Source organism: Oncorhynchus masou, chromosome 24 (genome assembly GCF_036934945.1).
Source record: "Oncorhynchus masou masou isolate Uvic2021 chromosome 24, UVic_Omas_1.1, whole genome shotgun sequence".
Lineage (NCBI taxonomy): Eukaryota > Metazoa > Chordata > Actinopteri > Salmoniformes > Salmonidae > Oncorhynchus > Oncorhynchus masou.
The window spans coordinates 11068504-11291532 of record NC_088235.1 but is presented as its reverse complement, the minus strand read 5'-3'; the positions used below and the strand labels follow the sequence as shown (position 1 = coordinate 11291532).

General features: G+C 45.2%; 1 protein-coding gene and 1 pseudogene across 1 annotated transcript in view; both read left to right on the top strand.

Moving 5' to 3' along the window:
- The window catches only part of LOC135513393 (AT-rich interactive domain-containing protein 5B-like), a 92227-nt gene extending 85077 nt beyond the window's left edge, over positions 1-7150 (top strand). The window contains exons 5-7 of the mRNA XM_064936317.1: positions 6359-6820; positions 6907-7063; positions 7145-7150. Coding sequence (XP_064792389.1) covers positions 6359-6820; positions 6907-7063; positions 7145-7150 — 625 coding nt within the window. The remainder of the gene's footprint in view (positions 1-6358; positions 6821-6906; positions 7064-7144) is intronic.
- Positions 7151-39465: 32315 nt separating this feature from the next.
- Positions 39466-181727, top strand: LOC135513392 (AT-rich interactive domain-containing protein 5B-like; annotated as a pseudogene).
- The last annotated feature ends 41302 nt before the right edge of the window (positions 181728-223029 follow it).

Sequence of the window (223029 nt, the reverse complement as noted above, 5' to 3'; positions counted from 1 at the left end):
CTGACCCCCAGTCTCCATGGAGATTACTGAGTAGTTTGGTTCATCAGGCTGACCCCCAGTCTTCATGGAGATGACTGAGTAGTTTGGGTCATCAGGCTGACCCCCAGTCTTCATGGATGAGATTACTGAGTAGTTTGGGTCATCAGGCTGACCTCCAGTCTTCATAGAGGAGATTACTGAGTAGTTTGGTTCATCAGGCTGACCTTCAGTCTTCATGGAGGAGATTACTGAGTAGTTTGGTTCATCAGGCTGACCTCCAGTCTTCATGGAGGAGATTACTGAGTAGTTTGGTTCATCAGGCTGACCCCCAGTCTTCATGGAGATTACTGAGTAGTTTGGTTCATCAGGCTGACCTCCAGTCTACATGGAGGAGATTACTGAGTAGTTTGGTTCATCAGGCTGACCCCCAGTCTACATGGAGGAGATTACTGAGTAGTTTGGGTCATCCTGCTGACCCCCAGTCTCCATGGAGATTACTGAGTAGTTTGGTTCATCAGGCTGACCCCCAGTCTTCATGGAGATGACTGAGTAGTTTGGGTCATCAGGCTGACCCCCAGTCTTCATGGATGAGATTACTGAGTAGTTTGGGTCATCAGGCTGACCTCCAGTCTTCATAGAGGAGATTACTGATTACTGAGTAGTTTGGTTCATCAGGCTGACCCCCAGTCTTCATGGAGGAGATTACTGAGTAGTTTGGTTCATCAGGCTGACCCCCAGTCTTCATGGAGGAGATTACTGAGTAGTTTGGTTCATCAGGCTGACCCCCAGTCTTCATGGAGGAGATTACTGAGTAGTTTGGTCCATCAGGCTGACCCCCAGTCTTCATGGAGGAGATTACTGAGTAGTTTGGTTCATCAGGCTGACCTCAAATCTCCATGGAGATTACTGAGTAGTTTGGTTCATCAGGCTGACCCCCAGTCTTCATAGAGGAGATTACTGAGTAGTTTGGTTCATCAGGCTGACCCCCAGTCTCCATGGAGATTACTGAGTAGTTTGGTTCATCAGGCTGACCCCCAGTCTCCATGGAGATTACTGAGTAGTTTGGCTCATCAGGCTGACCCCCAGTCTTCATGGTTCATCAGGCTGACCCCCAGTCTTCATGGATGAGATTACTGAGTAGTTTGGTTCATCAGGCTGACCCCCAGTCTTCATGGAGGAGATTACTGAGTAGTTTGGTTCATCAGGCTGACCCCCAGTCTCCATGGAGATTACTGAGTAGTTTGGTTCATCAGGCTGATCCCCAGTCTTCATGGTTCATCAGGCTGACCCCCAGTCTTCATGGATGAGATTACTGAGTAGTTTGCTTCATCAGGCTGACCCCCAGTCTTCATGGATGAGATTACTGAGTAGTTTGGTTCATCAGGCTGACCCCCAGTCTCCATGGAGATTACTGAGTAGTTTGGTTCATCAGGCTGATCGCCAGTCTTCATGGTTCATCAGGCTGACCCCCAGTCTTCATGGATGAGATTACTGAGTAGTTTGGGTCATCCTGCTGACCCCCAGTCTTCATGGAGGAGATTACTGAGTAGTTTACGGTTCATCAGGCTGAACCCAGTCTTCACGGAGGAGATTACTGAGTAGTTTGGCTCATCAGGCTGACCCCCAGTCTTCATGGAGGAGATTACTGAGTAGTTTGGTTCATCAGGCTGATCGCCAGTCTTCATGGTTCATCAGGCTGACCCCCAGTCTTCATGGAGGAGATTACTGAGTAGTTTGGTTCATCAGGCTGACCCCCAGTCTTCATGGAGGAGATTACTGAGTAGTTTTGGTTCATCAGGCTGACCTCCAGTCTTCATGGAGGGAGATTACTGAGTAGTTTGGCTCATCAGGCTGCCCCCAGTCTTCATTTGAAGTTATTGAGGGAAGATGATGTCAATGTGAAGGTAATAATTCCAGAGGATGGAGAAGAAAGTACAACCCCACATGCTAGATCATTATTCTGTTAATAAAATCTAACCTTTTCTCAACAAAGGAATACTTATCTGTGGTATTTCATTGGTATGGGCAGCACTACCATAAGAGCTGTTGGATCAAATTATGCAATTTCCCTTTAATAGTTGATACAAGAAGCCTTTGTCAGAAAGGAAAAAATGGGAGGCACTGATTGGTTCCAAAATCAGTCATGAAATCAGTCTGAGTCAGTCTGCATGTCTCATCAGATTGACTGGACTTGAGGTCTAAACTCTGTCAACTCCTCCTCTCTCCTGGTGGTCATTCATTCCAAATGGCACCCTATTCTCTACTTTAGACTAGGGTCCTTCCTATAGAACCTTATTCCCTATATAGTGCACTACTTTAGACCAGGGTCCTATAGAACCCTGTTCCCTACATAGTGCACTACTTTAGACCTGGGTCCTATAGAACCCTGTTCCCTACATAGTGCACTACTTTAGACCAGGGTCCTATAGAACCCTATCCCCTCATAGTGCACTACTTTAGACCAGGGTCCTATAGAACCCTGTTCCTTCATAGTGCACTACTTTAGACCAGGGTCCTATAGAACCCTGTTCCCTTCATAGTGCACTACTTTAGACAAGGGTCCTATAGAACCCTGTTCCCTACATAGTGCACTACTTTAGACCAGGGTCCTATAGAACCCTGTTCCCTACATAGTGCACTACAGCCTGAAATAGAAACAGGACTGTTTAAGCTAAGTGTAAAGATAAAATACTTCTCAACTTATAACAGTGTTGTCTCTAATATATATTATGTATAACAGTGTTGTCTCTAATATATATTATGTATAACAGTGTTGTCTCTAATATATATTATGTATAACAGTGTTGTCTCTAATATATATTATGTATAACAGTGTTGTCTCTAATATATATTATGTATAACAGTGTTGTCTCTAACAGTGTTGTCTCTAATATATGTTATGTATAACAGTGTGTTGTCTCTAATATATATTATGTATAACAGTGTTGTCTCTAATATATATTATGTATAACAGTGTTGTCTCTAATATATATTATGTATAACAGTGTTGTCTCTAATATATATTATGTATAACAGTGTGTTGTCTCTAATATATATTATGTATAACAGTGTTGTCTCTAATATATATTATGTATAACAGTGTGTTGTCTCTAATATATATTATGTATAACAGTGTTGTCTCTAATATATATTATGTATTATATTATTATCAATATGTCTCTAATATATATTATTATATTATTGTCTCAATATATATTATATTAGTGTTATTATTACCAATGTATCTAATATATGTTATTATATTATTATATTATTACCAATGTGTTATTATATTATAATATTATTATCAATGTGTTATTATATTATTATATTATTATCAATGCGTTATTATATTATTACCAATGTATTATTATATTATTATCAATGTGTTATTATATTATTATATTATTATCAATGTGTAATTATATTATTATCAATGTGTTATTATATTATTATATTATTATCAATGTGTATTATTATATTATTATTAATGTGTTATTATATTATTATCAATGTGTTGTTATATTATTATCAATGTGTTATTATATTATTATCAATGTGTTATTATATTATAGTATTACCAATGTGTTATTATATTATTATCAATGTGTTATTATATTATTACCAGTGTGGTATTATATTATTATCAATGTGTTATTTTATTATTATATTATTATCTATGTGTTATTATGTTATTATCAATGTGTTATTATATTATTATCAATGTGTTATTATATTATTATCAATGTGTTATTATATTATATTATTACCAATGTGTTATTATATTATATTATATTATTACCAATGTGTTATTATATTATTACCAATGTGTTTTTATATTATTATCAATGTGTTATTTTATTATTATATTATTATCAACGTCTTATTATATTATTACCAATGTGTTATTATAATATTATCAAGGTGTTATTATATTATTACCATTGTGTTATTATATTATATTATTACCAATGTGTTATTATATTATTATATTATTATATCAATATTATTTATTATATTATTATATTATTATCAATGTGTTATTATATTATTATCAATGTGTTATTATATTATTACCAATGTGTTATTATATTATTATCAATGTGTTATTATATTATTACCAATGTGTTATTGTATATTATTATTGTGTTATTATATTATTATCAATGTGTTATTATATTATTATCAATGTGTTATTATATTATTATCAATGTGTTATTATATTATTATCAATGTGTTATTATATTATTACCAATGTGTTATTATATTATTATCAATGTGTTATTATATTATTATATTATTCAATGTGTTATTATATTATTACCAATGTGTTATTATATTATTATATTATTATTATCAATGTGTTATTTATTATTATATTATTATATTATTACCAATGTGTTATTATATTATTATATTCTTATCAATGTGTTATTATATTATTATAATATTACCAATGTGTTATTATATTATTACCAATGTGTTATTATATTATTATATTATTACCAATGTGTTATTATATTATTATATTATTATCGATGTGTTATTATATTATTATCAATGTGTTATTATATTATATTATTACCAATGTGTTATTATATTATATTATTACAAATGTGTTATTATATTATTTTCAATGTGTTATTATATTATCATCAATGTGTTATTGTATTATATTATTACCAATGTGTTATTATATTATTATCAATGTGTTATTATATTATTATCAATGTGTTATTATATTATTTCCAATGTGTTATTATATTATTACCAATGTGTTATTATATTATTATATTATTACCAATGTGTTATTATATTATTCTATTATTATCAATGTGTTATTATTATTATATTATTACCAATGTGTTATTATATTATATCAATTTATTATGTGTTATTATATTATTACCAATGTGTTATTATATTATTATATTATTACCAATGTGTTATTGTATTATTATATTATTACCAATGTGTTATTATATTATTATCAATGTGTTATTATTATTATATTATTACCAATGTGTTATTATATTATTATCAATGTGTTATTATAATATTATATTATTACCAATGTGTTATTATATTATTATTATCAATGTGTTATTATATTATTATCAATGTGTTATTATATTATTATATTATTACCAATGTGTTATTATATTATTATATTATTACCATATGTGTTATTATGTTATTATATTATTATCATGTGTTATTATATTATTATATTATTACCCGATGTGTTATTATTTATTATTATATTATTATCAAGGTGTTATTATATTATTATATTATTATCAATATTTTATTATATTATTATCAATGTGTTATTATTATATTATTCCCAATGTGTTATTATATTATTATCAATGTGTTATTATATTATTACCAATGTGTTATTATATTATTATCAATGTGTTATTATATTATTATCAATGTGTTATTATATTATATTATTACCAATGTGTTATTTATATTATATTATTATTATTATTATCAATGTGTTATTATATTATTACCAATGTGTTATTATATTATTATATTATTACCAATGTGTTATTATATTATTATCAATGTGTTATTATATTATTATCAATGTGTTATTTATTATTATATTATTATCAATGTATTATATTATTATATTATTATATTATTATCAATGTTTTATTTATTATTATATTATATTATTACTATATTATTATCAATGTGTTATTATATTATTACCAATGTGTTATTATATTATTATATTATTATATTATTATCAATGTGTTATTATATAATTATATTATTACCAATGTGTTATTATATTATTTTCAATGTGTTATTATATTATTACCAATGTGTTATTATATTATTATCAATGTTTTATTATATATTATCAATGTGTTATTATATTATATTATTACCAATATTATTATATTATTATCAATGTGTTATTATATTATTATCAATGTGTTATTATATTATATTATTACCAATGCATTATTAAATTATATTATTACCAATGTGTTATAATATTATTATCAATGTGTTATTATATTATTATATTATTACCAATGTGTTATTATATTATTATCAATGTGTTATTCATTATTATCAATGTGTTATTGTTTATGTTATATTATTATCAATGTGTTATTAGTATGATCCGTATGATCCGTGTTGTCATTATATTAATCAGTGTTATTATATTTCAGTGTGATCATGTGTTATTATATTATTGTCAGTGTGATCCAATGTATTATCAATGTGTTATATAGTATGATCAATGTTGTTATTTTAATATCGCGTGAAAGTAATCAGTGTGATCAGTGTGATCAGTATGATCAGTGTGATCAGTGTGATCAGTGTTGTCAGTGTGATCCGTGTTGATCAGTGTGATCAGTGTTGTCAGTGTGATCCGTGTGATCCTTGTTGTCAGTGTGATCCGTGTGATCCGTGTTGTCAGTGTGATCCGTGTTGTCAGTGTGATCAGTGTTGTCAGTGTGATCAGTGTGATCCGTGTTGTCAGTGTTGTCAGTGTTGTCAGTGTGATCAGTGTTGTCAGTGTGATCAGTGTTGTCAGTGTGGGCAGTGTTGTCAGTGTGATAAGTGTGATCAGTGTTGTCAGTGTGATCAGTGTTGTCAGTGTGATCAGTGTTGTCAGTGTGATCAGTGTGATCCGTGTGATCCATGTGATCCGTGTTGTCAGTGTGATCCGTGTTGTCAGTGTGATCAGTGTTGTCAGTGTGATCAGTGTTGTCAGTGTGATCAGTGTGATCCGTGTTGTCAGTGTGATCCGTGTTGTCAGTGTGATCAGTGTTGTCAGTGTGATCCGTGTTGTCAGTGTGATCGTGTTGTCAGTGTGATCCGTGTTGTCAGTGAGATCAGTGTTGTCAGTGTGATCCGTGTGATCCCTGTTGTCAGTGTGATCCGTGTTGTCAGTGTGATCAGTGTTGTCAGTGAGATCAGTGTTGTCAGTGTGATCCGTGTGATCCCTGTTGTCAGTGTGATCCGTGTTGTCAGTGTGATCCGTGTTGTCAGTGTGATCAGTGTTGTCAGTGTGATCAGTGTTGTCAGTGTGATCAGTGTGATCAGTGTTGTCAGTGTGATCAGTGTGTGTCAGTGTTGTCAGTGTTGTCAGTGTGATCAGTGTGATCAGTGTTGTGATCAGTGTGATCAGTGTTGATCAGTGTTGTCAGTGTGATCAGTGTTGTCAGTGTGATCAGTGTTGTCAGTGTGATCAGTGTTGTCAGTGTGATCAGTGCACTACTATGCCCTTTTCTGTTTTGTCGGGTCTTTTCAATGACTTTCAGAGGGAGATACACCAAGCAACACCCTGGGAGACAGAGAGAATAAACACCCTCTACAACATCCTGGGAGACAGAGAGAATAAACACCCTCTACAACACCCTGGGAGACAGAGAGAATAAACACCCTCTACAACACCCTGGGAGACAGAGAATAAACACCCTCTACAACACTCTGGGAGACATAGAGAATAAACACCCTCTACAACACCCTGGGAGACAGAGAGAATAAACATAAACACCCTGGGAGACAGAGAGAATAAACACCCTCTACAACACTCTGGGGAGACATAGAGAATAAACACCCTCTACAACACCCTGGGAGACAGAGAGAATAAACACCCTCTACAACACCCTGGGAGACATAGAGAATAAACACCCTGGGAGACATAGAGAATAAACACCCTCTACAACACCCTGGGAGACATAGAGAATAAACACCCTCTACAACACCCTGGGAGACAGAGAGAATAAACACCCTCTACAACACCTGGGAGACATAGAGAATAAACATACAACACCCTGGGAGACAGAGAGAATAAACACCCTCTACAACACCCTGGGAGACATAGAGAGAATAAACACCCTGGGAGACAGAGAGAACAACACACCCTGGGAGACATAGAGAATAAACACCCTCTACAACACCCTGGGAGACAGAGAGAATAAACACCCTGGGGAGACAGAGAGAATAAACACCCTCTACAACACCCTGGGAGACAGAGAGAATAAACACCCTCTACAACACCCTGGGAGACAGAGAGAATAAACACCCTCTACAACACCCTGGGAGACAGAGAGAATAAACACCCTCTACAACACCCTGGGAGACAGGAGACAGAGAGAATAAACACCCTCTACAACACCCTGGGAGACAGAGAGAATAAACACCCTCTACAACACCCTGGGAGACAGAGAGAATAAACACCCTCTACAACACCCTGGGAGACAGAGAGAATAAACACCCTCTACAACACCCTGGGAGTCAAAGAGAATAAACACCCTCTACAACACCCTGGGAGACATAGAGAATAAACACCTCTACAACACCCTGGGAGACATAGAGAATAAACACCCTCTTACAACACCCTGGGAGACAGAGAGAATAAACACCCTCTACAACACCCTGGGAGACAGAGAGAATAAACACCCTCTACAACACCCTGGGAGACATAGAGAATAAACACCCTCTACAACACCCTGGGAGACATAGAGAATAAACACCCTCTACAACACCCTGGGAGACAGAGAGAATAAACACCCTCTACAACACCCTGGGAGACATAGAGAAGGGTAGGATTTGGAGGGGTGACAGGGAGGGTGGGGGGTGACAGTGGGATTTGGGGGGTGACAGGGAGGGTGGGGGGTGACAGTGGGATTTGGGGGGTGACAGGGAGGGTGGGGGCGTGACAGTGAGGGTGGGGGGTGACAGGGAGGGTGGGGGCGTGACAATGAGGGTGGGGGGGGGGTGTGACAGGGAGGGTGGGGGGTGACAGTGAGGGTGGGGGGGTGACAGTGAGGGTGGGGGGGGTGACAGGGAGGGTGGGGGGGTGACAGGGAGGGTGGGGGGTGACAAGGTATCAACACTCAGGCTTTCTAGGGTTCTTCAGTTAGTGACTAATGACCTACTGTACAGTTCTGGTCCTGTCAGCAGCTCCTTTCCCATGACTCAATCTAATGATTTAGAATTACCACAGAGAGGCTGCTATTAAAGGGCCGGTGCCAAACCATGGATTTATTCGCCTCAGAGCGGTAACTGTGGAACTTCCAAAATGTTTCATATTTAAGGAAATGTTTGCAACAACCCCCAGCTTGCAGTGGCATGATTGTCTGGCCATAATAACACATTAGTCATCATCTTGACTGGCTGTGGGCGGGGCTTGGCGTCCTGATCGGGAAGGGGCGGGACTTGGCAACACTCAGCATATAAAAAGACACATTGTATTATTTGGTGAAAAACAAAATGAGAGTCCTCAGGATATGATGACTAACTCAACTATGGCTGCCTGGATGGAGGTGAGATACGTCTTTAAAGAATATAACATCATACACATTACTGGATAATGAAAAACAGATAAGTGGAATTTTTGTTGAAGGAATGGAGAGGGACTGCTGATTTATCAAGAGACATGGGGTTTGGGGTTTTATTTTATGTCAGAGGGGCAGAGTCACATTAATTAACCAAGTGTTGTCTCACAGCAATAACAGACAGTCAATACAACACTAGAGGACAGAGCAGTACCACAACACTAGAGGACAGAACAGTACTACAACACTAGAGGACAGAACAGCACCACAACACTAGAGGACAGAACAGTAACAACACTAGAGGACAGAACAGTACCAAGCACTAGAGGACAGAACAGTACTACAACACTAGAGGACAGAACAGTACCACAACACTAGAGGACAGAACAGTACTACAACACTAGAGGACAGAACAGTACTACAACACTAGAGGACAGAACAGTACCACAGCACTAGAGGACAGAACAGTACTACAACACTAGAGGACAGAACAGTACCACAGCACTAGAGGACAGAACAGTACCACAACACTAGAGGACAGAACAGTACCACAACACTAGAGGACAGAACAGTACCACAACACTAGAGGACAGAACAGTACCACAACACTAGAGGACAGAACAGTACTACAACACTAGAGGACAGAACAGTACCACAACACTAGAGGACAGAACAGCACCCCAACACCAGAGGACAGAACAGCACCACAACACTAGAGGACAGAACAGTACTACAACACTAGAGGACAGAACAGTACCACAACACTAGAGGACAGAACAGCACCACAACACTACAGTACACACACTAGAGGACAGAACAGTACCACAACACTAGAGGACAGAACAGCACCACAACACTAGAGGACAGAACAGTACCACAACACTAGAGGACAGAACAGCACCACAACACTAGAGGACAGAACAGTACCACAACACTAGAGGACAGAACAGTACCACAACACTAGAGGACAGAACAGTACCACAACACTAGAGGACAGAACAGTACCACAACACTAGAGGACAGAACAGTACCACAACACTAGAGGACAGAACAGTACCACAACACTAGAGGACAGAACAGTACCACAACACTAGAGGACAGAACAGTACCACAACACTAGAGGACAGAACAGTACCACAACACTAGAGGACACAGCACCACACCACTAGAGGACAGAACAGTACCACAACACGAGGACAGAACAGTACCACAACACTAGAGGACAGAACAGTACCACAACACTAGAGGACAGAACAGTACCACAACACTAGAGGACAGTACCACAACACTAGAGGACAGAACAGTACCACAACACTAGAGGACAGAACAGTACCACAACACTAGAGGACAGAACAGTACCACAACACTAGAGGACAGAACAGCACCACAACACTAGAGGACAGAACAGTAACACTAGAGGACAACAGTACCACAACACTAGAGACAGAACAGTACCACAACACTAGAGGACAGAACAGTACCACAACACTAGAGGACAGAACAGTACCACAACACTAGAGGACAGAACAGTACCACAACACTAGAGGACAGAACAGTAGAGGACAGAGCAGTACCACACACTAGAGGACAGAACAGTACCACAACACTAGAGGACAGAACAGCACCACAACACTAGAGGACAGAACAGTACCACAACACTAGAGGACAGAACAGCACCACAACACTAGAGGACAGAACAGTACACAACACTAGAGGACAGAACAGTACCACAACACTAGAGGACAGAACAGTACCACAACACTAGAGGACAGAACAGTACCACAACACTAGAGGACAGAACAGTACCACAACACTAGAGGACAGAACAGTACCACAACACTAGAGGACAGAACAGTACCACAACACTAGAGGACAGAACAGTACCACAACACTAGAGGACAGAACAGTACCACAACACTAGAGGACAGAACAGTACCACAACACTAGAGGACAGAACAGTACCACAACACTAGAGGACAGAACAGTACCACAACACTAGAGGACAGAACAGTACCACAACACTAGAGGACAGAACAGTACTACAACACTAGAGGACAGAACAGTACCACAACACTAGAGGACAGAACAGCACCCCAACACCAGAGGACAGAACAGCACCACAACACTAGAGGACAGAACAGTACTACAACACTAGAGGACAGAACAGTACCACAACACTAGAGGACAGAACAGCACCACAACACTAGAGGACAGAGCAGTACCACAGCACTAGAGGACAGAACAGTACCACAACACTAGAGGACAGAACAGCAGCACAACACTAGAGGACAGAACAGTACCACAACACTAGAGGACAGAACAGCACCACAACACTAGAGGACAGAACAGTACCACAACACTAGAGGACAGAACAGTACCACAACACTAGAGGACAGAACAGTACCACAACACTAGAGGACAGAACAGTACCACAACACTAGAGGACAGAACAGTACCACAACACTAGAGGACAGAACAGTACCACAACACTAGAGGACAGAACAGTACCACAACACTAAAGGACAGAACAGTACCACAACACTAGAGGACAGAACAGTACCACAACACTAGAGGACAGAACAGTACCACAACACTAGAGGACAGAACAGTACCACAACACTAGAGGACAGAACAGTACCACAACACTAGAGGACAGAACAGTACCACAACACTAGAGGACAGAACAGTACCACAACACTAGAGGACAGAACAGTACCACAACACTAGAGGACAGAACAGTACCACAACACTAGAGGACAGAACAGTACCACAACACTAGAGGACAGAACAGTACCACAACACTAGAGGACAGAACAGTACCACAACACTAGAGGACAGAACAGTACCACAACACTAGAGGACAGAACAGTACCACAACACTAGAGGACAGAACAGTACCACAACACTAGAGGACAGAGCAGCACCACACCACTAGAGGACAGAACAGTACCACAACACTCGAGGACAGAACAGTACCACAACACTAGAGGACAGAACAGTACCACAACACTTCATATAGAGGACAGAACAGTACCACAACACTAGAGGACAGAACAGTACCACAACACATAGAGAGGACAGAACAGTACCACAACACTAGAGGACAGAACAGTACCACAACACTAGAGGACAGAACAGTACCACAACACTAGAGGACAGAACAGCACCACAACACTAGAGGACAGAACAGTACCACAACAGAGGACAGAACAGTACCACAACACTAGAGGACAGAACAGTACCACAACACTAGAGGACAGAACAGTACCACAACACTAGAGGACAGAACAGTACCACAACACTAGAGGACAGAACAGTACCACAACACTAGAGGACAGAACAGTACCACAACACTAGAGGACAGAACAGTACCACAACACTAGAGGACAGAACAGCACCACAACACTAGAGGACAGAACAGTACCACAACACTAGAGGACAGAACAGCACCACAACACTAGAGGACAGAACAGTACCACAACACTAGAGGACAGAACAGTACCACAACACTAGAGGACAGAACAGTACCACAACACTAGAGGACAGAACAGTACCACAACACTAGAGGACAGAACAGTACCACAACACTAGAGGACAGAACAGTACCACAACACTAGAGGACAGAACAGTACCACAACACTAGAGGACAGAACAGTACCACAACACTAGAGGACAGAACAGTACCACAACACTAGAGGACAGAACAGTACCACAACACTAGAGGACAGAACAGTACCACAACACTAGAGGACAGAACTAGAGGACAGAACCACAACACTAGAGGACAGAACAGTACCACAACACTAGAGGACAGAACAGCACCCTAGGAGGACAACACAGAGGACAGAACAGCACCACAACACTAGAGGACAGAACAGTACCACAACACTAGAGGACAGAACAGTACCACAACACTAGAGGACAGAACAGCACCACAACACTAGAGGACAGAGCAGTACCACAACACTAGAGGACAGAACAGTACCACAACACTAGAGGACAGAACAGCACCACAACACTAGAGGACAGAACAGTACCACAACACTAGAGGACAGAACAGCACCACAACACTAGAGGACAGAACAGTACCACAACACTAGAGGACAGAACAGTACCACAACACTAGAGGACAGAACAGTACCACAACACTAGAGGACAGAACAGTACCACCACAGACACTACCACAACACTAGAGGACAGAACAGTACCACAACACTAGAGGACAGAACAGTACCACAACACTAGAGGACAGAACAGTACCACAACACTAGAGGACAGAACAGTACCACAACACTAGAGGACAGAACAGTACCACAACACTAGAGGACACAGTACCACAACACTAGAGGACAGAACAGTACCACAACAGTAGAGGACAGAACAGTACCACAACACTAGAGGACAGAACAGTACCACAACACTAGAGGACAGAACAGTACCACAACACTAGAGGACAGAACAGTACCACAGCACTAGAGGACAGAACAGTACCACAGCACTAGAGGACAGAACAGTACCACAACACTAGAGGACAGAACAGTACCACAACACTAGAGGACAGAACAGTACCACAACACTAGAGGACAGAACAGCACCACAACACTAGAGGACAGAACAGTACCACAACACTAGAGGACAGAACAGCACCACAACACTAGAGGACAGAACAGTACCACAACACCAGAGGACAGAACAGCACCACAACACTAGAGGACAGAACAGTACCACAACACTAGAGGACAGAACAGCACCACAACACTAGAGGACAGAACAGTACTACAACACTAGAGGACAGAACAGCACCACAACACTAGAGGACAGAACAGTACTACAACACTAGAGGACAGAACAGCACCACAACACTAGAGGAAAGAACAGCACCACAACACTAGAGGACAGAGCAGTACCACAACACTAGAGGACAGAACAGTACTACAACACTAGAGGACAGAACAGTACCACAACACTAGAGGACAGAACAGCACCCCAACACCAGAGGACAGAACAGCACCACAACACTAGAGGACAGAACAGTACTACAACACTAGAGGACAGAACAGTACCACAACACTAGAGGACAGAACAGCACCACAACACTAGAGGACAGAGCAGTACCACAGCACTAGAGGACAGAACAGTACCACAACACTAGAGGACAGAACAGCACCACAACACTAGAGGACAGAACAGTACCACAACACTAGAGGACAGAACAGCACCACAACACTAGAGGACAGAACAGTACCACAACACTAGAGGACAGAACAGTACCACAACACTAGAGGACAGAACAGTACCACAACACTAGAGGACAGAACAGTACCACAACACTAGAGGACAGAACAGTACCACAACACTAGAGGACAGAACAGTACCACAACACTAGAGGACAGAACAGTACCACAACACTAGAGGACAGAACAGTACCACAACACTAGAGGACAGAACAGTACCACAACACTAGAGGACAGAACAGTACCACAGCACTAGAGGACAGAACAGTACCACAGCACTAGAGGACAGAACAGTACCACAACACTAGAGGACAGAACAGTACCACAACACTAGAGGACAGAACAGTACCACAACACTAGAGGACAGAACAGTACCACAACACTAGAGGACAGAACAGTACCACAACACTAGAGGACAGAACAGTACCACAACACTAGAGGACAGAACAGTACCACAACACTAGAGGACAGAACAGTACCACAGCACTAGAGGACAGAACAGTACCACAACACTTCATATAGAGGACAGAACAGTACCACAACACTAGAGGACAGAACAGTACCACAACACTAGAGGACAGAGCAGCACCACAACACTAGAGGACAGAACAGTACCACAACACTAGAGGACAGAACAGTACCACAACACTTCATATAGAGGACAGAACAGTACCACAGCACTAGAGGACAGAACAGTACCACAACACTAGAGGACAGAACAGTACCACAACACTAGAGGACAGAACAGTACCACAACACTAGAGGACAGAGCAGCACCACAACACTAGAGGACAGAACAGTACCACAACACTCGAGGACAGAACAGTACCACAACACTAGAGGACAGAACAGTACCACAACACTTCATATAGAGGACAGAACAGTACCACAACACTAGAGGACAGAACAGTACCACAACACTTCATATAGAGGACAGAACAGTACCACAACACTAGAGGACAGAACAGTACCACAACACTAGAGGACAGAACAGTACCACAACACTAGAGGACAGAGCAGCACCACAACACTAGAGGACAGAACAGTCGAGGACCAGTACCACAACACTAGAGGACAGAACAGTACCACAACACTTCATATAGAGGACAGAACAGTACCACAACACTAGAGGACAGAACAGTACCACAACACTTCATATAGAGGACAGAACAGCACCACAACACTAGAGGACAGAGCAGTACCACAGCACTAGAGGACAGAACAGTACCACAACACTAGAGGACAGAACAGCACCACAACACTAGAGGACAGAACAGTACCACAACACTAGAGGACAGAACAGCACCACAACACTAGAGGACAGAACAGTACCACAACACTAGAGGACAGAACAGTACCACAACACTAGAGGACAGAACAGTACCACAACACTAGAGGACAGAACAGTACCACAACACTAGAGGACAGAACAGTACCACAACACTAGAGGACAGAACAGTACCACAACACTAGAGGACAGAACAGTACCACAACACTAGAGGACAGAACAGTACCACAACACTAGAGGACAGAACAGTACCACAACACTAGAGGACAGAACAGTACCACAACACTAGAGGACAGAACAGTACCACAACACTAGAGGACAGAACAGTACCACAGCACTAGAGGACAGAACAGTACCACAGCACTAGAGGACAGAACAGTACCACAACACTAGAGGACAGAACAGTACCACAACACTAGAGGACAGAACAGTACCACAACACTAGAGGACAGAACAGTACCACAACACTAGAGGACAGAACAGTACCACAACACTAGAGGACAGAACAGTACAACAACACTAGAGGACAGAACAGTACCACAACACTAGAGGACAGAACAGTACCACAACACTAGAGGACAGAACAGTACCATAACACTTCATATAGAGGACAGAACAGTACCACAACACTAGAGGACAGAACAGTACCACAACACTAGAGGACAGAGCAGCACCACAACACTAGAGGACAGAACAGTACCACAACACTAGAGGACAGAACAGTACCACAACACTTCTAGAGGACAGAACAGTACCACAACACTAGAGGACAGAACAGTACCACAACACTAGAGGACAGAGCAGCACCACAACACTAGAGGACAGAACAGTACCACAACACTAGAGGACAGAACAGTACCACAACACTTCTAGAGGACAGAACAGTACCACAGCACTAGAGGACAGAACAGTACCACAACACTAGAGGACAGAACAGTACCACAACACTAGAGGACAGAACAGTACCACAACACTAGAGGACAGAACAGTACCACAACACTAGAGGACAGAACAGTACCACAACACTAGAGGACAGAACAGTACCACAACACTAGAGGACAGAACAGTACCACAACACTTCATATATAGGACAGAACAGTACCACAACACTAGAGGACAGAACAGTACCACAACACTTCATATAGAGGACAGAACAGTACCACAGCACTAGAGGACAGAACAGTACCACAACACTAGAGGACAGAGCAGCACAACAACACTAGAGGACAGAACAGTACCACAACACTAGAGGACAGAGCAGCACCCCAACACGGGAAGACAGAACAGCACAACAACACTAGAGGACAGAACAGTACCACAACACTAGAGGACAGAACAGTACCACAACACTAGAGGACAGAACAGTACCACAACACTAGAGGACAGAACAGCACCACAACACTAGAGGACAGAACAGCACCACAACACTAGAGGACAGAACAGTACCACAACACTAGAGGACAGAACAGTACCACAACACTAGAAGACAGAACAGTACCACAACACTAGAGGACAGAACAGTACCACAACACTAGAGGACAGAACAGTACCACAACACTAGAGGACAGAACAGTACCACAGCACTTCATATAGAGGACAGAGCAGTACCACAACACTAGAGGGCAGAACAGTACCACAACACTAGAGGACAGAACAGTACCACAACACTAGAGGACAGAACAGTACCACAACACTAGAGGACAGAACAGCACCACAACACTAGAGGACAGAACAGCACCACAACACTAGAGGACAGAACAGTACCACAACACTAGAGGGCAGAACAGTACCACAACACTAGAAGACAGAACAGTACCACAACACTAGAGGACAGAACAGTACCACAACACTAGAGGACAGAACAGTACCACAACACTAGAGGACAGAACAGTACCACAGCACTTCATATAGAGGACAGAGCAGTACCACAACACTAGAGGGCAGAACAGTACCACAACACTAGAGGACAGAACAGTACCACAACACTAGAGGACAGAACAGTACCACAACACTAGAGGACAGAACAGTACCACAACACTAGAGGACAGAACAGTACCACAGCACTTCATATAGAGGACAGAACAGCACCACAACACTAGAGGACAGAACAGCACCACAACACTAGAGGACAGAACAGTACCACAACACTAGAGGACAGAACAGCACCACAACACTAGAGGACAGAACAGTACCACAACACTAGAGGACAGAACAGTACCACAACACTAGAGGACAGAACAGTACCACAGTACTTCTTATAGAGGACAGAGCAGCACCACAACACTAGAGGACAGAACAGTACCACAACACTAGAGGACAGAACAGTACCACAACACTAGAGGACAGAACAGTACCACAACACTAGAGGACAGAACAGTACCACAGTACTTCTTATAGAGGACAGAGCAGCACCACAACACTAGAGGACAGAACAGTACCACAACACTAGAGGACAGAACAGTACCACAGTACTTCTTATAGAGGACAGAACAGTACCACAGCACTAGAGGACAGAACAGTACCACAACACTTCATATAGAGGACAGAGCAGTACCACAACACTTCATATAGAGGGAGAACTGACAACTAGAGGACGGACTTTGAAATAAAGTAACAAAAAACAGTAGAGTTTTTCCTTCCACCCCTGCTCTCACAATACTCTGAGTCCCAGATTTCGATGTGCTGAGTCCATGTTGACTCACAGTTATGAGCATATCAGAGTGTTATAATGGACAATGAGACCAGTAAACTTCCAGCCTGAACAGCCCTGGTGACAATAATGAAAACATCATGCCTTGTAAACCAACTCAGAGAACAGAGGACACAGAGGGTGTGTCCCTAATGAAACCCTATTCCCTTCACAGTGCAGAGCTCTGGTCCATAGCAGGGCACTACATAGGGATTAGGGCTCTGGTCCATAGCAGGGCACTATATAGGGATTAGGGCTCTGGTCCATAGCAGGGCACTATATAGGGATTAGGGCTCTGGTCCATAGCAGGGCACTATATAGGGATTAGGGCTCTGGTCCATAGCAGGGCACTATATAGGGATTAGGGCTCTGGTCCATAGCAGGGCACTATATAGGGATTAGGGCTCTGGTCCATAGCAGGGCACTGTATAGGGATTAGGGCTCTGGTCCATAGCAGGGCACTATATAGGGATTAGGGCTCTGGTCCATAGCAGGGCACTATATAGGGATTAGGGCTCTGGTCCATAGCAGGGCACTATATGGGATTAGGGCTCTGGTCCATAGCAGGGCACTATATGGGGATTAGGGCTCTGGTCCATAGCAGGGCACTATATGGGGATTAGGGCTCTGGTCCATAGCAGGGCACTATATAGGGATTAGGGCTCTGGTCCATAGCAGGGCACTACATAGGGATTAGGGCTCTGGTCCATAGCAGGGCACTATATAGGGATTAGGGCTCTGGTCAATAGTAGGGCACTATATAGAGATTAGGGCTCTGGTCCATAGCAGGGCACTATATAGGGATTAGGGCTCTGGTCCATAGCAGGGCACTATATAGGGATTAGGGCTCTGGTCCATAGCAGGGCACTATATAGGGATTAGGGCTCTGGTCAATAGCAGGGCACTATATAGGGATTAGGGCTCTGGTCCATAGCAGGGCACTATATAGGGATTAGGGCTCTGGTCCATAGCAGGGCACTATATAGGGATTAGGGCTCTGGTCCATAGCAGGGCACTATATAGGGATTAGGGCTCTGGTCCATAGCAGGGCACTATATAGGGATTAGGGCTCTGGTCCATAGCAGGGCACTATATGGGGATTAGGGCTCTGGTCCATAGCAGGGCACTATATAGGGATTAGGGCTCTGGTCCATATCACGGCACTATATAGAGATTAGGGCTCTGGTCCATAGCAGGGCACTATATGGGGATTAGGGCTCTGGTCCATAGCAGGGCACTATATGGGGATTAGGGCTCTGGTCCATAGCAGGGCACTATATAGGGATTAGGGCTCTGGTCCATATCACGGCACTATATAGAGATTAGGGCTCTGGTCCATAGCAGGGCACTATATGGGGATTAGGGCTCTGGTCCATAGCAGGGCACTATATGGGGATTAGGGCTCTGGTCCATAGCAGGGCACTATATAGGGATTAGGGCTCTGGTCCATAGCAGGGCACTATATAAGGATTAGGGCTCTGGTCCATAGCAGGGCACTATATAGGGATTAGGGCTCTGGTCCATAGCAGGGCACTATATAAGGATTAGGGCTCTGGTCCATAGCAGGGCACTATATAGGGATTAGGGCTCTGGTCCATAGCAGGGCACTATATAGGGATTAGGGCTCTGGTCCATAGCAGGGCACTATATAGGGATTAGGGCTCTGGTCCATAGCAGGGCACTATATGGGGATTAGGGCTCTGGTCCATAGCAGGGCACTATATAGGGATTAGGGCTCTGGTCCATATCACGGCACTATATAGAGATTAGGGCTCTGGTCCATAGCAGGGCACTATATGGGGATTAGGGCTCTGGTCCATAGCAGGGCACTATATGGGGATTAGGGCTCTGGTCCATAGCAGGGCACTATATGGGGATTAGGGCTCTGGTCCATAGCAGGGCACTATATAGGGATTAGGGCTCTGGTCCATAGCAGGGCACTATATAGTGATTAGGGCTCTGGTCCATAGCAGGGCACTATATAGGGATTAGGGCTCTGGTCCATAGCAGGGCACTATATAGGGATTAGGGCTCTGGTCCATAGCAGGGCACTATATAGTGATTAGGGCTCTGGTCCATAGCAGGGCACTATATAGGGATTAGGGCTCTGGTCCATAGCAGGGCACTATATAGGGATTAGGGCTCTGGTCCATATCACGGCACTATATAGAGATTAGGGCTCTGGTCAATAGCAGGGCACTATATAGGGAATAGGGCTCTGGTCAACAGTACTGTTCTATATAGGGAATAGGGCTCTGGTCAACAGTAGTGTTCTATATAGGGAATAGGGCTCTGGTCAACAGTAGAGTTCTATATAGGGAATAGGGCCCTGGTCAACAGTAGTGTTCTATATAGGGAATAGGGCTCTCGTCAACAGTAGTGTTCTATATAGGGAATAGGGCTCTGGTCAACAGTATTGTTCTATATAGGGAATAGGGCTCTGGTCAACAGTAGTGTTCTACTCATATTAAACATCTCCAATCCAAAATGAAATCTAGAATCGGCTTCCTATTTCACAACAAACCCTCCTTCACTCACGTCGCCAAACATACCCTCGTAAAACTGACTATACTACCGATCCTCAACTTTGGCGATGTCATTTACAAAATAGCCTCCAACACTCTACTCAGAAAACTGGATGCAGTCTATCACAATGCCATCCATTTTGTCACCAAAGCCCCATATACGGGGGAATGCCCACTCATATCACACCCTAACCCATAAAAAGCCCCATATACAGTGGGGCAAAAAAGTATTTAGTCAGCCACCAATTGTGCAAGTTCTCCCACTTAAAAAGATGAGAGAGGCCTGTAATTTTCATCATAGGTACACTTCAACTATGAGAGACAAAATGAGAAGAAAAAAATCCAGAAAATCACATTGTCGGATTTTTAATGAATTTATTTGCAAATTATGGTGGAAAATAAGTATTTGGTCAATAACAAAAGTTTATCTCAATACTTTGTTATATACCCTTTGTTGGCAATGACAGAGGTCAACCGTTTTCTGTAAGTCTTCACAAGGTTTTCACACACTGTTGCTGGTATTTTGGCCCATTCCTCCATGCAGATCTCCTCTAGAGCAGTGATGTTTTGGGGCTGTTGCTGGGCAACACGGATTTTCAACTCCTCCAAAGATTTTCTGTGGGGTTGAGATCTGGAGACTGGATGGCCACTCCAGGACCTTGAAATGCTTCTTACGAAGCCACTCCTTCGTTGCCCGGGCGGTGTGTTTGGGATCATTGTCATGCTGAAAGACCCAGCCACGTTTCATCTTCAATGCCTTTGCTGATGGAAGGAGGTTTTCACTCAAAATCTCATGATACATGGCCTCATTCATTCTTTCCTTTCCACGGATCAGTCGTCCTGGTCCCTTTGCAGAAAACAGCCCCAAAGCATGATGTTTCCTCCCCCATGCTTCACAGTAGGTATGGTGTTCTTTGGATGCAACTCAGCATTCTTTGTCCTCCAAACACGACGAGTTGAGTTTTTACCAAAAGTTCTATTTTGGTTTCATCAGACCATATGACATTCTCCCAATCTTCTTCTGGATCATCCAAATGCTCACTAGCAAACTTCAGACGGGCCTGGACATGTACTGACTTAAGCAGGGGGACACGTCTGGCACTGCAGGATTTGAGTCCCTGGTGGCGTAGTATGTTACTAATGGTAGGCTTTGTTACTTTGGTCCCAGCTCTCTGCAGATCATTCACTAGTTCAAACGGGGGTTGTGGTTCTGGGATTTTTGCTCACCGTTCTTGTGATCATTTTGACCCCACTGGGTGAGATCTTGCGTGGAGCCACAGATCGAGTGAGATTATCAGTGGTCTTGTATGTCTTCAATTTCCTAATAATTGCTCCAACAGTTGATTTCTTCAAGCCAAGCTGCTTACCTATTGCAGATTCAGTCTTCCCAGCCTGGTGCAGGTCTACAATTTTGTTTCTGGTGTCCTTTGACAGCTCTTTGGTCTTGTCCATAGTGGAGTTTGGAGTGTGACTGTTTGAGGTTGTGGACAGGTGTCTTTTATACTGATAACAAGTTCAAACAGGTGCCATTAATACAGGTAACGAGTGGAGGACAGAGGAGCCTCTTAAAGAAGAAGTTACAGGTCTGTGAGAGCCAGAAATCTTGCTTGTTTGTTGGTGACCAAATACTTATTTTCCACCATAAATTAATTAATTAATTAATAAAAAATCCTACAATGTGATTTTCTGGATTTTTTTTCTCATTTTGTCTGTCATAGTTGAAGTGTTCCCATGATGAAAATAACAGGCCTCTCATCATCTTTTTAAGTGGGAGAACTTGCACAATTGGTGGCTGAGTAAATACTTTTTTGCCCCACTGTATATGGGGCTTTTTATGGGTTAGGGTGTGATATGAGTGGGCATTCTATGTTGCATGTCTAGTTAGTCTGTTTCTATGTGTTTTGGCCTGATATGGTTCTCAATCAGGGGCAGGTGTTTGTCGTTGTCTCTGATTGGGAACCATATTTAGGTAGCCTGTGTTGTATTGTGGTTCGTGGGTTATTGTCTATGTGAAGTTGCCTGTGTCTGCACTCGTTGGTCATAGCGTCACGTTGTTTTTGTTGCTCTTCGTGTTCGTCCTTCAATAAAAGAAGAGTGTATTCTAATCACGCTGTGCTTTGGTCTTCCCTTTACGACGATCGTGACACTAACAGTGAAATGCTGACTGACAGGCCCTTACCAACAATGCAGAGATATATTTTTTGAAATAGAAAAATAAATACATAATGAATAATGATAACTTGGCTATATACACGGGGTGCCAATACTGAGTTGATGTGCAGGGGTACCAGGTAATAACATGGCTATATACACAGGGTACCAGGTAATAACATGGCTATATACACAGGGTACCAGGTAATAACATGGCTATATACACGGGGTACCAGGTAATAACATGGTTATATACACGGGGTACCAGTACCGAGACGATGTGCAGGGGTACCAGGTAATAACATGGCTATATACACAGGGTACCAGATAATAACATGGTTATATACACAGGGTACCAGTACCTAGACGATGTGCAGGGGTACCAGGTAATAATATGGCTATATACAGGAAGTACCAGGTAATAACATGGCTATATACAGGGGGTACCAGGTAATAACATGGCTATATACAGGAAGTACAAGGTAATAACATGGTTATATACAGGAAGTACCAGGTAATAACATGGCTATATACACAGGGTACCAGTACCTAGACGATGTGCAGGGGTACCAGGTAATAACATGGCTATATACACAGGGTACCAGGTAATAACATGGTTATATACAGGGGTTACCAGTACCGAGACGATGTGCAGGGGTACCAGGTAATACCATGGCTATATACAGGGGGTACCAGGTAATAACATGGCTATATACACGGGGTCAAGACGATGTGCAGGGATACCAGACCTGACCTCTACCTCATCATACTGCATGCTACAGACCTCTACCTCATCATACTGCATGCTACAGACATGACCACTACTTCATCATACTGCATGCTACAGACCTCTACTTCATCATACTGCATGCTACAGACATGACCTCTACTTCATCATACTGCATGCTACAGACCTCTACTTCATCATACTGCATGCTACAGACATGACCTCTACTTCATATATATCCCATTTAGCAGACGCTTTTGTCCAAAGCGACTTACAAGTCGGCTGGGGCCACTACTTTTACATATGGGTGGTCCCAGCGGGAATCGAACCCACGACGCTTGGCGTTGCAAGCGCCATGCTCTACCGACTGAGCCACACAGGACCCCCATACTTCATCACACTGCATGCTACAGACCTCTACTTCATCATACTGCATGCTACAGACATGACCTCTACTTCATCATACTGCATGCTACAGACATGACCTCTACCTCATCATACTGCATGCTACAGACATGACTCTACCTCATCATACTGCATGCTACAGACCTCTACCTCATCATACTGCATGCTACAGACATGACCTCATCATACTGCATGTTACAGATACCTCATCATACTGCATGCTACAGACCTCTACCTCATCATACTGCATGCTACAGACATGACCTCTACTTCATCATACTGCATGCTACAGACCTCTTCCTCATCATACTGCATGATACAGACATGACCTCTAGTTCATCATACTGCATGCTACAGACATGACATCTACCTCATCATACTGCATGCTACAGACATGACCTCTACTTCATCATACTGCATGCTACAGACATGACCTCTACCTCATCATACTGCATGCTACAGACATGACCTCTACTTCATCATACTGCATGCTACAGACATGACCTCTACTTCATCATACTGCATGCTACAGACCTCTACCTCATCATACTGCATGCTACAGACATGACATCTACCTCATCATACTGCATGCTACAGACCTCTACCTCATCATACTGCATGCTACAGACATGACCTCTACTTCATCATACTGCATGCTACAGACATGACCTCTACCTCATCATACTGCATGCTACAGACATGACCTCTACCTCATCATACTGCATGCTACAGACCTCTACCTCATCATACTGCATGCTACAGACCTCTACCTCATCATACTGCATGTTACAGACCTCTACCTCATCATACTGCATGCTACAGACCTCTACCTCATCATACTGCATGCTACAGACATGACCTCTACTTCATCATACTGCATGCTACAGACCTCTTCCTCATCATACTGCATGATACAGACATGACCTCTAGTTCATCATACTGCATGCTACAGACATGACATCTACCTCATCATACTGCATGCTACAGACATGACCTCTACTTCATCATACTGCATGCTACAGACATGACCTCTACCTCATCATACTGCATGCTACAGACATGACCTCTACTTCATCATACTGCATGCTACAGACATGACCTCTACTTCATCATACTGCATGCTACAGACCTCTACCTCATCATACTGCATGCTACAGACATGACATCTACCTCATCATACTGCATGCTACAGACCTCTACCTCATCATACTGCATGCTACAGACATGACCTCTACTTCATCATACTGCATGCTACAGACATGACCTCTACCTCATCATACTGCACGCTACAGACATGACCTCTACCTCATCATACTGCATGCTACAGACCTCTACCTCATCATACTGCATGCTACAGACATGACCTCTACTTCATCGTACTGCATGCTACAGACCTCTACTTCATCGTACTGCATGCTACAGACCTCTACCTCATCATACTGCATGCTACAGACATGAACAGCTGAGATGTAAGAGCGTAAAGTCTGAGAGAAAGAGAAATGCCAGTGTTACCTAGTTGAGTCGTGTCCTTTAAAACGTCTTTGAAGTTGAGGCCGCTGTTGAGTGTTGACTCTCTGCACCGGTGGAGGACAGGGGTGTCTCTCTGTCCATTCTTCTCCAGCTCTTGGAGCACCTCACTGGGCTTTAGAGGTGCAGCCTTCAGGCCCCTGCTCCAGCCTGAAGAGTCCCATACAGTCCATCTGACCAGGTCCTGTAACTTCACCACTACCTTCTCAGACACAGCCAGGACCTCATCCTGCAGACAGGGGGGAGATAATATAATGGAATATCATATCATATAACAAAGTAGTTTAAACATGAGACAATTTAGGAGGGGGGAATATTAAACGCAACAGCACCATCACACAGAGAGAGAGGATGTCTTCCTGAGTCAGACCAGCACCATCACAGAGAGAGAGGGTGTCTTCCTGAGTCAGGCCAGCACCATCACAGAGAGAGAGAGAGAGGATGTCTTCCTGAGTCAGACCAGCTCCATCACAGAGAGAGAGAGAGGATGTCTTCCTGAGTCAGACCAGCTCCATCACAGAGAGAGAGGATGTCTTCCTGAGTCAGACCAGCTCCATCACAGAGAGAGAGGATGTCTTCCTGAGCCAGACCAGCTCCATCACAGAGAGAGAGCTTGTCTTCCTGAGCCAGACCAGCTCCATCACAGAGAGAGAGCTTGTCTCCTGAGAGCACTCAGGATGTCTTCCTGAGCCAGACCAGCTCCATCACCAGAGAGAGAGGATGTCTTCCTGAGTCAGACCAGCTCCATCACAGAGAGAGGATCCTGAGTCAGACCAGCTCCATCACAGAGAGAGGATGTCTTCCTGAGTCAGACCAGCTCCATCACAGAGAGAGAGGATGTCTTCCTGAGTCAGACCAGCTCCATCACAGAGAGAGGATGTCTTCCTGAGTCAGACCAGCTCCATCACAGAGAGGATGTCTTCCTGAGTCAGACCAGCTCCATCACAGAGAGAGGATGTCTTCCTGAGTCAGACCAGCTCCATCACAGAGAGAGGATGTCTTCCTGAGTCAGACCAGCTCCATCACAGAGAGAGAGGATGTCTTCCTGAGTCAGACCAGCTCCATCAGGATGTCTTCCTGAGTCAGACCAGCTCCATCACAGAGAGAGAGAGGATGTCTTCCTGAGTCAGACCAGCTCCATCACAGAGAGAGAGGATGTCTTCCTGAGTCAGACCAGCTCCATCACAGAGAGAGGATGTCTTCCTGAGTCAGACCAGCTCCATCACAGAGAGAGAGGATGTCTTCCTGAGTCAGACCAGCTCCATCACAGAGAGAGGATGTCTTCCTGAGTCAGACCAGCTCCATCACAGAGAGAGAGGATGTCTTCCTGAGTCAGACCAGCTCCATCACAGAGAGAGGATGTCTTCCTGAGTCAGACCAGCTCCATCACAGAGAGAGAGGATGTCTTCCTGAGTCAGACCAGCTCCATCACAGAGAGAGAGGATGTCTTCCTGAGTCAGACCAGCTCCATCACAGAGAGAGAGGATGTCTTCCTGAGTCAGACCAGCTCCATCACAGAGAGAGAGAGGATGTCTTCCTGAGTCAGACCAGCTCCATCACAGAGAGAGAGGATGTCTTCCTGAGTCAGACCAGCTCCATCACAGAGAGAGAGGATGTCTTCCTGAGTCAGACCAGCTCCATCAGAGAGCTTGTCTTCCAGACCAGCTCCATCACAGAGAGAGATGTCTTCCTGAGCCAGACCAGCTCCATCACAGAGAGAGATGTCTTCCTGAGCCAGACCAGCTCCATCACAGAGAGGAGGATGTCTTCCTGAGCCAGACCAGCTCCATCACAGAGAGAGAGGATGTCTTCCTGAGTCAGACCAGCTCCATCACAGAGAGGATGTCTTCCTGAGTCAGACCAGCTCCATCACAGAGAGAGAGGATGTCTTCCTGAGTCAGACCAGCTCCATCACAGAGAGAGAGGATGTCTTCCTGAGTCAGACCAGCTCCATCACAGAGAGAGAGGATGTCTTCCTGAGTCAGACCAGCTCCATCACAGAGAGAGAGGATGTCTTCCTGAGTCAGACCAGCTCCATCACAGAGAGAGAGGATGTCTTCCTGAGTCAGACCAGCTCCATCACAGAGAGAGGATGTCTTCCTGAGTCAGACCAGCTCCATCACAGAGAGAGAGGATGTCTTCCTGAGTCAGACCAGCTCCATCACAGAGAGAGAGGATGTCTTCCTGAGTCAGACCAGCTCCATCACAGAGAGAGAGGATGTCTTCCTGAGCCAGACCAGCTCCATCACAGAGAGAGAGGATGTCTTCCTGAGTCAGACCAGCTCCATCACAGAGAGAGAGGAGGTCTTCCTGAGTCAGACCAGCTCCATCACAGAGAGAGAGGATGTCTTCCTGAGTCAGACCAGCTCCATCACAGAGAGAGGATGTCTTCCTGAGTCAGACCAGCTCCATCACAGAGAGAGAGGATGTCTTCCTGAGTCAGACCAGCTCCATCACAGAGAGAGAGGATGTCTTCCTGAGTCAGACCAGCTCCATCACAGAGAGAGGATGTCTTCCTGAGTCAGACCAGCTCCATCACAGAGAGAGGATGTCTTCCTGAGTCAGACCAGCTCCATCACAGAGAGAGAGAGGATGTCTTCCTGAGTCAGACCAGCTCCATCACAGAGAGAGAGGATGTCTTCCTGAGTCAGACCAGCTCCATCACAGAGAGAGAGGATGTCTTCCTGAGTCAGACCAGCTCCATCACAGAGAGAGAGGATGTCTTCCTGAGTCAGACCAGCTCCATCACAGAGAGAGAGAGGATGTCTTCCTGAGTCAGACCAGCTCCATCACAGAGAGAGGATGTCTTCCTGAGTCAGACCAGCTCCATCACAGAGAGAGAGGATGTCTTCCTGAGTCAGACCAGCTCCATCACAGAGAGAGAGAGGATGTCTTCCTGAGTCAGACCAGCTCCATCACAGAGAGAGAGGATGTCTTCCTGAGTCAGACCAGCTCCATCACACAGAGAGAGGATGTCTTCCTGAGTCAGACCCGCACCATCACACAGAGAGAGGATGTCTTCCTGAGTCAGACCAGCTCCATCACAGAGAGAGGATGTCTTCCTGAGTCAGACCAGCTCCATCACAGAGAGAGGATGTCTTCCTGAGTCAGACCAGCTCCATCACAGAGAGAGAGGATGTCTTCCTGAGTCAGACCAGCTCCATCACAGAGAGAGAGGATGTCTTCCTGAGTCAGACCAGCTCCATCACAGAGAGAGAGGATGTCTTCCTGAGTCAGACCAGCTCCATCACAGAGAGGATGTCTTCCTGAGTCAGACCAGCTCCATCACAGAGAGAGAGAGAGGATGTCTTCCTGAGTCAGACCAGCTCCATCACAGAGAGAGAGGATGTCTTCCTGAGTCAGACCAGCTCCATCACAGAGAGAGAGCTTGTCTTCCTGAGCCAGACCAGCTCCATCACAGAGAGAGGATGTCTTCCTGAGTCAGACCAGCTCCATCACAGAGAGAGAGAGGATGTCTTCCTGAGTCAGACCAGCTCCATCACAGAGAGAGAGGATGTCTTCCTGAGTCAGACCAGCTCCATCACAGAGAGAGGATGTCTTCCTGAGTCAGACCAGCTCCATCACAGAGAGAGAGGATGTCTTCCTGAGTCAGACCAGCTCCATCACAGAGAGAGAGGATGTCTTCCTGAGTCAGACCAGCTCCATCACAGAGAGAGGATGTCTTCCTGAGTCAGACCAGCTCCATCACAGAGAGAGAGGATGTCTTCCTGAGTCAGACCAGCTCCATCACAGAGAGAGGATGTCTTCCTGAGTCAGACCAGCTCCATCACAGAGAGAGAGGATGTCTTCCTGAGTCAGACCAGCTCCATCACAGAGAGAGAGGATGTCTTCCTGAGTCAGACCAGCTCCATCACACAGAGAGAGGATGTCTTCCTGAGTCAGACCAGCTCCATCACAGAGAGAGAGGATGTCTTCCTGAGTCAGACCAGCTCCATCACAGAGAGAGAGGATGTCTTCCTGAGTCAGACCAGCTCCATCACAGAGAGAGAGGATGTCTTCCTGAGTCAGACCAGCTCCATCACAGAGAGAGGATGTCTTCCTGAGTCAGACCAGCTCCATCACAGAGAGAGGATGTCTTCCTGAGTCAGACCAGCTCCATCACAGAGAGGATGTCTTCCTGAGTCAGACCAGCTCCATCACAGAGAGAGAGGATGTCTTCCTGAGTCAGACCAGCTCCATCACAGAGAGAGGATGTCTTCCTGAGTCAGACCAGCTCCATCACAGAGAGAGAGGATGTCTTCCTGAGTCAGACCAGCTCCATCACAGAGAGAGAGAGGATGTCTTCCTGAGTCAGACCAGCTCCATCACAGAGAGAGGATGTCTTCCTGAGTCAGACCAGCTCCATCACAGAGAGAGAGGATGTCTTCCTGAGTCAGACCAGCTCCATCACAGAGAGAGAGGATGTCTTCCTGAGTCAGACCAGCTCCATCACAGAGAGAGAGGATGTCTTCCTGAGTCAGACCAGCTCCATCACAGAGAGAGGATGTCTTCCTGAGTCAGACCAGCTCCATCACAGAGAGATGTCTTCCTGAGTCAGACCAGCTCCATCACAGAGAGAGGATGTCTTCCTGAGTCAGACCAGCTCCATCACAGAGCTCCAGAGAGGATGTCTTCCTGAGTCAGACCAGCTCCATCACAGAGAGAGGATGTCTTCCTGAGTCAGACCAGCTCCATCACAGAGAGAGAGGATGTCTTCCTGAGTCAGACCAGCTCCATCACAGAGAGAGAGGATGTCTTCCTGAGTCAGACCAGCTCCATCACAGAGAGAGGATGTCTTCCTGAGTCAGACCAGCTCCATCACAGAGAGAGGATGTCTTCCTGAGTCAGACCAGCTCCATCACACAGAGAGAGAGGATGTCTTCCTGAGTCAGACCAGCTCCATCACAGAGAGAGAGGATGTCTTCCTGAGTCAGACCAGCTCCATCACAGAGAGAGGATGTCTTCCTGAGTCAGACCAGCTCCATCACAGAGAGAGAGGATGTCTTCCTGAGTCAGACCAGCTCCATCACAGAGAGAGAGGATGTCTTCCTGAGTCAGACCAGCTCCATCACAGAGAGAGAGGATGTCTTCCTGAGTCAGACCAGCTCCATCACAGAGAGAGAGGATGTCTTCCTGAGTCAGACCAGCTCCATCACAGAGAGAGAGAGGATGTCTTCCTGAGTCAGACCAGCTCCATCACAGAGAGAGGATGTCTTCCTGAGTCAGACCAGCTCCATCACAGAGAGAGAGGATGTCTTCCTGAGTCAGACCAGCTCCATCACAGAGAGAGGATGTCTTCCTGAGTCAGACCAGCTCCATCACAGAGAGAGAGGATGTCTTCCTGAGTCAGACCAGCTCCATCACAGAGAGAGAGGAGGATGTCTTCCTGAGTCAGACCAGCTCCATCACAGAGAGAGAGGATGTCTTCCTGAGTCAGACCAGCTCCATCACAGAGAGAGAGGATGTCTTCCTGAGTCAGACCAGCTCCATCACAGAGAGAGAGGATGTCTTCCTGAGTCAGACCAGCTCCATCACAGAGAGAGGATGTCTTCCTGAGTCAGACCAGCTCCATCACAGGATGTCTTCCTGAGTCAGACCAGCTCCATCACAGAGAGAGGATGTCTTCCTGAGTCAGACCAGCTCCATCACAGAGAGAGAGGATGTCTTCCTGAGTCAGACCAGCTCCATCACAGAGAGAGAGGATGTCTTCCTGAGTCAGACCAGCTCCATCACAGAGAGAGAGGATGTCTTCCTGAGTCAGACCAGCTCCATCACAGAGAGAGAGGATGTCTTCCTGAGTCAGACCAGCTCCATCACAGAGAGAGAGGATGTCTTCCTGAGTCAGACCAGCTCCATCACAGAGAGAGAGGATGTCTTCCTGAGTCAGACCAGCTCCATCACAGAGAGAGAGGATGTCTTCCTGAGTCAGACCAGCTCCATCACAGAGAGAGAGGATGTCTTCCTGAGTCAGACCAGCTCCATCACAGAGAGAGGATGTCTTCCTGAGTCAGACCAGCTCCATCACAGAGAGAGAGGATGTCTTCCTGAGTCAGACCAGCTCCATCACAGAGAGAGAGGATGTCTTCCTGAGTCAGACCAGCTCCATCACACAGAGAGAGAGAGAGGATGTCTTCCTGAGCCAGACCAGCTCCATCACAGAGAGAGAGGATGTCTTCCTGAGTCAGACCAGCTCCATCACAGAGAGAGAGAGAGGATGTCTTCCTGAGCCAGACCAGCTCCATCACACACAGAGAGAGAGAGGATGTCTTCCTGAGTCAGACCAGCTCCATCACAGAGAGAGAGAGGATGTCTTCCAGAGTCAGACCAGCTCCATCACAGAGAGAGGATGTCTTCCTGAGTCAGACCAGCTCCATCACAGAGAGAGAGAGGATGTCTTCCTGAGTCAGACCAGCTCCATCACAGAGAGAGGATGTCTTCCTGAGTCAGACCAGCTCCATCACAGAGAGAGGATGTCTTCCTGAGTCAGACCAGCTCCATCACAGAGAGAGAGGATGTCTTCCTGAGTCAGACCAGCTCCATCACAGAGAGGATGTCTTCCTGAGTCAGACCAGCTCCATCACAGAGAGAGAGGATGTCTTCCTGAGCCAGACCAGCTCCATCACAGAGAGAGAGGATGTCTTCCTGAGTCAGACCAGCTCCATCACAGAGAGAGAGAGGATGTCTTCCTGAGTCAGACCAGCTCCATCACAGAGAGAGAGAGAGGATGTCTTCCTGAGTCAGACCAGCTCCATCACAGAGAGAGAGAGGATGTCTTCCTGAGTCAGACCAGCTCCATCACAGAGAGAGAGGATGTCTTCCTGAGTCAGACCAGCTCCATCACAGAGAGAGAGAGGATGTCTTCCTGAGTCAGACCAGCTCCATCACAGAGAGAGAGGATGTCTTCCTGAGTCAGACCAGCTCCATCACAGAGAGAGAGAGAGGATGTCTTCCTGAGTCAGACCAGCACCATCACAGAGAGAGAGGATGTCTTCCTGAGCCAGACCAGCTCCATCACAGAGAGAGAGAGAGGATGTCTTCCTGAGTCAGACCAGCTCCATCACAGAGAGAGGATGTCTTAGACCACCGTTAGACCACCGGATCTCTTAGACCATCACAGAGAGAGGATATATATAGACCACCGTTCAAAAGTTTGAAGACATTTAGAAATGTCCTTTATTTAACTAGGCAAGTCAGAATCATTATATATAGCTCCATCTCCCATTACTATAGAATCATCCTATATTGCTCCATCTTCCATTACTATAGAATCATATATGACTCCATCTCCCATTACTATAGAATCATCCTATATAGCTCCATCTCCCATTACTATAGAATCATCATATATAGCTCCATCTCTCATTACTATAGAATCATCCTATATAGCTCCATCTTCCATTACTATAGAACCATCCTATATAGATCCATCTATCATTACTATAGAATCATCCTATATAGATCCATCTATCATTACTATAGAACCATCCTATATAGCTCCATCTAGAATCATCCTATACAGCTACATCTTCCATTACAAACCTACATTTAGTATTTTTCACTTTTCATTTTTCCATGATCTAATTTGTATTGCACCAATCTATGTACTTGTATTATTGTGTTATTATCCATTTTTCATGTTCTATATTTTCTATATCTATAAGAATGTTCCTATTCACAGAGCTTATCGTGTTAAATGCAATGTTCTGTAGAGGTGAACATGGAATGGCAAAGACCCGTTCAAGAGTTCCAGAGTAAAAATTTGAACCTCAAAATGGCCAATTCAGTAGGAATCACAACAAATTAGAATTTCCACCTTGAAAACAGAAGCCCAGTTCTGACTATTGTCCTCTATTATAAGTAACAGGTCTGACTATAGTCCTCTATTATAAATAACAGTTCTGACTATAGTCCTCTACTATAAGTAACAGTTCTGACTATAGTCCTCTACTATAAGTAACAGTTCTGACTACAGTCCTCTATTATAAGTAACAGTTCTGACTATAAACAGTTCTGACTATAGTCCTCTACTATAAGTAACAGTTCTGACTACAGTCCTCTATTATAAGTAACAGTTCTGACTACAGTCCTCTATTATAAGTAACAGTTCTGACTATAGTCCTCTACTATAAGTAACAGTTCTGACTATAGTCCTCTATTATAAGTAACAGTTCTGACTATAGTCCTCTACTATAAGTAACAGTTCTGACTATAGTCCTCTCCTATAAGTAACAGTTCTGACTATAGTCCTCTACTACAAGTAACAGTTCTGACTATAGTCCTCTCCTATAAGTAACAGTTCTGACTATAGTCCTCTATTATAAGTAACAGTTCTGACTATAGTCCTCTATTATAAGTAACAGTTCTGACTATAGTCCTCTACTACAAGTAACAGTTCTGACTATAGTCCTCTATTATAAATAACAGTTCTGACTATAGTCCTCTATTATAAGTAACAGTTCTGACTATAGTCCTCTACTATAAGTAACAGTTCTGACTATAGTCCTCTATTATAAGTAACAGTTCTGACTATAGTCCTCTACTATAAGTAACAGTTCTGACTATAGTCCTCTATTATAAGTAACAGCTCTGACTATAGTCCTCTATTATAAGTAACAGCTCTGACTATAGTCCTCTATTATAAGTAACAGTTCTGACTACAGTCCTCTACTATAAGTAACAGTTCTGACTATAGTCCTCTATTATAATAACAGTTCTGACTATAGTCCTCTATTATAAGTAACAGTTCTGACTATAGTCCTCTACTATAAGTAACAGTTCTGACTATAGTCCTCTATTATAAGTAACAGTTCTGACTATAGTCCTCTACTATAAGTAACAGTTCTGACTATAGTCCTCTATTATAAGTAACAGCTCTGACTATAGTCCTCTATTATAAGTAACAGCTCTGACTATAGTCCTCTATTATAAGTAACAGTTCTGACTACAGTCCTCTACTATAAGTAACAGTTCTGACTATAGTCCTCTACTATAAGTAACAGTTCTGACTATAGTCCTCTATTATAAGTAACAGTTCTGACTATAGTCCTCTCCTATAAGTAACAGTTCTGACTATAGTCCTCTCCTATAAGTAACAGTTCTGACTACAGTCCTCTATTATAAGTAACAGTTCTGACTATAGTCCTCTACTATAAGTAACAGTTCTGACTATAGTCCTCTATTATAAGTAACAGTTCTGACTATAGTCATCTATTATGAGTAACAGTTCTGACTATAGTCCTCTATTATAAGTAACAGTTCTGACTATAGTCCTCTCCTATAAGTAACAGTTCTGACTATAGTCCTCTCCTATAAGTAACAGTTCTGACTACAGTCCTCTATTATAAGTAACAGTTCTGACTACAGTCCTCTACTATAAGTAACAGTTCTGACTATAGTCCTCTATTATAAGTAACAGTTCTGACTATAGTCATCTATTAAGTAACAGTTCTGACTATAGTCATCTATTATGAGTAACAGTTCTGACTATAGTCCTCTCCTATAAGTAACAGTTCTGACTATAGTCCTCTCCTATAAGTAACAGTTCTGACTACAGTCCTCTATTATAAGTAACAGTTCTGACTACAGTCCTCTACTATAAGTAACAGTTCTGACTATAGTCCTCTCCTATAAGTAACAGTTCTGACTATAGTCCTCTACTATAAGTAACAGTTCTGACTATAGTCCTCTACTATAAGTAACAGTTCTGACTATAGTCCTCTATTATAAATAACAGTTCTGACTATAGTCCTCTACTATAAGTAACAGTTCTGACTATAGTCCTCTATTATAAGTAACAGTTCTGACTATAGTCCTCTATTATAAGTAACAGTTCTGACTATAGTCCTCTATTATAAGTAACAGTTCTGACTATAGTCCTCTATTATAAGTAACAGTTCTGACTATAGTCCTCTCCTATAAGTAACAGTTCTGACTATAGTCCTCTCCTATAAGTAACAGTTCTGACTATAGTCCTCTCCTATAAGTAACAGTTCTGACTATAGTCCTCTATTATAAGTAACAGTTCTGACTACAGTCCTCTCCTATAAGTAACAGTTCTGACTATAGTCCTCTATTATAAGTAACAGTTCTGACTACAGTCCTCTCCTATAAGTAACAGTTCTGACTATAGTCCTCTCCTATAAGTAACAGTTCTGACTATAGTCCTCTACTATAAGTAACAGTTCTGACTATAGTCCTCTCCTATAAGTAACAGTTCTGACTACAGTCCTCTATTATAAGTAACAGTTCTGACTATAGTCCTCTATTATAAGTAACAGTTCTGACTATAGTCCTCTATTATAAGTAACAGTTCTGACTATAGTCCTCTACTATAAGTAACAGTTCTGACTATAGTCCTCTACTATAAGTAACAGTTCTGACTATAGTCCTCTATTATAAATAACAGTTCTGACTATAGTCCTCTACTATAAGTGGCAGATCTGACTATAGTCCTCTACTATAAGTAACAGTTCTGACTATAGTCCTCTCCTATAAGTAACAGTTCTGACTATAGTCCTCTACTATAAGTAACAGTTCTGACTATAGTCCTCTCCTATAAGTAACAGTTCTGACTATAGTCCTCTCCTATAAGTAACAGTTCTGACTATAGTCCTCTCCTATAAGTAACAGTTCTGACTATAGTCCTCTCCTATAAGTAACAGTTCTGACTATAGTCCTCTACTATAAGTAACAGTTCTGACTATAGTCCTCTACTATAAGTAACAGTTCTGACTATAGTCCTCTATTATAAGTAACAGTTCTGACTATAGTCCTCTACTATAAGTAACAGTTCTGACTATAGTCCTCTCCTATAAGTAACAGTTCTGACTATAGTCCTCTACTATAAGTAACAGTTCTGACTATAGTCCTCTCCTATAAGTAACAGTTCTGACTATAGTCCTCTATTATAAGTAACAGTTCTGACTATAGTCCTCTATTATAAGTAACAGTTCTGACTATAGTCCTCTACTATAAGTAACAGTTCTGACTATAGTCCTCTATTATAAGTAACAGTTCTGACTATAGTCCTCTATTATAAGTAACAGTTCTGACTATAGTCCTCTACTATAAGTAACAGTTCTGACTATAGTCCTCTATTATAAGTAACAGTTCTGACTATAGTCCTCTACTATAAGTAACAGTTCTGACTATAGTCCTCTATTATAAGTAACAGCTCTGACTATAGTCCTCTATTATAAGTAACAGTTCTGACTATAGTCCTCTATTATAAGTAACAGTTCTGACTACAGTCCTCTACTATAAGTAACAGTTCTGACTATAGTCCTCTATTATAAATAACAGTTCTGACTATAGTCCTCTATTATAAGTAACAGTTCTGACTATAGTCCTCTACTATAAGTAACAGTTCTGACTATAGTCCTCTATTATAAGTAACAGTTCTGACTATAGTCCTCTACTATAAGTAACAGTTCTGACTATAGTCCTCTATTATAAGTAACAGCTCTGACTATAGTCCTCTATTATAAGTAACAGCTCTGACTATAGTCCTCTATTATAAGTAACAGTTCTGACTACAGTCCTCTACTATAAGTAACAGTTCTGACTATAGTCCTCTACTATAAGTAACAGTTCTGACTATAGTCCTCTATTATAAGTAACAGTTCTGACTATAGTCCTCTCCTATAAGTAACAGTTCTGACTATAGTCCTCTCCTATAAGTAACAGTTCTGACTACAGTCCTCTATTATAAGTAACAGTTCTGACTATAGTCCTCTACTATAAGTAACAGTTCTGACTATAGTCCTCTATTATAAGTAACAGTTCTGACTATAGTCATCTATTATGAGTAACAGTTCTGACTATAGTCCTCTATTATAAGTAACAGTTCTGACTATAGTCCTCTCCTATAAGTAACAGTTCTGACTATAGTCCTCTCCTATAAGTAACAGTTCTGACTACAGTCCTCTATTATAAGTAACAGTTCTGACTACAGTCCTCTACTATAAGTAACAGTTCTGACTATAGTCCTCTATTATAAGTAACAGTTCTGACTATAGTCATCTATTATGAGTAACAGTTCTGACTATAGTCATCTATTATGAGTAACAGTTCTGACTATAGTCCTCTCCTATAAGTAACAGTTCTGACTATAGTCCTCTCCTATAAGTAACAGTTCTGACTACAGTCCTCTATTATAAGTAACAGTTCTGACTACAGTCCTCTACTATAAGTAACAGTTCTGACTACAGTCCTCTCCTATATGTAACAGTTCTGACTATAGTCCTCTACTATAAGTAACAGTTCTGACTATAGTCCTCTACAATAAGTAACAGTTCTGACTATAGTCCTCTATTATAAATAACAGTTCTGACTATAGTCCTCTACTATAAGTAACAGTTCTGACTATAGTCCTCTATTATAAGTAACAGTTCTGACTATAGTCCTCTATTATAAGTAACAGTTCTGACTATAGATTATAAGTAACAGTTCTGACTATAGTCCTCTATTATAAGTAACAGTTCTGACTATAGAGGGGACTATAAGTAACAGTTCTGACTATAGTCCTCTCCTATAAGTAACAGTTCTGACTATAGTCCTCTCCTATAAGTAACAGTTCTGACTATAGTCCTCTATTATAAGTAACAGTTCTGACTACAGTCCTCTCCTATAAGTAACAGTTCTGACTATAGTCCTCTATTATAAGTAACAGTTCTGACTACAGTCCTCTCCTATAAGTAACAGTTCTGACTATAGTCCTCTCCTATAAGTAACAGTTCTGACTATAGTCCTCTACTATAAGTAACAGTTCTGACTATAGTCCTCTCCTATAAGTAACAGTTCTGACTACAGTCCTCTATTATAAGTAACAGTTCTGACTATAGTCCTCTATTATAAGTAACAGTTCTGACTATAGTCCTCTATTATAAGTAACAGTTCTGACTATAGTCCTCTACTATAAGTAACAGTTCTGACTATAGTCCTCTACTATAAGTAACAGTTCTGACTATAGTCCTCTATTATAAATAACAGTTCTGACTATAGTCCTCTACTATAAGTGGCAGATCTGACTATAGTCCTCTACTATAAGTAACAGTTCTGACTATAGTCCTCTCCTATAAGTAACAGTTCTGACTATAGTCCTCTACTATAAGTAACAGTTCTGACTATATCCTATAAGTAACAGTTCTGACTATAGTCCTCTCCTATAAGTAACAGTTCTGACTATAGTCCTCTCCTATAAGTAACAGTTCTGACTATAGTCCTCTCCTATAAGTAACAGTTCTGACTATAGTCCTCTACTATAAGTAACAGTTCTGACTACAGTCCTCTACTATAAGTAACAGCTTTCAGACCTGCTCCAGCGCTCTGCACAATAATCATTCCAGTGTGGAGGGAGGGACTGGAGGCATCTGTTTTCATGCTCCTATAAAACCAAGTGGGTTAAACATTATTAAACCTAATGGCGACGCAGCAAACGTTACCTTCTTATTGGCTGGCTGATCTGGAGAATATGAGAATAACTCTTCCTCCTGATAGTTCAGTTTGTTCACCTTGTGGTTGTAAACCCTGTTCTGAGAAACAGTCAAAGAATCCATTCCAATGGTTTAAAGGTTTCCATGTTTTAGATTTGTAGCTTTGCAAAACAATTGGCTCTTGGTAATGACACTTCAGGGGAACGGAGAATTCGCCGTTCAGAGGGAGACTGTAAAGCAACACAGAGAGAGAGGGGGAGAGAGAGAGAGAGAGGGGGGGGGCGATAGAGAGAGAGAGGGGGGTGATGAAGAGAGAGAGAGAGAGAGAGAGAGGGAGATGGAGAGTGAGAGAGAGGGGGCGAAAGAGAGAGAGGGAGCAAGAGAGAGAGGGGGGTGCGAGAGAGAGAGAGAGGGGCGAGGAGAGAGAGAGAGGGGGCTGACAGAGAGATACGGGGAGCGAGAGAGGAGATGAGAGAGAGATGGGGGAGCGAGAGAGAGAGAGAGGGGGAGCGAGAGAGAGGAGGGGGCGAGAGAGAGAGGGGGAGATGGAGAGAGAGGGAGATGGAGAGAGAGAGGGAGGGAGTGAGAGAGAAGAGAGAGAGAGGGAGAGAGAGAGAGGTGGGGGGAGAGAGGGGGGCGAGAAAGAGAGGGGGAGAGAGAGAGAGAGGGGGGGAGAGAGAGAGAGAGAGAGGGGAGCGAGAGAGAGAGAGGAGAGAGAGAGAGGGAGATGGAGAGAGAGAGAGATGGGGAGAGAGAGGGGGCGAGGGGGGCGAGAGAGAGAGAGAGGGCAGAGAGAGAGAGGGGGAGATGGAGAGAGAGAGATGGAGAGAGAGAGATGGGGGAGCGAGAGAGAGATGGGGGAGCAGAGAGAGAGAGAGAGAGAGAGGGAGATGAGAGAGAGAGATGGGGGGAGGGCGAGAGGGAGGGGGGTGAAAGAGAGGGGGAGCAGAGAGAGAGAGAGGGGAGAGGGAGAGAGAGAGAGGTCCGAGAGAGAGAGGGGAGAGGGAGAGAGAGAGGGGAGAGAGAGGGGGGGGAGAGGAGGGGGAGCGAGAGAGAGGGGAGAGAGAGGGGGAGAGAAGGGGGAGAGAGAGAGACTGGGAGAGAGAGAGAGGGGGCAGAGAGAGAGCGTGGGGGAGAGAGGGGGGCGAGAGAGAGAGAGGGAGAAGGGCAGAGAGAGAGAGGGAGGGCGCAGAGAGGGCAGAGAGAGAGGGCAGAGAGAGAGAAGGGCAGAGGGAGAGAGGGCAGAGAGAGAGGGGGAGAGGGCAGAGAGAGGGGGAGAGGGCAGAGGGGGGAGAGGGGGGAGAGGGCAGAGAGAGAGGGGAGAGGGCAGAGAGAGAGGGAGAGGGCAGAGAGAGCGAAAGGGAGCCCCAGAGCTTTGAGCAGAGCGGTAACAGAGGCTCAAAGTGAAGCAGCAGTAATGTTGAGAAACCCACTAACAGTTTTACACAGAATGTTTCACTCCAGTGCTTCAGGGGTCAGGCCAAGAATTCCCCAAGTCACTGCAGATTTGTCCACCTGCTTGCACGCCTATTGAGTTTTGACCTGCTAACATGAACAATGTGCTCAGCAGACACAGAGGGAAAGCTTTGCGTGCAGTTAAAAGTTAAATGAACAATAATTGATCAAGTACAAAGCCTGAGTTAATTACATGGTAGGATCTGATAAAACATGACACCACAGCTGAAATGAAGCCTCTATATCGGAAAATACATCTGTCATATTAGGCCGCTGGAAGAATCCAAACTGTTGAGGATCAGACCGCTACTCTGCATGTGGATCTCAGTATGACAAAACAACATGGCTGCCTCACATTTGAAGTGTTGATATTCCACATTGCTGATATTGTGATGTATCGTTGTTATTATTAAAAGAAGTCTTCACTTCCTCTCCCTTCTCTCTAAACAGCAGTGTGATTTCCTCTGAGCTGTATGAGAAAGATAAGAATGTCTGGGGACACCAGCGTGTTGAGATCAGAAACCTATTCTGTGAACTACCACTGTGAATGTCTGGGACACCAGCGTGTTGAGATCAGAAACCTATTCTGACTACCACTGTGAATGTCTGGGACACCAGCGTGTTCAGATCAGAAACCTATTCTGACTACCACTGTGAATGTCTGGGACACCAGCGTGCAGATCAGAAACCTGTTTGAATGTACCAGCGTGTTGTGAATGTCTGGGACACCAGCGTGTACAGATCTGAAACCTATTCTGACTACCACCTGACACCATTCTATTCTGACTACCACTGTGAATGTCTGGGACACCAGCGTGTTCAGATCAGAAACAGCTGAGATCAGAAACCTATTCTGACTACCACTGACACCAGCGTGTTCAGATCAGAAACCTATTCTAACTACCACTGTGAATGGGACACCCATTCTGAATACACTGTGAATTCAGATCAGATCATACAAACCTGTTCTGACTACCACTGTGAATGTCTGGGACACCAGCTGAATCAGTCCCAATTCTCTACCAGGAATGTCTACAGATCACTGACTACCACTTGAATGTCTGGGGACACCAGCCTGTTGAGATCAGAAACCTATTCTGACTACCACTGTTTGAATGTCTGGGACACCCGTGTTCAGTCAGAAACCTATTCTGACTGTTTGTGAATGTCTGGGACACCCTGTGTCCAAGACAGGGCTGATGTTTAACTACCACTGTGAATGTCTGGGACAGGCTGTTGAGATCAGAAACCTATTCTGGCTACCACTGTGAAGTCAGGGACACAGGGCGTGTTGAGATCAGAAACCACTTCTGACTACCACTGGTGAATGTTGGGACAGTCCAGCTGACTGTTCAGATCAGAAACCTATTCTGACTACCACTGTGAATGTCTGGGACACCAGCGTGTTCAGATCAAGTCACAGGACTGCCTGTCAGAATGTCTGGGGACACCAGCGTGTTCAGATCAGAAACCTATTCTGACTACCACTGTGAATGTCACACAGAACAATATTACTTTACATAGAAACAAGCTGATGATCTAATACATATGTTCCAGGCATGAAAATACAAACCTGTCCATCTGCCAAGCAGCAGAGATATGTCTGGCAGTCTGCCTCACATTCCCTCTCCTCTCTCTGCACCCCCAGCCCAAGTCACAGGGCTGACTGTTTAGTCCAAGTCACAGGGCTGACTGTTTAGTCCAAGTCACAGGGCTGACTGTTTAGTCCCAAGTCACAGGGCTGCCTGTTTAGTCCAAGTCACAGGGCTGACTGTTTAGTCCAAGTCACAGGGCTGACTGTTTAGTCCAAGTCACAGGGCTGCCTGTTTAGTCCCAAGTTACAGGGCTGACTGTTTAGTCCAAGTCACAGGGCTGACTGTTTAGTCCAAGTCACAGGGCTGCCTGTTTAGTCCTGGCTCTGTGCAGGCCAGTAAAGTTCTTCCACAGTGATCTTGACAAACCATTTCTGATTGGACATCGCTTTGTGCATGGGGACGTTGTCATGCTGAAACAGGAAAGGGCTTTCCCCAAACTGTTGCCACAAAGTTGGTGCACAGAATGACGTCTAGAATGTCATTGTATGTTGTAGCGTTAAGATTTCCCTTCACAGGAACTACGGAAAAACAGCCCCAGACCATTATTCCTCCTCCACCAACTTTGCAGTTGGCATTATGCATTGGGGCAGGTAGTGTTCTTCTGGCATCTGCCAAACCCAGATCCGTCAGTCGGACTCCCAGATGGTGAAGTGTGATTCATCACTCCAGAGAACGCGTTTCCACCATCGAGAGTCCGATAGCCCAAGCTTGACACCACTCCAGCCAACGCTTGGCATCGCGCATGGTGATCTTAGGCTTGTGTGCGGCTTCTAGGCCATGGAACCCCATTTCATGAAGCTCCCGACAAACAGTTCTTGTGCTGACGTTGCTTCCAGGGCAGTTTGGAACTTGGTAGTGAGTGTTAAATCACTCGGCAGTCCCGTTCTGTGAGCTTGTGTGGCCGTTGTTGCTCCTTGACGTTTCCACTTCACAATAACAGCACTTACAGTTGACCAGGGCAGCTCTAGCAGGGCAGAAAACTGACTTGTTGGAAAGGTGGCATCCTATGAAAGTCACTGAGCTCTTCAGTAGGGGCCATTTTACTGACAATGTTAGCTATGGAGAATGCATGGCTATGTGCTCGGTTTATACACCTGTCAGCGGGTGTAGCTGAAATAGCCCGAATCGACCAATTTAAAGGGGTGTCCATATACTTTTGTATATACAGTGTATGACATGCCTGTCAAACCACTTGGCTGGAGCAGTAGGGGACCTCGTCTCAGCTACACTAGAACTTTGTGTTGATGTGTAGTGTTACAACCGCTAGGCAGAGTAACATACCTAGTCAAACTGCTGATGGATTCAGATACTGATCTATTTATAGAAAGCTGTTTTACTTCTGCCTGACTGAAAGCATTATTCCTGGGGTTGCCAGGGGACGGCCGCAGCTTCGGCAGTGTGCTGCTGATATTCACAGAGAGGAGAAAAGCTGTCCAACAACTGGCTCCAATATCATGGAAACCATGAGGACAATATACTTTAGTTTAGCTCCCAGGGGTGCATCCCAAATGACACCCTATTCCCTTCTTATTGCACTACTTTTGACCAGAGCCCATTGGTCCCCATAGTGCACTGGGGAACAGGATGTCATTTAAGACCATGGCCTAACCTATTCTAGTTTCTGTTCTGTTCCAACTGATGACATCACACATAATGACACCACGGCCTTCCATCTGATTAATAAATACACAACAACTGATGACATCACACATGATAACACCACGGCATTCCATCTGATTAATAAATACACAACAACTGATGACATCACACATAGTAACACCACGGCCTTCCATCTGATTAATAAATACACACCAACTGATAACATCACACATGATAACACCACGGCCTTCCATCTGATTAATAAATACACACCAACTGATGACATCACACATAATAACACCACGGCCTTCCATCTGATTAATAAATACACAACAACTGATGACATCACACATAGTAACACCACGGCCTTCCATCTGATTAATAAATACACAACAACTGATGACATCACACATAGTAACACCACGGCCTTCCATCTGAATTAATAAATACACAACAACTGATGACATCACACATAATAACACCACGGCCTTCCATCTGATTAATAAATACACAACAACTGATGACATCACACATAGTAACACCACGGCCTTCCATCTGATTAATAAATACACAACAACTGATGACATCACACATGATAACACCACGGCCTTCCATCTGATTAATAAATACACAACAACTGATAACATCACACATGATAACACCACGGCCTTCCATCTGATTAATAAATACACAACAACTGATGACATCACACATGATAACACCACGGCCTACCATCTGAATTAATAAATACACACCAACTGATAACATCACACATGATAACACCACGGCCTTCCATCTGATTAATAAATACACAACAACTGATAACATCACACATGATAACACCACGGCCTTCCATCTGATTAATAAATACACAACAACTGATGACATCACACATAGTAACACCACGGCCTTCCATCTGATTAAAAAATACACAACAACTGATGACATCACACATAATAACACCACGGCATTCCATCTGATTAATAAATACACAACAACTGATGACATCACACATAATAACACCATGGCATTCCATCTGATTAATAAATACACAACAACTGATGACATCACACATAATAACACCACGGCCTTCCATCTGATTAATAAATACACAACAACTGATGACATCACACTTAATAACACCACTGATTAAAATACACAACAACTGCAGCCTTCCATCTGATTAATAAATACACACCAACTGATGACATCACACATAATAACACCACGGCATTCCATCTGATTAATAAATACACAACAACTGATGACATCACACATGATAAACACCACGGCCTTCCATCTGATTAATAAATACACAACAACTGATGACATCACACATAATAACTGAATTAATAAATACACACCAACTGATGACATCACACATAATCCAGCCTTCCATCTGATTAATAAATACACAACAACTGATGACCGATTAATCTGGTGATGTCATCAGTTTGTTATTGTATCAGATAATCGAATGTAAAAACAGATGGGAAGATATGATGTGTATATGTGATGTCATCAATTGATTTATTTTATTAATCAGATGGAATATATATTATAGTATTATATGTGATGATAATCAGTTGTTTTGTGTGACAGATAATCAAATGTCATCAATTATTGTGTGGTAATCGATAATTAATGATAATCATCGATTATTGTGTATTATTAATCAATGATATTATCATGTGTGATGTTATCAGTTGTTGTATTATTAATCAGATGGAAGATATGATATTCCATCATGATGTGATGTTATCATTGGTGTTTGATGAATTCGAATGTGTAATATTTTATCATGTGAATATCGAGTATTGTGTATTTGTAGATATCATGTATTGTGTATCGAGCAACATTAATATTTATTAATCGAATGGAAAGATTGCGTCATGTGTGATGTCATCGATTGTTGATGTGTGCTAATCGAATGAAGAACCACGTTAATGAAATATATGTCAGTTGATTGTGTATTTATTGTCGAAATGAAAAATATGTGTTCAACCATATGTGGTGATTTGTGTAGACACAATTGAATTCACATGGGAAGCGTAATATATGTGTGATGTCATCGACATTTAATATCAGATGGAAAACAAATGCCACTACCTTGACTGTCATCGAAGTTATTTGTGTTTATGATGCGTAATGTTTAAGCAAATGTGATCTCGTCATTGGTATTGTATTTGACCGTGAAAATATTATCATGTGTGATATTATCGTGATCGTATTTAGTAGTGGAAGAACGTAGAAAATAAATCATTGTTGTGTATTTAATCAGATGAGTTAAAATTGATAATTCTCATGTGTTATTCAAGTATTATTAATCAGATGGAAAACGTAGTATCGTATATGTGTCAGTTAGGTAAGTATAGGTAGGCCATGGTGTAATGACATCCTGTTCCCCAATTATATGGGCCAATGGAGCTCTGGTCCAAAAATAATAAAATAAGAAATAAGTGACCAAAACTAAACAAGGCCAGTTGTTGAATTTAACTCCTACTGAATATCAGCACACACTACGCTCTCGCGGCTTTTGCATCCCAGAAGTCTCAGTGAGGCAGAAATAAACAACTCTCCTCTAGTAATCTGATCCATCAGCGAGTTTATGACTAGATTATATTGTCACACTAAGCGTTGTAATAACACATCAACAAAATTCTACAGACAATGGGCGAGGTCCCTACCTTCTTCCAGCCAAAGCATGTCGCCCCCACTAACTATATACAAAAATATATGGACACCTTTAAATATTCGTTCGAGCTATTTCGCACCGTTTGGTACAACCCGGCACATATATGCATTCTCCATATAACTAACGTTGTCCATTTAAAATCTTCTACTTCTAAAAATGGTGAATAGAAGTGCTGCACTTTCTATAAGCTACTTACAATCCTTTAGTATATTATTGTGAAGTGAAAAAAATCAAGGGTAGCGTGCTCACAAACAGGATTACAAGTGTTAACACTTTCACTACCAACCCTAACTGCAAGCTTGTTGTCGTGGCTTCCTGACACAAGCACACAACTAGGTGGCAGCGACCAGCGCTTCAGCGTATCGAAGGCTTCTCGATGGTGAAGCGGAGTGATAACCATCGGAAGATACTGTTTGGCAGGCTCCAGAAGAACACCTTTAATACGCAATACCAACTGCAAACGGAGGAGAATTAATGGTCTCGGGAGCTGGCCTTTTTCCGTGGGTTCTATTGAGAGAAATCTTGCGGCAACATACATGTGAGCGACAAACATTCTGTGCTTTCTAACGTGGCAACGAACAGAGAAAAAACCTGTCCCCCGGCACACAAAGCGTGTCCGATCAGAAAATGGTTTGTCCGTTCACTGTGAGGCGCACTTTGCTGGCCTACACAGAGCCCGAGACCCTGTGACTTGGGACTAAACAGTCAGCCCTGTGACTTGGGACTAAACAGTCAGCCCTGTGACTTGGACTAAACAGTCAGCCCTGTGACTTGGGACTAAACAGTCAGCCCTGTGACTTGGACTAAACAGTCAGCCCTGTGACTTGGACTAAACAGGCAGCCCTGTGACTTGGGACTAAACAGTCAGCCCTGTGACTTGGGACTAAACAGGCAGCCCTGTGACTTGGACTAAACAGTCAGCCCTGTGACTTGGACTAAACAGCCTGTGACTTGGACTAAATAGTCAGCCCTGTGACTTGGGACTAAACAGTCAGCCCTGTGACTTGGACTAAACAGGCAGCCCTGTGACTTGGGACTAAACAGGCAGCCCTGTGACTTGGACTAAACAGTCAGCCCTGTGACTTGGGACTCAAACAGGCAGCCCTGTGACTTGGACTAAACAGTCAGCCCTGTGACTTGGACTAAACAGGCAGCCCTGTGACTTGGACTAAACAGTCAGCCCTGTGACTTGGACTAAACAGGCAGCCCTGTGACTTGGACTAAACAGTCAGCCCTGTGACTTGGACTAAACAGGCAGCCCTGTGACTTGGACTAAACAGTCAGCCCTGTGACTTGGACTAAACAGGCAGCCTGTGACTTGGACTAAACAGGCAGCCTGTGACTTGGACTAAACAGTCAGCCCTGTGACTTGGACTAAACAGTCAGCCCTGTGACTTGGACTAAACAGTCAGCCCTGTGACTTGGGACTAAACAGTCAGCCCTGTGACTTGGACTAAACAGTCAGCCCTGTGACTTGGGCTAAACAGTCAGCCCTGTGACTTGGGCTGGGGGTAGCAGAGAGGAGAGGGAATGTGAGGCAGACTGCCAGACATATCTCTGCTGCTTGGCAGATGGACAGGTTTGTATTTTCATGCCTGGAACATATGTATTAGATCATCAGCTTGTTTCTATGTAAAGTAATATTGTTCTGTGTGACATTCACAGTGGTAGTCAGAATAGGTTTCTGATCTCAACCACGCTGGTGTCCCCAGACATTCACAGTGGTAGTCAGAAAGGTTTCTGATCTGAACACGCTGGTGTCCCAGACATTCACAGTGGTAGTCAGAATGGTTTCTGATCTCAACACGCTGGTGTCCCAGACATTCACAGTGGTAGTCAGAATAGGTTTCTGATCTCAACACGCTGGTGTCCCCAGACATTCTTATCTTTCTCATACAGCTCAGAGGAAATCACTGCTGTTTAGAGAGAAGGAGAGAAGTGAAGACTTCTTTTAATAATAACAACGATACATCACAATATCAGCAATGTGGAATATCAACACTTCAAATGTGAGGCAGCCATGTTGTTTGTCATACTGAGATCCACATGCAGAGTAGCGGTCTGATCCTCAACAGTTTGGATTCTTCCAGCGGCCTAATATGACAGATGTATTTTCCGATATAGAGGCTTCATTTCAGCTGTGGTGTCATGTTTTATCAGATCCTGCCATGTAATTAACTCAGGCTTTGTACTTGATCAATTATTGTTCATTTAACTTTTAACTTTGCGCAAAGCTTTCCCTCTGTGTCTGCTGAGCACATTGTTCATGTTAGCAGGTCAAAAACTCAATAGGCGTGCAAGCAGGTGGACAAATCTGCAGTGACTTGGGGAATTCTTGGCCTGACCCCTGAAGCACTGGAGTGAAACATTCTGTGTAAAACTGTTAGTGGGTTTCTCAACATTACTGCTGCTTCACTTTGAGCCTCTGTTACCGCTCTGCTCAAAGCTCTGGGGCTCCCTTTCGCTCTCTCTGCCCTCTCCCTCTCTCTCTCTCTCTCTCTCTGCCCTCTCCCCCTCTCTCTGCCCTCTCCCCCTCTCTCTCTGCCCTCTCCCCCTCTCTCTCTGCCCTCTCCCCCTCTCTCTCTGCCCTCTCTCTCTCTCTGCCCTCTCCCCCTCTCTCTCTGCCCTCTCTCTCTCTCTCTGCCCTCTCGCCCCTCTCTCTGCCCTCCCCCCCTCTCTCTCTCTCTCCCTCTCTCTCTCTCTCTCTCCCCCTCTCCCCCTCTCTCTCTGCTCCCTCCCTCTCTCTCTCTGCCCTCTCCCCCTGCCCTCCTCCCCCCTCTCTCTGCCCTCTCCCTCTCTCTCTCCCTCTCCTCTCCTCTCTCTTTCTGCCCTCTCCCTCCCTCTCTGCCCTCTCCCCTCCCTCTCTCTGCCCTCTCCCCCTCTCTCTCTGCCCCTCCCCCTCTCTCTCTCGCCCTCTCTCTCTCTCTCTGCTCCCCCCTCTCTCTCTGCCCTCTCTCTCTCTCTCTCTGCCCTCTCCCCCTGTCTCTCTCTGCCCCCTCTCTCTCTCTCTCTACCGCCCCCCTCTCTCTCTGCCCCCCCTCTCTCTCTCTCTGCTCCCCCCCTCTCTCTCTCTTTCGCCCTCTCCCTCTCTCCTCTCCCATCTCCCTCTCTCTCGCTATCACCCCCTCGCTCTCTCTATCGCCCCCCACGCTCTCTCTCCGCTCCCCCCTCTCTCTCTCTCCCCCAGCTCCCCTCTCTCGAATTCACTCCCCCCTGAAGTGTCTCCAATTGTCCCCCTCTACTCTCTCTTTAAACCTCCCCTTTGACTGTTTCTCAGAACGGGTTTCAGCCACAAGGTCCCTATCAGGAGGAAGAGTTATTCTCATATTCTCCAGATCTCCCAATCTCTAGTTTGCTCCCCCCCCTAGGTTTAATAATGTCCCCCCCCCTTCCCTCTCATGAAAACTGCCTCCCCCTCCTCTCTCACTGGAATGATTATTGTGCAGAGCGCTGGAGCAGGTCTCTGTTCTTATAGTAGAGGACTGTAGTCTGTTCTTATAGTCGCTCAGAACCCCCTTATCTCTCTCTCTATAGGAGCTCCCTATCTCAGAACTGTTACTTCTCTCTCTGTCCCCCCTCTCTCTCTAGGAGAGGACTATATCTCCCTCTCTCTCTCTCTCTTGCTCAGAACTCTCTCTCTATAGTCAGAACTGTTCTTATAGTAGAGGACTATAGTCAGATCTGCCACTTATAGTAGAGGACTATGCGTCAGAACTGTTCTCTCTAGAGGACTATAGTCAGAACTCTCTTCTCTCTCTCTCTCCCCCACGCTCTATAGTAGAGGACTATAGTCAGAACCCCCCTTATAAATAGAGGACTCTCCCAGAACTGTTACTTATAATAGAGGACTATAGTCAGAACTGTTACTTATAATAGAGGACTGTAGTCAGAACTGTTACTTATAGGAGAGGACTATAGTCAGAACTGTTACTTATAGTAGAGGACTATGGTCTGTTACTTATAGGAGAGGCTATGAGTCAGAACTGTTACTTATAGGAGAGGACTGTAGTCAGAACCTTATAATAGAGGACTATAGTCAGAACTGTTACTTATCGCTCCCCCTCCCTCTCTCTCTCAGAGGCTCCCCCTCCCTCTCTAGGAAGGACTATAGTCCCCCTGTTACTTATCTCTATAGCTCCAAGAACTGTTACTTATAGGAGAGGCTATAGTCAGAACTGTTACTCTATCTGAGGACTATAGTCAGAACTTGTCTCTAGAAGGACTATAGTCCCATCTCTCTATAATAGAGGACTATAGTCTCTTACTTATAATAGAGGACTATAGTCAGAACATAGTAGAGGACTATAGTCAGAACTCTCTCTCTCTCCCCATCTCAGAACTGTTACTTATTGTAGAGGACTATAGTCAGAACTCCCTTATAGTAGAGGACTATAGTCAGAACTGTTACATATCCCCCAGGACTCTGTTACTTATAGTAGAGGACTGTAGTCAGAACTGTTACTTATAATAGAGGACTATAGTCAGAACTGTTACTTATAGGAGAGGACTATAGTCAGAACTGTTACTTATAATAGAGGACTATAGTCAGAACTAGTTACTTATAATAGAGGACTATAGTCAGAACTGTTCTTATAATAGAGGACTATAGTCAGAACTGTTACTTATAGGAGAGGACTATAGTCAGAACTGTTACTTATAATAGAGGACTATAGTCAGAACTGTTACTTATAATAGAGGACTATAGTCAGAACTGTTACTTATAGGGAGAGGACTATAGTCAGAACTGTTACTTATAATAGAGGACTATAGTCAGAACTGTTACTTATAATAGAGGACTGTAGTCAGAACTGTTACTTATAATAGAGGACTATAGTCAGAACTGTTACTTATAATAGAGGACTATAGTCAGAACTGTTACTTATAATAGAGGACTATAGTCAGAACTGTTACTTATAGTAGAGGACTATAGTCAGAACTGTTCTAGGAGAGGACTATAGTCAGAACTGTTACTTATAATAAGAGGACTATAGTCAGAACTGTTACTTATAGTAGAGGACTATAGTCAGAACTGTTACTTATAGTAGAGGACTATAGTCAGAACTGTTAGAGGACTTAGTCAGAATAGAGGACTATAGTCAGAACTCTTACTTATGTAGAGGACTATAGTCAGAACTGTTACTAGAGGACTATAGTCTCTGTTACTTATAATAGAGGACTATAGTCAGAACTGTTTTATAGGGAGAGGACTATAGTCAGAACTGAACTTATAATAGAGGAATAGTCAGAACTGTTACTTATAGTAGAGGACTATAGTCAGAACTGTTACTTATAGTAGAGGACTATAGTCAGAACTGTTACTTATAATAGATTCTATAGTCAGAACTGTTACTTATTATAGGAAGGACTAAGTCAGAGTCAGCTGTTAGGACTATAGTAGCTGTTACTTGGAAGAGGACTATAGTCAGAACTGTTACTTATAATAGAGGACTATAGTCAGAACTGTTACTTATAATAGAGGACTATAGTCAGAACTGTTACTTATAGTAGAGGACTATAGTCAGAACATTACTTATAATAGAGGACTTTAGTCAGAACTGTTACTTATAATAGAGGACTATAGTCAGAACTGTTACTTATAGGAGGACTATAGTCAGAACTGTTACTTATAATAGAGGACTGATTATAGTCAGAACTAGAGGACTATAGTACTATAATAGAGGACTATAGTCAGAACTGTTACTTATAATAGAGGACTATAGTCAGAACTGTTACTTATTACTATAGTCAGAACTGTAGAGGACTATAGTCAGAACTGTTACTTATAATAGAGGACTATAGTCAGAACTGTTACTTATAATAGAGGACTATAGTCAGAACTGTTACTTATAGTAGAGGACTATAGTCAGAACTGTTACTTATAGTAGAGGACTATAGTCAGAACTGTTACTTATAATAGAGGACTATAGTCAGAACTGTTACTTATAATAGAGGACTATAGTCAGAACTGTTACTTATAGGAGAGGACTATAGTAATAGAGGACTATAGTCAGAACTGTTACTTATAGGAGAGGACTATAGTCAGAACTGTTACTTATAATAGAGGACTATAGTCAGAACTGTTACTTATAATAGAGGACTATAGTCAGAACTGTTACTTATAGTAGAGGACTATAGTCAGAACTGTTACTTATAATAGAGGACTGTAGTCAGAACTGTTACTTATAAGGAGAGGACTGTAGTCAGAACTGTTACTTATAGGAGAGGACTGTAGTCAGAACTGTTACTTATAATAGAGGACTATAGTCAGAACTGTTACTTATATAATAGAGGACTATAGTCAGAACTGTTACTTATAGTAGAGGACTATAGTCAGAACTGTTACTTATAGGAGAGGACTATAGTCAGAACTGTTACTTATAATAGAGGACTATAGTCAGAACTGTTACTTATAATAGAGGACTATAGTCAGAACTTACTTATATAGAGGACTATAGTCAGAACTGTTACTTATAATAGAGGACTATAGTCAGAACTGCTTACTTATAATTCTAGAGGACTATAGTCAGAACAAATTTTTATAATAGAGGACTATAGTCAGAACTGTGAATAGGAACATTCTTATAGATATTAGAACATGAAAAATGGATAATAACACAATAATAGAGGACAAGTACTAGATTACTTATAGATCATGGAAAAAGAGGACTATAGTCAGAACTGTTACTTATAATAGAGGACTATAGTCAGAACTGTTCTTATAGATAGATGGACTATAGTCAGAACTGATTCTATAGTATGATAGAGGACTATAGTCAGAATGGTTCTATAGTAATGGAAGGACTATAGTCAGAACTGTTACTTATATAGAGGACTATAGTCAGAACTGTTACTTATAAGGAGAGGACTATAGTCTATAGTAATGGAAGATGGAGCAATATTATTCTTATAATAGAGGACTATAGTCAGAACTGTGCCTATAATAAAGGACATTTCTAAATGTCTTCAAACTTTGAACTTATAATATCCTCTCTCTGTGATGGTCTAAGAGAACTGTTACTTATACATCTCTCTCTGTAGAGGACTAGTCAGAACTGTTACTTATAATGTGATGGACTATAGTCAGAACTGTCACTTATGATGGAGAGGACTGTAGTCAGAACTGTTACTTATGTAGAGGACTGTAGTCAGAACTGTTACTTATCTGTGAGGACTATAGTCAGAACTGTCTACTTATGGTAGAGGACTATAGTCAGAACTGTTACTTATGATGGAGCTGGACTATAGTCAGAACTGTTACTTATAGTGATGGAGGACTATAGTCAGAACTGTTACTTATGTGATGGACTGGTCTACTCAGAAGACTGTTCTTATCTGTGATGGACTGGTATAGTCAGAACTGTTACTGTATGGTAGAGGACTACTAGTCAGACATCCTCTCTTACTTATAATAGCTGGACTATAGTCAGAACTGTTCTCTGTGATGGAGCTGGTCTGAGTCAGGAAGACACTCCTTCTCTATGATGGAGCTGGGACTATAGTCAGAACTGTTCTTATGTGGATGGACTATAGTCAGAACTGTTACTCTCTATAATGTGATGGAGCTGGTCTGACTCAGGAAGACATTACTGTGATGGAGCTGGTCTGACTCAGGAAGACATCCTCTTCTCTCTGTGATGGAGCTGGTCTGATCAGTCAGAACTGTCTCACTCTGTGATGGAGCTGGTCTGACTCAGTCAGACACTCTCTTATGTGATGGAGCTGGACTATAGTCAGAACTCCTCTCTCTCTGTGATGGAGCTGGTCTGACTCAGGAAGACATCCTCTCTCTGTGATGGAGCTGGTCTGACTCAGGAAGACATCCTCTCTCTCTCTGTGATGGAGCTGGTCTGACTCAGGAAGACATCCTCTCTCTCTCTGTGATGGAGCTGGTCTGGCTCAGGAAGATACTGTTACTTGATGGTGCTGGTCTGACTCAGGAAGACATGTTACTCTCTCTGTGATGGAGCTGGTCTGACTCAGGAAGATATCCTCTCTCTGTGATGGTGCTGGTCTATCAGTCAGAACTGTTCTCTCTGTGATGGAGCTGGTCTGACTCAGGAAGACACTCTCCTATCTGTGATGGAGCTGGTCTGACTCTGGAAGTCTCTGTGATAGAGCTGGTCTGACTCAGGAAGACATCCTGTTCTCTTGTGATGGAGCTGGTCTGGCTCAGGAAGACACTCTCTCTCTGTGTGATGGAGCTGGTCTGATCAGGAAGACACTGTTACTCTGTGATGGAGCTGGTCTGACTCAGGAAGACATCCTGTTCTTATCTGTGATGGAGGTCTGATAGGAAGACATCCTCTCTCTGTGATGGAGCTGGTCTGACTCAGGAAGACATCCTCTCTCTCTGTGATGGAGCTGGTCTGACTCAGGAAGACATCCTCTCTTATGTGATGGAGCTGGTCTGACTCAGGAAACATGTTCTGTGATAGCTGGGGACTAGGAAGACATCCTCTCTCTGTGATGGAGCTGGTCTGACTCAGGAACTCCTCTTCTCTCTGTGATGGAGCTGGTCTGGCTCAGGAAGATATCCTCTCTCTCTGTGATGGTGGGTCTGACTCAGAAGACTCCTTCTTATCTGTGTGTGATGGAGCTGGTCTGGCTCAGGAAGACATCTCTCTCTCTGTGTGATGGAGCTATAGTCAGAACTGTTACTCTATGATGGAGCTGGTCTATAGGAAGACATCCTCTCTCTCTGTATGGAGCTGGTCTGATCAGGAAGATCCTCTCTCTCTGTGATGGAGCTGGTCTGACTCAGGAAGACATCTCTCTCTCTATGATGGAGCTGGACTACTCAGGAAGACAGAGGACTGTGATGGAGCTGGTTGACTTATAGACATCCTCTCTCTGTGATGGAGCTGGTCTGACTCAGAACTCTTCTCTGTGATGGAGCTGGTCTGACTCAGGAAGACATCTCTCTCTCTGTGATGGAGCTGGTCTAGGAAGTCTGTGATGGAGCTGTACTGACTCAGGAAGACATAGTCTCTGTTCTGTGATGGAGCTGGTCTATACTCAGGAAGACATCCTCTCTCTGTGATGGAGCTGGTCTGACTCAGGAAGACATCCTCTCTCTCTCTGTGATGGAGCTGGTAGCTCTGGAAGACTCCTCTCTCTCTGTGATGGTGCTGGTCTGACTCAGGAAGACATCCTCTCTCTCTGTGATGGAGCTGGTCTGACTCAGGAAGTTCTTCTGTGATGGAGCTCTAGTCAGAAGACTCTCTCTGTGATGGAGCTGGTCTGACTCAGGAAGACATCCTCCTCTTCTGTGTGTGATGGAGCTGGTCTGGCTCAGGAAGACATCCTTCTCTCTCTGTGATGGAGCTGGTCTGACTCAGGAAGACATCCTCTCTCTCTCTGTGATGGAGCTGGTCTGACTCAGGAAGACATCCTCTCTCTCTGTGATGGAGCTGGTCTGTCAGGAAGACATCCTCTCTCTGTGATGGAGCTGGTAGTCAGAGACATCCTCTTCTCTGTGATGGAGCTGGTCTGACTCAGGAAGACATCTCTCTCTCTGTGATGGAGCTGGTCTGACTCAGGAAGACATCTCTCTCTGTGATGGAGCTGGTCTGACTCAGGAAGACATCCTCTCTCTCTGTGATGGAGCTGGTCTGATCAGGAAGACACTCTCTCTCTGTGATGGAGCTGGTCTGGCTCAGGAAGATATCTCTCTCTCTGTGATGGTGCTGGTCTGACTCAGGAAGACATCCTCTCTCTCTCTGTGATGGAGCTGGTCTGACTCAGGAAGACATCCTCTCTCTCTGTGATGGAGCTGGTCTGACTCTGGAAGACATCCTCTCTCTCTCTGTGATGGAGCTGGTCTGACTCAGGAAGACATCCTCTCTCTCTGTGTGTGATGGAGCTGGTCTGGCTCAGGAAGACATCCTCTCTCTCTCTCTCTGTGATGGAGCTGGTCTGACTCAGGAAGACATCCTCTCTCTCTGTGATGGAGCTGGTCTGACTCAGGAAGACATCTGAAGTCTCTCTGTGATGGAGCTGGTCTGACTCAGGAAGACATCTCTCTCTCTGTGATGGAGCTGGTCTGACTCAGGAAGACATCCTCTCTCTCTCTGTGATGGAGCTGGTCTGACTCAGGAAGACATCCTCTCTCTCTGTGATGGAGCTGGTCTGATCAGGAAGACATTCTGTGATGGAGCTGGTCTGACTCAGGAAGACATCCTCTCTCTCTCTGTGATGGAGCTGGTCTGACTCAGGAAGACATCCTCTCTGTGATGGAGCTGGTCTGACTCAGGAAGACATCCTCTCTCTCTGTGATGGAGCTGGTCTGACTCAGGAAGACATCCTCTCTTCTCTGTGATGGAGCTGGTCTGACTCAGGAAGACAGCTCTATGTGATGGAGCTGGTCTGACTCAGGAAGACATCCTCTCTCTGTGATGGAGCTGGTCTGACTCAGGAAGACATCCTCTCTCTCTGTGATGGAGCTGGTCTGACTCAGGAAGACATGATTCTCTCAGTGATGGAGCTGGTCTGACTCAGGAAGACATCCTCTCTCTCTGTGATGGAGCTGGTCTGACTCAGGAAGACATCCTCTCTCTCTCTGTGATGGAGCTGGTCTGACTCAGGAAGACATCCTCTGTGATGGAGCTGGTCTGACTCAGGAAGACATCTCTCTGTGATGGAGCTGGTCTGACTCAGGAAGACATCTCTCTCTCTCTGTGATGGAGCTGGTCTGACTCAGGAAGACATCCTCTCTCTCTGTGATGGAGCTGGTCTGGCTCAGGAAGACATCCTCTCTGTGATGGTGCTGGTCTGACTCAGGAAGACATCCTCTCTCTCTGTGATGGAGCTGGTCTGACTCAGGAAGACATCCTCTCTCTCTCTGTGATGGAGCTGGTCTGACTCAGGAAGACATCCTCTCTCTCTGTGATGGAGCTGGTCTGACTCAGGAAGACATCCTCTCTCTCTCTCTGTGATGGAGCTGGTCTGACTCAGGAAGACATCCTCTCTCTCTGTGATGGAGCTGGTCTGACTCAGGAAGACATCCTCTCTCTCTGTGATGGAGCTGGTCTGACTCAGGAAGACATCTGTGATGGAGCTGGTCTGACTCAGGAAGACATCTCTCTCTGTGATGGAGCTGGTCTGACTCAGGAAGACATCCTCTCTCTCTCTGTGATGGAGCTGGTCTGACTCAGGAAGACATCCTCTCTCTCTGTGATGGAGCTGGTCTGACTCAGGAAGACATCCTCTCTCTCTCTGTGATGGAGCTGGTCTGACTCAGGAAGACATCCTCTCTCTCTGTGATGGAGCTGGTCTGACTCAGGAAGACATCCTCTCTCTGTGATGGAGCTGGTCTGACTCAGGAAGACATCCTCTCTCTCTGTGATGGAGCTGGTCTGACTCAGGAAGACATCCTCTCTCTGTGATGGAGCTGGTCTGACTCAGGAAGACATCCTCTCTCTCTCTGTGATGGAGCTGGTCTGACTCAGGAAGACATCTCTCTCTGTGATGGAGCTGGTCTGACTCTGGAAGACATCCTCTCTCTCTGTGATGGAGCTGGTCTGACTCAGGAAGACATCTCTCTCTCTCTGTGATGGAGCTGGTCTGGCTCAGGAAGACATCCTCTCTCTCTGTGTGATGGAGCTGGTCTGACTCAGGAAGACATCTCTCTCTCTGTGATGGAGCTGGTCTGACTCAGGAAGACATCTCTCTCTCTGTGATGGAGCTGGTCTGACTCAGGAAGACATCCTCTCTCTCTGTGATGGAGCTGGTCTGACTCAGGAAGACATCTCTCTCTCTCTGTGATGGAGCTGGTCTGACTCAGGAAGACATCCTCTCTCTGTGATGGAGCTGGTCTGACTCAGGAAGACATCCTCTCTCTCTCTGTGATGGAGCTGGTCTGACTCAGGAAGACATCCTCTCTCTCTCTGTGATGGAGCTGGTCTGGCTCAGGAAGATATCTCTCTCTCTGTGATGGAGCTGGTCTGACTCAGGAAGACATCCTCGCTCTCTCTCTGTGATGGAGCTGGTCTGACTCAGGAAGACATCCTCTCTCTGTGATGGAGCTGGTCTGACTCAGGAAGACATCCTCTCTCTCTGTGATGGAGCTGGTCTGACTCAGGAAGACATCTCTCTCTCTGTGATGGAGCTGGTCTGGCTCAGGAAGACATCCTCTCTCTCTCTGTGTGATGGAGCTGGTCTGACTCAGGAAGACATCCTCTCTCTCTGTGATGGAGCTGGTCTGACTCAGGAAGACATCCTCTCTCTCTGTGATGGAGCTGGTCTGACTCAGGAAGACATCCTCTCTCTCTGTGATGGAGCTGGTCTGACTCAGGAAGACATCCTCTCTCTCTGTGATGGAGCTGGTCTGACTCAGGAAGACATCCTCTCTGTGATGGAGCTGGTCTGACTCAGGAAGACATCCTCTCTCTGTGATGGAGCTGGTCTGACTCAGGAAGACATCCTCTCTCTCTCTGTGATGGAGCTGGTCTGACTCAGGAAGACATCCTCTCTCTGTGATGGAGCTGGTCTGACTCAGGAAGACATCTCTCTCTCTGTGATGGAGCTGGTCTGACTCAGGAAGACATCCTCTCTCTCTGTGATGGAGCTGGTCTGACTCAGGAAGACATCCTCTCTCTGTGATGGAGCTGGTCTGACTCAGGAAGACATCTCTCTGATGGAGCTCTCTCTGTGATGGAGCTGGTCTGACTCAGGAAGACATCCTCTCTCTCTGTGATGGAGCTGGTCTGACTCAGGAAGACATCCTCTCTCTCTGTGATGGAGCTGGTCTGACTCAGGAAGACATCCTCTCTCTGTGATGGAGCTGGTCTGACTCAGGAAGACATCCTCTCTCTCTGTGATGGAGCTGGTCTGACTCAGGAAGACATCCTCTCTCTCTGTGATGGAGCTGGTCTGACTCAGGAAGACATCCTCTCTCTCTGTGATGGAGCTGGTCTGGAGCTGGTCTCAGGAAGACATCCTCTCTCTGTGATGGAGCTGGTCTGACTCAGGAAGACATCCTCTCTCTCTGTGATGGAGCTGGTCTGACTCAGGAAGACATCTCTCTCTCTGTGATGGAGCTGGTCTGACTCAGGAAGACAGCTCTCTCTCTGTGATGGAGCTGGTCTGACTCAGGAAGACATCTCTCTCTCTGTGATGGAGCTGGTCTGACTCAGGAAGACATCCTCTCTCTCTGTGATGGAGCTGGTCTGACTCAGGAAGACATCCTCTCTCTCTGTGATGGAGCTGGTCTGACTCAGGAAGACATCCTCTCTCTGTGATGGAGCTGGTCTGACTCAGGAAGACATCTCTCTCTCTGTGATGGAGCTGGTCTGACTCAGGAAGACATCCTCTCTCTCTGTGATGGAGCTGGTCTGACTCAGGAAGACATCCTCTCTCTCTGTGATGGAGCTGGTCTGACTCAGGAAGACATCCTCTCTCTGTGATGGAGCTGGTCTGACTCAGGAAGACATCTCTCTCTCTGTGATGGAGCTGGTCTGGCTCAGGAAGACATCCTCTCTCTCTGTGATGGAGCTGGTCTGACTCAGGAAGACATCCTCTCTCTCTGTGATGGAGCTGGTCTGACTCAGGAAGACATCCTCTCTCTCTGTGATGGAGCTGGTCTGACTCAGGAAGACATCCTCTCTCTCTCTGTGTGATGGAGCTGGTCTGACTCAGGAAGACATCCTCTCTCTCTCTCTGTGATGGAGCTGGTCTGACTCAGGAAGACATCCTCTCTCTCTGTGATGGAGCTGGTCTGGCTCAGGAAGACATCCTCTCTCTCTCTGTGTGATGGAGCTGGTCTGACTCAGGAAGACATCCTCTCTCTCTGTGATGGAGCTGGTCTGACTCAGGAAGACATCCCTCTCTCTCTGTGTGATGGAGCTGGTCTGACTCAGGAAGACATCCTCTCTCTCTGTGATGGAGCTGGTCTGACTCAGGAAGACAAGCTCTCTCTCTCTGTGATGGAGCTGGTCTGACTCAGGAAGACATCCTCTCTCTGTGATGGAGCTGGTCTGACTCAGGAAGACATCCTCTCTCTGTGATGGAGCTGGTCTGACTCAGGAAGACATCCTCTCTCTCTGTGATGGAGCTGGTCTGACTCAGGAAGACATCTCTCTCTGTGATGGAGCTGGTCTGACTCAGGAAGACATCCTCTCTCTCTGTGATGGAGCTGGTCTGACTCAGGAAGACATCTCTCTCTCTGTGATGGAGCTGGTCTGACTCAGGAAGACATCCTCTCTCTGTGATGGAGCTGGTCTGACTCAGGAAGACATCCTCTCTCTGTGATGGAGCTGGTCTGACTCAGGAAGACATCCTCTCTCTCTGTGATGGAGCTGGTCTGACTCAGGAAGACATCTCTCTCTCTGTGATGGAGCTGGTCTGACTCAGGAAGACATCCTCTCTCTCTGTGATGGAGCTGGTCTGACTCAGGAAGACATCCTCTCTCTGTGATGGAGCTGGTCTGACTCAGGAAGACATCCTCTCTCTGTGATGGAGCTGGTCTGACTCAGGAAGACATCCTCTCTCTCTGTGATGGAGCTGGTCTGACTCAGGAAGACATCCTCTCTCTCTGTGATGGAGCTGGTCTGACTCAGGAAGACATCCTCTCTCTCTCTCTGTGATGGAGCTGGTCTGACTCAGGAAGACATCCTCTCTCTCTGTGATGGAGCTGGTCTGGCTCAGGAAGACATCCTCTCTCTCTGTGATGGAGCTGGTCTGGCTCAGGAAGACATCCTCTCTCTCTGTGATGGAGCTGGTCTGACTCAGGAAGACATCTCTCTCTCTGTGATGGAGCTGGTCTGGCTCAGGAAGACAAGCTCTCTCTCTGTGATGGAGCTGGTCTGGCTCAGGAAGACAAGCTCTCTCTCTGTGATGGAGCTGGTCTGGCTCAGGAAGACATCCTCTCTCTCTGTGATGGAGCTGGTCTGACTCAGGAAGACATCCTCTCTCTCTGTGATGGAGCTGGTCTGACTCAGGAAGACATCCTCTCTCTCTCTGTGATGGAGCTGGTCTGACTCAGGAAGACATCCTCTCTCTCTCTGTGATGGTGCTGGCCTGACTCAGGAAGACACCTCTCTCTCTGTGATGGTGCTGGTCTGACTCAGGAAGACATCCTCTCTCTCTGTGTGATGGTGCTGTTGTTTAATATTCCCCCTCCTAAATTGTCTCATGTTTAAACTACTTTGTTATATGATATGATATTCCATTATATTATCTCCCCCTGTCTGCAGGATGAGGTCCTGGCTGTGTCTGAGAAGGTGGTGGTGAAGTTACAGGACCTGGTCAGATGGACTGTATGGGACTCTTCAGGCTGGAGCAGGGGCCTGAAGGCTGCACCTCTAAAGCCCAGTGAGGTGCTCCAAGAGCTGGAGAAGAATGGACAGAGAGACACCCCTGTCCTCCACCGGTGCAGAGAGTCAACACTCAACAGCGGCCTCAACTTCAAAGACGTTTTAAAGGACACGACTCAACTAGGTAACACTGGCCTTTCTCTTTCTCTCAGACTTTACGCTCTTACATCTCAGCTGTTCATGTCTGTAGCATGAAATATGATGAGGTAGAGGTCTGTAGCATGCAGTAGATGAAGTAGAGGTCTGTAGAATGCAGTACGATGAAGTAGAGGTCATGTCTGTGCATGCAGTATGATGAGGTAGAGGTCTGTAGCATGCAGTATGATGAGGTAGAGGTCATGTCTGTAGCATGCAGTAGGATGAGGTAGAGGTCATGTCTGTAGCATGCAGTATGATGAGGTAGAGGTCATGTCTGTAGCATGCAGTATGATGAGGTAGAGGTCTGTAGCATGCAGTATGATGAGGTAGAGGTCATGTCTGTAGCATGCAGTATGATGAGGTAGAGGTCTGTAGCATGCAGTATGATGAAGTAGAGGTCATGTCTGTAGCATGCAGTATGATGAAGTAGAGGTCATGTCTGTAGCATGCAGTATGATGAAGTAGAGGTCATGTCTGTAGCATGCAGTATGATGAAGTAGAGGTCATGTCTGTAGCATGCAGTATGATGAGGTAGATGTCATGTCTGTAGCATGCAGTATGATGAACTAGAGGTCATGTCTGTATCATGCAGTATGATGAGGAAGAGGTCTGTAGCATGCAGTATGATGAAGTAGAGGTCATGTCTGTAGCATGCAGTATGATGAGGTAGAGGTCTGTAGCATGCAGTATGATGAGGTAGAGGTCTGTAGCATGCAGTATGATGAGGTAGAGGTCTGTAGCATGCAGTATGATGAGTAGAGGTCATGTCTGTAGCATGCAGTATGATGAGGTAGAGGTCATGTCTGTAGCATGCAGTATGATGAGGTAGAGGTCTGTAGCATGCAGTATGATGAGGTAGAGGTCATGTCTGTAGCATGCAGTATGATGAGGTAGAGGTCTGTAGCATGCAGTATGATGAGGTAGAGGTCTGTAGCATGCAGTATGATGAGGTAGAGGTCTGTAGCATGCAGTATGATGAGGTAGAGGTCTGTAGCATGCAGTATGATGAGGTAGAGGTCTGTAGCATGCAGTATGATGAGGTAGAGGTCTGTAGCATGCAGTATGATGAGTAGAGGTCATGTCTGTAGCGTGCAGTATGATGAGGTAGAGGTCATGTCTGAGCATGCAGTATGATGAAGTAGAGGTCATGTCTGTAGCATGCAGTATGATGGAGGTCTGTAGCATGCAGTATGATGAGGTAGATGTCATGTCTGTAGCATGCAGTATGATGAGGTAGAGGTCTGTAGCATGCAGTATGATGAAGTAGAGGTCATGTCTGTAGCATGCAGTATGATGAAGTAGAGGTCATGTCTGTAGCATGCAGTATGATGAGGTAGATGTCATGTCTAGCATGCAGTATGATGAACTAGAGGTCATGTCTGTATCATGCAGTATGATGAGGAAGAGGTCTGTAGCATGCAGTATGATGAAGTAGAGGTCATGTCTGTAGCATGCAGTATGATGAGGTAGAGGTCTGTAGCATGCAGTACGATGAGGTAGAGGTCTGTAGCATGCAGTATGATGAAGTAGAGGTCATGTCTGTAGCATGCAGTATGATGAAGTAGAGGTCATGTCTGTAGCATGCAGTATGATGAAGTAGAGGTCATGTCTGTAGCATGCAGTATGATGAAGTAGAGGTCATGTCTGTAGCATGCAGTATGATGAGGTAGAGGTCATGTCTGTAGCATGCAGTATGATGAACTAGAGGTCATGTCTGTAGCATGCAGTATGATGAAGTAGAGGTCATGTCTGTAGCATGCAGTATGATGAGGTAGAGGTCATGTCTGTAGCATGCAGTATGATGAAGTAGAGGTCATGTCTGTAGCATGCAGTATGATGAGGTAGAGGTCTGTAGCATGCAGTCGGATGAGCTAGAGGTCTGTAGCATGCAGTATGTTGAAGTAGAGGTCATGTCTGTAGCATGCAGTATGATGAGGTAGAGGTCATGTCTGTAGCATGCAGTATGATGAGGTAGAGGTCATGTCTGTAGCATGCAGTATGATGAAGTAGAGGTCATGTCTGTAGCATGCAGTATGATGAGGTAGATGTCATGTCTGTAGCATGCAGTATGATGAACTAGAGGTCATGTCTGTATCATGCAGTATGATGAGGAAGAGGTCTGTAGCATGCAGTATGATGAAGTAGAGGTCATGTCTGTAGCATGCAGTATGATGAGGTAGAGGTCTGTAGCATGCAGTATGATGAGGTAGAGGTCTGTAGCATGCAGTATGATGAGGTAGAGGTCTGCTGTAGCATGCAGTATGATGAGGTAGAGGTCATGTCTGTAGCATGCAGTATGATGAGGTAGAGGTCTGTAGCATGCAGTATGATGAGGTAGAGGTCTGTAGCATGCAGTATGATGAGGTAGAGGTCTGTAGCATGCAGTATGATGAGGTAGAGGTCTGTAGCATGCAGTATGATGAGGTAGAGGTCTGTAGCATGCAGTATGATGAGGTAGAGGTCTGTAGCATGCAGTATGATGAGGTAGAGGTCATGTCTGTAGCATGCAGTATGATGAGGTAGAGGTCATGTCTGTAGCATGCAGTATGATGAAGTAGAGGTCATGTCTGTAGCATGCAGTATGATGAGGTAGGTCTGTAGCATGCAGTATGATGAGGTAGATGTCATGTCTGTAGCATGCAGTATGATGAGGTAGAGGTCTGTAGCATGCAGTATGATGAAGTAGAGGTCATGTCTGTAGCATGCAGTATGATGAAGTAGAGGTCATGTCTGTAGCATGCAGTATGATGAGGTAGAGGTCATGTCTGTAGCATGCAGTATGATGAAGTAGAGGTCATGTCTGTAGCATGCAGTATGATGAGGTAGATGTCATGTCTGTAGCATGCAGTATGATGAACTAGAGGTCATGTCTGTATCATGCAGTATGATGAGGAAGAGGTCTGTAGCATGCAGTATGATGAAGTAGAGGTCATGTCTGTAGCATGCAGTATGATGAGGTAGAGGTCTGTAGCATGCAGTATGATGAAGTAGAGGTCATGTCTGTAGCATGCAGTATGATGAGGTAGAGGTCATGTCTGTAGCATGCAGTATGATGAGGTAGAGGTCTGTAGCATGCAGTATGATGAGGTAGAGGTCTGTAGCATGCAGTATGATGAAGTAGAGGTCATGTCTGCAGCATGCAGTATGATGAGGTAGATGTCATGTCTGTAGCATGCAGTATGATGAAGTAGAGGTCTGTAGCATGCAGTATGATGAACTAGAGGTCATGTCTGTATCATGCAGTATGATGAACTAGAGGTCTGTAGCATGCAGTATGATGAAGTAGAGGTCATGTCTGTAGCATGCAGTATGATGAGGTAGAGGTCTGTAGCATGCAGTATGATGAAGTAGAGGTCATGTCTGTAGCATGCAGTATGATGAGGTAGATGTCATGTCTGTAGCATGCAGTATGATGAAGTAGAGGTCTGTAGCATGCAGTATGATGAGGTAGAGGTCTGTAGCATGCAGTATGATGAAGTAGAGGTCATGTCTGTAGCATGCAGTATGATGAGGTAGATGTCATGTCTGTAGCATGCAGTATGATGAAGTAGAGGTCTGTAGCATGCAGTATGATGAAGTAGAGGTCATGTCTGTAGCATGCAGTATGATGAGGTAGAGGTCTGTAGCATGCAGTATGATGAGGTAGAGGTCTGTAGCATGCAGTATGATGAGGTAGAGGTCATGTCTGTAGCATGCAGTATGATGAGGTAGAGGTCATGTCTGTAGCATGCAGTATGATGAAGTAGAGGTCATGTCTGTAGCATGCAGTATGATGAAGTAGAGGTCTGTAGCATGCAGTGTGATGAATTAGAGGTCATGTCTGTAGCATGCAGTATGATGAAGTAGAGGTCTGTAGCATGCAGTATGGTGAAGTAGAGGTCTTGTCTGTAGCATACAGTATGATGAGGTAGAGGTCATGTCTGTAGCATGCAGTATGATGAAGTATGGGGGTCCTGTGTGGCTCAGTCGGTAGAGCATGGCGCTTGCAACGCCAAGCGTCGTGGGTTCGATTCCCGCTGGGACCACCCATATGTAAAAGTAGTGGCCCCAGCCGACTTGTAAGTCGCTTTGGACAAAAGCGTCTGCTAAATGGGATATATATGAAGTAGAGGTCATGTCTGTAGCATGCAGTATGATGAAGTAGAGGTCTGTAGCATGCAGTATGATGAAGTAGAGGTCATGTCTGTAGCATGCAGTATGATGAAGTAGAGGTCTGTAGCATGCAGTATGATGAAGTAGTGGTCATGTCTGTAGCATGCAGTATGATGAGGTAGAGGTCTGTAGCATGCAGTATGATGAGGTCAGGTCTGGTATCCCTGCACATCGTCTTGACCCCGTGTATATAGCCATGTTATTACCTGGTACCCCCTGTATATAGCCATGGTATTACCTGGTACCCCTGCACATTGACTAGGTACTGGTACTCTGTGTATATAGCCATGTTATTACCTGGTACTCTGTGTATATAGCCATGTTATTACCTGGTACCCCTGCACATTGACTAGGTACTGGTACTCTGTGTATATAGCCATGTTATTACCTGGTACTCTGTGTATATAGCCAAGTTATTACCTTGTACTTCCTGTATATAGCCATGTTATTACCTGGTACCCCTGTATATAGCCATGTTATTACCTGGTACTTCCTGTATATAGCCATATTATTACCTGGTACCCCTGCACATCGTCTAGGTACTGGTACCCTGTGTATATAACCATGTTATTATCTGGTACCCTGTGTATATAGCCATGTTATTACCTGGTACCCCTGCACATCGTCTCGGTACTGGTACCCCGTGTATATAACCATGTTATTACCTGGTACCCCGTGTATATAGCCATGTTATTACCTGGTACCCTGTGTATATAGCCATGTTATTACCTGGTACCCTGTGTATATAGCCATGTTATTACCTGGTACCCCTGCACATCAACTCAGTATTGGCACCCCGTGTATATAGCCAAGTTATCATTATTCATTGTGTATTTATTTTTCTATTTCAAAAAATATATCTCTGCATTGTTGGTAAGGGCCTGTCAGTCAGCATTTCACTGTTAGTGTCACGATCGTCGTAAAGGGAAGACCAAAGCACAGCGTGATTAGAATACACTCTTCTTTTATTGAAGGACGAACACGAAGAGCAACAAAAACAACGTGACGCTATGACCAACGAGTGCAGACACAGGCAACTTCACATAGACAATAACCCACGAACCACAATACAACACAGGCTACCTAAATATGGTTCCCAATCAGAGACAACGACAAACACCTGCCCCTGATTGAGAACCATATCAGGCCAAAACACATAGAAACAGACTAACTAGACATGCAACATAGAATGCCCACTCATATCACACCCTAACCCATAAAAAGCCCCATATACAGTGGGGCAAAAAAGTATTTACTCAGCCACCAATTGTGCAAGTTCTCCCACTTAAAAAGATGAGAGAGGCCTGTTATTTTCATCATGGGAACACTTCAACTATGACAGACAAAATGAGAAAAAAAATCCAGAAAATCACATTGTAGGATTTTTTATTAATTAATTAATTAATTTATGGTGGAAAATAAGTATTTGGTCACCAACAAACAAGCAAGATTTCTGGCTCTCACAGACCTGTAACTTCTTCTTTAAGAGGCTCCTCTGTCCTCCACTCGTTACCTGTATTAATGGCACCTGTTTGAACTTGTTATCAGTATAAAAGACACCTGTCCACAACCTCAAACAGTCACACTCCAAACTCCACTATGGACAAGACCAAAGAGCTGTCAAAGGACACCAGAAACAAAATTGTAGACCTGCACCAGGCTGGGAAGACTGAATCTGCAATAGGTAAGCAGCTTGGCTTGAAGAAATCAACTGTTGGAGCAATTATTAGGAAATTGAAGACATACAAGACCACTGATAATCTCACTCGATCTGTGGCTCCACGCAAGATCTCACCCAGTGGGGTCAAAATGATCACAAGAACGGTGAGCAAAAATCCCAGAACCACAACCCCGTTTGACCTAGTGAATGATCTGCAGAGAGCTGGGACCAAAGTAACAAAGCCTACCATTAGTAACATACTACGCCACCAGGGACTCAAATCCTGCAGTGCCAGACGTGTCCCCCTGCTTAAGTCAGTACATGTCCAGGCCCGTCTGAAGTTTGCTAGTGAGCATTTGGATGATCCAGAAGAAGATTGGGAGAATGTCATATGGTCTGATGAAACCAAAATAGAACTTTTGGTAAAAACTCAACTCGTCGTGTTTGGAGGACAAAGAATGCTGAGTTGCATCCAAAGAACACCATACCTACTGTGAAGCATGGGGAGGAAACATCATGCTTTGGGGCTGTTTTTCTGCAAAGGGACCAGGACGACTGATCCGTGGAAAGGAAAGAATGAATGAGGCCATGTATCGTGAGATTTTGAGTGAAAACCTCCTTCCATCAGCAAAGGCATTGAAGATGAAACGTGGCTGGGTCTTTCAGCATGACAATGATCCCAAACACACCGCCCGGGCAGCGAAGGAGTGGCTTCGTAAGAAGCATTTCAAGGTCCTGGAGTGGCCATCCAGTCTCCAGATCTCAACCCCACAGAAAATCTTTGGAGGGAGTTGAAAATCCGTGTTGCCCAGCAACAGCCCCAAAACATCACTGCTCTAGAGGAGATCTGCATGGAGGAATGGGCCAAAATACCAGCAACAGTGTGTGAAAACCTTGTGAAGACTTACAGAAAACGGTTGACCTCTGTCATTGCCAACAAAGGGTATATAACAAAGTATTGAGATAAACTTTTGTTATTGACCAAATACTTATTTTCCACCATAATTTGCAAATAAATTCATTAAAAATCCGACAATGTGATTTTCTGGATTTTTTTCTTCTCATTTTGTCTCTCATAGTTGAAGTGTACCTATGATGAAAATTACAGGCCTCTCTCATCTTTTTAAGTGGGAGAACTTGCACAATTGGTGGCTGACTAAATACTTTTTTGCCCCACCGTATATGGGGCTTTGGTGACAAAATGGATGGCATTGTGATAGACTGCATCCAGTTTTCTGAGTAGAGTGTTGGAGGCTATTTTGTAAATGACATCGCCAAAGTTGAGGATCGGTAGTATAGTCAGTTTTACGAGGGTATGTTTGGCGACGTGAGTGAAGGAGGGTTTGTTGTGAAATAGGAAGCCGATTCTAGATTTCATTTTGGATTGGAGATGTTTAATATGAGTAGAACACTACTGTTGACCAGAGCCCTATTCCCTATATAGAACACTACTGTTGACCAGAGCCCTATTCCCTATATAGAACACTACTGTTGACGAGAGCCCTATTCCCTATATAGAACACTACTGTTGACCAGGGCCCTATTCCCTATATAGAACTCTACTGTTGACCAGAGCCCTATTCCCTATATAGAACACTACTGTTGACCAGAGCCCTATTCCCTATATAGAACACTACTGTTGACCAGAGCCCTATTCCCTATATAGAACACTACTGTTGACCAGAGCCCTATTCCCTATATAGAACACTACTGTTGACCAGAGCCCTATTCCCTATATAGTGCCCTGCTATTGACCAGAGCCCTAATCTCTATATAGTGCCGTGATATGGACCAGAGCCCTAATCTCTATATAGTGCCCTGCTATGGACCAGAGCCCTAATCCCTATATAGTGCCCTGCTATGGACCAGAGCCCTAATCACTATATAGTGCCCTGCTATGGACCAGAGCCCTAATCCCTATATAGTGCCCTGCTATGGACCAGAGCCCTAATCCCTATATAGTGCCCTGCTATGGACCAGAGCCCTAATCCCTATATAGTGCCCTGCTATGGACCAGAGCCCTAATCCCTATATAGTGCCCTGCTATGGACCAGAGCCCTAATCCCTATATAGTGCCCTGCTATGGACCAGAGCCCTAATCCCCATATAGTGCCCTGCTATGGACCAGAGCCCTAATCCCCATATAGTGCCCTGCTATGGACCAGAGCCCTAATCTCTATATAGTGCCGTGATATGGACCAGAGCCCTAATCCCTATATAGTGCCCTGCTATGGACCAGAGCCCTAATCCCCATATAGTGCCCTGCTATGGACCAGAGCCCTAATCCCCATATAGTGCCCTGCTATGGACCAGAGCCCTAATCTCTATATAGTGCCGTGATATGGACCAGAGCCCTAATCCCTATATAGTGCCCTGCTATGGACCAGAGCCCTAATCCCCATATAGTGCCCTGCTATGGACCAGAGCCCTAATCCCTATATAGTGCCCTGCTATGGACCAGAGCCCTAATCCCTATATAGTGCCCTGCTATGGACCAGAGCCCTAATCCCTATATAGTGCCCTGCTATGGACCAGAGCCCTAATCCCTATATAGTGCCCTGCTATGGACCAGAGCCCTAATCCCTATATAGTGCCCTGCTATGGACCAGAGCCCTAATCCCATATAGTGCCCTGCTATGGACCAGAGCCCTAATCCCCATATAGTGCCCTGCTATGGACCAGAGCCCTAATCCTATATAGTGCCCTGCTATGGACCAGAGCCCTAATCCCTATATAGTGCCCTGCTATGGACCAGAGCCCTAATCCCATATAGTGCCCTGCTATGGACCAGAGCCCTAATCCCTATATAGTGCCCTGCTATGGACCAGAGCCCTAATCTCTATATAGTGCCCTGATATGGACCAGAGCCCTAATCCCTATATAGTGCCCTGCTATGGACCAGAGCCCTAATCCCCATATAGTGCCCTGCTATGGACCAGAGCCCTAATCCCTATATAGTGCCCTGCTATGGACCAGAGCCCTAATCCCTATATAGTGCCCTGCTATGGACCAGAGCCCTAATCCCTATATAGTGCCCTGCTATGGACCAGAGCCCTAATCCCTATATAGTGCCCTGCTATGGACCAGAGCCCTAATCCCTATATAGTGCCCTGCTATTGACCAGAGCCCTAATCCCTATATAGTGCCCTGCTATGGACCAGAGCCCTAATCCCTATATAGTGCCCTGCTATGGACCAGAGCCCTAATCCCTATATAGTGCCCTGCTATGGACCAGAGCCCTAATCTCTATATAGTGCCCTGCTATTGACCAGAGCCCTAATCCCTATATAGTGCCCTGCTATGGACCAGAGCCCTAATCCCTATGTAGTGCCCTGCTATGGACCAGAGCCCTAATCCCTATATAGTGCCCTGCTATGGACCAGAGCCCTAATCCCTATATAGTGCCCTGCTATGGACCAGAGCCCTAATCCCCATATAGTGCCCTGCTATGGACCAGAGCCCTAATCCCTATATAGTGCCCTGCTATGGACCAGAGCCCTAATCCCTATAGTGCCCTGCTGGACCAGAGCCCTAATCCCTATATAGTGCCCTGCTATGGACCAGAGCCCTAATCCCTATATAGTGCCCTGCTATGGACCAGAGCCCTAATCCCTATATAGTGCCCTGCTATGGACCAGAGCCCTAATCCCTATGTGCCCTGCTATGGACCAGAGCCCTAATCCCTATATAGTGCCCTGCATGGACCAGAGCCCTAATCCCCATATAGTGCCCTGCTATGGACCAGAGCCCTAATCCCTATATAGTGCCCTGCTATGGACCAGAGCCCTAATCACTATATAGTGCCCTGCTATGGACCAGAGCCCTAATCCCTTAATCCCTATATAGTGCCCTGCTATGGACCAGAGCCCTAATCCCTATATAGTGCCCTGCTATGGACCAGAGCCCTAATCCCTATATAGTGCCCTGCTATGGACCAGAAAATCCCCATATAGTGCCCTGCTATGGACCAGAGCCCTAATCCCTATATAGTGCCCTGCTATGGACCAGAGCCCTAATCCCTATATAGTGCCCTGCTATGGACCAGAGCCCTAATCCCTATATAGTGCCCTGCTATGGACCAGAGCCCTAATTGTATATAGTGCCCTGCTATGGACCAGAGTAATCCCTATATAGTGCCCTGCTATGGACCAGAGCCCTAATCCCTGGTATAGTGCCCTGCTATGGACCAGAGCCCTAATCCCTATATAGTGCCCTGCTATGGACCAGAGCCCTAATCCCTATATAGTGCCCTGCTATGGACCAGAGCCCTAATCCCTATATAGTGCCCTGCTATGGACCAGAGCCCTAATCCCCATATAGTGCCCTGCTATGGACCAGAGCCCTAATCCCTATATAGTGCCCTGCTATGGACCAGAGCCCTAATCACTATATAGTGCCCTGTTCTGGACCAGAGCCCTAATCCCTTAATCCCTATATAGTGCCCTGCTATGGACCAGAGCCCTAATCCCTATATAGTGCCCTGCTATGGACCAGAGCCCTAATCCCTATATAGTCCTGCTATGGACCAGAGCCCTAATCCCCATATAGTGCCCTTATGGACCAGAGCCCTAATCCCTATAGTGCCCTGCTATGGACCAGAGCCCTAATCCTATATAGTGCCCTGGTATGGACCAGAGCCCTAATCCCTATATAGTGCCCTGCTATGGACCAGAGCCCTAATCCCTATATAGTGCCCTGTTATGGACCAGAGCCCTAATCACTATCTAGTGCCCTGCTATGGACCAGAGCCCTAATCCCTATATAGTGCCCTGCTATGGACCAGAGCCCTAATCCTATAGTGCCCTGCTATGGACCAGTTCTAATCCCTATATAGTGCCCTGCTATGGACCAGAGCCCTGTCCCTATAGTGTTGGACCAGAGCCCTAATCCCTATAGTGCCCTGCTATGGACCAGAGCCCTAATCCCCATATAGTGCCCTGCTATGGACCAGAGCCCTAATCCCCATATAGTGCCCTGCTGTGGACCAGAGCCCTAATCTCTATATAGTGCCGTGATATGGACCAGAGCCCTGTCCCTATATAGTGCCCTGGACCAGAGCCCTAATCCCCATATAGTGGTGGACCAGTTCTAATCCCCTATAGTGTTGTGGACCTGTTCTGTCCTCTATATAGTGCCGTGATATGGACCAGAGCCCTAATCCCTATATAGTGTTATGGACCTGCCCTAATCCTCATATAGTGCCCTGCTATGGACCAGAGCCCTAATCCCTAGTGTAGTGTGCTGTGGACCAGAGCCCTAATCCCTATATAGTGCCCTGCTATGGACTGCCCTAATCCCTATATAGTGCCCTGCTATGGACAGAGCCCTAATCCCTATATAGTGCCCTGCTATTGACCAGAGCCCTAATCCCCTATAGTGCCCTGCTATGGACCAGAGCCCTAATCCCTATATAGTGCCCTGTGGTGGACCAGAGCCCTAATCCCTATATAGTGCCCTGCTATGGACCAGAGCCCTGTCCCCATATGTGCCCTCTATGGTGCCCTAATCCCCATATAGTGGTGGACTGCCCTAATCCCCATATAGTGCCCTGCTATGGACCAGAGCCCTAATCTCTATATAGTGCCGTGATATGGACCAGAGCCCTAATCCCTATATAGTGCCCTGCTATGGTGCCCTAATCCCCATATAGTGTGCTATGACCTGTCCTCTAATGTTGTGTGCCCTGCTGGTTCTGTCCTCTAGTGTTGTGGCCCTGTTCTGGACCAGAGCCCTAATCCCTATATAGTGCCCTGCTATGGACCAGAGCCCTAATCCCTATATAGTGCCCTGTATGGACAGTTCTAATCCCTATATAGTGCCCTAGTGCCCTAATCCCCATATAGTGCCCTGCTATGGACCAGAGCCCTAATCCCCATATAGTGCCCTGCTATGGACCAGAGCCCTAATCTCTATATAGTGCCGTGATGTGGACCAGAGCCCTAATCCCTATATAGTGCCCTGCTATGGACCAGAGCCCTAATCCCCATATAGTGCCCTGCTATGGACCAGAGCCCTAATCCCCTAGTGCCCTGCTATGGATAGCCCTAATCTCTATATAGTGCCGTGATATGGACCAGAGCCCTAATCCCTATATAGTGCCCTGCTATGGACCTGTTCTGTCCTATAGTGCCCTGTGGTACTGTTCTGTCCTCTATATAGTGTTGTGGTACTGGACCAGAGCCCTAATGTTATATAGTGCCCTGCTATGGACCAGAGCCCTAATCCCTATATAGTGCCCTGCTATGGACCAGAGCCCTAATCCCTATATAGTGTGTTGACCAGAGCCCTAATCCCTATATAGTGCCCTGCTATTGACCAGAGCCCTAATCCCTATATAGTGCCCTGCTATGGACCAGAGCCCTAATCCCTATATAGTGCCCTGCTATGCCCTAATCCTCTATATAGTGCCCTGCTATGGACCAGAGCCCTAATCTCTATATAGTGCCCTGCTATTGACCAGAGCCCTAATCCCTGTCCTCTATGGACCAGAGCCCTAATCCCTATGTAGTGCCCTGTTATGACCAGAGCCCTAATCCCTATATGTGCCTCTGCTATGGACCAGAGCCCTAATCCCCATATAGTGCCCTGCTATGGACCAGAGCCCTAATCCCCATATAGTGCCCTGTCCTATGGACCAGAGCCCTAATCCCTCTAGTGTTGTGGACCAGAGCCCTAATCCCTATATAGTGCCCTCTATGGACCAGAGCCCTAATCCCTATATAGTGCCCTGCTATGGACCAGAGCCCTAATCCCTATACTGTGCCCTCTATGGACCAGAGCCCTAATCCCTATATAGTGCCCTGCTATGGACCAGAGCCCTAATCCCTATATAGTGCCCTGTTGTGGACCAGAGCCCTAATCCCTATATTGTGCCCTGTTCTGGACCAGATAATCCCTATATAGTGTTGGACCAGAGCCCTAATCCCCATATAGTGCCCTGCTATGGACCAGAGTATAGTGCCCTGCTATGGACCAGAGCCCTAATCCCTGTATCTGTGCCCTGCTATGGACCAGAGTAATCCCTATATAGTGCCCTGCTATGGACAGAGCCCTTCTATATAGTGCCCTGCTATGGTGCCCTAATCCCCATATAGTGCCCTGCTATGGACCAGAGCCCTAATCCCTATATAGTGCCCTGCTATGGACCAGAGCCCTGTCCCTCTAGTGCCCTGTGGACCAGAGCCCTAATCCCTATATAGTGCCCTGCTATGGACCAGAGCCCTAATCCCTATATAGTGCCCTGCTATGGACCAGAGCCCTAATCCCTATATAGTGCCCTTGTGGACAGAGTAATCCCTGTAGTGCCCTGCTATGGACCAGAGTGTTGAATGGTTTCACTAGGGACACACCCTCTGTGTCCTCTGTTCTCTGAGTTGGTTTACAAGGCATGATGTTTTCATTATTGTCACCAGGGCTGTTCAGGCTGGAAGTTTACTGGTTCATTGTCCATTATAACACTCTGATATGCTCATAACTGTGGTCAACTCAGTTCTGGGACTCAGAGTATTGTGAGAGCAGGGGTGGAAGGAAAAACTCTACTGTTTTTTGTTACTTTATTTCAAAGTCCGTCCTCTAGTTGTCAGTTCTCCTCTGAAGTGTTGTGGTACTGCTCTGTCCTCTATATGAAGTGTTGTGGTACTGTTCTGTCCTCTAGTGCTGTGGTACTGTTCTGTCCTCTATAAGAAGTGTTGTGGTACTGTTCTGTCCTCTAGTGTTGTGGTACTGTTCTGTCCTCTAGTGTTGTGGTGCTGCTCTGTCCTCTATAAGAAGTACTGTGGTACTGTTCTGTCCTCTAGTGTTGTGGTACTGTTCTGTCCTCTAGTGTTGTGGTACTGTTCTGTCCTCTAGTGTTGTGGTACTGTTCTGTCCTCTAGTGTTGTGGTGCTGTTCTGTCCTCTATAAGAAGTACTGTGGTACTGTTCTGTCCTCTAGTGTTGTGGTACTGTTCTGTCCTCTAGTGTTGTGGTACTGTTCTGTCCTCTAGTGTTGTGGTGCTGTTCTGTCCTCTAGTGTTGTGGTACTGTTCTGTCCTCTAGTGTTGTGGTGCTGTTCTGTCCTCTAGTGTTGTGGTGCTGTTCTGTCCTCTATGAAGTGCTGTGGTACTGTTCTGTCCTCTAGTGTTGTGGTACTGTTCTGTCCTCTAGTGTTGTGGTACTGTTCTGTCCTCTCTATGTGTTGTGGTACTGTTCTGTCCTCTAGTGTTGTGGTACTGTTCTGTCCTCTAGTGTTGTGGTACTGTTCTGTCCTCTAGTGTTGTGGTACTGTTCTGTCTTCTAGTGTTGTGGTACTGTTCTGCCCTCTAGTGTTGTGGTACTGTTCTGTCCTCTAGTGTTGTGGTGCTGTTCTGTCCTCTAGTGTTGTGGTGCTGTTCTGTCCTCTAGTGTTGTGGTACTGTTCTGTCCTCTAGTGTTGTGGTACTGTTCTGTCCTCTAGTGCTGTGGTACTGTTCTGTCCTCTAGTGTTGTGGTACTGTTCTGTCCTCTAGTGAAGTGCTGTGGTACTGTTCTGTCCTCTAGTGTTGTGGTACTGTTCTGTCCTCTAGTGTTGTGGTACTGTTCTGTCCTCTAGTGTTGTGGTACTGTTCTGTCTTCTAGTGTTGTGGTACTGTTCTGTCCTCTAGTGTTGTGGTACTGTTCTGTCCTCTAGTGTTGTGGTGCTGTTCTGTCCTCTAGTGTTGTGGTGCTGTTCTGTCCTCTAGTGTTGTGGTACTGTTCTGTCCTCTAGTGTTGTGGTACTGTTCTGTCCTCTAGTGTTGTGGTACTGTTCTGTCCTCTAGTGTTGTGTGCTGTTCTGTCTTCTCGTGTTGGGGTGCTGATCTGTCCTCTAGTGTTGTGGTACTGTTCTGTCCTCTAGTGTTGTTGTGCTGCTCTGTCCTCTAGTGTTGTGGTACTGTTCTGTCCTCTAGTGCTGTGGTACTGTTCTGTCCTCTATATGAAGTGTTGTGGTACTGTTCTGTCCTCTAGTGTTGTGGTACTGTTCTGTCCTATATATGAAGTGTTGTGGTACTGTTCTGTCCTCTAGTGTTGTGGTACTGTTCTGTCCTCGAGTGTTGTGGTACTGTTCTGTCCTCTAGTGTTGTGGTGCTGCTCTGTCCTCTAGTGTTGTGGTACTGTTCTGTCCTCTAGTGTTGTGGTACTGTTCTGTCCTCTAGTGTTGTGGTACTGTTCTGTCCTCTAGTGCTGTGGTACTGTTCTGTCCTCTATATGAAGTGTTGTGGTACTGTTCTGTCCTCTAGTGTTGTGGTACTGTTCTGTCCTCTAGTGTTGTGGTGCTGCTCTGTCCTCTAGTGTTGTGGTACTGTTCTGTCCTCTAGTGTTGTGGTACTGTTCTGTCCTCTATATGAAGTGTTGTGGTACTGTTCTGTCCTCTAGTGTTGTGGTACTGTTCTGTCCTCTAGTGTTGTGGTACTGTTCTGTCCTCTAGTGTTGTGGTACTGTTCTGTCCTAGTGTTGTGGTACTGTTCTGTCCTCTAGTGTTGTGGTACTGTTCTGTCCTCTAGTGTTGTGGTACTGTTCTGTCCTCTAGTGTTGTGGTACTGTTCTGTCCTCTAGTGTTGTGGTACTGTTCTGTCCTCTAGTGTTGTGGTACTGTTCTGTCCTCTGAAGTGTTGTGGTACTGTTCTGTCCTCTAGTGTTGTGGTACTGTTCTGTCCTCTAGTGTTGTGGTGCTGTTCTGTCCTCTAGTGTTGTGGTACTGTTCTGTCCTCTAGTGTTGTGGTACTGTTCTGTCCTCTGAAGTGTTGTGGTACTGTTCTGTCCTCTAGTGTTGTGGTACTGTTCTGTCCTCTAGTGTTGTGGTACTGTTCTGTCCTCTAGTGTTGTGGTACTGTTCTGTCCTCTAGTGTTGTGGTACTGTTCTGTCCTCTAGTGTTGTGGTACTGTTCTGTCCTCTAGTGTTGTGGTACTGTTCTGTCCTCTAGTGTTGTGGTACTGTTCTGTCCTCTAGTGTTGTGGTACTGTTCTGTCCTCTAGTGCTGTGGTACTGTTCTGTCCTCTAGTGTTGTGGTACTGTTCTGTCCTCTAGTGTTGTGGTACTGTTCTGTCCTCTAGTGTTGTGGTACTGTTCTGTCCTCTAGTGTTGTGGTACTGTTCTGTCCTCTAGTGTTGTGGTACTGTTCTGTCCTCTAGTGTTGTGGTACTGTTCTGTCCTCTAGTGTTGTTGTACTGTTCTGTCCTCTAGTGTTGTGGTACTGTTCTGTCCTCTAGTGTTGTGGTACTGTTCTGTCCTCTAGTGTTGTGGTACTGTTCTGTCCTCTGGTGTTGTGGTACTGTTCTGTCCTCTAGTGTTGTGGTACTGTTCTGTCCTCTAGTGCTGTGGTACTGTTCTGTCCTCTAGTGTTGTGGTACTGTTCTGTCCTCTAGTGTTGTGGTACTGTTCTGTCCTCTAGTGTTGTGGTACTGTTCTGTCCTCTAGTGTTGTGGTACTGTTCTGTCCTCTAGTGTTGTGGTACTGTTCTGTCCTCTAGTGTTGTGGTACTGTTCTGTCCTCTAGTGTTGTGGTACTGTTCTGTCCTCTAGTGTTGTGGTACTGTTCTGTCCTCTAGTGTTGTGGTACTGTTCTGTCCTCTAGTGTTGTGGTACTGTTCTGTCCTCTAGTGTTGTGGTACTGTTCTGTCCTCTAGTGTTGTGGTACTGTTCTGTCCTCTAGTGTTGTGGTGCTGTTCTGTCCTCTAGTGTTGTGGTACTGTTCTGTCCTCTAGTGTTGTGGTGCTGTTCTGTCCTCTAGTGTTGTGGTACTGTTCTGTCCTCTAGTGCTGTGGTACTGCTCTGTCCTCTAGTGTTGTGGTGCTGTTCTGTCCTCTAGTGTTGTGGTACTGTTCTGTCCTCTAGTGTTGTAGTACTGTTCTGTCCTCTAGTGTTGTGGTGCTGTTCTGTCCTCTGGTGTTGGGGTGCTGTTCTGTCCTCTAGTGTTGTGGTACTGTTCTGTCCTCTAGTGTTGTAGTACTGTTCTGTCCTCTAGTGTTGTGGTACTGCTCTGTCCTCTAGTGTTGTGGTGCTGTTCTGTCCTCTAGTGTTGTGGTGCTGTTCTGTCCTCTAGTGTTGTAGTACTGTTCTGTCCTCTAGTGTTGTGGTGCTGTTCTGTCCTCTAGTGTTGTGGTACTGTTCTGTCCTCTAGTGTTGTGGTGCTGTTCTGTCCTCTAGTGTTGTGGTACTGTTCTGTCCTCTAGTGTTGTGGTACTGTTCTGTCCTCTAGTGTTGTGGTACTGTTCTGTCCTCTAGTGTTGTGGTACTGTTCTGTCCTCTAGTGTTGTGGTACTGTTCTGTCCTCTAGGTGTTGTGGTGCTGTTCTGTCCTCTAGTGTTCTGGTACTGTTCTGTCCTCTAGTGTTGTGGTACTGTTCTGTCCTCTAGTGTTGTGGTACTGTTCTGTCCTCTAGTGTTGTGGTACTGTTCTGTCCTCTAGTGCTGTGGTACTGTTCTGTCCTCTAGTGTTGTGGTACTGTTCTGTCCTCTAGTGTTGTGGTACTGTTCTGTCCTCTAGTGTTGTGGTACTGTTCTGTCCTCTAGTGTTGTGGTACTGTTCTGTCCTCTAGTGTTGTGGTACTGTTCTGTCCTCTAGTGTTGTGGTACTGTTCTGTCCTCTAGTGTTGTGGTACTGTTCTGTCCTCTAGTGTTGTGGTACTGTTCTGTCCTCTAGTGTTGTGGTACTGTTCTGTCCTCTAGTGTTGTGGTACTGTTCTGTCCTCTAGTGTTGTGGTACTGTTCTGTCCTCTAGTGTTGTGGTACTGTTCTGTCCTCTAGTGTTGTGGTACTGTTCTGTCCTCTAGTGTTGTGGTACTGTTCTGTCCTCTAGTGTTGTGGTACTGTTCTGTCCTCTAGTGTTGTGGTACTGTTCTGTCCTCTAGTGTTGTGGTACTGTTCTGTCCTCTAGTGTTGTGGTACTGTTCTGTCCTCTAGTGTTGTGGTACTGTTCTGTCCTCTAGTGTTGTGGTACTGTTCTGTCCTCTAGTGTTGTGGTACTGTTCTGTCCTCTAGTGTTGTGGTACTGTTCTGTCCTCTAGTGTTGTGGTACTGTTCTGTCCTCTAGTGCTGTGGTACTGTTCTGTCATCTAGTGCTGTGGTAATGTTCTGTCCTCTAGTGTTGTGGTACTGTTCTGTCCTCTAGTGTTGTGGTACTGTTCTGTCCTCTAGTGTTGTGGTGCTGTTCTGTCCTCTAGTGTTGTGGTACTGTTCTGTCCTCTAGTGTTGTGGTACTGCTCTGTCCTCTAGTGTTGTGGTGCTGTTCTGTCCTCTAGTGTTGTGGTGCTGTTCTGTCCTCTAGTGTTGTAGTACTGTTCTGTCCTCTAGTGTTGTGGTGCTGTTCTGTCCTCTAGTGTTGTAGTACTGTTCTGTCCTCTAGTGTTGTGGTGCTGTTCTGTCCTCTAGTGTTGTGGTACTGTTCTGTCCTCTAGTGTTGTGGTGCTGTTCTGTCCTCTGGTGTTGTGGTACTGTTCTGTCCTCTAGTGTTGTGGTGCTGTTCTGTCCTCTAGTGTTGTGGTACTGTTCTGTCCTCTAGTGTTGTGGTGCTGTTCTGTCCTCTAGTGTTGTGGTACTGTTCTGTCCTCTAGTGTTGTGGTACTGTTCTGTCCTCTAGTGTTGTGGTACTGTTCTGTCCTCTAGTGTTGTGGTACTGTTCTGTCCTCTAGTGCTGTGGTACTGTTCTGTCCTCTAGTGTTGTAGTACTGTTCTGTCCTCTAGTGCTGTGGTACTGTTCTGTCCTCTAGTGTTGTAGTACTGTTCTGTCCTCTAGTGTTGTAGTACTGTTCTGTCCTCTAGTGTTGTAGTACTGTTCTGTCCTCTAGTGTTGTAGTACTGTTCTGTCCTCTAGTGCTGTGGTACTGTTCTGTCCTCTAGTGTTGTAGTACTGTTCTGTCCTCTAGTGTTGTGGTGCTGTTCTGTCCTCTAGTGTTGTAGTACTGTTCTGTCCTCTAGTGTTGTGGTACTGCTCTGTCCTCTAGTGTTGTATTGACTGTCTGTTATTGCTGTGAGACAACACTGGGTTAATTAATGTGACTCTGCCCCTCTGACATAAAATAAAACCCCAAACCCCATGTCTCTTGATAAATCAGCAGTCCCTCTCCATTCCTTCAACAAAAATTCCACTTATCTGTTTTTCATTATCCAGTAATGTGTATAATGTTATATTCTTTAAAGACGTATCTCACCTCCATCCAGGCAGCCATAGTTGAGTTAGTCATCATATCCTGAGGACTCTCATTTTGTTTTTCACCAAATAATACAATGTGTCTTTTTATATGCTGAGTGTTGCCAAGTCCCGCCCCCTTCCCGATCAGGATGCCAAGCCCCGCCCACAGCCAGTCAAGATGATGACTAATGTGTTATTATGGCCAGACAATCATGCCACTGCAAGCTGGGGGTTGTTGCAAACATTTCCTTAAATATGAAACATTTTGGAAGTTCCACAGTTACCGCTCTGAGGCGAATAAATCCATGGTTTGGCACCGGCCCTTTAATAGCAGCCTCTCTGTGGTAATTCTAAATCATTAGATTGAGTCATGGGAAAGGAGCTGCTGACAGGACCAGAACTGTACAGTAGGTCATTAGTCACTAACTGAAGAACCCTAGAAAGCCTGAGTGTTGATACCTTGTCACCCCCACCCTCCCTGTCACCCCCCCACCCTCCCTGTCACCCCCCCCACCCTCACTGTCACCCCCCACCCTCACTGTCACCCCCCCACCCTCCCTGTCACACCCCCCACCCTCATGTGTCACGCCCCCACCCTCCCTGTCACCCCCCCACCCTCACTGTCACGCCCCCACCCTCCCTGTCACCCCCAAATCCCACTGTCACCCCCCACCCTCCCTGTCACCCCCCAAATCCCACTGTCACCCCCACCCTCCCTGTCACCCCTCCAAATCCTACCCTTCTCTATGTCTCCCAGGGTGTTGTAGAGGGTGTTTATTCTCTCTGTCTCCCAGGGTGTTGTAGAGGGTGTTTATTCTCTATGTCTCCCAGGGTGTTGTAGAGGGTGTTTATTCTCTATGTCTCCCAGGGTGTTGTAGAGGGTTTTATTCTCTCTGTCTCCCAGGGTGTTGTAGAGGGTGTTTATTCTCTCTATCTCCCAGGGTGTTGTAGAGGGTGTTTATTCTCTATGTCTCCCAGGGTGTTGTAGAGGGTGTTTATTCTCTATGTCTCCCAGGGTGTTGTAGAGGGTGTTTATTCTCTTTGACTCCCAGGGTGTTGTAGAGGGTGTTTATTCTCTCTGTCTCCCAGGGTGTTGTAGAGGGTGTTTATTCTCTCTGTCTCCCAGGGTGTTGTAGAGGGTGTTTATTCTCTCTGTCTCCCAGGGTGTTGTAGAGGGTGTTTATTTTCTCTGTCTCCCAGGGTGTTGTAGAGGGTGTTTATTCTCTCTGTCTCCCAGGGTGTTGTAGAGGGTGTTTATTCTCTCTGTCTCCCAGGGTGTTGTAGAGGGTGTTTATTCTCTCTGTCTCCCAGGGTGTTGTAGAGGGTGTTTATTCTCTCTGTCTCCCAGGGTGTTGTAGAGGGTGTTTATTCTCTCTGTCTCCCAGGGTGTTGTAGAGGGTGTTTATTCTCTCTGTCTCCCAGGGTGTTTATTCTCTCTGTCTCCCAGGGTGTTGTAGAGGGTGTTTATTCTCTACGTCTCCCAGGGTGTTGTAGAGGGTGTTTATTCTCTCTGTCTCCCAGGGTGTTGTAGAGGGTGTTTATTCTCTCTGTCTCCCAGGGTGTTGTAGAGGGTGTTTATTCTCTCTGTCTCCCAGGGTGTTTATTCTCTCTGTCTCCCAGGGTGTTGTAGAGGGTGTTTATTCTCTCTGTCTCCCAGGGTGTTGTAGAGGGTGTTTATTCTCTCTGTCTCCCAGGGTGTTGTAGAGGGTGTTTATTCTCTCTGTCTCCCAGGGTGTTGTAGAGGGTGTTTATTCTCTCTGTCTCCCAGGGTGTTGTAGAGGGTGTTTATTCTCTCTGTCTCCCAGGGTGTTGTAGAGGGTGTTTATTCTCTATGTCTCCCAGGGTGTTGTAGAGGGTGTTTATTCTCTATGTCTCCCGGGTGTTTATTCTCTATGTCTCCCAGGGTGTTGTAGAGGGTGTTTATTCTCTCTGTCTCCCAGGGTGTTGTAGAGGGTGTTTATTCTCTATGTCTCCCAGAGTGTTGTAGAGGGTGTTTATTCTCTCTGTCTCCCAGGGTGTTTATTCTCTCTGTCTCCCAGGGTGTTGTAGAGGGTGTTTATTCTCTATGTCTCCCAGAGTGTTGTAGAGGGTGTTTATTCTCTCTGTCTCCCAGGGTGTTGTAGAGGGTGTTTATTCTCTATGTCTCCCAGGGTGTTGTAGAGGGTGTTTATTCTCTGTCTCCCAGGGTGTTGTAGAGGGTGTTTATTCTCTATGTCTCCCAGGGTGTTGTAGAGGGTGTTTATTCTCTCTGTCTCCAAGGGTGTTGTAGAGGGTGTTTATTCTCTCTGTCTCCCAGGGTGTTGTAGAGGGTGTTTATTCTCTCTGTCTCCCAGGGTGTTGTAGAGGGTGTTTATTCTCTCTGTCTCCCAGGATGTTGTAGAGGGTGTTTATTCTCTCTGTCTCCCAGGGTGTTGCTTGGTGTCTCTCCCTCTGAAAGTCATTGAAAAGACCCGACAAAACAGAAAAGGGCATAGTAGTGCACTGATCACACTGACAACACTGATCACACTGACAACACTGATCACACTGACAACACTGATCACACTGACAACACTGATCACACTGATCACACTGACAACACTGATCACACTGATCACACTGACAACACTGATCACACTGACAACACTGATCACACTGACAACACTGATCACACTGATCACACTGACAACACTGATCACACTGACAACACGGATCACACTGACAACACGGATCACACTGACAACACGGATCACACTGACAACAGGGATCACACGGATCACACTGACAACACTGATCACACTGACAACACTGATCACACTGACAACACGGATCACACTGACAACAGGGATCACACGGATCACACTGACAACACTGATCACACTGACAACACGGATCACACTGACAACACGATCACACTGACAACACGGATCACACTGACAACACGGATCACACCGATCACACTGACAACACTGCCCACATGACAACACTGATCACACTGACAACACTGATCACACTGACAACACTGATCACACTGACAACACGGATCACACTGACACACGGATCACACGGATCACACGGATCACACTGACAACACTGATCACACTGACAACACTGATCACACTGACAACACTGATCACACTTATCACACTGACAACACTGCCCACACTGACAACACTGATCACACTGACAACACTGATCACACTGACAACACTGACAACACTGACAACACGGATCACACTGACAACACGGATCACACTGACAACACGGATCACACGGATCACACTGACAACACGGATCACACTGATCACACTGACAACACTGATCACACTGACAACACGGATCACACTGACAACACGGATCACACGGATCACACTGACAACAAGGATCACACTGATCACACTGACAACACTGATCACACTGACAACACGGATCACACTGACAACACGGATCACACGGATCACACTGACAACAAGGATCACACGGATCACACTGACAACACTGATCATACCGATCACACTGATCACACTGACAACACTGATCACACTGATCACACTGATCATACTGATCACACTGATCACACTGATTACTTTTAACGCTAATATTAAAATAACACATTGATAATAATATAATAACACATTGATAATAATATAATAATATAATAATATAATAACACATTGGTAATAATATAATAACACATTGATAATAATATAATAACACATTGGTAATAATATAATTATATAATAACACATTGGTAATAATATAATAATATAATAACACATTGGTAATAATATTATAACACATTGGTAATAATATAATTTAATAACACATTGGTAACAATATTATATAATAACACATTGATAATAATATAATAACACATTGATAATAATATAATAACACATTGGTAATAATATAATATAATAACACATTGATAATATATAATAACACATTGATAATAATATAATAACACATTGGTAATAATATAATAACACATTGAAAATAATATAATAACACATTTGTAATAATATAATATAATAACACATTGGTAATAATATAATATAATAACACATTGATAATAATATAATAACACATTGATAATAATATAATAACACATTGGTAATAATAGAATAACACATTGGTAATAATATAATAACACATCGGGAATAATATAATAACACATTGATAATAATATAATAAAATATTGATAATAATATAATAATATAATAACACCTTGATAATAATATAATAAAATAATAACACATGGGTAATAATATAATAATATAATAACACATGGGTAATAATATAATAATATAATAACACATTGGTAATAATATAATAATATAATAACACATTGGTAATAATATAATAACACATTGATAATAATATAATAACACATTGATAATAATATAATAACACATTGGTAATAATATAATAACACATTGATAATAATATAATAACACATTGGTAATAATATAATAATAATATAATAACACATTGGTAATAATATAATAATACAATAACACATTGGTAATAATATAATAATATAATAACACATTGATAATAATATAATAACACATTGGTAATAATATAATTTAATAACACATTGGTAATAATATAATATAATAACACATTGATAATAATAGAATAATATAATAACACATTGGTAATAATATAATAATATAATAACACATTGGTAATAATATAATAACACATTGGAAATAATATAATAACACATTGATAATAATATAATAACACATTGTTAATAATATAATAACACATTGGTAATAATATAATACAATAACACATTGATAATAATATAATAACACATTGAAAATAATATAATAACACATTTGTAATAATATAATATAATAACACATTGGTAATAATATAATATAATAACACATTGATAATAATATAATAACACATCGATAATAATATAATAATATAATAACACATTGGTAATAATATAATAATATAATAACACATTGGTAATAATATAATAACACATTGGTAATATTATAATAATATAATAACACATTGGTAATAATATAATAACACATTGGTAATAATATAATAATATAATAACACATTGATAAGAATATAATAATATAATAACACATTGGTAATAATATAATAACACATTGATAATAATATAATAACACATTGATAATAATATAATAACACATTGGTAATAATATAATAACACATTGATAATAATATAATAACACAATGATAATAATATAATAATATAATAACACATTGGTAATAATATAATATAATAACACATTGGTAATAATATAATAACACATTGATAATAATATAATAACACATTGGTAATAATATAATAACACATTGATAATAATATAATAACACATTGATAATAATATAATAATATAATAACACATTGATGATAATAATATAATAATATAATAACACATTGGTAATAATATAATATAATAACACAATGGTAATAATATAATAACACCTTGATAATATTATAATAACACATTGGTAATAATATAATAACACGTTGATAATAATATAATAATAAAATAACACATTGATAATAATATAAAAACACATTGGTAATAATATAATAACACATTGGTAATAATATAATATAATATAATAACACATTGGTAATAATATAATATAATAACACATTGATAATAATATAATAACACATTGATAATAATATAATAACACATAGATAATAATATAATAATAAAATAACACATTGATAATAATATAATAACACATTGGTAATAATATAATAACACATTGGTAATACTATAATATAATAACACATTGGTAATAATATAATATAATAACACATTGGTAATAATATAATAACACATTGATAATAATATAACAACACATTGATAATAATATAATAACACATTGGTAATAATATAGTACCACATTGATAATAATATAATAATATAATAACACATTGATAATAATATAATTACACATTGATAATAATATAATAATATAATAACACATTGATAATAATATAATAATACATTGGTAATAATATAATAACGCATTGATAATAATATAATAATATAATAACACATTGATAATAATATTATAATATAATAACACATTGGTAATAATATAATAATATAATAACACATTGGTAATAATATAATAATATAATAACTCATTGGTAATAATATAATAATACATTGATCATATTGATAATAATATAATACATAATATATATTAGAGACAACACTGTTATACATAATATATATTAGAGACAACACTGTTATACATAATATATATTAGAGACAACACTGTTATACATAATATATATTAGAGACAACACTGTTATACATAATATATATTAGAGACAACAATGTTATACATAATATATATTAGAGACAACACTGTTATACATAATATATATTAGAGACAACACTGTTATACATAATATATGTTAGAGACAACACACTGTTATACATGACATTTATTAGAGACAACACTGTTATACATAATATATATTAGAGACAATACACTGTTATATATAACATATATTAGAGACAACACTGTTATACATAATATATATTAGAGACAACACCGTTATACATAATATATATTAGAGACAACACTGTTATACATAATATATATTAGAGACAACACTGTTATAAGTTGAGAAGTATTTTATCTTTACAATTAGCTTAAACAGTCCTGTTTCTATTTCAGGCTGTAGTGCACTATGTAGGGAACAGGGTTCTATAGGACCCTGGTCTATGTAGGAAAGTTCTATAGTGCACTATGTAGGGAACAGGGTTCTATAGGACCCTGGTCTAAAGTAGTGCACTATGAAGGGGATAGGGTTCTATAGGACCCTGGTCTAAAGTAGTGCACTATGTAGGGAACAGGGTTCTATAGGACCCAGGTCTAAAGTAGTGCACTATGTAGGGAACAGGGTTCTATAGGACCCTGGTCTAAAGTAGTGCACTATATAGGGAATAGGGTTCTATAGGAAGGACCCTAGTCTAAAGTAGAGAATAGGGTGCCATTTGGAATGAATGACCACCAGGAGAGAGAGGAGTTGACAGAGTTTAGACCTCAAGTCCAGTCAATCTGATGAGACATGCAGACTGACTCAGACTGATTTCATGACTGATTTTGGAACCAATCAGTGCCTCCCATTTTTCCCTTCTTGACAAAGGCTTCTTGTATCAACTATTAAAGGGAAATTGCATAATTTGATCCAACAGCTCTTATGGTAGTGCTGCCCATACCAATGAAATACCACAGATAAGTATTCCTTTGATGAGAAAAGGTTAGATTTTATTAACAGAATAATGATCTAGCATGTGGGGTTGTACTTTCTTCTCCATCCTCTGGAATTATTACCTTCACATTGACATCATCTTCCCTCAATAACTTCAAATGAAGACTGGGGGTCAGCCTGATGAGCCAAACTACTCAGTAATCTCCTCCATGAAGACTGGAGGTCAGCCTGATGAACCAAACTACTCAGTAATCTCCTCCATGAAGACTGGGGTCAGCCTGATGAACCATGAAGACTGAAAACGATCAGCCTGATGAACCAAACTACTCAGTAATCTCCTCCATGAAGACTGGCGATCAGCCTGATGAGCCAAACTACTCAGTAATCTCCTCCTCCATGAAGACTGGGGGTCAGCCTGATGAACCATGAAGACTGGGGTTCAGCCTGATGAACCAAACTACTCAGTAATCTCCTCCATGAAGACTGGGGGTCAGCAGGATGACCCAAACTACTCAGTAATCTCATCCATGAAGACTGGGGGTCAGCCTGATGAACCATGAAGACTGGCGATCAGCCTGATGAACCAAACTACTCAGTAATCTCCATGGAGACTGGGGGTCAGCCTGATGAACCAAACTACTCAGTAATCTCATCCATGAAGACTGGGGGTCAGCCTGATGAAGCAAACTACTCAGTAATCTCCTCCATGAAGACTGGAGGTCAGCCTGATGAACCAAACTACTCAGTAATCTCATCCATGAAGACTGGGGGTCAGCCTGATGAACCATGAAGACTGGGGATCAGCCTGATGAACCAAACTACTCAGTAATCTCCATGGAGACTGGGGTCAGCCTGATGAACCAAACTACTCAGTAATCTCCTCCATGAAGACTGGGGTCAGCCTGATGAACCATGAAGACTGGCGATCAGCCTGATGAACCAAACTACTCAGTAATCTCCATGGAGATTGGGGGTCAGCCTGATGAACCATGAAGACTGGGGGTCAGCCTGATGAACCATGAAGACTGGAGGTCAGCCTGATGAACCAAACTACTCAGTAATCTCCATGGAGACTGGGGGTCAGCCTGATGAACCAAACTACTCAGTAATCTCCTCCATGAAGACTGGGGGTCAGCCTGATGAACCAAACTACTCAGTAATCTCCATGGAGATTTGAGGTCAGCCTGATGAACCAAACTACTCAGTAATCTCCTCCATGAAGACTGGGGGTCAGCCTGATGGACCAAACTACTCAGTAATCTCCTCCATGAAGACTGGGGGTCAATGAACCATGAAGACTGGGATCAGCCTGATGAACCAAACTACTCAGTAATCTCATCCATGAAGACTGGGGGTCAGCCTGATGAACCATGAAGACTGGCGATCAGCCTGATGAACCAAACTACTCAGTAATCTCCATGGAGACTGGGGGTCAGCCTGATGAACCAAACTACTCAGTAATCTCATCCATGAAGACTGGGGTCAGCCTGATGAAGCAAACTACTCAGTAATCTCATCCATGAAGACTGGGGATCAGCCTGATGAACCATGAAGACTGGCGATCAGCCTGATGAACCAAACTACTCAGTAATCTCCTCCATGAAGACTGGGGTCAGCCTGATGAACCAAACTACTCAGTAATCTCCTCCATGGAGACTGGAGGTCAGCCTGATGAAGCAAACTACTCAGTAATCTCCTCCATGGAGACTGGAGGTCAGCCTGATGAAGCAAACTACTCAGTAATCTCATCCATGAAGACTGGGGTCAGCCTGATGAACCATGAAGACTGGGGATCAGCCTGATGAACCAAACTACTCAGTAATCTCATCCATGAAGACTGGGGGTCAGCCTGATGAACCATGAAGACTGGAGGTCAGCCTGATGAGCCAAACTACTCAGTAATCTCCATGGAGACTGGGGGTCAGCCTGATGAACCAAACTACTCAGTAATCTCCTCCATGGAGATTTGAGGTCAGCCTGATGAACCAAACTACTCAGTAATCTCCTCCATGAAGACTGGGGGTCAGCCTGATGGACCAAACTACTCAGTAATCTCCTCCATGAAGACTGGGGGTCAGCCTGATGAACCAAACTACTCAGTAATCTCCTCCATGAAGACTGGGGTCAGCCTGATGAACCAAACTACTCAGTAATCTCCTCCATGAAGACTGGGGGTCAGCCTGATGAACCAAACTACTCAGTAATCTCCTCCATGAAGACTGGGGGTCAGCCTGATGAACCAAACTACTCAGTAATCTCCTCTATGAAGACTGGAGGTCAGCCTGATGACCCAAACTACTCAGTAATCTCATCCATGAAGACTGGGGGTCAGCCTGATGACCCAAACTACTCAGTCATCTCCATGAAGACTGGGGGTCAGCCTGATGAACCAAACTACTCAGTAATCTCCATGGAGACTGGGGGTCAGCAGGATGACCCAAACTACTCAGTAATCTCCTCCATGTAGACTGGGGGTCAGCCTGATGAACCAAACTACTCAGTAATCTCCTCCATGAAGACTGGAGGTCAGCCTGATGAACCAAACTACTCAGTAATCTCCTCCATGAAGACTGGGGGTCAGCCTGATGAACCAAACTACTCAGTAATCTCCTCCATGAAGACTGGGGGTCAGCCTGATGAACCAAACTACTCAGTAATCTCCTCCATGAAGACTGGGGTCAGCCTGATGAACCAAACTACTCAGTAATCTCCTCCATGAAGACTGGGGGTCAGCCTGATGAACCAAACTACTCAGTAATCTCCTCTATGAAGACTGGAGGTCAGCCTGATGACCCAAACTACTCAGTAATCTCATCCATGAAGACTGGGGGTCAGCCTGATGAACCATGAAGACTGGCGATCAGCCTGATGAACCAAACTACTCAGTAATCTCCTCCATGAAGACTGGGGGTCAGCCTGATGAGCCAAACTACTCAGTAATCTCCTCCGTGAAGACTGGGGTTCAGCCTGATGAACCAAACTACTCAGTAATCTCCTCCATGAAGACTGGGGGTCAGCAGGATGACCCAAACTACTCAGTAATCTCATCCATGAAGACTGGGGGTCAGCCTGATGAACCATGAAGACTGGCGATCAGCCTGATGAACCAAACTACTCAGTAATCTCCATGGAGACTGGGGGTCAGCCTGATGAACCAAACTACTCAGTAATCTCATCCATGAAGACTGGGGGTCAGCCTGATGAAGCAAACTACTCAGTAATCTCATCCATGAAGACTGGGGTCAGCCTGATGAACCATGAAGACTGGAGGTCAGCCTGATGAGCCAAACTACTCAGTAATCTCCATGGAGACTGGGGGTCAGCCTGATGAACCAAACTACTCAGTAATCTCCTCCATGAAGACTGGAGGTCAGCCTGATGAACCAAACTACTCAGTAATCTCCTCTATGAAGACTGGGGGTCAGCCTGATGAACCAAACTACTCAGTAATCTCCATGGAGATTTGAGGTCAGCCTGATGAACCAAACTACTCAGTAATCTCCTCCATGAAGACTGGGGGTCAGCCTGATGGACCAAACTACTCAGTAATCTCCTCCATGAAGACTGGGGGTCAGCCTGATGAACCAAACTACTCAGTAATCTCCTCCATGAAGACTGGGGGTCAGCCTGATGACCCAAACTACTCAGTCATCTCCATGAAGACTGGGGGTCAGCCTGATGAACCAAACTACTCAGTAATCTCCATGGAGACTGGGGGTCAGCAGGATGACCCAAACTACTCAGTAATCTCCTCCATGTAGACTGGGGGTCAGCCTGATGAACCAAACTACTCAGTAATCTCCATGGAGACTGGAGGTCAGCCTGATGACCCAAACTACTCAGTAATCTCCTCCATGAAGACTGGAGGTCAGCCTGATGACCCAAACTACTCAGTAATCTCCTCCATGAAGACTGGAGGTCAGCCTGATGAACCAAACTACTCAGTAATCTCCTCCATGAAGACTGGGGGTCAGCCTGATGAACCAAACTACTCAGTAATCTCCTCCATGAAGACTGGAGGTCAGCCTGATGAACCAAACTACTCAGTAATCTCCTCCATGAAGACTGGAGGTCAGCCTGATGAACCAAACTACTCAGTAATCTCCTCCATGAAGACTGGGGGTCAGCCTGATGAACCAAACTACTCAGTAATCTCCTCCATGAAGACTGGAGGTCAGCCTGATGAACCAAACTACTCAGTAATCTCCTCCATGAAGACTGGGGATCAGCCTGATGAACCAAACTACTCAGTAATCTCCTCCATGAAGACTGGAGGTCAGCCTGATGAACCATGAAGACTGGAGGTCAGCCTAATGAACCAAACTACTCAGTAATCTCCTCCATGAAGACTGGGGGTCAGCCTGATGAACCAAACTACTCAGTAATCTCCTCCATGAAGACTGGAGGTCAGCCTGATGAACCAAACTACTCAGTAATCTCCTCCATGAAGACTGGAGGTCAGCCTGATGAACCAAACTACTCAGTAATCTCCTCTATGAAGACTGGAGGTCAGCCTGATGACCCAAACTACTCAGTAATCTCATCCATGAAGACTGGGGGTCAGCCTGATGAACCAAACTACTCAGTAATCTCCTCCATGAAGACTGGAGGTCAGCCTGATGAACCAAACTACTCAGTAATCTCCTCTATGAAGACTGGAGGTCAGTCTGATGAACCAAACTCCTCAGTAATCTCCTCCATATAGCCTGACTCTCACACACATTTAAACAAAACACTTATTCTGTATATTTATTGATCATTTAATTAATACATTTATAATTAGTAGGTTATGTTTTCTGTTTTAACAACCCATTTTTATTTTTGTCCTCCTGTATTGTGCGTAGTTTGTTTTTACGGTGGTTTTTATATCAGCCCTTCCAACCACACCGTTCTCTGTATTGTTGTCTATCACTTGGTTTTTTTGGTGCAAATCAATACATTCTCCAGCTCCCCAGAGCTCAATGGAAATATCAATCAATAATAAATCAAAGTTGATTTTGTCTTGTGCACAGGACAGCTAAATGCTTCCAAGCTCTTCCTCAACAACGCAGTGTTCAATATCAGAGGTAAGAAACAGATGATCCTGAGTAGATCTTCCTCCATAAAATCAATCCTAGGTCAAATGATAAAACACGAGAAATAAAACACCCGAGCATGTATGCTATATACACTGAACAGCACTTCCCCAGATCAGGTGCTGCTCTGTGTGTGAACAGCACTTCCCCAGAACAGGTGCTGCTCTGTGTGAACAGCACTTCCCCAGAACAGGTGCTGCTCTGTGTGTGAACAGCACTTCCCCAGAACAGGTGCTGCTCTGTGTGTGAACAGCACTTCCCCAGAACAGGTGCTGCTCTGTGTGTGAACAGCACTTCCCCAGATCAGGTGCTGCTCTGTCTGTGAACAGCACTTCCCCAGAACAGGTGCTGCTCTGTGTGTGAACAGCACTTCCCCAGAACAGGTGCTGCTCTGTGTGTGAACAGCACTTCCCCAGAACAGGTGCTGCTCTGTGTGTGAACAGCACTTCCCCAGAACAGGTGCTGCTCTGTGTGTGAACAGCACTTCCCCAGAACAGGTGCTGCTCTGTGTGTGAACAGCACTTCCCCAGAACAGGTGCTGCTCTGTGTGTGAACAGCACTTCCCCAGATCAGGTGCTGCTCTGTGTGTGAACAGCACTTCCCAGAACAGGTGCTGCTCTGTGTGTGAACAGCACTTCCCCAGAACAGGTGCTGCTCTGTGTGTGAACAGAACTTCCCCAGAACAGGTGCTGCTCTGTGTGTGAAAGCACTTCCCAGATCAGGTGCTGCTCTGTGTGTGAACAGCACTTCCCCAGAACAGGTGCTCCTCTGTGTGTGAACAGCACTTCCCCAGAACAGGTGCTGCTCTGTGTGTGAACAGCACTTCCCCAGAACAGGTGCTGCTCTGTGTGTGAACAGCACTTCCCCAGAACAGGTGCTGCTCTGTGTGTGTGAACAGCACTTCCCCAGATCAGGTGCTGCTCTGTGTGTGAACAGCACTTCCCCAGAACAGGTGCTGCTCTGTGTGTGAACAGCACTTCCCCAGAACAGGTGCTGCTCTGTGTGTGAACAGCACTTCCCCAGAACAGGTGCTGCTCTGTGTGTGAACAGCACTTCCCCAGATCAGGTGCTGCTCTGTGTGTGAACAGCACTTCCCCAGAACAGGTGCTCCTCTGTGTGTGAACAGCACTTCCCCAGATCAGGTGCTGCTCTGTGTGTGAACAGCACTTCCCCAGAACAGGTGCTGCTCAGTGTGTGACTATTATCATGATCACCAACCAGGAAGAAATAGATGAACATGTTTCTGTCTGTCTCTGAGCAGTGATAAATACTGATTATTTTTCCCTGACTGACTGGCTGACAGGCTGACTGACTGGCAAACTAACTGAATGGCTGGCTGGCTAACTAACTGACTGACTGGCTGACTGACTGGTTGACTGGCTGACTGACTTACTGACTGGTTGACTGGCTGACTGACTGGTTGACTGGCTGACTTACTGACTGACTGGCTGGCTGACTGGTTGACTGGCTGACTGACTTACTGGCTGACTGACTGACTTGCTGACTGGCTGGCTGTCTGGCTGTCTGGTTTACTGACATGCTGGCTGACGGTTTTTCAGTTTTACTATAGTGTAGTCTAGCCTGTATTGTAGTGTGCAGCCTGCCTGCCATCCCTCACAGAGACCTACAGATGTTCTGACTGCAGGGAGCCTGGAGGCAGATGTAAAACCACTCGGACTGTGGACAGGGGTTATGAGTCCCTGGCAGACAGGGATGTTCTACACTAAGCTGTTTTATTATGTGTTAAGTTATGTGTTTGAGCAACTAACAGCATTAGGGTTTAATCTCTCAGAGAGCAGAGGAGGGGAGAGGGGAGAGGGGAGGAGGAGGAGGAGGAGGAGGGGAGAAAGGGCTCAGCCCAGCGATCAGACACCATCACAGGTTACACGGCCTGTTTCGTTATGTGATCTCATCCTGGTAGAACATCACCTGATAGAACTTCACCTGGTAGAACATCACCTGGTAGAACATCACCTGGTAGAACATCACCTGATAGAACATCACCTGGTAGAACATCACCTGGTAGAACATCACTGTCATGTCTTGTTATGTCTGTTCCTGTCCTTTCTCTTCACTCTGTCTCTCTCTGCTGGTCTTTTTAGGTTACCAGCTCTGTCTCTCATTCTTCAGCTGTTCCACATCTCCCCTAACTAGCTCATTCACTCTTTCTCACCTGTTCTCTCTTCCCCCTCTGATTAGGTCTCTATTTCTCTCTCTGTTCCTGCTACTTTCAGTGTCTGATTCTTGTTTGTGTTTTTCATGCCAGAAGCAAGCTGTCGTCTCGTTTGCTTCCACCTTGTCCTATCCTGTCGGAGTCTGCCTGGCAGGTGCATCCTACATTATACTAACGTTCTTTTTGTTCCATCGACAACGTTGGAAGAGGATTTATGCCATTCCTGTTTTTTCATTAAAGAACTCTGTTTTCTGTTAAAACCGCTTTTGGGTCTTCACTCAAGTACATAACAGAAGAATCAGACCAAGAATGGACCCAGCGGCTCCGGACCCTTTTCACTCCGCCGTCGAGATCCAGGGAGCGATGCTAGGCAGACACGAGGAGGAATTGTCTGCTGCTCGACATGCCGTTGAGACCCTGGCCGTCCAAGTCTCCGACCACAAGACGGGTTCACCAACTCCACCTCGATCCACCGCCCACTTCCAGGGTTTCCGAGTCTCCGGAGCCCAGGATCAACAGCCCGCCGTGTTACTCTGGGGAGCCCACTGAGTGCCGCTCATTCCTCACTCAGTGTGACGTGGTGTTCTCTCTCCAGCCCAACACTTACTCCAGGAGCGCAGCCCGCATCGCCTACGTCATTTCTCTCCTTACCGGACGGGCGCGTGAGTGGGGCACGGCAATCTGGGAGGCGAGGGCTGAGTGTATTAACCAGTATCAGGACTTTAAGGAGGAGATGATACGGGTTTTTGACCGTTCTGTTTTTGGGGAGGAGGCTTCCAGGGCCCTGTCTTCCCTATGTCAGGGGAATCGATCCATAACGGATTATTCTATTGAGTTTCGCACTCTCGCTGCCTCTAGTGACTGGAACGAGCCGGCTTTGCTCGCTCGTTTTCTGGAGGGTCTCCTCGTCGAGGTTAAGGATGAGATCCTCTCCCGGGAGGTTCCTTCCAGTCTGGACTCCTTAATAGCTCTCGCTATTCGCATAGAGCGACGGTTTGATCTTCGTCGCCGAGCACGTGGAAAGGAGTTCGCGTTCTCCGTTGCTCCCCTCTCCACATCACTGCCACCTGCCGCATCACTGCCACCCTCCTCCGCCGGCTCGGATGCTGAGCCTATGCAGCTGGGGGTATCCGCATCTCGGCCAAGGAGAGGGAACGGAGAATCACCAATCGCCTCTGTCTCTACTGCGGCTCCGCTGGTCATTTTGTCACCTCATGTCCAGTAAAAGCCAGAGCTCATCAGTAAGAGGAGGGCTACTGGTGAGCGCAACTACTCAGGCCTCTCCTTCTGGATCACGCACTACCTTTCCGGTCCATCTCCGCTGGCCCGGTTCATCTGCTTCCTGCAGTGCCTTGATAGACTCTGGGGCGGAGGGCTGTTTTATGGACGAGACCTGGGCTCAGGAACATGACATTCCTCTCAGACAGTTAGGGGAGCCCACGGCCTTGTTCGCTTTAGATGGTAGTTCTCTCCCCAAGATTCAGCGTGAGACGCTGCCTTTAACCCTCACTGTCTCTGGTAATCATAGCGAAACCATTTCTTTTTTAATTTTTCGTTCACCTTTTACACCTGTTGTTTTGGGTCATCCCTGGCTAGTGCGCCATAACCCTTCTATTAATTGGTCTAGTAATACTATCCTATCCTGGAATGTTTCTTGTCATGTGACCTGTTTAATGTCTGCTATCCCTCCTGTTTCCTCTGTCCCTTCTTCACAGGAGGAGCCTGGCGATTTGACAGGGGTGCCGGAGGAGTATCACGATCTGCGCACGGTGTTCAGTCGTTCCAAGGCCACTTCTCTCCCTCCACACCGGTCGTATGACTGTAGTATTGATCTCCTTCCGGGAACTACTCCCCCCGGGGTAGATTATACTCTCTGTCGGCTCCCGAACGTAAGGCTCTCGAGGATTATTTGTCTGTTTCGCTCGACGCTGGTACCATAGTCTCCTCCTCCTCTCCCGCCGGAGCGGGGTTTTTTTTTGTTCAGAAGAAGGACGGGTCCCTGCGCCCATGCGTGGATTATCGAGGGCTGAATGACATAACAGTTAAGAATCGTTATCCGCTTCCTCTTATGTCTTCAGCCTTCGAGATCCTGCAGGGAGCCAGGTTTTTCACCAAATTGGACCTTCGTAACGCCTACCATCTCGTGCGCATCAGGGAGGGGGACGAGTGGAAGACGGCGTTTAACACTCCGTTAGGGCACTTTGAATACCGGGTTCTTCCTTTCGGCCTCGAAGCTCCAGCTGTCTTTCAGGCACTAGTTAACGACGTCCTGAGAGACATGCTGAACATTTTGTTTTCGTTTACATGGACGATATCCTGATTTTTCACCGTCTCTCCCGATTCATGTTCAGCACGTGCGACGCGTCCTCCAGCGCCTTTTGGAGAACTGTCTTTATGTGAAGGCTGAGAAGTGCACTTTTCATGCCGCCTCTGTCCCTTTTCTCGGTTCCGTTATTTCCGCTGAGGGCATTAAGATGGATCCCGCTAAGGTCCAGGCTGTCATTGATTGGCCCGTTCCTAAGTCACGCGTCAAGCTGCAGCGCTTTCTGGGCTTCGCTAATTTCTATCGTCGTTTCATCCGTAATTTCGGTCAGGTGGCAGCTCCCCTCACAGCCCTTACTTCTGTTAAGACGTGCTTTAAGTGGTCCGTTTCCGCCCAGGGAGCTTTTGATCTTCTTAAGAATCGTTTTACATCCGCACCTATTCTTGTTACACCTGACATCTCTAGACAGTTTGTTGTTGAGGTTGACGCGTCAGAGGTGGGCGTGGGAGCCATTCTTTCTCAGCGCTCTCTCTCTGACGGCAAGGTCCATCCTTGCGCGTTTTTCTCTCATCGCTTATCGCCGTCAGAACGTAACTATGATGTTGGTAATCGCGAACTGCTCGCCATCCGCTTAGCCCTAGGCGAATGGCGACAGTGGTTGGAGGGGGCGACCGTTCCTTTTGTCGTTTGGACTGACCATAGGAACCTTGAGTACATCCGTTCAGCCAAACGACTTAATGCGCGTCAGGCTCGTTGGGCTCTGTTTTTCGCTCGTTTCGAGTTTGTTATTTCTTATCGTCCGGGCTCAAAAACACCAAGCCTGATGCTTTATCTCGTCTCTTCAGTTCTTCTGAGGTCTCCACCGACCCGAGGGGATTCTCCCTGGGGGGCGTGTTGTCGGGTTGACTGTCTGGGGAATTGAGAGGCAGGTAAAGCAAGCACTCGCTCACACTCCGTCGCCGCGAGCTTGTCCTAGGAACCTTCTGTTCGTTCCCGTTCCTACTCGTCCGGCCGTTCTTCAGTGGGCCCACTCTGCCAAGTTAGCCGGCCACCCCGGCGTTCGGGTACGCTCGCTTCCATTCGCCAGCGTTTCTGGTGGCCCACTCGGGAACGTGACGCGCGTCGATCAGGTGCCGCTTGTTCGGTCTGCGCGCAGACTAAATCTGGGAACTCTCCTCCTGCCGGCCGTCTCAGACCGCTTCCCATTCCCTCTCGACCGTGGTCTCACATCGCTTTAGATTTTATCACCGGACTGCCTTCATCAGCGGGGAAGACAGTTATTCTTACGGTTGTCGATAGATTCTCTAAGGCGGCTCATTTCATTCCTCTCGCTAAGCTCCCTTCTGCTAAGGAGACGGCTCAGATCATTATCGAGAATGTTTTCCGAATTCATGGCCTTCCGTCTGACGTCGTTTCCGACAGAGGCCCGCAGTTCACGTCTCAATTTTGGAGGAGTTTTGCCGTTTGATTGGGGCTTCCGTCAGTCTCTCGTCCGGCTTTCATCCCCAGTCTAACGGTCAAGCCGAACGGGCCAATCAGACTGTTGGTCGCATTTTACGCAGTCTTTCTTTTCGTAACCCTGCGTCTTGGTCAGAACAGCTCCCTGGGCAGAGTACGCCCACAACTCGCTTCCTTCGTCTGCTACCGGTCTATCTCCTTTTCAGAGTAGCCTCGGGTACCAGCCTCCGCTGTTCTCATCTCAGCTCGCCGAGTCCTGCGTCCCCTCCGCTCAGGCTTTTGTCCAGCGTTGCGGCGCACCTGGAAGGGGGTCAGGTCGGCACTTTGCCGTAATAGGGCGCAGACTGTGAGGGCCGCTAATAAGCGTAGGACCAAGAGTCCTAGATATTGTTGCGGTCAGAGAGTATGGCTCTCCACTCAGAACCTTCCCCTTAAGACAGCTTCTCGCAAGTTGGCCCCGCGGTTCATTGGTCCGTTCCGTATTTCTCAGGTCATTAATCCTGTCGCAGTGCGACTTCTTCTCCAGCTATCTTCGTCGCGTTCACCCGGTCTTCCATGTCTCCTGTGTTAAGCCCGTTCTTCGCGCCCCCCCCGTCCCTCCCCCCCATCCTTGTCGAGGGCGCACCCATCTACAGGGTTCGTAAGATTTTGGACATGCGCCCTCGGGGCCGTGGTCATCAGTACCTAGTGGATTGGGAGGGGTACGGTCCTGAGGAGAGGAGTTGGGTTCCCTCTCGGGACGTGCTGGACCGTTCGCTGATCGATGATTTCCTCCGTTGCCGCCAGGTTTCCTCCTCGAGTGCGCCAGGAGGCGCTCGGTGAGTGGGGGGTACTGTCATGTCTTGTTATGTCTGTTCCTGTCCTTTCTCTTCACTCTGTCTCTCTCTGCTGGTCTTTTTAGGTTACCTTCTCTGTCTCTCATTCTTCAGCTGTTCTACATCTCCCCTAACTAGCTCATTCACTCTTTCTCACCTGTTCTCTCTTCCCTCTCTGATTAGGTCTCTATTTCTCTCTCTGTTCCTGCTACTTTCAGTGTCTGATTCTTGTTTGTGTTTTTCATGCCAGAAGCAAGCTGTCGTCTCGTTTGCTTCCACCTTGTCCTATCCTGTCGGAGTCTGCCTGGCAGGTGCATCCTGCATTATACTAACGTTCTTTTTGTTCCATCGACAACGTTGGAAGAGGATTTATGCCATTCCTGTTTTTTCATTAAAGAACTCTGTTTTCTGTTAAAACCGCTTTTGGGTCTTCACTCAAGTACATAACAATCACCTGATAGAACATCACCTGATAGAACATCACCTGATAGAACATCTCCTGGTAGAACATCTCCTGGTAGAACATCTCCTGGTAGAACATCACCTGGTAGAACATCACCTGATAGAACATCTCCTGGTAGAACATCTCCTGATAGAACATCACCTGATAGAACATCACCTGATAGAACAGATATTGTGTTTAATTTGTGCATCTGGGTGCCATGATGGTGATTGAGCAGAAGGATCTGTGTAAATCAGCAGAGTGAGAACATCAACGTAGAACAGATATTGTGTTTATATTTGTTTATGTCTCGGTTTATGTCACAACGGTTTTATGTCACAACGGTTTATGTCATGGTTTATAACATCGGTTTATGTCACAACGGTTTATGGATCGGTTTATGTCACAACGGGTTAATCACAGAGTGTCACAACGGTTTATATCACTGGTTTATGTCACAACGGTTTAGGTCACAACGGTTTATATCACAACGGTTTATGTCACAACGGTTTAGGTCACAACGGTTTATGTCACAACGGTTTATATCACAACGGTTTATGTCACAACGGTTTACATCACAACGGTTTATATCACAACGGTTTATGTCACAACGGTTTACATCACAACGGTTTATATCACAACGGTTTACATCACAACGGTTTATGTCACAACGGTTTATGTCACAACGGTTTATGTCACAACGGTTTACATCACAACGGTTTATATCACAACGGTTTATGTCACAACGGTTTAGGTCACAACGGTTTATGTCACAACGGTTTATATCACAACGGTTTATGTCACAACGGTTTATGTCACAACGGTTTATATCACAACGGTTTATGTCACAACGGTTTACATCACAACGGTTTACATCACAACGGTTTACATCACAACGGTTTACATCACAACGGTTTATATCACAACGGTTTATGTCACAACGGTTTACATCACAACGGTTTATATCACAACGGTTTATGTCACAACGGTTTACGTCACAACGGTTTACATCACAACGGTTTACATCACAACGGTTTATATCACAACGGTTTATGTCACAACGGTTTACATCACAACGGTTTATATCACAACGGTTTACATCACAATGGTTTATATCACAACACTCAGTATATGTGAACCATCCTGGCTGAGAAGTGTCATGTTAAAACAGCAGTTTGGTTCTGTAAAACCTCATATGATTCTCATATCCCACAGAACTGGACTGGAACACAGAGACACTGTATCATTATATTAGCATGGTAGTGTCTATAAACTAGGCTCAAGCCTCTGCATCACAGCCTGAGTGGAACAGCCTGAATGCCGTCCAGCAGTGTGGAGGGATAAACTCATTAAAACACTGTCTATATTGTGGTGCAGGTTAATCAAAGCATTGGGTGACTGAAGAGCAGTATAGAAAACAGTGAAGCTGGTTCAGAACCCCAGTTTCTGTGTCAGCTGAGATTGCACCAATCAGATGTTAAAAACACTTCCTACCTTAATGTGGCGGTCTAGTCAAGCTGACCGGTTCTGCTCACACTTCTTCTGCTGTCACTTCCTGCTACTGCTAGTATGTTCTGCTCACAGTTCCTCTGCTGTCACTTCCTGCTACTGCTAGTATGTTCTGCTCACAGTTCCTCTGCTGTCACTTCCTGCTACTGCTAGTATGTTCTGCTCACACTTCCTCTGCTGTCACTTCCTGCTACTGCTAGTATGTTCTGCTCACAGTTCCTCTGCTGTCACTTCCTGCTACTGCTAGTATGTTCTGCTCACACATCCTCTGCTGTCACTTCCTGCTACTGCTAGTATGTTCTGCTCACTTCCTCTGCTGTCACTTCCTGCTACATGTTCTCCTCACACTTCCTCTGCTGTCACTTCCTGCTACTGCTAGTATGTTCTGCTCACACTTCCTCTGCTGTCACTTCCTGCTACTGCTAGTATGTTCTGCTCACACATCCTCTGCTGTCACTTCCTGCTACTGCTAGTATGTTCTGCTCACAGTTCCTCTGCTGTCACTTCCTGCTACTGCTAGTATGTTCTGCTCACACTTCCTCTGCTGTCACTTCCTGCTACTGCTAGTATGTTCTGCTCACACTTCCTCTGCTGTCACTTCCTGCTACTGCTAGTATGTTCTGCTCACACTTCCTCTGCTGTCACTTCCTGCTACTGCTAGTATGTTCTGCTCACAGTTCCTCTGCTGTCACTTCCTGCTACTGCTAGTATGTTCTGCTCACACTTCCTCTGCTGTCACTTCCTGCTACTGCTAGTATGTTCTGCTCACACTTCCTCTGCTGTCACTTCCTGCTACTGCTAGTATGTTCTGCTCACACTTCCTCTGCTGTCACTTCCTGCTACTGCTAGTATGTTTTTTTCTTGCTCCCCACCTCCAGCTGTTGGACCTCTCTCTCTGTTAAAGAACATGTCTCTCCTCTGTCCCTCTAGGTGATGACGGGGACCAAAAGTGTGTCTTAATGCTGTCTTACCACCAGTATTGTTGCTACATATTCTCTGTACTGCGTTTCTGTCTGATTTATCCATGTTGTTAATCCCTGTCTGTCTTTCTCTCCTCTGTCCCTCTAGGTGATGACGGGGACCAGAAGCGTGTGTCGGTGCTGTCTTACCCCCAGTATTGTCGCTACCGTTCCCTATTGGCCCGGCTGAAAGAAAGACCCGCCTCTCTCCTCACCTCACAGGTGGTTCTGGCCCTGGGGGGCGTGACCTCACTCACAGACCACACCCATATCCTGTACTGCAGGGACACCTTTGAACACCCCACCCTCATCGACAACGACAATGTCTGTGATGAGTTCGGTGAGTGCCTGAAATATTACTACTGTACTGAAATACCCCCCTGTTGTACTGATATGCTCTGTCCTGTCGAGTGTGACACTGTTCTCCACACTGACCCTGCTTGTCACTTCCTGCTTTGAGTAGGCAAATCACCAATGTTAACATGGGCTGATGTTTCCATGGTTTCCATGGCACTGAGCCCAATGCCACTGTATGGCAGGGTAGCCTAGGGGCGGCAGGGTAGCCTAGTGGTTAGAGTGTTGGACTCGTAACCGGAAGGTTGCAAGTTCAAACCCCCGAGCTGACAAGGTACAAAACTGTCGTTCTGCCCCTGAACAGGCAGTTAACCCACTGTTCCTAGACCAGTTAACCCACTGTTCCTAGGCCAGTTAACCCACTGTTCCTAGGCCATCATTGAAAAGAATTTGTTCTTAACTGACTTTAAAAAAATGGTCCACATGATGGGGATGATAGTGCACTAAATAGGGAATAGGGTGCCATTTGGGACGCAACTCCCCTTAATGGCTGATTAACACAGCCTGCCTGGTCTCCTTCAGGTCCTCCTGCCTCCACATTCTATAATGCCTTGAGGGCTGATTAGCACAAGCTGCAGTGCACAGCCTGCCTGGTCTCCTTCAGGTCCTTCTGCCTCAACATTCTATAATGCCTTGAGGGCTGATTAGCACAGCCTGCCTGGTCTCCTTCAGGTCCTTCTGCCTCAACATTCTATAATGACATCGCACAGCTAATGACCTTTAACCTCCAGAACTAAAAAATTCCAACTGCCGTCAGCATAGTTACTGTAACCGTCTGTGTGTTGTTTCTCCAACATGAAGGATGATCCTTACCATGTATGTTGTGTGTGTTATTTGTATTGTATAGTGATATTAGCATGTCATTAGTGTGATATTGGTATAATATCAGGTCATATTATCGGGTCACCCTCTAGGTACAGGAGTCTAACGGTTTAACCAGGAGACTAACGGTTTAATCAGGAGACTAAAGGGTTAATCAGGAGACTAAAGGGTTAACCAGGAGACTAACGGTTTAACCAGGAGACTAAAGGGTTAACCAGGAGACTAAAGGGTTAACCAGGAGACTAAAGGGTTAACCAGGAGACTAAAGGGTTAACCAGGAGACTAAAGGGTTAATCAGGAGACTAAAGGGTTAACCAGGAGACTAACGGTTTAACCAGGAGACTAAAGGGTTAACCAGGAGACTAAAGGTTTAACCAGGAGACTAAAGGGTTAACCAGGAGACTAAAGGTTTAACCAGGAGACTAAAGGGTTAACCAGGAGACTAAAGGTTTAATCAGGAGACTAAAGGGTTAACCAGGAGACTAAAGGTTTAACCAGGAGTTAACCAGGAGACTAAAGGTTTAACCAGGAGACTAAAGGTTTAACCAGGAGACTAAAGGTTTAACCAGGAGACTAAAGGTTTAACCAGGAGACTAAAGGTTTAATCAGAACATTCTCTGGTTAGGTACATGAGACTAACGGTTGAATGCTACAGCAGCAGCTGCTGCTGCCTATAGCTGGTCCTCAGACTGGGATCCCAATCAGACAAGGAGAATAAGAAACAACTTTACAGCACACACAATGGAAATGGATTTCAGAGTGTGTACATGAAGACAGGAACATTTCTGGACCGTGTCCATATTCTGTTTGGAACGTGTTCTGTAGGACTTAGAAGATGTCAGCAGGGCTTGACAGGCATCTGCATGTTAACTGTCCCGATTGTCCCGATGGACTCCCTCCTGAGGGGTTTAAACAGTGTTTGGCTAGGGGTAACAGAATCCAATGGAACAACTGTGTAACGACTGATCTCAGCAGTATGAAGTCATTGTTCATGTTACAGAACTTCACCACACGCTGGGGTTCCAAAGAACACATTTCATTCTGGAACACATCAGAGACACCATGAAGGAATCTCCTTTATCTTCAGAATGATGGTTAGTTGGCGGAGCCATTTACTTCCAGCTAAAGTAACAGTTGTGTTTCCTAAATGGTATCGCATTCCCTATTTAGGGCCCTGGTCAACAGTAGTGCACTAGCCTATAGACCCTGGTCAACAGTAGTGCACTACCCTATAGGCCCTGGTCAACAGTAGTGCACTAGCCCATGGGCCCTGGTCAACAGTAGTGCACTACCCTATAGACCCTGGTCAACAGTAGTGCACTAGCCCATGGGCCCTGGTCAACAGTAGTGCACTAGCCCATGGGCCCTGGTCAACAGTAGTGCACTAGCCTATATACCCTGGTCAACAGTAGTGCACTAGCCCATGGGCCCTGGTCAACAGTAGTGCACTAGCCTATAGACCCTGCTCAACAGTAGTGCACTAGCCCATGGGCCCTGGTCAACAGTAGTGCACTAGCCTATAGACCCTGGTCAACAGTAGTGCACTAGCCCATGGGCCCTGGTCATGGACCTTGGTCAACAGTAGTGCACTAGCCCATGGCCCTGGTCAACAGTAGTGCACTAGCCCATGGGCCCTGGTCAACAGTAGTGCACTAGCCCATGGACCCTGGTCAACAGTAGTGCACTAGCCTATAGCCCCTGGTCAACAGTAGTGCACTAGCCCATGGGCCCTGGTCAACAGTAGTGCACTAGCCAATAGACCCTGGTCAACAGTAGTGCACTAGCCCATGGGCCCTGGTCAACAGTAGTGCACTAGCCCATGGGCCCTGGTCAACAGTAGTGCACTAGCCCATGGGCCCTGGTCAACAGTAGTGCACTAGCCCATGGGCCCTGGTCAACAGTATATTGAGAACAGGGAGCCATTTGGGACATATGCCATCGTTGTAAAATCCTTTGGCTACAGAGTAACAACATCAATGTGTAGGAAGATCCAGAAGAAAAAGAAAATAAACTTTGAATGGAACGTCCTCATGAATACGGTGGCTCTGCCGTTTCACACTGAATATGTGGACAACTACAAATACCTAGGTGTCTGGCTAGACTGTAAACTCTCCTTCCAGACCCACATTAAGCATCCTCAATCCAAAGTTAAATCTAGAATCGGCTTCCTATTTCACATCAAGCCTCCTTCACTGTTCATCCCCAAAGCCAACTCCTCCTTTGGCCGCCTTTCCTTCCAGTTCTCTGCTGCCATTGACTGGAACAAAATTTAAAAAATCACTGAAGTTGGAGACTCATATCTTCCTCACTAACTTTAAGCGTCAGCTGTCAGAGCAGCTTACAGATCATTGCACCTGTACACAGCCCATCTTTAAATAGCCCGCCCAACTGCCTTATCCCCATACTGTTATTTATATTTTGCTCCTTTGCTCCCCAGTATCTCTACTTGCACATTAATCAGGCCGCAGTTGTAAATGAGAACTTGTTCTCAGCTGGGCTACCTGGTGAAATAAGAAATAAAATATATAAATAAACATAGGAATCACTCCAAATCATGTGTTATGGCTTTTCAACCTCTGCCATGTCGTTGAGTCAGAGCTGTCAATCTAATAGAACTCAAAGGGTTTTCTTTAATGGAAGCTTCTCTAATGTCAAACATGTAAAGTGTGGGGTACCACAGGGCAGCTCTCAATGCCCTCTACTCTTTTCTATTTTTACCAAATGACCTGCCACTGGCAATAAACAAAGCATGTGTATCCATGTATGCTGAGGATTAAACCATAAACACATCAGCAACCACAGCTAATGGAGTCACTGAAACCCTTAACACAAAATCATTCCCTATGTTCTAAAGCTTTACTGCATCTGGTAATGAATGGTGTGGCCGTTGAACAAGTTGAGGAGACTAAATTACTTGGCGTTACCTTAGATTGTTAACTGTCATGGTCAAAACATATAGATTCAATGGTTGTAAAGACGGGGATGGGTCTCTCCGTAATAAAGAGATGCTCAGTTTTTTTGACACCACACACCACAAAGCAAGTCCTGCAGCCTCTAGTTTTGTCTTATCTTGATTATTGTCCAGTCATGTTATCGACTGCTGCAAGGAAATACCTACACGACCGTTCAAAAGTTTGGGGTCACTTAGAAATGTCCATTAAAATAACATCAAATTGATCGGAAATACAGTGTAGACATTATTACTGTTGTACATTTCTTGAACTGAACTGTCAGCTTCATTAAATAGTACCCGTAAAACACCGGTCTCAACGTCAACAGTGAAGAGGCGACTCCGGGATGCTGGCCTTCTAGGCAGAGTTCCTCTGTCCAGTGCCTGTGTTCTTTGCCCATCTAAATCTTTTCTTTTTATTGGCCAGTCTGAGATATGGCTTTTTCTTTGTATCTCTGCCTAGAAGGCCAGCATCCCGGAGTCGCCTCCTCACTGTTGACGTTGAGACTGGTGTTTTGTGGGTACTATTTAATGAAGCCTGAACAGGCAGTTAACCCACTGTTCCCAGGCCGTCATTGAAAATAAGAATTTGTTCTTAACTTGCCTGGTTAAATAAAGATAAAAAAATTAAAGTATCCACATAATTGTCCTTCATAATCTATTTTGTGAAGTGCACCAGTCCCTCCTGCAGCAAAGCACCTCCACAACATGATGCTGCCACCCCTGTGCTTCACGGTTGGGATGGTGTTCTTCGGCTTGCAAGCCTCCCCTCTTTTTCCTCCAAACATAACGAGGGTCATTATGGCCAAACAGTTCTATTTTTGTTTCATTAGACCAGAGGACATTTCTCCAAAAAGTATGATCATTGTCCCCATGTGCAGTTGCCAACCGTAGTCTTGCTTTTTTCTGGCGGTTGTGGAGCTTCTTCTTCTTCCTTGCTGAGTGGCCTTTCACGTTATGTCGATATAGGACTCGTTTTACTGTGGATATAGATACTTTTGTAGCTGTTTCAAGCAAAGAGTCACTGAGTTTGAAGGTAGGCCTTGAAATACATCCACAGGTAGCCTAGTGGTTAGAGCGTTGGACTAGTTACCGGAAGGTTGCGAGTTCAAACCCCCGAGCTAACAAGGTATAAATCTGTCGTTCTGCCCCTGAACAGACAGTTAACCCACTGTTCCCAGGCCGTCATTGAAAATAAGAATTTGTTCTTTACTGACTTGCCTTTTAAATAAAGGTTAAAAAAAAGAATAATAAAAAAAAGGTACACCTCCAATTGACACAAATGATGTCAATTAGCCTATCAGCAGCTTCTAAAGCCTTGACATAATTTTCCAAGCTGTTTGAAGACACAGTCAACTTAGTGTATGTAAACTTCTGACCCACTGGAATTGTGGTACAGTGAATAATAAGTGAAATAATGTGTTTTGTAAACAATTGTTGGCAAAATGTATTGTGTCATGCACAAAGTAGATGTCCCTAACCGACTTGCCAAAACTATAGTTTGTTAACAAGAAATTAGTGGAGTGGTTGAAAAATAAGTTTTAATGACTCCAACCTGAATGTATTTAAATTTCCGACTTCAACTGTATGTATAACAGCACAGTTCTGAGATCAGGTGTACAACCCAGCCCTCTATATCCCTCTACAACCCTCTACAACACTCTATAACCCTCTACAACACTCTATACCCCTCTACAGCCCTCTACAACCCTCTATAACCCTCTATAACCCTCTACAACCCTCTACAACCCTCTATAACCCTCTATATCCCTCTAAAACCCTCTACAGCCGTATATAACCCTCTACAACCCTCTACAACCCTCAATAACCCTCCACAACCCTTTATAACCCCATATATCCCTCTAAAACACTCTACAACCCTCTATAACACTCTAAAGCCCTCTACAACACTCTACAACCCCGTACAACACTACACAACCATCTACAAACCTATACAACCCTCTACAACCCTCTACAACACTCTACAAACATCTACGACCCTATACAACCCTCTACAACCCTCTACAACCCTCTATAAACCTCTATAACCATCTACAATCCTATACAACCCTCTATAACCCTCTACTGCCCTCTATAACCCTCTACAACCCTCTACAACCCTCTACAGCCCTCTACAGCCCTCTATAACCCTCTACAACCCTCTATAACCCTCTACAGCCCTCTATAACCCTCTATAACCCTCTTCAACCCTCTACAACCCTCTACAACCCTCTATACCCCTCTATAACCATCTATAACCCTCTACAACTCTCTATAACCCTCTATAACCCTCTACAACCCTCTACATCGCCCGATAACCCTCTATAACCCTATATACGCCTCTATAACCCTCTACAACCCTCTATAATCTCCTACAGCTCTCTACAACCCTCTGTAACCCTCTACAGCCCTCTGTAACCCTCTACTACCCTCTATAACCCTCTATAACCCTATATAAGCCTCTATAACCCTCTACAACCCTCTATAACCACCTACAACTCTCTACAACCCTCTATAACCCTCTACAACCCTCTATATTTGGTCATTCATGGTCGCTCTGGAGGCGGTCTGAAAGGCAGTGAAACTAAATGTATCTGGACTGGCCCTTTCCTTTCCTACGGGTCCGGAGGGGTTCAGGGTTGGTGTGTTACAGTTGTTCCTCCATACATACTTCATTTATTAAGTCCATGTATGATCTGCTCCTGATACTCAGTTGGCCAGCCTCCCGCAGCTCAGAGAACCGAGGCTGTAGAAAAGTCTTCCAGTAACTGTTTGAATCATGTCAAATTAAAACCAAATTTCCATTATTCCCTTTTTACATGTTCCCTGGAGACATCTGAGTCCCTATGCTCTGACAGCTACGAGCTGAGCAACATTAAATACTAGATTAGAAAATACTGTATTATTAAATACTTTTTTAGAAATTGCTATATTATGAAATACTTTATTCATTTGTTGACTGAGAGACCACCGGTTGGGACTCACTCAATGGCCTTCTTCAGTTCATAGTAATAAATCATTTATCTTGTAACCTACTTCTCTACAAACTGTTATTTTACAGCCCTACTCTATTCTCTACAGTCTGTTATTTTACAGCCCTGCTCTATTCTCTACAGTCTGTTATTTTACAGCCCTGCTCTATTCTCTACAGTCTGTTATTTTACAGCCCTGCTCTATTCTCTAGTCTGTTATTTTACAGCCCTGCTCTATTCTCTAGTCTGTTATTTTACAGCCCTGCTCTATTCTCTAGTCTGTTATTTTACAGCCCTGCTCTATTCTCTAGTCTGTTATTTTACAGCCCTGCTCTATTTCTCTGTTATTTTACAGTCTACAGTCTGTTATTTTACAGCCCTGCTCTATTCTCTAGTCTGTTATTTTACAGCCCTGCTCTATTCTCTAGTCTGTTATTTTACAGCCCTGCTCTATTCTCTAGTCTGTTATTTTACAGCCCTGCTCTATTCTCTACAGTCTGTTATTTTACAGCCCTGCTCTATTCTCTAGTCTGTTATTTTACAGCGCTGCTCTATTCTCTAGTCTGTTATTTTACAGCGCTGCTCTATTCTCTACAGTCTGTTATTTTACAGCTCTGCTCTATTCTCTAGTCTGTTATTTTACAGCCCTGCTCTATTCTCTAGTCTGTTATTTTACAGCCCTGCTCTATTCTCTAGTCTGTTATTTTACAGCCCTGCTCTATTCTCTAGTCTGTTATTTTAAAGCCCTGCTCTATTCTCTAGTCTGTTATTTTACAGCCCTACTCTATTCTCTAGTCTGTTATTTTACAGCCCTGCTCTATTCTCTAGTCTGTTATTTTACAGCGCTGCTCTATTCTCTAGTCTGTTATTTTACAGCCCTGCTCTATTCTCTAGTCTGTTATTTTACAGCCCTGCTCTATTCTCTACAGTCTGTTATTTTACAGCCCTGCTCTATTCTCTAGTCTGTTATTTTACAGCCCTGCTCTATTCTCTAGTCTGTTATTTTACAGCCCTGCTCTATTCTCTAGTCTGTTATTTTACAGCCCTGCTCTATTCTCTAGTCTGTTATTTTACAGCCCTGCTCTATTCTCTAGTCTGTTATTTTACAGCCCTGCTCTATTCTCTAGTCTGTTATTTTACAGCCCTGCTCTATTCTCTAGTCTGTTATTTTACAGCCCTGCTCTATTCTCTAGTCTGTTATTTTACAGTCTGCTCTATTCTCTAGTCTGTTATTTTACAGCCCTGCTCTATTCTCTAGTCTGTTATTTTACAGCCCTGCTCTATTCTCTAGTCTGTTATTTTACAGCCCTGCTCTATTCTCTACAGTCTGTTATTTTACAGCCCTGCTCTATTCTCTAGTCTGTTATTTTACAGCCCTGCTCTATTCTCTAGTCTGTTATTTTACAGCCCTGCTCTATTCTCTAGTCTGTTATTTTACAGCTCTGCTCTATTCTCTAGTCTGTTATTTTACAGCCCTGCTCTATTCTCTAGTCTGTTATTTTACAGCCCTGCTCTATTCTCTAGTCTGTTATTTTACAGCCCTGCTCTATTCTCTAGTCTGTTATTTTACAGCCCTGCTCTATTCTCTAGTCTGTTATTTTACAGCCCTGCTCTATTCTCTAGTCTGTTATTTTACAGCCCTGCTCTATTCTCTAGTCTGTTATTTTACAGCCCTGCTCTATTCTCTAGTCTGTTATTTTACAGCCCTGCTCTATTCTCTACAGTCTGTTATTTTACAGCCCTGCTCTATTCTCTAGTCTGTTATTTTACAGCCCTGCTCTATTCTCTAGTCTGTTATTTTACAGCCCTGCTCTATTCTCTACAGTCTGTTATTTTACAGCCCTGCTCTATTCTCTAGTCTGTTATTTTACAGCCCTGCTCTATTCTCTAGTCTGTTATTTTACAGCCCTGCTCTATTCTCTAGTCTGTTATTTTACAGCCCTGCTCTATTCTCTACAGTCTGTTATTTTACAGCCCTGCTCTATTCTCTAGTCTGTTATTTTACAGCCCTGCTCTATTCTCTAGTCTGTTATTTTACAGCCCTGCTCTATTCTCTAGTCTGTTATTTTACAGCCCTGCTCTATTCTCTAGTCTGTTATTTTACAGCCCTGCTCTATTCTCTAGTCTGTTATTTTACAGCTCTGCTCTATTCTCTACAGTCTGTTATTTTACAGCCCTGCTCTATTCTCTACAGTCTGTTATTTTACAGCCCTACTCTATTCTCTAGTCTGTTATTTTACAGCCCTGCTCTATTCTCTAGTCTGTTATTTTACAGCCCTGCTCTATTCTCTAGTCTGTTATTTTACAGCCCTGCTCTATTCTCTAGTCTGTTATTTTACAGCCCTGCTCTATTCTCTACAGTCTGTTATTTTACAGCCCTGCTCTATTCTCTAGTCTGTTATTTTACAGCCCTGCTCTATTCTCTAGTCTGTTATTTTACAGCCCTGCTCTATTCTCTACAGTCTGTTATTTTACAGCCCTGCTCTATTCTCTACAGTCTGTTATTTTACAGCCCTGCTCTATTCTCTACAGTCTGTTATTTTACAGCCCTGCTCTATTCTCTAGTCTGTTATTTTACAGCCCTGCTCTATTCTCTAGTCTGTTATTTTACAGCCCTGCTCTATTCTCTAGTCTGTTATTTTACAGCCCTGCTCTATTCTCTACAGTCTGTTATTTTACAGCCCTGCTCTATTCTCTACAGTCTGTTATTTTACAGCCCTGCTCTATTCTCTAGTCTGTTATTTTACAGCCCTGCTCTATTCTCTAGTCTGTTATTTTACAGCCCTGCTCTATTCTCTAGTCTGTTATTTTACAGCCCTGCTCTATTCTCTGTTATTTTACAGCCCTGCTCTATTCTCTACAGTCTGTTATTTTACAGCCCTGCTCTATTCTCTACAGTCTGTTATTTTACAGCCCTGCTCTATTCTCTAGTCTGTTATTTTACAGCCCTGCTCTATTCTCTAGTCTGTTATTTTACAGCCCTGCTCTATTCTCTAGTCTGTTATTTTACAGCCCTGCTCTATTCTCTAGTCTGTTATTTTACAGCCCTGCTCTATTCTCTAGTCTGTTATTTTACAGCCCTGCTCTATTCTCTACAGTCTGTTATTTTACAGCCCTGCTCTATTCTCTAGTCTGTTATTTTACAGCCCTGCTCTATTCTCTAGTCTGTTATTTTACAGCCCTGCTCTATTCTCTAGTCTGTTATTTTACAGCCCTGCTCTATTCTCTAGTCTGTTATTTTACAGCCCTGCTCTATTCTCTAGTCTGTTATTTTACAGCCCTGCTCTATTCTCTAGTCTGTTATTTTACAGCCCTGCTCTATTCTCTAGTCTGTTATTTTACAGCCCTGCTCTATTCTCTAGTCTGTTATTTTACAGCCCTGCTCTATTCTCTACAGTCTGTTATTTTACAGCCCTGCTCTATTCTCTACAGTCTGTTATTTTACAGCCCTGCTCTATTCTCTACAGTCTGTTATTTTACAGCCCTGCTCTATTCTCTACAGTCTGTTATTTTACAGCCCTGCTCTATTCTCTAGTCTGTTATTTTACAGCCCTGCTCTATTCTCTAGTCTGTTATTTTACAGCCCTGCTCTATTCTCTAGTCTGTTATTTTACAGCCCTGCTCTATTCTCTACAGTCTGTTATTTTACAGCCCTGCTCTATTCTCTACAGTCTGTTATTTTACAGCCCTGCTCTATTCTCTAGTCTGTTATTTTACAGCCCTGCTCTATTCTCTAGTCTGTTATTTTACAGCCCTGCTCTATTCTCTAGTCTGTTATTTTACAGCCCTGCTCTATTCTCTACAGTCTGTTATTTTACAGCCCTGCTCTATTCTCTAGTCTGTTATTTTACAGCCCTGCTCTATTCTCTAGTCTGTTATTTTACAGCCCTGCTCTATTCTCTAGTCTGTTATTTTACAGCCCTGCTCTATTCTCTAATCTGTTATTTTACAGCCTGCTCTATTCTCTAATCTGTTATTTTACAGCCCTGCTCTATTCTCTACAGTCTGTTATTTTACAGCCCTGCTCTATTCTCTACAGTCTGTTATTTTACAGCCCTGCTCTATTCTCTACAGTCTGTTATTTTACAGCCCTGCTCTATTCTCTAGTCTGTTATTTTACAGCCCTGCTCTATTCTCTAGTCTGTTATTTTACAGCCCTGCTCTATTCTCTAGTCTGTTATTTTACAGCCCTGCTCTATTCTCTACAGTCTGTTATTTTACAGCCCTGCTCTATTCTCTAGTCTGTTATTTTACAGCCCTGCTCTATTCTCTAGTCTGTTATTTTAACAGCCCTGCTCTATTCTCTACAGTATGTTATTTTACAGCCCTGCTCTATTCTCTGTCTGTTATTTTACAGCCCTGCTCTATTCTCTACAGTCTGTTATTTTACAGCCCTGCTCTATTCTCTAGTCTGTTATTTTACAGCCCTGCTCTATTCTCTACAGTCTGTTATTTTACAGCCCTGCTCTATTCTCTAGTCTGTTATTTTACAGCCCTGCTCTATTCTCTAGTCTGTTATTTTACAGCCCTGCTCTATTCTCTACAGTCTGTTATTTTACAGCCCTGCTCTATTCTCTACAGTCTGTTATTTTACAGCCCTGCTCTATTCTCTAGTCTGTTATTTTACAGCCCTGCTCTATTCTCTAGTCTGTTATTTTACAGCCCTGCTCTATTCTCTAGTCTGTTATTTTACAGCCCTGCTCTATTCTCTAGTCTGTTATTTAACAGCCCTGCTCTATTCTCTACAGTATGTTATTTTACAGCCCTGCTCTATTCTCTACAGTCTGTTATTTTACAGCCCTACTCTATTCTCTACAGTCTGTTATTTTACAGCGCTGCTCTATTCTCTACAGTCTGTTATTTTACAGCCCTGCTCTATTCTCTACAGTCTGTTATTTTACAGCCCTGCTCTATTCTCTAGTCTGTTATTTTACAGCCCTGCTCTATTCTCTAGTCTGTTATTTTACAGCCCTGCTCTATTCTCTAGTCTGTTATTTTACAGCCCTGCTCTATTCTCTAGTCTGTTATTTTACAGCCCTGCTCTATTCTCTAGTCTGTTATTTTACAGCCCTGCTCTATTCTCTAGTCTGTTATTTTACAGCCCTGCTCTATTCTCTAGTCTGTTATTTTACAGCCCTGCTCTATTCTCTAGTCTGTTATTTTACAGCCCTGCTCTATTCTCTAGTCTGTTATTTTACAGCCCTGCTCTATTCTCTGTTATTTTACATCTGTTATTTTACAGCCCTGCTCTATTCTCTAGTCTGTTATTTAACAGCCCTGCTCTATTCTCTACAGTCTGTTATTTTACAGCCCTGCTCTATTCTCTACAGTCTGTTATTTTACAGCCCTGCTCTATTCTCTACAGTCTGTTATTTTACAGCCCTGCTCTATTCTCTACAGTCTGTTATTTTACAGCCCTGCTCTATTCTCTAGTCTGTTATTTTACAGCCCTGCTCTATTCTCTAGTCTGTTATTTTACAGCCCTGCTCTATTCTCTAGTCTGTTATTTTACAGCCCTGCTCTATTCTCTAATCTGTTATTTAACAGCCCTGCTCTATTCTCTAGTCTGTTATTTTACAGCCCTGCTCTATTCTCTAGTCTGTTATTTTACAGCCATGCTCTGTTCTCTAGTCTGTTATTTTACAGCCCTGCTCTATTCTCTACAGTCTGTTATTTTACAGCCCTGCTCTATTCTCTACAGTCTGTTATTTTAAAGCCCTGCTCTATTCTCTAGTCTGTTATTTTACAGCTCTGCTCTATTCTCTAGTCTGTTATTTTACAGCCCTGCTCTATTCTCTAGTCTGTTATTTTACAGCCCTGCTCTATTCTCTACAGTCTGTTATTTTACAGCCCTGCTCTATTCTCTACAGTCTGTTATTTTACAGCCCTGCTCTATTCTCTACAGTCTGTTATTTTACAGCCCTGCTCTATTCTCTAGTCTGTTATTTTACAGCCCTGCTCTATTCTCTAGTCTGTTATTTTACAGCCCTGCTCTATTCTCTAGTCTGTTATTTTACAGCCCTGCTCTATTCTCTACAGTCTGTTATTTTACAGCCCTGCTCTATTCTCTAGTCTGTTATTTTACAGCCCTGCTCTATTCTCTACAGTCTGTTATTTTACAGCCCTGCTCTATTCTCTAGTCTGTTATTTTACAGCCCTGCTCTATTCTCTAGTCTGTTATTTTACAGCCCTGCTCTATTCTCTAGTCTGTTATTTTACAGCCCTGCTCTATTCTCTAATCTGTTATTTTACAGCTCTGCTCTATTCTCTAGTCTGTTATTTTACAGCCCTGCTCTATTCTCTACAGTCTGTTATTTTACAGCCCTGCTCTATTCTCTAGTCTGTTATTTTACAGCCCTGCTCTATTCTCTAGTCTGTTATTTTACAGCCCTGCTCTATTCTCTACAGTCTGTTATTTTACAGCCCTGCTCTATTCTCTAGTCTGTTATTTTACAGCGCTGCTCTATTCTCTACAGTCTGTTATTTTACAGCCCTGCTCTATTCTCTAGTCTGTTATTTTACAGCCCTGCTCTATTCTCTAGTCTGTTATTTTACAGCCCTGCTCTATTCTCTAGAGTCTGTTATTTTAAAGCCCTGCTCTATTCTCTACAGTCTGTTATTTCACAGCCCTGCTCTATTCTCTAGTCTGTTATTTTAAAGCCCTGCTCTATTCTCTACAGTGTGTTATTTTACAGCCCTGCTCTATTCTCTAGTCTGTTATTTTACAGCGCTGCTCTATTCTCTAGTCTGTTATTTTACAGCCCCGCTCTATTCTCTAGTCTGTTGTTTTACAGCCCTGCTCTATTCTCTACAGTCTGTTATTTTACAGCCCTGCTCTATTCTCTAGTCTGTTATTTTACAGCCCTGCTCTATTCTCTAGTCTGTTATTTTACAGCCCTGCTCTATTCTCTACAGTCTGTTATTTTACAGCCCTGCTCTATTCTCTAGTCTGTTATTTTACAGCCCTGCTCTATTCTCTAGTCTGTTATTTTACAGCCCTGCTCTATTCTCTACAGTCTGTTATTTTACAGCCCTGCTCTATTCTCTACAGTCTGTTATTTTACAGCCCTGCTCTATTCTCTACAGTCTGTTATTTTACAGCCCTGCTCTATTCTCTAGTCTGTTATTTTACAGCCCTGCTCTATTCTCTAGTCTGTTATTTTACAGCCCTGCTCTATTCTCTAGTCTGTTATTTTACAGCCCTGCTCTATTCTCTACAGTATGTTATTTTACAGCCCTGCTCTATTCTCTACAGTCTGTTATTTTACAGCCCTGCTCTATTCTCTACAGTCTGTTATTTTACAGCCCTGCTCTATTCTCTACAGTCTGTTATTTTACAGCCCTGCTCTATTTCTCTACAGTCTGTTATTTTACAGCCCTGCTCTATTCTCTACAGTCTGTTATTTTACAGCCCTGCTCTATTCTCTAGTCTGTTATTTTACAGCCCTGCTCTATTCTCTAGTCTGTTATTTTACAGCCCTGCTCTATTCTCTAAGTCTGTTATTTTACAGCCCTGCTCTATTCTCTAGTCTGTTATTTTACAGCCCTGCTCTATTCTCTACAGTCTGTTATTTTACAGCCCTGCTCTATTCTCTACAGTCTGTTATTTTACAGCCCTGCTCTATTCTCTACAGTCTGTTATTTTACAGCCCTGCTCTATTCTCTACAGTCTGTTATTTTACAGCCCTGCTCTATTCTCTAGTCTGTTATTTTACAGCCCTGCTCTATTCTCTAGTCTGTTATTTTACAGCCCTGCTCTATTCTCTAGTCTGTTATTTTACAGCCCTGCTCTATTCTCTAGTCTGTTATTTTAACAGCCCTGCTCTATTCTCTAGTCTGTTATTTTACAGCCCTGCTCTATTCTCTAGTCTGTTATTTAACAGCCCTGCTCTATTCTCTAGTCTGTTATTTTACAGCCCTGCTCTATTCTCTACAGTCTGTTATTTTACAGCCCTGCTCTATTCTCTACAGTCTGTTATTTTACAGCCCTGCTCTATTCTCTACAGTCTGTTATTTTACAGCCCTACTCTATTCTCTAGTCTGTTATTTTACAGCCCTACTCTATTCTCTAGTCTGTTATTTTACAGCCCTGCTCTATTCTCTAGTCTGTTATTTTACAGCCCTGCTCTATTCTCTACAGTCTGTTATTTTACAGCCCTGCTCTATTCTCTAGTCTGTTATTTTACAGCCCTGCTCTATTCTCTTGTCTGTTATTTTACAGCGCTGCTCTATTCTCTACAGTCTGTTATTTTACAGCCCTGCTCTATTCTCTAGTCTGTTATTTTACAGCCCTGCTCTATTCTCTAGTCTGTTATTTTACAGCCCTACTCTATTCTCTAGTCTGTTATTTTACAGCCCTGCTCTATTCTCTACAGTCTGTTATTTTACAGCCCTGCTCTATTCTCTACAGTCTGTTATTTTACAGCCCTGCTCTATTCTCTACAGTCTGTTATTTTACAGCCCTGCTCTATTCTCTAGTCTGTTATTTTACAGCCCTGCTCTATTCTCTAGTCTGTTATTTTACAGCCCTGCTCTATTCTCTAGTCTGTTATTTTACAGCCCTGCTCTATTCTCTACAGTATGTTATTTTACAGCCCTGCTCTATTCTCTACAGTCTGTTATTTTACAGCCCTACTCTATTCTCTACAGTCTGTTATTTTACAGCCCTGCTCTATTCTCTACAGTCTGTTATTTTACAGCCCTGCTCTATTCTCTACAGTCTGTTATTTTACAGCCCTGCTCTATTCTCTACAGTCTGTTATTTTACAGCCCTGCTCTATTCTCTAGTCTGTTATTTTACAGCCCTGCTCTATTCTCTAGTCTGTTATTTTACAGCCCTGCTCTATTCTCTAGTCTGTTATTTTACAGCCCTGCTCTATTCTCTAATCTGTTATTTTACAGCTCTGCTCTATTCTCTAGTCTGTTATTTTACAGCCCTGCTCTATTCTCTACAGTCTGTTATTTTACAGCCCTGCTCTATTCTCTACAGTCTGTTATTTTACAGCCCTGCTCTATTCTCTACAGTCTGTTATTTTACAGCCCTGCTCTATTCTCTACAGTCTGTTATTTTACAGCCCTGCTCTATTCTCTAGTCTGTTATTTTACAGCCCTGCTCTATTCTCTAGTCTGTTATTTTACAGCCCTGCTCTATTCTCTAATCTGTTATTTTACAGACCTGCTCTATTCTCTAGTCTGTTATTTTACAGCCCTGCTCTATTCTCTAGTCTGTTATTTTACAGCCCTGCTCTATTCTCTAGTCTGTTATTTAGTCTGTTATTTTACAGCCCTGCTCTATTCTCTAGTCTGTTATTTTACAGCCCTGCTCTATTCTCTACAGTCTGTTATTTTACAGCCCTGCTCTATTCTCTACAGTCTGTTATTTTACAGCCCTGCTCTATTCTCTAGTCTGTTATTTTACAGCCCTGCTCTATTCTCTAGTCTGTTATTTTACAGCCCCTCTATTCTCTAGTCTGTTATTTTTCTCTATTCTCTAGTCTGTTATTTTACAGCCCTGCTCTATTCTCTACAGTCTGTTATTTTACAGCCCTGCTCTATTCTCTAGTCTGTTATTTTACAGCCCTGCTCTATTCTCTTGTCTGTTATTTTACAGCGCTGCTCTATTCTCTACAGTCTGTTATTTTACAGCCCTGCTCTATTCTCTAGTCTGTTATTTTACAGCCCTGCTCTATTCTCTAGTCTGTTATTTTACAGCCCTGCTCTATTCTCTACAGTCTGTTATTTTACAGCCCTGCTCTATTCTCTACAGTCTGTTATTTTACAGCCCTGCTCTATTCTCTACAGTCTGTTATTTTACAGCCCTACTCTATTCTCTAGTCTGTTATTTTACAGCCCTACTCTATTCTCTAGTCTGTTATTTTACAGCCCTGCTCTATTCTCTAGTCTGTTATTTTACAGCCCTGCTCTATTCTCTACAGTCTGTTATTTTACAGCCCTGCTCTATTCTCTTGTCTGTTATTTTACAGCCCTGCTCTATTCTCTTGTCTGTTATTTTACAGCGCTGCTCTATTCTCTACAGTCTGTTATTTTACAGCCCTGCTCTATTCTCTAGTCTGTTATTTTACAGCCCTGCTCTATTCTCTAGTCTGTTATTTTACAGCCCTGCTCTATTCTCTACAGTCTGTTATTTTACAGCCCTGCTCTATTCTCTACAGTCTGTTATTTTACAGCCCTGCTCTATTCTCTACAGTCTGTTATTTTACAGCCCTGCTCTATTCTCTACAGTCTGTTATTTTACAGCCCTGCTCTATTCTCTAGTCTGTTATTTTACAGCCCTGCTCTATTCTCTAGTCTGTTATTTTACAGCCCTGCTCTATTCTCTACAGTATGTTATTTTACAGCCCTGCTCTATTCTCTTGTCTGTTATTTTACAGCGCTGCTCTATTCTCTACAGTCTGTTATTTTACAGCCCTGCTCTATTCTCTACAGTCTGTTATTTTACAGCCCTGCTCTATTCTCTACAGTCTGTTATTTTACAGCCCTGCTCTATTCTCTAGTCTGTTATTTTACAGCCCTGCTCTATTCTCTAGTCTGTTATTTTACAGCCCTGCTCTATTCTCTACAGTCTGTTATTTTACAGCCCTGCTCTATTCTCTACAGTCTGTTATTTTACAGCCCTGCTCTATTCTCTACAGTCTGTTATTTTACAGCCCTGCTCTATTCTCTAGTCTGTTATTTTACAGCCCTGCTCTATTCTCTCTACAGTCTGTTATTTTACAGCCCTGCTCTATTCTCTAGTCTGTTATTTAACAGCCCTGCTCTATTCTCTACAGTATGTTATTTTACAGCCCTGCTCTATTCTCTTGTCTGTTATTTTACAGCGCTGCTCTATTCTCTACAGTCTGTTATTTTACAGCCCTGCTCTATTCTCTAGTCTGTTATTTAACAGCTCTGCTCTATTCTCTAGTCTGTTATTTTACAGCCCTGTTCTATTCTCTAGTCTGTTATTTTACAGCCCTGCTCTATTCTCTAGTCTGTTATTTTACAGCCCTACTCTATTCTCTAGTCTGTTATTTAACAGCCCTGCTCTATTCTCTAGTCTGTTATTTTACAGGCCTGCTCTATTCTCTACAGTCTGTTATTTTACAGGCCTGCTCTATTCTCTAGTCTGTTATTTTACAGCCCTGCTCTATTCTCTAGTCTGTTATTTTACAGCCCTGCTCTATTCTCTAGTCTGTTATTTTACAGCCCTGCTCTATTCTCTAGTCTGTTATTTTAAAGCCCTGCTCTATTCTCTACAGTCTGTTATTTTACAGCCCTGCTCTATTCTCTACAGTCTGTTATTTTACAGCCCTGCTCTATTCTCTACAGTCTGTTGTTTTACAGCCCTGCTCTATTCTCTAGTCTGTTATTTTACAGCCCTGCTCTATTCTCTACAGTCTGTTATTTTACAGCCCTGCTCTATTCTTTACAGTCTGTTATTTTACAGCTCTGCTCTATTCTCTACAGTCTGTTATTTTACAGCCCTGCTCTATTCTCTAGTCTGTTATTTTACAGCCCTGCTCTATTCTCTAGTCTGTTATTTTACAGCCCTGCTCTATTCTCTAGTCTGTTATTTTACAGCCCTGCTCTATTCTCTAGTCTGTTATTTAACAGCCCTGCTCTATTCTCTAGTCTGTTATTTTACAGCCCTGCTCTATTCTCTACAGTCTGTTATTTTACAGCCCTGCTCTATTCTCTACAGTCTGTTATTTTACAGCCCTGCTCTATTCTCTAGTCTGTTATTTAACAGCCTTGCTCTATTCTCTAGTCTGTTATTTTACAGCCCTGCTCTATTCTCTAGTCTGTTATTTTACAGCTCTATTCTCTAGTCTGCTCTATTCTCTAGTCTGTTATTTAACAGCCTTGCTCTATTCTCTAGTCTGTTATTTTACAGCCCTGCTCTATTCTCTAGTCTGTTATTTTACAGCCCTGCTCTATTCTCTAGTCTGTTATTTTACAGCCCTGCTCTATTCTCTAGTCTGTTATTTTACAGCCCTGCTCTATTCTCTACAGTCTGTTATTTTACAGCCCTGCTCTATTCTCTAGTCTGTTATTTTACAGCCCTGCTCTATTCTCTAGTCTGTTATTTTACAGCCCTGCTCTATTCTCTACAGTCTGTTATTTTACAGCGCTGCTCTATTCTCTACAGTCTGTTATTTTACAGCCCTGCTCTATTCTCTACAGTCTGTTATTTTACAGCCCTGCTCTATTCTCTACAGTCTGTTATTTTACAGCCCTGCTCTATTCTCTAGTCTGTTATTTTACAGCCCTGCTCTATTCTCTAATCTGTACAGCCCTAATCTGTTATTTTACAGCCCTGCTCTATTCTCTAGTCTGTTATTTTACAGCCCTGCTCTATTCTCTACAGTCTGTTATTTTACAGCCCTGCTCTATTCTCTACAGTCTGTTATTTTACAGCCCTGCTCTATTCTCTACAGTCTGTTATTTTACAGCCCTGCTCTATTCTCTAGTCTGTTATTTTACAGCCCTGCTCTATTCTCTAGTCTGTTATTTTACAGCCCTGCTCTATTCTCTAGTCTGTTATTTTACAGCCCTGCTCTATTCTCTAATCTGTTATTTTACAGCTCTGCTCTATTCTCTAGTCTGTTATTTTACAGCCCTGCTCTATTCTCTACAGTCTGTTATTTTACAGCCCTGCTCTATTCTCTACAGTCTGTTATTTTACAGCCCTGCTCTATTCTCTACAGTCTGTTATTTTACAGCGCTGCTCTATTCTCTACAGTCTGTTATTTTACAGCCCTGCTCTATTCTCTAGTCTGTTATTTTACAGCCCTGCTCTATTCTCTACAGTCTGTTATTTTACAGCCCTGCTCTATTCTCTAGTCTGTTATTTTACAGCCCTGCTCTATTCTCTAGTCTGTTATTTTACAGCCCTGCTCTATTCTCTAGTCTGTTATTTTACAGCCCTGCTCTATTCTCTACAGTCTGTTATTTTACAGCCCTGCTCTATTCTCTAGTCTGTTATTTAACAGCTCTGCTCTATTCTCTAGTCTGTTATTTTACAGCCCTGTTCTATTCTCTAGTCTGTTATTTTACAGCCCTGCTCTATTCTCTAGTCTGTTATTTTACAGCCCTACTCTATTCTCTAGTCTGTTATTTTACAGCCCTGCTCTATTCTCTAGTCTGTTATTTTACAGCCCTGCTCTATTCTCTAGTCTGTTATTTTACAGCCCTGCTCTATTCTCTACAGTCTGTTATTTTACAGCGCTGCTCTATTCTCTACAGTCTGTTATTTTACAGCCCTGCTCTATTCTCTACAGTCTGTTATTTTACAGCCTGCTCTATTCTCTACAGTCTGTTATTTTACAGCCCTGCTCTATTCTCTACAGTCTGTTATTTTACAGCCCTGCTCTATTCTCTAGTCTGTTATTTTACAGCCCTGCTCTATTCTCTAATCTGTTATTTTACAGCCCTGCTCTATTCTCTAGTCTGTTATTTTACAGCCCTGCTCTATTCTCTACAGTCTGTTATTTTACAGCCCTGCTCTATTCTCTACAGTCTGTTATTTTACAGCCCTGCTCTATTCTCTACAGTCTGTTATTTTACAGCCCTGCTCTATTCTCTAGTCTGTTATTTTACAGCCCTGCTCAATTCTCTAGTCTGTTATTTTACAGCCCTGCTCTATTCTCTAGTCTGTTATTTTACAGCCCTGCTCTATTCTCTAATCTGTTATTTTACAGCTCTGCTCTATTCTCTAGTCTGTTATTTTACAGCCCTGCTCTATTCTCTACAGTCTGTTATTTTACAGCCCTGCTCTATTCTCTACAGTCTGTTATTTTACAGCCCTGCTCTATTCTCTACAGTCTGTTATTTTACAGCCCTGCTCTATTCTCTACAGTCTGTTATTTTACAGCCCTGTTCTATTCTCTAGTCTGTTATTTTACAGCCCTGCTCTATTCTCTACAGTCTGTTATTTTACAGCCCTGCTCTATTCTCTAGTCTGTTATTTTACAGCCCTGCTCTATTCTCTAGTCTGTTATTTTACAGCCCTGCTCTATTCTCTAGTCTGTTATTTTACAGCCCTGCTCTATTCTCTACAGTCTGTTATTTTACAGCCCTGCTCTATTCTCTAGTCTGTTATTTAACAGCTCTGCTCTATTCTCTAGTCTGTTATTTTACAGCCCTGTTCTATTCTCTAGTCTGTTATTTTACAGCCCTGCTCTATTCTCTAGTCTGTTATTTTACAGCCCTACTCTATTCTCTAGTCTGTTATTTTACAGCCCTGCTCTATTCTCTAGTCTGTTATTTAACAGCCCTGCTCTATTCTCTAGTCTGTTATTTTACAGGCCTGCTCTATTCTCTACAGTCTGTTATTTTACAGGCCTGCTCTATTCTCTAGTCTGTTATTTTACAGCCCTGCTCTATTCTCTAGTCTGTTATTTTACAGCCCTGCTCTATTCTCTAGTCTGTTATTTTACAGCGCTGCTCTATTCTCTACAGTCTGTTATTTTACAGCGCTGCTCTATTCTCTACAGTCTGTTGTTTTACAGCCCTGCTCTATTCTCTAGTCTGTTATTTTACAGCCCTGCTCTATTCTCTACAGTCTGTTATTTTACAGCCCTGCTCTATTCTCTACAGTCTGTTATTTTACAGCTCTGCTCTATTCTCTACAGTCTGTTATTTTACAGCCCTGCTCTATTCTCTAGTCTGTTATTTTACAGCCCTGCTCTATTCTCTACAGTCTGTTATTTTACAGCCCTGCTCTATTCTCTAGTCTGTTATTTTACAGCCCTGCTCTATTCTCTAGTCTGTTATTTTACAGCCCTGCTCTATTCTCTAGTCTGTTATTTTACAGCCCTGCTCTATTCTCTACAGTCTGTTATTTTACAGCCCTGCTCTATTCTCTACAGTCTGTTATTTTACAGCCCTGCTCTATTCTCTAGTCTGTTATTTTACAGCCCTACTCTATTCTCTAGTCTGTTATTTTACAGCCCTGCTCTATTCTCTACAGTCTGTTATTTTACAGCCCTGCTCTATTCTCTAGTCTGTTATTTAACAGCTCTGCTCTATTCTCTAGTCTGTTATTTTACAGCCCTGTTCTATTCTCTAGTCTGTTATTTTACAGCCCTGCTCTATTCTCTAGTCTGTTATTTTACAGCCCTACTCTATTCTCTAGTCTGTTATTTTACAGCCCTGCTCTATTCTCTAGTCTGTTATTTTACAGCCCTGCTCTATTCTCTAGTCTGTTATTTTACAGCCCTGCTCTATTCTCTACAGTCTGTTATTTTACAGCGCTGCTCTATTCTCTACAGTCTGTTATTTTACAGCCCTGCTCTATTCTCTACAGTCTGTTATTTTACAGCCCTGCTCTATTCTCTACAGTCTGTTATTTTACAGCCCTGCTCTATTCTCTAGTCTGTTATTTTACAGCCCTGCTCTATTCTCTAATCTGTTATTTTACAGCCCTGCTCTATTCTCTAGTCTGTTATTTTACAGCCCTGCTCTATTCTCTACAGTCTGTTATTTTACAGCCCTGCTCTATTCTCTACAGTCTGTTATTTTACAGCCCTGCTCTATTCTCTACAGTCTGTTATTTTACAGCCCTGCTCTATTCTCTAGTCTGTTATTTTACAGCCCTGCTCTATTCTCTAGTCTGTTATTTTACAGCCCTGCTCTATTCTCTAGTCTGTTATTTTACAGCCCTGCTCTATTCTCTAATCTGTTATTTTACAGCTCTGCTCTATTCTCTAGTCTGTTATTTTACAGCCCTGCTCTATTCTCTACAGTCTGTTATTTTACAGCCCTGCTCTATTCTCTACAGTCTGTTATTTTACAGCCCTGCTCTATTCTCTACAGTCTGTTATTTTACAGCCCTGCTCTATTCTCTACAGTCTGTTATTTTACAGCCCTGCTCTATTCTCTAGTCTGTTATTTTACAGCCCTGCTCTATTCTCTACAGTCTGTTATTTTACAGCCCTGCTCTATTCTCTTGTCTGTTATTTTACAGCCCTGCTCTATTCTCTAGTCTGTTATTTTACAGCCCTGCTCTATTCTCTAGTCTGTTATTTTACAGCCCTGCTCTATTCTCTACAGTCTGTTATTTTACAGCCCTGCTCTATTCTCTAGTCTGTTATTTAACAGCTCTGCTCTATTCTCTAGTCTGTTATTTTACAGCCCTGTTCTATTCTCTAGTCTGTTATTTTACAGCCCTGCTCTATTCTCTAGTCTGTTATTTTACAGCCCTACTCTATTCTCTAGTCTGTTATTTTACAGCCCTGCTCTATTCTCTAGTCTGTTATTTAACAGCCCTGCTCTATTCTCTAGTCTGTTATTTTACAGGCCTGCTCTATTCTCTACAGTCTGTTATTTTACAGGCCTGCTCTATTCTCTAGTCTGTTATTTTACAGCCCTGCTCTATTCTCTAGTCTGTTATTTTACAGCCCTGCTCTATTCTCTAGTCTGTTATTTTACAGCGCTGCTCTATTCTCTACAGTCTGTTATTTTACAGCGCTGCTCTATTCTCTACAGTCTGTTGTTTTACAGCCCTGCTCTATTCTCTAGTCTGTTATTTTACAGCCCTGCTCTATTCTCTACAGTCTGTTATTTTACAGCCCTGCTCTATTCTCTACAGTCTGTTATTTTACAGCTCTGCTCTATTCTCTACAGTCTGTTATTTTACAGCCCTGCTCTATTCTCTAGTCTGTTATTTTACAGCCCTGCTCTATTCTCTAGTCTGTTATTTTACAGCCCTGCTCTATTCTCTAGTCTGTTATTTTACAGCCCTGCTCTATTCTCTAGTCTGTTATTTAACAGCCCTGCTCTATTCTCTAGTCTGTTATTTTACAGCCCTGCTCTATTCTCTACAGTCTGTTATTTTACAGCCCTGCTCTATTCTCTACAGTCTGTTATTTTACAGCCCTGCTCTATTCTCTAGTCTGTTATTTTACAGCCCTGCTCTATTCTCTACAGTCTGTTATTTTACAGCCCTGCTCTATTCTCTAGTCTGTTATTTTACAGCCCTGCTCTATTCTCTAGTCTGTTATTTTACAGCCCTGCTCTATTCTCTAGTCTGTTATTTTACAGCCCTGCTCTATTCTCTACAGTCTGTTATTTTACAGCCCTGCTCTATTCTCTAGTCTGTTATTTAACAGCTCTGCTCTATTCTCTAGTCTGTTATTTTACAGCCCTGTTCTATTCTCTAGTCTGTTATTTTACAGCCCTGCTCTATTCTCTAGTCTGTTATTTTACAGCCCTACTCTATTCTCTAGTCTGTTATTTTACAGCCCTGCTCTATTCTCTAGTCTGTTATTTAACAGCCCTGCTCTATTCTCTAGTCTGTTATTTTACAGGCCTGCTCTATTCTCTACAGTCTGTTATTTTACAGGCCTGCTCTATTCTCTAGTCTGTTATTTTACAGCCCTGCTCTATTCTCTAGTCTGTTATTTTACAGCCCTGCTCTATTCTCTAGTCTGTTATTTTACAGCGCTGCTCTATTCTCTACAGTCTGTTATTTTACAGCGCTGCTCTATTCTCTACAGTCTGTTGTTTTACAGCCCTGCTCTATTCTCTAGTCTGTTATTTTACAGCCCTGCTCTATTCTCTACAGTCTGTTATTTTACAGCCCTGCTCTATTCTCTACAGTCTGTTATTTTACAGCTCTGCTCTATTCTCTACAGTCTGTTATTTTACAGCCCTGCTCTATTCTCTAGTCTGTTATTTTACAGCCCTGCTCTATTCTCTAGTCTGTTATTTTACAGCCCTGCTCTATTCTCTAGTCTGTTATTTTACAGCCCTGCTCTATTCTCTAGTCTGTTATTTAACAGCCCTGCTCTATTCTCTAGTCTGTTATTTTACAGCCCTGCTCTATTCTCTACAGTCTGTTATTTTACAGCCCTGCTCTATTCTCTAGTCTGTTATTTTACAGCCCTGCTCTATTCTCTAGTCTGTTATTTAACAGCCCTGCTCTATTCTCTAGTCTGTTATTTTACAGCCCTGCTCTATTCTCTAGTCTGTTATTTTACAGCCCTGCTCTATTCTCTAGTCTGTTATTTAACAGCCCTGCTCTATTCTCTAGTCTGTTATTTTACAGCCCTGCTCTATTCTCTAGTCTGTTATTTTACAGCCCTGCTCTATTCTCTAGTCTGTTATTTTACAGCCCTGCTCTATTCTCTAGTCTGTTATTTTACAGCCCTGCTCTATTCTCTACAGTCTGTTATTTTACAGCCCTGCTCTATTCTCTAGTCTGTTATTTTACAGCCCTGCTCTATTCTCTAGTCTGTTATTTTACAGCCCTGCTCTATTCTCTAGTCTGTTATTTTACAGCCCTGCTCTATTCTCTACAGTCTGTTATTTTACAGCCCTGCTCTATTCTCTAGTCTGTTATTTTACAGCCCTGCTCTATTCTCTAGTCTGTTATTTTACAGCCCTGCTCTATTCTCTAGTCTGTTATTTTACAGCCCTGCTCTATTCTCTACAGTCTGTTATTTTACAGCCCTGCTCTATTCTCTAGTCTGTTATTTTACAGCCCTGCTCTATTCTCTACAGTCTGTTATTTTACAGCCCTGCTCTATTCTCTAGTCTGTTATTTTACAGCCCTGCTCTATTCTCTACAGTCTGTTATTTTACAGCCCTGCTCTATTCTCTAGTCTGTTATTTTACAGCCCTGCTCTATTCTCTACAGTCTGTTATTTTACAGCCCTGCTCTATTCTCTAGTCTGTTATTTTAAAGCCCTGCTCTATTCTCTAGTCTGTTATTTTACAGCCCTGCTCTATTCTCTACAGTCTGTTATTTTACAGCCCTGCTCTATTCTCTAGTCTGTTATTTTACAGCCCTGCTCTCTATTCTCTAGTCTGTTATTTTACAGCCCTGCTCTATTCTCTAGTCTGTTATTTTACAGCCCTGCTCTATTCTCTACAGTCTGTTATTTTACAGCCCTGCTCTATTCTCTAGTCTGTTATTTTACAGCCCTGCTCTATTCTCTAGTCTGTTATTTTACAGCCCTGCTCTATTCTCTAGTCTGTTATTTTACAGCCCTGCTCTATTCTCTAGTCTGTTATTTTACAGCCCTGCTCTATTCTCTACAGTCTGTTATTTTACAGCCCTGCTCTATTCTCTAGTCTGTTATTTTACAGCCCTGCTCTATTCTCTAGTCTGTTATTTTACAGCCCTGCTCTATTCTCTACAGTCTGTTATTTTACAGCCCTGCTCTATTCTCTAGTCTGTTATTTTACAGCCCTGCTCTATTCTCTACAGTCTGTTATTTTACAGCCCTGCTCTATTCTCTACAGTCTGTTATTTTACAGCCCTGCTCTATTCTCTACAGTCTGTTATTTTACAGCGCTGCTCTATTCTCTAGTCTGTTATTTTACAGCCCTGCTCTATTCTCTAGTCTGTTATTTTACAGCCCTGCTCTATTCTCTAGTCTGTTATTTTACAGCCCTGCTCTATTCTCTAGTCTGTTATTTTACAGCCCTGCTCTATTCTCTACAGTCTGTTATTTACAGCCCTGCTCTATTCTCTAGTCTGTTATTTTACAGCCCTGCTCTATTCTCTAGTCTGTTATTTACAGCCCTGCTCTATTCTCTAGTCTGTTATTTTACAGGCCTGCTCTATTCTCTAGTCTGTTATTTTACAGCCCTGCTCTATTCTCTACAGTCTGTTATTTTACAGCGCTGCTCTATTCTCTAGTCTGTTATTTTACAGCCCTGCTCTATTCTCTAGTCTGTTATTTTACAGCCCTGCTCTATTCTCTAGTCTGTTATTTTACAGCCCTGCTCTATTCTCTAGTCTGTTATTTTACAGCCCTGCTCTATTCTCTACAGTCTGTTATTTACAGCCCTGCTCTATTCTCTAGTCTGTTATTTTACAGCCCTGCTCTATTCTCTACAGTCTGTTATTTTACTGCCCTGCTCTATTCTCTACAATTTACTATTCTTTACTTTTTTTTAGGTAGTGGAATTACTTTTTCTTCCTTCCAGGCCTGAGGGAACACACTTTCTAGTAGGCTTAGATTGAAGATATGACAAATAGGAGTGGCAATATCGTCCTCTGTAATCCTCAATCATTTTCCATCCAGTTATGCATGGATGTGGGGCGGCAGGGAAGTCTAGTGGATGTGTAGGTTAAATATCTGTTGTTGGCATGTCATGCCTTAATTTGCTAATCTTTCTAACGAAAAAAAACAACATTAAAGTAGTTTGCAATATCAGTGGGTTTTGTGATGAACGAGCCATCGGATTCAATGAATGATGGAGCATTAATTTTTTCTCATCCCTCTCAACCATACCATTTTTCAATTCCTCATCAATTCACAGGTATTTAACCATTTTTAAAGTCATTTTATTAAAGCGTACTTATTAGTAACTCATGTGTCAAGTGCAGTGACTGGTTGCTCCTCATTACACACCACAGACCAGCAAATATTACACATTGGAATCACCACAGAACTCCTTATATGACCTCTTATACACTATAGTAGGCCCAGCCTGTCCTCTTATATACTATATTAGGCCCAGCCTGACCTCTTATACACTATATTAGGCCCAGCCTGTCCTCTTATACACTATATTAGGCCCAGCCTGTCCTCTTATATACTATATTAGGCCCAGCCTGACCTCTTATACACTATATTAGGCCCAGCCTGTCCTCTTATACACTATATTAGGCCCAGCCTGTCCTCTTATACACTATATTAGGCCCAGCCTGTCCTCTTATACACTATATTAGGCCCAGCCTGACCTCTTATACACTATATTAGGCCCAGCCTGTCCTCTTATATACTATATTAGGCCCAGCCTGTCCTCTTATACACTATATTAGGCCCAGCCTGTCCTCTTATATACTATATTAGGCCTAGCCTGTCCTCTTATATACTATATTAGGCCCAGCCTGTCCTCTTATACACTATATTAGGCCCAGCCTGTCCTCTTATACACTATATTAGGCCCAGCCTGTCCTCTTATACACTATATTAGGCCCAGCCTGTCCTCTTATATACTATATTAGGCCCAGCCTGTCCTCTTATTTCCTATATTAGGCCCAGCCTGTCCTCTTATATACTATATTAGGCCCAGCCTGTCCTCTTATATACTATATTAGGCCCAGCCTGTCCTCTTATACACTATATTAGGCCCAGCCTGTCCTCTTATACACTATATTAGGCCCAGCCTGTCCTCTTATACACTATATTAGGCCCAGCCTGTCCTCTTATACACTATATTAGGCCCAGCCTGTCCTCTTATACACTATATTAGGCCCAGCCTGTCCTCTTATACACTATATTAGGCCCAGCCTGTCCTCTTATATACTATATTAGGCCCAGCCTGTCCTCTTATTCACTATATTAGGCCCAGCCTGTCCTCTTATACACTATAGTAGGCCCAGCCTGTCCTCTTATACACTATGTTAGGCCCAGCCTGTCCTCTTATACACTATGTTAGGCCCAGCCTGTCCTCTTATACACTATATTAGGCCCAGCCTGTCCTCTTATACACTATATTAGGCCCAGCCTGTCCTCTTATTCACTATAGTAGGCCCAGCCTGTCCTCTTATATACTATAGTAGGCCCAGCCTGTCCTCTTATACACTATGTTAGGCCCAGCCTGACCTCTTATACACTATATTAGGCCCAGCCTGTCCTCTTATACACTATATTAGGCCCAGCCTGTCCTCTTATACACTATATTAGGCCCAGCCTGACCTCTTATACACTATATTAGGCCCAGCCTTTGGAACTTTGGTTTTCCTAGATATGGTTACTATATTGTGATCACTACATCATATGGATTTGGATACTGCTTTAGAGCAAAATAGTAAAGATGTGATCAATACATGTTGATAATTTAATGCCTGTGCTGTTTGTAACTACCCTGGTAGGTTGATCAGTAACCTGAACCAGGTTGCAGGCACTAGTTACCAGTTTGAAGCTTTCTCTTGAGTCGGCAGCCGGATAAATGACAGTCAATATTTAAATCACCCAGAAAATACATTTCTCTATTGAAATCACATACATTATCAAACATTTCACATGTTAACCAGATACTGACTGTTAGCACTTGCTGGTCTATAGCAGCTTCCCACCAGAATGGGCTTTAGGTGAGGCAGGGGAACCATTTTGCTTCAACAGACATGAGATCCATGAGATTCAACAGACATGAGATCCATGAGATTCAACAGACATGAGATCCATGAGATTCAACAGACATGAGATCCATGAGTTCCATTTGACATGAGATCCATGAGATTCAACAGACATGAGATCCATTTGACATGAGATCTTCTCTAAGCTATACAGGAATATGACTCTAAACATAAACGGCAACACCTCCACCATTGGCATTCCTGTCTCTTCTGAAATTGCTGAAACCATTTATTGCTACTACTGTCTCATCAAAGGTACTACCGTAATTGCTGGAATATTAAGCGCACCTGAATATAAACCGCACCCACTGAATTATTAATAAATATGTATTTTGTACATAAATAAGCCGCACATGTCTATAAGCCGCAGGTGCCTACCGGTACATTGAAACAAATGAACTTTACACAGCCTTTAAACGAAACACGTCTTGTAACAAAAATAAATAGGCTTTAACGAAACACGGCTTGTAACAAAAATTAAAACAGTAGCCTACCAAGAAAGTCATTGGTCGCTATCTTCCTCCTCCTGTGCACTGAAACCACTGAAGTCATCTCCTTCGGTGTCGGAGTTGAATAGCCTCAGAATTGCTTCATCCGATGTTGGATCGTTTTCATTGTCGCTCTCGTCACTTTCATCCGGAGGCAAATTCCCCGCTGAGCTCATGCTGCCCCTTCAACACGCAGCAGTCCAGCCTTTCGAAACCCGTTGATGATAGTGGATTTTTTGACAATGCTCCACGCTGTCAGGACCCACTGGCAGACTTGACCATAAGATGCTCTTCGCCTGCGGCCCGTTTTAGTGAAGGATTTCTCCCCATTTGTCATCCAAGCCTCCCACTGAACAATGAGCGCCACCTTAAATGCACGATTTACACTGATGTCGAGTGGCTGCAAATACTTTGGGCCATCTGCTTTTCTTCCCTCTGAAAGGTTTTGTTGTCTTTTTGCACTGAGTCAGTTCCTCACGCTGCTGTTTCCAACGTCTTATCATCGACTCATTAAGGCCAAGCTCCCATGCAGCAGCTCTATTTCCTTTTCCAACAGCCAGATCGATCGCCTTCAAATTGAACGCTGCATCATATGCATTTCTCCGTGTATTTGCCATGATGAGGGTGACAAAATGACTACCGTAATCAGAATGATGGGAAGTTTGAGCGCGCTCGATTTACCTCACATTATGTGATGGTGCTCAGTTTTTTGGCGGCATGAATCTTGTGAAAGCGGGAAAAATCCATAAATTAGCCGCGTCATTGTATAAACCGCGAGGTTCAAAGCGTGGGAATAAAGTAGCGGCTCATAGTCAGGAAATTACGGTACCAGTGAGTCTCAGGGACAGTCAGAAAGTTACCTATTTCATGAACCTTGTTTCTTAGGCTACAATGTGAATGTGGGCTATTTTTAACACTTTTCTGGGATTTCTTGATTGTTTTTATTGCTTTACTGGGAGGCTTATCAGAGGTAGACATGACTGGGGTATTTATATTGGAGCTGATAGTGCAGGGTGAGCCTTCACACAGTGGACTTCCTACTAGGGCAAACCGCTTCAGTGCTAACAGTCTAACTCAAATCAAATCAAATGTATTTATATAGCCTTTCATATATCAGCTTATATCTCAAAGTGCTGTACAGAAACCCAGCCTAAAATCCCAAACAGCAAGCAATGCAGGTGTAGAAGCACGGTGGCTAGGAAAAACTACCTAGAAAGGCCAAAACCTAGGAAGAAACCTAGAGAGGAACCAGGCTATGTGGGGTGGCCTGTCCTCTTCTGGCTGTGCCGGGTGGAGATTATAACAGAACATGGCCAAGATGTTCAAATATTCATAAATGACCAGCATGGTCAAATAATAATAAGGCAGAACAGTTGAAACTGGAGCAGCAGCACGTTCAGGTGGACTGGGGACAGCAAGGAGTCATCATGTCAGGTAGTCCTGGGGCATGGTCCTAGGGCTCAGGTCCTCCGAGAGAGAGAAAGAAAGAGAATTAGAGAGAGCATATGTGGGGTGGCCAGTCCTCTTCTGGCTGTGCCGGGTGGAACCCCTGCTAGGTACACTGAGTCCCTAATGGAACCCCCTGCTAGGGACACTGAGTCCCTAATGGAACCCCCTTCGAGGGACACTGAGTCCCTAATGGAACCCCCTTCGAGGGACACTGAGTCCCTAATGGCGTGACCCCCTGCTAGGGACACTGAGTCACTATACAGGTTAAACATTGTGCACTATATATATGGGTTACCATTCGGAAGTCACTCTCTCTCTCTGACTTCGCCTCATTGATCAGACAACCTGTTTTTATTGTAAAACTATCAATGTTCATGGATCACAAAGACGCCTGATAATATTCTCCCTTTTCACAAGTCAGACTCAGAACTAATATCTGAGCTAAAGATAAGGAACAGTTGACCAGATGGGTTTAGTTTAGGAGCACACAGCATTATTTAGAGAAGGAACAGTTGACCAGATGGGTTTAGTTTAGGAGCACACAGCATTATTTAGAGAAGGAACAGTTGACCAGATGGGGTTTAGTTTAGGAGCACACAGCATTATTTAGAGAAGGAACAGTTGATCAGATGGGGTTTAGTTTAGGAGCACACAGCATTATTTAGAGAAGGAACAGTTGACCAGATGGGGTTTAGTTTAGGAGCACACAGCATTATTTAGAGAAGGAACAGTTGACCAGATGGGGTTTAGTTTAGGAGCACACAGCATTATTTAGAGAAGGAACAGTTGACCAGATGGGGTTTAGTTTAGGAGCACACAGCATTATTTAGAGAAGGAACAGTTGACCAGATGGGGTTTAGTTTAGGAGCACACAGCATTATTTAGAGAAGGAACAGTTGACCAGATGGGGTTTAGTTTAGGAGCACACAGCATTATTTAGAGAAGGAACAGTTGACCAGATGGGTTTTAGTTTAGGAGCACACAGCATTATTTAGAGAAGGAACAGTTGACCAGATGGGTTTTAGTTTAGGAGCACACAGCATTATTTAGAGAAGGAACAGTTGACCAGATGGGGTTTAGTTTAGGAGCACACAGCATTATTTAGAGAAGGAACAGTTGACCAGATGGGTTTTAGTTTAGGAGCACACAGCATTATTTAGAGAAGGAACAGTTGACCAGATGGGGTTTAGTTTAGGAGCACACAGCATTATTTAGAGAAGGAACAGTTGATCAGATGGGGTTTAGTTTAGGAGCACACAGCATTATTTAGAGAAGGAACAGTTGATCAGATGGGGTTTAGTTTAGGAGCACACAGCATTATTTAGAGAAGGAACAGTTGATCAGATGGGGTTTAGTTTTAGTTCCTCAGTGTGTTTCTGTCTCCCCCGTGTTTTTCTGTCTCCTCAGTGTGTTTCTGTCTCCTCAGTGTGTTTCTGTCTCCTCAGTGTGTTTCTGTCTCCTCAGTGTATTTCTGTCTCCTCAGTGTGTTTCTGTCTCCTCAGTGTGTTTCTGTCTCCTCAGTGTGTTTCTGTCTCCTCAGTGTGTTTCTGTCTCCTCAGTGTCTTTCTGTCTCCTCAGTGTCTTTCTGTCTCCTCAGTGTGTTTCTGTCTCCTCAGTGTATTTCTGTCTCCTCAGTGTATTTCTGTCTCCTCAGTGTCTTTCCGTCTCCTCAGTGTGTTTCTGTCTCCTCAGTGTCTTTCTGTCTCCTCAGTGTCTTTCTGTCCCCTTGTCTCCTCAGTGTGTTTCTGTCTCCTCAGTGTGTTTCTGTCTCCCCAGTGTGTTTCTGTCTCCCTGTCTCCTCAGTGTGTTTCTGTCCCCGTCTCCTCAGTGTGTTTCTGTCTCCCCCGTCTCCTCAGTGTGTTTCTGTCTCCTCAGTGTGTTTCTGTCTCCTCAGTGTGTTTCTGTCTCCCCAGTGTGTTTCTGTCTCCCTGTCTCCTCAGTGTGTTTCTGTCCCCGTCTCCTCAGTGTGTTTCTGTCTCCTCAGTGTGTTTCTGTCTCCCCAGTGTGTTTCTGTCTCCCTGTCTCCTCAGTGTGTTTCTGTCTCCCTGTCTCCTCAGTGTGTTTCTGTCCCCCTGTCTCCTCAGTGTGTTTCTGTCTCCCTGTCTCCTCAGTGTGTTTCTGTCCCCCTGTCTCCTCAGTGTGTTTCTGTCTCCTAGGTGTGTTTCTGTCTCCTCAGTGTGTTTCTGTCTCCTCGGTGTGTTTCTGTCCCCCTGTCTCCTCAGTGTGTTTCTGTCTCCTCGGTGTGTTTCTGTCTCATCAGTGTGTTTCTGTCCCCCTGTCTCCTCAGTGTGTTTCTGTCCCCCTGTCTCCTCAGTGTGCTTCTGTCCCCCTGTCTCCTCAGTGTGCTTCTGTCCCCCTGTCTCCTCAGTGTGCTTCTGTCCCCCTGTCTCCTCAGTGTGCTTCTGTCCCCCTGTCTCCTCAGTGTGTTTCAGTGTGTTTCTGTCTCCTCAGCGTGTTTCAGTGTGTTTGTCTCCTCAGTGTCTCTGTGTCTCTTACTCCACAGTGTCTCTGTGTCTCTGACTCCACAGTGTCTCTGTGTCTCTGACTCCACAATGTCTCTGTGTCTCTGACTCCATATTGTCTCTGACTCCACAGTGTCTCTGTGTCTCTGACTCCACAGTGTCTCTGTGTCTCTGACTCCACTGTGTCTCTGTGTCTCTGACTCCACTGTGTCTCTGTGTCTCTGACTCCACAGTGTCTCTGTGTCTCTGACTCCAGTGTCTCTGTGTCTCTGACTCCACAGTGTCTCTGTTTCTGTGTCTCTGACTCCACTGTGTCTCTGTGTCTCTGACTCCACAGTGTATCTGTGTCTCTGACTCCAGTGTCTCTGTGTCTCTGACTCCACAGTGTCTCTGTGTCTCTGACTCCACTGTGTCGCTGTGTCTCTGACTCCACTGTGACTCCACTCTGTTGACAACAGTGTTTCTCTTTCTCTCTCCTCTAGCTCCCAACCTGAAGGGCCGGCCTCGGAAAAAGAAGCTGTCCGTCTCGCAACGCTGCGACTCCCAGAATACACCAGCAGGCAAGGAGACGTGCAACACAGAGGGAAAGGCCCCTGACAAGGTACAGCATCTGATAGCAATAGCATTAGCACGGGTCTCTGGGCCCCCAGGTATAGCATTTATTACTATTTAGTAATTGATTAGGATCCCCAAGAAGAAGCTACTCTTCCTGGGGTCCACATAAAACAGAACATGACATAATACAGACCATTGGTATACACTAACTCTAGGACTGAACCACATAGGTTTAAAATAATACGTTCACACCGACACACACCTTGACATTCAACCAGCTCACACATACAGTTTCACATTCAACCAGCTCACACATACAGTTTCACATTCAGCCAGCTCACAGATACAGTTTCACATTCAGCCTGCTCACACATACAGTTTCACATTCAGCCTGCTCACAGATACAGATTCACATTCAGCCTGCTCACAGATACAGTTTCACATTCAGCCTGCTCACAGATACAGATTCACATTCAGCCTGCTCACAGATACAGTTTCACATTCAGCCAGCTCACAGATACAGTTTCACATTCAGCCTGCTCACAGATACAGTTTCACATTCAGCCAGCTCACAGATACAGATTCACATTCAGCCAGCTCACAGATACAGTTTCACATTCAGCCAGCTCACAGATACAGTTTCACATTCAGCCTGCTCACAGATACAGTTTCACATTCAGCCAGCTCACAGATACAGATTCACATTCAGCCTGCTCACAGATACAGTTTCACATTCAGCCAGCTCACAGATACAGATTCACATTCAGCCTGCTCACAGATACAGTTTCACATTCAGCCAGCTCACAGATACAGATTCACATTCAGCCTGCTCACAGATACAGTTTCACATTCAGCCAGCTCACAGATACAGATTCACATTCAGCCAGCTCACAGATACAGATTCACATTCAGCCTGCTCACACATACAGTTTCACATTCAGCCTGCTCACAGATACAGTTTCACATTCAGCCTGCTCACAGATACAGATTCACATTCAGCCAGCTCACAGATACAGTTTCACATTCAGCCTGCTCACAGATACAGTTTCACATTCAGCCTGCTCACAGATACAGTTTCACATTCAGCCTGCTCACAGATACAGTTTCACATTCAGCCTGCTCACAGATACAGTTTCACATTCAGCCTGCTCACAGATACAGATTCACATTCAGCCTGCTCACAGATACAGATTCACATTCAGCCTGCTCACACATACAGTTTCACATTCAGCCTGCTCACAGATACAGTTTCACATTCAGCCTGCTCACAGATACAGATTCACATTCAGCCAGCTCACAGATACAGTTTCACATTCAGCCTGCTCACAGATACAGTTTCACATTCAGCCTGCTCACAGATACAGTTTCACATTCAGCCTGCTCACAGATACAGTTTCACATTCAGCCTGCTCACAGATACAGATTCACATTCAGCCAGCTCACACATACAGTTTCACATTCAGCCTGCTCACAGATACAGATTCACATTCAGCCAGCTCACAGATACAGATTCACATTCAGCCTGCTCACAGATACAGTTTCACATTCAGCCTGCTCACAGATACAGATTCACATTCAGCCTGCTCACAGATACAGTTTCACATTCAGCCTGCTCACACATACAGTTTCACATTCAGCCTGCTCACAGATACAGATTCACATTCAGCCTGCTCACAGATACAGATTCACATTCAGCCTGCTCACAGATACAGTTTCACATTCAGCCAGCTCACAGATACAGATTCACATTCAGCCAGCTCACACATACAGTTTCACATTCAGCCTGCTCACAGATACAGATTCACATTCAGCCTGCTCACAGATACAGATTCACATTCAGCCAGCTCACAGATACAGATTCACATTCAGCCTGCTCACAGATACAGATTCACATTCAGCCAGCTCACAGATACAGATTCACATTCAGCCTGCTCACAGATACAGATTCACATTCAGCCTGCTCACAGATACAGATTCACATTCAGCCAGCTCACAGATACAGATTCACATTCAGCCAGCTCACACATACAGTTTCACATTCAGCCTGCTCACAGATACAGATTCACATTCAGCCTGCTCACAGATACAGATTCACATTCAGCCAGCTCACAGATACAGATTCACATTCAGCCTGCTCACACATACAGTTTCACATTCAGCCTGCTCACAGATACAGATTCACATTCAGCCTGCTCACAGATACAGATTCACATTCAGCCTGCCCACAGATACAGTTTCACATTCAGCCAGCTCACAGCCAGCTCACACATACAGTTTCACATTCAGCCAGCTCACACATACAGTTTCACATTCAGCCAGCTCACACATACAGATTCACATTCAGCCTGCTCACAGATACAGATTCACATTCAGCCTGCTCACAGATACAGTTTCACATTCAGCCAGCTCACAGCCAGCTCACACATACAGTTTCACATTCAGCCTGCTCACACATACAGTTTCACATTCAGCCAGCTCACACATACAGTTTCACATTCAGCCTGCTCACACATACAGTTTCACATTCAGCCTGCTCACAGATACAGTTTCACATTCAGCCAGCTCACAGATACAGTTTCACATTCAGCCTGCTCACACATACAGTTTCACATTCAGCCTGCTCACAGATACAGTTTCACATTCAGCCAGCTCACAGATACAGTTTCACATTCAGCCAGCTCACAGATACAGTTTCACATTCAGCCTGCTCACACATACAGTTTCACATTCAGCCAGCTCACAGCCAGCTCACACATACAGTTTCACATTCAGCCAGCTCACAGATACAGATTCACATTCAGCCTGCTCACAGATACAGATTCACATTCAGCCTGCTCACAGATACAGATTCACATTCAGCCTGCTCACAGATACAGATTCACATTCAGCCTGCTCACAGATACAGTTTCACATTCAGCCTGCTCACACATACAGTTTCACATTCAGCCTGCTCACAGATACAGTTTCACATTCAGCCAGCTCACAGATACAGATTCACATTCAGCCTGCTCACAGATACAGATTCACATTCAGCCTGCTCACAGATACAGATTCACATTCAGCCTGCTCACAGATACAGTTTCACATTCAGCCTGCTCACAGATACAGTTTCACATTCAGCCAGCTCACAGATACAGATTCACATTCAGCCTGCTCACAGATACAGATTCACATTCAGCCTGCTCACAGATACAGATTCACATTCAGCCTGCTCACAGATACAGTTTCACATTCAGCCTGCTCACAGATACAGATTCACATTCAGCCTGCTCACAGATACAGTTTCACATTCAGCCTGCTCACAGATACAGTTTCACATTCAGCCAGCTCACAGATACAGATTCACATTCAGCCTGCTCACAGATACAGATTCACATTCAGCCTGCTCACAGATACAGATTCACATTCAGCCAGCTCACAGATACAGATTCACATTCAGCCAGCTCACACATACAGTTTCACATTCAGCCTGCTCACAGATACAGATTCACATTCAGCCTGCTCACAGATACAGATTCACATTCAGCCAGCTCACAGATACAGATTCACATTCAGCCTGCTCACACATACAGTTTCACATTCAGCCTGCTCACAGATACAGATTCACATTCAGCCTGCTCACAGATACAGTTTCACATTCAGCCAGCTCACACATACAGTTTCACATTCAGCCTGCTCACACATACAGTTTCACATTCAGCCTGCTCACAGATACAGTTTCACATTCAGCCTGCTCACAGATACAGATTCACATTCAGCCTGCTCACACATACAGTTTCACATTCAGCCTGCTCACAGATACAGTTTCACATTCAGCCTGCTCACAGATACAGTTTCACATTCAGCCAGCTCACAGATACAGATTCACATTCAGCCTGCTCACAGATACAGATTCACATTCAGCCAGCTCACAGATACAGTTTCACATTCAGCCTGCTCACAGCCAGCTCACAGATACAGTTTCACATTCAGCCAGCTCACACATACAGTTTCACATTCAGCCAGCTCACACATACAGATTCACATTCAGCCTGCTCACAGATACAGATTCACATTCAGCCTGCTCACAGATACAGATTCACATTCAGCCTGCTCACAGATACAGTTTCACATTCAGCCAGCTCACAGCCAGCTCACACATACAGTTTCACATTCAGCCAGCTCACACATACAGTTTCACATTCAGCCAGCTCACAGATACAGTTTCACATTCAGCCTGCTCACAGATACAGTTTCACATTCAGCCAGCTCACAGATACAGTTTCACATTCAGCCTGCTCACACATACAGTTTCACATTCAGCCTGCTCACACATACAGATTCACATTCAGCCAGCTCACAGATACAGTTTCACATTCAGCCAGCTCACAGATACAGATTCACATTCAGCCTGCTCACAGATACAGATTCACATTCAGCCTGCTCACAGATACAGATTCACATTCAGCCTGCTCACAGATACAGATTCACATTCAGCCAGCTCACAGATACAGATTCACATTCAGCCTGCTCACAGATACAGATTCACATTCAGCCTGCTCAGAGATACAGATTCACATTCAGCCTGCTCACAGATACAGTTTCACATTCAGCCAGCTCACAGATACAGTTTCACATTCAGCCTGCTCACAGATACAGTTTCACATTCAGCCAGCTCACAGATACAGTTTCACATTCAGCCTGCTCACACATACAGTTTCACATTCAGCCAGCTCACAGATACAGATTCACATTCAGCCTGCTCACAGATACAGATTCACATTCAGCCTGCTCACAGATACAGATTCACATTCAGCCTGCTCACAGATACAGTTTCACATTCAGCCAGCTCACAGCCAGCTCACACATACAGTTTCACATTCAGCCAGCTCACACATACAGTTTCACATTCAGCCTGCTCACAGATACAGTTTCACATTCAGCCTGCTCACAGATACAGTTTCACATTCAGCCAGCTCACAGATACAGTTTCACATTCAGCCAGCTCACACATACAGTTTCACATTCAGCCAGCTCACAGCCTGCTCACACATACAGTTTCACATTCAGCCAGCTCACACATACAGTTTCACATTCAGCCAGCTCACACATACAGATTCACATTCAGCCAGCTCACACATACAGTTTCACATTCAGCCAGCTCACAGATACAGTTTCACATTCAGCCAGCTCACACATACAGTTTCACATTCAGCCAGCTCACAGATACAGTTTCACATTCAGCCAGCTCACACATACAGTTTCACATTCAGCCAGCTCACAGATACAGTTTCACATTCAGCCAGCTCACACATACAGTTTCACATTCAGTCAGCTCACACATACAGTTTCACATTCAGCCAGCTCACAGCCTGCTCACACATACAGTTTCACATTCAGCCAGCTCACACATACAGTTTCACATTCAGCCAGCTCACACATACAGATTCACATTCAGCCAGCTCACACATACAGTTTCACATTCAGCCAGCTCACAGATACAGTTTCACATTCAGCCAGCTCACACATACAGTTTCACATTCAGCCAGCTCACAGCCTGCTCACACATACAGTTTCACATTCAGCCAGCTCACACATACAGTTTCACATTCAGCCAGCTCACACATACAGTTTCACATTCAGCCAGCTCACACATACAGTTTCACATTCAGCCAGCTCACACATACAGTTTCACATTCAGCCAGCTCACAGCCTGCTCACACATACAGTTTCACATTCAGCCTGCTCACACATACAGTTTCACATTCAGCCAGCTCACACATACAGTTTCACATTCAGCCAGCTCACACATACAGTTTCACATTCAGCCAGCTCACAGCCTGCTCACACATACAGTTTCACATTCAGCCAGCTCACACATACAGTTTCACATTCAGCCAGCTCACACATACAGTTTCACATTCAGCCAGCTCACACATACAGTTTCACATTCAGCCAGCTCACAGCCTGCTCACACATACAGTTTCACATTCAGCCAGCTCACACATACAGTTTCACATTCAGCCTGCTCACACATACAGTTTCACATTCAGCCAGCTCACACATACAGTTTCACATTCAGCCTGCTCACACATACAGTTTCACATTCAGCCAGCTCACACATACAGTTTCACATTCAGCCAGCTCACACATACAGTTTCACATTCAGCCAGCTCACACATACAGTTTCACATTCAGCCAGCTCACACATACAGTTTCACATTCAGCCAGCTCACAGCCTGCTCACACATACAGTTTCACATTCAGCCAGCTCACACATACAGTTTCACATTCAGCCAGCTCACACATACAGTTTCACATTCAGCCTGCTCACACATACAGTTTCACATTCAGCCTGCTCACACATACAGTTTCACATTCAGCCAGCTCACACATACAGTTTCACATTCAGCCTGCTCACACATACAGTTTCACATTCAGCCAGCTCACACATACAGTTTCACATTCAGCCAGCTCACAGCCTGCTCACACATGCAGTTTCACATTCAGCCAGCTCACACATACAGTTTCACATTCAGCCTGCTCACACATACAGTTTCACATTCAGCCAGCTCACACATACAGTTTCACATTCAGCCAGCTCACACATACAGATTCACATTCAGCCAGCTCACACATACAGTTTCACATTCAGCCAGCTCACACATACAGTTTCACATTCAGCCAGCTCACACATACAGTTTCACATTCAGCCAGCTCACAGATACAGTTTCACATTCAGCCAGCTCACACATACAGTTTCACATTCAGCCAGCTCACACATACAGTTTCACATTCAGCCAGCTCACAGATACAGATTCACATTCAGCCAGCTCACAGATACAGTTTCACATTCAGCCAGCTCACAGATACAGTTTCACATTCAGCCAGCTCACACATACAGTTTCACATTCAGCCAGCTCACACATACAGTTTCACATTCAGCCAGCTCACAGATACAGATTCACATTCAGCCAGCTCACAGATACAGTTTCACATTCAGCCAGCTCACAGATACAGTTTCACATTCAGCCAGCTCACACATACAGTTTCACATTCAGCCAGCTCACAGCCAGCTCACACATACAGTTTCACATTCAGCCAGCTCACAGATACAGATTCACATTCAGCCAGCTCACAGATACAGTTTCACATTCAGCCAGCTCACAGATACAGTTTCACATTCAGCCAGCTCACACATACAGATTCACATTCAGCCAGCTCACACATACAGATTCACATTCAGCCAGCTCACACATACAGTTTCACATTCAGCCAGCTCACACATACAGTTTCACATTCAGCCTGCTCACACATACAGTTTCACATTCAGCCAGCTCACAGATACAGATTCACATTCAGCCAGCTCACAGATACAGTTTCACATTCAGCCAGCTCACAGATACAGTTTCACATTCAGCCAGCTCACAGCCAGCTCACACATACAGTTTCACATTCAGCCAGCTCACAGATACAGATTCACATTCAGCCAGCTCACAGATACAGTTTCACATTCAGCCAGCTCACAGATACAGTTTCACATTCAGCCAGCTCACAGATACAGTTTCACATTCAGCCAGCTCACACATACAGATTCACATTCAGCCAGCTCACACATACAGATTCACATTCAGCCAGCTCACACATACAGTTTCACATTCAGCCAGCTCACACATACAGTTTCACATTCAGCCTGCTCACACATACAGTTTCACATTCAGCCAGCTCACAGATACAGATTCACATTCAGCCAGCTCACAGCCAGCTCACACATACAGTTTCACATTCAGCCAGCTCACACATACAGTTTCACATTCAGCCAGCTCACAGATACAGTTTCACATTCAGCCAGCTCACAGCCATCTCACACATACAGTTTCACATTCAGCCAGCTCACAGATACAGATTCACATTCAGCCAGCTCACAGATACAGTTTCACATTCAGCCAGCTCACAGATACAGTTTCACATTCAGCCAGCTCACAGCCAGCTCACACATACAGTTTCACATTCAGCCAGCTCACAGATACAGATTCACATTCAGCCAGCTCACAGATACAGTTTCACATTCAGCCAGCTCACAGATACAGTTTCACATTCAGCCAGCTCACAGATACAGTTTCACATTCAGCCAGCTCACAGATACAGATTCACATTCAGCCAGCTCACAGATACAGTTTCACATTCAGCCAGCTCACAGATACAGTTTCACATTCAACCAGCTCACAGATACAGTTTCACATTCAACCAGCTCACAGATACAGTTCCACTATCCTGCTTATCTGAAACACACAAAACAGCTCATCACATTTTGTCCCATTCAGCTCATAAACAGTGTACCGGGGGAGCTTCACATTTTGTCCCATTCAGCTCATAAACAGTGTACCGGGGGAGCTTCACATTTTGTCCCATTCAGCTCATAAACAGTGTACCGGGGAGCTTCACATTTTGTCCCATTCAGCTCATAAACAGTGTACCGGGGGAGCTTCACATTTTGTCCCTTTCAGCTCATAAACAGTGTACCGGGGGAGCTTCACATTTTGTCCCTTTCAGCTCATAAACAGTGTACCGGGGGAGCTTCACATTTTGTCCCTTTCAGCTCATAAACAGTGTACCGGGGGAGCTTCACATTTTGTCCCATTCAGCTCATAAACAGTGTACTGGGGGAGCTTCACATTTTGTCCCATTCAGCTCATAAACAGTGTACCGGGGAGCTTCACATTTTGTCCCATTCAGCTCATAAACAGTGTACCGGGGAGCTTCACATTTTGTCCCATTCAGCTCATAAACAGTGTACCGGGGAGCTTCACATTTTGTCCCATTCAGCTCATAAACAGTGTACCGGGGAGCTTCACATTTTGTCCCATTCAGCTCATAAACAGTGTACCGGGGGAGCTTCACATTTTGTCCCATTCAGCTCATAAACAGTGTACCGGGAGCTTCACATTTTGTCCCATTCAGCTCATAAACAGTGTACCGGGGAGCTTCACATTTTGTCCCATTCAGCTCATAAACAGTGTACCGGGGAGTTTCACATTTTGTCCCATTCAGCTCATAAACAGTGTACCGGAGAGCTTCACATTTTGTCCCATTCAGCTCATAAACAGTGTACCGGGGAGCTTCACATTTTGTCCCATTCAGCTCATAAACAGTGTACCGGAGAGCTTCACATTTTGTCCCATTCAGCTCATAAACAGTGTACCGGGGGAGCTTCACATTTTGTCCCATTCAGCTCATAAACAGTGTACCGGAGAGCTTCACATTTTGTCCCATTCAGCTCATAAACAGTGTACCGGGGGAGCTTCACATTTTGTCCCATTCAGCTCATAAACAGTGTACCGGGGGAGCTTCACATTTTGTCCCATTCAGCTCATAAACAGTGTACCGGGGGAGTTTCACATATTGTCCTTCACTCCCATTCAGCTCCCAAGCAAAAAGGCAATTGCTCATAGCGTGGAACTGAGAAAAATGGCTTTTATTTACCTTGGTTTCACAGTAGCTCTATGCAGTTACTGCTAACATGACCTCCATTTTCTCTAGAACCCAATATAATAGAGGCAGGATACTTGTCCACATGATTAAGCATGTATTTAATGTAGCAAAAAAATATATTAACTCATTTTCGACCAAATGAGCAGTTACTGCCTTTTTGCTTGGTAGGGCAGAATACCGTTAATGATAGTAATAGCGTAAACCATGGCAATAACAACAGCGATAGCATTAGCGAAAACATTAGCGCTAGCGATAGCTTTATCAAAAGCGATATTTTAACGATAGTGTAAGCAATAGCATTAGCGTTAGCAATAGGTTTAGCCTCTATTGGGGCTCCAGGTATAGTATTAGTTAGCGAAAGCCTCAGTGGGCCTCTCTCTCCCTCTCTACTCCACAGAGGCTGATCTCCAGACTATCTCTCTCCTCTTGGCCCAGACCCAGCTGGGCATCATATTGGTTTCTCAAATGATATTTGGTTTCTCAAATGACTGCCTCTCCTGGTTTACCAACTACTTCTCAGATAGAGTTCAGTGTGTCAAATCGGAGGACCTGTTGTCCGGACCTCTGGCAGTTTCTATGGGGGTGCCACAGGGTTCAATTCTCGGGCCGACTCTTTTCTCTGTATACATCAATGATGTCGCTCTTGCTGCTGGTGATTCTCTGATCCACCTCTATGCAGACGACACCATTCTGTATACATCTGGCCCTTCTTTGGGCACTGTGTTAAAAACCTGTTGTGACTAGGGGGCAGTATTTTAATTTTTGGAGAAAAAAACGTTCCCGTAGTAAACGGGATATTGTGTCAGGACAAGATGTCATGTCTTGTTATGTCTGTTCCTGTCCTTTCTCTTCACTCTGTCTCTCTCTGCTGGTCTTTTTAGGTTACCTTCTCTGTCTCTCATTCTTCAGCTGTTCTACATTTCCCCTAACTAGCTCATTCACTCTTTCCCCACCTGTTCTCTCTTCCCCCTCTGATTAGGTCTCTATTTCTCTCTCTGTTCCTGCTACTTTCAGTGTCTGATTCTTGTTTGTGTTTTTGATGCCAGAAGCAAGCTGTCGTCCCGTTTGCTTCCACCTTGTCCTATCCTGTCGGAGTCTGCCTGGCAGGTGCATCCTGCATTATACCACGTTCTTTTGTTCCATTGACTACGTTGGAAGAGGATTTATGCCATTCCTGTTTTTTCATTAAAGAACTCTGTTTTCTGTTAAAACCGCTTTTGGGTCTTCACTCAAGTACATAACAGAAGAATCAGACCAAGAATGGACCCAGCGGCTCCGGACCCTTTTCACTCCGCCGTCGAGATCCAGGGAGCGATGCTAGGCAGACACGAGGAGGAATTGTCTGCTGCTCGACATGCCGTTGAGACCCTGGCCGTCCAAGTCTCCGACCTCACAAGACAGGTTCACCAACTCCACCTCGATCCACCGCCCACTTCCAGGGTTTCCGAGTCTCCGGAGCCCAGGATCAACAACCCGCCGTGTTACTCTGGGGAGCCCACTGAGTGCCGCTCATTCCTCACTCAGTGTGATGTGGTGTTCTCTCTCCAGCCCAACACTTACTCCAGGAGCGCAGCCCGCATCGCCTACGTCATTTCTCTCCTTACCGGACGGGTGCGTGAGTGGGGCACGGCAATCTGGGAGGCGAGGGCTGAGTGTATTAACCAGTATCAGGACTTTAAGGAGGAGATGATACGGGTTTTTGACCGTTCTGTTTTTGGCGAGGAGGCTTCCAGGGCCCTGTCTTCCCTATGTCAGGGGAATAGATCCATAACGGATTATTCTATTGAGTTTCGCACTCTCGCTGCCTCTAGTGACTGGAACGAGCCGGCTTTGCTCGCTCGTTTTCTGGAGGGTCTCCTCGTCGAGGTTAAGGATGAGATCCTCTCCCGGGAGGTTCCTTCCTGTCTGGACTCCTTAATAGCTCTCGCTATTCGCATAGAGCGACGGTTTGATCTTCGTCGCCGAGCTCGTGGAAAGGAGCTCGCGTTCTCCGTTGCTCCCCTCTCCACATCACTGCCACCTGCCGCATCACTGCCACCCTCCTCCGCCGGCTCGGATGCTGAGCCTATGCAGCTGGGGGTATCCGCATCTCGGCCAAGGAGAAGGAACGGAGAATCACCAATCGCCTCTGTCTCTACTGCGGCTCCGCTGGTCATTTTGTCACCTCATGTCCAGTAAAAGCCAGAGCTCATCAGTAAAGGGAGGGCTACTGGTGAGCGCAACTACTCAGGCCTCTCCTTCTGGATCACGCACTACCTTTCCGGTCCATCTCCGCTGGCCCGGTTCATCTGCTTCCTGCAGTGCCTTGATAGACTCTGGGGCGGAGGGCTGTTTTATGGACGAGACCTGGGCTCGGGAACATGACATTCCTCTCAGACAGTTAGGGAGCCCACGGCCTTGTTCGCTTTAGATGGTAGTTCTCTCCCCAAGATTCAGCGTGAGACGCTGCCTTTAACCCTCACTGTCTCTGGTAATCATAGCGAAACCATTTCTTTTTTAATTTTTCGTTCACCTTTTACACCTGTTGTTTTGGGTCATCCCTGGCTAGTGCGCCATAACCCTTCTATTAATTGGTCTAGTAATACTATCCTATCCTGGAATGTTTCTTGTCATGTGACCTGTTTAATGTCTGCTATCCCTCCTGTTTCCTCTGTCTCTTCTTCACAGGAGGAGCCTGGCGATTTGACAGGGGTGCCGGAGGAGTATCACGATCTGCGCACGGTGTTCAGTCGTTCCAAGGCCACTTCTCTCCCTCCACACCGGTCGTATGACTGTAGTATTGATCTCCTTCCGGGAACTACTCCCCCGGGGTAGATTATACTCTCTGTCGGCTCCCGAACGTAAGGCTCTCGAGGATTATTTGTCGGTTTCGCTCAACGCCGGTACCATAGTCTCCTCCTCCTCTCCCGCCGGAGCGGGGTTTTTTTTTGTTCAGAAGAAGGACGGGTCCCTGCGCCCATGCGTGGATTATCGAGGGCTGAATGACATAACAGTTAAGAATCGTTACCCGCTTCCTCTTATGTCTTCAGCCTTCGAGATCCTGCAGGGAGCCAGGTTTTTCACCAAATTGGACCTTCGTAACGCCTACCATCTCGTGCGCATCAGGGAGGGGGACGAGTGGAAGACGGCGTTTAACACTCCGTTAGGGCACTTTGAATACCGGGTTCTTCCTTTCGGCCTCGTTAACGCTCCAGCTGTCTTTCAGGCACTAGTTAACGACGTCCTGAGAGACATGCTGAACATTTTTGTTTTCGTTTACATGGACGATATCCTGATTTTTTCTCCGTCTCTCTCGATTCATGTTCAGCACGTGCGACGCGTCCTCCAGCGCCTTTTGGAGAACTGTCTTTATGTGAAGGCTGAGAAGTGCATTTTTCATGCCGCCTCTGTCCCTTTTCTCAGTTCCGTTATTTCCGCTGAGGGCATTAAGATGGATCCCGCTAAGGTCCAGGCTGTCATTGATTGGCCCGTTCCTAAGTCACGCGTCGAGCTGCAGCGCTTTCTGGGCTTCGCTAATTTCTATCGTCGTTTCATCCGTAATTTCGGTCAGGTGGCAGCTCCCCTCACAGCCCTTACTTCTGTTAAGACGTGCTTTAAGTGGTCCGTTTCCGCCCAGGGAGCTTTTGATCTTCTTAAGAATCGTTTTACATCCGCTCCTATTCTTGTTACACCTGACATCTCTAGACAGTTTGTTGTTGAGGTTGACGCGTCAGAGGTGGGCGTGGGAGCCATTCTTTCTCAGCGCTCTCTCTCTGACGGCAAGGTCCATCCTTGCGCGTTTTCTCTCATCGCTTATCGCCGTCAGAACGTAACTATGATGTTGGTAATCGCGAACTGCTCGCCATCCGCTTAGCCCTAGGCGAATGGCGACAGTGGTTGGAGGGGGCGACCGTTCCTTTGTCGTTTGGACTGACCATAGGAACCTTGAGTACATCCGTTCAACCAAACGACTTAATGCGCGTCAGGCTCGTTGGGCTCTGTTTTTCGCTCGTTTCGAGTTTATTATTTCTTATCGTCCGGGCTCAAAAAACACCAAGCCTGATGCTTTATCTCGTCTCTTCAGTTCTTCTGAGGTCTCCACCGACCCCGAGGGGATTCTCCTGACGGGCGTGTTGTCGGGTTGACTGTCTGGGGAATTGAGAGGCAGGTAAAGCAAGCACTCGCTCACACTCCGTCGCCGCGAGCTTGTCCTAGGAACCTTCTGTTCGTTCCCGTTCCTACTCGTCCGGCCGTTCTTCAGTGGGCCCACTCTGCCAAGTTAGCCGGCCACCCCGGCGTTCGGGGTACGCTCGCTTCCATTCGCCAGCGTTTCTGGTGGCCCACTCGGGAACGTGACGCGCGTCGATTTGTCGCCGCTTGTTCGGTCTGCGCGCAGACTAAATCTGGGAACTCTCCTCCTGCCGGCCGTCTCAGACCGCTTCCCATTCCCTCTCGACCGTGGTCTCACATCGCTTTAGATTTTATCACCGGACTGCCTTCATCAGCGGGGAAGACAGTTATTCTTACGGTTGTCGATAGATTCTCTAAGGCGGCTCATTTCATTCCTCTCGATAAGCTCCCTTCTGCTAAGGAGACGGCTCAGATCATTATCGAGAATGTTTTCCGTATTCATGGCCTTCCTTCTGACGTCGTTTCCGACAGAGGCCCGCAGTTCACGTCCCAATTTTGGAGGGAGTTTTGCCGTTTGATTGGGGCTTCCGTCAGTCTCTCGTCCGGCTTTCATCCCCAGTCTAACGGTCAAGCCGAACGGGCCAATCAGACTGTTGGTCGCATTTTACGCAGTCTTTCTTTTCGTAACCCTGCGTCTTGGTCAGAACAGCTCCCCTGGGCAGAGTACGCCCACAACTCGCTTCCCTCGTCTGCTACCGGTCTATCCCCTTTTCAGAGTAGCCTCGGGTACCAGCCTCCGCTGTTCTCATCTCAGCTCGCCGAGTCCTGCGTCCCCTCCGCTCAGGCTTTTGTCCAGCGTTGCGAGCGCACCTGGAAGGGGGTCAGGTCGGCACTTTGCCGTAATAGGGCGCAGACTGTGAGGGCCGCTAATAAGCGTAGGACCAAGAGTCCTAGATATTGTTGCGGTCAGAGAGTATGGCTCTCCACTCAGAACCTTCCCCTTAAGACAGCTTCTCGCAAGTTGGCCCCGCGGTTCATTGGTCCGTTCCGTATTTCTCAGGTCATTAATCCTGTCGCAGTGCGACTTCTTCTCCCGCGCTATCTTCGTCGCGTTCACCCGGTCTTCCATGTCTCCTGTGTTAAGCCCGTTCTTCGCCCCGCTCGTCCCTCCCCCCCCATCCTTGTCGAGGGCGCACCCATCTACAGGGTTCGTAAGATTTTGGACATGCGCCCTCGGGGCCGTGGTCATCAGTGCCTTGTGGATTGGGAGGGGTACGGTCCTGAGGAGAGGAGTTGGGTTCCCTCTCGGGACGTGCTCGACCGTTCGCTGATCGATGATTTCCTCCGTTGCCGCCAGGTTTCCTCCTCGAGTGCGCCAGGAGGCGCTCGGTGAGTGGGGGGGGGGGGTACTGTCATGTCTTGTTATGTCTGTTCCTGTCCTTTCTCTTCACTCTGTCTCTCTCTGCTGGTCTTTTTAGGTTACCTTCTCTGTCTCTCATTCTTCAGCTGTTCTACATTTCCCCTAACTAGCTCATTCACTCTTTCCCCACCTGTTCTCTCTTCCCCCTCTGATTAGGTCTCTATTTCTCTCTCTGTTCCTGCTACTTTCAGTGTCTGATTCTTGTTTGTGTTTTTTGATGCCAGAAGCAAGCTGTCGTCCCGTTTGCTTCCACCTTGTCCTATCCTGTCGGAGTCTGCCTGGCAGGTGCATCCTGCATTATACCACGTTCTTTTGTTCCATTGACTACGTTGGAAGAGGATTTATGCCATTCCTGTTTTTTCATTAAAGAACTCTGTTTTCTGTTAAAACCGCTTTTGGGTCTTCACTCAAGTACATAACACAAGATGCTAGAATATGCATATAATTGACAGCTTAGGATAGAAAACACTCTAAAGTTTCCAAAACTGTAAAAAATATTGTCTGTGAGTATAACAGAACTAATGTTGCAGGCGAAAGCCTGAGAAAAATCCAATCAAAAAGTGCCTCATGTTTTGAAAGCGCTGCGTTCCTATGCGTCCCTATTGAGCAGTGAATGGGCTATCAACCAGATTACTATTTCTCCGTATTCCCGAAGGTGTCTACAGCATTGTGATGTAGTTTTACGCATTTATGTTGAAGAATACCCGTAAGCGGCTACATTGCGCAAGTGGTCACCTGATCGCTCCCAGAGAGATTCTCGCGTAAAATACAGAGGTAGCCATTACTCCAATCGGTCATACTGAAAAACGAATTGTCCTGATGGATATATTATCGAATAGATATTTGAAAAACACCTTGAGGATTGATTATGAACAACGTTTGCCATGTTTCTGTCGATATTATGGAGCTAATTTGGAATCTTTTTCACTGTTTTCGTGACTGCAATTTCAGGGCGATTTCTCAGTATTTTTGGAAAAAAAGGAACATTTGCTATCTAACTGGGAGTCTCGTGAGTTAAAAACATCCGAAGCTCATCAAAGGTAAACGATTTAATTTGATTGCTTTTCTGATTTCCGTGACCAAGTTACCTGCTGCTAGCTGGACAAAATGCTATGCTAGGCTTTCGATAAACTTACACAAATGCTTGTCTAGCTTTGGCTGTAAAGCATATTTTAAAAATCTGAGATGACAGGGTGATTAACAAAAGGCTAAGCTGTGTCTCAATATATTTCATTTGTGATTTTCATGAATAGGAATATTTTCTAGGAATATTTATGTCCGTTGCGTTATACTAATTAGTGTCAGGCAATGATTACGCTCCCTCATGCGGGATGGGGAGTCATTAGAGGTTAACTAAATTTGCAGGTTTAAATGTTTTTGTTGCTATAACAGCCTCCACTCTTTCCACTAGATGTTGGAACATTTCTGTCTTTGTCCTTCTCTGTTCTCATGTCCTTCTCTGTCCTCTGTGTCTTCAGGTGAAGCCTGAGTCCAAGGCAGTGCTGTCCAGGTGGCCTAAAGGAATCAGTAGAGGCAGCAGCTGCTGTAAGAGGGTCTCCCTAAAGGAAGAACAGGGGGAGGAGGTGAGGAGTGTCCTGATGAACAGGCCTTCCTAGTAGCTCTGTATAAATACATGAAGGAGAGGAGGACGCCCATAGAGAGGATCCCCTACCTGGGCTTCAAACAGAGTAAGTAGAAACCTCCTTCTTTTACTGCCTCTATCTTTCTGGAGCCAACACCTCTGTTTTCTCACTAGATGCTGTCAGTCTGTCTGTCAGGCCACCAGGGTCAGGTGCTGCTGTGTCAACATGGTATCAGCCCTGCATTGAGTCCAGGAACAACGATGCTAACATGTGGCAGCACAGCAGAACAGAACACAGCAGAGCGGAACAGAGCAGAACAGAGCTGAGCAGAACAGAACACATCTGAGCAGAACACATCTGAGCAGAACACAGCTGAGCAGAACACATCTGAGCAGAACAGAGCTGAACAGAGCAGAACACATCTGAGCAGAACAGAGCAGAACACATCTGAGCAGAACACATCTGAGCAGCACACAGCTGAGCAGCACACAGCTGAGCAGAACAGAGCAGAACAGAGCAGAACACAGCAGAGCAGAACACAGCAGAGCAGAACCCATCAGAGCAGAACCCAGCTGAGCAGAACAGAGCAGAGCGGAAAAGGAGGATATGGGGATAGAATAAGAGAGAGGAGGATATGGGGGTAGAATAGGGGAAAGGAAGGGAGGAGGATGGCGAGAAAGAGGAGGAGAGGAGGATATGGGGATACAATAGGGGAGAGGAAGAGAGGAGGATGGCGAGAGAGAGGAGGATATGGGGGTAGAATAAGAGAGAGGAAGGGAGGAGGATGGCGAGAAAGAGGAGGAGAGGAGGATATGGGGATACAATAGGGGAGAGGAAGAGAGGAGGATGGCGAGAAAGAGGAGGAGAGGAGGATATGGGGGTAGAATAAGAGAGAGGAGGAGAGGAGGATATGGGGATACAATAGGGGAGAGGAAGAGAGGAGAATGGTGAGAAAGAGGAGGAGAGGAGGATATGGGGATACAATAGGGGAGAGGAAGGGAGGAGGATGGCGAGAGAGAGGAGGAGAGGAGGATATGGGGGTAGAATAAGAGAGAGGAGGAGAGGAGGTTTGAGAGAGAGGAGGAGAGAAGGATATGGGGGTAGAATAGGGGAGATGAAGGGAGGAGGATGGCGAGAAAGAGGAGGATATGGGGATACAATAAGGGAGAGGAAGAGAGGAGGTTTGAGAGAGAGGAGGAGAGAAGGATATGGGGGTAGAATAAGGGAGAGAGAAGGCCATCATGACAAATGCATGGCATCCTGATGAAAGCCAGATTGATCCTCTGGAGTCCATCAGTAATATTCCTTTTAGAGAATGTCATTGACAGACACTACAGTATGGAATTGTCCTGTACATTGTAATTAATATGTTATTAATACTGTATTAAAAACAGGTTTTTCAGGTAAGAAGTGTTGATATTTCAAAAACCTTAAATCCCTTTTGAATGTTGTAGGTATGTTGTAGAGACAGAACATTACAACTGGGTTTGTCTTGGTGTTACTGTCTTATTGATCGTTGTATAGACAGAACATTACAACTGGGTTTGTCTTGGTGTTATTGTCTTATTGATCGTTGTATAGACAGAACATTACAACTGGGTTTGTCTTGGTGTTATTGTCTTATTGATCGTTGTATAGACAGAACATTACAACTGGGTTTGTCTTGGTGCTACTGTCTTATTGATCGTTGTATAGACAGAACATTACAACTGGGTTTGTTTTGGTGTTATTGTCTTATTGATCGTTGTATAGACAGAACATTACAACTGGGTTTGTCTTGGTGTTATTGTCTTATTGATCGTTGTATAGGTTTGTCTTGGTGTTATTGTCTTATTGATTGTTGTATAGACAGAACATTACAACTGGGTTTGTCTTGGTCTTATTGATTGTTGTATAGACAGAACATTACAACTGGGTTTGTCTTGGTGTTATTGTCTTATTGATCGTTGTATAGACAGAACATTACAACTGGGTTTGTCTTGGTGTTATTGTCTTATTGATCGTTGTATAGACAGAACATTACAACTGGGTTTGTCTTGGTGTTATTGTCTTATTGATCGTTGTATTGACAGAACATTACAACTGGGTTTGTCTTGGTGTTATTGTCTTATTGATCGTTGTATTGACAGAACATTACAACTGGGTTTGTCTTGGTGTTATTGTCTTATTGATCGTTGTATAGACAGAACATTACAACTGGGTTTGTCTTGGTGTTATTGTCTTATTGATCGTTGTATTGACAGAACATTACAACTGGGTTTGTCTTGGTCTTATTGATCGTTGTATAGACAGAACATTACAACTGGGTTTGTCTTGGTGCTATTGTCTTATTGATCGTTGTATAGACAGAACATTATAACTGGTTTGTTTTGGTGTTATTGATCGTTGTATAGACAGAACATTACAACTAGGTTTGTCTTGGTGTTATTGTCTTATTGATCGTTGTATAGACAGAACATTACAACTGGGTTTGTCTTGGTGTTATTGTCTTATTGATCGTTGTATAGACAGAACATTATAACTGGGTTTGTCTTGGTGTTATTGTCTTATTGATCGTTGTATAGACAGAACATTACAACTGGGTTTGTCTTGGTGTTATTGTCTTATTGATCGTTGTATAGACAGAACATTACAACTGGGTTTGTCTTGGTGTTATTGTCTTATTGATCGTTGTATAGACAGAACATTACAACTGGGTTTGTCTTGGTCTTATTGATCGTTGTATAGACAGAACATTACAACTGGGTTTGTCTTGGTGTTACAGTCTTATTGATCGTTGTATAGGTTTGTCTTGGTGTTATTGTCTTATTGATCTCACTATTATTGTCCCTCTAACAGTAAACCTTTGGAACATGTTTCAAGCAGCAGAGACCCTTGGAGGATATGAACTGGTAAGTGATTTCTCAGTCTAAATAATGGTGAAATAAAGGGTTTCTATAGCTTTATGTTTGTCCCTCAGTGTTTCCTCTGACACTGTCATCGCCACGCCTATTTCTGACCTTTTTAAACCTCTCTCTCCTTTCTGGGGAGGTTCCCATTGCTTGGAAGGCAGCCACAGTTTGTCCTTTATTTTAAGGGGGAGATCAAGCCAATCCTAACTGTTATAAGCCTATTTCTATTTTGTTCTGTTTATCAAAAGTGTTGGAGAAACTTAATCAACAATCAACTGACTGGCTTTCTTGATGTCTATAGTATTCTCTCGGGTATGCAATCTGGTTTCCACTCAGGATATGGATGCGTCACTGCAACCTTAAAGGTCCTCAATGATTTCACCATTGCCCTTGATTTTAAGCAATGTTGTGCTACTATTTTTATTGACTTGACCAAAGCTCTTGATACGGTAGACCATTCTATTCTTGTGGGCCGGCTAAGGACTATTGGTGTCTCTGAGGGGTCTTTGGCCTGGTTTGCTAACTACCTCTCTCAAAGAGTGCAGTGTATAAAGTCAGAACATCTGTGGTCTCAGCCACTGCCCGTCACTAAGGGAGTACCCCAAGGCTCGATCCTAGGCCCCACTCTCTTCTCAATTTACATCAACAACATAGCTCAGGCAGTAGGAATCTCTCTCATCCATTTATATGCAGATGATACAGTCTTATACTCAGCTGGCCCCTCCCTGGATTTTGTGTTAAATTCTCTACAACAAAGATTTTTTAGTGTCCAACAAGCTTTCTCTGTCCTTAACCTTGTCCTGAACACCTCCAAAACAAAGGTCATGTGGTTTGGTAGGAAGAATGTCCCTCTCCCCACAGGTGTTATTACTACCTCTGAGGGTTTAGAGCTTGAGGTAGTCACCTCATACAAGTACTTGGGAGTATGGCTAGATGATATCAAAGCTGCAGGCTAAAGTTAAATCTAGACTTGGTTTCCTGTATCGTAATCATTCCTCTTTCACCCCAGCTGCCAAACTAACCCTGATTCAGATGACCATCCTGCCCATGCTAGATTACGGAGACATCATATATAGATCGGCAGGTAAGGGTGCTCTCGAGCGGCTAGATGTTCTTTACCATTCGGCCATCAGATTTGCCACCAATGCTCCTTATAGGACACATCACTGCTCTCTATACTCCTCTGTAAACTGGTCATCTCTGTTACCCGGAGCAAAACACACTGGTTGATGCTTATTTAGAAAACCCTCTTAGGCCTCCCTCCCCCTATCTGAGATATCTACTACAGATCTACTACAGCCCTCATCCTCCACATACAACACCCGTTCTGCCAGTCACATTCTGTGAAAGGTCCCCAAAGCACACAAATCCCTGGGTCACTCCTCTTTTCAGTTCGCTGCAACTTGTGACGAGCTCCAACAAACACTCAAACTGGACAGTTTTATCTCAATCTCCTCATTCAAAGACTCAATCATAGACACTCTTACTGACAGTTGTGGCTGCTTTGTGTGATGTATAGTTGTCTCTACCTTGGTGCCCTTTGTGCTGTTGTCTGTGCCCAATAATGTTTGTACCATGTTTTGTGCTGCTACCATGTTGTGTTGCTACCATGTTGGTGTTATGTTGTGTTGCTACCATGCTGTTTTGTCATGTGCCTTGCTAGGTTATTGTCTTAGGTCTCTATGTAGTGTTATGTTGTCACTCTTGTTGTGATGTGTGTTTTGTCCTATTTATATTGTATTTATTTATTCATTTTAATCCCAGACCCCCGCAAGAGGCCTTTTGGTAGGCCGCCATTGTAAATAAGAATTTGTTCTTAACTGACTTGCCTAGTTAAATTAAAAAAATGTCAAGACCATCTCAAATAAACAAAGAGAAACGACAGTCCACCATTAATTTAAGACATGGTCAGTCAATACGGAAAATATCAAGAACTTTTAAGGTTTCTTCAAGTGCAGTCTTAAAATATATTTTGATTTGTTGAACACTGTTTTGGTTACTACTTGATTCCATATGTGTTATTTCATAGTTTTGATGTCTTCACTATTATTCTACAATGTTGAAAATGGTAAAAATAAAGAAAAATCCTTGAATGAGAAGGTGTGTCCAATCATTTGACTGGTACTGTGTATATATATTATTTGTATTATTTGTATTATTGTTTAATTAGCTTCTCTTTTTGACCTGCACTGTTGGAGCTCAGAGCAACAGAATATCACTGTACCCTGCGATTATATCTGCGACCCTCTACATGTGACTAACAAACTTGTCAAATCTAATATGTAATAAAAGTTTCAGAGGAACATGATGTCATTGGAAACAGTCACATCCCACCATGATCCAATTCAGTTGTGGCCTGCATCCCAAATAGCCCCCTACTCCCTGTATATAGCCCGTAGGGACCAGGTCAACAGTAGTTCACTATAAGGGAATAGGGGCTGAGAGGCTGTAGCTCAGCTGGTGTTGAACTGAGACTGACATACTTAAAACCATCTCTCTGTCTCTCTCTGTCTCTCTCTGTCAATTCAATTCAATTCAAGGGCTTTATTGGCATGGGAAACATGTGTTAACATTGCCAAAGCAAGTAAGGTAGATAATATATAAAGTGAATATATAAAGTGAAATAAACAATAAAAATTAACAGTAAACATCACACATACAGAAGTTTCATTACAAATGTCATATTATATATATATACAGTGTTTTAACAATCTCTCTCTGTCTGTCTCTGTCTCTCTCTGTCTCTCTCTCTGTCTCTCTCTCTCTCTCTGTCTCTCTCTCTCTCTGTCTCTCTCTCTCTGTCTCTGTCTCTCTCTCTCTCTCTCTCTCTCTCTCTGTCTCTCTCTCTCTCTCTGTCTCTCTCTGTCTCTCTGCCTCTCTCTCTGTCTCTCTCTCTCTCTCTCTCTCTCTCTCTCTCTCTCTCTCTCATAATAGCAGACTGACAACAAATAGCAGTCAGTCTGGTGTGTTTTCTAGAGAGGAGAGCAGAGGAAGCCAGAGAGAGAGAATGTAGTGTACTGTACTGTTAGTTCACATGCTGTCTCAAACAAGCATGTCCCAGGCAGCGTTATCATGTTCACAATAACAGATACCTCTGGTCTGGAAGCAATGATAAAGTCCCAAATGGCACCCTATTCCCTATATAGTACCCTACTGTTGACCAGAGCCCTATTCCCTATATAGTACCCTACTGTTGACCAGAGCCCTATTCCCTATATAGAACACTACTGTTGACCAGAGCCCTATTCCCTATATAGAACACTACTGTTGACCAGGGCCCTATTCCCTATATAGAACACTACTGTTGACCAGAGCCCTATTCCCTATATAGAACACTACTGTTGACCAGAGCCTCATGGGGCAGCAGAGTAGCCTAGTGGTTAGAGCGTTGGACTAGTAACCAGAAGGTTCCAAGTTCAAATCCCTGAGCTGACAAGGTACAAATCTGTCGTTCTGAACAAGGCAGTTAACCCACTGTTCCTAGGCCATCATTGAAAATAAGAATTTGTTCTTAACTGACTTGCCTAGTTAAATAAAGGTAAAATATAAAATAAAAATGGGCCCTGTTCTAATGTAGTGCACTACATTGGTCGGTAGTCATAGTGATCAGAGTCCAATGACCTCCCCACTGACAATACTGTGATGTGATGTGAATGTGATTCCACACAGAGTAGAATACGCTCCAAGGCCAAATGGATGGATGTATTCAGCGCTGTGCTCAGGGTGTGTTTCTGCTCCTTAATAGGTTACTGTTCCCTCTGGGTTTTAAAGGGATTCATCTGTTTAATGAACAACGTGGATATCAATCATACAATATCAATCATATTGTCATTTATTCACAATTCATGACATTGAATGTTCTGAATGTACTCACAAAAAAATGTCAGATATCGCTAATATGCTAGCTATGCTAGCTATGCTAATATGCTAGCTATGTTGATATGCTAATATTGATAGCTATGCTAATATGTTAGGGTCCAACTGTTTTCTAACCCTGTCATTGTCCCCCTGTGTCATCAGATCACATCGCGCCGACAGTGGAAACATGTTTATGACGAGTTAGGAGGAAACCCAGGAAGCACCAGCGCTGCAACCTGCACCAGACGACACTATGAAAGGTCTCTATATTAAACATGTCCCCTACTATACCTGTATACATAGACACTATGAAAGGTCTCTATATTAAACATGTCCCCTACTATACCTGTATACATAGACACTATGAAAGGTCTCTATATTAAACATGTCCCCTACTATACCTGTATACATAGACACTATGAAAGGTCTCTATATTAAACATGTCCCCTACTATACCTGTATACATAGACACTATGAAAGGTCTCTATATTAAACATGTCCCCTACTATACCTGTATACATAGACACTATGAAAGGTCTCTATATTAAACATGTCCCCTACTATACCTGTATACATAGACACTATGAAAGGTCTCTATATTAAACATGTCCCCTACTATACCTGTATACATAGACACTATGAAAGGTCTCTATATTAAACATGTCCCCTACTATACCTGTATACATAGACACTATGAAAGGTCTCTATATTAAACATGTCCCCTACTATACCTGTATACATAGACACAATGAAATGTACTCTAACTGTACTGTATTAATGTACTGCATTAATGATTTGACAGTATGGTACATATTATGAGAACCGTTTGAATCATGACAGGCAGAGAATGATTCATACAGTATGGTACATATTAGGAGAACCGTTTGACTCATGACAGGCAGAGAATGATTCCTACAGTATGGTACATATTAGGAGGACATTTTGACTCTTTCTGGTACTGTAGTTGGTACCATATAGAGGATCCAGTCTCAGACCAGTTATTAGTACTGTAGTTGGTACCATATAGAGGATACAGTCTCAGACCAGTTATTAGTACTGTAGTTGGTACCATGGAGGATACAGTCTCAGACCAGTTATTAGTAGTGTAGTTGGTACCATATAGAGGATACAGTCTCAGACCAGTTATTAGTACTGTAGTTGGTACCATATAGAGGATACAGTCTCAGACCAGTTATTAGTACTGTAGTTGGTACCATGGAGGATCCAGTCTCAGACCAGTTATTAGTACTGTAGTTGGTACCATGGAGGATCCAGTCTCAGACCAGTTATTAGTAATGTAGTTGGTACCATGGAGGATACAGTCTCAGACCAGTTATTAGTACTGTAGTTGGTACCATATAGAGGATACAGTCTCAGACCAGTTATTAGTACTGTAGTTGGTACCATGGAGGATACAGTCTCAGACCAGTTATTAGTACTGTAGTTGGTACCATATAGAGGATACAGTCTCAGACCAGTTATTAGTACTGTAGTTGGTACCATGGAGGATACAGTCTCAGACCAGTTATTAGTAGTGTAGTTGGTACCATGGAGGATCCAGTCTCAGACCAGTTATTAGTACTGTAGTTGGTACCATGGAGGATCCAGTCTCAGACCAGTTATTAGTACTGTAGTTGGTACCATATAGAGGATCCGGTCTCAGACCAGTTATTAGTACTGTAGTTGGTACCATATAGAGGATCCAGTCTCAGACCAGTTATTAGTACTGTAGTTGGTACCATATAGAGGATCCGGTCTCAGACCAGTTATTAGTACTGTAGTTGGTACCATGGAGGATCCAGTCTCAGACCAGTTATTAGTACTGTAGTTGGTACCATGGAGGATCCAGTCTCATACCAGTTATTAGTACTGTAGTTGGTACCATGGAGGATACAGTCTCAGACCAGTTATTAGTACTGTAGTTGGTACCATATAGAGGATCCAGTCTCAGACCAGTTATTAGTACTGTAGTTGGTACCATATAGAGGATCCGGTCTCAGACCAGTTATTAGTACTGTAGTTGGTACCATGGAGGATACAGTCTCAGACCAGTTATTAGTACTGTAGTTGGTACCATATAGAGGATACAGTCTCAGACCAGTTATTAGTACTGTAGTTGGTACCATGGAGGATCCAGTCTCAGACCAGTTATTAGTACTGTAGTTGGTACCATGGAGGATACAGTCTCAGACCAGTTATTAGTACTGTAGTTGGTACCATATAGAGGATCCAGTCTCAGACCAGTTATTAGTACTGTAGTTGGTACCATATAGAGGATCCAGTCTCAGACCAGTTATTAGTACTGTAGTTGGTACCATGGAGGATACAGTCTCAGACCAGTTATTAGTACTGTAGTTGGTACCATATAGAGGATACAGTCTCAGACCAGTTATTAGTACTGTAGTTGGTACCATGGAGGATCCAGTCTCAGACCAGTTATTAGTACTGTAGTTGGTACCATATAGAGGATCCAGTCTCAGACCAGTTATTAGTACTGTAGTTGGTACCATGGAGGATCCAGTCTCAGACCAGTTATTAGTACTGTAGTTGGTACCATGGAGGATACAGTCTCAGACCAGTTATTAGTACTGTAGTTGGTACCATATAGAGGATCCAGTCTCAGACCAGTTATTAGTACTGTAGTTGGTACCATGGAGGATCCAGTCTCAGACCAGTTATTAGTACTGTAGTTGGTACCATGGAGGATACAGTCTCAGACCAGTTATTAGTACTGTAGTTGGTACCATATAGAGGATCCAGTCTCAGACCAGTTATTAGTACTGTAGTTGGTACCATATAGAGGATCCAGTCTCAGACCAGTTATTAGTACTGTAGTTGGTACCATGGAGGATACAGTCTCAGACCAGTTATTAGTACTGTAGTTGGTACCATATAGAGGATACAGTCTCAGACCAGTTATTAGTACTGTAGTTGGTACCATGGAGGATCCAGTCTCAGACCAGTTATTAGTACTGTAGTTGGTACCATATAGAGGATCCAGTCTCAGACCAGTTATTAGTACTGTAGTTGGTACCATGGAGGATCCAGTCTCAGACCAGTTATTAGTACTGTAGTTGGTACCATATAGAGGATCCAGTCTCAGACCAGTTATTAGTACTGTAGTTGGTACCATATAGAGGATCCAGTCTCAGACCAGTTATTAGTACTGTAGTTGGTACCATGGAGGATCCAGTCTCAGACCAGTTATTAGTACTGTAGTTGGTACCATATAGAGGATCCAGTCTCAGACCAGTTATTAGTACTGTAGTTGGTACCATATAGAGGATACAGTCTCAGACCAGTTATTAGTACTGTAGTTGGTACCATGGAGGATCCAGTCTCAGACCAGTTATTAGTACTGTAGTTGGTACCATGGAGGATCCAGTCTCAGACCAGTTATTAGTACTGTAGTTGGTACCATGGAGGATCCAGTCTCAGACCAGTTATTAGTACTGTAGTTGGTACCATATAGTGTTATGTACTTGAGTGAAGACCCAAAAGCGGTTTTAACAGAAAACAGAGTTCTTTAATGAAAAACAGGAATGGCATAAATCCTCTTCCAACGTAGTCAATGGAACAAAAAGAACGTTAGTATAATGCAGGATGCACCTGCCAGGCAGACTCCGACAGGATAGGACAAGGTGGAAGCAAACGAGACGACAGCTTGCTTCTGGCATCAAAAACACAAACAAGAATCAGACACTGAAAGTAGCAGGAACAGAGAGAGAAATAGAGACCTAATCAGAGGGGGAAGAGAGAACAGGTGGGAAAGAGTGAATGAGCTAGTTAGGGGAGATGTAGAACAGCTGAAGAATGAGAGACAGAGAAGGTAACCTAAAAAGACCAGCAGAGAGAGACAGAGTGAAGAGAAAGGACAGGAACAGACATAACAAGACATGACATATAGAGGATCCAGTCTCAGACCAGTTATTAGTACTGTAGTTGGTACCATATGGAGGATCCAGTCTCAGACCAGTTATTAGTACTGTAGTTGGTACCATGGAGGATCCAGTCTCAGACCAGTTATTAGTAATGTAGTTGGTACCATATAGAGGATACAGTCTCAGACCAGTTATTAGTACTGTAGTTGGTACCATATAGAGGATCCAGTCTCAGACCAGTTATTAGTACTGTAGTTGGTACCATGGAGGATCCAGTCTCAGACCAGTTATTAGTACTGTAGTTGGTTCCATGGAGGATCCAGTCTCAGACCAGTTATTAGTACTGTAGTTGGTACCATGGAGGATCCAGTCTCAGACCAGTTATTAGTACTGTAGTTGGTACCATGGAGGATCCAGTCTCAGACCAGTTATTAGTACTGTAGTTGGTACCATATAGAGGATCCAGTCTCAGACCAGTTATTAGTAATGTAGTTGGTACCATATAGAGGATACAGTCTCAGACCAGTTATTAGTACTGTAGTTGGTACCATGGAGGATCCAGTCTCAGACCAGTTATTAGTACTGTAGTTGGTACCATGGAGGATCCAGTCTCAGACCAGTTATTAGTACTGTAGTTGGTACCATATAGAGGATACAGTCTCAGACCAGTTATTAGTAGTGTAGTTGGTACCATGGAGGATCCAGTCTCAGACCAGTTATTAGTACTGTAGTTGGTACCATGGAGGATCCAGTCTCAGACCAGTTATTAGTACTGTAGTTGGTACCATGGAGGATACAGTCTCAGACCAGTTATTAGTACTGTAGTTGGTACCATATAGAGGATACAGTCTCAGACCAGTTATTAGTAGTGTAGTTGGTACCATGGAGGATACAGTCTCAGACCAGTTATTAGTACTGTAGTTGGTATAAGTGTTAGGGCTCTATGGCTGGGCATCAGTGTTAGGGCTCTTTGGCTGGGTGTCAGTGTTAGGGCTCTATGGCTGGGTGTCAGTGTTAGGGCTCTATGGCTGGGTGTCAGTGTTAGGGCTCTATGGCTGGGTGTCAGTGTATCAGTGTTAGGGCTCTATGGTTGGCTGTCAGTGTTAGGGCTCTATGGCTGGGTGTCAGTGTTAGGGCTCTATGGCTGGGTGTCAGTGTATCAGTGTTAGGACTCTATGGCTGGGTGTCAGTGTTAGGGCTCTATGGCTGGGTGTCAGTGTTCGGGCTCTATGGTTGCGTGTCAGTGTATCAGTGTTAGGGCTCTATGGATGGGTGTCAGTGTTAGGGCTCTATGGCTGGGTGTCAGTGTTAGGGCTCTATGGCTGGGTTTCAGTGTATCAGTGTTAGGGCTCTATGGCTGGGTGTCAGTGTGTCAGTGTTAGGGCTCTATGGCTGGGTGTCAGTGTGTCAGTGTTAGGGCTCTCTGGCTGGGTGTCAGTGTGTCAGTGTTAGGACTCTCTGGCTGGGTATCAGTGTATCAGTGTTAGGACTCTATGGCTGGGTATCAGTGTATCAGTGTTAGGGCTCTATGGCTGGGTGTCAGTGTTAGGGCTCTATGGCTGGGTATCAGTGTGTCAGTGTTAGGGCTCTATGGCTGGGTGTCAGTGTTAGGGCTCTATGGCTGGGTGTCAGTGTTAGGGCTCTATGGCTGGGTGTCAGTGTTAGGGCTCTATGGCTGGGTATCAGTGTATCAGTGTTAGGGCTCTATGGCTGGGTGTCAGTGTTCGGGCGCTATGGCTGGGTATCAGTGTGTCAGTGTTAGTGCTCTATGGCTGGGTGTCAGTGTGTCAGTGTTAGGACTCTATGGCTGGGTGTCAGTGTGTCAGTGTTAGGGCTCTATGGCTGGGTGTCAGTGTGTCAGTGTTAGGGCTCTATGGCTGGGTGTCAGTGTGTCAGTGTTAGGGCTCTATGGCTGGGTATCAGTGTGTCAGTGTTAGGGCTCTATGGCTGGGTGTCAGTGTTAGGGCTCTATGGCTGGGTGTCAGTGTTAGGGCTCTATGGCTGGGTGTCAGTGCATCAGTGTTCGGGCTCTATGGCTGGGTGTCAGTGTATCAGTGTTAGGGCTCTCTGGCTGGGTGTCAGTGTTAGGGCTCTCTGTCTGGGTGTCAGTGTATCAGTGTTAGGTCTCTATGGCTGGGTGTCAGTGTTAGGACTCTATGGCTGGGTGTCAGTGTATCAGTGTTAGGGCTCTATGGCTGGGTGTCAGTGTATCAGTGTTAGGGCTCTCTGGCTGGGTGTCAGTGCATCAGTGTTAGGGCTCTATGGCTGGGTATCAGTGTATCAGTGTTCGGGCTCTATGGCTGGGTGTCAGTGTTAGGACTCTATGGCTGGGTGTCAGTGTATCAGTGTTAGGACTCTATGGCTGGGTATCAGTGTATCAGTGTTAGGGCTCTCTGGCTGGGTGTCAGTGCATCAGTGTTAGGGCTCTATGGCTGGGTGTCAGTGTATCAGTGTTCGGGCTCTATGGCTGGGTGTCAGTGTTCGGGCTCTATGGCTGGGTGTCAGTGTTAGGGCTCTATGGCTGGGTGTCAGTGTTAGGGCTCTATGGCTGGGTGTCAGTTTTAGGGCTCTATGGCTGGGTATCAGTGTGTCAGTGTTAGGGCTCTCTGGCTGGGTGTCAGTGTATCAGTGTTAGGGCTCTATGGCTCGGTGTCAGTGTTAGGGCTCTATGGCTGGGTGTCAGTGTTAGGGCTCTATGGCTGGGTGTCAGTGTATCAGTGTTAGGGCTCTATGGCTCGGTGTCAGTGTGTCAGTGTTAGGGTTCTATGCCTGGTGTCAGTGTTAGGTTAAATATGTGTCTATAGATATAATCAGTTACTTAAATGGTGTCAGCAGCTGACAGCAGAGACTCAGACTGTTGCTGGTTCTGGCCACATTCCTCCCTCCCTCCTTCCCCCCTTCCTTCCCTCCCTCCCTCATAAAGGATCATTTAATTGTGGCGATCCTGTTCTTGGCTCTAGCTCTGACCAGCTGTAGCGTTATTATGTCAGTCATACAGATTTTCAGCTCAACCAAACGTCACACACATTAAAACCTCTCAGACCCTGTTGAACTCTTAAAAGCATCAAAAGCAAGGGAATATTTCACAATGAGCCAATTTGGAAAGCAAAGATTAGTATGTGGCTGTTGTGTCCATACATGGAAATCCGTTGAATACATGGACATATTGGGAATGTGGAAAGAACGGGAAAATAGTTGTAGTCATAAATGATCTTATCTCAGATTCTTTGGAAAGGCGATCCCCAGATCTTATTATAGAAACTCCCAACAACTCTCAACCAATCACAACACTGTATCTGACTGAAACACCTGACCCCAATAACTCAACCAATCGCAACACTGTATCTGACTGAACCACCTGACCCCAATAACTCAACCAATCATAACACTGTATCTGACTGAAACACCTGACCCCAATAACTCAACCAATCACAACACTGTATCTGACTGAAACACCTGACCCCAATAACTCAACCAACCACAACACTGTATCTGACTGAAACAAGAAGCACCTGAACCCAATAACTCAACCACAATTTAACAACATGGTCCAGGGAGGACCACACACTGGACCCACAGACTGAACCAACACACTGGACCCACACACTGGACCCACAGACTGGACCCACATACTGGACCCACATACTGGACCCACACACTGGACCCACATACTGGACCCACACACTGGACCCACACACTGGACCCACACACTGGACCCTCATACTGGACCCTCATACTGGACCCATATACTAGACCCTCATACTGGACCCACACACTGGACCCACACACTGGACCCATATACTGGACCCACACACTGGACCCACAGACTGAACGCACAGACTGAACCCTCACACTGGACCCACAGTCTGAACCCACACACTGGACCCACAGTCTGAACCAACACACTGGACCCACACACTGAACCCACACACTGGACCCACAGTCTGAACCAACACACTGGACCCACAGTCTGAACCAACAAACTGGACCCACACACTGGACCCACACACTGGACCAACACACTGGACCCACAGTCTGAACCAACACACTGGACCCACAGTCTGAACCAACACACTGGACCCACACACTGAACCCACAGTCTGAACCAACACACTGGACCCACACACTGGACCCACACACTGGAACCACACACTGGACCCTCATACTGGACCCACACACTGGACCCACAGTCTGAACCATCACACTGGACCCACAGTCTGAACCAACACACTGGACCCACACACTGGACCCACAGTCTGAACCAACACACTGGACCCACACACTGGACCCACACACTGGACCCACACACTGGACCAACACACTGGACCCACAGTCTGAACCAACACACTGGACCCACACACTGGACCCACAGTCTGAACCAACACACTGGACCCACACACTGAACCCACAGTCTGAACCAACACACTGGACCCACACACTGGACCCACACACTGGAACCACACACTGGACCCTCATACTGGACCCACACACTGGACCCACAGTCTGAACCAACACACTGGACCCACACACTGGACCAACACACTGGACCCACAGTCTGAACCAACACACTGGACCCACAGTCTGAACCAACACACTGGACCCACACACTGGACCCAAACACTGGACCCACACACTGGAACAACACACTGGACCAACACACTGGAACAACACACTGGAACAACACACTGGACCAACACACTGGAACAACACACTGGACCAACACACTGGAACAACACACTGGACCCACACACTGGACCAACACACTGGAACAACACACTGGAACAACACACTGGACCAACACACTGGACCCACACACTGGAACAACACACTGGACCCACAGACTGGACCAACACACTGGACCAACACACTGGACCAACACACTGGACCAACACCCTTGACCCGCACACTGGACCCACACACTGGACCCACAGACTGAACCAACACACTGGACCCACACACTGGACCCACAGACTGGAACAAAACACTGGACCAACACACTGGACCAACACACTGGACCAACACCCTTGACCCACACACTGGACCCACACACTGGACCCACAGACTGGAACAAAACACTGGACCAACACACTGGACCAACACACTGAACCACACACTGGACCCACACACTGGACCCACACACTGGACCCACAGACTGAACCACACACTGGACCCACAGACTGAACCACACACTGGACCCACACACTGGACCCACAGACTGAACCACACACTGGACCCACAGACTGAACCACACACTGGACCCACAGACTGAACCACACACTGGACCCACAGACTGAACCACACACTGGACCCACAGACTGAACCACACACTGGACCCACATACTGGACCCACACACTGGACCCACACACTGGACCCACAGACTGAACCACACACTGGACCCACATACTGGACCCACACACTGGACCCACACACTGGACCCACATACTGGACCCACACACTGGACCAACACACTGGACCCACACACTGGACCCATACTGGACAGTTCCTAGATACTGTAGTGATGACAGACAGTTCCTAGATACTGTAGTGATGACAGACAGTACCTAGATACTGTAGTGATGACAGACAGTTCCTAGATACTGTAGTGATGACAGACAGTACCTAGATACTGTAGTGATGACAGACAGTACCTAGATACTGTAGTGATGACAGACAGTTCCTAGATACTGTAGTGATGACAGACAGTACCTAGATACTGTAGTGATGACAGACAGTACCTAGATACTGTAGTGATGACAGACAGTTCCTAGATACTGTAGTGATGACAGACAGTTCTGTAGCGCAGCACAGATTGGAACACTGCGAATATTCCATTGTGAATTACTTACGTTCTTATTATTGTATTGTAAAGCTAAATTACACCCACACACACACACACACACACACACACACACACACACACACACACACACACACACACACACACACACACACACACACACACACACACACACACACACACACACACACACACACACGCTATAATGATTACCTGTCTCCCTCTACTCCTCTCCAGGTTATAATGATTACATGTCTCCCTCTCCAGGTTATAATGATTACCTGTCTCCCTCTACTCCTCTCCAGGTTATAGTGATTACATGTCTCCCTCTCCAGGCTATAATGATTACATGTCTCCCTCTCCAGGTTATAATGATTACCTGTCTCCCTCTACTCCTCTCCAGGTTATAGTGATTACCTGTCTCCCTCTCCAGGTTATAATGATTACCTGTCTCCCTCTACTCCTCTCCAGGTTATAGTGATTACCTGTCTCCCTCTCCAGGTTATAATGATTACCTGTCTCCCTCTCCAGGTTATAGTGATTACCTGTCTCCCTCTCCAGGTTATAGTGATTACATGTCTCCCTCTCCAGGCTATAATGATTACATGTCTCCCTCTCCAGGTTATAATGATTACCTGTCTCCCTCTACTCCTCTCCAGGTTATAGTGATTACCTGTCTCCCTCTCCAGGTTATAATGATTACCTGTCTCCCTCTACTCCTCTCCAGGTTATAATGATTACCTGTCTCCCTCTACTCCTCTCCAGGTTATAGTGATTACCCGTCTACCTCTACTCCTCTCCAGGTTATAGTGATTACCTGTCTCCCTCTCCAGGTTATAATGATTACCTGTCTCCCTCTCCAGGTTATAATGATTACCTGTCTCCCTCTACTCCTCTCCAGGTTATAGTGATTACCTGTCTCCCTCTACTCCTCTCCATGTTGGGGTCCTGTGTGGCTCAGTCGGTAGAGCATGGCGCTTGCAACGCCAAGCGTCGTGGGTTCGTTTCCCGCTAGGGCCACCCATATGTAAAAGTAGTGGCCCCAGCCGACTTGTAAGTCGCTTTGGACAAAAGCGTCTGCTAAATGGGATATATATGGGATATATATATGTTATAGTGATTACCTGTCTCCCTCTCCAGGTTATAATGATTACCTGTCTCCCTCTCCAGGTTATAGTGATTACCTGTCTCCCTCTACTCCTCTCCATGTTATAATGATTACCTGTCTCCCTCTCCAGGTTATAGTGATTACCTGTCTCCCTCTACTCCTCTCCATGTTATAGTGATTACCTGTCTCCCTCTCCAGGTTATATTGATTACCTGATTCTGATTTCTCATCAGGGGGCTGGGTTATCTGGGTTATCTGTATAATAACTGTTGATGTTTAATGGCTGTTATTTATAAATTGATTGATTGATAATTAATTGTCTCTCTCCCCAGGCTTATCCTGCCCTATGAGAGGTTCACTAAAGGAGAGGAAGATAAGCCCCTCCCCCTATCCAAACCCCGTAAAGACCTCACCGCCCAGCAGGAGGTCCCCAAGACCAAGGTTCCCACGGTGACGCAGTGCCCCAAAGCGGAGCAGCACCCAGAAAACCCCCAACCCCCCAGGACTGAACAGGACCCCTGTGCTAAAGGCCTGGAACTCTCACCAGTCAGTCCCATTCTCTCTCTCTCTCTCTCTCTCTCTGTCTCTCTCTTTCTCTGTGTCCCTCTCTCTCCTCCCAGTCAGTCCCATTCTCTCTCTCTCTCTCTCTCTGTCTCTCTCTTTCTCTGTGTCCCTCTCTCTCCTCCCAGTCAGTCCCATTCTCTCTCTCTCTCTCTCTCTGTCTCTCTCTTTCTCTGTGTCCCTCTCTCTCCTCCCAGTCAGTCCCATTCTCTCTCTCTCTCTGTCTCTCTCTCTCTTTCTCTGTGTCCCTCTCTCTCCTCCCAGTCAGTCCCATTCTCTCTCTCTCTCTCTCTGTCTCTCTCTTTCTGTGTCCCTCTCTCTCCTCCCAGTCAGTCCCATTCTCTCTCTCTCTCTCTCTCTCTCTGTCTCTCTCTTTCTGTGTCCCTCTCTCTCCTCCCAGTCAGTCTAATTATCTCTCCTTCTCTCTCTCTCTCTCTCTCTCTCTCTCTGTCTCTCTCTTTCTCTGTGTCCCTCTCTCTCCTCCCAGTCAGTCCCATTCTCTCTCTCTCTCTCTCTCTGTCTCTCTCTTTCTCTGTGTCCCTCTCTCTCCTCCCAGTCAGTCTAATTATCTCTCCTTCTCTCTCTCTCTCTCTCTCTCTCTCTCTCTCTTTCTCTGTGTCCCTCTCTCTCCTCCCAGTCAGTCTAATTATCTCTCCTTCTCTCTCTCCTCCCAGTCAGTGTGGTCGTTAATTTCTGTATTTACCAAATGAGGAGAGAGACAAACTTCACACACCAGTCAGAGTTATACTTAAACTACATCTTTAATAATACGAGCCTTGCAATAGCATTTGACTTTCAATGATGCACCATTTCTAATGAACCATTGAAAAGTGACAACACAAAAGTACAACGGTCCTTTATAGCCGAGATACACCCCTCTCAACCTATATGACGAACAACAGATACATAGAATGGTCACAAGGTTAAGATTTGTATGAAAGGTATCTATAATACATACCAGACAGCATCTGCTGTGTCAACAGTTTTCATTGTATAGACCAGTGTCTGGTCCTCTGACTCCAAACTGGAACCATCTCACCCTGCTACGGTATAGAACAGAAACATTACCTCATTCTCTGGAATGCTCAGCAGCAGCTACTCTTCCTGGGGTTTATTATGGATCCCCATTAGTTCCTGCCAAGGCAGCAGCTACTCTTCCTGGGGTTTATTATGGATCCCCATTAGTTCCTGCCAAGGCAGCAGCTACTCTTCCTGGGGTTTATTATGGATCCCCATTAGTTCCTGTCAAGGCAGCAGCTACTCTTCCTGGGGTTTATTATGGATCACCAATAGATCCTGTCAAGGCAGCAGCTACTCTTCATGGGGTTTATTATGGGTCCCCATTAGTTCCTGCCGAGGCAGCAGCTACTCTTCCTGGGGTTTATTACGGATCCCCATTAGTTCCTGCCGAGGCAGCAGCTACTCTTCCTGGGGTTTATTATGGGTCCCCATTAGTTCCTGCCGAGGCAGCAGCTACTCTTCCTGGAGCTTATTACGGATCCCCATTAGTTCCTGCCAAGATAGCAGCTACTCTTCCTGGGGTTTATTATGGATCCCCATTAGTTCCTGCCAAGGCAGCAGCTACTCTTCCTGGGGTTTATTATGGATCCCCATTAGTACCTGCCAAGGCAGCAGCTACTCTTCCTGGGGTTTATTATGGATCCCCGTTAGTACCTGTCTCTCTGTTTAGAATCCGGAATCTGTAGGGGTTGTAAGGCTGCAAGAATAGTTCAATAACTCAGAGTAGCAGTTGAGCCAGTTGAGTGATTCAGGTGTTTAGCCCCATAGCGCCAGAGCCAATAGACACAACTACGGCTGCAGAAGCCATGTCTGTATAGTGGTGCCCAGCTAAGCCCTTACCCTGTACATGTTCTGTGGATGTGTGTGTCTGTGTGAGTCTGGATGGGTGGAGGATGTATTCCTTAAGTTAGTAACATAGTCCTGCCACTTTGAGTGACGCCAGAGGAGATGGCTGCTGTTTTACGACCTCCTAACAGATTCAGTGTGTTTTTTCACGTTATTTGTAACATATTTTGTACATAATGCTACTGCCACATTCTCTTATGACCGAAAAGAGCTTCTGGATATCAGAACAACGATTACTCACCTCGTACTGGACGAGTCGGACGCGAAGGATTTACCTCAGACACCAGACAAGGCCCAAATCCCCGTCATTCGCATGAAGAAGAGAAGTGTATATAGGACACGTAGGTTTGGGTGCCTTGTAAGGATCTGACGGCGAGTGGGTAATCTGCCTCAACCATCCGTCCTATTAGCCAATGTGCAATCACTGGAAAATAAACTGAATGAGCTCCGATCAACACTATGCTACCAACGGGACATTAAACTAATATCTTATGTATCACCGAGGGCTGAACAACAACATGGATAACATACAGTGTCACGAGAATTATGTTCAATGTTCATAATCCCAATTCAATTAACTACTCAGCCTGAAACTGGTTGAATCAGACGGAGGCCCAGCTACGATGGTCAGAAAGTTTATTTACCAGATCGCTCCTCTGTTGTACAAAACAATTTTATACTGGCTTCTCACGCACCCACATTCACACTAACATACGCACACACAGTCATACTAACATTAGCAGACAATGTCTTGCTACCCAGCCGACAAAGATTAGGGACCGTGAGAATCACTCCCTGTCCTTTCCCAAATCTCTCAGTGGCCCCTAGCCAAGGTCAGCACTGAATTCTGGCGCTCCTCTGTTTTTAAAGTACTATAAAGACATAAACATTAGCTATATTGTTTTACCCTAATTCTGACTAGAACTACACATTTATTGAATATAATTTTATACATTCTAATCAATTCCATACAATTTGATTGTTTCAGGGTGGAATATTCTAATCATTCAATTAACAGATAAATCCCATTAACATCCTATCCTACCAACTGGCCATTAAACTAATATGTTGTGTTTCACCGAGTCGGGGCTGAACAACAACATGGATAACATACAGCTGGCTGGATTTACGCTGCATCGGCAAGACAGAACAGCTGCCTCCGTCCGGTAAGACAAGGGGTGGAGGCCTGTGTCTATTTGTAAGTAACAGCTGGTGCACAAAATCTAATATTAATGAAGTCTCAAGGTTTTGCTCGCCTGAGGTAGTATCTTATGATAAGATGTAGACCACACTATTTACCAAGAGAGTTTTCATCTATATTTTTGTAGCTGTCTATTTACCATCACAAACCGATGCTGGCACTAAGAAGGCACTCAACGAGTGTCACGATCGTCATAATAAGTGGACCAAAGCGCAGTGTGATCTGGGTTCCACATCTTTCATTTACTGAGTGAAACTCACAGCGAAACTAAACGTGAAGCTAACAGTAGTTCTACCAGGCAACTATCCATAGTCAAGATCCCACAAAGCACAATGGGGAAATGGCTGCCTAAATATGATCCCCAATAGGGAGTGTCAAGGGTGGGCATCTACCGTCGGGGACGGCTCCGGTGCGGTGCAAAGTATCCACAAGATATCCTCAATGGCGGCTCTGGTGCGGGGATCGTCACCGGATGCTCCGGACCGTGGATCGTCGCTGGGGACTCCGGACCGTAGATCGTCACCGGAGGCTCCGGACTGGGAACCCTTACAGGAGGCTCTTGATTGAAAATCCCCGCTGGAGGCTCTGGACCACCGACCGTCGCTGGAGGCTCTGGACTGCAGACCATCGCTGGAGGTTCTGGACCGCATACAGTGGCTGGAGGCTCTGGACCGAAGACTGTCGCTGGAGGCTCTGGACCGCCAAATTACTTCTATGCTCGCTTCGAGGCAAGTAACACTGAAGTATGTATGAGAGCACCAGCTGTTCCGGATGACTGTGTGATAACGCTCTCCTTAGCTGATGTGAGTAAGACCTTTAAACAGGTCAACATTGACAAGGCCGCAGGGCCAGACGGATTACCAGGATCTGTACTCTGAGCATGCGCTGACCAAATGGCAAGTGTCTTCACTGACATTTTCAACCTGTCCCTGACTGAGTCTGTAATACCAACATGTTTCAAGCAAACCACCATAGTCCCAGTGCCTTAAAACAACAAAGTAACCTGCCTAAATGACTACCGACCCGTAGCTCTCGCAGTCATGAAGTGCATTGAAAGGCTGGTAATGACTCACATTAACACCATTATCCCAGAAACCCTAGACCCACTCCAATTTGCATACCGCCCCAACAGATCCACAAATGATGCAACATCTATTGCATGCCGGACTGGCATTTCCCACCTAGATAAAAGGAACACCTACAGTTGAAGTTTACATACACCTTCGCCAAATACATTTAAACTCAGTTTTTCACAATGCCTGACATTTAATCCTAGTAAAAATTCGCTGTCTTAGGTCAGTTAGGATCACCACTTTATTTTAAGAATGTGAAATGTCAGAATAATAGTACAGAGAATGATTTATATCAGCTTTTATTTCTTTCATCACATTCCCAGTGGGTCAGATGTTTACATACACTCAATTAGTATTTGGTAGCAATGCCTTTAAATTGTTTAACTTGAGTCAAACATTTCGGGTAGCCTTCCACAAGCTTCCCACAAAACGTTGGGTGAATTTTGGCCCATTCCTCCTGACAGAGCTGGTGTAACTGAGTCAGGTTTGTAGGCCTCCTTGCTCGATCACGCCTTTTCAGTTCTGCCCATAAATTTTCTATAGGATTGAGGTCAGGGCTTTGTGATGGCCTCTCCAATACCTTGACTTTGTTATCCTTAAGCCATTTTGCCACAACTTTGGAATTATGCTTGGAGTCATTGTCCGTTTGGAAGACCCATTTGCGACCAAGCTTTAACTTCCTGACTGATGTCTTGAGATGTTCCTTCAATATATCCACATAATTGTCCCCCCTCATGATGCCATCTATTTTGTGAAGTGCACCAGTCCCTAATGCAGCAAAGAACCCCCACAACATGATGCTGCCACCCCGTGCTTCACGGTTGGGATGGTGTCCTTCAGCTTGCAAATTTCCCCCTTTTTCCTCCAAACACAACGATGGTCATTATGGCCAAACATGTTTTCATCAGACCAGAGATTAACTGGATTGGACTGTGCATGTAAACGTTATTCAGTACTACCTCTGTAGTGTGTATTGGTGGTCTGTTGATGGAAACAGTTAATTAGAGAGGAGAAGAGGGAGGCTGGTGGATTGGACTGTGCATGTAAACGTTATTTAGTACTACCTCTGTAGTGTGTATTGGTGGTCTGGTTCCTAACTGTCCGTGTGCCAGTAAACGCCCTGTAAACTCTTAATATTACCTCTATAATGGACTCTGGTTCCTAACTGTCCTCTGTGTCTGTTATCTGTCTGGTTCCTAACTGTCCTCTGTCTGTTATCTGTCTGGTTCCTAACTGTCCTCTGTGTCTGTTGTCTGTCTGGTTCCTTACTGTCCTCTGTCTGTTATCTGTCTGGTTCCTAACTGTCCTCTGTGTCTGTTGTCTGTCTGGCTCCTAACTGTCCTCTGTGTCTGTTGTCTCTCTGGCTCCTAACTGTCCTCTGTGTCTGTTGTCTCTCTGGTTCCTAACTGTCCTCTGTCTGTTATCTGTCTGGTTCCTAACTGTCCTCTGTGTCTGTTATCTGTCTGGTTCCTAACTGTCCTCTGTCTGTTATCTGTCTGGTTCCTAACTGTCCTCTGTCTGTTATCTGTCTGGTTCCTAACTGTCCTCTGTGTCTGTTGTCTGTCTGGTTCCTAACTGTCCTCTGTCTGTTATCTGTCTGGTTCCTAACTGTCCTCTGTGTCTGTTGTCTGTCTGGTTCCTTACTGTCCTCTGTCTGTTATCTGTCTGGTTCCTAACTGTCCTCTGTGTCTGTTGTCTGTCTGGTTCCTAATTGTCCTCTGTGTCTGTTGTCTGTCTGGTTCCTAACTGTCCTCTGTGTCTGTTGTGTTGCAGGAGTGTGAGGAGAAGGAAAATAGTCCGGAGGAGGAGGGAGTCAAGGTGAAGCAGGAGGTGCCCCTGCCGGCTGGTGAGGTGAGCAGGAGCACCAGTGAGGAGGAGGAGGAGCCAGTAGCGGTCTGCATAAAGGAGAGGGTTCTACACCAAGGAGTTTCCTGGGAGAACAACGAGAAGCCACCTTCAGACACCACTACACTCCACTTCTTCCCCGTAGACACTCTCACTCCAATAAACCACTCCCACCCTCAGGACCAATGGCAAAAGGAGCTGCCTAACTATGTCAACCCATGTCCCCAGGCCAGGCTGGACCAGTCTGGGTTGACTGAGGAGCCCCAGGGCCCTAACCCTGGCATGGTGGGCATAGTGGGGTGGTACTCCCCATTCGGCAGAGGTCCCTACAGTCCCCCAGGGCTCCAGAGGACACCACAGACAGAGCACAGCTCCCTGGACAGGACCACTCCTGTTACAGATACTCTACTATACTCTACCCAGGCAGAGCCCATCCTGGACCTGGCATCAACCATCCAGACACCAACCATTCAGGCACCAACCCTGGCATCAACCATCCAGGCACCAACCCTGGCACCAACCATCCAGGCACCAACCCTGGCATCAACCATCCAGGCACCAACCCTGGCACCAACCATCCAGGCACCAACCATCCAGGCATCAACCATCCAGGCATCAACCATCCAGGCACCAACTCTGGCACCAACCATCCAGGCACCAACCCTGGCACCAACCATCCAGGCACCAACCCTGGCATCAACCATCCAGGCACCAACCCTGGCATCAACCATCCAGGCATCAACCATCCAGGCACCAACCCTGGCATCAACCATCCAGGCACCAACCCTGGCAGCAACCATCCAGGCATCAACCATCCAGGCACCAACCATGGCATCAACCATCCAGGCACCAACCCTGGCATCAACCATCCAGGCACCAACCATCCAGGCACCAACTCTGGCACCAACCATCCAGGCACCAACCATCCAGGCACCAACCATCCAGGCACCAACTCTGGCACCAACCATCCAGGCACCAACCCTGGCATCAACCATCCAGGCACCAACTCTGGCACCAACCATCCAGGCACCAACCATCCAGGCACCAACCATCCAGGCACCAACTCTGGCACCAACCATCCAGGCACCAACCATCCAGGCACCAACTCTGGCACCAACCATCCAGGCATCAACCATCCAGGCACCAACCCTGGCATCAACCATCCAGGCACCAACCATCCAGGCACCAACCATCCAGGCACCAACTCTGGCACCAACCATCCAGGCACCAACCATCCAGGCACCAACTCTGGCACCAACCATCCAGGCACCAACCATCCAGGCACCAACTCTGGCACCAACCATCCAGGCACCAACTCTGGCACCAACCATCCAGGCACCAACTCTGGCACCAACCATCCAGGCATCAACCATCCAGGCACCAACCATCCAGGCACCAACTCTGGCACCAACCATCCAGGCACCAACCCTGGCACCAACCATCCAGGCACCAACCCTGGCACCAACCATCCAGGCATCAACCATCCAGGCACCAACTCTGGCACCAACCATCCAGGCACCAACCCTGGCATCAACCATCCAGGCACCAACCCTGGCACCAACCATCCAGGCATCAACCATCCAGGCATGAACCATCCAGGCACCAACTCTGGCACCAACCATCCAGGCACCAACCCTGGCACCAACCATCCAGGCACCAACCATCCAGGCACCAACTCTGGCACCAACCATCCAGGCACCAACCATCCAGGCACCAACCATCCAGGCACCAACCATCCTGGCACCCACCCTGGCACCAACTCTGACACCAACCACCCAGGCACCATGTCTGATCTAGCCAAGAAGAAGCTGCTCTCTCAGGTCAATGGGAACGCCCCTGGGCCATCTCTGCCCAATCACTACGCCATTGGCCCGCCCCCACCCCTCATCAACACAAGCCTGGCTATTGGCAACGCAGAGGAGTCGGCCAGTCAGCCAATAGCAGGCTGTCAGGGTTCCTGCAGCACAGACACAGCTGTGGTCAAACGTCCGTCTGTCATCCAGCATGCCCAGAGCTTCAAGCCTCTGTTCTGCAAGACAGGGGACAGGAGGGAGAGGGAGGGCCTGAACAGGAACATGTATAAACCAGGGGAACCCTACTCTCCCTGTGACCTGACCCAGCACCATCCCCTATCCTATCCACCCCCCCAGGCTATACACCATCCCCAATCCCATCCACCCCCCCAGACTAGACACCATCCCCAGCCCCACCCTAACTCTCCCTGTAACCTGACCCAGCCCCACCCTAACTCTCCCTATGACCTGACCCAGCCCCACCCTAACTCTCCCTATGACCTGACCCAGCCCCACCCTAACTCTCCCTATGACCTGACCCAGCCCCACCCTAACTCTCCCTATGACCTGACCCAGCCCCACCCTAACTCTCCCTATGACCTGACCCAGCCCCACCCTAACTCTATCTATGACCTTTACCTACGGAGTCCTGAGACGCCCCAACCTGGCCACATTACCAGATTCCTGCCTGACTTCTCCCCCCCCCTCCACCCCCTCCACCTCCACAGTTTGGACAACCATACAGAGACACACGTCAGCCAGTTCATCAGCAGCAGGGAGAGGGAGACAGCCTTACCCAGGGACTGTGAGGCCGCGCCTGGCCCGGGAGGGCCGCGATTCCCCTCCTCTAAACACCCCGACACAATGGGTCTGGGGGGCTACTGTGCCAGTATAAACCCCCTGACCCCCAACCTGACCCCTCACACACTAAGAGACATGACGTCTCTCGTACAGACATGCTCAGAAGACCAACCTACAGACTTAAGTCTTCCCAAGTCCTCTCCTCACAAACCTACCCCCTCCACTGCCACCCCTCCCTTCACAACAACCCCCACCCCCTCATGCCCCTCCAGGATACTGGGAGGTTCTGTAGAGTCCCCCCCATGACCATGTCCTCCAGCCCCAGACAGCCTGCAGACCCCCAGCCTAACCCCAGGGGGAAGACCCTGAATGGCCAGAGAGGAGGATGGGAGGACCAGGGGCTGGGACACAAGATGGAGGAGCTAAACAGACCCATCCTAGGCACCAAGAATACGTCCAGACCACAGAACAACGCGTGCACGGCGCGCCCACTGAAGAGGAGTCTGGAGGAGCAGGAGAACGGGCCCCCAGAGAGGAAGATCAGAGCTGTCACTCCCATGCACTCCTCCTCTTCCTCCTCATCCTGTACAATCAGGGACAGAGACAGGGAGGGCCACTCGGAGTGGAAGGTCAGGTCCCCAGCGCTGGAGGGGGTGGTACCAGCCGACCCCCAGCCAGCCCCGGCCCACAGCCTCCACCTACACATCAACTCCTTCGTGGAAGGACACAAGTTCCACTCCTCCCCCCTGTTCCCCAGGGGCCTCTACCCAGAGGCCTTCATCTCTCAGATCCAGGATATGTGTGAGGGCCTGGGCTCCCACAGGCCCCTGGGGTACCATCCCCTACAGTACCTGAAGAACCAGGCCGGCCTCTCTCCTCTGGTCCCGCCCTTCGCTTTCCACTCCTTCATGATGCAAAGACAGGCTCACAGCCCCGCCCACATGTACCGGCACCCTATGCGTGCCTCGTATGGGGAACTGTTGCATCATGGTCTACACCCCATGTCTTCCATGTCTGCCCTCAGCACACAGCTACACCCAGACATCAGCCCCTCACAGCTCTCCTCTGTCCACCCCAACACCAAACTATCCTAACCCTAACCCTCCCTTCAGAGCCTCACAGCTCTCCTCTGTCCACCCCAACACCAAACTATCATAACCCTAACCCTCCCTTCAGAGCCTCACAGCTCTCCTCTGTCCACCCCAACACCAAACTATCCTAACCCTAACCCTCCCTTCAGAGCCTCACAGCTCTCCTCTGTCCACCCCAACACCAAACTATCATAACCCTAACCCTCCCTTCAGAGCCTCACAGCTCTCCTCTGTCCACCCCAACACCAAACTATCATAACCCTAACCCTCCCTTCAGAGCCTTACAGCTCTCCTCTGTCCACCCCAACACCAAACTATCATAACCCTAACCCTCCCTTCAGAGCCTCACAGCTCTCCTCTGTCCACCCCAACACCAAACTATCCTAACTCAACCATTCCCTACAGACAAGTCGGAAGTTTACATACACCTTAGCCAAATACATTTAAACTCAGTTTTTCACAATTCCTGACGTTTAATCCTAGTAAAAATTCCCTGTCTTAGGTCAGTTAGAATCACCCCTTTCTTTTAAGAATATGAAATGTCAGAATAATAGTAGAGAGAATTATTTATTTAACCTTTTATTTCTTTCATCACATCCAGTGGGTCAGAAGTTACCTACACTCAATTAGAATTTGGTAGCATTGACTTTAAGTTGTTTAAACTTGGGTCAAACGTTTCAGGTAGCCTTCCACATGCTTCCCACAATAATTTGGGTGAATTTTGGCCCATTCCTCCTAACAGAGCTGGTGTAACTGAGTCAAGTTTTAGGTCTCGTTGCTCGCACCCACTTTTTCAGTTCTGCCCACAACATTTGGCCGCTCCAATATGTTGACTTTGTTGTCCCTAAGCCATTTTGCCAAAACTTTGGAAGTATGTTTGGGATCATTATTCATTTGGAACACCCATTTGCGACCAAGCTTTAACTTCCTGACTGATGTCTTAAGATGTTGCTTCAATATATCCACATCATTTTCCATCCTCATGATTTCATCTATTTTGTGAAGTGCACCAGTCCCTCCTGCAGCAAAGAACCCCCACAACGTGATGCTGCTTCACGGTTGGGATGGTGTTCTTTGGCTTGCAAATCTCCCCCTTTTTCCTCCAAACACAACGATGGTCATTATGGCCCAAACAGTTATATTTTTGTTTCATCAGACCAGAGGACATTTCTCCAAAAAGTACGATCTTTGTCCCCATGTGCAGTTGCAAACCGTAGTCTGGATTTTTTATGGCGGTTTTGGAGCAGTGGCTTCTTCCTTATATCGATATAGGACTTGTTTTATTGTGGATATAGATACTATTGCACCTGTTTCCTCCAGCATCTTCACAAGGTCCTTTGCTGTTGTTCTGGGATTGATTTGCACTTTTCGCACCAAAGTACGTTCATCTCTATCCAGGAGACAGAACGCGTCATCTTCCTGAGAGGTATGACGGCTGCGTGGTCCCATGGTGTTTATTCTTGCATACTGTTGTTTGTGCAGATGAACATGGTACCTTCAGACGTTTGGAAATTTCTCCCAAGGATGAACCAGACGTGTGGAGGTCTACAATTATTTTTCTGAGGTCTTGGCTGATTTCTCTTGATCTTCCCATGATGTCAAGCGAAGAGGCACTGAGTTTGAAGGTAGTCGCCCTTGAAACACATCCACAGATACACCTTCAAATGACATCAATTAGCCTATCAGAAGCTTCTAAAGCCATGACATCATTTTCTGGAATTTTCCAAGCTGTTTAAAGGCACAGTCATCTTAGTGTATTTAAACTTCTGACCCACTGGAATTGTGATACAGTGAATTATAAGTGAAATAATTTGTCTGTTAACAATTGTATGTAAACTTCCTACAAACTATCCTAACTCAACCATTCCCTACAGACACAGGTATCCCAGCTGATGCAATTCGATAACAGATACCTAGATATGGTTTACTCCCTAGTGTTTCTTAGACCTGGGAACCATCTCAATACTTTTACCAAGTTTACCATTTGCACATATTTCTGAAAATGGGTCAACTGGGTTAACTGGGCCAACTGGGCCAACTGGGTTAACTGGGCCAACTGGGATAACTGGGCCAACTGGGTTAACTGGGCCAACTGGGATAACTGGGTTAACTGGACCAACTGGGTTAACTGGGCCAACTGGGTTAACTGGGCCAACTGGGATAACTGGGTTAACTGGGTTAACTGGGCCAACTGGGATAACTGGGCCAACTGGGTTAACTGGGATAACTGGGTTAACTGGGCCAACTGGGTTAACTGGGCCAACTGGGTTACCTGGGATAACTGGGCCAACTGGGTTAACTGGGTTAACTGGGTTAACTGGGTTAACTGGGCCAACTGGGTTAACTGGGATAACTGGGATAACTGGGCCAACTGGGTTAACTGGGATAACTGGGATAACTGGGCCAACTGGGTTACCTGGGCCAACTGGGTTAACTGGGCCAACTGGGTTACCTGGGATAACTGGGCCAACTAGGTTAACTGTGTCTTGGCCAATGCAGTGTGGAATGTGTTAAAAAGATGATAGAGGTGCTTGTACAGAAACAAAAAGGATTATTAGCTGCAACACTTTGTGTTATATTCACTGGCTACTGTAACTGTTGACGGTGTTGGAGAGGAGGAGGAGGAAGAGGAGGAAGAGGAGGGAGGGAGGAGGAGGGAGAGGAGGAGGAGGTGGCGGGAGAGGAGGAGGCGGGGGGAGGAGGCGGGAGAGGAGGTGGAGGAGGGGGAGGAGGAGGAGGAGGAGGAGGGAGAGGAGGGAGAGGAGGAGGAGGAGGTGGGAGAGGAGGAGGAGGAGGAGGGAGAGGGGAGGAGGAGGAGGAGGAGAAGGAGGAGGAGGAGGAAGAGGAGGGAGGGAGGAGGGGAGGGAGGAGGAGGAGGAGGAGGAGGCGGGCGGGAGAGGAGGAGGCGGGGGGGAGGAGGCGGGAGAGGAGGTGGAGGAGGAGGGGGAGGAGGAGGGGGAGGAGGAGGAGGAGGGGGAGCGGAGGGGAGAGGAGGAGGAGGGAGAGGAGGAGGAGGAGCAAGAGGAGGAGGAGGAAGAGGGTTGAGGAGGAGGATATGGTGCAATATCAAGGACTACTTTCAGAGTCAGAAACGGACTTTATTTTCTGCAGGTATTTCATTGTGATCTATGTAAACTCAGAGGAGATATTTCAGGAGCTTGACCACAGTTATTAAAGACTCAGCCGGAGCACATTAAGACTTGAGGAGCACTTAGTTAAGCACACAAACCAAGTCCTTACTGATTGGTTCTTCCTGACTGGTCCTCACTGACTGGTTCAACCAGAGGACGCCGTCTGAATCTGTTGGACATTTTAACGAAGACTGCGAAGACGACAATCATTTGAAACTGTTTTTCTGAAATTCTGCAAAACATTTTGAAAAATGCATAAAAGTACCTGGATTTCCGTACATCAAAAAGGAATCCATAAATCAAACAATCCAATCCAAGATTTCAATAAACCCATGAAACAAAATGAAAGTGAATGTTTTAGACTTTCCTTTCCATGTGGTGACCCGTGTTGATGGAATAGTTCCCTACAACACAACCTCACCATGGGGAGTCCATATTCCATATGTGTGTTGGGAACATTTGGGAACGTGGGTTGGGAATGTTTGGGCTAATGTGGATTGTATATCTGCTCCAACAGTGTTTGGAGGAACACTCAAGGTTGCTATGTAACGTTTCTTAAATGAGTAATAAACTATTTTATAACGTAACAAAAGGCTACAGTCTTTTATTCAAATAAAATAATTCATGTGATCACATTTTTATTTCCACATTTAGCCGTGACTAGAACACTTAGTGTGCATCCCAAATGGCTTCCTGTTCCCTATAGTGCCTTCAGGAGTACTGACTTATTCCACATTTAGCCGTGACTAGAACACTTAGTGTGCATCCCAAATGGCTTCCTGTTCCCTATAGTGCCTTCAGAAGTACTGACTTATTCCACATTTAGCCGTGACTAGAACTCAGGACTCACTAAACAGAGAACATCCCTGGTCATCCCTACTGCCTCTGGTCTGGAGGACTCACTAAACAGAGAACATCCCTGGTCATCCCTCCTGCCTCTGATCTGGAGGACTCACCAAACAGAGAACATCCCTGGTCATCCCTACTGCCTCTGATCTGGAGGACTCACTAAACAGAGAACATCCCTGGTCATCCCTCCTGCCTCTGATCTGGAGGACTCACTAAACAGAGAACATCCCTGGTCATCCCTACTGCCTCTGATCTGGAGGACTCACCAAACAGAGAACATCCTGGTCATCCCTACTGCCTCTGATCTGGAGGACTCACCAAACAGAGAACATCCCTGGTCATCCCTACTGCCTCTGATCTGGAGGACTCACCAAACAGAGAACATCCCTGGTCATCCCTACTGCCTCTGGAGGTGTCTGGAGGACTCACCAAACAGAGAACATCCTGGTCATCCCTACTGCCTCTGATCTGGAGGACTCACTCAACAGAGAACATCTCTGGTCATCCCTACTGCCTCTGATCTGGAGGACTCACCAAACAGAGAACATCCCTGGTCATCCCTACTGCCTCTGATCTGGAGGACTCACTAAACAGAGAACATCCCTGGTCATCCCTACTGCCTCTGGAGGTGTCTGGAGGACTCACCAAACAGAGAACATCCCTGGTCATCCCTACTGCCTCTGGAGGTGTCTGGAGGACTCACCAAACAGATAACATCCCTGGTCATCCCCACTGCCTCCGGAGGTGTCTGGAGGACTCACCAAACAGAGAACATCCCTGGTCATCCCTACTGCCTCTGGAGGTGTCTGGAGGACTCACCAAACAGAGAACATCCCTGGTCATCCCTCCTGCCTCTGATCTGGAGGACTCACTAAACAGAGAACATCCCTGGTCATCCCTACTGCCTCTGATCTGGAGGACTCACCAAACAGAGAACATCCCTGGTCATCCCTACTGCCTCTGATCTGGAGGACTCACCAAACAGAGAACATCCCTGGTCATCCCTACTGCCTCTGGAGGTGTCTGGAGGACTCACCAAACAGAGAACATCCCTGGTCATCCCTACTGCCTCTGATCTGGAGGACTCACTCAACAGAGAACATCTCTGGTCATCCCTACTGCCTCTGATCTGGAGGACTCACCAAACAGAGAACATCCCTGGTCATCCCTACTGCCTCTGATCTGGAGGACTCACTAAACAGAGAACATCCCTGGTCATCCCTACTGCCTCTGGAGGTGTCTGGAGGACTCACCAAACAGAGAACATCCCTGGTCATCCCTACTGCCTCTGGAGGTGTCTGGAGGACTCACCAAACAGATAACATCCCTGGTCATCCCCACTGCCTCCGGAGGTGTCTGGAGGACTCACCAAACAGAGAACATCCCTGGTCATCCCTACTGCCTCTGGAGGTGTCTGGAGGACTCACCAAACAGAGAACATCCCTGGTCATCCCTCCTGCCTCTGATCTGGAGGACTCACTAAACAGAGAACATCCCTGGTCATCCCTACTGCCTCTGATCTGGAGGACTCACCAAACAGATAACATCCCTGGTCATCCCCACTGCCTCCGGAGGTGTCTGGAGGACTCACCAAACAGAGAACATCCCTGGTCATCCCTACTGCCTCTGGAGGTGTCTGGAGGACTCACCAAACAGAGAACATCCCTGGTCATCCCTCCTGCCTCTGATCTGGAGGACTCACTAAACAGAGAACATCCCTGGTCATCCCTACTGCCTCTGATCTGGAGGACTCACCAAACAGAGAACATCCCTGGTCATCCCTACTGCCTCTGGAGGTGTCTGGAGGACTCACCAAACAGAGAACATCCCTGGTCATCCCTACTGCCTTTGGAGGTGTCTGGAGGACTCACCAAACACATGCTTTGTTTTTAAATGATGTCTGAGTTGGATCATGCCCCTGGCTGTCCATAATTAAATAAAAAACTAGAAAATAATGCCATCTGGTTTGCATAATTTTAGGAATTTGAAATTATTTATACTTGTACATTTACTTTTGAAACTTAATTATTTTTCAAATCAAATACTTTTAGACTTTTACTCAAGTAGTATTTCACTGGGTGACTAGTAAAGTATCTTTACTGTTACTCAAGTATGACAATTTGGTTCTTTTTCCACCACTGAGGAGGTGGAGCCTCCTACCGGCTGGTCTCTATAGGACACTGAGGAGGTGGCGTCCCCTACTGGCTGGTCTCTATAGGACACTGAGGAGGTGGAGCCTCCTACTGGCTGGTCTCTATAGGACACTGAGGAGGTGGCGTCCCCTACTGGCTGGTCTCTATAGGACACTGAGGAGGTGGAGCCTCCTACTGGCTGGTCTCTATAGGACACTGAGGAGGTGGAGTCTCCTACTGGCTGGTCTCTATAGGACACTGAGGAGGTGGAGTCCCCTACTGGCTGGTCTCTATAGGACACTGAGGAGGTGGCGTCCCCTACTGGCTGGTCTCTATAGGACACTGAGGAGGTGGCGTCCCCTACTGGCTGGTCTCTATAGGACACTGAGGAGGTGGAGTCTCCTACTGGCTGGTCTCTATAGGACACTGAGGAGGTGGCGTCCCCTACCGGCTGGTCTCTATAGGACACTGAGGAGGTGGCTTCCCCTACTGGCTGGTCTCTATAGGACACTGAGGAGGTGGAGTCTCCTACTGGCTGGTCTCTATAGGACACTGAGGAGGTGGAGTCTCCTACTGGCTGGTCTCTATAGGACACTGAGGAGGTGGAGTCTCCTACTGGCTGGTCTCTATAGGACACTGAGGAGGTGGAGCCTCCTACCGGCTGGTCTCTATAGGACACTGAAGAGGTGGCGTCCCCTACTGGCTGGTCTCTATAGGACACTGAGGAGGTGGAGCCTCCTACTGGCTGGTCTCTATAGGACACTGAGGAGGTGGAGCCTCCTACTGGCTGGTCTCTATAGGACACTGAGGAGGTGGAGTCTCCTACTGGCTGGTCTCTAGTAGGACACTGAGGAGGTGGAGTCTCCTACCGGCTGGTCTCTATAGGACACTGAGGAGGTGGAGTCTCCTACCGGCTGGTCTCTATAGGACACTGAGGAGGTGGAGTCTCCTACTGGCTGGTCTCTATAGGACACTGAGGAGGTGGCGTCCCCTACTGGCTGGTCTCTATAGGACACTGAGGAGGTGGAGTCTCCTACTGGCTGGTCTCTATAGGACACTGAGGAGGTGGCGTCCCTACCGGCTGGTCTCTATAGGACACTGAGGAGGTGGCGTCCCCTACTGGCTGGTCTCTATAGGACACTGAGGAGGTGGAGTCTCCTACTGGCTGGTCTCTATAGGACACTGAGGAGGTGGAGTCTCCTACTGGCTGGTCTCTATAGGACACTGAGGAGGTGGAGTCTCCTACTGGCTGGTCTCTATAGGACACTGAGGAGGTGGAGCCTCCTACCGGCTGGTCTCTATAGGACACTGAAGAGGTGGCGTCCCCTACTGGCTGGTCTCTATAGGACACTGAGGAGGTGGAGCCTCCTACTGGCTGGTCTCTATAGGACACTGAGGAGGTGGAGCCTCCTACTGGCTGGTCTCTATAGGACACTGAGGAGGTGGCGTACCCTACTGGCTGGTCTCTATAGGACACTGAGGAGGTGGAGTCTCCTACTGGCTGGTCTCTAGTAGGACACTGAGGAGGTGGAGTCTCCTACCGGCTGGTCTCTATAGGACACTGAGGAGGTGGAGTCTCCTACCGGCTGGTCTCTATAGGACACTGAGGAGGTGGAGTCTCCTACTGGCTGGTCTCTATAGGACACTGAGGAGGTGGAGTCTCCTACTGGCTGGTCTCTATAGGACACTGAGGAGGTGGAGTCTCCTACCGGCTGGTCTCTATAGGACACTGAGGAGGTGGAGTTTCCTACTGGCTTGTCTCTATAGGACACTGAGGAGGTGGCGTCCCCTACTGGCTGGTCTCTAGTAGGACACTGAGGAGGTGGAGTCCCCTACTGGCTGGTCTCTATAGGACACTGAGGAGGTGGAGTCTCCTACTGGCTGGTCTCTATAGGACACTGAGGAGGTGGAGCCTCCTACTGGCTGGTCTCTATAGGACACTGAAGAGGTGGAGTCTCCTACTGGCTGGTCTCTATAGGACACTGAGGAGGTGGAGTCTCCTACTGGCTGGTCTCTATAGGACACTGAGGAGGTGTAGTCTCCTACTGGCTGGTCTCTATAGGACACTGAGGAGGTGGAGCCTCCTACTGGCTGGTCTCTATAGGACACTGAGGAGGTGGAGCCTCCTACTGGCTGGTCTCTATAGGACACTGAGGAGGTGGAGTCTCCTACTGGCTGGTCTCTATCGGACACTGAGGAGGTGGCGTCCCCTACTGGCTGGTCTCTAGTAGGACACTGAGGAGGTGGAGCCTCCTACTGGCTGGTCTCTAATAGGACACTGAGGAGGTGGAGTCTCCTACTGGCTGGTCTCTATAGGACACTGAGGAGGTGGAGCCTCCTACCGGCTGGTCTCTATAGGACACTGAGGAGGTGGAGTCTCCTACTGGCTGGTCTCTAGTAGGACACTGAGGAGGTGGAGTCTCCTACTGGCTGGTCTCTATAGGACACTGAGGAGGTAGAGCCTCCTACTGGCTGGTCTCTATAGGACACTGAGGAGGTGGAGCCTCCTACTGGCTGGTCTCTATAGGACACTGAGGAGGTGGAGCCTCCTACTGGCTGGTCTCTATAGGACACTGAGGAGGTGGAGTCTCCTACTGGCTGGTCTCTATAGGACACTGAGGAGGTGGAGTCTCCTACTGGCTGGTCTCTATAGGACACTGAGGAGGTGGAGCCTCCTACTGGCTGGTCTCTATAGGACATTGAGGAGGTGGCGTCCCCTACTGGCTGGTCTCTATAGGACACTGAGGAGGTGGCGTCCCCTACTGGCTGGTCTCTATAGGACACTGAGGAGGTGGAGCCTCCTACTGGCTGGTCTCTATAGGACACTGAGGAGGTGGAGCCTCCTACTGGCTGGTCTCTAGTAGGACACTGAGGAGGTGGAGTCTCCTACTGGCTGGTCTCTATAGGACACTGAGGAGGTGGAGTCTCCTACTGGCTGGTCTCTATAGGACACTGAGGAGGTGGAGTCTCCTACTGGCTGGTCTCTATAGGACACTGAGGAGGTGGAGCCTCCTACTGGCTGGTCTCTATAGGACACTGAAGAGGTGGCGTACCCTACTGGCTGGTCTCTATAGGACACTGAGGAGTCTCCTACTGGCTGGTCTCTATAGGACACTGAGGAGGTGGAGCCTCCTACCGGCTGGTCTCTATAGGACACTGAGGAGGTGGAGTCTCCTACTGGCTGGTCTCTATAGGACACTGAGGAGGTGGAGCCTCCTACTGGCTGGTCTCTATAGGACACTGAGGAGGTGGAGCCTCCTACTGGCTGGTCTCTATAGGACACTGAGGAGGTGGAGCCTCCTACTGGCTGGTCTCTATAGGACACTGAAGAGGTGGGGTCTCCTACTGGCTGGTCTCTATAGGACACTGATTAGGTGGAGCCTCCTACTGGCTGGTCTCTATAGGACACTGAGGAGGTGGAGGTTCCTACTGGCTGGTCTCTATAGGACACTGAGGAGGTGGAGCCTCCTACTGGCTGGTCTCTATAGGACACTGAAGAGGTGGGGTCTCCTACTGGCTGGTCTCTATAGGACACTGATTAGGTGGAGCCTCCTACTGGCTGGTCTCTATAGGACACTGAGGAGGTGGAGGTTCCTACTGGCTGGTCTCTATAGGACACTGAGGAGGTGGAGCCTCCCACTGGATGGTCTCTATAGGACACTGAGGAGGTGGAGCCTCCTACTGGCTGGTCTCTATAGGACACTGAGGAGGTGGAGTCTCCTACTGGCTGGTCTCTATAGGACACTGAGGAGGTGGAGCCTCCTACCGGCTGGTCTCTATAGGACACTGAGGAGGTGGAGCCTCCTACTGGCTGGTCTCTATAGGACACTGAAGAGGTGGGGTCTCCTACTGGCTGGTCTCTATAGGACACTGATTAGGTGGAGCCTCCTACTGGCTGGTCTCTATAGGACACTGAGGAGGTGGAGCCTCCTACCGGCTGGTCTCTATAGGACACTGAGGAGGTGGAGCCTCCTACTGGCTGGTCTCTATAGGACACTGAGGAGGTGGAGTCTCCTACTGGCTGGTCTCTATAGGACACTGAGGAGGTGGCGTCTCCTACTGGCTGGTCTCTATAGGACACTGAGGAGGTGGCGTACCCTACTGGCTGGTCTCTAGTAGGACACTCAGGACAGACAGCAGAGAGCAAGAGTAGGGCTCCCCTTGGAGACTCAGTCTGGTCACTAGCAGTATAGTTACTCTTCCAATCCTGACAGTGATAACTGGAAAACAAAGCCTTTGGCTGGGACTGGACAGGAGAGGAAAGGAGCAGAGAGGGGATATTTTGAGTCTCTCTGTGAAGTCATTCATTAAAGAGAGATGATTGGATCAGCATGTTGTCATGTAATGTAAGGCACTGTCAGCTATGGGGACTCACAGTCAGCTATGGAGTCTCACTCTTAGCTACGTTGTCTCACTGTCAGCTAAGTTGTCTCACTGTCAGCTATGGAGTCTCACTGTCAGCTACGTAGTTTCACTGTCAGCTATGGAGTCTCACTGTCAGCTATGGAGTCTCACTGTCAGCTACGTAGTCTCACTGTCAGCTATGGAGTCTCACTGTCAGCTATGGAGTCTCACTGTCAGCTATGGAGTCTCACTGTCAGCTATGGAGTCTCACTCTCAGCTACGTTGTCTCACTGTCAGCTACGTTGTCTCACTGTAAGCTACGGAGTCTCACTGTCAGCTACGTTATCTCACTGTCAGCTATGGAGTCATCACTGTCAGCTACGTAGTTTCACTGTCAGCTATGGAGTCTCACTGTCAGCTATGGAGTCTCACTGTCAGCTACGTAGTCTCACTGTCAGCTATAGAGTCTCACTCTCAGCTACGTTGTCTCACTGTCAGCTACGTTGTCTCACTGTAAGCTACGGAGTCTCACTGTCAGCTACATTGTCTCACTGTCAGCTATGGAGTCATCACTGTCAGCTACATAGTTTCACTGTCAGCTATGGAGTCTCACTGTCAGCTATGGAGTCTCACTGTCAGCTATGGAGTCTCCCTGTCAGCTACGTAGTCTCACTGTCAGCTACGTAGTCCTACTGTCAGCTACGTAGTCTCACTGTCAGCTATGGAGTCTCACTGTCAGCTATGGAGTCTCACTGTCAGCTATGGAGTCTCACTGTCAGATACATAGTCTCACTGTCAGCTACATAGTCTCACTGTCAGCTACGGAGTCTCACTGTCAGCTATGGAGTCTCACTGTCAGCTATGGAGTCTCACTGTCAGCTATGGAGTCTCACTGTCAGCTATGGAATCTCACTGTCAGCTACGTAGTTTCACTGTCAGCTATGTAGTCCCACTGTCAGCTACAGAGTCTCACTGTCAGCTACAGAGTCTCACTGTCAGCTACGTAGTTTCACTGTCAGCTATGTAATTTCACTGTCAGCTATGGAGTCCCACTGTCAGCTATGGAATCTCACTGTCAGCTACGTAGTTTCACTGTCAGCTATGTAGTCCCACTGTCAGCTACAGAGTCTTACTGTCAGCTACAGAGTCTCACTGTCAGCTACGTAGTCTCACTGTCAGCTACGTAGTTTCACAGTCAGCTACGTAGTTTCACTGTCAGCTATGTAGTCCCACTGTCAGCTACAGAGTCTTACTGTCAGCTACAGAGTCTTACTGTCAGCTACAGAGTCTTACTGTCAGCTACAGAGTCTCACTGTCAGCTACGTAGTTTCACAGTCAGCTACGTAGTTTCACTGTCAGCTACGTAGTTTCACTGTCAGCTACGTAGTCTCACTGTCAGCTACGTAGTCTCACTGTCAGCTACGTAGTCTCACTGTCAGCTATGGAGTCTCACTGTAACAATACAGCCTGCTGATCATAGTGTACTGTAACAATACAGCCTGCTGATCATAGTGTACTGTAACAATACAGCCTGCTGATCATAGTGTGCTGTAACAATACAGCTTGCTGATCATAGTGTACGGTAACAATACAGCGTGCAGATCATAGTGTACAATACAGCCTGCTGATCATAGTGTAACGATACAGCCTGCTGATCAGTGTACAATACAGCCTGCTGATCATAGTGTACTGTAACAATACAGCCGCTAATCATAGTGTAACAATACAGCCGCTAATCATAGTGTAACAATACAGCCTGCTGATCATAGTGTACAATACAGCCTGCTGATCATAGTGTACTGTAACAATACAGCCTGCTGATCATAGTGTACTGTCACAATACAGCCTGCTGATCATAGTGTACAATACAGCCTGCTGATCACAGTGTACAATACAGCCTGGTGATCATAGTGTACTGTAACAATACAGCCTGCTGATCATAGTGTACTGTAACAATACAGCCTGCTGATCATAGTGTACTGTAACAATAGAGCCTGCTGATCATAGTGTACTGTAACAATACAGCCTGCTGATCATAGTGTACAATACAGCCTGCTGATCATAGTGTAACAATACAGCCTGCTGATCATAGTGTACAATACAGCCTGCTGATCATAGTGTAACAATACAGCCTGCTGATCATAGTGTACTGTAACAATACAGCCTACTGATCATAGTGTACAATACAGCCTGCTGATCATAGTGTAACAATACAGCCTGCTGATCATAGTGTACTGTAACAATACAGCCTGCTGATCATAGTGTACAATACAGCCTGCTGATCATAGTGTACTGTAACAATACAGCCTGCTGATCATAGCGTATTGTAACAATACAGCCTGCTGATCATAGTGTACTGTAACAATACAGCCTGCTGATCATAGTGTACTGTAACAATATACAGTATATATACAGATATATCCCATTTTGGAAAATAATAATGATTATTTGTCTCTCTGAAAGACAAATACATGTGTGTCATTAAACAACCTGATGCCACGATTACAGTGAACAAACACCAATCTCGTTAATAATTTCTTTATAACAATAAAAAGCTAATTTACCAACATTTACTGAAAATGCCAATATTGTAGTACCGACGCTGGACAGGAGAAGCAGGTACCGGGGAGTCAAACATTTCTTCAGGAACTGACATGGAACACGACAACAACAGAGGACAGGAACGGACATGGAACACGACAACAACAGAGGACAGGACAGGAATGGAACACGACAACAACAGAGGACAGGACAGGAATGGAACACGACAACAACAGAGGACAGGACAGGAATGGAGCACGACAACAACAGAGGACAGGACAGGAATGGAACACGACAACAACAGAGGACAGGAACGGACATGGAACACGACAACAAAAGAGGACAGGACAGGAATGGAACATGACAACAACAGAGGACAGGAACTGACATGGAACACGACAACAACACGACAACAACAGAGGACAGGAACCGACATGGAACACGACAACAACACGACAACAACAGAGGACAGGAACGGACATGGAACACGACAACAACAGAGGACAGGACAGGAATGGAACACGACAACAACAGAGGACAGGACAGGAATGGAACACGACAACAACAGAGGACAGGAACGGACATGGAACACGACAACAACAGAGGACAGGACAGGAATGGAACATGACAACAACAGAGGACAGGACAGGAATGGAACACGACAACAGAGGACAAGAACTGACATGGAACACGACAACAACAGAGGACAGGAACGGACATGGAACACGACAAGAACAGCGTCAGCACACCGGAAAACAAGGACATATGACAAACAATCCCAGGGAGCAGAGCTAAGAAACAGAAAGATATCGGGAAGGAAATTACACAAGTAATTGAGTCCAATGAGCGCTGATGCGCGTGACGGGGAAAGGCAGGTGTGCGTACTGAAGGTGGCTTGAGGGCGTAAAGTTGTGGCGCCAGAGGGAGGAAGAGCGGAAGCAGCCATGACGTTTATTGTGTTTTGGAATGAAACTCTTCATTTTATAAAACCCATTTTACATCAGCAGATGTACACACAGTTATGTCTCTCTCTCCCTCTCTCTCCCTCTCTCTTTTCTCTCTTTTCTCTCTTTTCTCTCGCTCTCTCGCTCTCTCTCTCTCTCCCTCTCTCTCCCTCTCTCTCTCCCTCTCTCTTTTCTCTCTCTTCTCTCTCTCTCTCTCTCTCTCTCTCTCTCTCTCCCTCTCTCTTTCTCTCTCTCTCTCTCTCTCTCTCTCTCTCTCTCTCTCTCTTTTCTCTCTCTCCCCCTCTCTCTCTCTCTCCCTCTCTCTCTCGCTCTCTCTCTCTCTCTCTCCCTCTTTCTCTCTCTCTCTCTCCCTCTCTCTCTCTCTTACTATCTCTCGCTCTCTCTCGCTCTCCCTCTCTCTCTCTCACTCTCACTCTCTCCCCCTCTCCCCCTCTCTCCCCCCCCTCTCTCTCTCACTCTCTACGTATTCTCTCTCCTCTCAATTCAACTCAAAGGGGCTTTATTCTCTCGTGTTTCATGGAAATGTCTGGCAGCCAAAAATAGCAAAACCATGTTTTACCCTACTACCTTGTCTTTTATATGGGTCTCATGGTGCCAGAATATTATTTCATGGACCTGTGAGACACCATCTGTCCTGTCTGTGTGTCTTTCATGTTAGCCTGGTGGGAGAAACCGTCTGTACTGTCTCTCTCTGTGTGTTTCATGTTAGCCTGGTGGTAGAAACCGTCTGTACTGTCTCTCTGTGTGTTCCATGTTAGCCTGGTGGTAGAAACCGTCTGTACTGTCTCTCTGTGTGTTCCATGTTAGCCTGGTGGGAGAAACCATCTGTACTGTCTCTCTGTGTGTCTTTCATGTTAGCCTGGTGGGAGAAAGCATCTGTACTGTCTCTCTGTGTCTTTCATGTTAGCCTGGTGGTAGAAACCGTCTGTACTGTCTCTCTCTGTGTGTTCCATGTTAGCCTGGTGGGAGAAACCATCTGTACTGTCTCTCTGTGTGTCTTTCATGTTAGCCTGGTGGGAGAAACCATCTGTACTGTCTCTCTGTGTCTTTCATGTTAGCCTGGTGGTAGAAACCGTCTGTACTGTCTCTCTCTGTGTGTTTCATGTTAGCCTGGTGGGAGAAACCGTCTGTACTGTCTCTCTGTGTGTCTTTCATGATAGCCTGGTGGGAGAAACCGTCTGTACTGTCTGTGTCTTTCATGTTAGCCTGGTGGTAGAAACCGTCTGTACTGTCTCTCTGTGTCTTTCATGTTAGCCTGGTGGGAGAAACCGTCTGTATTGTCTCTCTGTGTCTTTCATGTTAGCCTGGTGGTAGAAACCATCTGTACTGTCTCTCTGTGTCTTTCATGTTAGCCTGGTGGGAGAAACCGTCTGTACTGTCTGTGTGTCTTTCATGTTAGCCTGGTGGGAGAAACTGTCTGTACTGTCTGTGTCTTTCATGTTAGCCTGGTGGGAGAAACTGTCTGTACTGTCTCTCTCTGTGTGTTCCATGTTAGCCTGGTGGTAGAAACCGTCTGTACTGTCTCTCTGTGTGTTCCATGTTAGCCTGGTGGGAGAAACTGTCTGTACTGTCTGTGTCTTTCATGTTAGCCTGGTGGTAGAAACCGTCTGTACTGTCTGTGTGTCTTTCATGTTAGCCTGGTGGGAGAAACCGTCTGTACTGTCTGTGTGTTTCATGTTAGCCTGGTGGGAGAAACCATCTGTACTGTCTGTGTGTTCCATGTTAGCCTGGTGCTAGAAACCGTCTGCACTGTCTCTCTGTGTGTCTTTCATGTTAGCCTGGTGGGAGAAACCATCTGTAATGTCTCTCTGTGTGTTCCATGTTAGCCTGGTGGTAGAAACCATCTGTACTGTCTCTCTGTGTCTTTCATGTTAGCCTGGTGGGAGAAACCGTCTGTACTGTCTGTGTGTCTTTCATGTTAGCCTGGTGGTAGAAACCATCTGTACTGTCTCTCTGTGTGTTCCATGTTAGCCTGGTGGTAGAAACCATCTGTACTGTCTCTCTGTGTGTTTCATGTTAGCCTGGTGGTAGAAACCATCTGTACTGTCTCTCTGTGTGTTCCATGTTAGCCTGGTGGTAGAAACCTTCTGTACTGTCTGTGTGTGTTCCATGTTAGCCTGGTGGTAGAAACCATCTGTACTGTCTGTGTGTCTTTCATGTTAGCCTGGTGGTAGAAACCATCTGTACTGTCTCTCTGTGTCTTTCATGTTAGCCTGGTGGTAGAAACCATCTGTACTGTCTCTCTGTGTCTTTCATGTTAGCCTGGTGGTAGAAACCATCTGTACTGTCTGTGTGTCTTTCATGTTAGCCTGGTGGTAGAAACCATCTGTACTGTCTCTCTGTGTCTTTCATGTTAGCCTGGTGGTAGAAACCATCTGTACTGTCTCTCTGTGTCTTTCATGTTAGCCTGGTGGGAGAAACCATCTGTCCTGTCTGTGTGTCTTTCATGTTGTGTGTACTACAATGATACACTGTGTTATGCACTTCTTTACTACAGAGGATGGGAAGAAAGAGAATTGATGATGTCAAGGTACAGTACATCACAGTCTCTCTCTCCCTCCCCTTCTCTCTTTCTCCTCCTCCCTCTCTCTTTTTATCTCTCTCCCCCCTCTCTCCCTCTCTCGGTCCTCTCTCTCTCTCGGTCGCTCTCTCTCCCTCTCTCTTTTTATCCCTCTCTCTCTCTCCCTCTCTCCCTCTCTCTCTCTCTCTCTCTCTCTCTCTCTCTTTTTATCTCTCTCTCTCTCTCTCTCTCTCTCTTTTTATCCCTCTCTCTCTCTCCCTCTCTCCCTCTCTCTCTCTCTCTCTTTCTCTCTCAAAGCTGTGGACTTCTCAAGGAGGAGGGTGATTTTCAAAGCTGTGATTTGTGAGATGTCAGTCCGGTCCATTCCGGTAGAGAGTGGTCACTCTGTCACATCTGTGATAATGTGTTGTGAGTGATGTGACAGAGCAGTGGAGTGTGAAACAGACTCTTGTCTCCATCTAGCCTCAACAGAAACCATTGAGCCGGTCTGGCTGGTGAAGCCCAGACTTAATAACAGCATTTGTATGTTGTACTCTTTCATATAGTGAAGGTCTGGCAACACATCACAGAGCTCTTCTCCAGCCAAACATCTGAGACTCCTTTCTCTCTCTGTCCTCAGCCTTCAGCTGACTTCTTACAAACCCCTCTTGATGCTCCAGCCCCCTCCTCTTCTCTCCTTCTCCCCTTTCTTCCCTCCTCCTCCCCTCCCCTCCTCCTCCCCTCTCTCCCTTTCCCGCAATACATTCTCTCATTGTTAATTGTTTCCACGGAAGTTATTACTAATCAGAATATTCCAAAGTAGAGTGGCTGGCCGGCTGTGGAACGTGAGACGTGTGGGAAAGTTCATGCTCTGAGTCTGTTGAGTCGTCTACAGGAAGCTGCTCTGTAACCCAACATCACAGAGAGAGTCTGTTGAGTCGTCTACAGGAAGCTGCTCTGTAACCCAACACCATAGAGAGAGTCTGTTGAGTCGTCTACAGGAAGCTGCTCTGTAACCCAACATCACAGAGAGAGTCTGTTGAGTCGTCTACAGGAAGCTGCTCTGTAACCCAACATCACAGAGAGAGTCTGTTGAGTCGTCTACAGGAAGCTGCTCTGTAACCCAACACCATAGAGAGAGTCTGTTGAGTCGTCTGCAGGAAGCTGCTCTGTAACCCAACATCACAGAGAGTCTGTTGAGTCGTCTACAGGAAGCTGCTCTGTAACCCAACATTACAGAGAGAGTCTGTTGAGTCGTCTACAGGAAGCTGCTCTGTAACCCAACATCACAGAGAGAGTCTGTTGAGTCGTCTACAGGAAGCTGCTCTGTAACCCAACATCACAGAGAGTCTGTTGAGTCGTCTGCAGGAAGCTGCTCTGTAACCCAACATCACAGAGAGAGTCTGTTGAGTCGTCTACAGGAAGCTGCTTTGTAACCCAACATTACAGAGAGAGTCTGTTGAGTCGTCTACAGGAAGCTGCTCTGTAACCCAACATCACAGAGAGAGTCTGTTGAGTCGTCTACAGGAAGCTGCTCTGTAACCCAACATCACAGAGAGAGTCTGTTGAGTCGTCTGCAGGAAGCTGCTCTGTAACCCAACATCACAGAGAGAGTCTGTTGAGTCGTCTACAGGAAGCTGCTCTGTAACCCAACATTACAGAGAGAGTCTGTTGAGTCATCTACAGGAAGCTGCTCTGTAACCCAATATCACAGAGAGAGTCTGTTGAGTCGTCTACAGGAAGCTGCTCTGTAACCCAACATCACAGAGAGAGTCTGTTGAGTCGTCTACAGGAAGCTGCTCTGTAACCCAACACCATAGAGAGAGTCTGTTGAGTCGTCTGCAGGAAGCTGCTCTGTAACCCAACATCACAGAGAGAGTCTGTTGAGTCGTCTGCAGGAAGCTGCTCTGTAACCCAACATCACAGAGAGAGTCTGTTGAGTCGTCTACAGGAAGCTGCTCTGTAACCCAACATCACAGAGAGAGTCTGTTGAGTCGTCTACAGGAAGCTGCTCTGTAACCCAACATCACAGAGAGAGTGTTGAGTCGTCTACAGGAAGCTGCTCTGTAACCCAACATCACAGAGAGAGTCTGTTGAGTCGTCTACAGGAAGCTGCTCTGTAACCCAACACCATAGAGCAGGTAAATCACTATGTTGAGTCTATAACCCAACATCACAGAGCAGGTAAATCACTATGTTGAGTCTGTAACCCAACACCATAGAGCAGGTAAATCACTATGTTGAGTCTATAACCCAACAACACAGAGCAGGTAAATCACTATGTTGAGTCTGTAACCCAACACCATAGAGCAGGTAAATCACTATGTTGAGTCTATAACCCAACATCACATAGCAGATAAATCACTATGTTGAGTCTATAACCCAACATCACAGAGCAGGTAAATCACTATGTTGAGTCTATAACCCAACATCATAGAGCAGTTAAATCACTATGTTGAGTCTACAACCCAACATCATAGAGCAGGTAAATCACTATGTTGAGTCTATAACCCAACATCATAGAACAGGTAAATCACTATGTTGAGTCTACAACCCAACATCATAGAGCAGGTAAATCACTATGTTGAGTCTGTAACCCAACACCACATAGCAGATAAATCACTATGTTGAGTCTATAACCCAACATCACAGAGCAGGTAAATCACTATGTTGAGTCTATAACCCAACATCATAGAGCAGTTAAATCACTATGTTGAGTCTACAACCCAACATCATAGAGCAGGTAAATCACTATGTTGAGTCTATAACCCAACATCATAGAACAGGCAAATCACTATGTTGAGTCTACAACCCAACATCATAGAGCAGGTAAATCACTATGTTGAGTCTATAACCCAACATCATAGAGCAGGTAAATCACTATGTTGAGTCTATAACCCAACATCATAGAGCAGGTAAATCACTATGTTGAGTCTACAACCCAACATCATAGAGCAGGTAAATCACTATGTTGAGTCTATAACCCAACATCATAGAGCAGGTAAATCACTATGTTGAGTCTGTAACCCAACACCACATAGCAGGTAAATCACTATGTTGAGTCTATAACCCAACACCATAGAGCAGGTAAATCACTATGTTGAGTCTATAACCCAACACCATAGAGCAGGTAAATCACTATGTTGAGTCTATAACCCAACATCATAGAGCAGGTAAATCACTATGTTGAGTCTATAACCCAACACCATAGAGCAGGTAAATCACTATGTTGAGTCTCCAACCCAACATCATAGAGCAGGTAAATCACTATGTTGAGTCTATAACCCAACACCATAGAGCAGGTAAATCACTATGTTGAGTCTATAACCCAACACCATAGAGCAGGTAAATCACTATGTTGAGTCTATAACCCAACACCATAGAGCAGGTAAATCACTATGTTGAGTCTATAACCCAACATCATAGAGCAGGTAAATCACTATGTTGAGTCTATAACCCAACATCATAGAGCAGGTAAATCACTATGTTGAGTCTATAACCCAACATCATAGAGCAGGTAAATCACTATGTTGAGTCTATAACCCAACACCACATAGCAGGTAAATCACTATGTTGAGTCTATAACCCAACACCATAGAGCAGGTAAATCACTATGTTGAGTCTATAACCCAACACCATAGAGCAGGTAAATCACTATGTTGAGTCTATAACCCAACATCATAGAGCAGGTAAATCACTATGTTGAGTCTATAACCCAACACCATAGAGCAGGTAAATCACTATGTTGAGTCTCCAACCCAACATCATAGAGCAGGTAAATCACTATGTTGAGTCTATAACCCAACACCATAGAGCAGGTAAATCACTATGTTGAGTCTATAACCCAACATCATAGAGCAGGTAAATCACTATGTTGAGTCTATAACCCAACATCATAGAGCAGGTAAATCACTATGTTGAGTCTATAACCCAACATCCTCCTGACAGAAGCATGAGGGACTAGGGGATTTATCCATCCTCATGACAGAAGCATGAGGGACTAGGGGATTTATCCATCCTCATGGCAGAAGCATGAGGGACTAGGGGATTTATCCATCATCATGGCAGACGCATGAGGGACTAGGGGATTTATTCATCCTCATGGCAGAAGCATGAGGGACTAGGGGATTTATTCATCCTCATGGCAGAAGCATGAGGGACTTGGGGATTTATTCATCCTCATGGCAGAAGCATGAGGGACTAGGGGATTTATTCATCCTCATGGCAGAAGCATGAGGGACTAGGGGATTTATTCATCCTCATGGCAGAAGCATGAGGGACTAGGGGATTTATCCATCCTCATGGCAGAAGCATGAGGGACTAGGGGATTTATTCATCTTCATGGCAGAAGCATGAGGGACTAGGGGATTTATTCATCTTCATGGCAGAAGCATGAGGGACTAGGGGATTTATTCATCCTCATGGCAGAAGCATGAGGGACTAGGGATTTATTCATCCTCATGGCAGAAGCATGAGGACTAGGGGATTTATCCATCCTCATGGCAGAAGCATGAGGGACTAGGGGATTTATCCATCCTCATGGCAGAAGCATGAGGGACTAGGGATTTATTCATCCCCATGGCAGAAGCATGAGGGACTAGGGGATTTATTCATCCTCATGGCAGAAGCATGAGGGACTAGGGGATTTATTCATCCTCATGGCAGAAGCATGAGGGACTAGGGGATTTATCATTATCCATCCTCATGGCAGAAGCATGAGGGACTAGGGATTTATCCATCCTCATGGCAGAAGCATGAGGGACTAGGGGATTTATTCATCCCCATGGCAGAAGCATGAGGGACTAGGGGATTTATTCATCCTCATGGCAGAAGCATGAGGGACTAGGGGATTTATTCATCCTCATGGCAGAAGCATGAGGGACTAGGGGATTTCTTCATCCTCATGGCAGAAGCATGAGGGACTAGGGGATTTATTCATCCTCATGGCAGAAGCATGAGGGACTATGGGGATGAGGGACTAGGGATTTATTCATCCTCATGGCAGAAGCATGAGGGACTAGGGATTTATTCATCCTCATGGCAGAAGCATGAGGGACTAGGGGATTTATTCATCCTCATGGCAGAAGCATGAGGGACTAGGGGATTTATCCATCCTCATGGCAGAAGCATGAGGGACTAGGGGATTTATCCATCCTCATGGCAGAAGCATGAGGGACTAGGGATTTATTCATCCTCATGGCAGAAGCATGAGGGACTAGGGGATTTATTCATCCTCATGGCAGAAGCATGAGGGACTAGGTGATTTATCCATCCTCATGGCAGAAGCATGAGGGACTAGGGATTTATTCATCCTCATGGCAGAAGCATGAGGGACTAGGGGATTTATCCATCCTCATGGCAGAAGCATGAGGGACTAGGGGATTTATTCATCCTCATGGCAGAAGCATGAGGGACTATGGGATTTATTCATCCTCATGGCAGAAGCATGAGGGACTAGGGGGGATTTATCCATCCTCATGGCAGAAGCATGAGGGACTAGGGATTTATCCATCCTCATGGCAGAAGCATGAGGGACTAGGGGATTTATTCATCCTCATGGCAGAAGCATGAGGGACTAGGGATTTATCCATCCTCATGGCAGAAGCATGAGGGACTAGGGGATTTATTCATCCTCATGGCAGAAGCATGAGGGACTAGGGGATTTATCCATCCTCATGGCAGAAGCATGAGGGACTAGGGGGATTTATTCATCCTCATGGCAGAAGCATGAGGGACTAGGGATTTTATCCATCCTCATGGCAGAAGCATGAGGGACTAGGGGGATTTATTCATCCTCATGGCAGAAGCATGAGGGACTAGGGGATTTATTCATCCTCATGGCAGAAGCATGAGGGACTAGAGGGGGATTTATTCATCCTCATGGCAGAAGCATGAGGGACTAGGGGATTTATTCATCCTCATGGCAGAAGCATGAGGGACTAGGGGATTTATTCATCCTCATGGCAGAAGCATGAGGGACTAGGGATTTATTCATCCTCATGGCAGAAGCATGAGGGGCTATGGGGCATTTATTCATCCTCATGGCAGAAGCATGAGGGACTAGGGGATTTATCCATCCTCATGGCAGAAGCATGAGGGACTAGGGGATTTATTCATCCTCATGGCAGAAGCATGAGGGACTATGGGGATTTATCCATCCTCATGGCAGAAGCATGAGGGACTAGGGGATTTATTCATCCTCATGGCAGAAGCATGAGGGACTAGGGGATTTATTCATCCTCATGGCAGAAGCATGAGGGACTAGGGGATTTATTCATCCTCATGGCAGAGCGCATGAGGGACTAGGGATTTATTCATCCTCATGGCAGAAGCATGAGGGACTAGGGGATTTATTCATCCTCATGGCAGAAGCATGAGGGACTAGGGGATTTATTCATCCTCATGGCAGAAGCATGAGGGACTAGGGGATTTATCCATCCTCATGGCAGAAGCATGAGGGACTAGGGGATTTATCCATCCTCATGGCAGAAGCATGAGGGACTAGGGGATTTATTCATCCTCATGGCAGAAGCATGAGGGACTATGGGATTTATTCATCCTCATGGCAGAAGCATGAGGGACTAGGGATTTATCCATCCTCATGGCAGAAGCATGAGGGACTAGGGGATTTATCCATCCTCATGGCAGAAGCATGAGGGACTAGGGGATTTATTCATCCTCATGGCAGAAGCATGAGGGACTAGGGATTTATCCATCCTCATGGCAGAAGCATGAGGGACTAGGGATTTATTCATCCTCATGGCAGAAGCATGAGGGACTAGGGATTTATTCATCCTCATGGCAGAAGCATGAGGGACTAGGGGATTTATTTATCCTCATGGCAGAAGCATGAGGGACTAGGGATTTATTCATCCTCATGGCAGAAGCATGAGGGACTAGGGATTTATCCATCCTCATGGCAGAAGCATGAGGGACTAGGGGATTTATTCATCCTCATGGGGCATTTATTCATCCTCATGGCAGAAGCATGAGGGACTAGGGGATGTATTCATCCTCATGGCAGAAGCATGAGGGACTAGGGGATTTATTTATCCTCATGGCAGAAGCATGAGGGACTAGGGGATTTATTCATCCTCATGGCAGAAGCATGAGGGACTAGGGATTTATTCATCCTCATGGCAGAAGCATGAGGGACTATGGGATTTATTCATCCTCATGGCAGAAGCATGAGGGACTAGGGGATTTATCCATCCTCATGGCAGAAGCATGAGGGACTAGGGATTTATCCATCCTCATGGCAGAAGCATGAGGGACTAGGGATTTATCCATCCTCATGGCAGAAGCATGAGGGACTAGGGATTTATTCATCCTCATGGCAGAAGCATGAGGGACTAGGGGATTTATCCATTCTCATGGCAGAAGCATGAGGGACTAGGGGATTTATCCATCCTCATGGCAGAAGCATGAGGGACTAGGGGATTTATTCATCCTCATGGCAGAAGCATGAGGGACTAGGGATTTATCCATCCTCTTGGCAGAAGCATGAGGGACTAGGGGATTTATTCATCCTCATGGCAGAAGCATGAGGGACTAGGGGATTTATTCATCCTCATGGCAGAAGCATGAGGGACTAGGTGATTTATCCATCCTCATGGCAGAAGCATGAGGGACTAGGGATTTATCCATCCTCATGGCAGAAGCATGAGGGACTAGCATGGGGATTTATTCATCCTCATGGCAGAAGCATGAGGGACTATGGGATTTATTCATCCTCATGGCAGAAGCATGAGGGACTAGGGGATTTATTCATCCTCATGGCAGAAGCATGAGGGACTAGGGGATTTATCCATCCTCATGGCAGAAGCATGAGGGACTAGGGGATTTATTCATCCTCATGGCAGAAGCATGAGGGACTAGGGGATTTATTCATCCTCATGGCAGAAGCATGAGGGACTAGGGGATTTATTCATCCTCATGGCAGAAGCATGAGGGACTAGGGGATTTATTCATCCTCATGGCAGAAGCATGAGGGACTAGGGGATTTATTCATCCTCATGGCAGAAGCATGAAGGACTAGGGGATTTATTCATCCTCATGGCAGAAGCATGAGGGACTAGGGGATTTATTCATCCTCATGGCAGAAGCATGAAGGACTAGGGGATTTATTCATCCTCATGGCAGAAGCATGAAGGACTAGGGGATTTCTCCATCCTCATGGCAGAAGCATGAGGGACTAGGGTTTTATCCATCCTCATGGCAGAAGCATGAAGGACTAGGGGATTTATTCATCCTCATGGCAGAAGCATGAGGGACTAGGGATTTATTCATCCTCAAAGCAGAAGCATGAGGGACTAGGGGATTTATTCATCCTCATGGCAGAAGCATGAGGGACTAGGGGATTTATTCATCCTCATGGCAGAAGCATGAGGGACTAGGGGATTTATTCATCCTCATGGCAGAAGCATGAGGGACTAGGGGATTTATTCATCCTCATGGCAGAAGCATGAGGGACTAGGGGGATTTATTCATCCTCATGGCAGAAGCATGAGGGACTAGGGGATTTATTCATCCTCATGGCAGAAGCATGAGGGACTAGGGGATTTATTCATCCTCAAAGCAGAAGCATGAGGGACTAGGGGATTTATTCATCCTCATGGCAGAAGCATGAGGGACTAGGGGATTTATTCATCCTCATGGCAGAAGCATGAGGGACTAGGGGATTTATTCATCCTCATGGCAGAAGCATGAGGGACTAGGGGATTTATTCATCCTCATGGCAGAAGCATGAGGGACTAGGGGATTTATTCATCCTCATGGCAGAAGCATGAGGGACTAGGGGATTTATTCATCTTCATGGCTGAAGTTCAGTGTTACAATGTTACATTGAAAGATCAACGGTAACCGCTGCATATGTCGGCTCAATCTGAAAATGACCTTTACATTTCTAGCTCACAATCTGTAACGCTTCCCCTCTCCTTTCTTCTGCCCTCCCCTGCTCTCCTCGCTTCCCCTCTCCTCTCTTCTGCCCTCCCTGCTCTCCTCACTTCCCTTCACCTCTCCTCTTCTGCCCTCCCTGCTCTCCTCGCTTCCCCTCTCCTCTCCTCTTCTGCCCTCCCCTGCTCTCCTCGCTTCCCCTCTCCTCTCCTCGCATCCCCTCTCCTCCCCTCTTCTGCCCTCCCCTGCTCTCCTCGCTTCTCCTCTCCACTCCTGCCCTGCCCTCCTCTCTTCTTCTCTCCTCTCCTGCCCTGCCCTCCTCTCTTCTCCTGCCTTGCCCTCCTCTCTTCTCCTCTCCTCTCCTGCCCTCCTCTCTTCTCCTCTCCTCTCCTGCCCTCCTCTCTTCTCCTCTCCTCTCCTCTCCTGCCCTCCTCTCATCTCCCCTCCTCTCCTCCTCTCCTCTCCTCTCCTGCCCTGCCCTGCGTCCCTCTCCTGCCCCCTCCTCTCCTCTCCTCCTCTCCTCTCCTCTCCTGCCCTGCCCTCTCTCCTCTCCTGCCCTCCTCTCCTCTCCTCTCCTCTCCTGCCCTTCCCTCCTCTCCTCTCCTCTCTCTTCTCTTCTCTTCTCTTCTCTGCTCTCTCTTCTCTTCTCTTCTCTTCTCTTCTCCTGCCCTCCTCTCCTCTCCTGCCCTGCCCTCCCTCCTCTCCTCTCCTGCCCTGCCCTCCTCTCTTCTCTCCTGCCCTGCCCTGCCCTGCCCTCCCTCCTCTCCTCTCCTCTCCACTCCTGCCCTGCCCTGCCCTGCCCTGCCCTGCCCTGCCCTCCTCTCTTCTCCTGCCCTGCCCTCCTCTTTTCTCCTCTCCTGCCCTGCCCTGCCCTGCCCTCCTCTCCCGCCCTGCCCTGCCCTCCTCTCTTCTCCTCTCCTGCCCTCCTCTCTTCTCCTCTCCACCCTCGTTTCCCTATGTAGTGCACTACTTTTGACCATAGCCTATAGGGAATAGGGTGCCATTTGGGACTTATGCTGGGTCTTGGGCTCTATGGAGAGAGGGATTGGATACACCATTCATCAGCTATGACACCATCACTACACATACTCGCTCAGTGGAGCATAATGTGAAGCTTGTTCCCCTTTGTCTGGACTGCCTCATTAACCACTTGATATATTGAAAGATATGGCCGAGACTCTTTCCTATGATGCTGTGATTACTTCCTCTACAAACATCAGGTTCCATTTCACATCCTTTCTTTGTTCTCATCTTTATTTGATTGCTTTGACATTGAGATGAATGGCGGAATTACCGTCCTCTCATTGGGTGAGAGGACTGGGACATATTGCGTCAGATAACAACATTGACGAATACGCTGATTTGGTGTGCGAGTTCATTAGAACGTGCGTTGAAGATGTCGTTCCCATAGCAACGATTAAAACATTCCCAAACCAGAAACCGTGGATTGATGGCAGCATTCGCGTGAAACTGAAAGAAGCGAACCACTGCTTTCAATCAGGGCAAGGTGTCTGGTAACATGACTGAATACAAACAGTGCAGCTATTCCTTCCGTAAGGCTATCAAACAAGCTAAGCGTCAGTACAGAGACAAAGTAGAATCTCAATTCAACGGCTCAGACACAAGAGGCATTTGGAAGGGTCTACAGTCAATCACGGACTACAGGAAGAAATCCAGCCCAGTCACGGACCAGGATGTCTTGCTCCCAGGCAGACTAAATAACTTTTTGCCCGCTTTGAGGACAATACAGTGCCACTGACACGGCCTGCAACGGAAACATGCGGTCTCTCCTTCACTGCAGCCGAGGTGAGTAAAACATTTAAACGTGTTAACCCTCGCAAGGCTGCAGGCCCAGACGGCATCCCCAGCCGCGCCCTCAGAGCATGCGCAGACCAGCTGGCTGGTGTGTTTACGGACATATTCAATCAATCCCTATACCAGTCTGCTGTTCCCACATGCTTCAAGAGGGCCACCATTGTTCCTGTTCCCAAGAAAGCTAAGGTAACTGAGCTAAACGACTACCGCCCGTAGCACTCACTTCCGTCATCATGAAGTGCTTTGAGAGACTAGTCAAGGACCATATCACCTCCACCCTACCTGACACCCTAGACCCACTCCAATTTGCTTACCGCCCAAATAGGTCCACAGACGATGCAATCTCAACCACACTGCACACTGCCCTAACCCATCTGGACAAGAGGAATACCTATGTGAGAATGCTGTTCATCGACTACAGCTCGGCATTCAACACCATAGTACCCTCCAAGCTCGTCATCAAGCTCGAGACCCTGGGTCTCGACCCCGCCCTGTGCAACTGGGTACTGGACTTCCTGACGGGCCGCCCCCAGGTGGTGAGGGTAGGTAACAACATCTCCTCTCCGCTGATCCTCAACACTGGGGCCCCACAAGGGTGCGTTCTGAACCCTCTCCTGTACTCCCTGTTCACCCACGACTGCGTGGCCACGCACGCCTCCAACTCAATCATCAAGTTTGCGGACGACACAACAGTGGTAGGCTTGATTACCAACAACGACGAGACGGCCTACAGGGAGGAGGTGAGGGCCCTCGGAGTGTGGTGTCAGGAAAATAACCTCACACTCAACGTCAACAAAACTAAGGAGATGATTGTGGACTTCAGGAAACAGCAGAGGGAACACCCCCCTATCCACATCGATGGAGCAGTAGTGGAGAGAGTAGCAAGTTTTAAGTTCCTCGGCATACACATCACAGACAAACTGAATTGGTCCACTCACACAGACAGCATCGTGAAGAAGGCTTGTCACCAAAAGCACTCACAAACTTCTACAGATGCACAATCGAGAGCATCCTGGCGGGCTGTATCACCGCCTGGTACGGCAACTGCTCCGCTCTCAACCGTAAGGCTCTCCAGAGGGTAGTGAGGTCTGCACAACGCATCACCAGGGGCAAACTACCTGCCCTCCAGGACACCTACACCACCCGATGTTACAGGAAGGCCATAAAGATCATCAAGGACATCAACCACCCGAGCCACTGCCTGTTCACCCCGCTATCATCCAGAAGGCGAGGTCAGTACAGGTGCATCAAAGCTGGGACCGAGAGACTGAAAAACAGCTTCTATCTCAAGGCCATTAGACTGTTAAACAGCCACCACTAACATTGAGTGGCTGCTGCCAACAACACACTGACACTGACTCAACTCCAGCCACTTTAATAATGGGAATTGATGGGAAATGATGTAAATATATCACTAGCCACTTTAAACAATGCTACCTTATATAATGTAACTTACCCTACATTATTCATCTCATATGCATACGTATATACTGTACTCTATATCATCGACTGCATCCTTATGTAATACATGTATCACTAGCCACTTTAACTACGCCACTTTGTTTACATACTCATCTCATATGTATATACTGTACTCGATACCATCTACTGTATCTTGCCTATGCTGCTCTGTACCATCACTCATTCATATATCCTTATGTACATATTCTTTATCCCCTTACACTGTGTATAAGACAGTAGTTTAGGAATTGTTAGTTAGATTACTTGTTGGTTATTACTGCATTGTCGGAACTAGAAGCACAAGCATTTCGCTACACTCGCATTAACATCTGCTAACCATGTGTATGTGACAAATAAAATTTGATTTGATTTGAGACGTTGATACCAGCATACCAGCATGTCGTTACCCTAAATGACCACCAGGTGTCTCTCATGAGCTATAACATTTTATTTTGGGATTCAGTAGACTCTCAAATCAAATCAAACTTTATTTGCCACATGTGCCGAATACAACAAGTGTAGACCTTACAGTGAAATGCTTACAAGACCTTAACCAACAGTGCAGTTCAAGAAAGAGTTAATAAAATATTTACCAAGTAAACTAGAGTAAAAAATAATAAAAAGTAGCACAATAAAATAACAATAATGAGGCTATATAAAGAGGGGGTGCTGGACCGAGTGCATGTGGGGATACAGGTTAGTCGGGGTAATTTGTACATGTAGGTAGGGGTGAAGTGACTATGCATAGATCTCATCTTTGGAATCATGATGATGGTCAACATATTGAACTCTTTTCATATTTTCAATATGCTACAGCGTGACAAGATGTCAGGGGATTATGCTACAGCGTGACAAGACGTCAGGGGTTATGCTACAGCGTGACAAGACATCAGGGGTTATGCTACAGCGTGACAAGATGTCAGGGGATTATGCTACAGCGTGACAAGACGTCAGGGGTTATGCTACAGCGTGACAAGACATCAGGGGTTATGCTACAGCGTGACAAGACGTCAGTGGTGATGCTACAGCGTGACAAGACGTCAGGGGTTATGCTACAGCGTGACAAGACATCAGGGGTTATGCTACAGCGTGACAAGACATCAGGGGTTATGCTACAGCGTGACAAGACATCAGGGGTTATGCTACAGCGTGACAAGACGTCAGGGGTTATGCTACAGCGTGACAAGACGTCAGGGGTTATGCTACAGCGTGACAAGACGTCAGGGGTTATGCTACAGCGTGACAAGACATCAGGGGTTATTGCTACAGCGTGACAAGACGTCAGGGGTTATGCTACAGCGTGACAAGACGTCAGGGGTTATGCTACAGCGTGACAAGACGTCAGGGGTTATGCTACAGCGTGACAAGACGTCAGGGGTTATGCTACAGCGTGACAAGACATCAGGGGTTATGCTACAGCGTGACAAGATGTCAGGGGATATGCTACAGCGTGACAAGATGTCAGGGGTTATGCTACAGCGTGACAAGACATCAGGGGTTATGCTACAGCGTGACAAGACGTCAGGGGTTATGCTACAGCGTGACAAGACGTCAGTGGTGATGCTACAGCGTGACAAGACGTCAGGGGTTATGCTACAGCGTGACAAGACGTCAGGGGTTATGCTACAGCGTGACAAGACGTCAGGGGTTATGCTACAGCGTGACAAGACATCAGGGGTTATGCTACAGCGCGTGACAAGACGTCAGGCGTTATGCTACAGCGTGACAAGACGTCAGGGGTTATGCTACAGCGTGACAAGACATCAGGGGTTATTGCTACAGCGTGACAAGACGCCAGGGGTTATTGCTACAGCGTGACAAGACGTCAGGGGTTATGCTACGCCAGCGTGACAAGACATCAGGGGTTATTGCTACAGCGTGACAAGACGTCAGGGGTTATGCTACAGCGTGACAAGACGCAGGGGTTATGCTACAGCGTGACAAGACATCAGGGGTTATTGCTACAGCGTGACAAGACGTCAGGGGTTATGCTACAGCGTGACAAGACGTCAGGGGTTATGCTACAGCGTGACAAGACGTCAGGGGTTATGCTACAGCGTGACAAGACATCAGGGGTTATGCTACAGCGTGACAAGACGTCAGGGGTTATGCTACAGCGTGACAAGACATCAGGGGTTATGCTACAGCGTGACAAGACATCAGGGGGTTATGCTACAGCGTGACAAGACGCCAGGGGTTATGCTACAGCGTGACAAGACGTCAGGGGTTATGCTACAGCGTGACAAGACGTCAGGGGTTATGCTACAGCGTGACAAGACGTCAGGGGTTATGCTACAGCGTGACAAGACATCAGGGGTTATGCTACAGCGTGACAAGACGTCAGTGGTTATGCTACAGCGTGACAAGACGTCAGGGGTTATGCTACAGCGTGACAAGACGTCAGGGGTTATGCTACAGCGTGACAAGACGTCAGGGGTTATGCTACAGCGTGACAAGACGTCAGTGGTTATGCTACAGCGTGACAAGACGTCAGGGGTTATGCTACAGCGTGACAAGACGTCAGGGGTTATGCTACAGCGTGACAAGACGTCAGGGGTTATGCTACAGCGTGACAAGACATCAGGGGTTATGCTACAGCGTGACAAGACGTGTGTTTGTGAAAATGTGAGGTCAATCTATGATTGGTTTAATTTGCAAACAATTTTTTGTACCTAAATGGTAACAGTACCCACATGAAAAAAAGACTACAATTTACTACAGAATACTACAGTACTTACTATAGAATTATATAGTAAACTCTAGTATACTGTAGAATACTATACTACACACAATTATCCCTTGGTCATGTGTAGTACTTACTATAGAATATTGTAATATATTGTAGAATACTACAATAAATACTACAGTATTATCCTTAAAAAAAATTGGGAGTAAATACTACAGTAATGTCAGCAAAAACACTACAGAAAAAACTACAGTATACTACAATCCGCTAAACAGTACATTAATTACTACAGTATATACTACAGTTTTCTTTTAGTACAGTATTTTATACTATAGTATACTATTTTACACTACAGTATACTACAGTACATGTTACAGTAAAGTCCACAAAAACACTACAGTGAATACTATAGTATTCATACCATAGTAAACCTACATGCACATGCACAGTACATTACGATTAACCCGTGCCTTATCTATGTTTTAATTAATACTTATTGTTTGTTAAGGCCTTGTATGTCAGCATTTCACTGTACCGTCTACACCTGTTGAATTCGGCACATGTGAAAAATACAGTTGGATTTGATTTGACTATAGTATTTTCCCCCTGTGGGTAGCATCTCAAGCAGCTCTGTCTATTGAATGAGAATGAATATTGTTTCAGTGATGAAAGGAGGACTAGTCCTTCAGTTTGGGACATCTGGAAACCATGTGGTGATGAGAGAGAGTAGTCCTTCAGTTTGGGACATCTGGATACCATGTGGTAATGAGAGAGAGACAAGTCCTTCAGTTTGGGACATCTGGATACCATGTGGTGATGAGAGAGAGACAAGTCCTTCAGTTTGGGACATCTGGAAACCATGTGGTGATGAGAGAGACTAGTCCTTCAGTTTGGGACATCTGGACACCATGTGGTGATGAGAGAGAGACTAGTCCTTCAGTTTGGGACATCTGGATACCATGTGGTGATGAGAGAGAGACTAGTCCTTCAGTTTGGGACATCTGGAAACCATGTGGTGATGAGAGAGACTAGTCCTTCAGTTTGGGACATCTGGACACCATGTGGTGATGAGAGAGAGACTAGTCCTTCATTTTGGGACATCTGGACACCATGTGGTGATGAGAGAGACTAGTCCTTCAGTTTGGGACATCTGGATACCATGTTGTGATGAGAGAGAGTAGTCCTTCAGTTTGTGACATCTGGATACCATGTGGTGATGAGAGAGAGACTAGTCCTTCAGTTTGGGACATCTGGATACCATGTTGTGATGAGAGAGAGTAGTCCTTCAGTTTGTGACATCTGGATACCATGTGGTGATGAGAGAGAGACTAGTCCTTCAGTTTGGGACATCTGGATACCATGTGGTGATGAGAGAGAGACTAGTCCTTCAGTTTGGGACATCTGGATACCATGTGGTGATGAGAGAGAGTAGTCCTTCAGTTTGGGACATCTGGATACCATGTGGTGATGAGAGAGAGACTAGTCCTTCAGTTTGGGACATCTGGATACCATGTGGTGATGAGAGAGACTAGTCCTTCAGTTTGGGACATCTGGATACCATGTGGTGATGAGAGAGACTAGTCCTTCAGTTTGGGACATCTGGATACCATGTTGTGATGAGAGAGAGTAGTCCTTCAGTTTGGGACATCTGGATACCATGTGGTGATGAGAGAGAGACTAGTCCTTCAGTTTGGGACATCTGGATACCATGTGGTGATGAGAGAGAGTAGTCCTTCAGTTTGGGACATCTGGATACCATGTGGTGATGAGAGAGACTAGTCCTTCAGTTTGGGACATCTGGATACCATGTGGTGATGAGAGACTAGTCCCTCAGTTTGGGACATCTGGATACCATGTGGTGATGAGAGAGAGACTAATCCTTCAGTTTGGGACATCTAGATACCATGTGGTGATGAGAGAGAGACTAGTCCTTCAGTTTGGCACATCTGGATACCATGTGGTGATGAGAGAGAGACTGCCTGCCTCGGGGTTATAGATAAGGTCAGAAGCTGGAGAAGGTAGGCTGCCTGCCTCGGGGTTATAGATAAGGTCAGAAGCTGGAGAAGGTAGGCTGCCTGCCTCTGGGTTATAGACGAGGTCAGAAGCTGGAGAAGGTAGGCTGCCTGCCTCTGGTTTACAGACGAGGTCAGTAGGCTGCCTGCCTCTGGGTTATAGACGAGGTCAGAAGCTGGAGAAGGTAGGCTGCCTGCCTCTGGGTTATAGACGAGGTCAGTAGGCTGCCTGCCTCGGGGTACACAAACAACACCAGTCCTCTTACCCATACCTACAAGTCATCACTGGGGCTCCGTGGCACAGTGGTCTAAGGTCCTGCATCTCAGTGCATCACATCCAGCCATGATTGGGAGTCGCATAGGGAAGCACACAATTGGCCCAGCATTGTTCCGGTTTTGCCAGAGTAGCCCGTTATTGTAAATAATAATTTGTTCTGAACTGACTTGCCTCGTTAAATAAAGGTTAAATTGAAAAAGTAAAAATGGAAGAAAAAATCAGCAACTTGACAGCAATGCAGTAGTTTGTCCATATGGGGGCAGCAACAGATAACCAAACTGAAAGTGTGAGAGGAGTGTGAATGGCCCATGTGTGAAGTGAACTTGGTTTTTGAGATGCTTGGTGGTGCTTTTGTGTATTTCTGAATACGTGTAGGTCTATCTATGTTAATATGTGTGCTTCTAATGGGTTTAAGTCACAATCTATTGAATTAACAATGAATCACATTTTCTATCATGAAGATTTTTTTTTTGTCAAACTAATTTTCTCATCAAATCTGTTTGTGTTTCGGACTCAAACCAGAATGCTAATTTGAACCACAAACATGACTTGATAGTATAATCCATCCACAGTCTATAATGACAACCCTTCAACACAACATCCAGAAGAGCCGAGGACTTCCTGTCCTGATATCCTGTGTGGCTCAGTCGGTAGAGCATGGTGCTTGCAACGCCAAGCGTCGTGGGTTCGATTCCTGCTGGGGCCACCCATATGTAAAAAAAAAAAAAAAGTAGTGGCCCCAGCCGACTTGTAAGTCGCTTTGGACAAAAGCGTCTGCTAAATGGGATATATATATTATATATATATATATATATATATATATATATATATTTTTTTTATGTCAGAGAACCAATTCAGTAGTTAAGAATGAAGCTACTCTGACTCATTGTGGGGCTCTCCCTATCCACAGGGGCCTTTCACCTAGTCTAGTGTCCTGGTGTGAGGGGCTCTCCCTATCCACAGGGGCCTTTCATCTAGTCTAGTGTCCTGGTGTGAGGGGCTCTCCCTATCCACAGGGGCCTTTCATCTAGTCTAGTGTCCTGGTGTGAGGGCTCTCCCTATCCACAGGGGCCTTTCATCTAGTCTAGTGTCCTGGTGTGAGGGCTCTCCCTATCCACAGGGGCCTTTCATCTAGTCTAGTGTCCTGGTGTGAGGGGCTCTCCCTATCCACAGGGGCCTTTCATCTAGTCTAGTGTCCTGGTGTGAGGGGCTCTCCCTATCCACAGGGGCCTTTCATCTAGTCTAGTGTCCTGGTGTGAGGGGCTCTCCCTATCCACAGGGGCCTTTCATCTAGTCTAGTGTCCTGGTGTGAGGGGCTCTCCCTATCCACAGGGGCCTTTCACCTAGTCTAGTGTCCTGGTGTGAGGGGCTCTCCCTATCCACAGGGGCCTTTCATCTAGTCTAGTGTCCTGGTGTGAGGGCTCTCCCTATCCACAGGGGCCTTTCATCTAGTCTAGTGTCCTGGTGTGAGGGGCTCTCCTATCCACAGGGGCCTTTCATCTAGTCTAGTGTCCTGGTGTGAGGGGCTCTCCTATCCACAGGGGCCTTTCATCTAGTCTAGTGTCCTGGTGTGAGGGGCTCTCCCTATCCACAGGGGCCTTTCATCTAGTCTAGTGTCCTGGTGTGAGGGGCTCTCCTATCCACAGGGGCCTTTCATCTAGTCTAGTGTCCTGGTGTGAGGGGCTCTCCCTATCCACAGGGGCCTTTCATCTAGTCTAGTGTCCTGGTGTGAGGGGCTCTCCCTATCCACAGGGGCCTTTCATCTAGTCTAGTGTCCTGGTGTGAGGGCTCTCCCTATCCACAGGGCCTTTCATCTAGTCTAGTGTCCTGGTGTGAGGGGCTCTCCCTATCCACAGGGGCCTTTCATCTAGTCTAGTGTCCTGGTGTGAGGGGCTCTCCCTATCCACAGGGGCCTTTCATCTAGTCTAGTGTCCTGGTGTGAGGGGCTCTCCCTATCCACAGGGGCCTTTCATCTAGTCTAGTGTCCTGGTGAGAGGGGCTCTTTCAACCCAATACCCTAGTAGACTGTGGCCCATAAACCCCCTCACCCCATCCAGAAGGAGGGCTACCTCATCTCCTCATCTCTGAAGAGACTCTCTGCTAATAACCAGTCGTTGTGCGTTGTTGAGATCTGAGATGGACCAGTCAGACGTCTGTCGGTGAAACCTCCTGGCGGTGGGCTGATGATGCTCTGAGTACCACCAGAGGTCCTAGAGTGGAATGGTGTGTCTCAGACCAGCTCTTAATGCTACAGTGTGTTTCAGATCAGCTCTTAATGCTACAGTGTGTCTCAGACCAGCTCTTAATGCTACTGTGTGTCTCAGACCAGCTCTTAATGCTACTGTGTGTTTCAGACCAGCTCTTCATACCACAGTGTCTCAGACCAGCTCTTAATGCTACTGTGTGTCTCAGACCAGCACTTCATACCACAGTGTGTCTCAGACCAGCTCTTTATACCACAGTGTGTCTCAGACCAGCTCTTCATACCACAGTGTCTCAGACCAGCTCTTAATGCTACTGTGTGTCTCAGACCAGCTCTTAATGCTACAGTGTGTTTCAGATCAGCTCTTAATGCTACAGTGTGTCTCAGACCAGCTCTTCATACCACAGTGTGTCTCAGACCAGCTCTTAATGCCACAGTGTGTTTCAGATCAGCTCTTAATGCTACTGTGTGTCTCAGACCAGCTCTTAATGCTACTGTGTGTCTCAGACCAGCTCTTCATACCACAGTGTGTCTCAGACCAGCACTTCATACCACAGTGTGTCTCAGACCAGCTCTTCATACCACAGTGTGTTTCAGACCAGCTCTTCATACCACAGTGTGTCTCAGACCAGCTCTTAATGCCACAGTGTGTTTCAGATCAGCTCTTAATGCTACAGTGTGTTTCAGATCAGCTCTTCATACCACAGTGTGTCTCAGAACAGCTCTTCATACCACAGTGTGTCTCAGAACAGCTCTTCATACCACAGTGTGTCTCAGACCAGCTCTTCATACCACAGTGTATCTCAGACCAACTCTTCATACCACAGTGTGTCTTAGACCAGCTCTACATACCACAGTGTGTCTCAGACAAGCTCTTCATACCACAGTGTCTCAGACCAGCTCTTCATACCACAGTGTGTCTCAGACCAGCTCTTCATACCACAGTGTGTCTCAGACCAGCTCTCCATACCACAGTGTGTTTCAGACCAGCTCTGCATACCACAGTGTGTCTCAGACCAGCTCTTCATACCACAGTGTGCCTCAGACCAGCTCTTCATACCACAGTGTGTCTCAGACCAGCTCTTCATACCACCGTGTGTTTCAGACCAGCTCTTCATACCACAGTGTGTCTCAGACCAGCTCTTCATACCACAGTGTGTCTCAGACCAGCTCTTCATACCACAGTGTGTCTCAGACCAGCTCTTCATACCACAGTGTGTCTCAGACCAGCTCTTCATACCACAATGTGTTTCAGACCAGCTCTTTATACCACAGTGTGTCTCAGACCAGCTCTTCATACCACAATGTGTTTCAGACCAGCTCTTTATACCACAGTGTGTCTCAGACAAGCTCTTCATACCACAGTGTGTCTCAGACCAGCTCTTCATACCACAGTGTGTCTCAGACCAGCTCTTCATACCACAGTGTCTCAGACCAGCTCTTCATACCACAGTGTATCTCAGACCAGCTCTCCATACCACAGTGTGTCTCAGACCAGCTCTTCATACCACAGTGTGTTTCAGACCAGCTCTTCATACCACAGTGTGTCTCAGACCAGCTCTTCATTCACAGTGTGTCTCAGACCAGCTCTTCATACCACAATGTGTTTCAGACCAGCTCTTCATACCACAGTGTGTTTCAGACCAGCTCTTCATACCACCATGTGTTTCAGACCAGCTCTTCATACCACAGTGTGTTTCAGACCAGCTCTTCATACCACAGTGTTTCTCAGACCAGCTCTTCATACCACAGTGTGTCTCAGGCCAGCTCTTCATACCACAGTGTGTCTCAGGCCAGCTCTTCATACCACAGTGTTAACAGCGTGTCTCAGACCAAATCAAATGTTATTTGTCACATGCTTGGTAAACAACAGGTGTAGACTAACAGTGAAATGCTGACTGACTGGCCGTTCCCAACAATGCAGAGAGAAAGACAGAAATAATAAATAACAATAGATACACAATGAGTAACGATAACAAGGCTACACACAGGAAGTACCAGGTAATAACATGGCTACACACAGGGAGTACCAGGTAATAACATTGCTACATACAGGAGTACCAGGTAATAACATGGCTACACACAGGGAGTACCAGGTAATAACATTGCTACATACAGGGAGTACCAGGTAATAACATGGCTACACACAGGGAGTACCAGTTAGTAACATGACTATATACAGGAAGTACCAGGTAGACTAACAGTAACATGACTATATACAGGAAGTACCAGGTAATAATATGGCTATATACAGAAAGTACCAGGTAATAACATGACTATATACACACAGTACCAGTTCTAAGTGGATGTGCTGGGGTACCAGGTAATTGAGGTAGATATGTACAGGGTACCAGGTAATTGAGGTAGATATGTACAGGGTACCAGGTAATTGAGGTAGATATGTACAGGGTACCAGGTAATTGAGGTAGATATGTACAGGGTACCAGGTAATTGAGGTAGATATGTTTAGGGGTACCAGGTAATTGAGGTAGACATGTTCAGGGTACCAGGTAATTGAGGTAGATATGTACAGGGTACCAGGTAATTGAGGTAGATATGTACAGGGTACCAGGTAATTGAGGTAGATATGTACAGGGTACCAGGTAATTGAGGTAGATATGTACAGGGTACCAGGTAATTGAGGTAGATATGCACAGGGTACCAGGTAATTGAGGTAGATATGTACAGGGTACCAGGTAATTGAGGTAGATATGTACAGGGTACCAGGTAATTGAGGTAGATATGTACAGGGTACCAGGTAATTGAGGTAGATATGTACAGGGTACCAGGTAATTGAGGTAGATATGTACAGGTTCCCAGGTAATTGAGGTAGATATGTATTGGGTACCAGGTAATTGAGGTAGATATGTACAGGGGTACCAGGTAATTGAGGTAGATATGTACAGGGTACCAGGTAATTGAGGTAGATATGTACAGGGTACCAGCTAATTGAGGAAGATATGTACAGGGTACCAGGTAATTCAGGTAGTTATGTACAGGGTACCAGGCAATTGAGGTAGATATGTACAGGGTACCAGGTAATTGAGGTAGATATGTACAGGATACCAGGTAATTGAGGTAGATATGTACAGGGTACCAGGTAATTGAGGTAGATATGTACAGGGGTACCAGGTAATTGAGGTAGATATGTACAGGGTACCAGGTAATTGAGGTAGATATGTACAGGGTACCAGGTAATTGAGGTAGATATGTTTAGGGGTACCAGGTAATTGAGGTAGACATGTTCAGGGTACCAGGTAATTGAGGTAGATATGTACAGGGTACCAGGTAATTGAGGTAGATATGTACAGGGGTACCAGGTAATTGCGGTAGATATGTACAGGGTACCAGGTAATTGAGGTAGATATGTACAGGGTACCAGGTAATTGAGGTAGATATGTACAGGGTACCAGGTAATTGAGGTAGATACATATAACGAGGAATAAAGTGACAGATAATAAACTGTAGTTGGTTGGTGCATAAAGGGTTAAAGCAGACAGTCCAGGTAGCTATTTGGTTACTATTAAACTAACTATTTACCAGTCTTATGGCTTGGGGGTAGAAGCTTTTCAGTCCTGTTGGTTCAAGACTTGGTGAATCGTTGCCGTTAGGTAGTAGACAGAACATTCTATGACTTGGGTGGCTGGAATCTTTGACAACTTTTCTGGCCTTTTCTGACTGGCATCTGGTATAGAGGTTCTGGATGGCAGGGAGCTCGACCCCAGTGATGTACTGGGCCGTACTCACCACCCTCTGTAGCGCCTTGCAGTCAGATGCCAAGCAGTTACCATATCAAGTAGTGATGCTGCCAGTCAAGAAGCTCTCAATGGTGCAGCTGTAGAACTTTTTGAGAATCCGAGGGCCCGTGCCAAATCTTTTCAGCTGCTTGAGGGGGAAGAGGCATTGACATGCCCTCTTGACGACTGTGATGGTGTGTTTGGACCATGATAGTTCCTTAGTAATTTGGACACTGGGGAACTTGAGGCTCTCGACCCGCTCCACTACAGCCCTGTTGATGCGAATGAGGAACGTCCTCGGCCCTCTGTGTTGAACACTGAGCTGTAGTCAATGAACAGCATTCTCACGTAGGTGTTCCTTTTGTGCAGATGGGAAAGAGCAGTGTGGAGTGCAATAGAGATTGCGTCATCTGTGTACCTGTTGGGCGGTATGCGGGTGGAGTGGGTCTGAGATCATGGTGGAGTGGGTCTGGAATGAAGGCTGTTAGACCAGCCTTTCAAAACATTTCATGACTACATATGTGAGTGCTACGTGAGCAATAGTTATTTACACAGGTTACCTTGGCATTATTGGGTACATGGACTATGGTGGTCTGCTTTAAAGATGTATGTATTACAGACTGGATCAGGGAGAGGTTGAAATTGTCAGTGAAGACACTTGCCAGCTGGTTAGCGTATGCTCTCAGTACACGTCCTGGTAATCCATCGGGCCTTATGAATGTTAACCTGTTTAAAGGTCTTATTCACATCGGCTACGGCGAGTGAGATCACACAGTCGTCTGGAACAGCTGGTGCTCTCATGCATGGTTCAGTGTTGCTTGCCTTGATGTGAGCATAGAAGGCATTTGTCAGTGAAGCAAGTCAGTTTAGAATCCATTTTTATTTTTTCATAGACACCCTAGGACTAACTTCTTGTTCAGGGGCAGAATGACAGATTTAACCTCTTGGAACTCCCCATCCCGGATCCGGGATCGTGACTAAAGCCTCAGGCTCATTAGCATAACGCAACGTTAACGATTTCTGAAAATCGCAAATAAAATGAAAATAATGCGTCTGCTCTCAAGCTTAGCCTTTTCTTAACCTCTTACATCTATGGGGGGCTATTTCATTTTTGGATGAAAACGTTCCCGTTTTAAACAAGATATTTTGTCACAAAAAGATGCTCGACTATGCATATAATTGCTACCGTTCGAAAGAAAACACTCTGACGTGTCCAGAAATACAAAGATATTCTCTGTGCGTCCCCTAGAACGTGAGCTTCAGGCAAAACCAAGATGAGATGGCATCCAGGAAATGACAAGGATTTTTGAGGCTCTGTTTTCCATGGTCTCCTTATATGGCTGTGAATGCAAGAGGAGTGAGTCAACCCTTTCTGTCGTTTCCCCAAGGTGTCTGCAGCATTGTGACGTATTTGTGGGCAAATCTGAGATGACAGTGTTGTTAAGAAAAGGCTAAGCTTGAGAGCAGACGCATTATTTTCATTTTATTTGCGATTTTCAGAAATCGTTAACGTTGCGTTATGCTAATGAGCCTGAGGCTTTAGTCACAAACCCGGATCCGGATGGGAGTTTCAAGAATTAACAACACTGTCATCTCAGATTTTCAAAATATGCTTTTGAACCATAGAAATTGCCTAATTTGTGTAAGAGTATGCAAAGCTAGCATAGCATTTTGAGTAGCATTTAGCACGCAACATTTTCACAAAAACCAGATAACCAAATAAATAAAATCATTTACCTTTGAAGAGCTTCTGATGTTTTCAATGAGGAGACTCTCAGTTACATACCAAATGCGCAGTTTTTCCTGAAAGCGTCTGTGTGTAGGAGAAATCGTTCCGTTTTCTACATTGCGTCTGGCTACCGAAACGAACCGAAAATTCAGTCACCTACAACGTAAAACTTTTTTCCGGATTAACTACATAATATCGACGAAACATGGCAAACGTTGTTTGGAATAAATCCTCAAGGTGTTTTTTCACATATCTCTTCATTGATATGCAGTTCATGGAAGCTTGCTTTCCTCTCTGTATCCCATGGAAAAATACTGGCAGCTG